General features: G+C 52.0%; 23 protein-coding genes, 2 long non-coding RNA genes and 1 other non-coding gene across 124 annotated transcripts; 12 read left to right on the top strand and 14 right to left on the bottom strand.

Moving 5' to 3' along the window:
* Window positions 1-1,402: 1,402 nt before the first annotated feature.
* RABGGTA (Rab geranylgeranyltransferase subunit alpha) lies at window positions 1,403-9,874 on the top strand. Of its 3 annotated transcripts, XM_005603250.4 has the most exons (19): window positions 1,403-1,450; window positions 1,753-1,890; window positions 3,284-4,037; window positions 4,356-4,412; window positions 4,577-4,687; window positions 5,061-5,185; window positions 5,377-5,564; window positions 5,818-6,021; window positions 6,325-6,408; window positions 6,497-6,579; window positions 6,670-6,765; window positions 6,872-6,977; window positions 7,072-7,123; window positions 7,295-7,383; window positions 7,526-7,614; window positions 7,708-7,824; window positions 8,489-8,602; window positions 8,870-8,957; window positions 9,628-9,874. In XM_005603250.4, the coding sequence occupies exons 4-19, from the start codon at window positions 4,410-4,412 to the stop codon at window positions 9,774-9,776; spliced, it is 1,698 nt and encodes a 565-aa protein (XP_005603307.1). In that variant the 5' UTR covers window positions 1,403-1,450; window positions 1,753-1,890; window positions 3,284-4,037; window positions 4,356-4,409; the 3' UTR covers window positions 9,777-9,874. The 3 variants fall into 3 exon arrangements, 2 of the variants coding, with proteins under 2 accessions (XP_005603307.1, XP_005603308.1); XR_011440693.1 differs by lacking the exons at window positions 1,403-1,450; window positions 1,753-1,890 and having other exon boundaries at window positions 3,976-4,184; window positions 8,383-8,602; XM_005603251.4 differs by lacking the exons at window positions 1,403-1,450; window positions 1,753-1,890 and having other exon boundaries at window positions 3,976-4,184.
* A 2,428-nt stretch (window positions 9,875-12,302) lies between these two features.
* On the top strand, window positions 12,303-26,331 carry TGM1 (transglutaminase 1). Of its 2 annotated transcripts, none has more exons than XM_070273450.1 (15): window positions 12,303-12,839; window positions 13,128-13,460; window positions 13,610-13,798; window positions 14,771-15,019; window positions 15,394-15,512; window positions 15,646-15,753; window positions 16,186-16,360; window positions 16,747-16,885; window positions 17,015-17,118; window positions 19,258-19,346; window positions 19,836-19,989; window positions 20,099-20,380; window positions 20,505-20,665; window positions 21,038-21,174; window positions 25,316-26,331. In XM_070273450.1, exons 2-15 carry the CDS (start codon window positions 13,130-13,132, stop codon window positions 25,542-25,544), a joined length of 2,466 nt encoding a protein of 821 aa, XP_070129551.1. In that variant the 5' UTR covers window positions 12,303-12,839; window positions 13,128-13,129; the 3' UTR covers window positions 25,545-26,331. The 2 variants fall into 2 exon arrangements, with proteins under 2 accessions (XP_070129551.1, XP_001489215.1); XM_001489165.5 differs by having other exon boundaries at window positions 12,352-12,409.
* Window positions 26,332-42,329: 15,998 nt separating this feature from the next.
* TINF2 (TERF1 interacting nuclear factor 2) lies at window positions 42,330-46,745 on the top strand. 3 transcript variants are annotated; one of them, XM_001489710.7, is made up of 10 exons: window positions 42,330-42,543; window positions 43,081-43,983; window positions 44,132-44,236; window positions 44,356-44,457; window positions 44,537-44,644; window positions 44,732-44,828; window positions 44,993-45,455; window positions 45,545-45,612; window positions 45,720-45,811; window positions 45,945-46,745. In XM_001489710.7, the coding sequence occupies exons 2-10, from the start codon at window positions 43,792-43,794 to the stop codon at window positions 46,017-46,019; spliced, it is 1,302 nt and encodes a 433-aa protein (XP_001489760.3). In that variant the 5' UTR covers window positions 42,330-42,543; window positions 43,081-43,791; the 3' UTR covers window positions 46,020-46,745. The 3 variants fall into 3 exon arrangements, with proteins under 3 accessions (XP_001489760.3, XP_005603305.1, XP_005603304.1); XM_005603248.4 differs by lacking the exons at window positions 42,330-42,543; window positions 45,720-45,811 and having other exon boundaries at window positions 43,296-43,983; window positions 45,945-46,225; XM_005603247.4 differs by lacking the exon at window positions 42,330-42,543 and having other exon boundaries at window positions 43,296-43,983; window positions 45,720-46,049.
* Window positions 46,632-54,010, bottom strand: GMPR2 (guanosine monophosphate reductase 2). Its single transcript, XM_005603249.4, has 10 exons — window positions 53,607-54,010; window positions 53,101-53,221; window positions 52,435-52,554; window positions 49,984-50,067; window positions 49,673-49,840; window positions 48,755-48,836; window positions 48,557-48,663; window positions 48,328-48,370; window positions 47,481-47,640; window positions 46,632-47,278 (listed from the first exon to the last, which is right to left on the bottom strand). The coding sequence occupies exons 2-10, from the start codon at window positions 53,185-53,187 to the stop codon at window positions 47,089-47,091; spliced, it is 1,041 nt and encodes a 346-aa protein (XP_005603306.1). The 5' UTR covers window positions 53,188-53,221; window positions 53,607-54,010; the 3' UTR covers window positions 46,632-47,088.
* Window positions 54,011-54,076: 66 nt separating this feature from the next.
* NEDD8 (NEDD8 ubiquitin like modifier) lies at window positions 54,077-63,374 on the top strand. The gene is made up of 4 exons (XM_001489831.6): window positions 54,077-54,218; window positions 62,120-62,167; window positions 62,330-62,412; window positions 63,000-63,374. The coding sequence occupies exons 1-4, from the start codon at window positions 54,201-54,203 to the stop codon at window positions 63,094-63,096; spliced, it is 246 nt and encodes an 81-aa protein (XP_001489881.1). The 5' UTR covers window positions 54,077-54,200; the 3' UTR covers window positions 63,097-63,374.
* A 1,049-nt stretch (window positions 63,375-64,423) lies between these two features.
* On the top strand, window positions 64,424-65,904 carry MDP1 (magnesium dependent phosphatase 1). Its single transcript, NM_001412192.1, has 6 exons — window positions 64,424-64,560; window positions 64,670-64,730; window positions 64,798-64,908; window positions 65,238-65,345; window positions 65,448-65,533; window positions 65,707-65,904. Exons 1-6 carry the CDS (start codon window positions 64,524-64,526, stop codon window positions 65,796-65,798), a joined length of 495 nt encoding a protein of 164 aa, NP_001399121.1. The 5' UTR covers window positions 64,424-64,523; the 3' UTR covers window positions 65,799-65,904.
* Window positions 65,905-66,206: 302 nt separating this feature from the next.
* Window positions 66,207-69,934, top strand: CHMP4A (charged multivesicular body protein 4A). Its single transcript, XM_001918363.6, has 6 exons — window positions 66,207-66,475; window positions 67,897-68,046; window positions 68,130-68,307; window positions 68,736-68,850; window positions 69,023-69,155; window positions 69,583-69,934. Exons 1-6 carry the CDS (start codon window positions 66,289-66,291, stop codon window positions 69,639-69,641), a joined length of 822 nt encoding a protein of 273 aa, XP_001918398.3. The 5' UTR covers window positions 66,207-66,288; the 3' UTR covers window positions 69,642-69,934.
* An 851-nt stretch (window positions 69,935-70,785) lies between these two features.
* TSSK4 (testis specific serine kinase 4) lies at window positions 70,786-78,352 on the bottom strand. Of its 7 annotated transcripts, none has more exons than XM_070273284.1 (5): window positions 77,297-78,352; window positions 72,812-73,351; window positions 72,246-72,460; window positions 71,472-71,865; window positions 70,786-71,135 (listed from the first exon to the last, which is right to left on the bottom strand). In XM_070273284.1, the coding sequence occupies exons 2-5, from the start codon at window positions 73,034-73,036 to the stop codon at window positions 71,064-71,066; spliced, it is 906 nt and encodes a 301-aa protein (XP_070129385.1). In that variant the 5' UTR covers window positions 73,037-73,351; window positions 77,297-78,352; the 3' UTR covers window positions 70,786-71,063. The 7 variants fall into 7 exon arrangements, with proteins under 7 accessions (XP_070129385.1, XP_003363606.1, XP_014589210.1 ...); XM_003363558.5 differs by having other exon boundaries at window positions 70,786-71,063; XM_014733724.3 differs by having other exon boundaries at window positions 70,786-71,063; window positions 71,472-71,835.
* On the top strand, window positions 77,893-83,661 carry TM9SF1 (transmembrane 9 superfamily member 1). 2 transcript variants are annotated; one of them, XM_023622845.2, is made up of 6 exons: window positions 77,893-78,350; window positions 78,696-79,072; window positions 79,866-80,487; window positions 80,781-80,966; window positions 82,157-82,430; window positions 83,001-83,661. In XM_023622845.2, the coding sequence occupies exons 2-6, from the start codon at window positions 78,728-78,730 to the stop codon at window positions 83,392-83,394; spliced, it is 1,821 nt and encodes a 606-aa protein (XP_023478613.1). In that variant the 5' UTR covers window positions 77,893-78,350; window positions 78,696-78,727; the 3' UTR covers window positions 83,395-83,661. The 2 variants fall into 2 exon arrangements, with proteins under 2 accessions (XP_023478613.1, XP_023478616.1); XM_023622848.2 differs by having other exon boundaries at window positions 78,214-78,350; window positions 78,711-79,072.
* On the bottom strand, window positions 80,787-83,004 carry LOC111768909 (uncharacterized). The gene is made up of 2 exons (XR_002801574.2): window positions 82,547-83,004; window positions 80,787-81,024 (listed from the first exon to the last, which is right to left on the bottom strand). It is a non-coding gene; the product is annotated as an uncharacterized lncRNA (long non-coding RNA).
* IPO4 (importin 4) lies at window positions 83,661-92,380 on the top strand. 6 transcript variants are annotated; one of them, XM_070272964.1, is made up of 30 exons: window positions 83,661-84,081; window positions 84,166-84,252; window positions 84,380-84,459; window positions 84,546-84,587; window positions 85,079-85,156; window positions 85,245-85,424; window positions 85,674-85,739; window positions 85,849-85,950; window positions 86,037-86,120; window positions 86,376-86,540; window positions 86,638-86,691; window positions 86,839-86,948; window positions 87,242-87,350; window positions 87,514-87,643; window positions 87,833-87,946; window positions 88,050-88,163; window positions 88,419-88,539; window positions 88,643-88,754; window positions 88,865-88,980; window positions 89,092-89,169; window positions 89,246-89,303; window positions 89,404-89,509; window positions 89,597-89,790; window positions 89,945-89,989; window positions 90,363-90,488; window positions 90,576-90,784; window positions 90,886-91,018; window positions 91,111-91,215; window positions 91,819-91,888; window positions 92,013-92,380. In XM_070272964.1, exons 5-30 carry the CDS (start codon window positions 85,106-85,108, stop codon window positions 92,141-92,143), a joined length of 2,883 nt encoding a protein of 960 aa, XP_070129065.1. In that variant the 5' UTR covers window positions 83,661-84,081; window positions 84,166-84,252; window positions 84,380-84,459; window positions 84,546-84,587; window positions 85,079-85,105; the 3' UTR covers window positions 92,144-92,380. The 6 variants fall into 6 exon arrangements, with proteins under 6 accessions (XP_070129065.1, XP_014589155.1, XP_014589154.1 ...); XM_014733669.3 differs by having other exon boundaries at window positions 85,027-85,156; window positions 90,345-90,488; XM_014733668.3 differs by having other exon boundaries at window positions 83,872-84,081; window positions 85,027-85,156.
* A 45-nt stretch (window positions 92,381-92,425) lies between these two features.
* On the bottom strand, window positions 92,426-99,425 carry REC8 (REC8 meiotic recombination protein). Of its 3 annotated transcripts, none has more exons than XM_014733671.3 (20): window positions 98,518-99,425; window positions 98,186-98,299; window positions 98,022-98,090; window positions 97,743-97,885; window positions 97,583-97,658; window positions 97,354-97,474; window positions 96,218-96,302; window positions 95,779-95,858; window positions 95,447-95,528; window positions 95,244-95,316; window positions 95,070-95,161; window positions 94,857-94,906; window positions 94,371-94,514; window positions 93,966-94,032; window positions 93,697-93,863; window positions 93,436-93,484; window positions 93,121-93,187; window positions 92,859-92,990; window positions 92,682-92,788; window positions 92,426-92,575 (listed from the first exon to the last, which is right to left on the bottom strand). In XM_014733671.3, the coding sequence occupies exons 2-20, from the start codon at window positions 98,239-98,241 to the stop codon at window positions 92,484-92,486; spliced, it is 1,752 nt and encodes a 583-aa protein (XP_014589157.1). In that variant the 5' UTR covers window positions 98,242-98,299; window positions 98,518-99,425; the 3' UTR covers window positions 92,426-92,483. The 3 variants fall into 3 exon arrangements, with proteins under 3 accessions (XP_014589157.1, XP_014589158.1, XP_070129110.1); XM_014733672.3 differs by having other exon boundaries at window positions 93,121-93,184; XM_070273009.1 differs by lacking the exon at window positions 98,518-99,425 and having other exon boundaries at window positions 98,186-98,376.
* Window positions 99,426-101,418: 1,993 nt separating this feature from the next.
* IRF9 (interferon regulatory factor 9) lies at window positions 101,419-106,862 on the bottom strand. Of its 7 annotated transcripts, XM_070273225.1 has the most exons (10): window positions 106,307-106,445; window positions 105,370-105,550; window positions 104,876-105,059; window positions 104,489-104,619; window positions 104,319-104,400; window positions 104,147-104,218; window positions 102,993-103,391; window positions 102,741-102,896; window positions 102,004-102,119; window positions 101,425-101,856 (listed from the first exon to the last, which is right to left on the bottom strand). In XM_070273225.1, the coding sequence occupies exons 2-10, from the start codon at window positions 105,547-105,549 to the stop codon at window positions 101,683-101,685; spliced, it is 1,494 nt and encodes a 497-aa protein (XP_070129326.1). In that variant the 5' UTR covers window position 105,550; window positions 106,307-106,445; the 3' UTR covers window positions 101,425-101,682. The 7 variants fall into 7 exon arrangements, with proteins under 7 accessions (XP_070129345.1, XP_070129326.1, XP_005603301.2 ...); XM_005603244.4 differs by lacking the exon at window positions 102,741-102,896 and having other exon boundaries at window positions 106,307-106,862; XM_070273229.1 differs by lacking the exon at window positions 104,147-104,218.
* Window positions 106,863-106,968: 106 nt separating this feature from the next.
* On the bottom strand, window positions 106,969-117,510 carry RNF31 (ring finger protein 31). 4 transcript variants are annotated; one of them, XM_070272989.1, is made up of 22 exons: window positions 117,376-117,510; window positions 116,754-117,127; window positions 116,522-116,668; window positions 116,218-116,373; window positions 115,936-115,995; window positions 115,753-115,828; window positions 115,326-115,503; window positions 114,449-114,836; window positions 113,986-114,276; window positions 113,472-113,720; window positions 113,172-113,357; window positions 112,858-113,064; window positions 111,135-111,308; window positions 110,954-111,052; window positions 110,775-110,864; window positions 109,272-109,386; window positions 109,078-109,196; window positions 108,694-108,807; window positions 108,489-108,546; window positions 107,679-107,775; window positions 107,217-107,385; window positions 106,969-107,105 (listed from the first exon to the last, which is right to left on the bottom strand). In XM_070272989.1, the coding sequence occupies exons 2-22, from the start codon at window positions 116,940-116,942 to the stop codon at window positions 107,052-107,054; spliced, it is 3,216 nt and encodes a 1,071-aa protein (XP_070129090.1). In that variant the 5' UTR covers window positions 116,943-117,127; window positions 117,376-117,510; the 3' UTR covers window positions 106,969-107,051. The 4 variants fall into 4 exon arrangements, 1 of the variants encoding a protein (XP_070129090.1); XR_011440569.1 differs by lacking the exon at window positions 117,376-117,510 and having other exon boundaries at window positions 108,694-108,918; window positions 116,754-117,179; XR_011440570.1 differs by lacking the exons at window positions 109,272-109,386; window positions 117,376-117,510 and having other exon boundaries at window positions 108,694-108,918; window positions 116,754-117,179.
* On the bottom strand, window positions 117,028-117,150 carry MIR9047 (microRNA mir-9047). The gene has a single exon (NR_128065.1). It is a non-coding gene; the product is annotated as a microRNA mir-9047 (primary transcript).
* Window positions 117,511-117,703: 193 nt separating the features above from the next.
* Window positions 117,704-121,307, top strand: PSME2 (proteasome activator subunit 2). The gene is made up of 11 exons (XM_001490602.5): window positions 117,704-118,090; window positions 118,400-118,432; window positions 118,886-118,948; window positions 119,194-119,280; window positions 119,386-119,416; window positions 119,503-119,600; window positions 120,181-120,249; window positions 120,406-120,473; window positions 120,638-120,692; window positions 121,005-121,091; window positions 121,180-121,307. The coding sequence occupies exons 1-11, from the start codon at window positions 118,043-118,045 to the stop codon at window positions 121,258-121,260; spliced, it is 720 nt and encodes a 239-aa protein (XP_001490652.1). The 5' UTR covers window positions 117,704-118,042; the 3' UTR covers window positions 121,261-121,307.
* A 1,103-nt stretch (window positions 121,308-122,410) lies between these two features.
* EMC9 (ER membrane protein complex subunit 9) lies at window positions 122,411-124,536 on the top strand. Its single transcript, XM_001918328.5, has 5 exons — window positions 122,411-122,766; window positions 122,906-122,982; window positions 123,886-123,955; window positions 124,045-124,139; window positions 124,300-124,536. The coding sequence occupies exons 1-5, from the start codon at window positions 122,569-122,571 to the stop codon at window positions 124,478-124,480; spliced, it is 621 nt and encodes a 206-aa protein (XP_001918363.3). The 5' UTR covers window positions 122,411-122,568; the 3' UTR covers window positions 124,481-124,536.
* PSME1 (proteasome activator subunit 1) lies at window positions 124,535-127,425 on the bottom strand. Its single transcript, XM_023622950.2, has 11 exons — window positions 127,124-127,425; window positions 126,488-126,520; window positions 126,298-126,360; window positions 126,065-126,175; window positions 125,931-125,976; window positions 125,714-125,811; window positions 125,401-125,469; window positions 125,251-125,318; window positions 125,090-125,144; window positions 124,929-125,015; window positions 124,535-124,756 (listed from the first exon to the last, which is right to left on the bottom strand). Exons 1-11 carry the CDS (start codon window positions 127,160-127,162, stop codon window positions 124,676-124,678), a joined length of 750 nt encoding a protein of 249 aa, XP_023478718.1. The 5' UTR covers window positions 127,163-127,425; the 3' UTR covers window positions 124,535-124,675.
* Window positions 127,426-129,361: 1,936 nt separating this feature from the next.
* FITM1 (fat storage inducing transmembrane protein 1) lies at window positions 129,362-130,879 on the bottom strand. Its single transcript, XM_001918360.6, has 2 exons — window positions 130,400-130,879; window positions 129,362-129,999 (listed from the first exon to the last, which is right to left on the bottom strand). Exons 1-2 carry the CDS (start codon window positions 130,663-130,665, stop codon window positions 129,387-129,389), a joined length of 879 nt encoding a protein of 292 aa, XP_001918395.3. The 5' UTR covers window positions 130,666-130,879; the 3' UTR covers window positions 129,362-129,386.
* A 2,786-nt stretch (window positions 130,880-133,665) lies between these two features.
* On the bottom strand, window positions 133,666-145,084 carry DCAF11 (DDB1 and CUL4 associated factor 11). Of its 45 annotated transcripts, none has more exons than XM_070273079.1 (18): window positions 145,016-145,084; window positions 143,044-143,160; window positions 141,567-141,631; window positions 141,409-141,465; window positions 141,098-141,327; window positions 140,079-140,206; window positions 139,709-139,836; window positions 139,378-139,442; window positions 138,707-138,807; window positions 138,352-138,498; window positions 138,110-138,164; window positions 137,685-137,753; window positions 137,270-137,327; window positions 136,997-137,182; window positions 136,412-136,565; window positions 135,841-135,993; window positions 134,636-134,742; window positions 133,666-134,538 (listed from the first exon to the last, which is right to left on the bottom strand). In XM_070273079.1, the coding sequence occupies exons 5-18, from the start codon at window positions 141,250-141,252 to the stop codon at window positions 134,404-134,406; spliced, it is 1,641 nt and encodes a 546-aa protein (XP_070129180.1). In that variant the 5' UTR covers window positions 141,253-141,327; window positions 141,409-141,465; window positions 141,567-141,631; window positions 143,044-143,160; window positions 145,016-145,084; the 3' UTR covers window positions 133,666-134,403. The 45 variants fall into 45 exon arrangements, with proteins under 45 accessions (XP_070129180.1, XP_070129209.1, XP_070129143.1 ...); XM_070273108.1 differs by having other exon boundaries at window positions 141,098-141,304; window positions 145,016-145,082; XM_070273042.1 differs by having other exon boundaries at window positions 141,098-141,332; window positions 145,016-145,072.
* A 2,583-nt stretch (window positions 145,085-147,667) lies between these two features.
* PCK2 (phosphoenolpyruvate carboxykinase 2, mitochondrial) lies at window positions 147,668-156,339 on the bottom strand. Its single transcript, XM_001489336.7, has 10 exons — window positions 156,023-156,339; window positions 153,396-153,641; window positions 152,767-152,951; window positions 152,477-152,680; window positions 151,932-152,119; window positions 151,459-151,621; window positions 150,969-151,187; window positions 148,908-149,045; window positions 148,521-148,616; window positions 147,668-148,276 (listed from the first exon to the last, which is right to left on the bottom strand). The coding sequence occupies exons 1-10, from the start codon at window positions 156,049-156,051 to the stop codon at window positions 147,822-147,824; spliced, it is 1,923 nt and encodes a 640-aa protein (XP_001489386.3). The 5' UTR covers window positions 156,052-156,339; the 3' UTR covers window positions 147,668-147,821.
* A 6,988-nt stretch (window positions 156,340-163,327) lies between these two features.
* NRL (neural retina leucine zipper) lies at window positions 163,328-167,794 on the top strand. Its single transcript, XM_001491263.4, has 3 exons — window positions 163,328-163,459; window positions 165,091-165,498; window positions 166,422-167,794. The coding sequence occupies exons 2-3, from the start codon at window positions 165,118-165,120 to the stop codon at window positions 166,752-166,754; spliced, it is 714 nt and encodes a 237-aa protein (XP_001491313.1). The 5' UTR covers window positions 163,328-163,459; window positions 165,091-165,117; the 3' UTR covers window positions 166,755-167,794.
* A 1,773-nt stretch (window positions 167,795-169,567) lies between these two features.
* Window positions 169,568-176,981, bottom strand: CPNE6 (copine 6). 3 transcript variants are annotated; one of them, XM_014734109.3, is made up of 18 exons: window positions 176,742-176,981; window positions 176,059-176,184; window positions 174,562-174,752; window positions 173,947-174,126; window positions 173,528-173,602; window positions 173,286-173,360; window positions 173,042-173,125; window positions 172,863-172,952; window positions 172,390-172,494; window positions 172,068-172,154; window positions 171,769-171,828; window positions 171,365-171,498; window positions 171,233-171,287; window positions 171,090-171,141; window positions 170,620-170,753; window positions 170,253-170,489; window positions 169,882-170,055; window positions 169,568-169,761 (listed from the first exon to the last, which is right to left on the bottom strand). In XM_014734109.3, exons 3-17 carry the CDS (start codon window positions 174,727-174,729, stop codon window positions 169,918-169,920), a joined length of 1,674 nt encoding a protein of 557 aa, XP_014589595.1. In that variant the 5' UTR covers window positions 174,730-174,752; window positions 176,059-176,184; window positions 176,742-176,981; the 3' UTR covers window positions 169,568-169,761; window positions 169,882-169,917. The 3 variants fall into 3 exon arrangements, with proteins under 3 accessions (XP_014589595.1, XP_014589594.1, XP_070129036.1); XM_014734108.3 differs by having other exon boundaries at window positions 174,562-174,774; window positions 176,742-176,951; XM_070272935.1 differs by having other exon boundaries at window positions 176,689-176,942.
* A 1,030-nt stretch (window positions 176,982-178,011) lies between these two features.
* Window positions 178,012-195,646, bottom strand: CARMIL3 (capping protein regulator and myosin 1 linker 3). 20 transcript variants are annotated; one of them, XR_011440505.1, is made up of 40 exons: window positions 194,780-195,646; window positions 193,165-193,259; window positions 192,880-192,930; window positions 192,733-192,792; window positions 192,533-192,648; window positions 192,227-192,324; window positions 191,895-191,989; window positions 191,744-191,817; window positions 191,419-191,494; window positions 191,247-191,335; window positions 190,677-190,771; window positions 190,361-190,447; window positions 190,040-190,149; window positions 189,823-189,900; window positions 189,233-189,309; window positions 189,048-189,152; window positions 188,884-188,953; window positions 188,322-188,403; window positions 188,097-188,193; window positions 187,876-187,930; window positions 187,624-187,796; window positions 187,342-187,410; window positions 187,028-187,121; window positions 186,843-186,941; window positions 186,292-186,420; window positions 185,999-186,112; window positions 185,389-185,564; window positions 184,451-184,538; window positions 184,175-184,312; window positions 183,818-183,881; window positions 183,465-183,673; window positions 182,971-183,074; window positions 182,025-182,340; window positions 181,561-181,689; window positions 180,852-180,918; window positions 180,667-180,756; window positions 179,020-179,163; window positions 178,752-178,932; window positions 178,470-178,580; window positions 178,012-178,348 (listed from the first exon to the last, which is right to left on the bottom strand). XR_011440505.1 is itself a non-coding variant. In XM_070272822.1 (40 exons), the coding sequence occupies exons 1-40, from the start codon at window positions 195,204-195,206 to the stop codon at window positions 178,336-178,338; spliced, it is 4,557 nt and encodes a 1,518-aa protein (XP_070128923.1). In that variant the 5' UTR covers window positions 195,207-195,646; the 3' UTR covers window positions 178,012-178,335. The 20 variants fall into 20 exon arrangements, 17 of the variants coding, with proteins under 17 accessions (XP_070128923.1, XP_070128925.1, XP_070128928.1 ...); XR_011440504.1 differs by having other exon boundaries at window positions 178,012-178,345; XM_070272822.1 differs by having other exon boundaries at window positions 178,448-178,580; window positions 179,020-179,138; window positions 180,667-180,771.
* On the top strand, window positions 194,341-242,628 carry LOC111768869 (uncharacterized). 5 transcript variants are annotated; one of them, XR_011440537.1, is made up of 5 exons: window positions 194,341-194,581; window positions 197,892-197,953; window positions 239,580-239,688; window positions 240,318-240,424; window positions 242,293-242,628. It is a non-coding gene; the product is annotated as an uncharacterized lncRNA (long non-coding RNA). The 5 variants fall into 5 exon arrangements; XR_011440541.1 differs by having other exon boundaries at window positions 194,356-194,576; XR_011440538.1 differs by lacking the exons at window positions 194,341-194,581; window positions 197,892-197,953 and adding exons at window positions 206,674-206,812; window positions 207,380-207,471.
* On the bottom strand, window positions 195,646-207,324 carry DHRS4 (dehydrogenase/reductase SDR family member 4). Of its 2 annotated transcripts, XM_001489375.7 has the most exons (8): window positions 206,869-207,324; window positions 204,902-205,079; window positions 200,876-200,977; window positions 198,728-198,798; window positions 198,580-198,631; window positions 198,159-198,293; window positions 197,685-197,740; window positions 195,646-196,177 (listed from the first exon to the last, which is right to left on the bottom strand). In XM_001489375.7, the coding sequence occupies exons 1-8, from the start codon at window positions 207,306-207,308 to the stop codon at window positions 196,063-196,065; spliced, it is 1,149 nt and encodes a 382-aa protein (XP_001489425.4). In that variant the 5' UTR covers window positions 207,309-207,324; the 3' UTR covers window positions 195,646-196,062. The 2 variants fall into 2 exon arrangements, with proteins under 2 accessions (XP_001489425.4, XP_014589469.1); XM_014733983.3 differs by lacking the exons at window positions 198,159-198,293; window positions 198,728-198,798 and having other exon boundaries at window positions 206,869-207,268.
* Window positions 242,629-246,084: the final 3,456 nt, after the last annotated feature.

Genomic DNA, 246,084 nt, shown 5'->3' with positions numbered 1-246,084 from the left:
GGCGCCCCTTCCGCAGGTCCCCATTAGCCCCTCTCCTACTCTAGCTCACATGTTGACATGTCTGTCTCACCCATGTGGCCTGTCCTATCCAATACTAGCCAGTAGCCCTATGTGGTTATTTAAATTTAAATAAATTAAATTAAATTAAAAAGTCATTTCCTCAATTGCACTAGCCACATTTCAAATGCATGCTCAGTAGTCACATGGGGCTAGTGGCAACTGTGTTGGAGGGCACAGATATGGAACATTTCCACATCACAGAAAGTTCTAGTCTAGCACAGCGCCACAGTAGACTGTAAGCTCCGGGAAGGCAGAGACTGAGTTTCTGGTCTGGTGCTGTATCCCTGGCACCAGCATGCTCTCAGGCCCAGCTCTGATGCTAAATAAACGATTTCACACACTGCCACACTGCACCAGGCACAGCTCGGGTACCTGCCTCTTCCTCACTCGCCTGCCTCCAGACCACGGCTTCTAGACAAGCTTTGATGGGGCCCCCACCCAGGGCTCATGGTCTCCTTCCTCCCTCCACCCCATCTCTGGTCCATGACTGGCTCAGAGTCCTAGAGGCATCGTAAATGTTTGTGTGTGTGTGTGTGTGTGTTGGGGAGTGGAAGTACAGAAAGGATTGGCAGGGGAAGAGGTGATCTGCGTGAAAAGACACCAGGGTTCCAGGCCTCGAGAAGCTCAAGTTCAGCCTCTGGCAATGGCTGCGCCCACCTATGCAGTGGGCAGAACCCTGGGCTTTGGTTTGAGTTCTAGCTGTGTTTCCTCCCAGCTGTGTGACCTTGGGCAAGTGACTTATCCTCTGTGAACCCACTGTGTGCTTCCCTTTCTCAGTGTAAAAATATGGATAATAATACCCACTTCATAGAGGTAGTGAGTGCGTTAAATAAGATGTCTGGGGCTCAGGCAGTACTCAATTATTGCTTGTTCCCTTCTCTACACAGAAGGCAGTAAATCCCTTCCTCAAACATCGTTCAGATCGCGGCCCTCAGACACTCAGCTGGTTCCCACTTATCCCACATGGGATGCCAAATATAACTCCGACAGCTCCTTTTGCCTTAAAGCAAGAGGCTTGTGATTGGTTCCACTGCTCTTATCTCCCAAGGCACCTGGCTCAGCTTCTGTCTGCCAGCAAGCTCAGTCTGTTTGGCTTTCTCTCCCCCACCTTCACGTCATCATTCATGCCTGAAATGCCCTTCCTGCCCTCTCTTCCCAAAACCAGGCCCTACCCTCTCCAAAGCAGATTTTTTCATGAGACTCACTTCCTCTCTTAAGCCTGCTTGACTCAACCTTCCCAGTTTCAAGATTGCTAATCACTAAAAAATATTTCATGCCTGTTACAGCCTTCACCCACCCCTTTCTCCTCCCTCAGTGACTATGATGTAAGACGCTTCCTGGCAAATCTGCACCTGTGATCATCTGTGCTCCCGGGTATCTGGCTGTACATGTGAGTGTACGTAGAGCAGAAAGAAAGGGCAGGTGGTGACCAACAAAAAAAGTGGTTGATGCTCAGGTGGGACGGCTGGATCAGATCAGACAGAGGTCCCATTTGGCCATGGGTGGGTGGGCATGTGACTGCATGTGGCCCTTAGCAAGTTGCTTAACCTTTCTGAGCCTCAATTCCCTTGTATATTTGTCACAAAGATCAGAAATAATATCATCATTATTATTATTACTTTTATTGAGACTTTACTATTCTAAGCACTTTACATAGATCCTTTTATTTAATCTTCACTTCATCCCTTACAGGTAGGTAGTATTATTTTTTCTATGTTACCGTTGAGGAAACTCAACACAGAGGTTAAGCACCTTACCCCAGGTCACGAAGCTAAGAAGTGGCAAAGCCAGGATCTGCACCCAGGCAGCCGGGCTCCAGAGTCCATGTTTGTAAGTACTCTGCTTCCTGCCTTCCATGTGTAATTCTGTGTGTGCGCAAAGCTCCTGACACAGTGCCCGGCACAAAGGTAACCAATCAGTGGTGTCACGCTTTTCTCACTGGGACTGCAGGTACACAAGGCCAAGAATAGTGTTTCTTTTCCTCTGTAACTCGGCACAGGGCCTAGGAAAGGACAGCACACAGAGTGGGCACTTTACACACATTTCCAGGTTCCAGGAAAGGAGTGGAAGAACTATAAAGCATTTAAAGCCATACTTTCTTACACGATTGTGAGTTATAAACACACACATACCACATGACACATGCTTCTCGCAAATACATCACACACACTCACACATACACATTCACTGGCCACCTGGAACCCCATGAAGTCTCCCCAGGAAACCTTCCTGAGCTGGTCCAGGCCACACGATCTCTCCCATCCCTGAATGCCAACAGCACTCACTATTAGGCCCAGCCAAGCCAGTCCTCACTACGTAGTGTTTTGGTCATTCATTCAAATAACTACCCAATAAGTACTAAGAACCAGGGCCAGGTATTAGAGAGGAAAGATCAGAAAAGTGTTGCTTCTGTCCTAAAGGAACTTTGAATCTGATAGGAGATGCTGGCATACCAACCAAGACTTACGGCAGGCCGAGGGAAGTAAACACTATTTTTTGACAGCACATTTGAAGTTCTTTTAAATCAGACTGGGACATTTCGGAAAACTTCCTGGAGGTGACACTTGAGATAAATCTTAAAGATGAGCAAGAGTTACCCTGGCAGAGGAGGCATGTGGAGGAAGGAGAGTCGAGAAGAGGGAACAGGTTAACACGTTTGGGAAACTGCAGGTCGTTGATGAAGAGTTCTTAACAGGGACAGGCAGGACGTGAGGCCAGAGGGGTAGGCAGGGCCCAGGTGCCAAAGGCTTGATGTGCTAACCTGAGAGATTAAAGACCGTCCTGCAAAGCCGTCAGGAGCCATGCCAGGCTTTTCGCAGAGATGGGACATGATCGAATCTGCATTTTAGAAAGACTGTTCCAGCAGTACAGAGGATAAACTGATAACAGAAGGCACAGGGTGGAGATGGGGGAACATTGAAAATACTCTCAACAATCTGGGGAAGAAATGAGCTTCAATTCTTAGTGCAGTGGGAATGGAGATGGTATTCAGGAGGTATTAAGGAAAAGTGGGGAGCGAATAGTGCCATTCACTACAGCAGGGAAAAAAAGACCAAAGTTTAGACAGGATGGAGGGGAGACAATGATACCTTTTGACTTTTGGAGTTCAAGGTGTCTCTGGGACAACCAGGTGACATCTAATAGACTTTCGAATGTGCATGCATATATATATACAACATATATATATATAAATGTGTGTGTATATATTTTTTCATTATTAAAGCTTGCAAGGCATCTGGGCTGTGCTATGAGTTTGAGTGTCATCAGCTTGCAGGCAGTAACTAAAACCATGAGCGTGGATGAAGTCACCCAGAGACAGTGTAGGCCAGAAGATGTGTGGACCCGAGACAGAGCTCTGGGGTTGAAGGCGTGGATTTGTGAACGTTTTACCAGGAACGGCATTTGAAATGAAAAGGGGGTGAGGAAAAGACCCTGGAGATCACCGACATTTAGGGGAAGAGAAGATGAAGAGACGAGAAAAGAAGGGCAACGGTGCAGGAGGAGAAGCCGGGACAGGGTGTCAAGTCGAAGGAAGTCGGTAGCATCAAACGCCCCAGAGGTCAAGGAAGATAAGGACAAGAAGCTCCATCCGTTAGATTTTAGGAGGTGGCCAGTGCGGCCAGAGCGAGGTCAGCGGAGGGGTGTGGGCGTGTTTTTCCGGCTGTTGCAGAAACCTCTTCAACTGACTTGCTCTTTGAACAAACAGAACTAGAACCGCAGCCCGCGCCGCTTCGACGCGCGCGCGCATGCGCACTCGTACACAGCAGAGGGCCAGCAGGGACTTGGCGTTTCCCGACAGCGCGCCGAGACCCCGCGCACGCGCCTCCGGAGCCCGCCTACTCCGCCGCGGGCCCCTCTCCAGGCCTGCAGAGGGCGCTGCGCCTCGGAGAGCCGGGGCGTGGCGCCGCTCTAGCCAGCGCCCGGGCTCGGTGGCGGGCGCCGCAGCTCCGCGTGCCCCACGCCTCCTCCTAGCGCAGGTGGGTCCGCCCGCGGGGGGCGGGAGTGCCTGGGAGCCGCGGGCGGGAAGGTAGCGGCAGCGTCCGGGTGCGGAGTCGTCCCCATCGTCCAAGTGCCCCGGCTCGGGTCCGGCCCCGACAGATCGGCCTGTGGGCAAGGCAGCACGGGTACAAGTCCCAGTTCGGGTGGAAGCCTCCTCCTGGATGTGTAGTGCCTGTCCCGGGATCCCAGTAAACCCCGGGGGGATCTCCGCCCTGGCTCTCGTGCGGCTTCCGGGGGACAGCTGGAGGCGGGGCTACTGGGGGCGGGGCTCCCATGATTGACACCTTTCTCCCCAGGTTTCAAGGGCTACCACTGGACCCCTTCCCTGTCCTGAACCCTGAGCCGGCACCATGGTGAGAACTCTGAGCCCAGCCCCTCACCTTCGCATGCCCATGCCCTCGCCCCGCTTGGCCTTGCCTCGGTTGCCCTATCTAAACCTGGGACGCCGCGGTGGGGGGTACGGTGGCTCTGCCCCTGCAGGGCAGCCCCCACCCTTCCAACTCGCCCATCCGTTTAGCACGGGCGCCTGAAGGTGAAGACATCGGAAGAGCAGGCGGAGGCAAAAAGGCTAGAGCGGGAGCAGAAGCTGAAGCTATACCAGTCAGCCACCCAGACTGTCTTCCAGAAGGTGGGGCCTCAAAGGTAGCCCCCTCCCCAGGTTGCCGCCTTAGTATAGCAGAGAAGCCGAGAGCTGGGCCTCAGAGTCAGACTTGGATCTGTACCAGGGTTCTGTCACTTACTAGCTGTATGACCTTTGGGCAAGTTACTGAATCTCTCTGAGCCTCAGTCTGCTCCTTTGTAAATTGGGGCTAATAATTGCACTTACTGTGTAAGGCTGTTGCGGAAATTAAATGAGAGAATGCATGTAAACCCATAAAGCACTTTGCACAGTACCTATCATATAGTATGGGATTCACAGAATATTTGGTAGTTTTGTTTGTGTTATTTAGCTCTACATAGAAGGATGTTATGACCTCTGACCCTGCTACCCATCTTCTCAGCGCCAGGCTGGTGAGCTGGATGAGTCAGTGCTGGAACTAACAAGCCAGATTCTGGGAGCCAACCCTGACTTTGCTACCCTCTGGAATTGTCGACGAGAGGTGCTCCAGCAGCTGGAGGCCCAGAAGTGCGTAGGGGTCAGGGCCCCAGGAAGGCAGCCCTGGCCCTGCCCCTGCCCTGTCTGGGTTCAAGGGTGGAGGAGAAATGGGGCAGCCAGGGGCATGGGCAGAGGGCAGTGGAGGGCTGCGTGCAGAAAGTCAAGGGCGAGCTGAGGTTGGGTGTTGCAGGGCCCTGACCCCCAATCCCCTCTGGATGCAGGTCCCCAGAGGAGTTGGCTGCCCTGGTGAAGGCAGAACTGGGCTTCCTGGAGAGCTGCCTGAGGGTGAACCCCAAGTCCTATGGTACCTGGCACCACCGCTGCTGGCTGCTGGGCCGCCTGCCAGAGCCCAACTGGGCCCGGGAGCTGGAGTTGTGTGCCCGCTTCCTCGAGGTCGATGAGCGGAACTGTACGTGTCTGAAGATTCTGTTCCCACAACCCTCACCTGCCCCACGTCAGTGAGGCCCTGAGTGGGGAGGGATGGCCGGGATAGGCACACTAAACTGATGGCAAAAGGGATGATGGAGCCAAACGCATCCTCCAGGGAGTGCATAGAGGTGTTTCTAGGGGCCTCCTAAGGGAACTCTAGGGGTACCAACCAGGCTCCTCTTGCCCTCCTTCTAAGATGTGCTTTCACCACCCCCACCCCTCCACACCCCCAGTTCACTGCTGGGACTACCGGCGTTTTGTGGCTGCACAGGCAGCTGTGCCCCCTGCTGAGGAGCTAGCCTTCACCGACAGCCTCATCACCCGAAACTTCTCTAACTACTCCTCCTGGCATTACCGCTCCTGCCTCTTGCCTCAGCTGCACCCCCAGCCAGACTTTGGGCCACAGGGTCGCCTCCCTGAGGATGTGCTGCTCAAAGGTAAGCAGAGTCAGGCAGTGCTGGAGATGATTCTGCAGCCCACCCTTGCAGCCCTGATGCCTAGCCCGGTTCCTGAACCTGTGCCTCTTGGGTTTGTTGAGCACCTACTTCATGTCTGGTGCTGGGGGTGTATACGATTCAGCCTCTGGCTGCAGGGAGCTCAAGTGTCCAAGGGGAAAGATAAAACTGATGTATGCAGCCCCTGTGCAAGGCCGGCGTATACTTGAGCCCAAGAACTGGAGGTGCTTCAAGGACAGGGTGGGATGTCCTGACCACAGCCCCGTGCTGCCTTGGCCCCTGCAGAACTGGAGCTGGTGCAGAACGCCTTCTTCACTGACCCCAATGATCAGAGTGCCTGGTTCTACCACCGCTGGCTCCTGGGACGAGGTGAGCAATTGGGGAGGAGGCTGGGTGTTTAGGACTTGGAAGGAATGGAAGACTATTTAAGGAGACCTGAGGTTGTGTCTTCCCCCAGCTGACCCCCAGGATGCCCTGCGCTGCCTGCACGTGAGCCGGGACGAGGCTTGTCTGACTGTCTCCTTCTCTCGGCCCCTCCTAGTGAGTCCTGCAGCTTTTGCCGGAGAGCATCGTGGATTGTGGGCCTGGGGCTGTTGGGGCTGATGGGTCTCTCTTTGTCCCCTGTGCCAGGTGGGCTCCGGGACCTTGCTGCTCATGGTTGATGAGTCACCCCTGGCTGTGGAGTGGAGGACCCCAGATGGCAGGAACCGGCCCAGCCATGTCTGGGTATCCTAGGATTGGTGGGGCAAAGTTGGCGGCCTGGGCAGGGCTGGGGTGGGACAGTCAGAAAAGTGGTGAGGTCCGGGGTGTTTCCTTGACCCTGTGCTCCCAGCTCTGTGACCTGCCCGCTGCCTCCCTCAACGACCAGCTACCCCAGCATACATTTCGTGTCATTTGGACAGCAGGCGATGCTCAGAAGGAGTGTGTGCTTTTCAAAGGTGATGCAACCTGCAGCCTGCACCTCTTACAGCAGCCCCCATCTCTTTCCTCCTCTCATGGGTGTCCCCTCCTACCACCGACTCTTTCTCTCAGGCCGCCAGGAGACCTGGTGCCGGGACTCAGCCACAGATCAGCAGCTCTTCAGGTGATGAGAGGGAAGCACACGGACAAGGAGAAGTGCTCTGGACTCTGGGCATCAGGCAGCTGGGGTGGGAGGCTGGGGGCTTGGGCAGACTGTCTCAGCTGGACACCAGGGATAACTGGTACTCCAGGGCTGTGAGCATCATCCCCTCCCCCCACCCCCACCCACCCGCAGGTGTGAGCTGTCGGTGGAGAAGTCCACGGTGCTACAGTCCGAGCTTGAATCCTGTAAGGAGCTGCAGGAACTGGAACCTGAGAATAAATGTGAGGCTCCATTCTCTGAGCTCCTGTCCCCCTCAGAAGGCCCCTTTCCAGGGTGGTCCCTTGGGGAGAGCACAAGGGGTCTGAAGAGATAGGACAGAGGAGGATCCAGGAGAGACTGTCCTTTCCCCTGCCCTGTCCCCAGGGTGCCTGCTCACTATCATCCTGCTGATGCGGGCGCTGGACCCCCTACTCTATGAAAAGGAGACGCTGCAGTACTTCCAGACCCTCAAGGCAAGTGGGGCCTGCGGGAACAGGCAAGGGGGAGGCCCAGTGCGCAGGAGGAAGGCAGCTACTATGCATTCCTTGCCACCTTGTCCCCGCCAGGCCGTGGACCCGATGCGGGTGGCATACCTGGACGACCTGCGCAGCAAGTTCCTGCTGGAGAACAGCGTGCTCAAGATGGAGTACGCCGAGGTGCGCGTGCTACACCTGGGGCACAAGGTATGGGCTGCCCGTGCACCTTCCCTGGCCCTCAGCTCGCTGCCCTCCCTGCGTCCTCAGGACCTGGCCGGCTTGCATACCCACTGTCCAGGCTCCAGCTGAGGCACCTCTCTCTGGCTGCACCAGCCCCTGGCTTTGCCTTCAGTCTCGGGGGCCCGTGTGGACATTCCTTCCTCTGCCCATTCCCATGTTTCTCTCCCTGGAGCAGGCCCCAATACCTAAAGCCTGAATATTTCCAGAGATTTCTGACAAACTTTCCAGACTCTGATTTTCCTCTATTTGTAGTCCTTCCCAGTCAGTCTTCCCAACACGTTTTATCACGTCGTGGCAACCCGCCTCTGCCCCCACCAAACTGATCCCCCAGACTTGCCAGGCCCGCTTCTGCCAGTATCCGCGTTTACCCAGCACCCTCCTCAATCCCCTGTCCCTGCCCCCACTCCATCCACTCCACTGCCCACCCCACCCCCAGCACGCACATCTGTCCCCTGTCCTTGACGTGGAGCACGCACTGCTGTGGGTTGTAAGGTAAGCTTCCCACCTGCTCCATCGTCTCCTCAGCTGGGAACCCCAAGGGCCTGTGTGGGGCACAGAGGGCAAGTGCCTGATGGACGATGGCCGAGGACCCTCCCCTGGTCTCCTTGGGTGTCTCATCCCCCTTCCGCAGGATCTGACAGTGCTCTGCCATCTGGAACAGCTGCTCTTGGTCACTCACCTTGACCTGTCGCACAATCGTCTCCGAGCCCTGCCCCCAGCCCTCGCCGCGCTGCGCTGCCTTGAGGTACAACCCTCACTCCTCTCTCATTCTCCTGGGTGGTCCTTTTCCCGTTCCTCCACCTCAGAAATCTGCCTACCCTACAAAGAGATGTCCCGGTCCTCCCAGCCCCTGCAGATGACCCTGCCTTCCCCCCTCCGTCACCCCACCTGACCCCAGGAGCCCTTCCACGCAGTGTAAGCTGATCACCCTGGGCTCCCCGGCTGCTTATCCCAGTCCCAGGCTGACAGCTGCCTGCCCTGCCTTGTCTTCCCTGCCGTTCCTGCTCCCCAGGTGCTGCAGGCCAACGATAACGCCATAGAGTCCCTGGACGGTGTCACTAACCTGCCCCGGCTGCAGGAGCTCTCACTGTGCAACAACCGTATCCTTCCTTCTGGGCATCTCTTAGACAGCGGGTAGGGTGAGGTGCCACACTGGGAGGGGACAGACAGCAAGCAGAGTGGGTCCCCCCCCGGGGGAGTGGGAGCAGGGCTCTGGCACTCTAGGCTAAGGAGAGGGGATAGCCTGGGGCTGGACGGGCCATCCTTGACTTGCACTCGTGGAGTTTTGCAGGGTGGAAGTGGCTCCTCAAGCCAGAGTTCACAAATGGGCAGCCTGCAGATATTCCTGGGTACCACGTAGTATTTTAAAAATCAAGAAGTTAAATATTTTAGAAACCTACAATTCTGATTCCTCTTAAAAATTGGAAGTTGAAAGCAGCCTTTGGGCTGCATTTCCACTCGCCAGGCTGTGGTCATCGCCGAGTTGTGGATGCCTCTTTAGCCGGGGCTAGCTTTTCTCTTGGCCATAGTCTCCACCCCACCTTCTTGTACCACACCCAGCCTGCCTCCTGTGCTTCCTGCCTGAGCCCTGTGGGCAGGGGTTTGCAGTCCCTGCCCAGAGCCTTACTCCCTCCAGGGGAGCATGCAAGATGCCCATCAACCAGGCCACCAGGCAGCAGTCCCTGCTCTTGAGCGAAGACAGTGCTGGATGCACAGGAGCGGACAGATCTGGGGGAACCTGCCAAGCTTTCCTTGACTCTCCTGCCCAAGGCCTCCAGCAGCCTCCAGCGCTCCAGCCTCTTGCCTCCTGCCCCAGGCTGGTCCTCCTCAATCTGCAGGGCAATCCCCTGGGCCAAGCAGTGGGCATCTCAGAGCACCTGGCCCAGCTGCTGCCTTCGGTTAGCAGCATCCTCACCTAAGAGACCCAACCCCACCCTTGCCCTTTAACTTATTGGGATGGAATAAAGGATGGGGAAGCCCCCTCAGGCTGCTGCTGCGGCTTCCACCACCACTGTTACTCCTGCCACCTATTTTGGAAAAGAACGGGAGAGGGTTAGGGTGGGTCGGCTCACCTCTCCACTTCCATTTTATGCTGAGTCCTGCTGTTCCCTGTCATGGAGAACCAAAGCCTCAGTGTTTGGGGCAGAATCTGAGTTTACCTCTTGTTTTGGGCTGGGGACGGGTCCAGGTTCCAGGCTGGGATCAAGTTTGGGTTCAGGTTCTGGTTGGGGCTGGGCTACAAGGCAGCTGTAAGGCTCTCCCATGACCCCTGCCCCTGTCAGATGCCCTCTCTGCCCAGAAGCCCTGGCTCTCATCCACTGCAGCTGAGAAGGCTGTTCCCAGAAGGGGTGGGTCAGGGGGCCCCTGCTCCACCCTCTTAGAACATTGAATAGCATTCTCCCATTAAAGAGCCTTTGAAAATACTTGATCCCATTTGATCCTCACAAGCTCTCAGGGATGCAATGATTAGGCTCATTGTTCTGATGAGGAAACTGCTGCTGGGATGCGTCCAGTGTTGCTGAGCTCAAGTGCTGGAGCCGAAGCTGTCTTGACACCTGGGTCTGGCATTCCAGACTCGCTTTCTTGCCTCTGTATTGATATGGAATAATTGAGCAGAGCCTGGCCTCAGCTCCCTGAGGCACTGAGCCCGGAGTCTGCTCCCGTGGTCTCCCCCCTGCCCCCACGAACACGTGAGCGAGCGTGCACACACCAAGTCCTGACTTTGAAAGCCCTAAGGCACTGGAGCCTCCCGGAGGGGGAAAGGGGAGCGGCTCTGGGGTTAGGGCACTGAGTCAAACCTGGCTGGGTGGGGAAAGAGGAAGATTGATTGAAACAAGAGGGAGAGAGTGTGACAAGGCATTTTTCTAGTTTTCTGGGAATCGACCTGGACCCATGTGCTCACACACGTCCGGATCCTCAGGGCCCTCCTCCTTTCTGTATCCATAGTGATACACAAACAGCCCCTCAGTGGAGCCCTCTGGCTGACCAGCCTCACACCTGCCTGGAATTTTGATCTCTGCTAGCGTGTCCTCTGAGAGTGTTGGAGGTGGGGGCAGACCCCTTGCCAGATCTGGGGCTGGGAGCTGGACAGGAGAAGGTCAATGTGGGTGTGGAGGGCTCCCTGCCAGGTCCTGGAGCCTCTGTCCCCAGTCCCCAAGGCCCCTCCCTGCCTGATGCATCACTGGACTCAGCCTCTGCTCAAATCAGCTTCCTTGTGTCTTCTTGCCAACCCCGTTTTTCACTGTCTTCTGTTCAGTGGCCCATGGGCAGAGCTGGGATACCAGTGGGATGGAGGAAAGAGACCCCAAGAACAGGGCCCCAGCCCTCCCAAAGAACTCCCAGAAGAGCCTCCCTGAAGATGCCCAGCTCCTCCTTGCATTGGGGCGCTCTCGGTGGCATCCCTGGTGTTTCTCCCAGTGCCAGGGTGGAGCCGGGATGCGCACAGGAACCAGGAGCTAGTTGGTCAGGATTCCCAGGAAGAATTCCAGGTTGGAGAATCCTGGACTCCAGCTGCCCAGCTGCTCCTCTCAGTGAGAGAAGGGGTACTCTGCAGGCTGGGGAGGGGGCCTCAGTTCCCACCCGAGCCTCGGAGCAAAGCCTCAGCCTCCTCAAAGTCCCCAGGCCGCGAGAACAAACAAGAGCTTTCTCCTACTCTGCCCCCCAATTTAAACTTGGAGGGACACTGGAAGCTGGGGGCAGCTCACTCATGCCAGGGGCTGTGGAGCAGCTGGAGGAAGAACGAGGAAGGACAGATGGGCGGGGGGTCAGAGGATCCGGTAGAGCCGGCAGGTCAGGGGCTGGCTGGTGGAGCCAGTCTGAGGGCCCGGCTGCTGATGTCACCAGTCTGCAGCTTGGGATCTGGGGACCTCCCTGGGCAGGATCAGGCCCAGGCCCAGGCCCATGGGATGGTTTCAGGGGCTGAGCCCCGCTCGGGCTGCATGGGTGGCTGACAGCAAGACTCCATGAAAGCAGAGGCAGGCAGCCTGAGCTTGGGAACAGAGGGGCTGCTGGATAGGGGTGTGGTGGAAAGGGCTCGCTGCCCCACTGCCCTCGGGTCGGCTCCGCCCAGGAGGAGGGGCTCCTTATGCCCCAGCCCGGCAGGAATCAGCCTGATGTGGGGTCCCTCAGACGGGGCAGTCTCACCAAGGCCCTCCACTTTCACTCAGCTTCAGCCCTGACAGACCCAGCCCCCGCCCCCTCCCGAGCCCCGGCCCCACCCTGCATCCTCAGGTTTCCACGATTTCTGGGTTCCTCGAAAGGGGAAAGAGTGCAGCCAAGCCTCGTTTCCTGCCCCTAATCTCGCCTATCTCGGAAGACAGCCCCCAGAGGCCAGGCCTCCACCCCCCGATGAGGGATGGAGCAACCACGCTTCCCCTTCTCCCCAGCAGCTTGGCCCCGCCCTCCCCCCCCCCCCCCATAAACCACTTACCGGCCCGCCCCACACCTTCCACTCGCGCGGCAGCGTCCTGTCCGTCCGCCCCGTCCCGTCAGTCCCGACCTGTTCCACCCCGGCCGCAGGACTCAGCGCTGCCGTTGCCAACACCGCCGCCAGGTGAGGGCCTCCGACGGGCACCGCGGTGCTGAGCCCCGGCGACGGCGATGCCGTCTGGGGGCCACGCGGAGGTCGGGCCCCTGCAGGTGGGGTGCGGGCCAGCCCGAGCCTGTCGCCCCCGCTAGGCTGCCCCCGACGCCCGCCCAGAGACCTGCGGCCCTCCGTCTCTCCCGGCAGCTCCGTGATGGCGTTTGACCCAACGTGGGGAATGCCAAGGACCCCAAGCCCGGCATGTCACCCGCCTATCTTTCGCAAAGAGCCTTGGGTGGGGTATTTGTGCGAAGAAATGGGTCCTAGAGGCGTCAGCCCTTGGACCTCTAGACTGAAGAGCCGGCAGATGGAGGAAGCAAGCCAGGGGATGGTCTGCACCGCTAGGTTTTTGAGGCTGTGACAAGTGCCTACGCTATTCCTGGGACGGGTCCTTGAGCAGGTTTCTGTCTTGGGCGTCTGGTTTGGTGGATGTCTCTGTGGGACTGAGAGGGGGAATACCTTCTCTACGGTGCTGGAAGTTTCTCTAGGTGATTCTGAAAGGAGTCTCTGGGGAAGGTCTCTGGATGGGTCTGGGGGAGTCTCTGGGTCAACATCAGATCATCTCCATCGTCTGGCTGGGACTGAATCAGCTCTCTGGATGGAGGGTCTCCCGGTGGGCTGGCTGGGGCATCCTGGGTACAGGAGGTCTGAGCGGAAGATCAGAGCCTCCCCTGCCTCTTCCACGTAGGCATGACGGATGGTCCTCGTTCAGACGTGGGCCGCTGGGGCGGGAACGCTTGGCAGCCCCCCACCACGCCTTCTCCGGAGCCGGAGCCAGAGCCAGAACCAGACAGTCGTTCTCGCCGAGGAGGCCGTTCCTTTTGGGCTCGCTGCTGTGGCTGCTGCTCCTGCCGGAATGATGACGACTGGGGGCGTGAGCCCTATAGAGACCGAGGGTCTGGCTCCAGAGGTCGAGGATCCCGTTCTGGAGGTCGAAGACCTGACTCCCGGGGCTCTGACTCCCGCCAGCCTGGCTCCCGGGGCAGCGGTGTGAACGCAGCTGGCGATGGCACCATCCGAGGTGAGGCTGACCTGTCCACCTTAGCTAAGAGCTGGAAGGCCTTAACTGAGCCTGGGACTCATCCTGGCATCTCTGGGGGCCTGGGAGGCTAATGTTGGGGGCCTGGACGCCCCGTGGGGCTTCACTGACCCAGAGCTGTGGCCTTGCAGAGGGCATGCTGGTGGTGACCGGCGTGGATCTGCTGAGTTCACGCTCGGACCAGAACCGCCGAGAGCACCACACGGATGAGTTCGAGTATGATGAGCTGATTGTGCGCCGCGGGCAGCCCTTCCACATGGTCCTCCTCCTGTCTCGTCCCTATGAGTCCTCCGATCATATCGCCCTGGAGCTGCTCATCGGTCAGTGGGACCTGAGTGGGAAGGGTGAAGGCCCTAGACTGGCGGGGGGCCTGGCTAGCAGGGCCCCCTAGTCCTAATATTAGGATCAGAGGGCGTCTTTAGGCTCCTCCTCCACCCCACTCTTCACCTCTGCCAGATAAGCAGGTGCAAGTATGTGAGTGTGTCTCTAGGGATGTGTCTCAGGGAAGGTCTTGGCGTCCCCATTTTCCTAAGCTCACCCTCTTCAAGCCTCCAGGAGCTTCTGTCCAAAAACACTCTCTCTTGTGTCTCGATCTTGTGTCAGCATCTCCTTCAGTGTTGCTGCCTCTGTGCATCTTTCCTTCTGGGTCTGCTCTCCTTCCCCCGGGTGTGGCTGGCTCTCTCTGTGCTCTCGGTCCAACTCTGTCTCTCTGTATCTCCATCCCCATGACCCAGGGCAGGTGCCTCCCTCACCCCTCACCACGTTGCATGGTGGCCATGGACTGCCCAGGCTGGTGATTATGCTGCTGCTGGGGGCGGGTGACTCCTCGTACCCCTTGATTAGGGCCTAGCCTCATCCAACCCAGCCTCTAATTTCCCAGATACCCCCACCACCTCCACCAGGGATGCCCTGGGCTCTGGAAGCTGCAGCCCCGGGGAACAAGCAGGGCTGGCCTTCAGGATCTGAACTGCCCTTTCATGTGGGGTGGGGGCATCTGGACCCAGCCAGGCGGAATAGTCAGGCAGGCCAAGGGTGACCTACCCATTTCTGAGTTCAGTGTCGGGGGAACAGGTTTGGGATGTTGGACTTGGGCTTTGCCCTGACATGTGGGCAAACATCGGGTGGGGACAGAGCTACTCTCAGAGAGACTGTCACAGACTAAGGCGATGGCCCAATTCAGGGACATACACACACCGGCTCACACATTCTGGGTGGGGCTGGGAGAAGTCCAAGTCCCCATCCCCCCTCCTCAGGGAGGCCTCACCAGCTAATTGCCACTTCCCCCACCTCAGGAAACAACCCCGAGGTGGGCAAGGGCACCCACGTGATCATCCCAGTGGGCAAGGGGGGCAGTGGCGGCTGGAAGGCCCAGGTGACCAAGGCCAATGGGCAGAATCTGAACCTACGGGTCCACACTTCCCCCAACGCCATCATCGGCAAGTTTCAATTCACGGTCCGCACGCGCACAGAGGCTGGGGAGTTCCAGTTGCCCTTTGACCCCCACAACGAGATCTACATCCTCTTCAATCCCTGGTGCCCAGGTGAGCCAGCTGGAGTCAGGTCATGGGGAGGGCAGGTCAGGGCTTCCTTTCCTAGGATCCTGCTAGGTGCCTGGGTGCCTGGCCCTAGGAGAAGCCAGCCTCCCATTGTCCAGGTGATGGGACCTAGGTCCAGGGCAGAAAGATGACCCACCCAAGGTCACACAGCCTCACCTCCCCTGGTAAAGGGCTTTGGGTACACCCACCTTCTTCCTACCATCTGTCATGCAATGGCCCTTCCCAGGAGCATCCTGTCAGGCTAGAGGCAGCGTCCCCTCTCTTCCTCTGCGGACATGAGTCCTGCAGAATTGGCCCAGGGGCAGGTGGGGCTAGGACAGGGCTGGAGGGAACTAGACATGTGTGTTCTGGGGAAACAGAGGACATCGTGTACGTGGACCATGAGGACTGGCGGCAGGAATACGTGCTTAATGAGTCTGGGAGAATTTACTATGGGACCGAAGCACAGATTGGCGAGAGGACCTGGAACTACGGCCAGGTATGGGTGCCCAAGGCCGCATGCACTCAGGGGAGCTAGAGGCCAGCGGAGGGTAGTGGGAGAGCCGGTGCTGGCCTGGGGGTCGAGCTGGGCCACAGTGGGCCGTGGTCATCTGTGCCTTCCCTCCTTCCAGTTTGACCACGGGGTGCTGGATGCCTGCCTGTACATCCTGGACCGGCGGGGCATGCCCTATGGAGGCCGTGGGGACCCGGTCAATGTCTCCCGGGTCATCTCTGCCATGGTGAGCACCCTCATGTCTCTGAGCCCCCTCGTGTCTCTGAGCCCTACTCTCTGTCTGCCTGCTGCCTCCCCTGTACGCTTCTCCTGCCCTTTGTGATTCCTTCAGGACCCCAGCCCTGTCCCTTCCCTTGCAGAGGGTATTGTGGGGAGGGGTCTCACTTCTCTTCCCTGCATTGCCTGCCCCCACCCCTCCCTTCCTGGCTCCTGTCCCAGTTCTTGTGGAATGTAGGGCCAAACCCAAACTTGGCACACCCAGGATTCACATTCCTGTGTCAGACCAGGGATGGGGGGGGGGGGGGGGCGGGCAGATCTGGGAGGGGTGGGCAGGGCTCAGGCTGCCTGCAAGATCCTGAGGCATTGGGGTGAGGGGCTGGGCTGGGGAACCACACGGCCTCTCCTCCAACTCCCCCCCACCCCATCCTGTCCTGGACAGGTGAACTCCTTGGATGACAATGGGGTCCTGATTGGGAACTGGTCTGGCGATTACTCCCGAGGCACCAACCCATCAGCATGGGTGGGCAGCGTGGAGATCCTACTCAGCTACCTCCGCACTGGCTATTCTGTCCCCTATGGCCAGTGCTGGGTCTTCGCCGGTGTGACCACCACAGGTAGTAGAGGGATGGGGAGAGGAGGAGGGAGGGAAGCCATGCTCCACCTTCACGAGTGAGCTGGGCCCAGCTGTGGCTACAGTGCAGGGGCAGGCCGGGGTGGATGGTAGGCTGGCCTTAATTACCATTAATTAGTGTTAATAACCGAGAGAGGCCTAGGGGAGAGGAAGGAGGAGGGACAAGCAAGGACAAGGCCAAGCAGGTGGACTGGCTTCCCCTAACCCCCAGCGTTCCCTGGCCCGAAGGCCTCCTGGCCCTGGTGACCCCTGACCCAGCTTGGCAACCCCAGTGCCCTTGTGCCCCTGCTGTTCCTGACTAGACACCTCACCTGGCCCCAACCCTGCCCTGTCCCCGGGCCCTGAACCCCAACCCTGGTTCCTCTGCAGTGCTGCGCTGCCTGGGCCTGGCCACCCGGACCGTCACCAACTTCAACTCAGCGCACGACACAGACACGTCCCTCACCATGGACATCTACTTTGACGAGAACATGAAGCCGCTCGAGCACCTGAACCATGATTCCGTCTGGTGAGGCTTGGGCCAGGGATGGACTGCCGTCCTTGCCGAGGATCGGTGACCTGAGGCCTGGGGGCCGAGGGGGTGCTGGGGAGGCCTGGAGGGACTGCTCAGACCCAGCCCTCCCTCCCGTCCATCCAGGAACTTCCACGTGTGGAACGACTGTTGGATGAAGAGGCCGGACCTGCCCTCAGGCTTCGATGGGTGGCAGGTTGTGGATGCCACACCCCAGGAGACCAGCAGTGGTGAGGCGGGGCCCCGCCTGGCTCCTGTACCCCACTTTGGCTCCTCCCAGCTCCCCAGCCTGAGTCACAAACCCCAGAGCATCAGTGCTGGGCTGGGCCTCAGAGCCAGCTCCTTTAACATCACGCTTCTTTCAGCTGGCTTATATATTTCCACCTTCCTATGTAACTGTTTATTTGCCTAAATTTTATTTATTTATAATTACTCAGATGGTTAATTACTCAGATGGTTCAAAAGTCACAAGATTCAAGAGACTTCAGTGAGAGGTTTCCCATCCCCACCAAATCCACTCTTCTCACTTGCTTTTTTTACTTAAAGGTCCTGGAGATAATTAATTGAAGGGCCTTCTTATTTACGTATTTTTTAAAGTTAGAAAAGAAAGTCGTTATTATAAGTGCTACATGCTGGGAAGAAAAAAAAAAGTATGGAATTGAATAACATAAATTGTAAAAGTTCCCTATGCTCTCTGAAGAGGTTTTTGTTTGGTTTTAAGTGAATTTCTGGGTCCCACCCCAGACCTGATACATCAGACAGTAGAGGGATGGAGTCTAGGAATCTCTATTTTTGAAAGTTCCCCTGGTGATGCTGAAGATCAGCTGGGTCTGAGACCCACTCCAAGCCCTCGTGGGACACGTGGGAAGTGGTGGCACAGAGAGGGGCAGTGACTTTCTCTAGGACACAGAGCACTAGATCAGCAGCAGAGCAAACCCAGTCCCTGGTTTTCTCCCTTTCTGACCCAAATTCTCGCTTTCGTCATGTCCTCTCCTGTCTGTTCCATTGCTCACTGTGAATTATATATACAGTATAGAAAAAATCAGGGTTCAGGTAGGTTTGAAGAAGAAAACAGCCCCGATAACCCAGCCCTCAGAGATAGTCACGGATGACATAACCTCTAGTCTCTTTTCTGTGTCCCCATACACGTTTCTGCAAAAATTAGACCTGTCATACACTTTGTTCTCAAGCCGGTGTCGTGTCCCCGTCCACCCTCCAGCCCCGGGCAGTGGGGCCTGCTTCCTTCTGGCCTCTTCCTTCCTCCCCCAGGTCCAATAGCCCATGCTGAGACTACGTTCCTCCTCTGGTCTCTGGCCAGACCCCTCCCTCTCAATCGTCTTCCCCCTGAGTTGTGCAACCCAGTGAGGCCTGCGATGCTGGAACAGCCCGGCCCAGGACCCTGGGAGATCTGAGTTCCCGCTCCCAATGGGGAAGTGGTGGGTGGGCGACAGGTGGGGGCTCTGGGGCCAGCCAGCCCTGGGCTTGATTCCAGCTTGATCACTTCTTAGATATGTCATCTCGAGCAAGTTCCTTGCACCTTTGGGCTCTGCTGTTTTTGTGTGTCATGTGGGGATAACATGTACCATGTAGGGTGATTGGGAGAATTGCATGGGATCCTCATGTATTAGAGAGACCAGCAGCATGCCTGGAATAGTCCCCACTCAGTAAATCTTAGCTCCTTCCATTCTCTCTGTATCGCACTGTCCTGTGAGATCCTGAGATCTGCTTTGCCTCGCTGAGCCTCAGTTTCCCCATCTTTAAAGGGGGCCATAGTGTTAGGTGTTTTCTAAGATTCTTTCCTGTTGGATGGTTCTCCCTTCATGTTCCATGTCCTCTCTTGCCAAGCCTCCTCCCCATCAGGCCATCTCCTCTAGAAAAACCTCCTGAGCACAAGGAGGACAGACTCTATATCCCACCAGCGCCATCCCCACCTCCCCACAGAGAGGACACAGCAGGCTGTAGAGCTGGAGGTTTGTTCTGGATTTTTCTGGAACGGTGGCTGCAGTGTCACTGCTCTCCCAGCCAGCAAGCAGAGCCACAAGAGGGCTCTGGGTTTGATTCAATGTAGGAGGGGAGGGTCCTGACCTCTGGGGGTCACAGATAGGCAATATCCAACCTCAGCCAGTGGAGGAAGAGTATACGACGACTTAGTGATCAAGGCAGGCGTGTCCAGGCCCCACGCACCCCCTGCTGCCTGAGGCCAAAGGAGACTGTGCTCTTCTTTGTTTTCCTTCCCCGGGTTGGACCAGGTGGCGCTGACCCTGAGGCAGGGGGCACTGGGCCTGGGTGGGTGGGCCTCTCCCCAGCATCTGAGGGTCCCTTTCGGTCTCCTCGGACCTCTCACCTCCGTCCTGCCCTCACTCCCCCAGGCATCTTCTGCTGTGGCCCCTGCTCCGTGGAGTCCATCAAGAACGGCCTGGTGTACATGAAGTACGACACGCCCTTCATTTTTGCTGAGGTGAGGCCTGTGCTCCGGGGACCAGAGCTCTGGCGTCCATCCTGGGTTCTCTGGTCCTGACTTCACCGCTGACTGACTAGCTGTGTGATCTTGGGCAAGTCGTTCTTTCTACGAGTCTTAGTTTCCTCAACTGTAAAAAAGAATATGTAATAATGGCTGCCGTGCTTCCTATACTCAGGATCAAAAGAAATAATGGGTATGAAACTGCTTAATAAGTCATAAAGCCAGTGAATGGGCATAAGGGATTACTGTCATTAATGCCCTAATGTGCTGCAAGGAGCCTCCCAGACCGGCTTCTTCCCTGCTCCCTGGTCTTGTCTGGCTCAGCTTGGAAAGTCGCCCAGTTTGGCTCTGCCAGGAGGCTCCCAACCTTTGGATCTAGCCCTCCCTGCCACTCCAGGATTGGGGAAGGCAGCTGGGAATCAGGCCTGCCCTCAGGCCCTCTGGCTCGCTCGTTCCTGGGTTACACCCCCCACAAACCCTCAACAGGTGAACAGTGACAAGGTTTACTGGCAGCGGCAGGACGATGGCAGCTTCAAGATTGTGTACGTGGAGGAGAAGGCCATTGGCACACTCATCATCACGAAAGCCATTGGCTCCAGCATGCGGGAGGACGTCACCCACATCTATAAGCACCCAGAAGGTACTATTCCCCCTAACCTGGCCGGCTCCGGCCCATGCCACGTGTTCCTGCTGAGCACTTGCTCACCCTGCAGTAGCTGTAACTTCACCCTTGACCTTCAACCCCCCAGGCTCAGAAGCAGAGCGGAAGGCAGTGGAGACAGCAGCAGCCCACGGCAGCAAACCCAACGTCTATGCCAACCGGGACACAGCTGAGGACGTGGCCATGCAGGTGGAGGCACAGGACGCAGTGATGGGGCAGGACCTGACCGTCTCCGTGGTGCTGACCAATCGCGGCAGCAGCCGCCGCACCGTGAAGCTGCACCTCTACCTCTCAGTTACCTTCTACACTGGTGTCACCGGGTCCGTGTTCAAGGAGAGCAAGAAGGAAGTGGTGCTGCAGCCAGGGGCCTGTAAGTGCTCCTTCCTGGGCCCTGTTCCCTGGATGGCTGGGCACCTGGGGGCTGTGGACACGGAGACCCTGGGAGGTCAGTCTGGGGAAAGCAGGCCTTGGTGACGCCGTGCTCTTCTCCCCAGCGGACCGTGTGGCCATGCCTGTGGCCTACACAGAATATAAACCCCACCTCGTGGACCAGGGGGCCATGCTGCTCAACGTCTCTGGCCACGTCAAGGAGAGTGGGCAGGTGCTGGCCAAGCAGCATACCTTCCGTCTGCGCACCCCAGACCTCTCCCTCTCAGTGAGTGCGGCTTGCTGGGCGTGAGGGCTTGCCAGGGGCTGAGGGAGATCGGAGGGGAAAGAGAGAGGCCACTAAGCCAGGAGCCATTCCAGGAGGAGAAGTTCAGGGCCTGGCTCTGAGCTCTTGGGCCTCAGGCTCCTCATCTGTAAAATGAGATCATATCCCCAATTCTGTGGTACCTTCACGTGGGGAGTGGGTTGGAGTTTCCTCTCTGGCTTTTGGGGAGCCTTCTCTCAGGGACAGAAATGTGGGACTCGGGGAGGTTTTGACTCCCGAGGAAGGAGTTTTCTCTCTCTGGTGGAGTGTGCGACATGCCACACAATGTGTTTGGCGGGGGTCTCTGATGTGGGGGTGGGCCCCTCTTTTTCTCAGCTGCTGGGAGCAGCCGTGGTTGGCCAGGAGTGCGAAGTGCAGATTGTCTTCAAGAACCCCCTGCCTGTCACCCTCACCAACGTCGTCTTCCGGCTTGAGGGCTCTGGGCTACAGAGACCCAAGATCCTCAACGTGGGGTGAGTCTGGCCTCTCGGCCTGTCCCTGCCGCTGCCCCTGCTGCCTCCCAGGCTGCCCTGGGGCCCGGCTTCACTTCCTTTCTTTGTCAGGATGGGTGCGGTCTGTCAGGCCCAACCAAGCAGCTAGGGGCCAGCCAGCAGTAGCTTTTGACTCAGTTCAGTCCAAGGAGCATTTCAGGAGACCTGCTGTGGGCCTCGCCCTGCCTCCTGTCTCATTAGGGAGCTAAAACTTCCCGAGGGAATCATCAGCACCTCCTCACAAACATGGCTCAGCTCTCAGGAGTTGACCAGCCACTTTCAGGAATATTATCTCATTTGGAAACCACAGAAACCCTTTAAAGGACATTAGAGATCATCCTATGGTTAAAAGCAAAGCTTTGGGATCCTAAAGGCTTGGGTTCGAGTCCCAGCTCCATCACTCACTGCCCTTGGGCAAGTGACTTATCTCCTGTAAGCCTCAGTTTTGTCACCTGGAAAGTGGGGATCACCTGGGGCCCTGGCTCTGAGGGTCGTGGTGAGAATCAGATGAGAGGATGCATGGAAAGTATGTAGCTGGTGTGTGGCACAAAGTCAGGGCTCTGGGGGTAGCGGCCAACCACACTTTACAGATGGCGAGGCTGTGGCCACATCTCACGGGGGCTCATGGCTCATAAGGGGCAGACTCCACTCTTCCTGCCGTGGCACACACCACACATGTGCTCTCAAGCTTGTTGACTGGTTTGTGCCATGAGAGCCGAGCAGCAGTTCCAGAGCACAGGGCCCCTTGCCCCAGGCCCTCACCCAGCCTGCCTGGGCATGATCCTGGGCTAAGTGAGGCTGTGTACCCAATGAGGGCACACACAGTGCTTGTGTTCCTGGCCTGTGCTGTCATCTCTGACACAGACCCGCATATGCTGCCCTGTCTCTTCCCAAGAATGACACAGAGGGAAAGCAGAGAAGGCTAGAGGCTGCACTTTAAGATCAGCTTTCTGGGGACAAGGGGAGGCATTTTCCTCTTTCGACAAAGGCCCGCGTGGAGGGTCTGGGTGGGGGAGGCAGAGGGTCCTGGCCCAGCTGCCCACCCTTCCCCCTCACAGTAGGCTCTGCCTGGTCGTGGCTGCCCCTTCTGTCAACAGGCCAAAGCTGAAAGGGTTGCTCTCCTGATCTTTGCCTCAGCCTGGCCCCTGGATGCAGTGACATGTCTCAGAGGAGTGCTTTCCAGGTGCTGCCCTATAAGGGTCTCTGGCAGCATAGAGAGGGGAGCTTGGGACTCCCAGATAGCTCACCCTGCAGGCAACTCTCACCTGCAGATGCTGGAGGAAGGTTTCCCTGTTCTGAGGGTCCCCCAGAGCTGGACGCCCTTGGCAGCCTCGCCAGACCTTTGATTCTTGCCCCCACCTGGGAGTAAGGAGAGGACCACTGAGCTGAGCACCAGACACCTGGCTCTCTCTTCAGCTGTGGGGCTTTTGTGAGTCTCCTCCCATTTAAAGGCCCCAGTCTTCTTCCCACCAGTAAGTGAGAGGGTTGGATGACGGTTTTTCAAGGCAGGACCTTCTTGGACATTCTGTGCCTCCTCTGCTGCTATGAGCCCAAGCCAGGGCCTTCAGGACAATTGAGAGCCCCAAGGGGGAAATCCCTGAGCTGTGGGTTGGGATATATTAGATTCCAAGATGGGCGTTACTTAGCTCTCATTTGCACATCAAAGGCTGTGGTATGGAACCCCATTATAGCATAAGGTGTGCCACCCAGTGTGGCGACTGGCCACTTAATAAACATTCCAGAACTTACTCCTCCAGACGGCTGTTGTCACCACCAAAGCAGTCACCAGCAGAGGCTGGAAGTCTGTTCCAAACGCTTCTCGGGGATTTTCCCCAGAGCCTGAATCATATCCTCTAGAATGTCCCTTGGGTGGCCTCCTTGGGGGGGTGGTTTTGACTTTGGGGAACCAGCCTAAAGTCATTTAGAGCTAATTCTAATTAATAAGTTAGGCTAACAAGGTGGGCAGTAATGCCCTTTTCAATCAGAAATGAAGTTTGGCTGTAGAGGAGGGCCAAGGAGTTTTTAAAAATGTTTCGAGCGCTGGCAGCGTGGTTGAACAGTGTATAATTGAAGGTCAGTGCTAATTTGGATGTCTAAATTCCGACATCCGTGTCAGGGAGTTGGTTTCATTATCTGTGCTCAGCTACAGGCATATTGTAGCATTCACAGCTAATGAGCTCAGCCTGAACTCGCAAACGGGTGTGGCAAAGGTCTCGCCTGACACCAGGACAGGGGCAGGGAGCGAGCTTGATGTCCCCAGCTGGAACCTGGAAAGCAATTTCTCTTGGAAGTAATGATAAATAAAGGCTAGGTTCTGAAATAGTACAGTCCAATTATAGTAGGGGTTAAATAGACCTGAGAAGGCTGGTCTGAGCCTAAACAACTTTAACTTTGTATCTATGGAAAAGTGGGCACAAATTAAAAACACAAATTTGTAACCAACCAAAGTAGAGACTACCGGTCAAGTTATAGACTTAATTTCTAGTTGTATGTTATGATGGGAAGTCTGGAAATTAAGTCTATAACTTAACAGCTAGGCTATATCTATCTCTCTGCCCACTCCCCCCCCCCCCCCCCGCCACGCCCATGGAGCTTGGAGGCACCTTCAACACCAGCTGATTCCACCTCCTCATTTGACATTCACTTCCGTTTTACAGACCCAAAAGTGAGGATCAGAGACATTCAGTAACTTCTCCTAAACCACACAGCTAACAGTGATAAACGAAGCAGGACAGAGCAGTCCAGGGAAGCCCCTTGGAAGCAGGTCCAAACGAAATGTTTTGCCCCAAGGAGAGCTCATCCTTGAAGTTGGGGTGCTGGCTTATTCCCTTGTAGGACTGGAGGCATCTGCACAGGGTCTGGCTCCAGAGACGGTCCCCAGGGCAGGCTTGGGTTGAGTAGGGGCCGGAGGTAAAGGTTTAGGCGGGTGCAGGAAAGGACAGAAGCTAACAGGCATGAGCAGATGCGGTGTAAACGCAATCCTGTTCGGTGTCTAAGGTGCGCGTTCAGATTGCCGGAGGAGCTCAGAGAAGGGCGAGATTCATTTTCCTGATGGCAGGGGGTGCTCAAGGGAGCCCTCCCTGAGGAGGTGGTGCGAGCTGGGCCTGGAGAAAGCCCAGGGGCACGGCATGAAAAGGGAGGTGAGTTGAGGGAAGGGAAGGAGCTCGGGGCTGGGGGGCAGGAGGAATAATAATGAGGCGGGGCCAGCAGGTGGGCTGAGTCACAGTGAGCCTGTGTGTCGGGTTAGGGAACTGAGATCTCATCCCGTAAGAACCAAGGAAGCCAAGCCCTTGACGGGTTCAGTTCACCTCCCAGTGGTTAGAGACTAGAATGGAAAAACGAGACGGGGAGGCCAGGAGGCCAGTTAGACAGCTGGTGAAACTGTGATTCCCAGAGAGCTGGTCTGGGAATAGATTTTCAGAGGTCCATGAAGAAGGGAGAAAATGAAGACGCTGTAGTGTGTGTGTAGGGGTGTGTGTGTGTGTGCACGCATGCGTGTGCCTCTCACTCTCTCAATCGCACACACACACACATGCACACGAGAGTGTGTGTCAACTTAAAGATGCCAGTTGTCTATTCTTGGGAAAGACTTTCCTTTTTTTCTGAGATAACATCCTTCTAACGTCTTGGGGTATTAAAATGCTCTTTCTTCTTTGGAAAGACGATCATGGCAGAAGATAATTAATTTCCTTCCACTTTCTTGGCAAAACTGAAAGTATTTGGCAATACTGTGTCGAACCCCAAAGTCTCGTTTCGAAGTTTCCTTGGTCTTGGAAACCCCAGGCGGGATGGGGATGGTCTGGTGAGGCAGGAGCCTCATTGACAGAGAGGGGGAGGCGGGGACAGTCTGTCCAGGTGTTTGTGGGAGCGGGGAGGGAGGAGTCCCGGATGACGCGGAGATTTCCAGCTCAGGCAGCTGGGTGGGTGGCCGCTGATCTGGCTGTGTGGAGGCGGCTGTGGGGGTCAGGCTTTGTCCTGGTCATGGGCGTGGAGATTCCAGCTGAGCCAAGAAATGTCTTAAGGGCCCCACCTTCTGCTCCTGCCTTCCTGGCTGCCCCGTCAGTTCTTACTCCCCACTCCACCCCCAGTCACCCCAGGCCCATGACCCTGTCTCTGCCCACAGGGACATTGGGGGCAATGAGACTGTGACGCTGCGCCAGACGTTCGTGCCTGTGCGACCAGGTCCCCGCCAGCTCATCGCCAGCTTGGACAGTCCACAGCTCTCCCAGGTGCATGGTGTCATCCAGGTGGACGTTGCCCCAGCCCCCGGGGGCGGGAGCTTCTTCTCAGATGCTAGAGGCAACAGTCGCTCAGGAGAGACCATCCCGATGGCTTCTCGAGGTGGGGCTTAGCCCTGGGCCAGGAGCAGTGGGACTGGAGTCGGATGAGCAAGGACACTGCCTCAAGACAGGGGCCCCACACAGAGCGGCTCCCCAGGGGCTCGGGTGGAGAGGCCTGGGCCCCTGGGGAGGGAGCCCATCTTCACTTGCACTGGGTGGCACAGATGCTAGTAATCTGTTTTTTAATGAAGCTGCTGTTCTCTCTATTGATCAGTCCATGCCAGCCCGACGAGTGTGGACCCATGGTCTGTCCCAGGGATGCGTGGGCATTTCTGGCTGCCCTGTTCAGAGAAGCATGGCTGGCAGGGCAGCAAGGGTGCCAGCTCAGCAGCTCTTGAGACAGGGCCTGCTTAGCATGAGGACAGCCTCCAGTGCTTGCCTGACCAGTCTCCTCCCACCCTAGGGGGCTTCTGCTGACCAAAGCCCTTTTGAAACCCCCTGGGTTGGGGTGGGACTGCCCCCCTTCCACGGTACCCACTGTGGGAAAGAAGGACCTAAATTCCTTTTGTAGGCACATGTTTGAGATAGAAATAGGCTGGAGGACTTGCTGAGCAGCAAAGGCCACTTTCCAATATTTGTTTTCAAATATCCTTGTCTAAGAATTTTTACAAAAGTAACACATGTTCAATGTTGAATAGTAAGAAAATAGAGAAAATTGTAAAGAAGAAAATAGCAATGAGCCTCACCCACCACTATGTACAGAAAATAACCATTAACATTGTGTTCAGATGCTGCTTTCCCCCCCACGTAACCTTGGTGAGCATTTCCCCATGACATTAAATATTCTTTGAAAACATCATGTGTAAGACTGGATGATAGTCTCGGCTTCCGGGCCGCCCTCCTGGTCCTCCTGAGTCTCTGACTGCCTTCTCAGTCTTCTTGGCTGGCGCCTCTGCCTCTGCTCAGCCTCGGGCCGTTGGAGTGACTCAGGCCTCCTCTCCAGGCTCTCTCTCATCCAGCTTCACTCTGCCCAGGTGAGCTCTGCCAGTCCCGTGGTTTTAAGGATCACTGGCTCCCCAAATTGTATGTTTTCCTTGAACCTCAAACTTGTATATTTACTGCCTTCTCAACGTCTCTGCTAGATGTCTCACAGACACCCCAAGTGTGACATGTCCAAGATCAAACTCCTGACCTGCCTCCGGCACACCCTCCTGCAGCCCCCTCCATATCAGTAAATGGCAACTCCATCTTTCTGGTTTCTTGGGCCCCAAATCCTGGTGTCTCCCTTGACTCCTTTCTTTCTCTCACATCCCCCATCCAATCTGTCAGCACATCTCAGTGGTTCTATCTCCCGTCCATTTGTGTCCAGAATCTGACCCCTCCTCATCACCCACAGCTGCCACCCTGCCAGAGCTGCCTTCATCTCTCACCTGGATTGCTGGACCCGCTTCCTAGCCATTTCCCCACCTCCGCTCTTGCCCTCTGATACTCTGCTCTTTATGTAGCAGCCGGAATGAACAGGTGACCCCATCGGTTCAATCCTTTGCTCAAAAACCTTCTACTGGCTTCCCCCAAAACCAGAGGCCTTACAGTGCTCTGTGACTCCACCCTCACCTCCCCTCCCCACTCCCCGGGCCTGGTCCATTCCAGGTCGCTGGCCCTACTTTCCTGGACAGAGCCAGGCACACACCTGTTCCAGGGCCTCTGCAGGGCTACGCGCTCTGCCTAAGTTCTTCCCCAGACGGCTCCGTGGTTCGCTCCCTCGTCTCCTTCAAGTCTTGCTTAAGTGCCACATCTCTGTGAGGGCTTCCCTACCATCCCATTCTAAAATTTCAGCACCTTCCACACTCCCTATGCCCCTTTCTGCCTTATTTTTCTCCGCAGCACATATTACCATCTGACATTCTATATATTGAATTCTTTGCATTAGCTGTTTATTATCAAACTCTCTCTACCAGTACTGCCCCATCCTAGTCTAAGCCACCATCCCCCCTCACTTGGATTGAAGCCCCAGCCCTCACTAGCCTGCCTCCCCCACCACCACCCGCCCCCCCCCCCCCGCCCCCGCCCTGTCTATTCTCAACTTGGCAGCCAGGGGGATGCTTTTAAATGTCAGTCAGATCATGTCACCAATCCACTCACACCCTCCAGTGCCTCCTCACCTCTTGCAGAATAACAGCCGTGGTTCTCCTTGTGACCCTGGGGGCCCTGCAGGGGTGGTCCTACTCCTCCTATGATCTCAGCCCCCTACCCTCCATCGCTCAGCTTCACCTTTCTTGTTTCTTGAAGCCTCCACCTCAGGGCCTGTGGACTTGCTGTTTCCCCTGCCTGGCACACTCTGCCCCAACACCCACGTGGCTGGCACCCTCCCTGCCTTTGAGGTCGTTCCTCAAATATCACTATCTTAATGAGGCCTTTTCTGGCCGTCCTATTTTAGAGTGCACCCCACTCCCCTCCTCTGTACCACTTTTCCAGCTTTATTTTTCTCCATAGCACTTATCCTCATCCAACATACTATTTTAACCCTGCATCTGTCTAGTGTGTCTCCCCTCCCCCAACTAGAATATAAACTTGTGGAGTATATATCTCGTGATTTTTGTCCAATTTGTTCTTTGCTATATGTTCAGAATTCAGCGCATAGAAATGCCCGCTCGATACTTGCTGAGTGAATAAGAATGGAGGCACTAATCTATTTAGACATAATAACTCATATCATCTTCCCGACAACCTTGTAAGGTAGGCTGTACTTCTGTGCCCCCTCCACAGATGCAGAACTGAGGCAAAAGGGGTTAGGTAATTTGTCCATCGTCATTTAGCCGTCTGGTAGGATTAGAACCGGGGAGTCTGGCTCCACAGCCGATAGTCCGTCTCAGATTGAAAGTGGCCCCACAGGGTCTTAATGCCGCCCCCAAACTGTCTTTCCCCTAGTTGTGCCATCTCATTGTCACTCTAATGACCCAGCCAAAAACCTGTAAGTGGCCACTGATTCCTCCCTTTCCTTTCCTCTAACAGTCGATCCATCAGCAAGTCTTTTTTTTTTCTGCTTTTTTCTCCCCAAATCCTCCCAGCACGTAGTTGTGTATTTTTAGTTGTAGGTCCTTCTAGTTGTGGCACCTGGGACGCCACCTCAATGTGGCCTGATGAGTGGTACTATGTCCGCGCCCAGGATCCAAACCAGCAAAACCCTGGGCCGTGGGGAAGCAGAGCACGCGAACTTAACCACTCGGCCACAGGGCCGGCCCCCATCAGCAAGTCTTATCAGCCCTACTTCCAAAATATGTCTGAACCTGTCACTCTCTCCACGGACGCTGTCACTGTGCTCTCCCGACAGAACTGCTCTACCCTCCTGGTGTGTTTCCACTCTTGTTCTTGAATAATCCAATTTCTACACAGCCAGTGAGCTTTCTGAGCTTTCAATTAAATGCTGGTGCCCTCCTGCTTTAAACCTTCCAGTGCTTTCCCGTCACCCTTGGAACCATCCGAAGTCCTACCCTGCTCCATCTGGCCCCGCGGACCCCTCCACCCTCATATCCACCATGCGCCCCTGGTCCTTCTGCCTCAGCCCCACCGTCCTTCTGCTTCTCAAACTCACCACCCTTCTACCTAAGACTTGGCCCCTTGCTCCTCTTCCGGAGGAACATTCTTCCCCCGTGGGTGGCATGGCCGGTCCCCTCCTCTTGTTCAGGTCTCAGCTTAAATGTCACCACCTCAGGAGGCTGTTCTCTGGCCATGACTCCGGTTAGTCTTCCGGCCTCCCAGTCTCTCCAGCATATCACCCTGTTTATTTCGCCTCCTGCCCAGCACCTATTCTTTCACATCAGCGTGATTGTTTATTGATTAAATTCTGTCTTTTTTCTCTAAAAGGTGAGCTCCATAAGACTTCAGACCTTGTCTGTCTTGTTCACACCCCCATCCCGGGTCCTAGAACAGGGCCTGGTACAGAGCCGCACAGGAAATGTTTGCTACTTACAGATTTAAAAGCAACAATCTGCAAAATGTGACTTATCATTGTTCCTTGATTTATGGAGCAAACTCCAGCGGTTGCACCAAGTTTTTTTTTTTTTTTTAAAGATTTTATTTTTTCCCTTTTTCTCCCCAAAGCCCTCTGGTACATAGTTGTATATTCTTTGTTGTGGGTCCTTCTAGTTGTGGCATGTGGGACGCTGCCTCAGCGTGGTTTGATGAGCAGTGCCATGTCCGCGCCCAGGATTTGAACCAACGAAACACTGGGCCGCCTGCAGCAGAGCGCGCGAACTTAACAACTCGGCCACGGGGCCAGCCCCCCCAAGTTTTTAATAACAAATGAACAAATTCTGTCCCATAGATGTGACCTGATTTATTTGATTAATCCCTCGTTCCTGGAAATGTAAGTCTTCCCAACGTTTGCTATTACACACAGAGCTATGATAAATATCCTTGTACGAGCACATAAATCTTTGCGCTCGTTTTTATTATTCCCTTAAAATAATCTCTTAGAGTGAGAATTACTGGGTAAAGGGATTGAGCGTCTTTAAGGTAGTTGATACATTTTGTTAAATTAGTTTCCAGAAAGATTGAGCAGTAACACAATAGTATCTCTTTTTATTGAGCACCTGGGAGAAAAGGTGAGAGCTTAAGATTTCTCACAATTTTGTAACTTGCTTCACATTTGTTCATTTTACCATGGTCTTCTGTATTTATTAGAGCTTAAAAATACTTGAAATCCGGGGCTGGCCCCGTGGCCGAGTGGTTGGGTTCGCGCGCTCCGCTGCAGGCGGCCCAGTGTTTCGTCGGTTCGAATCCTGGGCGCGGACATGGCACTGCTCGTCGGACCACGCTGGGGCGGCGTCCCGCATGCCACAGCTGGAGGAACCCACAGCAAAGAATGCACAGCTGTGTGCTGGGGGGCTTTGGGGAGAGAAAGGAAAAAATAAAATCTTTCAAAAAAAAAAAATGCTTGAAATCCTCAAAAAGAAAAAAAAAAAAAAGGGAAAGCAGTGCTATTCTCCAAACAGCTGGAGGGAAAGAAACAAATATATGTTGAGCTCCTACTATGAGTTAAGCTCAAACTAGGTGCTTTATGGGGATCATCTGCCTTAGTTCTCTGGAGGAGGGCATTAGGGTCCCTGTTGTACCAGCTCAGTCTGCTCTGGCCTCAGGCCTCTGGTTCCCCTCCCACCAGAATGTGAGCCCCCGGAAGGCAGGGACCTTATCTCTCTTACTCACTGCCGATTCACAGTCCGTGACATGGAGGAGGTGCTCAATTAAATCTGTTGAATGGAAGATGAACTAAAATGGAGGGTGACGGGGAGTCCTGAAGCTTGGGGGAGCAGCCGAGGATTGTGTTTTGGAGCATTTGTGGGAAGAATAGCTGATGGGTGCCTAGAGCCGCTCTGGGACAGAGAGACATGAATGGGTCTCAGGGGAGCTGGATAATGCCCAGCAGAGCTCTTGCTGGGATGGCAGCTCAGAAAACTGTGCTAGGGAAACCTATTTTATGCTGTTTATATTTAGTTATATGATTATTTCCTTTACATCATCCTTTATGGAACAGAGTGCAATTTTTTTTTTTTAAAACAAAGAGAAGGTGATCTTAGTCTTGGTTTTAGGAAATCCACTAGAGTTGTCCTCTTGGTTGGTGGCCCTGGACAATGATGAGCCAGGCATTGTCTCTGAGTCTTGGTGACCTGTTCCGGTTTTCCTAGGACACCTGGTATATAAAGTTGATCATCAGGCAGGAAGTGGATTCTTTGCATCAGTAGCCCAGGGTTTCCTGAGTGTGAAGAACCAGTATTCTCCTTAATTCCCATGCCCCAAGAGTTTCAGTTGGGAAGATTAGTGTGGACTATGGTAGCTTCAATGAAAGCCCAACAGCAGGGAAGGGGACCATCCTAGGCCTGGAGAATCAGGCTGGATAGGAGACTCCCTGAACCCCATGTGGGTGGGTTCAGTTTGGCAAAACCTGTGACTAATTCTGGAAGCCCCTGCAGCTCCTGGGCCCAGGGAGCAAGTGTGGGTGTGGAATCCTGAGAGTGCATATACCAACTCCTGCAGTTGGTTTTCTAAGAGGGCGTTGAGTGGGTGGGAGAAACACGGCAGACCCTGTGGACAGCAGAGTGCTCCCCAAATAAGCATGGAAGCTGGAAGGCCTGCCCTTTTGGTCAGAGTTCTTGGAAAATCCTGGGAGAGGTAAAAACACCGAAGAGAAGATTTTTCTCTTCCTGCTCATTAATCCAGGTGGATCTAATTACAAATTTAAAAGCAAAAATTTAATGTGACTTATAAATGTTTTTCAGATATATGGATTGGACTCCAGTGGTTGCATTTCATTTTAAATAAAGTTAATTTTTAAAATAATAGCTAGCTTCAGCTGTTTGAAGATCCACCCCGGAAAGGGATTTTTGTCCACAGTTAGACCAGAATCTTACAGGAGACTCTGACTGGGAGGGTCCAGCCATGGTGGTGGCCAAGGGACCCATTCCTTCACCCAATTAACAAATATTTAGTGGCATGTACCAAGCAATGGGCCAAGTACTGTAACACAGGACAAGCCTAGTTTCTGCCTTATGGAGCTTACAACCTGAGAGAGAAACAGATTGGTTGAGTAACTGCACAAAACAAAAGAGAGTAAATAGCCCTGAGGTTTACAGTAAAGGCATGTGACCTGGCCTGCTGGTGGGGGTTAAGAAAGCTTTATCTGAATAGGTGACCCTGGAGGATAGCTAGCCAGAGAGGGAAGGGAGATCACTCCAGGCAAAGGGAATAGCCTGTGCAAAGACCCTGGGGTGGAAGGGAGTCTGGAAGCATACACAAGACTAAAAGAAGGGCAGTGTGGCTAAAGCAGAGAGAGCAAAGGGCAGAGTGGAGGAGGTGAAGCTGAGGGACACAGGGCCAAGACTTGGGGGGCCTTCTAGCCACAGTGAGGATCTTGGTCTGCAGTGGGAAGCCTGTGAAAGATTTAAGGGATTAGAGGTGACATGACCAGATTGAGTGTTTTGAACAGATTACTCTGCCTGTAGTGTCAAGAATGAATGGAAGCAGGGCTGGAGTGGATGCAGAGACACAGAGTGGAAAGCAGTTGTAGTCGTTTATGGTAGAGATTGTAGTTTGGGCCAGAACAGTGGTGCTGGAGACAGAGTGGAAAACTTGGAGAAATATCCAGGAGGTAAAATTCACAGGACTTTGGGAGGGATGGGATGTGGCTGGGTGGAAGGCAGAGAGGAGCAGTAAAGAGAAGACCCAGGTTTCTGGCTTGTGGAACAACACTGATTGGTGGTGTCATCCACTGATACAGGGACTGCTGTCCCTCACCAGAGAGGAAACTGCAAGGGAGGGTGTGGCTTAGAGACACAGAGTCAATCCCCTTTGTATAGCTCTCTTCTACCTGGAAATTTTCCTTTGGTTGACTTCTGGAGGATTTTGGCTTTGGTTTGAATGAAACTGTTCCTTACCCCAGGGTTCTTAAGTGTAGTCCCTAGACTACTGACATTAGAATCACCTGAGATGCTTATTAATAATTCAGATTTCTGGGCCCCAGCATAGACCTCATGAACAGAATCCCTGCAGCAGGGGCCAAGAAGTCTGTATTTTAACAAGCTCACTAAGGGTTTGACTCCCGTGCACACTAAGGATTGAGAACAACTTTTCCCAAGCCATCCCTGCCTACACCCTTCTTGGGCCAGCAGCAGCCATGAGACCACATGCCCAGTGTTCTGAGTTCCAACCACTTGTCTTCTTGAACCTTTGAGTTGAAGAAGGCTTGCAAGACAAGGGGCTCCTGGGGCAGGAAAAAGAGGACTAAAAAATAGGAGCTGTTCCTATGAGCTGTAAACACATGGACAAGGTGCTGCAACAGGCGCCAGTGGCATAACATGTACTAAAAAGAATCAAGCCCTTCCTTCAAGGGGCTCCCGCCCAGTGGGGGTGACGGGCATGTAAGCATTCAAAACACAGCAAATGCATACGCAGTACTTACTAGAAGCCAGGCACTGTCCCAAGTGCTTTATATTTACTAACTCACTTAGTCCTTCCAACAACCTTAAAAGATGGGTTCTGCATAGCAGTGGTGGCGATAAAAGGATGCTGAGGGCCCCAGGAGAACTATGAAGGGCTTCATGGAGGTGGTTATCAGATGAACCACAAAAGATGAGAAAAAGTCAAGTCCAAGAGGCAAGAAGGACAGAGGAATCATCCAGTATGTGCAAGGTACAGAAATGTGAGACAACACAGTATATTTGGAAAATGCAAACAGTTTGATGAGGACTGGCATATAGGTGCATGATGAGGGCAAAGTTGCAAGGAATGTGGAGGAAGAGGCAGGCCTGGCCAGATCATTAAAAATCCTTTTGCCGTATTTCGGAGCTTGAACTTTCTTTTGAAAGTACGACGGAGCTTTCAGTTAGGGATGATACGATCAGCGTTGCATTTCAGAAGGTTCATGATGAAAGCAACATGGAAAAGAACTCACAGAGGAGTTGGGCTGGAGGTGGGCAGACCAGAGTCTTCTCACTGTGAGAGACGGGGGAACCCGAAAGAGGGCAGAGGCAGTGAAAGAGAAAAACAGGGGTGGGTGGGAGGTTCTATAGAAGTAGAGCTGATTAGACTTGGCGATGGATTTGATTTGGAGGGGAGGGAGGACAGAGTTAAGGACAGTGGTCTGGGTTTCTGACTCATGGGTCAAGAGAGGTGCCATGGACAGAAACACGGAGCCCAGGAGGAAGGGCAGAATTTTAAAGGGACAATAACTTCCAGTTTTCAGTCTGGCAGGTAAGGAGCTTGGAAGTCCTCACTCCTGTCCTCACAACAGGAAAAGATGAACAAACTGGAAACAATAACTCTTCTTACATCTGCTGGAGGATTGAAGTCATGAGGGACATGCCCCCCAAATTCGAGAGACAGACAAGCAGATACAGAGAATCACAACTCACTGAAACAGAGGCCCAGGAGCAGAAAGCTCTGGGGGAACGAGCGCCAGGATGGGAAGTGTGAACTCTCACCAACAAAGCACTGGAGGCTCAGGGCAGACAAATCTGAGAGTTTAAGCTCTAGGGGCCCAGTCTTAGGGGGTCCCCACACTTTCCTGAGCTTTACCTCCAGGAGCTCTACTAGGTTCTCACAGTGAAGATCACAGAAAAAAGCCCCTTGTGGGTCTGGCAGGGAAAGGGGAAAAGCAGCCCTTTTGAAACACACCCAGGGCATTCTGTTCTTCTTAAGGCCTGCCTTCAGAAGGAACTATTCTACCAGAGCCGAAGTGACCTGGGAAGAGGGAAATACCCGACTCCAGGCTGCTCTAGCCTTCTTGTCTTACCTACCAGTGGGAGGAGGGGGAGACAGGACTGAGGAGCCCGTGTGCAGTTCACAGTCCAGAGGCACAGGCTCACTGAAAGACTGAGAGCTGAACACAGGACTACAAGACGCTTCCCCTCGCCGTCACCTCACCACCACATCAGCAGAGCTCCCGTATAACAGGGGAATACAATGGAAAGACTGCACGTCTCAGACCTTATTTAAGAAGTCTCTAGGGGCTGGCCTGGTGGCACAGTGGTTAAGTGTGCACATTCCGCTTCAGTGGCCCGGGGTTCACTGGTTCAAATCCCAGGTGTGAACATGGCACCGCTTGGCAGACCATGCTGTGGTAGGCATCCCACATATAAAGTAGAGGAAGATGGGCACAGATGTTAGCTCAGCACCAGTCTTCCTCAGCAAAAAGAGGAGGATTGGCAGCAGATGTTAGCTCAGGGCTAATCTTTCTTGAAAAAAAAAAAAGAAGTCTCTAGGGAACTCCAAAGACAACAAGGGAGACAATAATGAGGACACCAGAGGAAATTTTAGCCTCTGACATTTACAGATACAGCAAACAATAAAGACAGCCTAACCCCTAGCCAGGTAAACATAAAACCTCACACCGAAAGCTTATTTACCTCAGTTCATTTGACCCAGTACACCTGACTTTCAACACAAAAATTAAAAAGCATACCTAAAGATAAAAAAAACACCAACAATTTGAAGAGACAGAGTGAGCATCAGAACCAGACTGAGATGTGGCAGAGATATTGGAATTATCAGACCGGGAATTTAAAACAACTATGATCAATATGCTAAGGGCTTTAATGGAAAAAGTGGACAACATGTAAGAAGAGGTGGGTAATATAAGCAGAGAGATGTAAACTAAGGACCAAAAAGAAATGCTAGAAATAAATAATACCATAACACAAAGGAAGAATGCCTTTAATGGGCTCATCAACAGACTGGATATGGCCAAGGAAAGAATCAGTGAACTTGAAGAACTATCAGTAGAAATTTCCAAAACTGAAATGCGAAGAGAAAAAAAATGAAAAAGACACTGGAGAATATCCAAGAACTGTGGGACAATTACTAAAAATGTAGTATATGCATAATGAGAACCACAAAGAAAAGAAAGAAAGAAACAGAAGAAATATTTGAAGCAATAATGACTAAGAATTTTCCAAAGTTAATGATAGACGCCAAACACAGATCCAGAAAGCTCAGAAAACACCAAGCAGGATTAAAAAAAAAAAAAAAAAAAAAAAATGGGGCTGGCCCCGTGGCCGAGTGGTTAAGTTCACGCGCTCTGCTGCAGGCGGCCCAATGTTTCGTTGGTTCGAATCCTGGACGCGGACATGGCACTGCTCATCAAACCACGCTGAGGCAGCGTCCCACATGCCACAACTAGAAGGACCCACAACGAAGAATATACAACTATGTACCGGGGGGCTTTGGGGAGAAAAAGGAAAAAATAAAATCTTTAAAAAAAAAAAAAAATCTATGCCTAGACATCATATTCAAACTGCAGAAAACCAAAAACCAAGAGAAAATCTTGAAAGAAAGCTGGGGAAGGAGGGAACCTTATCTACAGAGGAGCAAGGATAAGAATTACATCAGCCTTCTCACCAGAAACCACGCAAGCAAGAAGAGAGCAGAATGTAATGTTTAACATGCTAAAGGAAAAAAGCCCCCCAATCTGGACTTCTGTATCCAGCAAAACTGGGGGGGGGGGGGGTGACCTCATCAAGCCAACACCCCAGGAGACAAGATAGCAAGAGCTGATGGAGAAAACCCCAAGAGCACGCAGGAGAAAGTGCTCCTGCCCCCAACCTGCCCTGGGCCCACTCCACTGCCTAGGATCTCAGCTGAAAGCGGAGGGCTTAGAATACACAGCTCTCGACCCCCACCCAGTGGTGACAGGCGGTAACTGCAACCAAATAATATCAGAATGCAAAAAACCCAACCCACATACTCTAACATCAGACACTCCATCAAATCTCCAGACCAGAGAGAAAACGACAAACACCCAGAATTCAGTCCTGAGGATACAGAAATATATAAGCTAAATGACAATGAATTCAAAATAGCTATCATCAAAAAACTCAACAAGGCAAAAGAGAATGTAGAGAAACAATTCAACGAGTTCAGGAGCTACTTCACAAAAGAGATTGAAACTATAAAGAAGAATCAATCAGAAATATTAGAGATGAAAGACACAATGGAAGAGATAAAACAAAATATGGATTCCCTGAATGCTCAAGTGAACATCACAGAGGAGTGTATCAGCATAATTGAAGATAGACATGTTGAAATGCTCCAGACAGAGGAGAGAGAACTAAGACTAAAAAGAAATGAAGAAAGTCCCTGAGAAATATCCTACTCAATGAGGAAATGCAACATAAGAATGATACGTATTCAAGAAGGAGAAGAGAAGGAGAATGGAGCAGAAAGTGTGTTCAAAGAAATAATAGCAGAGAACTTCCAAAATCTAGGGAATGAGAGGGAAATCTGTGTGGAAGAGGCTTCCAGATCTCCTAGATTTGTCTCTGTAAAAAGACCTACTGCAAGGCATATAGCAGTAAAGCTGACAAAAATGAATGACAAAGAAAAGACTAAGGGCAGCAAAGCAGAAGAAAATAACCTACAAAGGAACCCCATCAGGCTTTCAGTGGATTTCTCTGCAGAAATCTTACAAGCTAGGTGAGAATGGAACGATACATTCAAATCTTTTTTCTTCTACTTTTCCTCCCCAAACCCCCCCAGTATATAGTTGTATATTTTTAGTTGTGGGTCCTTGTAGTTGTGGCATATGGGATGCCGCCTCAATGTGGCCTGACAAGCGGTGCCATGTCTGTGCCCAGGATCCAAACCAGTGAAACACCGGGCTGCCAAAGCGGAGCGCACGAACTTAACCACTCAGCCACAGGGCCAGCCCCCAAAATCTTTAAAAAACAAAAACATTCATCCAAGAATACTCTATCCAGCAAAAATATCCTTGAGATATGAGGGAGAAATTAAAACTTTCCCAGACAAACAAAAGCCAAGGGACTTGGTAGCCATGAGATGCGCCCCCCCCCCCCATAAGAAATCCTCAAGAAGGCGCTCATACTTGAAAAAAGAAAAGGGGTCACAAAACACAGAGTAAGGAGATAAATAGGTAGACAGAATCAGAATAGGATAGCAAATATTCACCTATAGCATTAAGCTAACGGGATGGAAAACACCAAGAACAAAGATAATCCTGTCATTTTAACCACAAACTCACAACACAAGTTGGAATAAGATATGAGGAAAACAACCTAGGGGGGAGGAGAAAGGGACTGAATTGGTTTAGACTAAGGAAATAAGAGGCCATCAGAAAATGGACTATCTTATACACTTATATATCTGAATACAAACCTCAGGATAACCACTAAACAAAAAAGCATAACAGAGACACAAAGAATAAATGAGGAGAAAACAAAGAAACACATCATAAAAAACTACATAATTCAATGGGTAGACCAAAACACACAGGATGAGAAAAGGAAATGCAGGAAAACAGGAAAACAAGTGATAAAATGACAGCATTAAGCCCTCATACATCAATAATCACCCTAAACGTAAATGGATTGAATCCTCCAACAAAAAGACACAGAGTGGTGAGATGGATTAAAGAACAAGACCCAACAATTTTTGTTGCCTCCAGGAAACACATCTCAGCTCCAATGACAAACACAGGCTCAGAGTGAAGAGATGGAAGATGATACTCCAAGCTAATGGCAAACAAAAGAAAGCAGGTGTCGCAATACTTATATCAGACAAAGTAGACTTCAAGATAAGGCAGGTAAAGAGAGACAAAGAGGGGCAATATAGTGATCAAAGAGACACTCTATCAGGAAGAAATAACTCTTATAAATATCTATGCACCCAACCCTGGAGCACCAAATTTCCTAAAAAGAAGATATTATTAATAACACAATTATAGTATGGGACCTCAACACTCCACTCACATCAATGGATACATCATCCAGACAGAAAATCAACAAGGAAACAGTGGAATTAAATGACAAGGTAAACCAGTTAGACTTAATAGACATACATAGAACACTCCATCCAAAAACAGAAGAATACACATTCTTTTCAAGTGCACACGGAACATTCTCAAGGATAGACTGTATGTTGGGAAACAAGGCAAGCCTCAATAAATTTAAGAACATTGAAATAATAACAAGCATCTTTTCTGATCATAATGCTATAAAGCTAGAAATTAATTACAAGGAAAAAGCTGAGAAAGGGACAAAGATGTGGAGACTAAACAACATGCTATTGAACAAGCAATGGATCATTGAAGAAATTAAAGGAGAAATCAAAAAATATCTGGAGACAAATGAAAATGATAACATACCATACCAACTCATATGGGATGCAGCAAAGGCCATACTAAGAGGAAAATTCAGGGGCCGGCCCCATGGCCGAGTGGTTAGGTTCATGCACTCCACTTCGGCAGCCCAGGGTTTCACCAGTTTGGATCCTGGGTGCAGACATGGCACCACTCATCAAGCCATGCTGAGGTGGCATCCCACATGCCACAAGTAGAAGGACCCACAACTAAAAATACACAACTATGTACCAGGGGGCTTTGGGGAGAAAAAGGAAAAATAAAATCTTTAAAAAAAAAAAAAAAAGGGAAATTCATCACAATACAGGCACACCTTAACAAACAAGAAAAATCCCAAATAAGCAATCTCAAATTACACCTAACTGAATTAGAAAAAGAAGAACAAACAAAGCCTACAGTCAGAAGAAGGAGAGAAATTTAAAAAACAGAGCAGAAATAAATTCTATTGAAACAATAAAAGGCAGTGGAAAGGATCAATGAAACAGAGTTGGTTCTCTGAGAAGATAAATAAAATTGACAACCCCCTAGCCAGACTTACAAAGAAAAAAAGAGAAAGCTCAAATAAACAAAATCAGAAATGAAAAAGGAGAAATAACAGACTGCACAGAAATACCATGGATTATAGGAGAATACTACAAAAAACTATATGCCAACAAAATGGATAATCTAGAGGAAATGGATAAATTCTTAGACTCTTACAACCTCCCAAAGCTGAATCAAGAAGAAACAATCTGAATAGACCAATCACAAGGAAAGAGAATGAAAGAGTAATGAAAAGCATCCCAAAGAATAAAACCCCAGGACCAGATGACCTCCCTGAGGAATTCCACCAAACCTTTAGAGAGGATTTAATACCTGTCCTGCTCAAGCTATTCCAAAAAATTAGGGAAGATGGAACACTTCCTAACACATTCTACGAGGCCAACATCACTCTGATACCAAAGCCTGACAAGGACAACACAAAAAAGGAAAACTACAGGTCAATATCACTGATAAACAGATGCGAAAATTCCTAACAAAATTTTGGCAACCTGAATTCAGCAATACATCAAAAGGATCATACATCATGATCACATGGGATTCATACCAGGGGCATAGGGATGGTTCAACATCCGCAAATCAATCAACGTGATACAACACATCAACAAACCGAGGAGTAAAAATCACATGATCATCTCAATAGACACAGAGAAAGCATTTGACAAGATCCAACCGCCATTTATGATAAAAACTCTTAATAAAACAGGGATAGAAGGAAAGTACCTCAACATAATAAACACCATATATGATAAACCCACAGCCAACATCATATTCAATGGGCAAAAACTCAACAGCATCCCCCTAAGAACAGGAACAAGTCAAGGATGCCCTCAATCGCCACTCTTATTCAACATAGTACTGGAGATTTGGGCCAGAGCAATAAGGCAAGTGAAAGAAATAAAGGGACTCCAAATAGGGAGTGAAGAAGTGAAACTCTTGCTGTTTGCAGATGACATGATCTTATATATAGAAAACCCCAAAGAATCCATCAGAAAGCTAACAGAAATAATCAACAACTGCAGTAAAGTTGCAGGGTATGAAATCAACTTACAAAAATCATTTGCTTTTCTATACTCCAATAATGCACTTACAGAAAGAGAACTCAAGAATACCATTCCATTTGCAATCACAACTAAAAGAATAAAGTACCGAGGAATAAATTTAACCAAGGAGGTGAAGGACTTATACAATGAAAACTATAAGACATAACTGAAAGAAATTGATAATGACATAAAGAGATGCAAAGATATTCCATGCACATGGTTTGGAAGAACAAACATAGTTAAAATGTCCATACTACCCAAAGCAATTGACAGATTCAATGCAATCCCAATCAGAATCCCAATGACCTTCTTCAAGGAAATAGAGCAAAGAATCCTAAAATTCATATGGGGCAATGAAAGACCCCAAATTGCTAAGGCAATCCTGAGAAAACAGAACAAAGCTGGAGGTATGACAATCCCTGACTTCAAAATGTACTACAAAGCCATAGTGATCAAAACGGCATGGTACTGGTACAAAAACAGGCACACAGATCAATGGAACAGAACTGCAGAAATAAAACCACACATCTACGGACAGCTAATCTTCAACAAAGGTGCCAAGAACATACAACGGAGAAAAGATAGTCTCTTCAATAAATGGTGTTGGGAAAAGTGGACAGCCACATGCAAAAGAATGAAGGTAAACTGTTTTCTCATGCCATACACAAAAATAAAACTCAACTTGAAGATACGTCCTGAAACTATAAAACTCCTGGAAGATAATATAGGTAGTACACTCTTTGACATCGAACTAAAAAGGATCTTTTCAAATCTCAGACAAGGGAAACAAAAGAAAAAATAAATAAGTGGGAGTTCATCAGACTAAAGAGCTTCTGCAAGGCAAAAGAAACTAGAATCAAAACACACAGACAACTCACTAAATGGGAGAAAATATTTGCAAATCATATATCTGACAAGGGGTTAATCTCCATAATATATAAGGAACTCACACAACTGAACAATAAAACAATAAAACAGCCCAATCAAAAAATGGGCAGAGGATATGAACAGATGTTTTTCCAAAGAAGATATACAGATGGCCAATAAACGCATGAAAAGCTGTTCAACATCACTAACCATCAGGGAAATGTAAATCAAAACTACACTAAGATACCACCTTACACCTGTTAAAATGGATATAATCACTAAGACTAAAAATAAATGTTGGAGAGGGTGTGGAGAAAAGGAAATCCTCACACACTGCTGGTGGAGTGCAAACTGTTGCAGCCACTATGGAAAACAGTATGGAGATTCCTCAAAAAACTAAAAATAGAACTACCATATGACCCAGCTATCCCACTACTGGGTTTCTACCCAAACAATTTGAAATCAACAACCCAAAGTAACATATGTACCCCTATGTTCATTGCAGTACTATTCACAATAGCCAAGACATGGAAACAATCCAAGTGTCCATCCACTGATGATTGGATAAAGAAGATGTGGTATATATATACAATGGAATACTACTCAGCCATAAAAAAGACAAATTCATCCCGTTTGCAATAACATGGAAGGACCTGGAGGGAATTATGCTAAATGAAATAAGCCAGACGGAGAAAGACAAACACCAGATGATTTCACTCACGTGTGGAATATAAAGAAACACATGGACAAAGAAAACAGTTCAGTGGTTACCAGGGGAAGGGAGGTGGGGGGTGGTCACAGGGGGTGAAGGGGAGCACTTATGTGGTGACAGTCAAGAAATAATGTACAACTGAAATCTCGCATTGATGTGAACTATTATGAAGTCAATAAAAAAAGAAATTCTTTAGAAATAATGAAAATTATGTAGGTCAGAACCTCAGATCTACAGAAAGGAAGAACTTTACAGAAAATAAAGGTAAAATAAAAAAGGAAGATAACTAGAATTTCATACGTGTCCGATTCGGGTACTTTGGGACTTCCAACTAGATGTCCCGCGGGCAGCTGAATGTGTGGATCGTCTCAGAAGACTGATCGTGAGTGGAGACAGGGAGGAGATGGGCGCCATCGTCCCCAGGGAGGGAGACGGCCCAAGGAAAGGGTGGTTTCACTGGACCCCTGAAGGTAGTCAGGGCAGTTAATTCATTCAACCAACAAAGGCTATACACTGTGCCAGGTTCTGTAGGTACTTGGCGATGGAAATAAAGAGAGATAGCAGGAAGGGTGACCAGGAGACAGACAAGTAAATCAGTTACATTATGGGGCTGACTAGGGTAAGCATACAACAGAAATTTGAAAAAGAAAACTTTTATTTTTTATGTAAAAACTACACAATACAAAAAAAAAAAGATCTCAAACAGAAAAGCACAAAAAATTACCTACAGTTTCACCATCTAAAGAAAACCAGGTTAACAATCTGATGTATCTTTCAAACTTTGTATTTTATTTTCCGAAGGCGGGCACCCTCTCCTGTTCAGCAAGAGGAACAGTTGGATTCTTACTGGAAGCGGCGCGGCGCCGGGGAAGACGTGGCCGGCGCTGCTGTGGGGGCCGGGACTTAAGAAACCGCCTTTCAGGGGTGAAGACGATGGAGAGGGGAAGCGGCACGATCCTCGCCCTCACGCTGGGCAGTCAGACTTCAGAGAGGGATGCGCCCGCTCCGCACGCTCCGCGGACAACGGCCGGGGCAGCACGGATGGGCGTGCCCCCCGGCTAACCGCCGACCGCGGTGACGGGCAGAGGGCGGGGCGGCGCCGGATCTGCCTGGGCGGGGCCTTGTGACGCCGCGTCAGTTTCTCTGCTCTCGCGGCTCATTGGCTCGCCATTGCGGTCCTTTTCCGGGGCAGGGAAGCTGGTCGCGGAGCCGGAAGCGAGGCAGCCCTCGGGTTCGAGACAGCTGTGGCGGCGTTTACAGCAGAGCGACCCGGTGTCAGTGAAGCCGACCAGCTTCCCCGGAAATTCAGGCTCCAGCCCGAGTTGGGGAAGACCGCCAGCGTTCTGGTGACTTAGGGAAGGGTGCTAAGTCAGATCGCGAAAGACGCGGCGCAGATCGAGACAGCCGAGCCACTGAGGGCCGCCGGCTGCCCCGCCCCTGGGAGGAGTCCGGAAACCTCGCCGCGGAGGAAGGAACCCAAAAGGGCCGCCCCCGGGGCGGAGCCCGCCGGCCATGGCCACGCCCCCGGGGGCCGGTCCCGCAGTTCTGCGCTTCGCGGCCGCAGCCAGCTGGCAGGTCGTACGCCGACGCTGCGTCGAGCACTATCCGCAAGTGCTGGAGTTTCTGCGAGCCCTGCGCGCTGCTGCCCCTGGTTTGGTTCGCTACCGGCACCATGAACGCCTGTGTATGGGCCTAAAGGCCAAGGTATTGAAGCCAGTAGGACCTGGGAGAGGGGAAGGGGGCGCGATGGGAGGACCTAACAAGGGCCAGCCGCATAGGGGTGGCGAATGGAACCGGTGGAAAAGGGCAACTTGCCCTGAAATGGGTATTCTGAGCTCAGTAGCCTTCACAGGTGGTGGTAGAGCTGATCCTGCAAGGCCGGCCTTGGGCCCAGGTTCTGAATGCCCTGTATCACCACTTCCCAGAGCCTGGACCTGTAGTGCGGGACCCCAAAACTGTGAGTAATACCTGGAACAAGCCCTAACTACTCAGTCAGCACTCCATGCAAAGTTGCTGCTCCTCCCAGACACTGGATCCTGGTGCCCCTAACTTGTCTGCCTTCCTTACCCTCAACAGACAAAGCAGGATCTGAGGAAGATCTCGGAGGCACAAGAAACCTTTCGCCAGCAGGTGAAGCAGCTGGCAGAGGCTCCTGTGGATTTGGCTTCGAAGCTGCAGGTGAGACTGGCTGGTTTGGAAGCTATGACATGGCTGTTTTCTCTAGTCCACTTCTGACCAGCTTTCGTCCCCCCTGCAGGAACTTGAACAAGAGTATGGGGAACCCTTTCTGGCTGCCATGGAAAAGCTGTTTTTTGAATACTTGTGTCAGATGGAGAAAGCACTGCCTCGCGTGCAGGCACAGCAGGTTTTGTTGGGACAGAACACAACAGGGTGGAGTGCAGGGTGGTGGTATTAAGAACTGTGGTCTTCATGCCCCTCTCCCTGCCCACAGCTGCAGGATGTGCTGAGTTGGATGCAGCCTGGAGTTTCTGTCACTTCTTCTTTTGCCTTGACCCAATATGGTGTGGACATGGGGTGGCCACTTCCAGGTACCAGGACTATCTGGGTGAAGTAGGAATTTGGGGTAGAGTGTTTGGCCTGAGACCTTTTGAGACAGCCCATTGGAAGGGTTACCTCGGCCTGAGGCAGAAACCAGAGTGAGTTGATGTGTTATTGTCGGTTCTCTTTATAGGAGTTTTGTTTTCTTTTTCAGAGTGCTCTGATGCTGATTCCATGAATGTGACAGAGCCCATGGAGCAGAGTCCTCCTCGGCAACCAAGACTAGCACTCCACGATCCTCTACCAGAAGCCAGACCTGGCCCATACCTTCCTCAGGGAGCAGGCTCAAGGAAACACCCAGAACCTTTGGCTGGCCACCACTTCAATCTGGCCCCTCTAGGCCGGCGAAGAATCCAGTCCCAGTGGGCATCCACCAGAGGAGGCCATAAGGAGCGCCCCACAGTCATGCTGTTACCCTTTAGGAATCTAGGTTCACCACCCCAGGTCATTTCTAAGCCTGAGAACCAGGAAGAATATGGGACACATGTGGCAGATCCAGCAGGTGCTGTGGGCAGGCGAGCAGCCTCCACTGGAAAGTCTAAGAGTGCATCCCAGACCCTGGGGGGAAGGGCTCTGAAGGAGAACTCAGTTGACTTGTCTGCCTCGGAGCAAAAGGAGTGAGTAGATGGGTTGCTTCCCCCTACTAGCAGCACACTCTTTGCCTGCTTTCCCTTCACCCTGTCTTCTTTGCTTGCTCCCACCTCAGGAATTGTTTGGATTGCCCCATGGACCCCCTGAGACTATCATTATCACCTCCTAGGGCCAGGAAGCCAGGTAGGTATTCTGAGTCAGGACTGGGTCAGACAGCCTCCTCTCTTGGGGACTCTTGAGGGCCTCTGTTCACCTAGAAGAGTGCTTTGTCTCTGCTTTCCTTCCTGCAGTGGGTCCTCCATCTATGTGCAGCTCTGTCATTACCATAGGGGACTTGGTTTTGGACTCTGATGAGGAAGAAAATGGCCAGAGGGAAGGAAGGGTGAGTAGGAAGGAAGAGAAAGCTAGGGAAGGCTATGGGCAGAACAAGACAGAGAAACCTACATGCTCCAGAATCTGGAGGGCTCGCAGTGGTTTCAGATGATGACAGGCTCTCCCTGCTCCCTTCTCTGCAGGAGTCTCTGGATAACTATCAGAAGACAAAGTTTGACACCCTGATCCCCACCTTCTGTGAATACCTCCCCCCTTAAATCCCAGTGCCGTGGCTGTCCCTTCCCCTGACCATGTAGACAGCTCTAGACTCCTCTGATAGGACTGGAATGCCTTCTGCACTCTGCCTGTCTCCTTCCTCCTCAGCTGTACACGCAGTTTAGCGGGAATAAAGTGGAAGTCCACGCCTGACTAGTGCTCAAATGACTTTCTAACGCTTGATGATTAAACTCTGGATTTGTTACAACACTGTCTTGGTGTGAGGGAGGGGAATTAAGGCTTCTTTAAGGTCAGTCTAGGTCACTCCTTAGAAACAGTAGGGGCCTCTCCAGAGCTGGAAGAATCCCTACGCCTTTATACTTCCCTTGGAAAGTGTTGTTCAGATGTGGCCAGAAGGGTTACCAGGTTGAGAGCTTGGAAGAAAAATTTCCTTTTGCTATTCTGAACAGATCTATGTGTGTCCTGATGCCAGAATATACTTTGTAAATTCTCATGCTGCCATGTTACCTGGGGGCGGTGGCACTAGAATGGAGATATTTCACGGGAGAAGTACTCACTGTCCTTGACTCCACTGGGTCAGTGCCAGCGCCATCTCTACTTGCCCTGGAATAGCACCCAGATGCCCAGCTTTGTGCAGAAAGCCCCAGAATCTCTTTACAGTCGTTGGGATCTCTCTTTATTGAGGTATTTAAAATAAGTAAATACTACTTCTAAGTTTTTGAGATATTCAAAGATCCTATTTAATAAAGCTAATTCACAAAACATGATTCTAAAAGCCTACCTCTTCCAGACCGAGGCCATATAAAACACTGATGTAGCAATCAGCATCTTTTCCTTTTGATAATCTTCAGAATGCTAGGTGGTCCGATTCCCATTGGACTATCTCACTTCATCATCTCAGCGTGCCTGCCTTGCTTCCTTTCCAGTGAGTGCCCTGGGCATTTTGTGTGTACAGACAGAGCAGTACAGAATTATTCCAGGAGCCCTCAGGAGTGAGATGATAGGGAATGACTAAGTAATAAATGGCCATAGTAGCTGGGATGGGTGAGAGGCCCACTGGGGAGCCCTGTGCTGGGTGCTGGTGCCTTGGGAGGGCAGAATTGCTCAGGTCTAGCTCTCGTCACCGAAGATTGGATTCCACTGCTGGGTGACACGGATGAAGGTAGTTCTTCGGCTCAGCTCCTTCAGCTTAGCTGCTCCCACGTAGGTACATGTGGAGCGTATGCCTCCAAGGATGTCTCGGATGGTATATTTCACGTCCCCTTTAAAGGGCACCTCCACTGTCTTTCCCTCTGAGGCCCTTAGAGGAGGAAAAACTTTCTTACCTTTTCTTTTTGGATTCCTTAGGCCCAGTGACTTCCCCATTCTCTAGCATCTAGCCCCAGTTTATCACCTTTCTCCCAAGAACAGTATTATCCATCTCCCAGCAGCCATCAGTTCTGCAGCCATCCAGCTTAGTCACACTTTCCAAGACCCCTCAGCTCCTGGGCCCCCACACATACCTGTACTCAGACACGGACCCAGCGTACTTCTTCATGGCTGTTTCCGAACTCATTCCGTAGAAGAGCTTGTACTTCTTCCCATCCCTTTCGATGAGCTCACCACCTGACTCGCTGTGCCCAGCCAGCATGCCACCCAGCATCACGAAGTCAGCCCCTGCCCCTGCCAGCATCAACAAGGGGGGAAGAGACAAAGCTGGCCCAGGTGCCCACATGCCCACTTGCCCACTCTCAGAAGAAACTTATGCCAAATTTTCAGTCCTGACAGTGATTTCAGCATCTTCCTCATTTTGTTTCCCTAGCTGGGCCTGCTCTGCCCTGGCCTCTACTCTTCAGTAGGCCCGATTTCCCCAAGAATTTAAAAAGATCCTCTGGAGAGTCCCTGCCTGGCCTTTTACTGTCTCCTTTTTGCTGTTTTTGCCATCTTCTAGTCATTTCTTTTTACTGTGCCCAGCTGAACAAGACTCACTGCAAGTGTCCCAAGAGCAGAGGTCTCTGACTTTAGTGTGAGCCAGGACTACCTGGGAGGCTGTGAAAAAGGCAGATTTGCAGCCCCGCTCCCCAGAGCCTGACTGTAGGTTTGGGGTAGGGCTCAGGAATCTACATTGTCTACCAGCCCAGGGAACGGTGCAGGTGGTCCTCATCCACACTTGGAGAGTCCATATCAAAGCTGCAGGATTTCCCCTGCTGGCTTGCCCCACGTGACTCCACAGGCTTCAAGGTCACTAGGTTCCTATTATGAAAGAATCTGAAGGGTTCTCTCAGCCTTTCCTAGCTTGATCCTAGACCCTCAGAGGTGACTCATCCTCTTCTACAGGATCCTCCTTCCGTGCCCTCCCAACGTCCTTACCGAAAGCCTTGGCCACATCCCCAGGACAGGTACAGCCTCCATCCTGCAAAGTAAGGAACACTATGAAGAGACAGCATGGCCTTCCCAAGCCCTCTCAGCAGTGTCCCCATGGCCCACCTCAAAGTGACAGGAACCCAGGTGTCCTGATGCACCTCTACCAGAGCCTCCATACCTGGGAGAAAACCCACAGGTTTGGCAGCTCTCATCCTACCCTGCCCTTGGGCCTTACTGAAATGATGTGGCCTTTGAGGCCATGAGCAGCGTCTGCACACTCCATCACTGCACTGAGCTGTGGATAACCCACTCCAGTTTTCTTCCGAGTGGTACACACAGAGCCTGAGAAGAACGTGACATGGATGAGAGGGAAGTGCTCCACAGGTGTTTGCCACCGAAGGGGTAGCCAGTGGCTCCCAGTGAACCAGCTTACCTGGGCCAATTCCCACTTTGATGATGTCAGCCCCAGAGAGGATCAGCTCTTCCACCATCTCTCCCGTTACCACATTCCCTGCCTGAGAGAGCAATCAAAACAGCATTGTTAGGGTCAGAAGAGAGAGGAGGTTGCATGCTCTCATAGATAGTATGCCAGGACCATGACCTGCCAACATTATGACAAAAAAAGGTACCTGGGCTCCCTCTACTGGGACCTCTGAGGGCTTTCAGACTAGTCATTTCAAAGGACCCTGCTTCCCAAGCTAAGGTAAGGGGGTGAGCGGCCAGTGTCACTGTTGCACCAGAATAAACCTGGGGTCCAATTGGACCAAGCTTAAATGTGATTTACAGCAGATTTATCTCCCCCTCCCCACCAAGAGACCCAACATATCCTGTCCTTAAACTTTTATGTCATAAAATGTCTGTGGCTTCAGGGAAAGGAAGACATGGTAATGAAGGCTAAATACCCATCTGCACAGCTGTATTTGCTTTTGATGGACAGAACAGAGAGACCCCCTAGATGCTGTGAAGATAATGAGGCCTTGTCATCACTCCTCTAGGCTTGGACAAAAATAAAACATTGTTTTATGCTACCCCTTTAATATAATTGCAGTAACATGTCCATTTCAGTGGGCAGGTGTATATGGACCGCCGGTGTTGTTCCCTCACGGTTTGGTGAGTGATGTCAGGGATTTTGGATTTACAAAGACTCTCTGTCAAAGGTGAGATAACTGCACTGACCAATAAATAAACATTTTAAGCATGGAACCGTGGATAATCACCCAGTAACAAAATTAAGTGGACTATGAAAGTCACAATGTAGCAGAAGAGAAATGAACTGATGTAACAAATGACTTGGCAGGAAAGAGGGGAAGAAGGAGAGGAATGTACCAACTACAGGGGGATAGAAACATACCATGATGGTGTGTTCAGGGAAGCGCTTCCTCACATTCTTTACAAATTCAACAAAGTGTTCAGAGTAGCCATTTGCCACATCCAGACATATATATTTCACCTGGGGAACAGCTTCCAAGATCTGTTCCAGCTGCTCAAAGTCTGAAGAGCCCGCGCTGGCAGCCAGATGCTGTGGGAGAAACAGGGCCATTGGCATGTCAGAAATGACCCGGGGAGCAGCCAGGTGGGGAGGTGAGAGTGGGTCCCCAGCAAGACAAAAAAAGATTTCTGGAAAACTGGGATAAGGAAGGGATTGGGGAAGGCCAGTGTTACCTCAAGACAGTCAGGATTCTGGCTAGCAAACTCTTCCCACTGCTTGAGGCTGTAGTGTTTATGGACAGCAGTGAAGAGGGAGAACTGTGGAGAAGAAAGGCATCAGAAAGGAGAGAACTTTATTAGGGTGCTTTTTTCTAGAAACAGACCTTTATACTATTCTATCTGAGGGAGAAAAGGACTGAAGCCTGGAACGAGCAACTTGAAGAAGTCAGTGGCTTAACTGGGATTTTCGTTCAATCATTATTCTCCCTACAAATCCCAGTAGGGCTTTTTACCATAAGTTAGTACTTGTCAAACACTCTCACCAAAGTACTGTCATCTAGATTGGCTTTCACCTGCCAGCACATACGGTGCTTCTGACCTAAAAGGTGACAAGAACAAGCTGTTGGTACAGTGGGAAAATCAGTAGGTTAGAACCATGAAGAGGGTAGACAGAGCCGGTGTCTGCCTGCACTGACTCAGCCGTTCCTCCTATGGTAATCTAGTACTGAACTAAACTATTTTTGGTTATCTTCTCGTCCATTTACCAGCAGTAATCCAGTGAGTCTAAATGCTCACAAAAGGTAAGGCCTCAAGGTGAATGGAGCCAATAAGGTGCTACCCCATCCTTTCTCCGTCTCCACTGGAGTAAAGGACAAATTTTCTTGAGACATGCACCAATGTGAAAAGTCTATGTCATTCAGTCTATTTCAGTCAACCAAGTTCAAGGATATAATGACTCATCAGACTTGCATTCCCTAGCTCAACAACTTACAAACAATATCACAATACTTTGAGAAAGCTGGCCACTGTGAATGCTGGTGTTTGTACTTTAAAAGTGTTGACATGCAGAGCCGGCCCCGTGACCGAGTTGTTAAGTTCATGCTCTCTGCTTCAGTGGCCCAGGGTTTCGCTGGTTCGGATTCTGGGCGTGGACATGGCACCGCTCATCAGGCCACAGTTGAGGCGGCATCTCACATGCCACAAATGGAAGGACCCACAACTAAAAATATAAAACTATGTACCAGGGGGCTTTGGGGAGAAAAAGGGAAAATAAAATCTTTTAAAAAAGTGCGGACATGCAAAGAGACGAGAGACAGCAGTTGACTGAGACAGCACAAATCCTGCAAGTGACAGAAATCCAAGGAAGTCATGTATCAACCAACAGTAAGGAAGTGCGATTGCTATACTCAGTCAGAGATCATCAACACTATGTAGCTAAAGCTGGTATTGAATTCTGCTTTCTCAGTAACACTCTGCCATCAATATGCTGACAAACAGAAAAACCAATCTAGGAAGTCAGCAGACCTTGGAGATATACTGGCACAATGAGCACATCCAATTACATACCAAGGTAGAGATCTAGAAAAAGATGCCTGCTTGCATCCAACCTTTTTATTATTACTGTGAGACTTAGCTCTCTGTCTAAAATCTGACTTCTTTAGCACTCATCGGCAGTACTGAAAAGCCAGGCTCAACATAAAGCATCAAGACAGTCCCAAAGAGGTCCATGTATTATGGCATGTCTATTGACGCTGAAGTCAGATTCCCCATTCCTCAACTCTGCTCGACAGGGCATGCAGGCAACAGCAGGACTCCTAAGTAGTTAGTGGATGGCAACAGCAATACAGCACTAAAACTCCACAAACTATCAACCTCAGAGAAATGACAGGAGACATTCCACAAAGACTTACAGCAATCAAAAACAGAGAAAGGGAGATAAGTCCTGAAGGCTAACAGAGCCACAGCAGGAGCAGAGTCCATCAACCAGGGCTACATGGATTAACCAGAAGAGTGCATGTGTTCTCAGAGTGCCCAGAGTAACTATCTACCTTCTCAGCTACAAGTATAGAGGCAGGTAATATTACTGACAGAAGCAGCATCTTCCATTTTGAAAGTGAACAATAACCTGTATATAAGAAAAACACATTCCATTTTGAGCATATCCCAGAAACTCCCAGGAACCTAGGACTCAAAATAGAAAAGAACAAGATTAAAAAACAAAAAGGATAGCAGGCATAAAAGAAGAATAATAAGCTTCTTCTCTCTAGGATCGTCTAGTTAGGAATTTTTGAATGCTCAAACTATATTTAGTTTCTGGACTAAAACAGTGAATGCTTATGTCCTAACAATGGTGTAACTGGAGGGACACATGTGATTTGGAGGAGGTGACCTGGGTGGTGGGAAGAGTTGGCAGGATGTATAAACTGTTGGACAGGAGAAAAGGGAAAGTTCTGTTCCTATATCAGAAAAATGGAGGCAAAACTTAGCCTTGAACATCACTAACGCAGGTGGTCCTTTGAACTTATCAGATAAAGGAATCTTAGTACTGGAGAAAATAGTAAATCGGAGCATCCTGATTGTTAATTGCCTGAGTTGACTTGGCATGGGGATGGGGACGCAAATACCTCTGCAGTCAGCCCACATAAACTGGACACCATTGAGGAGAGGGCATGAGGGAAGTCCTACCTTACAGAGAACCTTGGCCATTTCAAAAGTGCCCACAGTATCCATATTGGAGGCAATAATGGGGATCCCCGTGTACATCTGCTTTGAGTTCCGAAATGAAAAGGATCTTGTGAGATCCACCTGCAGATATAAAGAGGAAACTGAGCATTTTGTTTAAAAAAACTATATAACAGGCCCATAACGGCCCCCAAAACAGCTAACAAAGATTTAATTAGAGTTGCAGCCCATCCCAAGAATGTGACCTTTAAACAGTGAATCTGAAATTTCCTGAGTTGAACTAGTGAGGTAATCTGCATGACAAAACCCGTGCCAGTTCCCTTCCCCCCGCGCCCCCCAAAGAAGATGGTCTGGCCCAAAATATCTTTTTTCTTCTTTTGTTAACAACTCCCTTGCTCCACCCCTCTTCCTTTAAAAATCTTTGATTTTTGTACAACCCCTAGGAGCTCCCTTCTGGTGGCTACATGCGATGCTGCCCAGTTCATAAATCGTTTAATAAAGTCAATTAGGTCTTCGGACTTCCTTGATTGAATTTTGTTTTCTAATACACTCATCCAAAAAACAAGTACTGCACGAGGACAGAGCTAGGAATCTTTCTCAGTCCTGGACCGCCAGGAACTTCCGCCAGGAACTTGGGGTCAAGAAGTGCAACTAGGGAAGCCGGCTCACCTCACTTCGAGACTTAAGGGTACTTCGTTTGGGCCTCAACAGGACATCCTGGAAGGCCAGTTTGACGTCGTTGTCGATGTGAGGCATAGCGAGATCCTCAGGGTAGTGACGGATCTGAGGGCTGGAAGGTAGGAAAAATCAGGAGGGGGGGAGCTGAACCCGTAGCAGGCCTTACTGCCCTGTTAGGTTTAGCAGCAGGGCTCATCTCTTTCCTCGCTTAAACTGTGGAAGGTCCGGGCATTGGTCGAGGCATGGTCCCTGAAGACTGTCACCTTTGACCTGTCCCATGTTTGCGATTACCCTCGGTGTCTCCATCCTAGGTACTAGTTGTGAGGAGAAGAATTGGGATGGAGTCATGAGTGACTCTACAAGAGTGCATTCGTTACCCCGCTACTTTCATTCTCCCGCCCCCGGAAAGAGCAATTTGGAGTAAGACGCTGATTTGGGGACGAAAAGGAATGCGGGGTGGGGGGGGCATAACCAGCTTCCGGAATAGGGGTACTCACTTCCTGTCGCCGTGACCCAGGTGGCAGTTGACCGATGTTCCCCTTGCTTAGCAACTAGCCTCAAGCAGCCCCGCTGAGCCTTGTGGGCTACTCCAATAGCTTCCGCTAATTGCGGGCGAGAAACATTAACCCAGGAACTCTAGCTTCAGCGGGGCCTTGCCAGGCCTTCTGGGTAACAGAGTTCACATACTGAGGTTGCCGTTAGATCCTCAACGTTGCCGTCGCCCCTTGGAGGGGCGGGAGACTACAACTCCCAGAGTGAAACGCGCGGAGCCCCGTGGCACTATGGGAGAAGTAGTCCGTTCCACCCCCGCCCTCCACTAGCCTGGGCTTGCAAGGGTCTCTCAGAATCGTGGAGGCGTCATCTCTGCTGTAACTAAGCTGGCCGCCTTCTTTTCATTTCCGACGCCACCGAAGCGAAACCCGGGAGCATTCCTGAGCCTTTTGGAAACCCCGTGGAAAGGAGGGGGTGGAGCCAGACAGTGACCCGGAAGCAGACGTGACTCCCATAGGCAGAGTGCTGGGCAGCGGCAGCGGCGACTGCAGCGGTAGAAGCAGCAATTTATCTGCGCGCGGCCCCAAACTGGGAAGAAGATGCTAATTAAAGTGAAGGTGGGAGCACCTCCAGCCTTGCCAAGACGCAGTGGTACTGGGCTGGCCGCTGTGCCTTGCGGGAGAAGTGGGGAAGGGAAACCACGCCTTTCCCGAGCCTGGAGGGCACTGACAGCCTCAGGGCTCCGCGCGAGGGGTGATGGGAAGTAGGGGGACCCAAAAGGGCTGTGAGAGCTGAGGGCTGGCCCCGCCTGACGACCCCGGGGTCTCTGCCATTCCTGCTTTCTCGCCAGAACTGGGCCATGACCCAGAAGGAGGCCGCCTTTGTCCGAGATCTCGCTGTGTTCGAACCCCCGCGGTCAGAGAGCAGCAGCTTGGCTCCCCGCTCCTTCAGATTCTTATGATGAGCTCTGATCTCCATTCTTCATGCCCGGGTTACCTGCTTCTCCCGGCCCCTAACATAGGCTGCCTCCGAACACAGCACAAAAACGTTAGCCTGGGGAAGCGGGGGGCCTCCCAGGAGCTAGACTGTAAGCCTTTGCTGATTGTCGCCAAGGTGTAGTATCTCAGCCGGCCTTCAGGAACCAAAGCTGGGAGTGTGTTCAGTCAGCACCTGACTGAGGCAGGTTAGTTATCAGTGCCCTAGTTCTTGGCACTAGCAGTGTTTCCTTCATCTACACCTCTCTGCTCCCGTGGTTCTTCATCAATTCCCAACCCTCATTAGTCCTGTCTGCTATTTCCTCTTCTGTATCTTTAGACAGAGAGACAAAAACTAACAATTGATGTAGTGAAACATTAGTTTGGCCTTTTTACTGCTAAGTCAGTCTGTCGTTCTTTCATCAGCTCCTTAGCGTATTTACCATACATAATAGCCACTCTTAACCTCTTCGGTCCTTCCAAACCACCTCTTCGATAAGGATTGAGGTCAAACAGGGTGCGTGTTAAAGGTCGTTGTTTTTCAGACTTTGAGTAGTACCCTATAAAAGAGCCAGTATTTGTGAAATTAATTTAATGAGTCACAAGCAACATTAAAAGAGAAGAAAGAAAATAGAATTATCAGGGTATACTGCTGGATGAGAGTATTGTTTTGTGAAATTTTTGTTTTCATTTTATATGTATATTACACACATGTATGTTACTAGTTCATGTGATTTTCTTATTGTGGGTCACTGTCAAGAAAGTTTGAGAAACACTAGCAGATGAATGCTTTTATGTTTTCAATGCATATGGTTTCTCATGTCCTCCTTGGCCTCTCTTAGTCTAAAGAAGAGGTTATTATTATACTTGGGTTCAACGTTTTGTAAGATTTTTTTTTTTTATCTCAACCTACACTAAGAAATTTTACCTCCTGCCCCATACAGACACAAAAAACTTAGCATGTGTGATATGCTCTGATGTTTTCAATTCTATTCGAAGTTGCTTTCATAACCCACTGATGGGTTGAGACCTGCAGTTTAAAAAAAGTACCGTGTTCTAGATGGACTTCTCACCTTGAGAGTGCGTAAGAATCACCTGGAGATCTTGTTAAAATGCTGATTTTAATTCACTAGGTCTGGGACGGGAGCCGAGCGTCTGCATTTCTGATATGCTCCCAGGTCATGCTGATGCTGCTTATCTGGGGACTGCCCTTTGAGTAGCAAGCTTCTAGATTTAGATTTCGTCTCTCTGAATCTGTTTTAATTTTGTATTTCTCTGAAATTCAGTCTCCTTTCCCAAAACACTTTCCTTTCCGCCTTCAAACAGATTTCTCTGCCTTCCTTCTCTCCTTTTTGTTTACTGCATTTCTTTATACATTAAATACATATGAAAGCAAATAGTTAGCTGTCAATTCCTATATAAATGATAGGTTTTTATTAGCAGGGTTCCTTTGTGAATTATTCATTTTTCAACTGTCATCTCTGTGTAGCTGACTTCTGTCTCTCTTTCTGCAATCCTTTAGCAACTAAATCCCTCCTGATTTAAATCTTCTCTTGCTACTTCATCTCTGTCTTTCTAAAGTTAAATATATCATCTTCTGTCTTAAGGTATCTTCCCAATGCTCATCTCATACATTGACCCCATCAATCTACCAGGTGTCTGGAACCCAGTTCTTTAGAGTCATTGTTCTCTTATAGAACCTAATTTTTCCTTTGATACCTGTTTCTGCTTGATTTTCTTTTCCATTCCTGTTACCCTTATTCTGGTCTGGGGTCTCATTAGCTTAGGTCTTTATTGCCCTGTGATACCTCCAGCCAGGTTTTCCTATCACCATACCTTCTAGAGTTTAGAGTCCAAACCAAGATGTGGTGTACAAAATCGTAGTGTACAGGTCTTCTTTCGACTTCTTTTTCATCATATTCTCTCCCCAGATCCTGCATTGATCCCCTCTTAGCAGATTACTTTGGGCAACTGTCTTTACTTTCTACGCCCCAGTTTTCCCATTCGTGTTTTTTTAACAGAATAAAACACAAAGTTCTTAAGGTTTCATTTCAATGAGTTTTTAACAACGGTATACTCTCATGTATACACAAGATCGAGAACATCTTCACCCCCTCCTCTGAAAGTTCCAGGGGTTGGTTTTGCTTGTTTTAGAACTTCATATAAATGGGATTATACGATATGTAGTTTTTGTGTCTGGCTTCTTTCACTCAGCATTATGCCTATTGTATCTGTAGTTCCTTCTTATAACTGAGTAGTAGTCCGTTGGATGACTGTGTCACACTGTGTTTATCCATTCTGCAGTTGATGGACATTTGAGTTGTCAGTTTGAGCCGGTTTTTGGCTATTATGAGTAAGGCTCCTCATACAGGTCTTTTGTTATACAGGTCTTTTTGTGAACATGTTTTCACTTCCTTTGGATAAATATCTAAGAGTGGAATTACTGGGTCACATGGTAGATATATGTAACTTTAAAAGAAACTGCCAAACAGTTCCCCAAGGGGTTGTACCGTTTTACATTCCCACCTGCAGTGAATGAGCATTCCAGCTGCTGTGTGCCCTTGCTAACTTGTAGTCATGTCAGGCATTTTTATTTGAGCTATTATGGTGAGTGTGAAAAGTTGTCTCATTCGGGTTTAAATTAATCTCCATTGATTTTCACTCACCACTCACTTGGTCATTGCACCTTATATTTGGACAATAATATTCATATGGTAGTTCCTTGTATGTTGGTTTGTTCTGTTAATTGTATGCCTCATTGTTTCTTGATTGTAAATCTTCACTTGAAAAAGATTCATAGCAAAGACTGCATTGCTTAATTTCTTTTATATCTCTTCCAGTGCCTAAAGGGGTATGTTGAGCTTAGGTTTATCATAGAGTTGTTAGATAGCATTGAATGTGTTCCCAGGTCACAATGACCAGATCTGAGGGAAGCAACCCAGTATGACATGATATATTGAGAATATCCTTTAAAATTGTTCAGTTTCTTTAAGAACAACTTTAATTATGGACGATTTCAAATATATACAACACCAGAGAGAAGGACATAACGCACCCTTTACCCAGCCTAAAAAGCTGTCATCTTGTGGCCAATCTTATTTATATTTACCAACTCTACTTATCTGATATTTTATAAAGCAAATCCCAGACAGCATAGCATGTTATTCATACATATTTCAATATTTACCTGTAAAAAGTTCTTTTTCCCCCATGTCACCGTAATTGTCACACCTAAAAAATTAACAATGATTTCTTACTATCATCAAATTTACTCTGCTGTTTCATTTGTTTTTTACAGTTTGTTTGAATCTGGATCCAACTAAGATGATACATTGCAATTGGTTGATATGTATTTTAAGCCTTTTTAAATCTGTAATTCCCCCCTTAGAGTTTCCTACAGTTTGGATTTGCTGATTACTTCCCCATGTTGTCTTTTAATTTATTCCTCTTTCCTCTGTGCTTCCTGTCAGTTAGTAACAAGATCTAGAGGCTTGAGTAGTCTTTTTTGTATGTTTATGTGAGGGAATAGTTCATAGGTGGTGGTGTGGGATGCACTTCTGTCAGGTTATTTTGCTTTCTGTGATGTTGGTCATGCCTCCATCCATTATTTCATTGGAGGTTACAAAATGAGGATATTCTGATTTTTTTTGTTGGTTCATATACTAGCTGGAATGCTTGAGCAGTGTTCAATATGGTAGCCATTAGCCACGTGGGCTATCGAGCACTTGAAATGTGGGTAGTGAGACTAAGGAATTGAAGTTTTCTTTCAATTACTTATTTTAATTGTATTTAATTTAATTATAAAAACTGAAACCTTATTCAGTCGTTGGGAAACTTTTAAGTATGTTTGGAACAAGTTAAATATGTAAATCTATTTTTCCAACTGTAAATTATGAAATTTAAATACAGATCAAGTATTTCAGATTAAAATTTACTATCTGACCTGAGAGAAGTGCTGTAAGAATGAAATGCACACAGGATTTTGAAGATTTGGTTAGAAAAAAAGTATAAAATATATTAATAATTTTTGTATTGGTTACATATGGAAGTGATAATATTTTGAATATATTGACTTAAGAATATTAAAATTAATTTCACCTTTTAAATATATGGCTACTAGTGTATTTAAAATTGTATATGAGCTTGCATTACATTTCTCTTTTTGTGTTGTTTAAAGATTGGCACCTGAGCTAACAACTTGCCAATCTCTTTTTTTTTTCTGCTTTTTCTCCCCACATCCCCCCAGTATATAGTTGTATATATATTTTTTTAGTTGTGGGTTCTTCTAGTTGTGGCATGTGGGATGCCACCTCAACATGGCCCGATAAGTGGTGCTGCATCTGCGCCCAGGATCCGAACTGGTGAAACCCTGGGCCACCAAAGTGGAGTGCGCAAACCCAACCAGTTGACCACAGGGCCAGCTCCACATTACATTTCTATTTCTGTTGGGCAGTGCTGCTTTACAGAATTGTTTCCTTATACTCTCCTCAAGATCAGTGTTTTAAAAATAATTTTTTTTCTCATTACAGTGTATTTATGGTATAAAAAAATGGAAAACACCGAAAAGCACAAATAATATGATTAAAATCACCCATAATCTCACAACTCAAGATAAAAGCCCTGATGTATATATCCTTCCAAACGTTTTCGAAAGCGCATAAATACACATGTTCTTTTTTTTTGTTTTTACAAAATTGGAATTATATTGCTATTCTAAACATTATTTGAAGACTGTGTGATTTTCCTTCTTATGTTTGTACCACAATTTATTTAACCCTCAATTGTTTGATATTTAGATTGTGTCTAAGTTTTCAGCGTCAGAAGGCTGCAGTGATGTTGTTGTGGGTACATTTTTGGACACAGTCCTGCTTATTTTCTCAGAAGTGTTGTTGCTGGGATGCTGTATTGCCCGATTGCTCTCCATATACGTTCATGGGCTTCTACAGTCAGTTTCAAAAACAAAGGGCCAATCCTATGGTTTTAGTGTTTACAAACCAATAATTTTTTTTCATGTCGTACAGCCCAAGCATCTTACTCTTGGGAGAGCAGTTCTAGACCTTCTCTTAAACTCTTTCTTACTCTTTAAGCATTTTTATTGTCAGAATGAATATTTGTTTACTAATATTGATGTGACAAAGGAATATATATATATATATATATATATATATATTTTTTTTTTTTTTAAGGAAGATTAGCCCTGAGCTAACATCTGCTGCCAATCCTCCTCTTTTTGCTGAGGAAGACTGGCCCTGAGCTCACATCCGTGCCCATCTTCCTCCATTTTAAATGTGGGACACCTACCACAGCATGGCTTGCCAAGCAGTGCCATGTCTGCACCTGGGATCCGAACCCGGGAACCCTGGGCCACCGAAGTAGAACGTGCGAACTTAACCACTACACCACTGGGCCTGCCCCAGGAATATATTTTTATTAGAAATGTAAATGGTACAGATAAAGCAAGTTACCTCCCCTCAGTCCTACTCCCCTTCTCGAAGATAGTCACTATTAAGAGAGACGTATGCTTTTAATCCCTTCTTCTATGCATGTACATATGTCTGTATCTCCATACAGAAAATGATAGATAATTATACATTCTCTAGATCTTTCCATGTTAGTGTATAAGCTGTTACATAATAAATATGTCATTCTATGGATGTACCATAGTTTAATAGTTTTCTTATTAATAGGCATTAGGCTATTTCTAGTCTTTTGCTCTTACAAAAGGTGCTGCAGCAAACCTCACCTGTTCCTCTCTGGATCCATGCTCAAGCTTTTCCTCCAACTTAGTTACCTAGAAATAGAACTCTCTGGTTGAAGAGTCTTCTCATTCAAAGTATTAAGATCAATAAAGTGAAATAATTTGTGGACAGCACAGAATTGCAAACTTTTCATTTCGTCAGGAAAGGGCCTAAAAAAAAATCATTGTATATTGTCACTGTCATTTCATAAAAGGACATTTTAACACCCAAATATATTTAGTTTCATGAAAATCTCACTGTTGTCATTATTTTTCTCATTTTACCATAGACTATTGAAAATTTTCACACGGACCACCTTGGGTTCGGGTAGAAACTTGAAAATCACTGTTGTAATTTATTCTTTTGCATCCAAACAGGTAAATCCAAAGGAGTTACTCTTGCATTTTTGGAAATATACTTGGTTCTGAACCACTCTCATAGTTGAGAAATTAGGTCCTCAGTACTTCTTCATGCTGGTCTAGGTGAATACCATAAGTAGAAACCGTGTGTTATTTTGTGAACCTTCTGCAGGATCGTATACTGGATCTCAATACTAGACCAGCCGGACTCAGTTAAGCAGTACCGAGTACAGACTTAAAAGTTCAGGCTCTGGGTCCGAAGAGTCTGTGTTTGGATCTGCACACTCCTTTTGACTTCCTAGGCATGCTTTTTAACCTGTCCAAGCCCCATTTTCCTCATCTATAAAAGAGTGATAGTAATAGTACGTATCTCATAAATACTAGCAAGAATTAAACAGATTGATGCCTGTTGGACACTCAGCATAGTTTCTGACTCTTGCAAAGTGTTTGGTAAATGTTGGCTGTGATCATAACCTGATCATTGGTGTATTTGGCCCTTCCACAAATATTTACTGACTGCTCGTATGTCAAACCCTGTGCTTTGTGCTTAGATTAGAACAGTCTCTGTCCTTTAGGAAGCTGTAGTGTAAGTTGGAGAGTTTAACACTTAAACAACTAGCTCTAGTGGGTACTGAAGTGCACTGGTGGCAAGTCATTGATCTTATATTGCAGGGTCCTTGAAGGTTTGAGAAGAGTGGGGGAGGGTATGGCAACAAGGAAACGAGTAGAAGCAAAGAAATGCCCTTAAACTAGACCGTACATGGTGTGTTTGTGGTCTGGGTTACTGTAGACTGGCGCGGATAGAGCTTTAAGAGCAAAGACGGGTGGGAGATTAGATTGAATGGAGCATGGTATTTGTACGTGTACTGTCAGTATGATTATTGCATTTGGATATCATCAGGCCTTAGCCTATGGAAGAAGTCGAGAAGAGCAGAGCTGCAATTTAGGATTTAGGTAGGAGTCTAGAGAAGATATGGGGGAATAGAATGTGGAATTCTAGTGTTCCTTAAGAAGCTGGTCAGAGATGGTCTCTTGTGTCCTTGAGAATTCTTTGAATTACCTGAATGTTCAGTTCTAGCATTCATGTATAAAACTGGCTCCTTCTGACTCAAAAGAATACTTTCCTTAGGATACCTCTCATCACTGTCTCATCTAAAAGAACTCCAGTGTTCTCATGGATTCTAGTGGGGTGGGGGTGGGAGATGACCTGTGGCATTAAGAGGGTCAAATAATTCACAGAATTTTGCCCTATCAAAGTTGTCCATAGCCTAAAAATGTTTGACGAATACAGGTATGGTCAAAGCCTTCTGATTCTTCAAACCAGCTTAGCTGAGAATGTGTATCTCTCAGAAAGCAGTAGATCCCCAGAGACGAGGACAGGATGTTTTACCTAGAAGATGAATTATGTAGTGGGCTATAGGACTCATGAAACCCTTGCCTGTTTCAGACGCTGACCGGAAAGGAGATTGAGATTGACATTGAACCCACAGACAAGGTAACGTATGCCCACCACCTCTTCGTGCCTATCGCCCTGCATGTGCGTTTGTTTGGATATGCTGATGAATGTAGTCCTTTGCTCTCATGCTATGTGCGTAGCTCTTGTTCTTCCCACTTCCGTCCTACCCCTAGCAGCCCCTGACTACTTGTTCTCCTAAAGGTGGAGCGAATCAAGGAGCGTGTGGAAGAGAAAGAGGGAATCCCCCCACAGCAGCAGCGGCTTATCTACAGTGGTAAACAGATGTGAGTCTGGAATGGGAATGAGGGCATGGCGATCTTATGTGAAGATGAGGGCGCAAATACTGCCAGTGGAGGGGGCCTGCCTCTTTGTTTTGGTGCCTTGGACCCTTTAGCAATTTGGTGAAGCCCCTGAACCCCTTCTCAGAATAAGATTTTTGCAGACTTAAAATATGTAGAATTACAAAAGAAAGTAATTATATTGATATACAGTTATCAAAATACTAAAAAAGCAAATTTGTGATATAATTATCTATGTGCTTATTTATTAATACATTAAGGTCTAATGGTGGGTCCAATAACTACCATAATTTTGAAATATTTTCAAGATACTTGCAAATAGTTGTATTATGATATGAAAATATCTAATTTCTGTTGTTAACAGATTACCCATATTGCTAATACCACTGAGTGTTTTTACCTATGTTCAAGATTAAAAGAAATATCATATTTCAGTTAGGGGTTAGTAAAAATAAAGATGTAATTTTTTTCTCATCTGAGTTCATAGACCCCCAGAGAGATCCATAAAACCCAACCAAGAACCCTGTTCTAGAAGGTATTTCTAATGCTTTTTTGGCCTCCTTTTCCTGCAGGAATGATGAGAAGACAGCAGCTGATTACAAGATCCTAGGCGGTTCAGTCCTCCATCTGGTGTTGGCTCTGAGAGGAGGCGGTGGTCTTAGGCAGTGATGGACCCTCCCTCCATTTTACCTCCTTACCCTGTCGCTCGTAATGAGGCATCATATATCCTCTCACTTTCTGGGACACCAGAGCCACTGCCCCGTCTCATGGATGCCCAGTCTTGTGTGTCTACTGGTGGGAGACTGTGAGGGCCCCAGGATGCAGTGTTCCTGGCCCAAAGGGCCCTTGCTGGCTACTGGGTTTTAGTTTGCAGTCCTGCGTGCTTCCCTCTGTTATGGCTATGTCCCTGATTGTCAATAAAATATTTCCTGGCCTCTTGGAATCTATCTTCTCTTGCACAAATGTGATTGAAATCAAAGTGGACCCAGTGCACACTCGGTTACGCCAGGCTGAAGGAGTAGGACAGTGGAAGGGAATGTGCCCTCAGAAGGATTATCAGACCCTAGGAATGCCTGCTCTCAGTGGTGTGCTGGAGCCAGCACTTACCAGCTCACGAGAGCTAATTATTGGCGTCTGTTCTCAACCCCATGTTGAGTGACTTCATGTTGGTAGCTTGAAATTGGCCATGGTAGGAATATTTACAGAAATTGGCAGACAATACAAATCGGTCTCACCCACAGAATGGTGGTTACGTATCTACCAGCATACTACTGGCATGGGTGGTAGAACCAGGAGAGTGAATTCTTTCCCACTGTGGCCTACTGGACGTTTGGGCCTGGTTTGAGAGAGGCCTCAAGGGTTTTGCAGACACTCCTGTTTTTGATAGGAAAGATTCACCCTGGGCTAACATCTGTTGCCAATCTTCCGCTTTTTTTCCTCTCCAAAGCCCCGGTACATAGTTGTATATTCTAGTTGTCCTAGTTCTTGTGTGTGAGCTGCCACCACAGTGTGGTTACTGATAGACGAGTGGTGTGGTTCTGCGACCAGAGCTGAACCTGGGCCTTGGAAGCTGAGCACACTGAACTTTAACCACTAGGCCATCAGGGCTGGCTCTGCAGACGCTCCGTTCTTTATGGCTGGTATTGCTGGGGCTCTGGGTTCTACAGTACGGAGAGAGGCTGACACGGAGAAGGGTGGAGTGAGGAGTGACACAAGCTACGATACATCACTTAGGTCTCGGTAAGATAAAATGAGATGGGTCCCAGAAAAAAAGGCTTCCCTTCCCTGGCTTCTCTAGTTTAGTAGAATGGCGAGGCTGGGTGTAGTGGGAACGTAAGGGAAGAAGATCTCTTGAAGAGACAAAGACCTCTGGTCCTGCGCGCGGTGGCTCAGGCATTTGCTGCAGGCTGTTCCCTCCTCCACCATCAGAAGGCGCTCTTGCGCAGTCTTCAGACTGACAGCCCCGGCGCGGCGTGGCGGCGCTCTAGCCGCGTGTCTCAGGCCGGCGGGGCGGCCTCGTAGCCCTGGGAGCGCTGCGAGGACTCTGTGGCCGCGGGGAAACCCCGCCTCCGAGCAGTCGGCTTGCGGCGCTGGTGATGGCGCAGCTCCCGAAGCTGGCGGTCTTCGATCTGGGTGAGGGCCCGACTTGGGAGAGTTTCGTAGGGCGCTCTCTTCCCAAACCCCAGTTGCAGCGCTCGAGGCCCTGCGCCCTCCAAGGCTGAACCCCCGCTTCCTCTCGCAGATTACACGCTCTGGCCTTTCTGGGTGGACACGCACGTAGACCCCCCGTTCCACAAGGGCAGGTGAGGCGGGGCTGGGGGGCGGGCCCGGCGGGCCTGCCGGCGCTGAGCGCTCTCTCGCCCTCTCCAGTGATGGAGCTGTACGAGACAGGCGGGGCCAAACCGTCCGACTGTACCCAGAGGTGCCTGAGGTCCTGGAACGATTGCAGGGCCTTGGGGTGCCCGTCGCGGCCGCTTCCCGGTAAGAAGAGCGACTGAAAAAAACTCAGTTCGATGCTGAGAGATGCGTGCATGAGGAGACTTCCCGTGTAACCCCTTGGCTACAAAAATTTCGGCCATGTATGTTTGCAAATACTTCGATATTTTTCTAATTGTACCCTCTCCTGTGCCTTTTATTAAACATTGGCTAGAGCCACGCATGTCAGACAAGAAGGATATGGAGTTGAATAAGGGCCGAGGATGCCTGGCCATGCTGGAATACAGCAAGTTATTCCCCCCTGGTTATACGTAAGTTAACTTGCAGCCCTGGCCCTCCACACTCCTGATCTCATCTTCTACACCTTTGTGCAGGACAAGTGAGACTGAAGGTGCCAACCAGCTACTGGAGCTCTTTGACCTTGTCAGATACTTTGTTCATCGCGAAATCTATCCAGGCAGCAAGGTCACACACTTTAAGAGGTACGTGGGGAGGAGCAGAGAGAGACAAGACCAGAGAGCTGGAGGAGCGAAGAAGCCAACGTGGTTACCCCCTGCCCTCACCCCCTGCCCTGTCTTGCACAGGTTGCAGCAGAAGACTGGAGTTCTTTTCTCCCAGATGATCTTCTTTGATGATGAGAAGCGGAATATTGTAGATGTCGGCAAACTGGGTACTGAGTGGTGAAAACAGCCATTTGGGCAATGAGGAGATGGGGTTCCTAGGAGGGGTTAGGTAGATATGTACAGGATGGATAGTTTGCATGACGGGTGACACCCACAAAAGATGAGAGTAATTGTAGGGAGCCCTGAAGGCCTGATGAAACGTCGTTTCTTTTCTTTTCAGGTGTTACCTGCATTCATGTGCGGAATGGCATGAGTCTTCACACCCTAACTCAAGGCTTAGAGACATTTACAAAGGCCCAAGCTGGACCCTGAGATCCAGCCCCGTGGATGAGCCTCATTGGAGGCATAAAACTGAAAGGAAATCAGAAAGGAAGACATTTTCAGGTGTATTTGCAAATTATTAAAGTGTATTTGCATGTGACAGAAGAGAACTTACCCACAGTGTGGGTTGTTTCTACTTTTCTAGCGTGTGAACCGGGGTCGGCTGCCCGGAGGTGGCAAGACTGGAGTGTGAGGTCTTAGACTGCGTCAGGTTCTGCCTTATAAACTTGTGGCAAGCCCAAGACTATGATTCCCTTGTGCTCACCCCATCCCCACCCCTCTCCGGAGCTCTGTCAAGAGCATGAAGAACTCTTCCACTGGCCCCAAGTAGTGGGGTGCGTGACCCTGCACATTTCCCTCCAGGAAACAAGTACTTTGTTTTTGGGGGGCGGGGCGGCCTTTTTATATAGTGGAAAATGAAGCGTCCGCTTTAAGAGAAGCGCGTGGAAGTGGGGCTGGAGGCTTGGGTCACGTGATAGAAATGGGCTCGTCTGCGCCTCTTGATGATGTCGTCGCGGTGCCCCAAGGAGGGATTGGCCGAGGCCAGTCTCCGCGTGATGAGACAGGACCCTCCCCGAGAGCAAGGCGGAAGTGTGCGGGCCGCCGCGGGGCGCAGGCGGGAGAGGCTGGGGTCGCGATGAGTGGGCTCGGCCGACTCTTCGGGAGGGGTGAGCCGGGCGAGACTGGTCGACCGGGAGGTGCTGGCCCCAGGGGTCGGGGAGACCGGAGGGGAAGAGACCCGGGAGACAGGCTGTCCCGAAAATCCCGGCCGATGGCCCGGCAAGGCCTTCTCCGGTGCCAGGAGGCCCCGCCTTGTCAGCGAGTCCCCCTCCGTGTGCCGTCCTTCCCCCACCCCCGGAGGGCAGAGCTCGAGGCCCGGGAGGGGACGTGAGAGAAGAGCGTGGCGACTGTGCCGGCTCCCACTGTGTAGGCTTGGGGGATGAGTTTCTGCCTGTTGTCGTGCAGTTCTTTCCAAACCCCTGGTGCTTGCTTTATTCTGGGCAAGAGGGAATCTGAGAGGACGAGGAAAGATTGCCTTCTTGAAGCTCTTATCTGGTGGGCAAAGACAAGCAAAAATCGGCATTTACAGTGTAGTGTGGCAACCCCACTGTGGAGATGTTCCTAAAAACCAGGGGAGCACAGAGGAAGCAGGAGTCTGGGGGCAGTGATCCAGGAGGCTAGAAATGTGCCAGGTGGGGAATTGACATTCTCCAGGAAGAGCTAACTGTATGCAAAAGAGAGGCTGGAAAGAGTATGATATATTCAGGGAAAAGAAGTTCTGGCTGCCCTGTGAGTGAGTGTGTGTGTGTGTGTGTGTGTGTGCGCGCATGCTGAAGGGGAAGAGGAAAGTAGAAGGCAGTGTGGATGGAGAGGTGAATGAGAGCCAGATCATGAAGCACCTTGTTTGTCTTGTTTAAAAAGTTTTCGATTTTATCCTGTAGGCAGTGGAGAGTATGGAAGGATTTTAAGCAGGCAAGGGCCATCAGATTTTTGTTTTAAATAACTCTATTAGATGTGCAGAAGATGAAGGGGAAAATCAAGATCAGACTTTTTTTCCTTTGGCCCCCTGTATTTCATTCAGTTTGATCCTGTAGAGTCAGGACCTTGGGCATCTCCTAGGACAGCAAGAGGAACGGTGATTAAAAAAGGGACTCAGCTCTGGTGAGGGGTGTGACAATGGGGAGGCCATGCATGTGTGGGTGCAGGGGGTGTATGGGAAATCTCTGTACCTTCCACTCAAGTTGCTGTCAACCTAAAACTGCTCTAAAAAATAAAGTCTATTAATTAAAAAAAAAATTAGAAATGAATTGAAAGGCAGCTTGGAATAGCAAAAGAACACTGGCTTTGGATGTCATACTGCCACATTTCAATTCCTGCTCAATCTCTTACGGGTTGTGATTTTAGACAAAAAAATGTAACATCTTTGTGTCTATCTTCATATTTATAAAGTGAAGATAGCACGTTCGCTGTAGAGAGCCATTTTGGGATTAATAATAACAGTCAAGTGCCTAGCACACACTGTGCACTCAGTGATTAGTGGCGAGTATTCTTCCTTCACACAATGTGGGCCTGCTCCATTGGACTCCAGGGAAGAAGGAGAAGGGGCCCACCCCTGAAGAGGCAATACAGAAACTGAAGGAGACGGAGAAGATACTGATCAAGAAACAGGAGTTTCTGGAGCACAAGATTCAACAGGAGCTACAAACGGCCAAGAAGCATGGCACCAAGAATAAGAGAGGTAAGGGGGAAAGGCGCCTTTAGGAGGGCCAGGTGGGCAGCAGGGGCTTCTGGCTCTGATGTTCAGCGTGTGGGCTGGGTCAGCCGCCCTACAGGCTTTGCGGAGGAAGAAAAGACTGGAACAGCAGCTGGCACAAATTGACGGGACATTATCCACCCTGGAGTTTCAGCGTGAGGCCATTGAGAATGCCACCACCAATGTCGAAGTGCTTCGTACCATGGAGCTTGCTGCCCAAGGCATGAAGAAAGCCTACCAGGACATGTGGGTACGGGGGTAGGGAAGGAGGGGGCCCAGGCACTGGGGAGAGTAGCTTGGTATTGTGCTTTGAATCTTACAACCTCTCAGAATGTGAGATCACAGTATAGACACCTCTAATGGCTAGACCTCTGTCCGCCTCCTTGCTTCCTGCAAGAAGATCTCTCTGCTGGCTGGGGCATTCCAGGGAGGAGAGATGATTTCCTAATTGTTAAAGATCCTTCCGAGAAGGAAGTGCAACCTGTCCTCCCCACTGTGGCTTCTTGCCATTTCTCAGCCTCGTCTTGCTCTTTACAATTGTCCAGGGATCTCTTCTACCTGGTAGCCGTAAGTTTATCAGTCTGAGGCCATGGGCAGGAGGGACTTCCTTCTTGTGAGGTGAGAACGTCAGGGGGGTTGTTGCCTAATTTTTTGGCTATATATCTTGTTCTCAGGGACATTGACAAGGTGGATGAACTGATGGCTGACATCACAGAACAGCAGGAGGTGGCCCAGCAGATCTCAGATGCCATTTCTCGGCCTTTGGGCTTTGGAGAGGATGTGGATGAGGTGATTGGAAGTGAGGGGTCAGGGAATATTGGAGAAAAGCATGGGACCAGGCAGAAGGGATGCCCAAAAGAATTGTGCGGCAAGTTCTGGGGAGGAACTCCAGAAGTGGTATGTTTTTAGAAGTAGAAGTTTCCTTTCTTCATCTTGAATAGTCTTGTCGTCCCCCATCCAGGATGAACTGTTGGAGGAGCTAGAGCAGCTGGAGCAGGAGGAATCAGCCCGGGAGTTGTTACCTGTGGATGATAAGGAGGAAGAACCTCCAGTCAAACTACCCAGTGTACCCACCCATGTGCCAGCAGAGCCAGGTACCCAGGGCTGTTCTGTTGTCTCAAGGACTTGAGAGGGTGGGATAGATATGGGGAAGATTATTCCTCAGTCATCCTGCCTCAAAGGAACCAGGCAGAGAGGGCTGCTGCTGCAGTTGCACAGGTTGTTGACTGCATAAGGGCACCTGGCTGAAGGGGAATGGGGACTGAAATCTGGCCTGTGCTCCATTCAGCAAGCTGTGTACCCTGGCTTAGGGCTGCAAACACTGGGAGAAAGGCATCTTTTTCTAACTTGCACAAAGATGCTATGGGAATAGCAGCAGCCCAGCAAGCAGAAGGACCACACCTTTAGGTTCTTTGCTAGGGAGAGAGAATTTAGCAGGCTCTGAGTGTTCTAGCAGGGGATGGTTGGAAGTTTCTGAAGCCTTAACACTTCTTTCTTTCTCTGGGTGTCCTTGTCCCCAAGCTCCCGAGGCAGATGAAGATGCAGAAGCACTGAAGCAGTTGGCTACCTGGGTGTCCTGACGAGTCTGGCCTTGTCTTCTTGACGCTGCCTTTGTTGCTCTTTTCCTTAAGTGCCAAGTGCTGAGCTAAAGGACCATAGCCCTATTGGGAGGTCCTGCTGAGGGTGGTAGTATGACCCTGCCGGAGAAAAGGGTCTGTTGCCCTCCCATCCCTGGCTCAACTCTCAACAAGGATCTTGGTGCGGGAGAGCCCCTGGGCTCCTTTCTCTTTGATAGCACTTACAGTGCCCTTGTTCCCAATAAAATTGGGTGGATGGAGTCCTAGTGCTTCTGCTGCCTGCTCTACACCTGAAACTCTTCCCCTGGTCCTTGGAGCTTTATTTCAAGCAATGAATAATAATGGGAATAATGAAGGAGCATTGGAACATAGAATAAATGGGAGTTTCCAATATCTTAACCTACTGTGTTCCAGGCAGATACTGTTTGATCTTTCAAGTTGGTTTGTCCCAGAGTTGCCTAGTGCTGAGGTTGAGGAAACTGCCATCTGTTACTTAGGACTGTGTGGAGCTGTCTCTGTGTCTTCCCTCATCACTTTGTCCCAATCATGCCTCTGCCAAGACAGGCCCATAATTTACTACCCATTGTCCTTTTGCAAAGCCCCTTTTCAAGGACAGAGAGGGAGAATACAGGGATAAAGTAGTTTTCCTTTATTCAGAACCCATAGGTAAAAGGCTCGGTTTGAACTGGCACTTGTGTGTCTAGGGGCAATAATGCGAGGGGTCATGACTCAGTGGGATTGTCTCAGTAGTGGTTAAGGTGACATTTGGAGGAGGGAGAAGGCACCAAGATAGTTCACGCATCCTGATACCCATTTCTAACGGAACAGTGACATCCCTTTGGATTATAGACAGAGGCAGAGCCATGACCACAGAGCAGCCAGGGCCTCCACCCCACGGCTTGAACATTTAGAGTGCACAGAGATGTAAAACAATGAGCATGTACTTAGTGAGAATGATGAAGCTTCCCAAGGGCAGGTGTTCATCTGAGCACCCCTCCCCATGAGCCACATACAAGCTACATTTTGAATCACAACGTTGACTTAACAGGAGTCTGTTACAGACTCTGGGCAGAAATCCACCTCTTTCCGTCAGCAGTCTTCCCTGCCAAGTTTCCCCTGAGGAAAGAATGTCTTTGACCTCAGCTGATGAAACTAAATCAGAATTAATTTATTTTTGGTATAAAAGATTTTTAGCCCCAGACCCTTCTGCTTTGCTTTTCTCTCAGTCCCCTCCCTCAGCCACTTTCAGGTACTGATTTCCAAGGACTGGCGATTAGTGGTGCTGGGGAACTGGCACATGGCCTCGAGCAGCCTGATCTCATTGGTGGGTTGCTCAGGCTGGAACTTGAGCACCCAGGGATCCTTGATGATGTCCAGGATGGTGGCACGCTTGGTGGCTTGGCATAGCATCTGGAGGACCAGGTTCTAGGGCAGGGGAGAGAGAGGTCTTGGCTGAGCTTGCCCCCATTGTGCCACACTGGCAATGAGCAGCTGGACCTAAGAAAGAAGCAGGATAGCCCATCATGCTACTCTGGTGAGAGGGGCTGTGGCCCCGACGTTATCCTGAAGAGCCAGGCATTTAATTCCCTTGGAAGGGAGGGGAAGGAAGTTTCCTTGGGGGAATCCCCTGCGAAATCCCTTTCTGGCCTAGGGAGAGAGAGGCTGAAACCTGCTTATGACATCGAAGGTGCAGAGCCCTTTGGTTGGCCCTTTAAGCCCTCCCACTATTCTAGGGCAGGGGCAAGGCCTTCCCTAGGGTTGGGAGGCCTAGGTTGGGTATTCCTTCCCTGTGGGTCATCCCTGAGGCCTCAGCCCTTCTGGGGGAGCCAGCACCTTGCACTCCTGGGAGATGGTGTGGTTAGATGGAAAAGTGACCTCCTTCTGAGTCTCTTTCAGCAGCTTCTTGAGATTGGTGTCATCAAAGGGCAGACGGGCAACCACTAGAGTGTAGAGGATGACCCCCATGCTCCAGGTGTCAGACAGGAAAGGGTTGTAGGGCAAGCCCAGCAGGATCTCCGGGCAGGCATAAGCAAAGCTGCCACAGTAGGTCTGGCTGAGGTGGGTAACGCAGTTCGCTTGGCGGTAGGAAGGGCTACTGCGCACAGGCTGGCTAGAAGGCACCGTCTTGGCGAAGCCAAAGTCCGATATCTTCACATTCTCCCGCTTGTCCAGCAATAGGTTCTCCAACTTTAAGTCCCTACCAGCAGCAGAAAGGCTGGGGGTCAGGCTGGGGAGAGGGCTTAGTGTTAGACCGGGAGCTGAAGGGCCACGGGTCAGAGGCTAGAGATGAGGAAAGGCAAAGTGGGAGAGACACCATTATGAGGACACAAGGCAGAGAGGAAGGAAAGCCATGGAGTTGTGAGCAGAGGCCAAAGAGGAGAGAGGATGGTAGCTGAGGATCACTGGGAGCTCACCATCGTATTTCATCAAGTGCTTTGCTCACAGTGGGTACTTAATAAACATTCTTGACCAGATGAATGGATGAAATAAAATAGAGTGAATGAATGGGCCCAGATACAAGGGAAGAAGAAAGGACTGAAAATGGGAGATGTGCATGAAACCCCCTCTAGAGCCCAAAGGCCCCAGTCTGGGTGGCAGCGCCCTCACCGGTGCACAATGCCCTTGCTGTGCAGGTAGGCGATGCCCAGGGTCATCTGGGAGAACCACTTGCCAGCAAGGGGCTCAGAGCAGGCCCCATAGCGCTGGATCCATTCAAGGACGTCACCACCTTGAGCCAGCTCCAGAATGATGTATACCCGGGATGTGGTCTCGATGGCCTGATAGAAGTTGATGAGGTACTTGTGCCGCAGGACCTTCATTACCTGGCCCCGGGAGAGAGACCCATCAAACCTGGGAAGGGAGAACCCTGCCTGTGCTCCCAGCCCTCCTAGTCTCCCACTGCCACTTCCTTAGAACTTTTCAACAGAATCAAACCCGAGGGCAGGTGGCCTGGAGGCAAGCCCTATGCTTTGCACTTTTACTTTTTGAGGGGCTGGAGGTGACTGGGTAGGTGGAAAGAGGTTAAATTTACATCAGGTAATTTTCGTAGCTGCTTAGTGAGACATTCAGTTCTGGTTTGGGGGTTTCTGGTCCCACCCTCTCCTAACCATATCCCCTCTGAGAAGCCTTAAGCAGCTTGGTACCAGTTCCGTCTTCCAGCCCCCCTTTCCAACCTGTATCTCGCGGGGCAGGAACTTGTTAAGATAGTCCTCGGACGCCTTCTTCTTTGAGATAATCTTGACAGCCACCATGACCTTCTGCTTTGTGTAGTAAGCCTCGTACACCGTCCCATAGGAGCCATTGCCAATAACCTTGCCCACCTCGTAACCATACTCCTCCATGACAGAGCGGTAGGCTGAGGTGGGAGGTGCTGCCTCCAAGGTGTTTCCCTTCCCCATGGTGTTGGGCTTGCCGCGAGCAGGGAGCTTTGCTACTTAAAAGCCTCCTGCCTGCTCAGAAAGCCAACACCTCGATATACCAAGGGCTAGGGTACCACAGTGAGGTTAGTCTCTGAGTGCTTGCCTGTGTAGTCACACAAGTCTGGGATGCTGGACTTGGCTCTCCACCAGGAATTTGGAGGAGGAAGAAGGGAGAAGCAGTTCTTTTTGTCTTGACTGGCTGTTGTTACTTTTGCCTCTTGGTTACGGAACTCCCCAAGGTCCCACATTCCAAACACATCACAATTCACCTTCTATCCACCACTGGCCACAAAGCTGGAAAATGAAGTGCAGTTTGGAACATATTCAGTCCTGGAGGCACCTTCCGAATCTGGTGAGACTCCCTCCACAGATCTGACCCCTTCAACCATTCATGTTTATTGAGCACCTATTGTGTGCCTGGCAGCATGCTGAGTACTGGGATAAAATAACCAGTAAGGCCAATAGAGACCCTATACTCCTAGAGTTTGTAGTCCAGCATAAGAAACACGTGAGTGTGAGAATATCACAGAGAACTGCAAGGTGTTGTAGAAGCATGTTCTAAGGAATCCAGCTCTAAAATGCATTTTTTTTTTTGGCTTAAAACCATTTTTTTTTTGCAAATTGAGCTGGGCTCAGTTGGGTGGTTCCTCTGGTGGTCTCTTCTCAGCTAGGATGGTTTCTTTCTGCTGCCTATGGTCTCATTATCCAACCTACTAGCCCGACTTCCTTAAAGAGCAGCACTACATTTCGTAAGAAAAAAGAAACTGCATGACTAATTGAGGCCTAGGCTCCAAAATCACAAAGCATCACTTCCATACCTTTATATGAGTAAAGACAGTTACAAGGTTTCAAGGATCACTTAGATTGAAGGGGTGGAGAAGTAGACTCCAAATCTTAACCTTGAAATGCATTTTTTTTTTTTTTTTAGGAAGATTGGCCCTGAACTAACATCTGTTGCAAATCTTCCTCTTTTTTTATTCTCTCCAAAGCCCCTGTATGTATTTGTAATCCTAGTTGTAAGTTCTTCTAGTTCTTTTACATGGGATGCCACCACACAGGGCTTGATGAGTGGTGTGTAGGTCTTGTGCCCAGGGTCTGAACCGCTGAAGCAGGGCACATGAACTTAACCGCCAAGCCACTGGGCTGGCCCCTGAAATGCATTCTTATTTGCCTTCCATGACCTTGAACCCTGTAGTTTTCCTCTCATCCTTCTAGCCATTCCTGACTCCAGTGGAGCCTCATCTTCCTCCATCCATCCCTTAATCATATTCCAAGGGTTCTATCACAGGGCTTATTTCCTCAGACCTTTACATCTTCCCTTAAGGATCTCATCTACTCCAAAGATTTCAATTACTACATTAATGCTGACTGCTCCTAATCTCATCTTTGTCACAGATATCTCTAGAGTTCCAGATCGAGCATCCAGTTGCTCACTGAACATCACATGGACGTCTTCCCCAGGCACCTTAAACTCACCATGTCCAAAATTGAATTCCTTATTTTCTTCCCCCAGACTTCCTCTTTCTGTGAGTTGTATACTAGTTGTCCTCAGTTTAGACACTTCCCTCTGCCTTAGCCCCTACATTCCAATCTGCCACCAAATCCTATCTCTTCTACCTTCTAATTGTCTCTTTAATAATACATTCAAATTTCTCCAAGCCCACTGCCACTACCTTAGTCCAAGCCTCCATCATTTCTTAACTGATTGCTCTAGCCAAGCTTTCTGCTCTCCTCTAGTCTGATCACCCTGCAGTCCAAGGCATGAATCTGATTTTATTCCCATTTAAAGCAGGATCAACTCCAAATTCTTTTATATAGCTTTACTATTTAATTCTGCATGCCTCTCCAATTTTATCTTTTAAGATACACACAATGCTCCAGCCAAACACAACTGAGCTTCGCCTTCATCGTTCCCTCTGTTCTGGCAAATTCCTACTCTCCCTTCAGGACTTAGCTCTTGAGCTGTGTTAAGGAAGGCTTTGCTGACTGCTCAAGCCCAAATTAGATGTTCCCCCTTCGTGGGTGCTCCCACAGCCCCAATACTTTCTCTGTCACAGTACCTAACGCAGTGTCTGTTATTGCTTTTTTGCTTACATCTCCCACTAGGCTCTACGGGAGGTCAACTGACAAGAGGGAGATAAGTTAGAGGTCTGAGAAGAATGGGTTGTGGAGAATGGAAGCGAGCCGATTTGGAAAATGAGCAGGATCACTGGGCAGCATGGAGGCATAACTGAGGTTGAAGATCACAATTTATAGACACATGATCTTAACACATCAGAGTGTTAAGCTTCCTTTAGCATCCTGGGTATAGGTGCTTGAATGTTGACAGATGAGTTGATCCATCATTGAGGTTTCACTTGGCAGCTGCAGTGAAACAATGGGAGAGAGACATGAAGAAGACAGGCAAGAACGTGGCTGAAATGATGGAATGCGTAACCTAAGCTGCACGGGTTAGGAAGACAAACTAGAAAAAGACCAAAGGGGCAGCGGGAGGGGTCACAGTTCTCAGTGAAATGGAAGAACAAGGTTGGTGGGAATGACAGAGGACAAAAGGTTGTGGTCATAGAGGTCTAGATTTAAGATTGTGTGTGGGGGGGAGGGTAAGGGGGCTTGCAGAGGAAAGAACAAGGGAAGAATCAGATTTCTTTTATCTTCCATCCTCCAAAACAAAAATGCCAACAACAGATTATGCCATAGGCTACAGGAAAATTCCCATTTATTGGCAGCCTGACCCTGCTGGCCGGATGGTTCCAAAGTCCTGTTGGAATCCAGATCTACACCCTCAGTCTATCAAGATGAGAGGTAGTCCAGGGCACACTCAACCCCACCCATCTTCCGTTCTCCTGGATAGGTAGCTGGCCCCTTGGATAGGTACCTTGGTGACAGCTCTGTTCTCATCATGTATAGGGGGTAAACCAGTTCATTCAAGGAATGTGCATTAAGCTGCCTCCTATATACAAAAACACTGCTAGGTCCTGAGGATACCAAGATAGATAAATTATAGACTTCCTGTGCGGAGTTCGCAATTAGCAAGGGAGACAGACCCATAAGAAGTAAAATAACAGTACAGTGAGACAAAGTGCTATAAACAAAGACTGGAAGGAGATCAAGGGAAGACTTTATAGGGAAGGTGGCCTTTGCACGGCTCAGAGAAGTCTCCAGGCAGGTACGCAGGAATGGTAGATTGGGCAGTCTGGTAGAAGGAACTAAACGAGGCTTATGAGCTTGAGAGAACATGACATCTGAGATTTCAATGTAAATACAGGTTAGGGTTTCAGAAGGGGAATGTACCTGGAGAAGTAACTAAGCTCCAGGTCTGAGAGGCCTCAACTGCCAGCTTTTTGGACTTTATCTTATGTGCTCATGGCCTCAATGTGGTGTGCATCAAAATCAGAGCTTGTTAAAAATACTGATGCCCAGTTACCACCTCCCCCAAGATCCTGATTCGGTGAGACCCAGGTATCTATATTTTTAATAAGCTTCTAGCTGAATCTGATGCATACCAAGATTTGAGAACCACTGTCGCAGCAAATCGGACACCTTTAAGATTTAAAAAACAAAATCCTTGCAGCAGTAATGTGGAAAATGGATTCAAGAGGGGAGGTGAGGAGATTAGCAAGGTGGCTGTCATGGTAATTTAAGTCAGAGGATGGGGCCTGAACCAAGGCAGCCGTGGAGGGCAAGTATTTGGAAGTGATAAGACATATGCAGAGGTGGCTTGGTGGCATTGATCTGAGTGGGGAGGTATTGAGAAAGAGGTCTGGGGTTTCTGACTTTAGAGACCAGGTGGTTGTCACTTAAAGACTATTCCAAAGCTACTCTAAGTTACTTTTCTAATTACAAAATCTACCAATTGTCTAGAAAACTCAACCTCCTACTTCCTGGAACCTCACCTCCTCCTGCAGGGAGGGGGGCTGGGTCAGAGGGCAGAAGTGTGTAAATGAAGGACTTTTCAGGTCAGCAGCCAATTGTGGTTTTCCACTATACTACTTTCCCTCGGGGAGAGGGAACCTTAAGTCAGCTTCCTTATGGGTAATCCAAAGGGAAATCACTGCCCCTGGGTGTCATCTCCAGGCGTCCTCCCCCAGTGGCAGATCCCCTTAAAATAGCTGAGATGGACAAGGATAAACTTTTCCAGAATAACCTGCATTACACAATTAAGAGGAGTCCAAACACATACACACAGATAATTAAGAACAAAAACATTGAAAGAGATGAAAGTATGGCAAGCTTCTTTACCTCCAAGTAACAATAACCCTGTCAGGCCGCCCATCTCACAGGGGAAAAGGGCAGACGCTCTCTCTCTTTGCGTGCCTCTACACCCGACCAGGCTCAGGCTTGCCCATCGTAGGATAAGGGACGGTCATTACACGGCCAGGGAGGAGACCTCCGGTACGGCCTTGGGAAGCTATTTTTATGTATGTGTTTGTTTTTTGGCGGGAGGCAATTCATGACGGGTGGGAGAGAAGCGGTGAGGTGAGATCCAGACTCTAGGACCTTTGCACGGGCTGTCCCCTCGCTGTCCTGAAATAGCGACGCCCAAAGCCTCACCCCGCCCGGGTTGGAGACCGTGAACCGCCCCTCAGGTCTCTGCCTCAGCAGTCGCTGGCGAGTCCCACCGGTTGTGCCGGCCACTGCTGCGGGCACCCACTAGGTGTGGGCCCGGGGGCCGCCCGCTCCGTCTCCTGGACAGTCACTGGGGGCGAGCGGCGGGCACCGCTCTCAGGTCTCCGCCCCAAACCTTCCTGGGGACGGACGAGTAGCCCGGCAGAGACTCTTAATCTGAAGGGGCGTCTGCGTCCTCGCGGCCCGGCCCCGGCCCCGGCCCGAGCCCCAGTCGCGGGAAACCGCCGGCGGAGCGCCTCCGCGGCTGCGGCAGTGGGGGCGCGGCCACCAGCTCCAGGAAAAGAGCTGTCCGCCCGGCTGAGGTCCCCGCGGGCGAGGGCGGAAGTGGTAAGACCGACGTGTCCCGGGCTGCTCTCCTGCTCGCCGGGAGGACCCCCGCGGAGGGACGGGCCGGTCGAGCCTCGCGGCGTCTCCGGAGCGGCGCCGGGCCTCCGGCGGCAGAGAGCTCATCCGGGAGCACTTCACCGAGCCGAGGGCCGTGTCCCTGGCGGGGCGGCCGCAGCCGCTGCTATCAGGCACAGAGGCAGCCAGCCGTGGAGGTCGGAAGGCGGGTCCTCTCCGGGCCGCCGCTAGCGCGCCGCTCTGGGGGAGACCCCGGCAGGAGCCCAAGGGCAGCTGCGGGGTCGCAGAGGCCGCTGGCGCCGCCTCGGCCAGCCCTCCCCGCGCGGTGAGGACCCCGGGGCTGCGGCGGGAAGGGGCCCGAGGCGCGAGGCCGCGTGGCGTTGCTATGGAAACGGGTTGGGGCGCGCGGAGAGGTCCCCGGCTGGCGGGCTGCGGGAGGGGGGAACCCCAGGTTGAGAAGACTAGACAGTAGAGGGGCCCAGGAGCCCCGTCTGCAGGATAGAGCGACATGGTGTGTGGGGGGGGGGGGGGGGGAGGGGTCAGGAGGTGGCCTCCCGAGGGACCAGGGACGATGGGAGAGGCCAAGGGGAGGAATTGGAGCCTTTGGGCGTCAATTCGAAGGACCTGACCTGGGGCATCTTGAGTTGATCCCTGGTTTCCATAACCGCAGGACTCACCCAAACAGGTTCTGCTGCCTTAAGGATGACAGTCCTAGGGCACCCTCGAAGTTGGAGCTGCCAGTGGTTGCCACTCCTGATGCTGCTGCTGGGCACAGGCCATGAGCCAGGGGCAGAAGGTGTGACACACTACAAGACCGGCGACCCCGTCATTCTATATGTCAACAAAGTGGGACCCTACCATAACCCTCAGGAGACTTACCATTACTATCAGCTTCCAGTCTGCTGCCCTGAGAAGATCCGTCACAAAAGCCTTAGCCTGGGTGAAGTGCTGGATGGGGACCGAATGGCTGAGTCTTTGTATGAGATCCGCTTCCGGGAGAATGTGGAGAAGAGAATTCTGTGCCACATGCAGCTCAGTTCTGCACAGGTCAGCCTCTCCACACTGGCTAGAACTTAGGCCTCCCTGCCAGGGGCTAACAGCAGTGCCTGATGTTTATGGTTTTCAAAGCACCTTTATGGAAGTGATCTGACTTGACTCTAACTACAACCCCATGTGGCAGGCAGGGCAGGTGGTATTATTTGCATTCAGTTGACAGAGAAACCTACTTGCTCAGAAGTGACTTTTTCAAGACTACATGGTGAATTACAACTAAAATTAGCTATAATGTGAGATCCCAGGGCTCCTGACTCCAGGTTTCTCTGTTGGTAATAAGGTCCCATCTATCACTCCTAGAGAGCTTCCTTCCATACCTACCTCGTGGCTCTTTCTCAGTTGGCTCCTTTACACTCTGCCTAGTCTTCCTGTCATGCTTCTTTCTTGAGCACATCCTACCTTAGGGCACTTTTCCTTAGTCTATCCCAGACCTTCGTACCCCTTGCCTCACTCCTTTTTCTAGGCCTTAACCCTGTTAAGTCACACTTGCTCTTGTTGGAGAATCCCAGCATATTAGGGTCTAACCCAGTGGTTCTCAACAGGGGGCAGTTTTCTCTCCTAAGGGATGTCTGACAATGTCTGGAGATATTTCTGATTGTCAATACTAGGGGTTCTACTGACATCTAGTGGGAAGAAGTCAGGGATGGTGCATCTTACAATGCACAGGAAAGCCCCACACAGCAAAGGCTTATCCAGCCCAAAATGTCAGTAGTACCAAGGTCGAGAAACCCTGCTTTAACTCTGAGCCTGGGCAGGCCTTGTCTGACTCCTGACTTGCTCTTTGTAGGTGGAACAGTTGCGCCAGGCCATCGAGGAACTGTACTACTTTGAATTTGTGGTGGACGACTTGCCACTCCGTGGCTTTGTGGGCTACATGGAGGAGAGTGGCTTCCTGCCTCACAGCCACAAGATAGGACTCTGGACCCATCTGGACTTCCACCTAGAATTCCATGGAGATCGAATTATATTTGCCAATGTCTCAGTGCGGGACGTCAAACCCCACAGTTTAGATGGGTTACGACCTGATGAATTCTTAGGCCTCACTCACACATACAGTGTGCGCTGGTCTGAGACTTCTGTGGAACGTCGGAGTGACAGGCGCCGTGGTGACGATGGTGGTTTCTTTCCCCGGACACTGGAAATTCATTGGTTGTCCATCATCAATTCCATGGTGCTTGTGTTTTTACTGGTGGGTTTTGTGGCTGTCATTCTCATGCGTGTGCTTCGGAACGACCTGGCTCGGTACAACTTGGATGAGGAGACAACCTCTGGAGGTTCTGGTGATGACTTTGACCAAGGTGACAATGGCTGGAAAATTATCCATACAGATGTCTTCCGCTTCCCTCCATACCGTGGTCTGCTCTGTGCTGTGCTTGGTGTGGGTGCCCAGTTCCTGGCCCTTGGCACTGGTGAGGTGATAAAAATTAATCAGGGATTTCTCTCAAGGGGTAGGACTAAGTAGGCAGCTTGTTCAGAAAAGACCTGCAGATCTTCACTTCTGTCCAAGGTGAGGGGAAGTCCTAAGGGTGGGGTGGCTCTAGCAAGGACGTGTATATCCTGTTGTGGGGTTTCTGGACAACAGAATTGGGGGATATTGTTTTGCTGGAGGCCCTGGGTCTGGGAGAAAGGGGGCTGATTCCTCTGAAATTGCCAGAAGAGGGATAGGTGAGACCTAACACGGGCTTTCCACTACCACCCACAGGCATTATTGTCATGGCGCTGCTGGGCATGTTCAATGTGCACCGGCACGGGGCCATTAACTCAGCAGCCATCTTGTTGTACGCCCTGACTTGCTGCATCTCTGGCTACGTGTCCAGCCACTTCTACCGGCAGATCGGAGGCGAGCGTTGGGTGTGGAACATCATTCTCACCACCAGTCTCTTCTCTGGTGAGGACTGCCCTTTCCCTGGTGGGCCGACTTAGGAACTTCGAACACATCATGGAACCTGGGACAGAGTCAGAGTAAGGCTTTAAGGAAATGAAAATAGGCAAAAGAAACAATAAGAAAAACCATTCAAAAGTCAAGAAGCATCCCTTGTGTGCAGTTAAAAATTATTAAGCTCTTAAAATGTCCTAGGGGGCCAGCCTGGTGGTGCAGCAGTTAAGTGCACATGTTCTGCTTCGGCGGCCCGGGGTTCGCCAGTTTGGATCCCGGGGGCAGACATGGCACCACTTGTCACACCGTGCTGTGCTAGGCGTCCCACATATAAAGTAGAGGAAGATGGGCACAGATGTGAGCTCAGGGCCAGTCTTCCTCAGCAAAAAGAGGAGGATTGGCGGCAGATGTTAGCTCACGACTACTCTTCCTCAAAAAAAAAAAAAAAAAATTAAAAAAATGTCCTAGGCAGCGTGGTAAGCACTCAACACGCCTTCATCTCATTTCATCCTCACAACGACTATATGAAGTAGGTAATATTGTCCCCATTTTACAGATGAGGAAATTGGACTTCAGGCTGGACTGAGTTAAGTAACTTGCCTGAGATTACACTCCTAAAAAGCAGTGACCCAGGTTTCAGACCCAGGCAGTCTGACTCTTGAGCTTGTCTTCTCAACCATCACACTGAAATAATTTGAATTTATTTTTTGATACTCTCTTTGTTTTTATTTTTCAGTTTTTTTGTTTTAGAGGTGGGCTACCCCACTCTAGCCTTTGAAGTCAGTATGCCCTTTCAAAGGCAGTATTAGTTTCCATTCTGAACATTTTGTGTTCCCAGTCCTAAATGTATGATTTATATTCCATCACATTTATGTTTGAACCAGGGCTTCCTGAAAACAGGGCCTTAATCCAAAGGAGTGGCTCATGCTAGGAATCACTGATGCCACAGCAGGATAGGCCCTTGGAGGCAGGTGGGTTTATGTCACTGTTAGCTCATTATGTTACAGCTGCCTTGATCCTTAATGATGATGGATAGGGGAGGGGGTGTTGGTCAGATAAGGAAGAAGGAACAACAAGACATGAAAGGGTAGAGTCTAGGAGCAGGACGTCCCATGCCACTCCCCTATACGTCCAGTCTGATTGGGTGCCCCCAGGGATGTAGCCTGTAGTGCTGACTCTCCCATTGGGGGCCCATCCTGCAGTGCCTTTCTTCCTGACGTGGAGTGTGGTGAACTCGGTGCATTGGGCCAATGGTTCGACACAGGCTCTGCCAGCTACCACCATCCTGCTGCTTCTGACGGTTTGGCTGCTGGTGGGCTTTCCCCTCACTGTCATTGGAGGCATCTTCGGGAAGAACAACGCTAGCCCCTTTGATGCACCTTGTCGCACCAAGAACATCGCCCGGGAAATCCCACCCCAGCCCTGGTACAAGTCTACGCTCATCCACATGACTGTTGGAGGCTTCCTGCCTTTCAGGTATCCTCCTTTTATTCCGTGGCCATCACTCGCAGGTTCCTGACCTTAACTGTTCCTTTCCCCACTCACCCCATGCCCTAACCCAACACCAGCGATAATCCCTGGTTCAGCCATACCACTAAGATCACTCAATGCCTCCTCCTTTCTCCAAGCAGGACTGAGCTTGAATCAGTTCAAATATGAAGGTGTCTCACGTGTAAAGCTCTCCAGAGACGTTGCTCCTTTCGCCATCTGCCTGGTTTCTGACTTTAGTGTCTACAGGCACCTTGTGGGGCTTAAAGCCCGTTTGATTACTCATTCAGTTTTGTTGAGTACCTCTTAGTGTCAGGCAGATAATACAGTGGAAAATAAAACAGACATGATCCCTGCTCTCAACTTATCAAAGGAGATGTTCTTGAAATGAGGTAAAAGAGTCCCCATCAAGCCAGGAGCTCCAGGGCAGGGAATGCAATGGGTCCACTTTCCACAGTGACCCAGTAGCATGGAGGGGTCGTGGCTGGATTTTGGCTTGGCTGCTGTGCTGGCAGTGCACAGCCTTTTAATGCTGTGTGTCGTGTCTTCTCTTCACAGTGCCATCTCTGTGGAGCTGTACTACATCTTTGCCACAGTATGGGGTCGGGAGCAGTACACTTTGTACGGCATCCTCTTCTTTGTCTTCGCCATCCTTCTGAGCGTGGGGGCTTGCATCTCCATCGCGCTCACCTACTTCCAGTTGTCTGGAGAGGATTACCGCTGGTGGTGGCGATCCGTGCTGAGTGTCGGCTCCACGGGGCTCTTCATCTTCCTCTACTCGGTTTTCTACTATGCCCGGCGCTCCAACATGTCAGGGGCGGTACAGACAGTAGAGTTTTTCGGCTACTCCTTACTCACCGGTTACGTCTTCTTCCTCATGCTGGGCACCATCTCCTTCTTTTCTTCCCTAAAATTCATCCGTTATATCTATGTTAACCTCAAGATGGACTGAGTTTTGGGTGGCAAAACTATTGCTCTTCTCTCCCTTTCTTCACGCCCCCTTGATCTCTCTTACCAACATCTCCTCTGATGGAGTGACTGAATTGTGTGATGGCATTGTTGCCTTCCCCTTTGCCCTTTGGGCCTCCCGTCCCGAGAGGGCCTGGAAATTATAAATATTATATAAGGAGTATATATTTGAACTTTTTAAGTTGTCTTTAGTTTGGGTCCTGATTTTTCTTTTTACAATTATCAAAATAAAATTTATTAAGAAAAAGGATCCTGTAGTTGGAGGGTTTGGTCTGGATATAGGAACTCGAGCCCTGCCGTCCAGGGCACTGTCCCTTAGACCGCCGGGTCGGCCGCGGAATGCAGAGAACTCGGGTTCTCCACGGAGCTTGGGAACTCTCGGCTGGGGGAACCCACATCGCTAGGGCCCTGTTTCCGCGGCTCAGCCGGCGCTCAGCCCACCGGAAATGGCGGAGCCGGAGCTCTTTGTGCGAAGCGAGTTGAATCACCCTGGCGACGGGAGGGGCGCGGAGCAGCGCCCTTTCCGCCGGAAGTGGGTTTCAAAGTCTCCACGTGCTGTCCCTCCCCCTCCCGGCCTGGTAGCGGCGGCTCCGCTGCTGCCATGGAGCCGGCCGGCCTGGAGCAGATCCTGCGGGAGCTGCTGCTGCCAGACACCGAGCGCATCCGCCAGGTATGGGGCAGGCGGGCCGGACCCGGCCGGGGCGAGCGAGAGGCTGGGGGCCGGGGCCGACTCTGACCCCCATCCTCTCCCCAGGCCACCGAGCAGCTCCAGACCGCTCTTCGGGACCCCGCCGCCCTGCCCGCGCTCTGCGATCTGCTGGCTTCGGCGCCCGACCCTCAGGTGAGGCTCCTGTCCTTCCCTCTGGGCTTCCTGCCTCTACGCCACTGGTCAAGCCCCAGCTCCTGCCCCCTGCGGCCCTCTCAGCACCGCCCTGCCGGACCCTCACGTGCCTGCTCCCTCCTCCCAGATCCGCCAGTTCGCGGCCGTTCTGACCCGCAGACGACTGAACACCCGCTGGCGACGGCTGGCGGCGGAGCATCGGGAGAGGTGGGCTGGGCCGGGGGCGGGGCGGGGCCAGGCTGAGGCGGTTCTGGGGCGGGCCCAGTACCAAACACCTGCCACCTGTGTTCCAGCCTCAAGTCCCTGGTCCTGGTGGCCCTCCAGAGAGAGACAGAGTAAGTGCCTACCCGCCTTCTCTTGGGATCCTAATTGAGTCCAGGTTGAGACCGTCTCTGGGTTTCTGCGTTCTCTTTCAGCTTGGGGCTGGGATCTGGGGGGCAGGGACTTCAGTTCTACACCAAGGGTGGAGCAAGGATTCTCAGGCTGTGTCGAAGACTGAAGTTGTTGAGAATGGACTGTGATGGTCTGCCAAACCTGAGTCAGAAGAATGGAACTGAAATTCAGTCTGAGTAAAGCCAAGCTCACCAAATTACACACCCACCATGTTGCTGGTTTTGTGCTGAGCTGCTGTCTTAAATGTCCCAACTTGGCAAAGACCTTGTGCCCACATCTGGAGGGTTCTCTCCTCGCCACCGATGGAGGCAGGGCCAGTGTGTGCAGGGGAGGGTATTGGAAGGTGATTGGGGGTGGGGGGGCAATCTCTCCTGTTTGCAGGCATTCTGTGTGCCTTAGCCTGGCCCAGCTCTCAGCCACCATTTTTCGAAAGGAAGGCCTGGAAGGCTGGCCTCAGCTCATGCAGCTTCTTCAGCACAGTACCCACAGCCCCCACATCCCGGAGAGAGAGGTACTATCACATAGTTGGCGAGAGGGAGGGACTGAGAGGCTGGATAGACCACGTAAGCTTTTCCCTCTCATCTCTTATTCCTGCACAGATGGGGCTTTTGCTGCTAAGTGTGGTAGTGACCTCCCGGCCTGAAGCCTTCCGACGCCACCACCGGGAGCTTCTTCGGCTTCTGAATGAGACCCTGGGTGAGGTGGGCTCTCCCGGGCTCCTCTTCTACTCCCTGCGCACTCTGACCACCATGGCCCCTTACCTCGGCACTGATGATGTGGTGAGACATGGGCCCTCACCTTCCTTGGCTCCCTGTCCTCAGGCCTTCATGTCCTCACTCTTGCAGGCTGCAGAGCTCCTTCAGATTCTTTCTCTGCCTTTTGTCCTTCTAACAATTGAGACGGGGTGCTGTGGGCGGCTGTGCCTGGGGTCCTCCTGTGTCCAGGCTTTGAGGAAGCTGCCAGCTTCTGAGGCCTGAGATTAGGCTGCGTCGTGCTTTCTGTGATTCAGCTCATCCTGTGTCCTCCAGCCTCTTGCACGGATGTTGGTGCCCAAGCTCATCGTGGCTGTGCAGGCTCTGATCCCTGTAGATGAGGTGAGGACATTTGGGCAGGAGCCCTGTTGGAAGGAGAGTACAGGAGCATCCAGCCTGGCCCACTGAAGAAGAGCCTGGTAACCCTATGACTCGTCTATCTGTCTGGCAGGCAAAGACCTGTGAGGCCCTGGAGGCCCTGGATGAATTGCTGGAGTCAGAGATGCCCATCGTCACCTCCCACCTCTCAGAGGTCCTCACCTTCTGCCTGGAGGTGAGCCTGGGGTAGGCACATCCCCTGCTGCTTGTTCTGCTGCGAGTTTCCATGCCTGTCTCTGATTTGTGTTGGTCTCTGGGCAGGTGGCTAGAAATGTGGCCCTGGGCGATGCAATACGTGTGCGAATTCTCTGCTGCCTCACTTTCTTGGTCAAAGTCAGGAGCAAGGTGAGGGCCCTGTTGCACATCACCCTACCCCCATGTCCATCCCTCGTCTCACTCCTGGGGCTTTCTGTCCATCCCAGGGTGTCTAAAAGACCGTAGCTAAGATGTTCGAGACTTGGTTTGGCCTTACCCCAGCTCCTGGCTGGGCGATTGGGAATCTCCTGCCAGACCCCTTGTGGCCTGGAAGGTTAGAATTTTTAATGTGATTCCATGTTGGGAGCAGATTCTCAGGGATACCATTTCACCCTCCCTCTGAAGGCCTTACTGAAGAATCGTCTTCTGCCATCCTTGCTGCACACCCTTTTCCCCATCATGGCTGCCGAGCCCCTGCTAGGCCAGCTGGATCCTGAGGACCAGGATTCGGATGAGGAAGAGCTGGAGATTGGCCTGGTTGGGGAGACTCCCAAGCACTTTGCTGTACAGGTGGGATGTGGGACAGCAGCAGGGGGCAGGGCGTTAGATGGCTGTGGGAGGTTGGGGACAGAGATGGGGTCCAGCAAAGTCGTCCTGTCTTTGTTAGGTTGTGGACATGTTGGCGCTACATTTGCCCCCCGAGAAGCTCTGTCCCCTGCTGGTAAGTGTGGCTTGGTCCTTCTAGTGCCACTACCCCTCAGATGTGCCTAGTCCCCCCAAAGCTGAGGATGTCTGGGCCAGTAGGTTTGGAGGGCCTGTTGCCACAGGAATGGGCATGCTCATGCCAGGGTTCTACCTGCTCCCCTAGATGCCCATGCTGGAAGAGGCCTTGCAGAACGAGAACCCCTACCAGCGCAAGGCTGGGCTCCTGGTGCTGGCTGTGCTGTCTGACGGAGCTGGCGACCACATCAGGCAAAGGTGTTTATTCCCTTCTTGGAGTGAGGGGAGGGTGGGCCATGGGGAGGAGGACCACATGGCCCATGGCAGTCCTGGTCTATGCTTGTCATTTGGGCCTGACTATCAATGGCATATCCCCCGACTCTCCAAAGTGTCCTGGTTTGGGAGATAAATGGCAGCCGTAGCTATAGGGACCACGGGGTGGTGCCCACCATCTGGTGACAGAGAAAGCCTCAGTTTTCCCCAGGAAAACAGGAGCATGGACTCTCGGGTCCTCTCCCTCAGACTACATCCTCTTGTCCTACCCTGTCCAGACTGCTGCCCCCACTGCTGCAGATCGTGTGCAAGGGCCTGGAGGACCCATCACAAGTTGTACGCAATGCTGCGCTGTTTGCCCTGGGCCAGTTCTCAGAGAACCTACAGGTCAGCAAGGCTGAATGTGGGCGCCCGCATTTCAGAGTCCCCACCCATCCCAGGGACCAGCTTTCCCTCAGCTTCATCTCTCCAGGCATCCCTGCTGCCATCAGTGCTTAGGTGTGTGCCCTGCGGTTGAGCTGACTCAGGGCCCTCTTTCTCCTTCCCCTAGCCCCACATCAGCAGCTATTCAGGGGAGGTGATGCCACTGCTCCTCGCCTACCTGAAGTCAGTGCCTCCCAGGCAAACACAGCACCTAGCCAAGGCCTGCTATGCCCTGGAGAATTTCGTGGAGAACCTAGGTAGTGATGGCGGTTGGGGTGCAAGGGAGAAGAGGGGGCTGTGGCTTTGGCTGAAGGGGCAGGATGTGCGGCTCCCTGAACCACTGCCTGAGGTGGGGAATGGGGTGTCGTGGGACCATAAGGAGGGTCAGTCTGGAGGCAGAGGTAGGAGATCCAGGTTGGTTGTTGGAGGAGGACCTTTTCCCACAGGGCCTAAAGTGCACCCCTACCTTCCGGAGCTTATGGAGTGCATGCTGCAGCCTCTGAGGAACCCCAGCAGCCCCCGGGCCAAGGAGCTGGCTGTGAGCGCCTTGGGGGCCATTGGTGAGGAGGAGGCAGGAGGTGGGGCCCGGGGTTCACCCAGGGAGCCTGTGGCAGGCAGTCCCTGCCCCCCTTCCAGCTCTGATCCTGTCCTTCCATCCTGCAGCCACGGCTGCCCAGGCCTCCCTGCTGCCCTACTTCCCCACCATCATGGAGCACCTGCGGGAATTCCTGCTGACAAGCCATGAGGACCTCCAGCCTGTGCGGATCCAGAGCCTGGGTGAGTAGGGGCTCCCAGCAGAGTTCCCAGTACTGGGGGAGGGCTGATGCTCATCTAGTGTTCACAGAGATCTCCTCAGGAGAGATCTCCCCCAGGAGAGATCTCATGGAAGAAGATACTCTTCACGCTATACCTAGGAGTAGGTGGGGTTTCTGAATTCCCCGCAGCTGCCACCTTTGGTGCCCCAGGTCTTCACCCAGCACACCTCTGGTCCAGCTCCACATCCTGGTGCTAACCAAGCCCTTGCCCCCACAGAGACACTGGGGGTGCTGGCACGAGCAGTGGGGGAGCCCATGAGGCCCCTGGCTGAGGAGTGCTGCCTGCTGGGGCTGAGCCTGTGCGACCAGGTAGACGACCCTGACTTGCGGCGCTGCACGTGAGTGAGCCCTCACCCTGCCCCGGGCCGTGGTTTCCCCCGGCTACCCCATCCTGTCTGGCTACAGTAGGCAGACTTGACAGCTTCCCCCTGCCTCCACCAGGTACAGCCTGTTTGCAGCCTTGTCAGGGCTGATGGGTGAGGGCCTGGCACCCCACCTGCCACAGATCACCACGCTCATGCTGTTGTCGCTGCGTTCCACCGAGGGCATTGTGGTGAGCAGAGAGTGGGTGGACCGGGCTGACTGGGGAAGGCCAGCCCTGCGATGGGATTTATCTCCTGGGCCCAGCTGAGCCAGGGTCCCTGCTGTGCCTCCTCTGTGTAGCCTCAGTATGACGGAAGCAGCTCCTTCCTTCTGTTTGATGACGAGAGTGATGGGGAGGAAGAGGAGGAGCTCATGGATGAGGATGAGGAAGAGGAGGAAAACTCAGAGATCTCAGGGTGCGGAGAGGTTTCATTCTATTCAGAGGAATCTTGGCTTTGGACAAGGACCCAGTGCTGGATCTGCTCCTACTGGTGCCTGATCGCTGCTGCCTGCCTCCCTCCCTCTAGGTACAGTGTGGAGAACGCCTTCTTCGATGAGAAGGAAGACACCTGTGCTGCCCTGGGGGAGATCTCTGTGAACACCAGGTGAGCCTCGGCCCTTCCCTGGTACTGGGAAACCCACCTGGGAGCCCCTTCCCCATGGCCGTCTGTCTGTCCACAGTGTGGCCTTCCTCCCCTACATGGAGAGCGTCTTTGAAGAAGTATTCAAACTGCTGGAGGTGAGTGGGCCGGTGGGTGAGGTGGGCGTGGTCCGAGGGCTAGGGGGCCCTGTGTTCACCCTGCATACAGTAGGCACATCCTACCCCTGCTCATCTGCAGTGCCCTCACCTGAATGTGCGGAAGGCAGCCCATGAGGCCCTGGGTCAGTTCTGCTGTGCGCTGCACAAGGCCTGTCAAAGCTGCCCCTCAGAACCCAACACTGCTGGTGAGAAGAGGAGGCTGGGGCCTGTGGAGGCGGGGGTGGGGGTGGGGGGCAGGGCCTGCCCGGGGCTTCAGCGCATAATGTCCCCAGCTCTGCAGGCTGCCTTGGCCCGGGTGGTACCGTGCTATGTGCAGGCAGTGAACAAGGACCGGGAGCGCCAGGTGGTGATGGCTGTGCTGGAGGCCCTGACGGGGGTGCTGCGCAGCTGTGGGCCCCTCACACTACAGCCCCCTGGGCGCCTTGCTGAGCTCTGCAGCGTGCTCAAGGCTGTGCTGCAGAGGAAGGTGAGTGAGGCAGGTGGGCTATGGGATGAAGAGGGGGCCTGGCCCCAGGTGGGGATAGTCAGAGCCTACGGGTTCAGCTTCCCCCTACCCCGACCCCATGGGAAGGAGAAGGGGCAGGAGAGCCTGGGCTGAGCTGCGCTCCCTCTTCCCGCAGACAGCCTGTCAGGACACTGACGAGGAGGAGGAGGAGGAGGACCAGGTGAGAGCTCAGGATGCCAACTGGGAGCAGGCAGTTCAGGTGGTCTCCCCTGGGCAGGGTGGACAGTGTACATGCGCCCGGCTGGAGGAGCCAGGTCTGCTAAAGGGTTGGGAAGGGCTCCGAATGCTGCAGCCTTGCTCCTGCTAAGGCAGGGGCGGTTCCGGGAAGGCTTTCTGGAGGTGGGCTTAGATTGCTAGGTGAGAGTAGGAGGGCCAGGGGAAGATGCTGGGCTGCAGACAAGCCCAGCCTGGGAGGGTCCCGTCCTGTCAAGCAAGGGCAGGCCCCAGGGGACCCCCGCAATGGGGGGCCCTGGTGGAAGGTGCCCACAGTCCCAGATCTGGCCCTGGTGCTCCAGCCCGTTCTGGCCCCACAGGCTGAATACGACGCCATGTTGCTTGAGCATGCTGGCGAGGCCATCCCTGCCCTGGCAGCCGCGGCTGGGGGAGACACCTTCGCCCCCTTCTTTGCTGGCTTCTTGCCGTTATTGCTATGTAAGACGGTGAGTGCTCCATTCTCTGACTTTGAACCCCCTTCAGCCTGTGTACTCTGTGCCAAACCAGCTGACTGACACTCCTTCCCCCGCCAGAAACAAGGCTGCACAGTGGCAGAGAAGTCCTTTGCAGTGGGGACGCTGGCAGAGTCCATTCAGGGCCTAGGCACTGCCTCAGCCCAGTTTGTGTCCCGGCTACTCCCCGTGCTGTTGAGCACCGCCCGGGAGGCAGACCCTGAGGTGCGGAGCAATGCCATCTTTGGGCTGGGTGTGTTGGCAGAGCATGGGGGCCGCCCTGCCCAGGAGTATCCTTGGCTTGCCAGGTGAGGTGAGGTTGGGAGGGTGTCCCTGGGGCTTGGCAATGGGAGAGGTCTGCCCGTGTGCCTCTTCCTTGACTGTGGACCAGACACTTCCCCAAGCTGCTGGGGCTCCTGTTGCCCCTCCTGGCCCGGGAGCGCCATGATCGTGTCCATGACAACATCTGTGGGGCACTTGCCCGCCTGCTCATGGCCAGTCCCACAAGGAAACCCGAGCCCCAGGTGAGGAATGGGGGCATCAGGCAGGGCCAGGAAGTGGAGGAGGAGGGTGCAGAGGGTGCAGGGCAAGGGGCCAGAGCCATCTGTGTGTCCAGGTGCTGGCTGCACTTCTGCATGCCCTGCCACTGAAGGAGGACTTGGAGGAGTGGGTCACCATAGGGCACCTCTTCAGCTTCCTGTACCAGAGCAGCCCTGACCAGGTAACCTCGATGTCGGAGCCCTCAGAGGGGAGCTGGATGCTTCAGTCTCAGTGATAGGCAGAGCTGGCATCAGTTGTAGCTGACTCAGAGTGACACTTTAAGCTGCCCTTCTCTGGCCATTTCTACTTTCTGGTCTGAGCCAGAAGTCACAGCTTCCCTAGACCAGGGCTCTTTCAGACTGTGCTCTGTGGAGCCTGGGTAGTCTGGGCCACCCCACTGTCCATTCCAGTAAGAACAGCTCTGCTTTCTGAATGAGATTTGTCTGTACCATGTGGCTGGGTGTGGACTCATGTCCTGGTGTTCCTGTGTCTACCTTGTCTTGCACCATTAGCGCTCTTATGTTGGTGGAGCTCCTGGGTGTCTGGAGTTGAGTCTTGAGGTCATGACTTCAGTCATCTTTGGTCACAATCCCCTGTCCTCTCCCGCCAGAATTATGACCACCATGTTTCCTGGCTCTTTCTCATGTTTCTCAGATGCCCGTGAATCACCGTCGGGCTCAAATAGCCCTGGCGGGAGACTCTGCCTCTCCTTGGCCTCTGCCACCCACCCTAGTCCCGAGGCCCAGGGGTGCTGCTGCCCGAGTCGGCCCTTCTTTTCCCACAGGTGGTAGATGTGGCTCCTGAACTTCTGCGCATCTGCAGCCTCAATCTGGCTGACAACAAGATCCCACCAGGTGAGGGTGGCAGTTGTGGGGCAGGGCTGGAGGGGAGGCAGGGAGCAGCAGGACTGAGGCCTGGGGCAGCTCAGGGTTGGGGACCAGTCCTCCCTGGATCTCTCCCTCTTCACTCTCCACCCAGACACCAAGGCTGCACTGCTGCTGCTCCTGACGTTTTTGGCCAAACAGCACGCTGACAGCTTCCATTCGGCACTGGGCTCACTGCCTGGTGACAAGGCTCAGGAGCTCCAGGCCGTCCTGGGCCTCACCTAGACTGGGGGCTGCAGCCGGGCCAGAGAGAACAGAGCCCACCCAGGCCCCAACACCACCTCTCAGCCCAGTTCCAACTTACACCTTACCAAAGATTCTGACCTCATACCCACTTGGAGTCTCAGCCCTGTTTGCTGCCTTATGGGGGCGTCTCTGGGACTGGATCTGTTATGCTGTGGGACAATCCAAATGGAGCTGTGACATCACTCTGTAATAAAGGTAGTTCATGTTCTGTATGAACAGGAGGGATAGAGATGCATGTTCAGAAATGAGGCAGGCAGGGGCTGGTAAGGCAGAACATAGTTTAATGTAGCCAGTTTCCTGGCAGCTTTATAAGTTGTCTCTAACCACAGTGGAATCGGGGTCCTGGCTGGATCAGAAGGCGCCCGTATGGCTTCTCTTGTTCCACGTGAAGGATCTGCTGCGCCGCAAGCACTGGTCAAGAGGGGAGGAGAGGGCCAGTCAGAGGAAGTCCCTCTAGCAGCATCTGGCCTGTGTGTCCCGTCCCCTCACACATGCACACACACGTGCCCACGCTCACCCAGGAGCAGGTAGAAGACCCGGGCAGCCATCCTGCGGGGGCTGAGAGGCGGTACCAGGCTGCTGAAGTCAGGGGCCCTCTTGGCCTGCAGCTCCAGTGCCACTGCCCTAGGGGGGTCAAGCACAGTTAGCTGATGCCCAGCCCAGGCCCACTGATCGAGGCTCCCCTCCCTGGTACCTGTGCACGGCCTCCAGTGAGAGCATCTCGGGCTCCAGGGGCAGCTCCAAAGGCATCTCCACCGGTACTTCAGGGAGTTCAGGCACCACGGGCAGTGCAGGGACCTCTGGCTGCTCCACCTCAGCCCAGGCCCTAGGAGAACGTGTGAGTCAGGTGGAGCAGGGAAGGTGGCAGCTGTGATGGTGACGAGGGGCATGCCCCTCCTAGCCACTTCCCCACCTGGCCGGGGCTACGGCCCGAGCCCACCGGGCTGGCTGCTTACCAGCGCTCTTCCGGGGGCACGAGGCTGATGCGGGCCTCCTCCTCAGCCGCTTCTAGGGAGAGCTCTGCTGGGGGAGGGGAGGGTCTGAGCAGGTGCTTGGATCTGAGCAGTTGGGACTTTCAGGCCACCTGGTCAAACTGGATGCTGGAGCTGTGCAGTGACTTGTTAACACACCGGGGAGAACTAAGGGAATCAATCTATGCTTCCTTGTTAAACGCTCCCTCTGACGAAAACTGTCAGTAGTGGGGGCACCAGTTTCCCAGGACGGTGGTTAGGGTAGTGGTCTCCACTGTTCCTTCTTCTCCGGGTGCTTACCTGCAGACACCATGAGGGGCCCACTGGGCTCCAGGGCCTCCCTCAGGACCTGGGGATGAGAGAAAGAGCACTGAGACCCCAAGCATTACAGAAGCACCTGGGGCAGGGGTGAGGCAGTCCCAGCCCTGAACCAGCCTTGGCTCCAGAACAGGACACACCCAATCCCATGTCCAGGATCTGGCACTGCTGCTCATGTGGGCAGGAGGCCTGCGGGGGCTCGGGCAAAGCAGACCACTCCAGGAAGAGTGAGGGTGCAGGTACCTCAATGTCACTCGGAGTCTCAGGCTTTCTCCTTTCCTCCTCAGCCACTAGCTCCCTCTCAGCAGCCTCCTCTTCAGGCTCCAGGGGCGGCCTTCGCCGGAGTGCTCTTGGGGGTGGCTGGGCACAATGGGTCCAGAAAGCCAGCAGTTCTGGGGGTAGCCGGCCAGCTGGGGACAAGGGGAAATGAGGTTTGAGGTGTGGAGGAACACCAAGAGCAAGGAATGTGCGTTCAGAGGATCCCACACGCCAGCTCCCACCACTCTTCTTACAGTGGGTCGGGGTTCGAAACAGCTCTCCAGGGCTTGTGATGGTTCGTTCAGGCGGCTGTACCATTGGCTGCAGGGTGGAGAAGGCCAAAGCCCAGTTAGGAGAGAGCACTTGTTGCCCCTTCTCCATCTCTGCAGTGCCTTGTTCCATGGCCTCTGGCCTTTCAACTCTTCCAGGCTCCTGCCCCTGCCTGCTCCACCCATGGCTAAGAGTAGGACTATTTTAACCGGTGCTCATGGGTGTGCTGGGCAGGGTCACTAAAGGAGCATGAAGAGTTGTGCATCTGCAAACCCCCAACCATGCACTTGGGGGATGTTCCCCATGCCTCCCCAGGCGTTTAAAGGCCAGCATGCACCTCCCCAGGCCCTTCCTGCCCCACTCTGGCCGTGGAGCCTGTGTGCACTCACACACTCCCAGCAGTGGGCTCTGATCTGCATTTGTTCCTGGAATTTCTCCCGGGAGATCTGAGTCTCCTTGTCCCAGAACAGTAACCGGCGGCGGCGGCGGCGAGGTGGGCTCCTTGGAGGTGGGGCGACTGGGGGCCTCCTCCGCTGGGTAGAGAGTGGGGGAAGGGGCAAGGCTACCCATTACTCCTTTTCCCGTCATCCTGCTGGGCTGCAAACAGGCCCCACACTCCCGCCCCTAGAGGTGCCCTGGGAAGGGGCTTGGGCAGAGCCTCCTCTGGGAGTGTGTAGCTCCTACCCTGTAGGAGGGTACCCACCTGGGAAGTGCAGGCTGGATAAAAGGGGGTATGATGGGAGCCCCACTTACTAATTTGAACAAAGGCCAGTGTAGCCTAGCAGTGGCCTTGGGCTTGGGGAAGCTGCTATGGGTGAGCAGCTCTGGCAGAGCAGGGCCAAGAGGAGGCACGGCTTGGAAGGGATACTACTCACCTCTGGGCTGACTGGGGGCGGCAGACGCACCTCCAGCGGGGGGGTCACCTCTGCAACAACATTCTAGGTCTCGGCTCTGCCCCACACCCATCATCCTCACAGCCCCCAGGCTATCACCCAGAGGGTCCTCCCAGCAAGTAGGAATACAGGGCCCTTGTCTGCAGCAGGTGTGCAAGTGCCCCCAGGAAGGACCCAGGCATGGCAGGCACTCACCAGGAAGTGGGACCGCAGGCTCCCAGACTGCCAGCTTCAGCTCCTCAGGGGCTGGGACCTCGCTTGGAAGGGGCTCTACTGCCCTTTCCAACCTGAGGGAAAGTGGGCAAGAGAAATGAGGACAGCCCCTCCCAGCACTGACCCCCTTCCCAGCCCCGAGGTTCCAGCCCTTACTCTGCAAGAGCTGTGGGTGAGAGCGGAGGGACTATGGCTTCCGGCTCCAGGGCCCGGGGCTCCTCCTTGGGCTCTGCAGAGATAGGATCAGGGCTCAGAGTGCAGAAGAGAAGAGATGGGAGCACTGCCTGGGCCCAGACTGCCCATGTCAGGGGCCTGACTGTCCAGCGCTAGGCGAGCCCCATGTTGCCAGATAGGCCTACCCTCTAACAAGATAGCTTCGCCTTCCTCAGCAACCAGCAGGTCCAACTCTCGGCGGCTGATCTCTGGGAGGTCCCGTTCACCCTGTTGGGAGAGGAAGAACAAGGACAGCAGACTCAATTCCATTTCTGAAAAAGGCAAGTGGATCCAGGGGACTGGGTCTGCCATGGGCCAGGCAGAGGAAGCCCACTGGGTGCTCAGGCGCCAGGACAGGGAGTAGGGAAATGGAGAAGGAGAAGGCAGGACTCTGGGGACAGAGAAGTGGATGCAGGGGGGCTGGGCCATCAGAAGCAGGACTCAGGCCTCAGGCTCTGTGTGCAGGGGGAGCACTCACTTCAATGGGCAGAATGCGTATGGGCTCCGCCTCCAGGAGGGTGATGGCCTCGGGAGACACCACAGTGACCGGGACCCTTTCTGGAGAGGCAGGGAAGTCACATCAGCCCCTCTGCTGCTTTCCAGTTCCCACACCCATGTGGTGAGGCAAAAGCATGGACTCTGTGGTCAAGTCAGCCTGGGTTCTAGTGAGGCCCAGGCCAGTCTGGCAATCTGACCCCAGATATGTTGCTTAACCACCATGGGCTTCACTTCACTTTCCTCATCTGAAAAACGGGGATGAGAATTCTGATCTCAGGACTCGTTAGGCTGTGATGAGGCTACACACATAAAGTGCCCCTCACAGGGCCTGGCTCCTAAGAGAAGCTCAAAGATGGTTATTTCTTCAGCTCTTGGACCTCCCTATGCCTCTCACCAGAAAGAAGGCTCTCTCTGCTCACCTGGCTTCCTAGGCTCTGGAGGGACTTCAGGAGGGATCTCCTCAAGAACTCTCTCTGGGCTCACAGCCTCTAAGAGATGTCGAATCTTGGGGGAGGGATTGGGGAAAAGATAGGGTTCAGCTTTAGGCCCCCGTTTTCCCACTTTCACCTCCTTATCCAGACAGTGGACGGTAATAGCTCTTTATGTGTAATTCTTGTGGCACTGCCATCAGCATCCATGAACTCACTTGCCATCTGGTCTCCTTTCCTCCCATTCCTGCCCTCAGCCCCCACCCCCAGTTGTAGCCTTTGTCAACTTGTGCAAGAAGCACTGCATCCTTATATCAAGTCTTGTAGGGGACACAGGGAACAGAGACAATTCCTGATCTTAAGGAGCATACGGTCTAGTGGGGAAATAAGTTTGCAAATGACCCCAACAAGAGTCAACACAAAGGATAAAACAAGGCCCTAGTAATGTGCTAAGTTCCAAAACAACATTTGGTTCTGACCGTGAGTGGGATAAAGGCTTCATGGAAAAGGGTAGTGTTTGCTTGAGGTCTTTAAGGATATGTAGGACTTAACTGGTAAAGAGTGAGGGGTGACCATTACAGGTCTGGGAAACAGCACAAGCAAAGAAGTGAATGTGGCATCTTCAGGACACGTGGGTCAGACCAGTGTTTGGAAGCCTAAGATGCCCAGGGGATGTGCTGAGAGACGGCTGGGGATGGCTAGCCCTGGACCACGGCATGGAGGCCCTAAATGCTAGTAGTCTGTTTGCAATGGGAAAACACTGGAGGTGTCTTTGAAGAAAGAATAACGTTGTCTAAGCTGGGGGGTGTTGGGAATGGATGGAGAAGGACATGGGGAGGGAACCCAATGCCAAGGGATGATGAGAGCCTGCATTAGGGCCTCAGCAGTGGGAACAGTGCAGGGATGAGTGGGAACAAGAGCTGCCTCTAAGATGATCCTGAATAGGTAAGCAGGGTGGGCTTGTCTGGATGGTTCCACCGTGACAGTCCCCCTGTACTGACTCCTGTGTGGCTGAGCTGTGGCAGGCCCCCTTCCCCCAGCCCCAGTGTCAGATGGGCACAAGAACAGCACTTCCCTTCTGCACTGTCAACTCATCAGTCTGAGTTTCCTGGGGGAATGAGCTCTACCTGAGGGATCCTGAAGGGGCTAGGAAGTCTGGGATCCACAGACATCATCCCAAAGAAGGGGTCTGGAGCATCTTCCAGGGTCTCCATCATGGTCAGGCGGTTAGGAAGCAGCAGGCTGGGTCTGAGAAACAATGTGGGCTGTCAGGGACTGAGGTTGGGATGGGCTGAGGCTAAGCAGCCAGGCTCCCCACTAAAGGCTGGGTGATCCCAGTTCCACGGGGACACTCACAGCTCAGGCTCCACCATATCAATGCGGATCTGCAGCTGGGCACGGTGCAGGCGCTCGAGGATGTGCTGGATGTCCTCTGTGGGCAGGGAGGGCAAGGTAGAGAGCCAGCCTAGCTGAATCCCACTCAGTTCTGCCCGCTTCAGAGCCCTCCCAGCCTTACCTACGAGGTACTGGCATTGTTGAAAGTAGACCCGGATCACGCCGATCTGGAGCTGGGCTGAGAGGTAGAGGGAGAAGCGGGGCCGCGGCAGGCCGGGCTGCGGGGGCTGCACTCGGACCAGCACATAATTGAGGATTTCCTCGCTGGAGGAACAACGTGCCCTGATCACTGCTGCGCCAAGGACGGGCCCCACAAGGACCCGCGCCAAAAACTACCCACCGCAATCCATCCCCTAACCCACCCAGGCACCAGGCCACGCCTCCCTTTTCTGAGCCTTACCACGTCTTCACCACGTTCACCTTCAGGTATTCGCGCTTCACCAACCGGCTGCCGCGCGTCGCAGCCAGCCTGAAGGGGGTGAGCGGATGGGGTTGGAAGGCGTGCGTTGCACTGGGATTTCTGGCCGCCACTCCCCGCGCCCACCCGTCTCAGCCGGCCCTTACCAGATGGTGGCGAAGCAGCCGGTGTGGCGCTGAAGCACGCTGGGATAGTAGAACATCGTTCCTTGGGAGGTTCACCTTCGTCTCTACCACTCCGTGTGGATCTCAATTCGAATTCTTTAGGCACAGGATTTCCCAACACCGAGGGAGATAAGTAAGGATTTGGACAGGTGGGGGCGGGTGGACGTGGAATGCTAAGTAAAAGAACTGATAAACAGTTGGTGGATAAACGATGAGGGGAGACGTGAATGGAGGTGCAGATGGGACGGAGTTGGGACGCCCCTCTCTGTCGGCCCTGAGTGGGTTTGCGCGCCGCGTGGGTGCTTCGAACTTACTGGAGCCTTCCGGGTTGGGTTCCAGGTTGGAGATGCAGAGCTCTGGAGGGAGGCCCGGGCTGTGACCCAGACGAGGTGCCAAGGGAGAACGGACGTCCTCTGCAGAGATGCCGGGCTCCCGGACCTTTGCCCTCAGCTTGGGCCCCTGCAGCTCCGGCCGGGTCGCCCTCCCGCGGGACTGGATCCCGCCGCAGGGAGCGCGCGCTTGGGTGCTTTGCGCCTCGCTGCTCGTTAGATGGCGGCGGCCCACAGAACAGCCAATGAGGACTGGGGGTCGGCGTGGGAGCGCTCGTTCCGGGGCGCCAAGGAGGCTGCCTGCGTTCGAGGCCACAGGGGTCTCCCGAGGCCGCAGCCAGCCAATGGGAAGAACCTTGCGCGCTGCAGGGGCCATTGTGAGGTGTCCTGACCAATGGGCTCTCGTTCTCGCCCCTGGGACCGAGGGTTCCTCGGCGGCGCTTTTCTGCCTACCAATGAGCGGGGAGCAAACCCCAGCCTCCCCCCCTGCAGCGAGCCTGGTAACAAGGGCGCTGCAACCAGCAGGCAAGGTCGGGTCATGCCGAGGGCAACCGCCCGGGCCCTGTTCGGACGTCTGACCTGCGGTTGGACCCTGCCCTTTCCCTCAAATCCCGCCAAGTAGCAATTGATTGACTGTGCCCAGCCTCAGGCCCATCGTGAGCTGGGAGGTAGAAACATGAGAGGTGGCCTTGGAGCCGCCGCAGGTCGCTGGGGAAGTCAGATCTCACAGGAAGCCGGGTCATTTCCTTACACTTCAGCAGTTTTCCTGACCTTGAGCAATTTAGGTTGTGGGCATCCGTCATCTGGCTGTTTTCCAGTCGTGAATATTCTCCCCGCTGAAACAGGCTCTAGCTTCGTTGGATGCAGGGCACACTTCTCAGCATACAAAAGCCACTTGTCTCAAACCGTTCTTTGTGTAAAATTAAGCAGTGCGTTGTAGTTACAAATATCTCTTGTCCCCAGGCCTCCTGCCTTTGCACAGCCATTTCTTTGGCCTAAAATACCCTTCCCAGCCTCAACTCCAGGGTGTGTTTCTGGCTCTTTACAACTGGGCTCTTCTTGGAGCTGAGCTGACCCTATTTTATCTTGTTCCTTCAGTCTGGGAGCTCTTGAGTTTGGGGTCTTGTTTTTTCACTTAGTGCCTGGAATCCAGCTCAGTAAGTAGTTGTCAAATAAATATGCAATTGCCCTAAACTTAAAACCACAGAATGTCAAGGCTGGAATGGATTTCATAGTCCAAGCCTTGTCTTTACAGCTGAGAAAACAGAGGCCCATAGAGACTGTTTCTCCCAGCCCTCACAGCTCCTTAGTGACAGCCTGCTCTCTGAATTTTAGTGTCCCCATTCCCTATTCCAGTGTGCTTCGCTAAAGTGGTGTCTCTATGGTACTTATAAACTGTTTTAATCACTGTACATCTGTTGTCAGTGTTCCTAAGTGTTCACACTGGGGCACAAACATGATAAAGTGGGGGCACCCGCTCTAAAGGTGCTTAGAATCTACTTTAGGAGATCAGCATGGGCCACAGTCATTTGTTCATTCACCCATCACCCATTCACCCAGTATTTATTCCATGCCTACTACGTGGCAGTCTCTCCTCTAGGCACTATGGATATAGCATGAACAAAACAAGTCCCTGTTCTCATGGAGTAGGGAGGGAGAGATGATAAAAAAGTAGACACATAGAAATATGTGAAGTGGTGATCAGTGCTATGAAGAAAAATGAGGCAGCAGAGGAGAACAGAGTATTTTAGACAAAAGAACCAGCAAGTGCAAAGGTCCTGAGGCAGAAATGTGTTTGGTGGGTTCAAGGAGCCTAGAGCAAAGTGACTGAGGAGAAAAATGGCAAGGGGTGAGGTTAGAGAGGGAGATGGGGCCCTATCACAAGGACCTTGGAGGCCACTGTAAGGGTTTGGGCTTTTACCCTGAGTTGAGAGCCAATGGAAGATTTTGAGCAGAGGAGTGAGTTGGTGAGATTTGTGTGTTAAGCGGATCTCTACCGTACTGAGAGTAGGTTGAAGGTCAACAAGAGGAGAAGCAGAAAAGAAGCTGTGGAAGGAAGCAGGAAGAAGAAGTGTGAGAGATGACGGTGGCGTGTTCCAAAGTGGTGGTGGTGGAAACAGAGAGAAGGAGTCAGATTCTGGAAAGATTTTGAAGGAATAGCGAAGGGATTTGCTGATGGGCTGGGTAGGGGGTGTGAGAGAAAATAGAAGTGAAGGGGGTAGCAGGTACAAAGAAGGTCCAGGAGGGCTTTCAGCAAATCGAGTACCTGATTTCCTCACTACTAGTGAGGACGCCTGTTTAAGCTCATGGCTTTGCAGGAGGAGGATGGGCAAGACTGAAGAGAAGGCAGGTCCAAGGAGGCCGAAGGGCTCAAAAGCAGCGCTCAAGTGTGTCAAGTGAGTCAGCAAGAAGATGCTCGAGGATCTGGATTTGATCACGGAGGTGAGCAACTCTTCCCTCTGATTTCCCCTCCCTTGCCAGGCCCCAGGGCCTCCAGCCCCTAGTTTCAGGTCAACTTCAAAGTTCTCCTGTCCCTTTAGATGCCCAGGCCAGAGTCTGACCCCAGGCCTGCTGTGAAGGCCCGAATCAGAGGCCTCTACCCAAGAACTGTGGAGCCCGACTTTCCCATGCGAAGTTGGTGGCTATGATGGCTGTGGGCTCAGTGCCCGTCCTGGTGGCTGACCCTGACCCTCTCCCTAATCCTGGGTGCCTCGAGGGTACAGAGAGCCAGGCCCAGAACCCAGAGCCCAGACAGCTTCCCCACTAGAGCCTCTGGGTGGAGGAGAGGAAAGCGGCCCAGAGACGCCAGCAGGAAGAGAACCCAAGTGCTCTCACAACTTAACACCGCCCTGCAACCCTGCCACCTTCTTCTCCCAACAAATCGGATACTGATCCTTTTTTCAATGAAATTTTATTTCAAATCCTTAGTGAACATCTAAGAAGAAAATATAAAGTGCTTGGTTCTGGGGTTGGGGAAGAGGGAAAGGCCCTGAGTTCACCCCATTTGGACTTTCCCAGTTCAATTCCTCAGAGATAGACAGTGTATTTCAAAATTAAAAAAAACAAGGATAAAAATCATCCTTGAGTTCCCCACTAGCCAGGGTACACGAGGAGTTCGAGGACGCAATCATCACAGACAACCATGGAGAACTAGCACTGAGGGAGGCCGGTCGCCAACGTGGAGAAGGAATCTCTTTCAAAGGAGACAGGAGAGCAGAGAGGGGAGGAGGACGGCGGGCTCCCCAGGCTCTGCACCAAGGACAGAATGGCTGCCTGCTCCTCTGGAGTCTCCTCCAGTAAATGTCGGGCAAAGGCCTGCTCCATCTGCGCCAGAAGAGGTGGGGAGAAGGGACCGTGAGCACAGCAGGCGGGCTCTGCCCCCAGGAGCCCCTCCCCTGGGACCGCCCTGCTCCTCCTGGAACCCCACCCCCACCCCCATAGGAGGCTATTCTGCTCCTACCCCAAACTCACCTGCACTGTGATCAGACTCTTTGGGGTGTGGCTGCGGTCAGGGCTCTCCTCCCAGAAATTCAGTGTTACTCGGAACTTGGGTGGGGGGCCCAGGCCCTGGAAGTACCTGGCCAAGTCTGAAAGAGAAAGGGTCAAGACTTGGAAGAAAGAAAAAAGAAGAGAGAGGGCCACAGGCAGGGAGGAGACAGGGAGGAACCCATAGCAGAGAAAGACAGGTGGGCGCGGGGCCACTTGGAGACCAAGGCCAGAGCAGGAGCTGCAGGGTTGCGAGGCTGTTGCCTTGCTCCAGAAATGCTAGGAACTAAGCTGCTACTCCTCCATTTGCAAAGAGGAAAAGGTGCCCCTTCCTGGGGTAAGAAGTATTTAGAGGAGGCCAAGGAACACACAGCCCGACAAGCTCTCTGCTGGGCGAGGGTAGAGTCCCCGCAACAGCAGCCCTGGCTGCTAACCAAGATGTGCCCACACCCTTGTCTGCTCGTACCCTCCCTACGGAGGCATCTATGGCTCTGGGGACACACACACTCGGGTCCCCTTTACTTCTGGCTGCCACACCCAAGGTGAGAGTTAGAGTTGAATAGAGGCAGGAAGTGGAATTCCAAGCATGGATGGGAGGGGGGCAAACTGAGGGGATGCCTGGAGTGTGGTAGGGCCATGCGTTGTGACGTGTGCCAGCTCGCCCGAATGTGTGGATGGTCATGGGTGCAAGTGTGTATGTGGGAGAAGGCCACGGGGCGCACCCTCCCATGATGATTGTACACTTCCACATGATGGTGCTCCCCGAGATGTGACACTCTGGAGCCCATCTTCGGTGGCCTTGGCTGGGGAAGGAGGGCTGCCAGGGCTGAGCGCAGGGCTCCACAGGATGCTCTGCACAGGCTGTGAGGGAGGACCTGCTGGAGGGAGCACAGGGGGCTGGCAGGTCCTACCAAGTCGAGCCCAGCGGGGACTAAAGGGTAGGGACAGGGGCTCAGGGCCTGGAGCAGTCTCACCTCTACAGAAGTGGGTGGTTCTGAAGAGCTCCACGCACTTATTGCTGGGCAGGAGATGCGGGCCTGGACCAGGAGGGGTCCTGGGTGCGTTCCAGGAGATGGGGATGGGGCAAAGGCGTTGCACGAAGAGGCCTCGGGAGTTACTGGCCACCAGGACGCCTCTCTCGAGCTGGCTCAGCAGGCGCTGGGTGGGCTCTTGCGGGCCAGGCTTGGGAAATACTACCTGCTCCATGCCATACTGGGAGCCTGAGGGCTCAGCCACGAGGCGGCAGTCCAGGCTCTGCACCTGGGCCTCACCCACCACGCGCCCATCGTAGATGAAGGTGAGCAGCAGCGAGTAGTCTGTGGCCATCTGCACCAGTGCCTCTCCCCAGGGGTCCACCTGGTCAGCACAAGGCTCTGGGGAAATAAAAAGGGGCTCCTTGCAAATCCAGTGTCTTTATTTTGCTGATGAGGGGTGTGAGACCCAGAGAGGGAAACCAAGCCAGGCCTGGGAAGAACAAGGCAGGCTGTGGGGTGGGGACAGCAGCTGTACCTTCTGAGGTTAGAAAAGATACCCTCCCTCCTCATCCTCACCCCCCAACCCTCACCAGCCAGGGGGCTTCCTGTCAGACTTTCCCATCACTCAGGAGAGTATCTAATACAGAAATTCCCACTGAGGGCTCAGGGCTTAATGCCCCGGTCTTACAGCTGACAAGAAGGTCCCAGAGATTGGGCCTTTGCTTAACCCACAGAACTCAGTGTTTCAAAGTGGATTTCCAGGGGACAGAGTATGCAGGGGTTTTTTTGTTTTTTTTTGGTGAGGAAGGTTGTCACTGAGCTAACATCTGTGCCAATCTTCCTCTATTTTATGGGGGACACCACCACCGAGTGGCTTGATGAGTGGTATGTAGGTCCATACCTGGGATCTGAACCTGTGAACCCCGGGCCGCCGGAGTAGAGTGCGCAAACTTAACCACTAAGCCACCAGGCTGGCCCCTGTAGTGGGTATTTTTGAGAAGCAAACTGTTTGGAGTCTGGAGTCTGGCCAGGTGCCTCTGTCCCGGGAAGGTGGGCCCAGCTTGTGGCAAGCCCTGACAGATTAGATAATGCATGCATAGCCACAGGAAGATGACCTGGGGGCACAGGGAGCAGGGATGAGTCAGAAACACCACCTGAGTCTGGAGAGGAGAGAAGCTCCAGGGACCCCTGATCTCCTTGGACAGGGGCCTCAGTTTTGTCTGTACCTGGAAGGGGAGCAGAGGCATGTCGTTCAGACTGGGACTGGGAAGTCCAAGGACCAGAGAGTGTGGCATGGGATGACACACAAAGCAGGGGAGGTGGTACCTTCCTGAGGCTCAGGGCTGTTGCTGCTGCTGCTGCTCCCGAAGTCTGAATGGCCCGAATCCCCATTGGCCACTACCTCCTCCTGCAGACACAGGGACTATCATTGGCCACCTCTCCCCCTAGTTACTGGCCTGCCCTCAGGCCCACCCAGCTCTCTCCCCAGCTCTTACATTCTTGAGGGGGTCCTGGGGCAAGGAGGGACTGAGTATGCAGTTCTTCCTGGCACCCCCATCCTCCTCCCTCTCAGAGGACACAGAACTGTGGTGTCGCTTTGATGGTGATTTCTGGGTCCCTGGCTGGGCTGTAGAATATTGTTCAGGGGGAGAGAAAGGTCAGAGCCTTAAGTGGGGACAGGAGGTAGGGGAAGGAGAGGAGGCAGTAAAAAGATGGGCAGGACTGGACAGGGGACCCTCGGGAGCCGCTCCCCGTGGACAGGGATAGGGTGGAACTCTGACCAAGGTTGTGGAGTGGGCCCACCTCCTCCCAGCAGGCTCTGATCTCCAACCTTCCTCCCTAGTCTGCTGATTCTAGGAGTAGTTGGGCAAGGGGACACTCACCAGGAAGGGTTCCTGGTGGCAGCAGCCGATACACCTTGTAGGGCTCAGCCCCATCCCGATGGCCATTCTCAGGAACCTCCTCAAATTCAAGACTCTTGTTGAGAGCACAGCGCAGACGGGTCTTCCAGATAGCAGGGCCTTCTGTGTCCCCTTCCTTGTACTTCCCCTTAAATATCGCCCAGGCCTAGGAGAAAGAGGGAGTGGAGAAGGGGCGTCACAGACCCCGGCTGACCCTCCACCAGGGCCAGCTTCGCGGACATGCGGCCTGAGCACTCACACAGCCTGGGATAGGTCTATGCTCCGCTGTTGCCGTCTTGAAATCCTTAATTTTTGCATTTTCATTTTATACTGGGCTCTGATAATTACATAGCTGGTTCTACCCTCCAATTCCCCTTAATTTAAAACCCAGGCAGACGAAACCCCTCGAGGGCAAGAGCGCCAGTGCAAACTCCATCCTCACTCGGAGGGAGGGGCTGGTTCCCAGGCCCTTTCACCTTGAAGAAGGCGGCATCCTGGTCCTCCCTGAAGTCCTGCTTGCCTGCGTGCTTCCAGGGAATCCGGAACATGGTCTTAGCGGCATCATCCCAGCACACCCCTGGGAACTGCCCACTTTCCACTTGCTCTACCACCCAGTTCCGGAGCTTTCTGGTGCAGCGTGCCCTGCCGGATGCCATCCTGGGGAGGAGAGCAGCAGGAAGCATCAATAGAAATGACACTTTGGGAGGGCACATCTGCTGAGATCCTGGCCATGGGGGTTGGATTCTGGCAAGGCCCCCAGAAATCCCATTCATCCTTTGCCTCCAGACATAGCTCAAAATTCTCTGAGGCTGAACTGTTTCTGCCATTACTAGTGATTACAAAAAATACATTCTTTTTAACATCTGGAGATGTGACATCTGGAAGGAAACCTTAGACCTTGGTCTTAATTTTAAGACTTTTTGGGAATCTATCATTTTGTTGTTCTGTTCCTGGTAAGAGGCCTGTCTAGATTCCCCAAGCATTTGCAGAGGCTGTGTCTGTTCTGAGATGGCTCATCAACCCACCCCCCCCATCTCCCCCATCCTTTAACCCCTTAACCCCCATTCCTCCCCTCTGCTTGCCCCAGGGGTAGGTCGGGTAGGGAGCTGGGGGCAGGGGGTGGAGCTGCAGGGAAGTGGGCAGGGCCAGAAGGCAAGACAACAAACAGGGCCACCTGGAGCAAGGGCAGAGCCTTCTTCCCTGAACAACCTGACAGCTCGTCCTCCTGTCCTTTGCCGATAGCGCTCCGGTCACTGGCCCCTGGTCAGTCTCTCACTCGGGCCAAACCTCCTGCTTCCTAGCTCACAGGCCTGCTGTTTATTCCTCAGTCTAGCAGGGTCCCCTGGGAGTCCCTGCTCCCACTTCCAATCCTGCCCTAGACCCAGGCTGACACCCGTTCTTAGCTGATCTTACCTGAGCTGCTGTGCCGGCTGTCCCAGGGCTCTGCTGACCTCAGCTCGGCTCCTGGCTGGGCAGCTTCCTGATCTCTCCGCCCCTTTCTACAGTCCCCACCCTAAGTTTCACTTCTACTCCCCCGAGGTCCTTTTCCCAGAAATCACGTGGTCCCGAGTTGCAGGGCAACCAGTCACCACCAGAGGGAAGCAGCATCTGAGAATCTTGCTGTGAAGATGCAGGAGGGCCCCGCCCTACCCAGGCTCATTCCCCATCCGCCCTCAGATAGATACTCCTTGCTTGTATCTTATCATCTGTGACACTACTGCTTCCCCAGGGAGGCCACAGTGTCCTGGAGTCTGGCCTGGGACCTCTGGATAGCTCTGTATCCCCTGTGCATCTGTGTTCTCCCACAGTGCCTGCTTAGTGCCTATTAGGTGTCCTCAAATATCAGCTGAATTTGATGAAAGGAAGGGAGACTGGGAAGAAGGAAGCCCGAGATGGGGCTGGCTGGGCAGGGCCTCCCTCGGGCATCCATGGTGTCAATTCCTTCCCGGCCCAAAGTCCAAGGAGGGTTATGCGGTGGGCTGCAGGGGCCCCTTTCAGTAAAGCTCTGTTCACCCCCCTTTCCCTGCTGCCCCTAGATGGTGGGGCCAGGAAGAAGGACCACTAAGAAGCCTGGGCAAGGAGATGCTTCTTTATTGGTGCTGGAGCTGTTCCTGAGGGAGTCGGGCCATGGGACCCTCATCACGACCCTCGCCCTCAGCTACTTCCTCCTGCGGGGGATACTCTGTCCCAGGGGCACGTCTTCCATCAGCTTCTGCAGAAGGAGAGAGAAGATGATGACACTGGAAGCCTGGAGCTCAGACACAGGCTGGACAGGGGACTTGTAGAGCATGGGGTCAGAGGTGAGGCTCGAGGGAGACTTCACCTGTAACAAGCGGGTGTGGTAGGCGGGGGTGTCCTCCCCAGCCAGCGGCTGGGGGCGCATGTGCAGGTAGCGCTCGGCAGCCGTCTCCAGCTCCTCCACCTCATACAGGGTGGCTGGGTCCAGCGAGTGGGCATTGATGAGGCTCACAAGATACTCTTTGTAGTGTGCCCTGGGGAGATGAGAGGGCAGAATATTTGTTCTTCTGTTCAGCTAATATTAACTGAGTGTTCCCAGCACCTTGCTGGGCACTGGCATACTTGGACAAACAAGATTGACAACCCTCGCCTGTTGTACTTGTAGGTACTGTCAACCTGGGCACCCTGCCTGCTACTACCTATCCATGCCCTTGCCCAGAAAGCACCCTCCCTCTCCCTCCCGGAGACCCAATTAACTGCCTGGCATTCCCCCAGCGCTCCTGTCCTCCTCCCTGAAACCATGCTCCATGCCCTGGCTGGCACTCACTGGCAGAGGCCGGCATAGCCAGCGGGCGTCTCCTTGCCACAAGCTTCGTCCCGGAGCCCATTGGGAACCTCCTTCTGCTCCATCACTCGGCAGCCACCTAAGTGTAAGGGAAGGAAGGGACCCTTTGATGGGAGGAGACTACTGACCGCAAAGCTCCAGGAGAACTGGGATATCGATGGGGGCATGGGAGGCAGCCTCCAGGGAAGGGACCGAGGACAGGAGCCCCTGCTCTGACAGCCGGGGTCCTTACAGATGCCATCACAGCAGACCAATTCTGACACAGGCAGGGACCTTGCTGTCCATGCTTTCATGCGAGCTGCTTTTGGCTCACAATCACATAGTCCCCTAAGATGGCTCTTTTGGTTGGGGTTTAGCTCTTGCATACTTAATTTATTCTGTGAACGTCTTACTCCATCTAGATGGCACAAAGCAGGGAGCCATAGGTAACAGCTGCCTGTTGCCCCCATGGAACTTCAGATAGTGCAACTCTCAAGTCTCATTAAATAGTCCTTGAGGTAACTAATAATCACTATTGTTTGGAAATGGGAGAAGAAAATGAATATGGAGGTCCCAAGGGCTTTAATGTGGCTTTATGTAAAAGAGCTTAGCTGCAAGGTGGCTATTACCCCGATTTTACAGAGGAAGAAACAAGACCCAGGAGGTTAATTAACCCGCCCAAGGGCACACAACAAGTAGGCACAGGATGGCTCTGAACCCAGGTCTGAACCCAGACCAAAGCCTCCTCTTGACCCGCCACACAGTGGGAGCCCAGCCCACCATCCCTTCTCCAAGGCTTGTCCCGACACTCACCTCCAGGGACCGCCCGGGCGCCTGCTGGGGGCTCTGTGTTGAACATGACGTTATTGTCCTGAGGAGGGGCAGACAGATGGGCGTTAGGATCCCCTGCATGTCAGCCCGCCGATTCCCCAGCACACAGCCTTTCCCTTCCTGCCACCCTGGGCCCTGCCTCCTCTCCTGGACAACCTGCAAACCCAGCCAGCTGGCCACCCCTGACCTGTAGCAGCTTCTGGAGCCGGAGAGCAGTCCAGTCCCGCAGGTAGAAGAGGCAGTCTCGGGGGTGGTGGCCGTGCAGGGACTTTTTCACCCGGCAGTTAGGGTCTGGACATTTCTGGTGGAAACCCAGATGAGAGGGGAAGTTGGAGACTGTTGGGGTCCTGGCCTCTCAGGAACCCCTGTGTGAGGGGTGTAGGGGTCGGGGGAGACGGAGACACTGGAGGGTCTGGAGCAAGCAGAGGGGTAAAAGGGACAGAGGGAGGTGCTTTACACCCTACTGGCCTCCTCTTCTCTTCCCCTGGGCCGCATCTTAGTGGCCTCTGCCCCTCACACCCGATGGCAGCCCCCACCCTTTTATCCCTTCAACCCCATTCTCTGGGCTCACATTCTTGGCGTAAAAGGCATTGTAGCAGCCACTGCAGAACTCGTGGCGGCACTGGGTGCAGTGAAAGTGCATGCAGCCTCCTCGGGCCAGTGCGTACGAGAACTTGCACTTGGGGCAATCTGCAAGGGACAGCAGGTCAGGGCTGGGGCTGCCACTGCTCCTCGAGGCCCTCAGGAGCAGTGGGGCAGCCTTACCAATGCCATTTTCCTGAAGATACATTGCCAAGCCCTGGGCCTGGTATTCTGGGTCATTGTTGCGTTTCCAGTTCTGGAAATCCTCGCAGCTCCGGCCTCGGTGCTGCTCCTCCCACTGCCAGAAGGAAAGCGAGCTTCACGAGCAAGCTCCATCCCAGGCTCTTCTTGCTAGTCCCTCACTCATATCCAGTGGTCACTGGCTTAGTCTATGGCACTGTCATCCACTGTTGGCTTCAAGCCCACAGGGAGCAGCCAGCCTTGGTTCTTTCATTTCCTCTTAGCACTCCATATTCACCAGCAAGTCTTGCTTCCACCACCCGAGCCTATCTCAACCCTGCCCTGTTTCTTCCTCCCTACCATGACCACCTTACTCCGGGCTGCTCAGGCCTTGCCTCAGTTACTAGTCTCTCAGCCTCCACTCCTGCTCCCTTCTCCACCTGGCAACCGAAGTGCCTTTGAAAGTATAAGTCGGGCAGCTTCAACAGTATTGGGAGCGTTCTAGATTTAAAGTTTGGTGGGAGGGTCTCAGGTGTTCATCTTATTGTGTTTCACAATACAGATGCAACTTTTTGGTATCAAATATTAAGCTTTTTAAAGGTAACTGAGATAGTATCACCCCTTGCTTAGCCTTAGAATGAAAGGCAAATACCTTCCTCCCGCGGCCTCACGGCCTCTCCTGCTCTGGCAGCTAGCTCCTCTCCCACGCCTGCCACTCTCAGCCTTGCTCTTGAGGCTCCAGCCACACAACTCTTTTTTATGACTTTGGCCTTTCCATGTGTTGTTCTTTCTGTCCCGAATACTCTTTGCATAGTTGGCTTCTTCTTAACTTTCAGGCCTGAGCTTAAATTAAACCATTTTAGAGAAGACTTGTCTGACTTCTCTATCCTAAGTAGGTCCATTCCATTATTTCTAATCTCAGATTCCTATTTGTTTTCTTCATAGAACTTATGCATGAAACTGTGCTCTTTCCCTCCCTCCTTTCCTGCCTCCCTCATACTCCCTCCTTCCTTTCCTCCATTCCCTCTCACTGTTCCTTTCTCCTTTATCTTACCTTTCACTCCTCCTCCCCCTTCATGCTTCCTCCCCCTCCTGCCTTTATCCCCTCTCTTCCCTCATCCCTCCTTCCTCCTCCCCCTCTTCATTCTTCCTCCACCCTCATCCTCCCTCCTTTATCCTTCTTCCCCATTCCTCTTTCCTCCTCCCTGCCTCACCCTTCCTCCCCATCCTTTTCCCTCTTCCCACCATCCTTTCTGCCCATCCTTCCTCCTCCATTCTTCATCCCTCCTCCCCATCCCTCCTCACCTCATCCTTCCTCCCTCATCCTTCACCACTCATTTCCTCATCCTTCTACCCACCTTCATCCTTCCTCCCTCCTTCATCCTTCCTCCATCTTCCTCCCTCCCTCCCTGACTAGTCTGTAAGCTCTTTGGGCCCAGAGCTGAGTCTAACCCAGTACCTGCCAGTAGTTCAGCAAGTATTTCTCAAAGGATGGATGTGCCTCACCTGGCGCTTACAGCGCACACAGAAGGTCTGGTGACACTGGGGACAAGTTGCCTCCAGCTGCTCACGCTCGTATATGAAGCCAAAGGAGCACTGTGGGTGCAAGAGCATAAAGCTATATGAGGCCTAATCTGGCACCACCCCCTGCCCCTCCAGTCAGCTCCTCTGGGCAGACCACTTACCTGGGCACACCACAGGAACTTGGGGTCCCGCATGAGCACACCCTCAGTCAGCTTCTTGTGGAACAGCGCATAGGCATCTGGCTCTAGGCTCTCTCGAAGCTGTGAACAGGATGCACAAGTGGTGGGTGGGCAGGGTTCCTGTTCAAAGCCCAAGGTGCCCTGAGTCCTAGAGCTGCAGTACCTGGATGTCAAGGGTGGAGAAGTAGCTGAGCAACTGCGTGTCATCGGTGAGGTCGGGGCGGCCACAGGCGGGGCACACCATGTCTGTGATGTGCTTCTCTTTCAAGGCGATGGTGAAGTGCTGACGGAAGCAGTCGGGACAGATGGTGCACTCACAGGAGGTCAGGGCCTGCATCTGTGGGCGGGAGGCGGGGGGGGTGTCAGGAGCCACAGCTGCCAGCCAGAGGAAGGAGCAGTAGCCAGGTGTCTGCTGAGAGCCAGGGTCTAATTGACACCTGGGCAGGGGTAGCAACCTCAAATGCCAACAAATGCCAGGCAGGCAACCTAAGTGTCTGAAGACTGTCAGGTGGAGGAGGACAGACACCAGCGAGACTTAGGGTAAACGGAAGAACACCCTCTAAAGGCATTCATGTTCAATTAAAAGCAAACACACAAGTAACATCCTTGCAATGACAAAACTATAGAGATGGAGAACAGCCTAGTGGTTGCCAGGTGATGGGAGGAGGGGAAGAAGGTTACAACTATACAGGGGTAGCAGGAGGGGGCTCCTTTGTGGTGATGGATGAGTCTGTATCTTGATTGTGGTAGCAGTTTCAGGAATCTATACGTGGGATAAAAGTGCATAGAACCACACACACACATCCATGTGAAAAATGAACAGGGGCTGCAGTCTAGCCAACACTGTACCAATGTCTAGTTCTTGGTCTTGATGCTGTACTATAATTACATAAGATGTTGCCATTGGGCGAAGGTGGGGGAAGAGCACACAAGACTCTACTATTTTTACAACTTTCTGTGAATCTACGATTATTTTAAAATAAGGAGTAAAGGGGCCGGCCCCATGGCCAAGTGGTTAAGTCTGTGCCATGTGCTCCACTTCGGCGGCTCAGGGTTTCACCAGTTTGAATCCTGGGCGCAGACATGGCATCGCTCATAAGGCCACGCTGAGACAGCGTCCCACGGGCCACAACTAGAAGGACCCACAACTATAATATACAACTATGTACTAGGGGGATTTGGGGAGAAAAAGCAGAAGAAGAAAAAAAAAGATTGGCAACAGTTGTTAGCTCAGGTGCCGATCTTTAAAAAAACAAAATAAAATAAGGAGTAAAAATAAAACAAAACAAAAAACACAGAGAGCCACCCTAACTAAACTGGACTGTATTTGGTCAAAGAACTGCCACTTCCGACCCAGAGTAAGTGGGGGCTCAGGGGATATGAGGGGCCTGTTCCTACCAACTGGATATTTGATGATGACATTAAAGAATTACTGTTAATTTGTTTTGGTGTGACAATGGTATTTGTGGCTGTTTTCAAAGAGCCTTACCTTCTAGAGATACATACTGAAATATTTACAGATAAACTATATGATGCCTGAGATCTGCTTCAAAATAATCCTCTGTGTATGTAGGTGAAATAAGGATTGGCCATACATTGATAACTGCAGAAGCATGGTGATGAATACATGGTGAGAGGGTTGGGGGTAGAGGAGGAAACTTCTTATACATTTTTTCTACTATTGTCTTCCTGAAATTTTGCATAATAGAACATTAAAAAAAAAGGAGGGGAGGTGGCCTATTCCTGCCCTCCCCTTCCCAGAACCCTTCAGGGGCACATGGGTAACTGCAGAGCAAAAGATAGGACCAGAGATGAGGCTGGGGTGGAGTTGGGGTCCAAGGGGAATAGAGTCATTGGAAGGTCAGGTGCAGTGGGGAGGGGCTTACCCGGTTACGGGGCAGGGCCCAGCCACACACGGCACATTCTTGGGCAAGCAAGCGGCGGAGGAAGGCCCGGTCCTGGCTGTGCCTGACAGCTTCCACCACGTCCCCCAACTCATAGTTCCTGGGTGTCTCCTGCAGCAGCGACAGCGCCAGCTCTGCCCGGCCCCAGCTGGGGAGTGCGTAGACCGCCAAAAGCCGTCTGACCAGGCTCTGCAATGTGATTCAGGCAGAGAGGGAAGATGATGCTGTCAGACCCCAGGGGTCCTACCCGTCAGCCTTCCCTCAGCCCAAGTGGGCTCTTCACCTCCTCCCAGCACCTGCTTATCTGGCTCGTCCCAGGAAGGGGTGGTCTCAGGGCCACTGTCCCAGAGGCGCTGATGGAAGGGCTCTAGGCGCTGGCGCTGCAGCTCAGTCAGGGCCCGTGTCACGTCACCCCCGTGCTGGAACAACGCTTGGAGAGACCCCTCCTCAGGCCCAAAGCCCAGGGACCGGAGCTCCTGCACCTGCCAGTTGGGCATGGAGAGAAGGAGTGAAAAGGGAAAAAACAAGCAGAGGAGAGTGAAAGGCTCTGAGGCCCACAACCCGCAGCCCTGCCCCGCCTCCAGCACAGCTGGTACCTTCCTTCGCCGGGCCCGCACACACTCCTGCACAGCTTCATCAAGATTGCCGTGACGATCCAGCCAGGCTTTCCGGGCCTCCTGACAGGAAAAGGCACCCAGTCCCGGGTCCTGCTGTCCAGCCAGCTCAGCCACCATCTCCAGCACGTAGGGCAGCTCTGAGCGCAACCACTGCAGAGGCACCTCGGTGCCTGAGTACTGCAGAGCCGAGAAGACCTCCTCTGGACAGGCGCCTGCAGCTTCCCCTTCCTAAGGGACAGTCCCACCCAGACAGAGGGCCCATCAGGAAGGGAACCCTCCACCGTTCCCAGCCCCAACCAAAATGCTAACAGTGGTTGAGCTCAGATGTGTGGATCATGTGAGCTGTGCACAGCATGACACCTGTCACGGGGGAAGTGTTTAATAAGAGGCAGCTGCTGCTAACAATGACAAGTTTTATAAGAACTCATTAATCAACAGCCTCTCCCTTCCCCCACCAGCTCAGCCTCACTTCATCCCAGGCCCAAATCCTCACCCGGATCTTCATCACTAGCTGGAGGCCTTCCTCCCGCATCTTGTCTTGGCGCTGCTTCTCAGGGTCCCCACAGGAACTGGGCAAGGGGGCACTGAGGCGTCGTGGAAGCCCTGGTTCGGGGAGTCGCTCTTCCAAAGAGCTGGCATGGGGCCGGGGGGCGTGCTGTACTGGGGTGGGGCTGCTGGTTCGGTTGCACATAGCACACACCCAGCCAGGGCCCGAGTTGCAGAAGGTACAGTGAATACAGTACCAGAATGGAGTCTGGGCAGAGGAGAGCAAAGTATCCCCCTGCTGGGAAGGCAGAAAGAATTATCCCATTGAAAGCTGGCTGAGGCTCAAGATGGAAATACAGGGAGCTGGGGGGATGACACAGGGGAACCGAAGGAAAATGGGATGAGGAAGTAGAGAATGGCCTGTGGTAACAGGTGCAAATAAAGAGCTGGGGAGGCCAAGAACAGGTTACCTGATGGGGCTGCCTGCAAACGCCAGGCTCCCGAGAATCCACCACCAAGCTAGGAGGCTGAGCCAGCCGAGGTCGCTCACACATGGCACATAGCACAGCCGCCGCCTCATTCTCAAAGGTGCAGCTCTGGCAGGCCCAGCGACCCCGTGCAAGCTCAGGTTCTAGGGGCCCAGCTCCTTGGGGACCCTCGATCCCTAGCCCTAGCCCCTTACAGCCTCGGGGCCGACTGCAGGCCACACAGAGCACTACCCAAGATTCATTTAACATGGCACAGGCAGCACAGTGCCAGGGCAGACGGGCACTTGCGGGATCAGGGGGAGAAAGGGAGCTGTTTCCGAAGGCCAGCAGGGAGGCTGACTGAGGCCGTGGTGGAGCCGGGGCAGGTAAGCTGTAATGCAAAAGCAGACATGGCTGCTGAGGGGGACTCTGGTGCCTGGGTCCCTTACCCCTGGGCATCCCTCATTCCCTGCATAACAACACATGGCTCTGGCCTTTGCACACACTGTTCTGTCTGGAACACTCCCATATCCATAGCCTGTTCAATGTTTAAATGACTGCTTAAAGTTCACATCTTGTTGGTAAATATCCCTAACACAGGGCCTGACCCAGAATGGTTGCTTAAAATACCACCAACTGACTGAGCCGATGATCCTTCAGACTAGGTTGCATCCTCCTACTACCTATTGGCACAACATAATAATCTATCTTGTTGTGACTGCTATTGCTTGATATGTATGTTTATGATCTCCCGGAGGCAGTAACTGGTTACTTGCCCTCTATGAATCAGTCTTTAGCATAGAATCTGATGCATGGTAAATACTCAAGTAACTGTAAGTTCTCTCAATTTCACTCCCATCCAGAAGAGAAGGCATCTTACCTGGGGGTCAGGCGGGTGGTCTGGGGGGCCCCAGATAGGGTCTGGCGGAGGTGATGGGCACGGAATGGGTGCCCGTGGAACAGGAGATCACAAGCTGGGCACAAGGTCTGTTTACAGGATGAGCAGTGCAGTGTGCCTGGGGCAGAACCACAGAGGAAACAGGGACCGGGAGTGGGGCCTGGAGAACAGGAGAGAAGAAAGAGAGCATCTTTCTGAAAAAGACCAGGTTACATCTGAATCTGCTGTGGAGGGGGACAAGCCACAGACTACTTTTCACCATATCTGGTCTCAAGGTAATGATTTTAATCTCTTTTAAAAAAAAAAAAAAAAAGGGAAGATAACCAAGAAGATAGATAGAGAAGGGCCCCAAATTTCCATCAATATGGTCTACTAACACTCCCTCCTCCCAATATGGGACCCATAATACCTAGGGCAGAGGGTGTGGTGAGGGGGCCAGGAGCAATCTCTCTCTGTAGGGGGGCAAACTCTGAGAGCTGCAGTATCTGAAGAAAAAGGGCAGGGAATAGGAAAGGGTTTGGGGACACAGAGTCCCACAACCCCTGTCCCCTTCGTTCATCAGGCCCCAGAGCCCCATTCCTGCCTTCCTTACATCATCTTCAACCTTGTCTTTCAGCAGCTGCTCCAGTGCTTGCTGTCTTGGGTGAGTATTCTGCAAACAAGATAAGAGGAGTTCCCACCTAACAGCCCCAGTACAAGGCCCTCTGTGAAAGCCCTGGTCCCCCAACATTCACAGGGAGAACAGTATGAGGAGTTCCCAGGTTGCTGTGGGGACTAAGCCCATGGTTTAGCAGCATGGGGGTCCCCAGATTGGCTTTGGAGCTAGGCTGGGCTCCCCAGCCCTGATGCTTAGAGACACCTAGAGACACCTCACCTGTAACAGTAGGCTGAGCTCTGTCCGAAGCAGCAGCACGTCCAGTGTGACTGTAGCAACTTGGTGCTCATCTGGCTCCTTCTGTCTCTCAGGGAAGCTCAGCCCATCTGGCTGCTCCTCTGTGTAGCCATACAATCGCAGAACATCCCGGCCCCCCTGCCAAACATTCAAACCAGTCACCGCCCAGAGGCCCCCTTCCCGATAGGGTTGGACCCCTCCCCATTTAACACAGCCTCAGGCCCATTCTAGCCAACCCCCAGCCCAGGCCAATCCTCTTCTCCCATACGGGGCCCAGGGGCTTCACCTGCACAGCATCCACCGTACTGCGAAAGACGGGGTTATTAAACTTGACCCCGCGCCAGTACCGGGGTCGCTGAGGGCTGAGGAGGTTGCGGCCGTATTTCTCCAGGATGTTTAGGGCCGTGGACAGGGTGTTGAGGTAGTTTCGGGGCTGGGAGCAGACAGAGAGCAGAGCGCTGTGAGCCCACCCCGGCCTCAGGTCCCACGTCCCCGTCCCGAGCGGGGCCGGGCCTCACCTCTCCGTGAGCGTTGCAGCGGACCAGGCGTGCGGCGTCCAGCTGCAAGTAGCGGGTTGCTGGCGGCAGAGAGGTGACCAGCAGCGGCCGGAGCTGCTCCGAGGAAAACGCCTGCCCGGAATCCCTCCTCAGGGCGCTCGCCAGCTCCTCGCGGGCCGCCAGGAAGGCCCGCTCCTCCTCCGCCGGCATGCTGAGATAGGGGTCAGCCCCAGCCCCGCCGCCCGCCGGGACCCGGCGCAGGCTGCGCGCGGCCCTCCGGCCTAGTGTCCGGCTTCACGGCCCAGCCCAGTCCGCGCAGCCGCCCCGGGTCACTCCGGCCACGGTCACTCTTCGGCCCTGGGCCCCTAGCCAGGGTCAGCCGGGAACAGGAAGTGCTAGGAAAGAAGGCGGGATTGCGACCCAATTTCAGGGGAAGGGGAGGAGCTTAAGGCTAAGGAAGGGCGGGGCCAGGAATCAGGGGCGTGGCTAAGAAGGAAGGCCGAGTCTCAGCCAATGAGAGGGCAAATGGTCCCTGGCTCCTCTCCCCGAGCCTCTCGGCTTTCAACTCTGTTCTAGAGCGCCTCCCCGCCTTCCTCCAGGCTGGTTCCGCCCCTTTCCGGATAAACCCGAGGCGCGGGGTTACCGTATTTCCCGCAAAGCCTTCCTCTCTGTCCAGACTGATTAGTCGGCCACGCTCCGGTCCCCACTGGGAAGTCCCACTCTGCCGGGGACTCAACACTGGCAGGCCTGAGCCCCCACTAAAGCGAGTCCTGCCCCTTCTCCAGTAGGTCTTGAAGGCAGGGCTCCCTCCCGGAGGAAGCCCCCTCGCTTGCTCCCTTCCATATCCTGCTAGACCTTCTCAGCAACAGGCCCTCTCTCCTGCTGCTTCTCCCACCCGCTCTGTCCCTCTCCAGCCCCTCCTCGCAGTAGAACCCTCTAGGGGGAGCCCCACCACTGAATACCCCGTTTCACACTCTCCCACACCAACCCCGGACTTCCCCTGGACGGCCCTTGCCCCTCCCTGTAAGCCACGCCCCTTCTCCGAGGGACAGCCCCTGTTCTGTCTCCGCGGTCCCGCTGGTCCTAGCTCCTCCCTCGGACAGCCCCTGGGCTTGTGACCGAGTCAGCACCGCCTCTCCTAGTAGCAACTAGCCGAGAATGGCTGAGGGGCTCCCTACGGTTTGCAATCTGCCAGGGGGAGGGGGAACAGCAAGAAGGGGGCGGGGTTGAGGGGGGCGGGCCTGGACGTGGGGAGTGAAAGCGAAAGCCCAGGCGGCGAGCCGGGAGACCGATCTACCTGCTGGAGCAGCATGGCCAAGCCTTGTGGGGTGCGCCTGAGCGGGGAAGCCCGCAAACAGGTAACGGGGGGCTGGGAGGCCAGAAAGGGGCCAGGGAGCCCTCCTGGATGAGGCCCAGCCGGGCGCTCCAGGGGACCGAGGCCGTGCCAGAGAACTCCCCCAACCCCCCTTTAGTGCTTTCACTTCTCCCCGGGGATTCCCAGATTCCTGCCCTCTGGCCGGTCTCTGCACTGAGCATGGGCTTCCAGGGAAATCTGGCTTGTGGTGGCAAAGGCCTGAGCCAAGTTGGAGGGCATCCCGTTGGGAGTGGGATCTTACTTTTAACAACTGAGCCCCTTAACCGACATCCGGGTACTGCTCTCTGTGCAGGTGGATGTCTTCAGGCAAAATCTTTTCCAGGAGGTAAGTCTTCAGGATTTAAGCGATTTGACTGAGAATCTTGGACTAATTCTTGAGGGTCACAACCTCCCAGAGTGATTTCTGAACCCACTCTAAACCTGGGCCCTACTTCCTTTATCAGACCTTCACCCAAGATAAGCTCCTAATGATTGATCTCTACCTTTTATTTGACCCTTCTTAATACTCTCCTCACTTCTGCCACTTCCTCTCCTCTCTTTTGGTGTGGAGGAAAAGGCTGTGGCCCCAAAGCAGGGATACCACAGTCCTTACCTTCCTCTGCTTCCCAACTTGGGCAAGGCCCTTCACTTTTCCTCACTTCCTCAGTGAATGAGGGCTTCACTTTCCTCATTCGTTAGTATTGGATCCAATGATTTCTAAGGGCCCCTCCAGTCCCACTTCTCAGACATCTCATTGAGCATCTTCTATGATTCCCCACCCTTGCAATGTAACCCACAGGCTGAGGAATTCCTCTACAGATTCTTGCCACAGAAAATCATGTACCTGAATCAGCTCTTGCAGGTGAGTAGTGTGGGCCCCTCCTGCCCCACCCCATGGCCTCTCTCCTCTCCACCCACCCTCTCTAGCTAACAACTGGGTTTAGCATGCAGAGAATAGTGGTGACTGGTGGACTGGGAACGTTTGGATGGTGTGAGGCCTGAGCCTAGGCTGAGAGGCAGAGGGCAGGTGGGATGTGTTGAGGGGAAGACTGTGACTCGGGATGAGGGGAAGAGGCTGGGCAGGCCCTGACAGTGAGCTCTGTGCAGGAGGATTCCCTCAACGTGGCTGACCTGACCTCTCTCCGGGCCCCACTGGACATCCCCATCCCAGACCCCCCACCCAAGGATGATGAGGTGAGACACTCAGGCCGTAGGGCTCAGACTATAAACCCAGGGGAGACGGGTGACCCTCCAACCTCCATGACTTTTCTAAAGCTACTTTCCCCTTTTTTACCTTAGATGGAAACAGATAAGCAGGAGAAGAAAGAAGGTGAGAGAGGAGGGGGTGGCTAGGGAAGGGGAAATGGCACATTGATTGCTGGATGAGAAGGGGCCTGAATCCCCTCTTTCTCACAGTCCCCAAGTGCGGCTTTCTCCCTGGGAACGAGAAGGTCCTGGCCCTGCTTGCCCTGGTTAAGCCAGAAGTCTGGACTCTTAAAGAAAAATGCATTCTGGTAAGCCTGGGAACTGGGGGAAGTAGAAAGACAAGACAAGCCAGGCAGGCCCTGGTCTCCTTCAGAGATGCAAGTCCTTCATTCAGGGACCTATTCCCAAAATGGGAAACTTCCTTCTGCGCCTGGGTTTGGATACCTTTTATTCTCCTCATTCTGCTGGACCTCTGATATCACAATGGTATCCCCCAAATCAGAGACTGTACCCACTTCCATAACCTCAGAATCTACTGCTGTAACAGGTCCACAGTGCAGGTGATGTGATATAGTGTGTTGGTTTAAGAGCTTGGGCCCTAGAGGGAGACTGCCTGGGTTCAGATCCTGACGCTTACCACTTGCCTAGCTGATTACCCTAAGTCAGTCACTTGGACTTTCTGTGACTCAGTTTTTTCATCTGTTAAGTGGGTACAGTAAGAACATACACCTTGAAAGTTTGCTATGAGGGTTAAAAAAGTTATATAATACATAGCACAGTGCCTGGCACATAATAAGTAGTCAATTAAATATGGCTATTATTAGGAAGTGGCAGTAATAGGAAGAACCCAGTAAGTTTGTTGAGTGATTCCTACATGATACCTCTTAGGTGATCACATGGATCCAGCACCTGATCCCCAAGATTGAGGATGGAAATGACTTTGGGGTGGCAATCCAGGTAAGAAAGGGGTGTGTGAGGATGGTGAGAGCGGGAGAGACTTGGGGAGGGAGGGATAGGAGCTAGACATGACCCAGGAGAAGGAGGAAGATGGCGAGTGAAGGAGGGAGGAGATGAAGTGTTTTCTTTGCCTCCCATCTCTTTTTGTCACCACAGGAGAAGGTGCTAGAAAGGGTGAATGCGGTCAAGACCAAAGTGGAAGCCTTCCAGACAACCATTTCCAAGTGAGGGCAGCTGGAGGACCACCACGGGGGGCTGCAGGGACGTTACTTTGGGACTCCCAAAGCTGGACAGTCCCATGAGGATAGTGGGGGGCTTTGGGAAGGGTCTGAAGGAGTATATCTCTCTGAATGCTCATTCTTGTGGATATTCCCTTTGCTTCCGGCAGGTACTTCTTAGAACGCGGGGATGCTGTGGCCAAGGCCTCTAAGGAGACCCATGTAGTGAGTGGATAGTCCACCAGCCTTCTGGCTGCGGCTGGCTGGGGTTGGGGTGAGGAAGTGGAGGGATAGAAGTCCTCCTTGTCTGATTTCTGACCTTCCCAATGTGGAGAATATTAAGCCAAATGCATTGCCTAAGAAAACTGATTTGGGCTTCAAAAACCTTGACCTCTTTCTCTGCTTGATCCTGTGGGATTCCATTTCTTGGTGCTGAGAAGGGGCTCATCCTCAAGTTACCTATTCCCTATATGAGGAAACTCAACCAATGTCCCAACCTCCCATGGGGCTAAGTCAGCTTTGCCTCCTACATCCCAGATGGATTACCGGGCCCTGGTACACGAGCGAGACGAGGCGGCCTATGGGGAGCTCAGGGCCATGGTGCTGGACCTGAGAGCCTTCTATGTGAGTGTGGAGTAAGCCCCTAAGGGAGGTGGATGTGGGCAGGGGAAAGTCCAAGAACCTGACTGCTGCCCTTCTGGCCTTCTTCCAGGCTGAGCTTTATCATATCATCAGCAGCAACCTGGAGAAGATTGTCAACCCCAAGGGTGAAGAGAAACCATCTATGTACTGATCCCAGGGCTAGAAGGGACATAAATGACCTATACTTTGTGTGGATTACCTCCAGTGTGTGTCATTTATTTAAAAAGCATTTATTGAGTGCCGCCTGTCTCCAGACTCTGAATGTGAATGCAGTGGTGGGACAGGGAAGGGGTGCCAGGAAGACAAAGATGAATCAGACGCCCATCCTGTTCTTAAGAAGTCATCTTAAAGAACAGGGTGGAAACGCTTACATGCCGTGACAGCCATGCAGATAACCCGTATTTGGGAATTTCACAAGATTATTTCCATCCTGGGGGTCTCATAAGTGCTTCCTGGAAGAGGTGGCATTTGGGCAGAGACTTTATAGGAATAATCAGGCTTTGGACAAAGGGAAAACTCTGTGGCTGAGGTGAAGGAGTGAAGGAGCAACCCTCATCAGCTGAAAGCAAGCCTGGAGGGAGAATGAGGTTTCGTGGGAGAATTAAGGGTGAATGGTTGGCCTCCTCAAGGGCTGGGGGTCGGGGAGTGGGGGTGGGGGGTGCCGGGAGCTCCCAAGGCATTATGGTGAAGGAAATTACATGTAAATTTCTCCTTTTGTTCTTTTTTCCCCTCCTTCAGCCAATTGCCGTCTTTATTTCTGCAGATACTACATTAAGGGTCATATACCCTGTAGTCGCAAAGCTCATTAGTAAGTGACAGAGCCGGTCTAGAGTACAAATCCACTCACTCCATAGCAGAAGCAAGGCGGTCTGCTGCGCGCCCACGCTCCAAGAGCCTCCGCTCCCGGACACACGACGCAGGGCGCGCTTCGCCCGCTGGCTCTGCGGGGTGGGGGCGGGCGGCACGGGGAACAGACGAAGCCATCCTGCAATCCAGAGCCGGAGTCGGGCTGCCTAGCCAATCAGGGTGCGGGCAGTTCTCTTTAGTTTACAGTTGTGGGTTCTTTCCAATTCGCTGGGGCCAGGTCTGCACGCGGCCGGTGATTGGGCAAAAGCAGAACCTCTAAGCCTATCAAAGATCACCACGTGGGCGGGACTCCAGAAGCCGGTCTGGCTTGGAGCGGCAGGCTCTGGGTCCCGCAGACAGGCGCGGGTCTGCGGCCGCCTGCTGGGGGCGGGCGGAGGCGGGGCTCGGCGCCGCAGCATGCAATCTGGACCGCCGGCGTGCCGGGCCAGGTGGGGGCCGGGCGTCGGGGCCGAGGTCGCCCGGAGCCGGCGGGCTGCCTTCGAGCCGAGTCAGCCTCACTGCCGAACCTAAGGGAGGGGGCACGGGGAAGGCCAAGGAGGGCGCCGGGGCGCTAGAGGGAACTTTGCGGACGCGAGCTGGGGCTCCTCTCGCCATGGGGGAGGTGGAGATCTCGGCCCGGGCCTACGTGAAGATGTGTCTGCATGCCGCCCGGTATCCGCACGCCGCGGTCAACGGGCTGTTGCTGGCGCCGGCGCAGCGGTCGGAAGAATGCCTGTGCCTCACCGACTGTGTGCCCCTGTTCCATAGCCACCTGGCCCTGTCCGTCATGCTGGAGGTCGCCCTCAACCAGGTGCCGCCGCTGGACGCCCACAGACCGCCGCGATCCCCTAACACCCCTAGCCCAAGCCCATCCCCGGCTTCTTGGCAGCAGTGCGCACCCACAGGGCGGGCGGCACGATTTCGATACTGATGGCCCTTTCCCACGGCAGGTGGATGTGTGGGGCGCGCAGGCCGGGCTGGTAGTGGCTGGGTACTACCATGCCAATGCAGCTCTGGACGACCAGAGGTGAGTGGGGTAGCCAGAAGCAGAAGTCTAACGGTAATGGGTTTGGGGGGGGGGGGCGGTCAAGAGAACCCCTCTTGGTCAGTCTTTCCATCTGTCTTCATCAAATGCTTAGGAGCAAGGCCTGTCCACCAGACACTAGGCTGGGTATTGGAGTGAGGAAAGATAAAGAAATATAGAGGAGCTTCCTGGAGGAGCTGACGTGGGGGTGGGGAGGATAACTGTGTATCAATAGGAACAGGCTGACACCTGCTTTAACTGAGGTGCTCCCCAGGTGTTGAAAGAACACAGAGGAAGCCCAACTAGCAACTTTAAAAAAGGAAATTTCTTTTTCTGTGTATAGAAAAAGTTTTCTACTTACGTATTAATCATGTTTCTGGATCAAATTATACATACTGTTGTGTAATTTGTTTTTCTCTTCTCACTTAATATCTGACATCTTTCCATCTCTAAAGCAAGATCTACCTTACCCTATAGGATATAGTGTATAGCTATATAGTACAAATATGGAGGCACCATGATTTATTTAATGCCTTACATTAAACATTGAGGTTGTTTCCTATTTTTTGTTATTACAGACATTGTCCTATTATTACAGTAAATTCTTTGTAAGTGGAATTTCTGGGTCAGCATATGTATAGTATGCAGTTTGGTTATGCCAAATTACACTCCCAAAAGACCACTTTTGATTTCCACTCTCATCATCAGCATCTGAGCACCTGTTCCTCACAGCACTCAAGCACCAAGCTGTCGTGCATGAAGCATCAAGCAGGCCTGACCCCCCCAGGCCAGCTACAGGGAAAGGCCATCACTGTGCCCACGTCTGTGAGACCTAGGAGGCCCAGCTCAAATGCACAGGGTTGCCCACAGTCAGCTGCTCACTCCTCTGATCTTCCCTTTACACAGCCCTGGGCCCCTGGCCTTGAAAATCGCTGGGCGGATTGCAGAATTCTTCCCTGATGCAGTACTTATTATGGTGAGGCTTGGGTTTCAGGGTGGGGAGTTGGAGAGAAAGTAGGAAGGGGGATCCTTGAAACCCTCACCTGCCCTTCCTTGTCCACACAGTTGGATAATCAGAAACTGGTGCCTCAGCCTCATGTCCCCCCAGTCATCGTCCTGGAGAACCACGGGCTCCGCTGGGTCCCCAAGGACAAGAACTTGTGAGTGCCCCACTCTTCCCAGCTCTTCTTGGAAGCCCACAGCTCCTGGGCCTCCTGTCCTTGGTTCTGCCCCAAGGGTCCTTCTCTAGACCTTAACATCTGCCAAGTGTCTGGCCCCACTGCCTGCTGAGTTTGACCTCCATGGGGGTTATTATTTCAGAGTGATGTGGAGGGACTGGGAAGAGTCACGGCACATGGTGGGAGCACTACTAGACGGCCGGGCCTACCAGCACCTTGTGGACTTTGACTGCCACCTCGACGACATCCGACAGGACTGGACCAACCAGCAGCTCAACACTCAAATCACTCAATGGGTTGGTCCCACCAATGGAAATACCTGAGCCAGGGCCGGGGTGGGTGGTCAGGCTCCAATAAAGAGACTTGGGCTGATGGGCAACGGTATGATGATATTTATTGTGCCTGCGAGGCAAGGTGAGGGAGAACCCCCAACAGGCAGAAGGTGGGGGAAGGTCTGGAGTCCCCTGTAAATGGCAGAAAGGTCTCTTCTGGAGCCATCGCAGAATGAGAGGAGGCTCTCAATAGATCATTCCCTTTGTTTCTCCCCTGGGCTTCTTGAGCTTCTCAAAGTTCTTCAGGATGATGTCATATAACACAGCCTACAGAGCCAGGGAGGAGTGGGGGTCAGCTGCTGGCCCCCAGTGGCTCTGTGCCCCATCTCTAGCCTTGTGAGAGGTCGAGTTTTGACACCCTTCACCCCCAGCCTGCAGGGTCAGGGAGTGGGTGGCCTGGGGAAGCTGCTCCTGCCCACCCCTGCCCTCGCCTCCTCACATAAGCATTGCGGATCTCCATGACCATCAGCCGGATGTCCCGGTACTCTGCCTCATCCAGCTCGTGCACCAGCTGCCGATAATCACCCTGCAGGAGACCCGGGTCAAGCCTACTTCAAATGTGTCCTTCCCCCTACGCACCCTGACCTGGGCCTCACCTACCACGTGGGGCTGCTTGGCTGCTTTGGTCACAGCATCGCCTCGCTCAGAGAAATACCTGTGGGAAGTAGACAGGTGTAGAGAGGAAAAGAAGGAGGGAGCCCAGGCCTCTGTCCAAGCTGAAAGCAGAGTGTGCGTGCGGGTGCAGGTGGGTAGTCACTCACTTGGAGATTTGCGTGTGGAAGCCTTCCAGCTTGGTGTGAAGGGCGGTCATCAGCTCAAACACCTTCTCCTGGAGAAAGAATGCAAGGGGGAAAGTGGAAAGCAGCATGGATTAGAGGAAAGGAGGCAGAGGAGTGGGGCTGCGCTCTTACCTGGACAGCCACTCCGAAATTGTTCCCATCCTCAATCCGAGGTATCTGCAGCTGCAACCAGGTGGTGACCTGGGAGAAGAGAATGGCATCAAAGCCACATCAGCCGCCAACACAATTCCCAAGTTCCTTTGCTTCCTTGCCCACAGTGGGTAGAGGTATGCCAGGTCCATCCTGAGCCCCAGGGCCTGGAATTCTGGCTTCCCTGGCTGTGCCCTCTCTGTTAAGACCTACCACATGCCATGCCCTAACTGGCAGAGACTAAGGAGGACAAAGGGTTTGGCCTGAAGCCTGGGGTGGAAGTGGGAGGGCTCACCAGGTTGAGCTGCTCAATGACATCCTTGATCTCAGGCTTTAGGCGCTGCAGAAGGACTACAATCTTCTCATTGCAGTTCACTGGGCCACAGGGAGGGCCTAGGGAGTGGACAATGGGTCAGTCACATGGCTAGGACTGTGTAAGGGGCAGGGAAGAGAAGTCTTAGGGAGGAGCTCCTGGGAGGTGAGACTCAAGTCCCTTCCCACCACAGGGGTACCTTTGTCTTCATCGTCCCCTTTCTTCTTTTCATCCTTGTCTTCCTTCTGCAGGGAGAGAGGAGTCCTTGGGAGTCAGGCCTAAGGCTGATTTTCCCCATGCTTGGGTCCCTCCTCCCAGCTCTTCCCAGCTTGCCTCCTGCTGTTTCTTCCGCTCCTCCTTCTCTTTCTCCTTGACTGGATCAGGCACTGGGATGTCCAAGGGGGCCTTCAGATTGCTCAGGTTGGCTTCATTGAGAACTGGCTCCTGGTGCATGCAGGTTGGGAGGAGGGCTGGAGGCAAGGGCATCCCTCTCACCTCCTCACTTCATGGCCCCCCAGACTCTCCCCTTGGCCTCTACTCTCTAGTTCCCTGCCCTGCCCCAGTACCTTTAAAAATGCATCCAACTCAGAAATCTTCTTGGGGAAATAGCTCCCCAGCAGGTTCTCTGTCTATGCGTGAGGTGGGGGTGGGGGAAATGGGGGTCAGAATGGAATGCCCTTCCCAGGAAGGCAGGAAGCAAGGAAGGGCTAGCAGTGGGAGTTGCGTAGGGGTGGGGTCTGATGGCACAGGTCTTACCTTGGAACACAGGTCCTCACGGAACACATCCACCTGTGGGACACACGCAGCCCTTCAGACACCTTACTTTATGGCCAGTTTATTTAGGGCCTGACCTGGGGAAGGGTGGAGTGGATCCCGTGGGGTTGGGGAGGGTGGAGTGGATCCTAGTAGGGCTGGATTTGGGAGATGAGCACATTCCTGGCAGTGAAGCGCGAGTGGTTCAAGTGAGAAGAGATCCCTCGGGTCTCCTGGGCTGTGTGAGGAGGGCTGTAGGAGAGCCTCTGCGACTGGGGCAGGGACGCAGTGGCCTGTGGAGTGGGTCCCAGGGCCCACCCAGTGGGAAAGGCCACGAGGTGGCAGGGCAGGTCCCGCAGCCCGTCTGTGTGTGGCCCGGGCCCCGCGCCAGCGGACTTCCCCTCCATGCCTGCTCTCCGCTTCACCTCACCCCGCTGAGCCTCGGCCGCCTCGCCTCCCCCTGCAGGCGGACCTCGACGGTCTCCCCGGGGCTCAGGTGCTCCAGGCACCGAGGCTCACGTGGGCTCCGATGACCGACCGTGATTAGAGTCGGGGGCTGGGGAGCCGGGTCGCGGATGTTTCCAGGCTTTCGGGGCCACGCCTCCCCACTGGGCCCATCCTGGACCCCGCAGCGCTCACCTTGGCTTGGGCTTCGGGCTGGACCCTGAGCGTGGCCATGGCCGGGGCCGGGGGCCTGGCGCCGCGCGCGAAGGGAGCGGGCACAGGGAAGGGAAAGCGAAAGCAGTGCCGGCTCCCCGCACGGCCTTCCTGCGGACTGGTAGTGGAGGTGCTAGGGGAGGCGGGGACAGGCGGAGAAGAGAGGCGCGGCGGGCGGCCGAGACGGGGCTCCCCCTAGAGCCGGAGAGGCGCGTTTCCAGCGCTCGGCCACCTCCCCCTTCCCCTCCCCACCTCGCTCTCGAAGCCCCGCCTCCCCGTCCCACTTCCCTGTTCCAGCCTCCCTACTGCCTCTGCCCGTCCGGCCTCCCCCTTCGTCGCCTTCCTTCTCCTCCTCACCTCCCCACGCCCCGCTTCCCACCTCCCCGCTTCCCACCGCCCTGCCTCCTGACTCCTCACGGCCTCTTGTCTTCCCCTGCTCTGTCTGGGACAGCGATAAGCCTTATCTGGCTCTCTTCCATCTTTCCTCAGAGATGGAGCAAGACCTGGCCTCCCTTCCCTAGCCCTGCCGTTGTGGACCTTTGGCTCCCCGGGCATCGTCTGGCCCACGCAGTGACATTCAGACGCTGGCTCCACCGCAACCGAGGTCCTAGTCAGCTCCCTGCTGACCCGTGCGGACTCCACTCCTCCATAACCCACTCCACACAGCGACGGGATTATGCCTTTCTCTTGCTTAAAACTTTCTCGACTTCCTGTTGACCTTAGAGTGAAATCTAAAGGGCTCTCCTGGCGCATAAGGCCTGCCTGGCCTGCCCGGCACCTGGTCCCCTTCAACTTCACTTTCCACTGCTTTCTCCCCTTTATTACACTTGCAAATATCTGGGCTTACCATTTGTTTCGAACCCGGTCAGTGTCGCTAGTTCATTCCTACCTCAGGGTCTTTGCCCTTGTTGATCACTTTGCCTGACACACCCTTCCCCTGCCTCACGTTGCCATTCGGTTCTCAGTGGAAATGTCACCTCTTCAGAGAGAACTCTCTCCATCATCCTTTATAAAGTACCTCCCCCCAAGTGTCTCTATTACAAAGCAGCATGTTTAGTACCTTCACAACACTTATCTCTCTCAGATTGGTCAGTTTATTTTTTGAGGAGAGTGTGGGTTAGACCAGAGGTTGGCAAACTTTTTCTGTGAAAGGCCAGATGTTTTATTTTAGGCTTTGTGGGCCATATGGTGTCTGTAGCTGCTATTTGACTCTACCGTTGCAGCGGGCAAACAGCTATGCCTAAATGAATAAGTGTGTCTAGGTTCCAATAAAACTTTATTTATGCACCCTGGAATTTGAATGTCGTGTAATTTTCATGTGTCATGAAATATCATTCTTCTTTGATTTTTTCAATCATTAAAAATGCAAAAACCATTCTTAGCTCTCAGGTCATACGACAACTGGCCACAGGAGGGCTGTAGTTTGCTGGCCTCTGGTTAGAGCAGAGACAAGGGACCCATTTTGCCTGGGTTTATAGTCCTGGCTCTGATATTAACTAGCTGTGAACAAGTTACTTAACCTCTGGGGCTTAGTATTCACAAGTGTAGAATGGGAATACTACCAAACCTACCTCATAGTGGTGTTGTTGTGAGGGCTAAATCTGTTAACTTATATGAAGAACTTACTGACACTTAGAACAGTGCTTGGCACATAGTAAGCACAATACTAGAATTTGCTATTATTTGTGTTTATCATCTGCCTCCCCCATTAAGCCATAAGCCCCTAAACAGCAGAAACCTTGTCTTTCTTGTTCACAAGGCGTGGAACTATGCTTGGCTCAATAAACATCTGTTAAATAAAGGAGCACACTTGGACCCCCTACGGGGAAGACAGGGATGGAAGGGTCCCTGAGTAGGGTGCCCAGATAGGCAGCCCCTGAGGAAGGCAGAGGATGGAGTTCAGTGGAGGAGGCAGGAAGAATGAATCAACCAGGCTGGAGATGGAGCCCCTGATCAGCCGGAATGCTGCCCCTACCTAAGGGCACTGTTATCTGCCCTGGCAGCACCGTTCCTTGACATCAGAGCCCCAGATAGCTCGAAGTGTGCAGGGCCTAGGAGGCTGAAAGGACAGCAGGAGGGATGGAGATCCAGCATAAGGCAGGACATTCAAGGTAGATGAAAGCAAGGAATGGCTGAGGAGCCTCCCTGGGACCACCAGACCCTTCTAACAATCCCACCCTTTCTAGGTCCCCCCAGCTGAATGATGAGAGGAGCCAGAGCCAGGCCTGATGTGTTTTTATTTCTTTCAGTTGTGCTTGCGGCTGGAGTGTGGGTGAGGGAAGAGCCCGTGGCCCGGGCTCCCTGGAGACCAGGGCTGGTGATACCAGCTGCCGTAGGTGAGGTACCAGGCAAAGGTGCCCACGGCGGCACCCACCACCTTGTGAGTATACTGGTGGAAATAGATGACAGTACAGAGCAGCAAGAAGTTCCAGAGGCCCAGCAGCAGCACGTTGAGTAGGAAGACGAGGCGCAGGGGCGCACCGGCGGGCAGCCCGTGGGCCAGGTACTTGGCGAACACTGCCGCTTCCTCGGCCATGAGCAGGCAGCAGAAGGTGAGCAGGAAGGTGTGGGAGGAAACGGTGTAGCCCCGCCACTGGTGGCCGGCCGCCAGGCAGCTGCGGCGGTCGGGCAGCTCGTGGAGCAGCAGGCCCTGGGGCAGAGGCTCGAAACAGGAGCCCGTCAGGTCCTCAATGAGCAGGAAGGCCCGGCCGGCCCCCCGCCACACAGCTGCCCCCACCACCAGCCGGCTCAGGTGCCGGGCAGTCACTGCTACACGCCTTGTAGCCAGGAAAACTACCAGCAACACGAAGCCCCCCAGGAAGGTGCATGTCCAGCCCCACGCTGAATTCACAAACTTTCTGTGGGCAGAGAAGAGGGGAAGCTACTGAGACCTCTTAGCCCCGTGTCCCTGATCTGTGTTCCCATCGCGGCTGTGTCCCCAGTCCTGCATATCATTACTGGTTCTCTGTTTCCTGTGCCCTCTTACCCCGCCCTGCCACCCTCCCACCCCCCCATCCACTTAAACTTTGCCATCTTCTTAGAGGCCATTCAGCCTTCTAGGGGCCACATTTCCTCTTCAGCTCTGCTCCTGCCTTCCCCTGTACCCCCATGATTGTTCCCCTCCCCCTCCTCCGACCTTCTCCTCAACCTCCTAGCCTATTTTTAGTGTCCGGACTGGCAGGAGGACAGAAGGCTGCAGGAGGGAGCTAGGCTCCCAGAGCGCAGGGAGCTGGTGCCCATAGCCTCGAGTGGACTCACATGTTGAAGAAGTTGCCGTGGCTGGCGAAGATAGTCCGAGGGTTGACGTGGAACTGCAGAAGGGGCCCAAAGATGACCACTGCTGCCAACCAGGCGTGGTAGAGGCGCCGCAAGCAGGGGCTGCCCAGGAGGCGAGCAGCTTGTTCACTTCCAAAGTACAGCAAAGCAGAGGCCACCCAGAGCAGCACCTTGACCAGGCAGCCCAGTACTGCCCGGATTCGGGCCCCGGCCCCCGGCCCTGCCCCCACCACCGGCCCCCACTCCATGTTCCCTCCCCTCCCCACTAACTGCTTGCTCTGCTGGGCGGCTGAGGAGGGGCTGATGGGGCACCCCCTGGACAAGGACAGGCAGTGACAGGTGTGGCAGACACAGAGCAGAGTTCTGTTGGCAGCTGGCAGGCGGGGGAGAGGGGCGGGGGGCAGTGAGGGGCCAGGGCAGAGGGCTGCCACTCAGCAGGGTCCTAGCTTCGGGTATGTGTCCTGACAGCAGCCTGTGTCCTTTCTTGTTAGTCCTGTGTACCCTTGACCCTCTTAGGTCTGTGTCCCCAGCTCCAACCATGTTCTAGTTCATGTTTCAGGGCCAGGCCTGCTGTTCAGGGCTGTCTTTGTCCACAGCCTGCTTGGGTCTGCCTCTGTTTGGTCAGTCACCCCCACCACTCCCCAACTTTACTGTGTGTTTGCTCCACAGGGAAATCAGGGGTCGGGAAGATAAAACTAACCAAACCTTGGTAGTCATTAAAAAAATCTGTGTCTGCCTCATCACTGGTGTGGTCCAGCCTGTCTCCTGAGTTCTGAGCATGAGAGCCCACCACTGCAGATGGCTGTGCATGGCACTGTGTCCAACTCAGGCCTGGGAGGCATATCAGCAGGGTTAGCCACTTTAGTGCACGGTGACCCCAGGGACTTGGCCCAGCCCCAGCTCCTGTCTGGTCTGAGGGGTTAGTTTGGCCCCAGGAGTGCTGTGTAAACCGTGGTGGTTGTGCAATGCACAAGACATCAGATCTAAAGGGGGACCATTCCTTGGTATATTTATTATGATGGCCAATAGATGAAATTCAAGTGTCCCAGGGGAGGTGTACTGTATGAGACGGTGGTGGCCCAGGCTGGACTCTCAGAACCCCAAAGATCAGGTTTACTCCCAGGTGAGAGGGGGCGGAGGAGACCCTAGAAGGAAAACCCCCAGGCTGGAGTCCATGGACCTTAGGTTGTGACATCCAATCAATTATCCTGGGCCTCAGCTGCACAAAAGACTTGGCCTCCCAGCCTGGCCACTGGGGCTGGAGCCACAGAGGGGAGAGTAACCTACCCCAGGGATATCCCTGCTATTCAGTAACTGTCTTGAGATCCCTTTTGTCTTCCTTCCCCATTCTTCAAAACTGGTGGTGGGACTTCAGGGCACAGTGGAGGTCCAGGAAGTAGCGAAAGGAATGAGCAAGCAAGGACACCTGGGTTCTAGGCCCAACTGTATGGCACTGGGAAAATCAACTAACCCTCCTTGGTCTCCGGGGCCCTCATCTGCAAACTGATCGAGATGGATTAGTCCATCGGGTTCCTTGCAGATCCTAAAGCTCAAACCTTGGCATAGATCCTGCTCAGGGACCTTATGCATGAAGACCAACAGAACCCCTCACACATTTTTACGTTGACAAGACACATTTTCATTGTAATTTTAAATAGTTGCAAAGGACATAATTTCCAGTGTATTGTACATACTCACATTCAAAAATAAAGCTATTTATATCACTTTTTAAATATATCCAATGGAATCTAAACACTACAGTGATTATATACCTATTATCCATTTAAAAAACATGTGACAAGACCTTAATAGTCAGAAATTATATTTCTATTCTACTTTCCCTACAGTATTTATCCTAATATGTTTTTATGCCTGAAAGTCTTTTATTGATCACACTTCTCTGAAAAAAAAAAGTATATAATTTGAAACAATTTTTAAACATTCCGTGACCATAACGCCCTAAAAGTTAAAAATTTTTTCTTCTGAATTGAATTTTCATAATATTGTAAGTAGTACAAAATGTATTATTAGTGCAACAAACATTACACACATTTTGATAATTAATAATAAACTAAAATTGTATTGGAGACGTATCTTAATGAGAACGGATGGTTCTTGGGGCCTTGATTAAATGAGGCTTTGAGGATACTAATAATTTTAATTTGCCTCTAACTCTGATGCCCTGGAGGTAATACGGGTCTGGGTGAGATGGGTGGCATCTCTGGGGTGAAGCGGTAGAGGGGAGTGAAAAGGGCCGGGGGGCAGGGGGAGGAGACCTGGCATGACAGTTTCACACCAGGCAAATCAACTGGAGGAGAGAACACATGGAGGCTGGGCATCTGGACAATTTATTCTTGTATCCTGTTTTGCGGTGAAATAGGTACCCCCATTACCCCTTGCTATGTCTTTGAGAACCCCCAGAAGTGAGTATCCGGTTTGAAAATTGCCTTAGAGAGAATGAGGTGTTATGGGGAAAGACAGATCAGAGGTGGCTGTGAAGCCCGGCTCCCCTCTTGACCACACCATCGGTCTGTCTGCGCGCTGCCTGACCTCTGCACATCTCCACTTCCTCACCTGGTCAGAGGGTGGCTGTGAGGGGGGAGGAAGTCCTGAGTGTGAAGTGGCAGACGGGGCCGGGCCTCAGTGCCCACCAGGTTCTCTCTGGCTCTAGGCTACTTCTTCTGGAAGACTGGACCAGCACCAGGGCTGGCCCCACAGCAGAGCTGATGCGAGTTTTTTTTTTTTTGAGCAAGAGTAGCCCTGAGCTAACTACTGCCAATCCTCCTCTTTTTGCTGAGGAAGACTGGCCCTGAGCTAACATCCATGCCCATCTTCCTCTACTTTATACGTGGGATGCCTGCCACAGCATGGCTTTTGCCAAGCAGTGTCATGTCCGCACCCGGGATCTGCACTGGCGAACCCTGGGCCGCCGAGAAGCGGAATGAGTGAACTTAACCGCTGCACCACCCGGCCGGCCCGATGCGAGCATTCTGAGCTCTAATCTAAAATGTGCTTTTTTCCTGCTATCTTGATTTCTACTTGCTGGGAAGTTTCTGAGGTTGACAGGGACCGCCTGTTGCAAATCTCAGTTAACAAATGATTTTGGTGTTCCCCTTCATCTTGGGGCATCAAAAGGATGTTTTCTCCCACAGAGGAGCATATCTGAAGGCTTTGTTGAAACTATTTCCTTGAGGTGAGAGGATAAAAGACCTCAGACAGGAAAAAGAAAAGGAGACAGAGACAGATACTGAGCCGGTTCCCACAGAGAGTTTATTGAGGGAGCCAAAGCCGCTGAGAGGACGAAGGAGTCCTATTTCAACAGCCCTCCTTGAAGCTGCTGGCCTCCAGCATGATGGACACGCTGGGAGGGGAGGGCCTGCCCTGTGTGGGGCCACACGGAGCCTCTCACACCACAGCCTGTCCTACCCCAAAGACCCAGACATAGGAGAGAGAAGACACAATTCCCGTCCAAGGAGGGTGCCGAGGACACACCTCACCCATCCCACCCTCCCCTAAAGGGCTAGAGCTCTAGCCATTGGGACCTCTGGGAGAAAGGCCAGGACGCCTGGCCCTCTGATTGGCCAGTCTAATTCTCAACGTGAAGTCCTGGGCAATGGGCCCGGCTGACAGCTCAGTTCAGACCTGGCCCCAAGCATCTACTCTAGGAGCTAACACTTAACATCCACACATGATTAAAAACACACAGGACGGTTCTCCTGCTGACAAAGGCCACACCCCAGATAATGGCAGTCCTGCCAGAAACTGGCCAGAGATAGAGACCCAAGTCAACTGGGTGTGAGCACCTGAGACCACTCTGCCCCCCGTGGAGGATCTTCCAGGGCTCTGCTGGGGCCCTGAAGCCTGGGCTTCTGTTTCTCCCCATCCAATGTCGGTGATTTCCCGAAGATCCCCCAGAAGGGAGAAAGGAAGGAGGAGGCGGAGAGCTTGTCAAGAGGCTCACTCATGTATGAGGCTGGAGGTCAGGCCTATTGGGGCGAGGAAAAGGCTGTAGAGGGGTGGGGCACTGGAGCAGGGGTGCTGGGGCGTTCCTCGGACTCTGGCATGTCATCCTGGAAGTACTCAGCCTGGCAGTACTGCCACAGACGCAGGTTCCCATCCCACTGCAGGGCAGAAGATGGCAAGTAGTCAGGGGGTGCTGCCCCCTCCCAGGTCCAAGTCCCAGACACACAGTCACCCCCCTAACCCTCATAACCTCACCGAACTGCTGACAATCTTCTCCTCAAAGGGGTGCCAACTGACATCACGCACGCAGGCCTTGTGGTTGGTCAGCTTCTTCACGATGTGGCCGCTGAGGAGGTCGTACACTGTCCAGGAAAGGCCAGAGTGGACAAGGGCTGCCAGAGGAGCTTCTAACCACCCCTCATCTCTCCCTGAACAGCACCGTGTCTCCTAGGCAACGTCCCACTCTCCCAGGGAGCAAAGCCCACACCAGAGGATGGTGTCATTCCTCAGTTTCTCTTCTTTTTCCCTACCTCAGGTTGAGGGTATGCTCTAGCCGAGTTTGGGTATCTCTGAGCCTGAGCTAAATTTCACAGGGTCTACAGTTAAGAAAATGCCATGTGGCTTTAAAGCTTTTAGCAGCAATTTTCTTTCTTTTTTTTTTTTTAAGATTAGCCCTGAGCTAACATCTGCCGCCAATCCTCCTCTTTTTGCTGAGGAAGACCGGCCCTGAGCTCACATCTGTGCCCATCTTCCTCTACTTTATATGTGGGATGCCTGCCACAGCCTGGCAGTGGTGCATAGGTCCACACCTGGGATCTGAACCAGCGAACTGTGGGCCACCAAAGTGGAACGTGTGAATTTAACTACTGTGCCACCAGGCCAGACCCAGCAGCAATTTTCTAAAAAGCCCACAAGATATGGAAGGCACCACAAAAGTGAACAACAGGCTGTCTCCATAGGTGTGTGAAGCTCCTGCTCGGTATCTGGCCGGGGCTGCATCTTTCTCTCTTTATGGATGGGGCTCCGTCTGAGTGCCTGCCTCGGCAGGCAGGGCACTGACTTGGGCTCCTTATATCTGTAGCTGTGTTTGTGTTTCTTTTCATGCATTTGTCCTGCTTCAGTGGCTGTCTGTCCTTTACTACTAGCTGCTGTCTTTTTGGGTCTTTCTTTTTATCTCTGCAGTCTCTTTCCCTGACTAGCTAAAAAACAGAACGAAGCATATTTTTGGTAATCTATCATATTTACTGACGAGAATTCTATGTTCCTTCTCTTAATTTACAATGCTGATGGACAGAATGTTTTCTATTTCTCTGGGTAAGCCTCCTCCACTCCAAGCCAAATTAAATCCCACTTGTAGTCGCCCCTGGGTGTTTCAAGGTGGTCACTGGTGGGGTTACAGCTGGAAGGCCAGAGAAACCTTCCTGCCCTTCTCGAGGCCCCTGTGCTGACACAATCCTTACCGACCACTTTGCCAGTAGAGCAGCCACTGTAGATGAACTGCTGGCCCGTGCTGTGAGTGGGGGAGAATCGGCAGCGGATGAGGGTGTGCAGCACCCCGTGGCCCCTGTAGGTCATCAAGGAGCTGTCCCCAGGGAGCTTCAGCTTCCGCCAGGCTGAGTAGGGATGAAGGGAGAGCCCTAGGTCAGAGTCTGGATTCTCCTGTATCCCCAGTCCTTAGCAAAGATCGATGCTCACAGACAATCGCCTTTCCAATCCCCAACTGGTGGCTCTTTCCCCAGCTAACGGTCAGCTGATATTCACCAACAGGGCTCTGCAGGTTGTTAAGATACTGAAATACTTTTGCATTGGTTGGTTCTGAGTGATCCCCAGTCCCCAGCTGTGGGACCCCTGGCTCTCCCATGGTGCAGCAAACAAAGAGTTAATGCCTGGCAAGGGGGAGTGGGGAGAGGGTTCCAGGACTCAGCTCCAGGCTACAGCCACATCTGCATGTCCATGCCAGGCATTCAATATTTTAACTACCACCCCAAACTCTTCATTCTCCAGACCTCAGGTTCCACCTTCCACTCTCACCTTTTTTGGGCACCTGCTGCCAGCGGTAGTCCCAGTTTTGCTGTGTGGCAGCCTGGCGTGAGGCTTCCATGCCTTCCCGGCTGGAAAAGCGTCGGATATCCCAGAGCTTGATGGTCTGGTCTTTGGAGTTAGAGATGAGATACCGGGCATCACCCTGTCAATCCCAAGATGGATAATGAAGCGTCAGAGTTTGCAGAAGTCAGGGTCTGTCAGTCCGGCTCCCGTTCTCCAGTTGAGGGGTGAGAACTCCAGGCCTCTGACTGTGCTTGCCTCCTTCATCCAGGCGAGCTCACCATCAGTTTTCTACCACAGATCCTACCCCTGGCTAAGTTTCCCCTTCTTTGCCCAGGGCACTGGCTGGGCCTCCTATTCTGTCCTGGAGTAGATGTCTTCTACAGAAAGCCCTGCCCTGCAACTGGTGGGTACCGATGCGTCTCATGTTTCCTGGCTTAAGACCTTTCCCTAAACTCCAGCTCTTGCAAACCTTGGCTGATAAGGAGCTTGGCAAGGTCCCACACCTTTGATGCCCTCCTGGACAACAGGAACCTTAGCAGCCTGGCTATGCAGTCCTGTCTCCCTGCCTACCTTGCTGTCAATGAAGGTGATGCCATCCTGGTGTCCAGCCAGTGCACCCACGGGCTTGGGGTCATCTTCCCGCATGGTACGTCGATCCCACACTTTGCAGATGGCATCATCACCCCCAGAGAACAGGATTTGAGAGCTTATGTCAGCAAAGGCCACTGCATTCACATCATCCTCATGGGACTCAATCTAGGGGAGAAGGAAGCCAGGATACCTTTAGGTCTTCTTCGAGGCCAAGGACCAGGAGGCAGAGGCCCTAAGTCTCAGGAGCAATACCTGAAGGGTGCGCCGGTTCTGGTCTCGATCAAAGACATACAGGCAGCCGTCATTGGCCCTGAAAGGAAAGGGATAAAGAGGGTCCCTGAGCCAGGTTGGAGAGGACCAAAGCTATGTGCGTTCTGGACAAGTCCCTCTTGAGAAACTGGCTGCAGGGCAAGCGCTTGTCTTTTCTTATACAGGAGGTGGGAGAAGAGTTAGCTGTGTTTGCAAGGAGGGTTGAGACCTCCCATCTCACGCTGGAGAAATGGTAAGCAAGAGGTGAAACAAGTCGTTAACCTTGCCCTTGGAGCAGGGCTAGTTGTTCTCCAGCTGCCTGGGGAGGGGTGTCCTGTGCCCACTCTGTTACAGCAGAGCTGGTCTCTGGGAGAACTCCTACCTCACTAATGGGGGGAGACGTCCTCCGAACACTCACCCTCCTAGCACTTCTCGTCCATCGGAGGAGACAGCAATGGAGAAGACAGCAAAGCGACGCTCATCTGGCCTGAAAAGAGCAAAGAAGAAGCCAGGTTAAGTGGACTTTCCTCTAGCCTTTGACAATCTACACAGAATCTGACGTGGGTTGCAAGGCACACTTCTAAGGGGAGAAAGAAGTCCTGCCAACACGTGCCAGAATGTGGATCATCTCAGTGAGAACCCAGAAATAATCCTGCAACCATCAATTTTACCCTGGTCCTTGGGCTGACAGGATGGGTGGCTCCCTCCCAGGAATCCACACAGAGAAACTGGCAACCAGTGTACTTTTCCCTTTAAGCAGGAGTCTCAGTTCAAGAGGTTTGCTCCTGGAGAGCCTTCGCTGAGAAGTTTCTGATGAGTCTGACCAGGAAGGGAAGCCAGTACCTTAGATCCAAGGCAGTGTGTGTGTCTCCTTCCCCGTAGATGTTGCAGATATGAACTTAAAAGAAGCAAGAGAAACAAGAATCTTTCAGGGCTGCAGGAGGGAGATGGAACAAAGGGCAAGGATGTCAGCTCTGAAAGTAACCTTCCCAGGAGATGGCGTGGAGTCCTGGCTCAGAGGAGACGGGCATCTGGAGACCTCAGGTCCCAGCTAGAAAGATACTGGAAGGCTGGGGCATACTCACTGTAATCAGACCAGCTGGAGTATAGGAAGTGGTTCCCATCAGGGGTGAAAGCCACATCCAGGACGCTCCAGCCTACATCCCGGGCCTTGATGCTCTTGAATTTATGAAAGCGGCCATACCGGCAGTCGTACAGTCGGATTGTCTGGTCTGTGTAAATGGGGATCAGGCAGAATTAGGGAACATCCTCCTCAATCCTCCCTAGATCAGACCACTCTCACTCAGTGCATCTGTGAATTGTACTCTGGCTAAGCATCTCTAAGCCAGGGTCTGAGCTCCCTGGGTTTGGGGCTTTCTAGCCTCAGGCAGGAGGAACGTTCCTTGTTCCAGGGAAGTTTGTAGGACCAGGGTCTGGTACCTTGGCAAGCAGACATGAAGATTTGACCATCTTTGCTGTAGATGCCACAGAAAGCCTTCTGAGAGTAGGTATCAGTGAAGGCCAGATCATTGGGCAAGAAGCTGAGAAAGCAGAGAGAAAGCAAGGGTGAAGGGAGCTCAGGATGAGGACTGTCCCAGTGAGCAGAATCCTAACAGAGCTGTTGTGAGGACAAGCGCATTCTTCCCTTTTGGCTTTGGGTACAATCCCCTCTCTTTCACTCTGTCATCATCTCACTTTCTATACTTTTTTTTTTTTTTAAAGATTGGCACCTGAGCTAACATCTGAGCCAACTCTTTTTTTTTCTTCTCCTCAAAGCCCCCCAGTACACAACTGTACATTCTAGTTGTAGGTCCTTCTGCTTGTGGTATGTGGGACCGTACGTCAGCATGGCCTGATAAGTGGTGCCATGTCCACGCCCAGGATCCGAACTGGCGAAACCCTGGGCCGCTGAAGCAGAGCACGCGAACTTAACCACTCGGCCACTGGGCCGGCCCCTCAACTTCTATACTTTTCTACTTTATTTACTCTCAAGGTTTCAACCCCATTTCACTAACGTTAATATCCCTGAGGATCCTCTAACACTATCCCTTGAAATTTATGGGATAAGACCTATCTGGCCCTTAGAATCTCTCCAGCAGCCCCATACTCACTGAGACATCACTCGAGACTGTTCTCCAAGGGAGAAGCTTCCCCGGTGGCAGAGGCCCCGTTCTCTCTAAAGGAAGGGATTGGGGAATATTGCTAGCAGAAACAGCAGCCACACCAAGCCCCCTCCTCCAGAGATATTGCTTTGCTACAGCAATGGACACCACACACAGTGGTATGTCCCACCAAGCTCCGATGCAGGCTGGCTGAGAACTCTCCAGCTCCAGACCTTGAGGCTTCCTTGGAAAGTTTACTTCCCTCTTCTCTGGGGCTGACAGAGCTTCTGGCTACCTGGACAGGCCTGCTGCCGGGTTGACTGGAGGAGGAGAGGCCTACCTGGTGCAGCATTTGAGGAAAGCTGTGCTCCTGGGCTGCCCGCTTAAGCCCCAGCCGCCCTGTGGCCAATTCCACCTGCGTCTTGATCTCATTGCATTCCAGTTCCCGGGTGTCAGGGGTTGCATCCACTGTGAGTACCAAGGAGAAGTTTCATCTTAGGTCTTCCAGCCCCAGAGGACAGTCAGCAGAACTGTGCCCCCAAGTGCACTCAATGTGGCTTAATCTACTGGGGCTGCAAGGACTCCCTCATTCCCTGAATCACCTCATCTTCTTTCAACTTAACCTATTGCTCTTTGCCAAAATTTTAAAAAAAGAGGTTTTCTAAGGAAAGTCTTCTGATGTTAGGGTCTCGGTCTGCCATTCCTCTTACCGGGTGGGTTGTATCGGTCCCCGAGACGACCATCCCAGGCACTGTCATGCTCTTCCTCCGAGTCCGAGAGGGCCTGGATGAGTTGTAAATTTGCTGCACCTCCTCCCTGCACCAACCTCACTTGGCCTCTGTGAAGAGACCCCCACGATAAAGGAGAGGATCCCTTCCCCAAACCTACCAAATTCAGGGTCAATGGCTATCCAGCTTAGACCACCTGGTACTCAGACCCTCATACCGTCCCCACTTTGAGGTTTGAGGCTGACCAGACGTTGGCTATTATTTTCAGTCTCCTATAACATGCAGTAGGAAACTAATTCTCACTCTTACAGCAGGAGTAGAGAACCCCAATATTGCGTGGAGGTTGACAGACCTTCTAAATTGACTTCCCAGAGAGCTAAAAATTGTGAGAGCGTTTCCTGCTGAGCCTCAGCCTGAGGAGTCCAGCACAGAAAACAGTATTCCGAAGGGATCCCCACTCTTGTCTTCTCCCCAAGGAGCCAGAGCTAAGAAAAAAAGGCAGCTGCACCCTTCTCCAGTCAATTCCTGGTGGTCACTTCCCTCAAAGCATTCTTTCCTCAAGAACAGGGCAAGTGTTAGATTAATTTAAACTTGTTTTTCAAGTAAATCCACATGGCCTCATACCACATGTCGATAACGTCACTAAAGTTCAACACCCACCTCCCAACTTTTCTCTCACCCTTTACATCACTCCTTTCCCACCAGGTCCCCCCTCCCCTTTTTTTTTACTTACTTGGAAAATAGATGACATTTGTGTAGTCATCGCTAGAGAGGCTCCCCTGAACGGTCCTCTCAAACACAAGAGCGAGTCATCCTGGTGACCCTCTCTGGGCAAGAACCGCTCTTACTGGGTATGGTGCTGAGTGCCATGAGCGTTCTGCTCAAACAGAACAGCTGTCCTGGGCTAATCCCATTCTCTATCCTCTGTAACTCCCCTGCCTGGAGTTGGGATCAAGGGGCTGTGGTGGCGCCTGGTGGCGACACACCAGAGGGAAAGTTACCTGCGGAGGAGATAGGCCAGTACCTGGGCCAGATCCACATCTTCATCCTCCTCTTCCTCTTCCTCACTCCGACGCAGGCCAGCCCCTCTTCGGGGCAAGCCGTCGGAGGGGTCTCCGGACCCAGTTCCTGCGCTGCTGCTGTTCCGTGATCCCATCTTCTGGTCACAGCATCCTTAGGTTCTGCGTAGGGACTCCTCCTGTCACTTCCTTGGGTTTGGTGAAAGCAAAGCCTGCTCTAGAAATACCAGGGTGTCCTGAGATAGGGCGGTAGCTCTCTCTAGGAGGGCGACCCTTTCTAGGGACTGAGGTACCTTCTCTTCAGTCTGTGACAACTCCCAAGGCTTCGGGAACACAAACCTTTCCCAATCCTGCCAAGCAAAAAAGGAAAGAGTGAAGCCTGGGCGCTACCCTAGCTCACCAATGAGAATCCTTTGAAGAAGAATTTCTCAGTTCTCTACCTCAAACTCACCTATCAAAGTCCCTGGCGGGGGGGTGGATTCCCAGGTAACCTCTCTGGCCGACCAATCAAAACCCCTCGCGGAAGAAAGCGCCTCATTAGCTTATCTCATCTAGCCAATTAGAAGACTTAGAACTCAAAGACCCCCGACGCCCCCCTTACCGACCAATCAGAGCGCTCTCTTGCGAAAGCCGGCAGCAGAGACAACCAATGAGGTTAGCATTCGGCCTAACACCCCCTCCTCCCTTGCCTCACGCCCACGTGGTGTGCCGGGGGTGTGTACGCCCAGGGGGAGGCAGGGAGGAAGCCGAGAAGCACCTCCCACTGAAGCCGGCGGTTACCGCCCCGCGCGAGACCACCCACCAGCCAGGAGCTGTCGCAGGACCCGCAGCGGCGCGAGGCCTTGTTTACGCCGACTGCCGCCGCAGCGTCGGCCAACCGCTCCGCCGTCACGCGCCGCCTTCGTCACGTACCTCCCGGCTTCCCGGCCGGCGGACTGTTAGACGTCACGCGACGCCCCTGATGGCCCCGCCCCCTTGGCCCGCTAACTGGACAGAGGAGCACGGTGATTGGCAGGTGGGCGGGAGAAAGTTTGTGAGGGGTGTAAAGGGAGTAGAAAGTGCGCGACTGTGGAGCGGCGTTCGCTCCTTAGGAGTAAGTGGGGAACTGGCTACTTCCTGAATCAGAGACCCCGGAACTAGACTTCACGGCTGACAGCGGGGCTTACAAAAGAAGTTGGTGGTTCTCTACCGAGAGCTGTGTTAGCGAGGGCTACAATTTGCCGTCAGCCTCTAAAGTTCATTTGGCTTCGCACTTTTCAGACGATCTCTAAGGGTCATTCCGACTCCCCCCTCCCTCCCATCCTTCCTGCTTTCACAGGCTGCAGCTTCCGTAGGACCTGCCCCAAGGGGTGCCCGGCGCCTTTGGGGTGTGTTCCTGTCACAGATGGGGACCTAGACCTCCACACCCTCCCTTCCGGGTTTAACTGCCAGAAGCCTTGTTCTTGTGGGGACCGCCCAGTCTAGACCTCCCCTTCACCGTTTTAGCAACTTTTTAGATGACCCCTGGCTTCCCTCCGCTGTCTTTGTAGACGCTCCCTAACACAGCCCGGGTCTCCACCGGCCTCCCGAGTTCTGGCAGTTCCCCTTAGACGTTCCCCGGGCCCTCTGGGATTTGCAGACCTTCCCTAGACCTTCTGTCCCCGCGATTCCTCTCCGCCCCTGGCCACTGGTTAGGGGAGGGCACGCGTCGCCTCCTACCCCCTCCTCGGTTTATGAGTAACCGGGCTGAGTCCAAGGCCAGGACTTGCCACGTCCCGGGATCCTCGCCCAGTGACCTCGCTGTGCTGGGTGCAAAGGCCCGGGGTCCAAGCTGCACCTCGCTCCCCGGGGCCGCCCTCCCTTACAAGTGCTCCGAGCTGTCCCCTCCCAGAGGCCCCCGAGGGCAGGGAGGGCTCTCGGTTCCCCTGGGCCCCCCGTCTGGGACTCACTCTTCCCGGGAAGGCGAGGGTGTGGCCAGTCCTTCGGGTGTAGTCTCCTGATCTCTAGACCGCTAGACCGGAGCTTATCATCTCTGGTCATCAGCGCCGGCTGCATGGGCATGCGACCTGTGCAGTCGAACCCGTACTTGGTGTAATGTTGTGCTATCGCCGCCTTGAAATTCTCAAGTGTTGAACGAGCACCCCGCATTTTCATCTTGATCTGGGCTCTACTTCTTATGTAGCCAGTTCTGCCGGTCACCCGTTTCTTACTGCCAGATTACTTACTATCTGTGCTCTATAACATTTATTGAGACCTTAGCGTTCTGTGATTTTGGGGTTATCCAGCCTGGAAAATCTGGAATCATTTTAAAAGATGATCTTTCCCTCCTCTTTGCCCTTTAAATTCAAGTACTGTATATTCTTTAGCTAATCAGTTGAGGTTGTTTTCACAGTTACCACCCCAAATCAAACTGTAATTACTTCATGTCTCGTCTAGTTGATCCGCTGGAAGAACTCTCCTCTAATAGCATTTAGTTCTTAAGAGCCAGCAAGTGATTCGCTCTTGTTTATTTTTGCAAATACAAATTTCCAAATTTGTGTCTGTTTTTTACCAGCCTGGTGTTATGTTACTTCAGCCAAACAAATATGCCCATAAATTCCTTGCTTGTTTCCACCTCCACACCTTCCCAGGATAATTTCTTATCTGGGGGAAACTTTGTCACTACCACTCAGACTCCCTTTCTCTCCACCCATTGGTACCATTTCCAGGAATCTAGCCTGGATGGATATGCTAAATCTAGCATAAAGATTTCTATTCAGCAATTATTGATCATAGTAAAACACTGGAAACAAGATAGATCCAAATATACTACAATATGGAGGGTGAAGGGGATTGGTTAAATAAATTATGGTCCACATGGTGGACACAGAAGTACCAGGCAGCCATTAAAATGACGTTGTAGTCTTCTATTTTTATGTCATGGGAAATTGTGTAAGTTACATTGTGAGGTTTAGAAAAAGGTGGTAGTCAGTTCTTCTGGTGACATGTTGTGGTGGATGCAAAAACAATATGGTTTCAATTTTTCATAAAAAAGTGTAAAAATACCCAGGCTCATTATGTCATGAAACAAATAATAAAATGGAGAAGGACTTGCACGAACTAAGGACAGATGTATAGGATGAACAAAGCATTATGCCTAATACCATTTGAGCACCAGAAGTCCACAAAAAACAAAAGCTTCTGTTAAACTCATCTCCTTAATAATGCATTTTTTGGTTACCGCTTTCTTCTTCTCCTTAGCCTCTTCTCCTCCTTACCACTTACAAATTCAGTTTAAAACTGAGTAAAATCTAAATTCAAGCCTTTGAAATAGGGAACTTGTACATTATTGAATAAAACATTTAAAAGTCATGGTAAATGTTAAAAAAGATCTGAGATTTTGTGACTGACATGAATCTTAACATCAAATTGAACGCTTAAGAATATAGGATTTCCTCTCTGGATCCATTGATTGATTTTTTTGTATGTAAAAGATTTTTAAGCCTATGGCTTTGATTATGTCACTTGTGACATAATATTTTTAAAATGTATATGAGCATTTGTGGCTTAGGATATAGTATGTGTTCCATTGAAATAAAATGGTATTTCTTTAAAAATAGTTATAATTAAGTCATTTTGCTAAACTCTGTGGGCCTTCCCTCTCCTGATTTTGAAATTTGGCATGTTGCTTGGTGACGATTTGTAAAGTGCTTTTCATTTGGGCAGCCGCTACTCTCTCCAGCTACACTTAAAGCCACAGAGAATTTTTCTACCTTCAGCACCCATTTTGGGAGGGTCCTGGTAAGTGCTAAGTAAATGTCAGCTAGTTGACTTCCTGTCTGACCTGCTTTGGGCTGTTTCCTGCTCATCAGCATCTCCACTAGGTGGCGGGCTGGGCTAGAGAAGAAAGAAGGAAAGCAAATTTTTCTTTTTCTGGCTAACCTTGTCCTCCCTCTGGGCCGCTCCAGCGCCTAGCCTGGTGACTGCACAGAGCTCCTGGGACACGTGTACAGTTCCGGGCAACACAGGGAAAGTTCTGTGTTCCAAAGTGATTCATGACATGTGTTTATTTATACATTATCTTCTTTTAGCCTTCTGTGTATAGAAGGAAAGGGGGAAGTATGCTAATTTACCCAGGCCTTAAAATGTGTTGACTATAAGGCAATTGAGTAATCATGGCATTTCTAATACTCTCAAGTCCTGTGTCCTTGAGAACCAGAATATTTTTGTGTGGTGGATGGGAGGTACTGATGTGATATAGAAGTTAGAAACCCTTTAGCCTTGAGTTTGAATAGGAGCTATCAGAATGAATTTATAAGGTGTTTTATCTTCATATCCCTATCCACCAAAAAGGTTGAGAAACAATGACCAAGCCAGGAGCAATGAACACTCCTACCACCCGGATCTGAAAATACCATTTCCGCTGGTAAGAAACCAGAGCTTGGAGAAATGGCTCATTCCAAGTCTGGGGCAGAAAATGCACAAGATGAGTGTGGAATAGCTTATCTTACCAGAGAGCAAAGAGGCCAGCAAACACTGTCGGGGTGATGTCAAAGGGACTCAGGAGCCCAGCTCTCACAGACAAGGATGGGACAATTTGAGCATTAATAAGGATTAAAAAAGGAAATGCAAGGAAGTGAGTCACACACACCATGGTATCCATTTATGCCAGGAAGGGCGGGCTGTGATGAAGATGAAGAACATGGTTGGGGGGGGGTATTTTGGGTGTCTGGCAAATTTCTGTTTCTTTCTCTAGGTGATGGTTTTAACGGTGTTCACTTTATATTAGTTTACTAAGCTATATTCTATTTGTTTTGTATGGTTTTCTGTATCTGTGTTTTATTTTAAAATAAAAAGGTTAATTAAAATGTGTTAACTATTTTTTATCATCTATCTGGAACCTCAGGGCATGTAATTCAATGTTATTCGAATTGACAGAATCATTTTTAAGGCTCACACCTTCACATCGCTGTGCGTTTAGATACCAGAAAGGTGCCCGGAACCTCAGTCCCGTCTCTTTCCTGGAGGGACTTCTTTCCAAACCTGTTTTCTTTCTCCCCTAAATCTTATTTACATTGCTCATTTTCCTCTAAAACTATAGAGGCAGCAATACATAATATAGGCTTACAGGGCCTACCCTAATCAATATAGAGTGGGAAGGTGAGGATGGCTAACGTATATTTAGTGGTTACTCCAGGCCGAGCACCGTTCTGAGTGCCAGGCTCCCCTGACTCCCCTGACTCTTTTAATCCTCCTAACAACACTGTGAGGTGTAGGCATATCCCCATGTTACAGATGAAGAAACTGAGAGGCACCCCTGGCTTGAGTCTACTATGTGCCTAATATCTGTCTTATGCTGCCTCTGATCATGTTTCAGTTATCATGTGCTATTTGTGAAGCTGAGGATTTGGCTATATATTTTTAAGTGTCATGTACTCCATTGCTAACTGTGTTTTAGCATGTGATCCACTCTGACCTCTAGATTCTTTTCTGCTCTCACACATTGTAGCTGGTTAATGGCTTTTTTTCTATGAGATCACTTGGTGTTTCCTCCTCCAGTGTTTTCTTTTGAGGGAATTCCCAGTAATGCCATTTTATTTGTTGAAGTTTGTTCTCATTTTCTGGGTACAGGCTTCCATCTTACCCACCTCAGTTTGTACATTCACTCAGCCTGATCCAGATCACAGGTGAACTTATCTTCAGCTGATGCCCCTGATTTATGTAGGATCATCACTGTTTTTGTAATTTCCTTCTAAAGTTGACTTCAGAGGAGTTTAGGCCAAGGCCTTGCTACTCAAACTGTGGTCCTGGACCAGCATAATCAATATCACCCAGGAGCTCATAAGATAAACAGAATCTCCGGGCCACCCCAGACTTGCTGAATGAGAATCTGCTTTTACAAGATCCCCAGGTGATTCATACGCACTTTTACGTTTAAGTGAGAAGCATGGGCTAGGTGACTTCTAAGATCCTTATAGTTCTACAAGTCTGTGCTGCTAGGAGAGTCTATGCAGTCATTGTTTACCCTTGGCTCTAAATTCACTAGCTGTGTGGCCTTGGGCAATTACTTGACCTCTCTGTGCCTTTGTTTCTTCATCTGTAAAATGCCTCAAAGTTGTTTTGTAATGTGCTTAAAACAGTGCCTGGCACACGGAAGTTACTGTAGAAGTGTTAGCTGTCTTAATATTGAATAAACGCTCACGAATACTTTGCAAGTCCCAATTTCAGGTCAGGCAGGAGGAAGAGGTTTGAGAATCAACAGTGAAACCGCTTCACTGGAGAACGGGGTTACAGAGGCTTCTGTGTGTCTGAGTGGGAAATCAGGAAGTTTAGGCTGGAGGCTATACTGAGCAGCCGGCAGAGGCCCGCGTCTTTTTAAGACCTCAGGACTCAGAGTAGATAGTGCCTTCTCCCAGAAATTCCTACTTATATGGCCCAATGGTAGAGCTGCCTGTAAGATCCTTGATACCACAAGGCTGTGTCAGGCCAGGCCACACTGGGCGCCAGTTGCTTGGAAGGGCTGGAAGAAGATTGTGAAATTGGTGTTAGAGGGAAGCCTGTGAAGATCGGTGGGAAATAAAAACAGCACAAATGTTACACAAAATAAATGAGCATCTCTTATTATTGGTCAGCGTGTGGGGGCAGGTCTGTGGCCTGGTCTCACGGCACTCCGAAGATGTTACTAATATCAAATTGCTCATATTTTCTGCAAGCTTCGTGGCTCTCCTATTCCTACAGGGGACTCAGGTCACATTCTGCGCACACGTCCCTCCAGCGCCTCCAGCTCAGCCAACACTTGCTTGGGCAGATCCTGGTTGACCTGCTCGGTCAGGTAGCTCCGAATGTCACGAACCTCCTGTTCCCAGAAGTCCTTTGGGAGCGAGAATAGCTGGGTGGTGTCTATGGCTCCCAGGCCACTGAGATCCAAGGCGCCTTCCTTTGGCACCAGCCCAATGGGTGTCTCTTGGGCACTGTCCTCCCCTTCTAGCCGCCGGCAGATCCAGTCCAGCACCCGAGCATTCTCTCCAAAGCCTGGCCACAGGAAGTGGCCTGCCTCATCACGCCGGAACCAGTTGACATGGAAGATGCGAGGCAGCCGGACCCCCTTGCGCCCCTCCATGCTCAGCCAGTGTTCTAGGTAGCGCCCAAAGTTGTAACCGAAAAAGGGCCGCATGGCAAAGGGGTCGTGCATGATGATCTTTCCTAGGGAGGGAAGCAGGCTAGGTAAGGAATCTTCCTCCTTACTGGAGAAGAGAGGGGCATCCTGCTGCAGCTGGAAGAAGTTGTGTAATGTTTGTGGTTCTGGAATATCCTCGGGCAGGGTGAAGAGAAGGGACTGGGGGAAAGGTACATGTGGGAGGGGGCAGGCAGAAGGAAGATGTGGCTCAGGAAGGGAGGGAAGAGGCAATGTGGGCACATGGGACAGGGGCAAAGGGAGGGCGCTCACCCTTGTGTTCAGCCGCAGCAGTGGACTCAGAGCGCATGGCACTGCCCACAAACACCCCGTGGCGCCAGTTGAAGGCCTCATATACCAGGGGTACTCCTAGAATACCAGTGAACGGGGTCACAGGCAGCGCTTCTCTTTGGACCCTCACTCCATCCCTTCTGGTGATCCCGACTCCTAGTCTCTGTCTCCTAGGACCTTAGCTGTCCCACTTTCAAACCCCATGCCTCCCCCCCATTTTGCATTTTCCAGGGCAGAGCTCTGAAGACAAACAGCTCCAGGTGGTGATCTAGGCTGAGGCTCCCTGAGCTTTAAGTACAAGAGGGAGGTGGGCCCTGATTTACAGCCAGACCCTTTATGGAGAAGGCATGGAGCCTATCTGAGGTTTACCTTTGGGTCTGCGGCCTCCAAAGATGATGGCATCAATGGGGACACCCTCAGGCGCTTCCCAGGCTGGGTCTATAATGGGGCACTGGCGAGCCGGGGCACAAAAGCGAGAGTTGGGATGTGCACAGGGCTCCTTGTCACCTGGCGGAGGAAATACAAATACTTTCAGTTGCAAGGACATGTCCAACGCCAACAACGTAGGCAGGTGCAGGCACTCTTGCGTGATTTCTTTTTGCCTCATCAGCTCCCTGCAACTTTGTGTGATAAGGAGTAGGGAGAAGGGGGCCAGGGACATCTCACCTAAAGGATCGGGTTATTTATCCATAATGGTTCAGCCAGCTGAGCTATGTGAGAAGAGTGGGAGAGGAACTGGGGTTCAGCAGGGTACTAAAGTTTATGCCAAACTATAGCCATGTGGCATTGAGCAGTGCTCAAAGAAATGGGGTTTGATATTGGCATAAGATTATAATAGAATTTCCCCCCCAGAAACTATTTCTTTATTTACGGGGTTAGTATTTAAATAAACGCTCAAACCTAAAGCGAAAACTAAGGCTGTCAGTTCAGCATTTTGGTCAATTGACTTTCCATCAGCAAACAGGGGAAGACAGAATCTCCTAACTATCAAAATGCAAACAGGAATTGATTTTAAAGCTAACAGAATTTTGGTGATTTCCCTCAGTCTGCTCAGACCCTGATGGAGTGACAGGGCTTGAAGAACTCAGACAAGGACATAACCTGGGCAGGCATAACCTGAGGAGCCAGGTGATTTGGCCTCTTTTGGGTGCCCCAGTGACAGGCTGGGACTGAGTCAGTGGTAGATGTGCAAGGCACCATCATGGGGGCCCTGAATTGACGTGGTGCCTTCTCTGCTGGAGGTTACTGGTCAGACCAGGGGGGCAAGGGAGTCACAGAGCCAGCACTCCCTGCCCTCTTCCTGCCCCTCAGCTCCTGCCTCCACCATCAATAAGAGCCATCCCTTCCACTTCTGTCTTGTACTTTCATCAGCCCCCAATTCAGGAGCCTAGCGCAGGGTATAATTCTGGGAACGGAAGCTGGGCACAACACATACTAGTTATACCCCTGAATCCAGAGATGATGAAAGGGTTGGGGGACTAGCCTGGGGAAATATGAAAGGTTCTTGGGTTTCTCAATTGGGTGGGGAGGCTGAGGAGGCTTAATGATGATGTTGGAGAAAATGAAGGGTGAGCAGATGACGAGGGTGACTGCTAGGCCAGCCTGGACAACTTGAATACAGGCTTCAGCGACCACAAGGCCACCCTCCCCTGCCATGTGCTTCTTTGCTCCCATCCTAGGTCTCTGGGCTCTCTCACTGCTGAAGGCCACTGAAAGCTGTGGGTCCAGAGAGCAGGGTTGGGGGAGGGGGCAGGGCTACAAGGCACGTGGGGTAATGGCTGGGTTGAGAAACTAGCTTCTAGGAGAGGCTAAGGAGCTGGTCTGACTTGGTTTGGAAGGAGGACTGGGGTGTATGTGTTGGAAGGACCGGGGAAGGCTGAGGGTAACAACACTGACCTTTAGACAATGGTTATTATCCAAGGGGATGGTGGGAGCCAAGTGGCAGGGGGAGGGGCAGGCTTCTTCCTTCCTATTGGGTCAAAGTTTATGGATCTTTGAGCTCAATTCCTTCTGTAATAACTTTCAAAACAGTCCTTCTCTTTCTTTTTCTTGGTTTTTTTTTTTTTTTTTTAACAGTATCTAGCTTTTCCTATGTATTTGGCACTGTGCTAAACCCTCTGCATGCATCATATAACGGAATCCTCCAACAACCTTGTGAGGTAGGTACTGTGATAACTACCCCATTCAGCTGACGAGGAAACTGATGCTCAGGAGGTTAAGCAAGTAAGCCAGGTCACAAAGCGAATACTTGGTGGAGTTAGGATGTGAACTGAGACCTTGCCTGGGGTTGGAAACTGCGAACATTCACAACTTCCTGTGCCTCCCAGAGTCCTGGAAGATGGCTGCAGGTTGTGGAGAAGGCTTTTACATCGTCAAGGTGCTGAGCCCTGAGGGCTGTGTCATGACACCCCCTGACTGCCCCCTACATACCAGGTTTCCAGGGTTTGCCCAACCAGGAGGTCACGGTGACGCCAGGTGAAAGAGGCTGGTCAATGCCCTCCCAGTACACGCCACCGTCGCTGGTCTCAGCCACGTTGGTGAAAAGAGTGTTACTCTGGATTGTGGCCATGGCATTGGGATTGGTGGTGGCAGAGGTGCCAGGGGCCACCCCGAAGAAGCCATTCTCAGGGTTGATGGCCCGGAGTTGCCCTGTCAGGAGAAGTGAAAGAAAGGACCAAACAGGAGGTGTTGAGAGGTGCAGCCACAGAAGGTCCTGCTCTACCCCTCCCCACCCTGACCTGGACCCTGGGGACGGGGAGAGGCCTTGTGTCTCTAGGGTGGCTGGGCTGCTGGGAGGTACAGGGCAGAGTTGGTTGTTTAGGAAAAGGTTCTTACTGACAAAGCTCTGGGAGCAGTGGAGGGGGGACTCCTATGCTCTGGTAAGACCCAGAACCGAGAGTATGATCTGAGGGCCTCTCACCATCGCTGTCAAACCTCATCCAGGCGATGTCATCCCCCACACATTCCACTTTCCAGTCTGGCAGAGCTGGCCGCATCATGGCCATGTTCGTCTTGCCACAGGCACTGGGAAAGGCAGCTGCCACATAGCGTTTCTTCCCCGCAGGGTTGGTGATACCCAGGATCTGCATATTGGGGAGACAGGGAACAAGGAGGAGGTCACCAAAGATCAGGCATGGTCTGCGTGGGAAGGACAGCTAGGGGTTAATGGGGAGGACAGATGTTTATATACCGCCTTGCCACTGGGCCTGGGGTGGTGGCAAGGGGAAGCCCCCCGACATTCCACAGCCTGGGGCCAAAGCTTCGGGCATTTGGGCAGAGTCCCTGCCCACCAACCTGGCACCTGGTAGTGGGGAGGCAAGGCTAAGGCTGACTGGCCAGGCCCCGCCCCTGCTCTGCCCCCCGCCCCTGCCCAGGTCCTCACCAGGCCCTCACCAGCATGTGCTCCGCCAGCCAGCCCTCATCCCGGGCCAGCCGAGATGCGATGCGAAGGGCAAAACACTTCTTGCCCAGCAGGGAGTTGCCACCATAGCCACTGCCGAAGGAGACGATCTCCCGCTGGTCGGGCACGTGGCCAATCAGGGTTTTCTCTGGGTTGCATGGCCACTGGCTCACGGGCTCCCCTGGAGACAATGGAGTCATGGGGCTGCTGGCAGGGGCACCAGGAACAGGAGTGTCAGGGGCCAGAGGGATCAGGGATTGGCAGGAGAGACACTTGGGAGCAGTGGTGGTACCAATGAGTGGCTAAAGCCCCCCACCTCATAACGTCCTTCAGCTCCCATGCCCCTATTCTTGGACACGGGTAACTGACTTTTCCCCATCTTGTGCAAAGTGCTCTGCCAACAGCCTCACCCTAGCCCAGACTGCTGCCCTAGATCCTGGGAATTAGGTGTCTCACTAATCAGGATGGGGAAGATTTGGGGTTCCCTCCAAGAGTAGGCTGCCCTCTGTGCCCTCCCCGGGGCAGAGCCAGCACTCACCTTGCCCTGTCAGGGGCTGGCCCACGGAGTGCAGACCCTTGACAAAGTCACCATCTCCCAGGGCCTGAAGCACAGGAGTCCCCAGCCGGGTCATGATACGCATGCTTGCCACCACGTAGGCCGAGTCAGTGAGCTGCACTCCGATTCGGGACAGTGGGGAGCCCACAGGACCCATGCTGAATGGAAGCACATACATGGTTCGGCCTATGGAGGAAAACACCACCTGGATGAAGGGTTCCAACCTGTTCATCCCTTCAGCACCCCCACCTCTGTGTCCTGGCCCTGGTTACCCTGCATGCAGCCCGGAAACCTCTCATCCATGGCCCGCTGGAACTCAGCTGGGGACATCCAGTTGCCCAGCTGCCCGCGGGCCCCACCAGCCACGAGGGGCACCGTGTCCCGTTGAGAAGGCGTTACAATCACCGTCTTGCTCTCTACTCGTGCCACATCCTTGGGGTCTGTGCGGGCCAGCCAGCTGGGGGAGACGGGATTATCAGGAAGATGGTGGCCAGCAGCCTCCCTCAGCCACAGACTCACTCTTTCAAGTCCAGCTGTGACTCTAGGCCTTCTGTTGGCCTATTGTTTCTCATTCATTCACTCCTCAGTCACTTCCTCCAGGTTTTGTCCCACCTAAGGGGTAGTTCCCATGACCCGGGTCCTGTAAAGGCCTCTACCCCTGGTAAAAACTCCCTGAACTTGTGAGTAAAAAAAATAGCAAAGCCTTTTATTTGTATCAGCTTCATTTAACATAAAAATACCGACCAATCCCAATAACTTCCGATTCTATTTCCCCTAAAGCACTCACTCTTGCTCATTCCATTCAGATGGCCTAGCTAACTTTGATTTTGTCTTGGTTAACCCAAAGTGGCCTCAGTACAGCAGCTGCCCCCATCTCGCGATCGCTGGGCTCACAGTTTACCAGTTATTGTACTTGGGGAGCTTTCGGATGAGTCCCTGCTCCTCCAGCAGAGTCAGTATGGCCGTGTTCTCAGCCTCGGTCCCATCACAGATGTGGATGCCCTCTGGTTGGCACAGGCGGGCACTGTGCTCCACAAAGTCTCGAACCCCAGCAGGAAGCTGGCCCAGATCTCCACTGAATACTCGCAGGGTCTGAAGGCTGCGCCATGATGACCAGCCCCAGGGGCTCAGCCCACGCCAGCCAAGCCTGCAGGAGAAGAAACAGAGAGGTAACGAGCCAGGTGTTCTCATGGAGGACGGGCAACTGGAGCAGACGGGAAGTTTGCGCTGATGGGGAGCAGGCTAAAGCAGCTGTGGGTGCAGGCACCATGAAAAGCAGGTCGAAGTAGGTGTGTGGGATGGGTTCAGGCCACGTGTAGCTTGTGGCCTTTATGATGCTTAGTGAGGGTATCTCTTGGTCAGCAAGGGACAGGGCTCACCCAATGAACACGAAGGCACATGCCTGGCTGTGTGGAAGTGTATGTGCAGGCTCGCTGATGTTATTGCGGGCTTAGACCATGGCCATGTTTAATGATGTCTGGTCAATGTTTACAAAGGAGCAAGTGCCCTATGGCCCAAGTGTTGGTCAACTGTGCCCAGGTGACAGCTTCATACATCTGGTGTTTGAAGCCCTCATCCCTGTTCTTTCCATTCTCAAGTACAGTTTTTATAAGTTAAAAAGGCAGCTGTTTTTTTTTCTTCTGGTGTGTATGCTGTAAGAATATGAAAGCCTCAAGCAAAGAACCCAGTCTTTGAGATGGTACAGTTCCAGGTTTCTAGATTCCTAGATTCTAGATGGTCCAGTTCCAGGCTCTTGCACAGAGAGTGGGTGACTGGATGCTGAGGTTCCAGGCATAGGATCTGCTGCAGCCCACCTGGGCCGACAAGGATTGCCTAAAGTGTTGCCATTGGGTAGGTATTTTTGAGCTGTGTGGAAGGCTGACTATTGGGGAGTGTCACTGGCTGGGGTTCATGCCTGGATGCCCAGGAGGGCAGGGTCCCTGTTGGCTCTCCTTTGAAACCCCTGGGAGAGGGAGAAGCAGGGTCTGCTCTGATTGGCTTGGACCCAGGGTGGAGTGACCCAGAGAGAGCAAAGGCCAAGAGAGGGAAGCTGCCTTTCTCCTATGCCAGAGCCTCACCCACCAGAAACTGTACCCCACACACCCAGGACCATGTGACCCTGTCTGTCCCCAGGCTCTCTTTCCTAGAGGACACATGCCTAGAGAGCTTTGGGTGTTGGCGGTAGGGTGCAATATCAGACCTCAGGAGGCTCAGACTCAGAGGGTGTGAGCCCGGGAAGGGAGAAAGCTCAGACCATGCATGTGGGGGCCGGAGCCTGGCTGGAGTGGGAGCTGGGGAAGCTTCCACTGGGCAGAGCAGGAGGGAAACCCAGTGTGGCCCCAAAGACAGAAGTGGAGGGTTCCTGGGACCTGGGTCTGTTCCTGACTCAGAGAGGTTTTCCCTGAGCACTTATTTTATTTTATTTTATTTTGCTGAGGAAGATTTGCCCTGAGCTAACATCTGTGCCTATCTTCCTCTATTTTTGCATGTGGGTCGCCACCACAGCATGGCTGATGAGTGGTGTAGGTCTACAACCGGGATCTGAAACTGCGAACCTGGGTCTCTGAAGTGAAGTGCCCAGAACCTAACCACTAGGTCACGGGCCGGCCCCTCTGAGCACTAAGTTTAAAGGCACATAGTCCTGGCGAGAGCCTCTCTCCAGGGAAAGCTTGGCTGAGGGAGTCTCTTGAGAAGCTGCTCCACTCCCCTCCAGTCCCCTGAGTGGGACCTTCTCCTTTTCCTATGCTTCAGACACCACCCACAATGGCTGGGCAAGTGGAACCAGCTGTGGGAGAAGCATGGGGTCAGCTCAGACTCTGGGACAAAAGCTGGGAGAATGGGGGCTACAGAGGGAAAACAGCAAGCTGTGAAAAGGGGGAGAGGGCAGGCAAGCAGGGCCTAGGGTCTCCCGTCCTGGACAGGAGATGAAGCCAGCCGTAGAAGAACTGAAGGCAACCTGGCCCCCTCCTCCACCTTGTTTCTCTCCTTCTCCTGGCCCCAGGTCCCTCTGGCTGGGTCCCGCTTCCCGCCAGGTTCCAGTGCGGGGAGGCCGGGGAATGGATGTTTACCTTCTACCTTCTTTAAGGAGCTCTGAGATCAATCCCCAGAGGCTCATGCACCCTTGACCCCAGGGCCCTACTGCTGTTCATCGCAACCTGGGGCACAGGAGTTACATCTGTAAAGGAGAGGAGGAAACACGGAGAATGGGTTCGGCGAGGGCGAGCGAGGAGGGAGAAGGAAGTTCTGAGAGTGGCAGATAGAGACCGCGAGGACAGAGATCAGCAGAGCAGGGAGGGGGAGGAGGTGACGGAAACCCAGAGACCCAGAGGGCTGAGGCCGCCCCGGATCTCCGGCGATACGAGACGCACGCCCGGCGAGGCCAGGGATCAAGACACATTCGCCCCCTGCCCGCCTCCTCCTCAGATGGGAAACAGGGCGGAGGTGGGCGAGCAGGAGACCGCAACTGGCAGCCCCGGGGGGCGAGCGCGGCGGAAGGTGCGGGTCGGCCCCGGGCTGGGGGTCACTCACCGCAGGCCGGGGCGGTACACAGCGGCCATGGCACCTGGGCGGGGGCTGCCGGGTGACCGCGAGAACGAGCGGAGCCGGGGAGATATGGAAGGCGGGGAAGGAGGGAGCGCGGCGAAGCGAGCGGGAGCGGAGGTTCGGCGGGAGGCGCTTAAAAAGGAGGCGGGAGGGCGCAAGGGCGGAACCTAGCACGTCCTGCACGACCCTCTCTCCGCCCCGCCAGCAGGCCAGCAATCCCGGCCCCCGGGCTCCGGGCCCAAGGTCCGCCCTGCCGCCGCCCCACCCCCTGCATTCTAGCCCCCAAACCCATCTCTCTCATTGGAAGACTGGGTCCTCACCTCGGCTCTCTCCTCTTCGAGGCCCCGCCCCCTGCTCCACCTCGCCCGCTGCAAATGATGTAACTTTGAGGACTCTTGCTCCTGAAAGGTAGCAACTGGGAGACATTAGGTGGCAAACAAGCTCCAGGAATGAGGAGCGAGGCCAGGGAAAGGAGCCCACGGGGGCTGGAAGTCTGGAAGCAGGGGTGGTGATGGCATTGCTTGTACTCTTCTTCCTGGGGACTGGGCACTCTGAGCCCTAGGATCTTCAGTTTTCCAGGGCCCCAATGCTAAGGGCCCCAATACTAAGGTCCCCTCAGTCCCCAACTCCCCAATCCCTGTGTCTTCTCCCCCTGATCAGGCTCCCTTATGCCTTACCATGAAATGGTGGTGTCTCTCCACCCCCGAGTCTCTTCTTTGAGCCTCTGCCCTGGTCATTCTCTCTCCACATTCCTCTGGAGGACTCATCTGCCCCACTCAACCACCACCATAAAGTCCTCGGGTAATTTCTCAAGTTATATCTCCATCCAGACATTTCTCTTCAACTTGAAACCACTAGATATCACCCCAAACGCCAAAGCACCTCAAACTCAGCATGTCTATGGTAGGCATCTGCCCCTTTCTGATAACAGCGCTCCGACGTTCCGTTCCTGGAACCACCTCCTCAGTCTGTGTGGTCATGTGGGTCTCCTGGAGGTAGGCCAATGTGTGTTTCTCTCTCTGGCCATAGCAATTGGGAATGTTCAGGGATGGGCATGAGGTCTCTCTCTGGGGCTTTTTCTGTAAACTTTGAAAATTAGCTTTCTTCCTGTTGGGGTTGGTGAGCTGGTAGAATACATGCCTGGAGCTGCTGGTTGTCAGCTTGTCACTGCAAAGCAGGAAGCTAGCTGAGACAGAAGCCAGTCTAGAGGAAGCAGAGCAGAGGGACTGACAGATTCATGATTTCACTTACAGGAGTCAATAAAATTCTTCTCTTGCTCAAGCTAATTTTAAGTGGATTTGCAACGGAAGCAGTGTTGATTCTCAGATTTCTCAGAGGTCTGTGCTGGAACACAGTGGGCAAGGAGAGCGGGCCTTCAGCCTTGGGCTTGCTGCTGGCCCTCATCCCTTCCACCTAGGCTCCATCGGGCCTCCAAACTCATGCGTATGTATGGGACTCTTCCCTCCAGTCCTACATCCAAGCTCTGTCCACACCTACCCTGCTGCAAACAGCTGCCTCGTTGGCCACCCTTTGAACCTAAAGGTTTGCACACTGGTGGCAGCACGGTCGACCGATCAAAGGCCATCATCTCTTCCATAATCCTGCGCCTGCTTTTGTGGCTCCCTATCTCAGGGAATGGCACTGCCATCTAGCCATTTGCCCCAGAGGAACCTGAATCAGTCTAGACTATTCCTTTCTTATCCTCCGTAGCCAATCAGACACCAGGACCTTTGGATCTGTAATTCACAGTTAGCTCTCAGAGCTGTGTCTATCCCCATGGCCACTGCCTTAGCTCAGGCTTCTCTCTCACCTGGCTTCAGGTGACAGCTTCCAAGTCACCTCCTGGCCCTCTGTGTCTCCAAATGCCACCCCCTCTCCCTCCCACCAAGCTACCCTCCAAAATCTGCACTCAAGTTCACTTTGGGAAATTAAGAGAGAGGGATAATGTTTATCCTGTGGACACAAGGTGCCAGGCTCCCTGCCAACAGCTTGACATGCATACTCTCATTCAGTTTCAACCACCCTGTTTTACAGATGTGGCCACTGAGGCTTCAAGAGGTTAAGTCATTTGCTCAAAGTCACACAACTGGTCAGTAGGAGAAACGAAATCTGAATCTAGGTCTTTCTGACTCTACCAAACTGTTTTTCCCCCCTGCAATTCTATGCTGTCCCTTTGATTTATCATTTTTTTTAAAAAAGAGATCATATTATTCTGAGGCTTAAAATCCTTTCAAGGCTTCCTATCACGTGGCGACTGACACCCTTCCTAATCCAGCTCCTATTTATCCCACGTTATCACCTCACCTCCCTACTTGCCACCTTCTCGCCCACATACCGTGCTCCGCAGTTTCCAGAGCACTTCCGTGAACTCTTTCTGCCCTTCAGACTTAAATTAACATCACCTCCTACATGAAGTCATTTTGCCCCTTAGAATTAACATCTATCTCATCTCTGTTGGTTCTAAACTGTGTACGTACCTATAGTTTTGTACTTATCACACTTGATTATAGTTGTTTTTCTATCTCTGTAATGCTCACTAGAGTGTTAGCTTCTCGAGAGAAGGATCCAAATTTTAGTCTTGTTTTTATCCTAGCTTCTAGCAGAATCTGGCCTGTACTAGGCATTTAATAAATGTTGGTTGAATGAAAGAATAAACGAGTCCTATGACTCTGAATCTGCCCCCATTCCTTCCTTCCTCAACTTGAGGCAGCCTGAGCAAGGGGCTCCTGTGAGGATTTCCTTGCGCTGCTGATTCCCCTTATCTGCCACACACTTTTGGGCAGCTCCTTGGCTCTCTCCCAGCCTGGCCCAGTGTCCACAGCGCACCACCAGGGGGCAGGATGTGACCAGCCTTGCCTTGGTCTGCATTTTTCTCCTTCCCAGGGCTCTCTGGGTTTGGCCTTTGGATGTCTCACAGACCCCCCTGCAAGTGGATGCTGTGGGGTGCTGCCCAGATCTCCCCTTCAGGATCATGGCGCTGATTGTCCCAGCTGCTGAGTGTTGGCTGCTGATGGCTCATAGCTGAATGCTTCCCTGAGAACTACCCGTGGCTGAAGGCAGCTGCCTTGCCAAATGCAACACCCCTTTCCTGGGGCAGCGTGTATCCAGTGACTGGTTGTTGCAGGGGTACAAAGGCCTGGCCCCCTTGCCTCGATTTGGGACGACTCTGAATCAATTCCAGACCTCTTATGGGATCAGCTGAAGCCTCTTTTGCAACTGCAATGCATTTCAACTTCTCCCTCTGCCCAGTCTGCTCCTCTCACTCCCTTTGAAAGTCTTCCCCAATAAACCACCTGTACACAAGTTTCCATCTTGGAGTTTGTTTCTAGCCTAAGATATCTCCCAAACTCAACTTGAGTACTGCACTAACCCTCTTATCTGACTCTGAGTCCATTTTTGCCCTCCTCCATGCTAGATCCAAAGGGATCTTTTCAAACACAATCTGATCATATCATGTCCCTGCTGAAAATCCCTTAGTAGCTTCTCACTGCTCTTAGAATAAAGCCCACATCGTCAACTTGGCTTACAAGGCTCTGCGAGATCTGGCCCCTGTCAACTTCTCTACCCTCACCGCCCACCATTCTTCCCACCTTCCTTGGTTTTCACTCTCTGGCTACATTGGTCTTTTTTTCAGTATCCTGAACACGTCTGCCTCTCTCCCGCCCAGAGTCTTTGCATATATTGTTCCTGCAGCTTGGAATCCTCACCTTCTCCACACCTCCAGGCATGGTTACTTCTTACTCACCTGACCAGTCTCAGTTTAACGTGACTTCCTTAGGCAAACTGTCCCCACAATGTCTCTCCCTCCCACACCCCAGCATTAGATTAGGTCTTCATGAAATACAATCACATAGCCCCCTGCCCTTCTCATTCATTGCACTCATCTCAGTTGTAGTGGTTTATTTTCATGTAGGCCCATTCCTAACATATGCAGGGCCTGGAGTAGGAGTACAGATAGAGACTCACAAACCTTGTGTTTAAATATTTAAAATGTGTAACTCAAGCGAACAAACTGTTAAATAAAATATGTTCTATTCTTCTACCTTGACAAATATATACATAATGGTCTGGACTTTGGTTCAAATTTGGATATTATTTGGGGTCCTCAGGATTCCACAGCAGAATGTGGTAGTGTAGGGACAGGTAGCTTTTGGCCAGTGGCCCTTGGGCCCATTTCTTATCCCACTCCTGACACCATTGTGTACTGTGAACGGCCTCATGTGCGCATGTGTGGAACTCCTTGTCTACACATCCCAAATCTGCCCACAACCTCCTTCAAACAGCCGCCCCTTGGCCATGTGTTGAGTCTAGGGATGTGTGCATGCGTAGTGTGGTCCACTCTTGGGAGGGCAAACCCTAGAAGTGGGCTTGGGGCCCTTTGGGCAGGGAATTCCTAGGTGTCTGGAGTGTGGTTCAGAAGGGGATTGGGGTGTGGGCAGAGAAGGCTTGGACTCCTCACTCCATGGCACACAGCCAGACAAGGGACAGAGTGGAGGCTTCCAAAGTGCAGGGCCCAGGGCAGGGGCCACTCTTGTCTGGGCCCAAGGGCAATAAACTGATGTTTCTCTGTTTCAGTCTGTAAGCTCCATGATGGCAGGGCTAGTGTCAGTCTGATTTACTGAGGTGTCCCTAAGCCTAGCACAGTGCCCGGGGCAGAGCAGGTGTTTAATAAATGTTCATCAAATGAATGTACAAGATTTGAGGATTGGGATCCATTACTGAAGATCTAGATACCAAAAGCCAGAACGAGGAATGATAAAGGTCTTACGGGGCTCTGAAAATGGGGGTGCAGGACAGAGGAGCTGGTGATAGCACTCTGGATTACTGTCTGTCCCCTCTCCTCTCCTTCCTTTTTGTGTTGTACCCCACTCCTCCAGGCCCTTTGCCTGCCATGGAGGCTGTCTTTCCCCATGGTCCAGTATCCCTCTGTCCATATCTTTCTACTTTTTCACCCTGTGGCCACTGCTCTCTCTCTGTGGCCTGACCATCCATCTGTCTATTCCTCTGGATTTGTTTCTAGTGTTTGGTCCCCAATCTTACTTCCCTCTGGCCCTTTCTGCTACCACTTTGTCTTCTCCTCCTTTGCTCCCATCACCTCTCTTGTTATCTTTTATTTCCTTCCTGGTCCCCTCCCAGAAGCCTTCCTCTCTTTGAGTTCCTCAGGGCCCTTTGTCCATCCATGTGCCTATGTCCCTCTGCCTCCTTCATTCCCAGTCCCTGGAGAGTCCCTGACTTGTTATGCCCTCTATCCCAGATCTATACCTGCTGCCTCCTTTGCTAAGTCTTCTTGCCTCCCTTCCTCTGTTCTGTCATTCCCAGAGTCCACCTGGCTTCATCTTTTTCATCCCTATTTCCCTGTCCCCATATGTCCTTGAGCCAGTCAGTCTCAGCATTCATTTCCCCCTCGCCCCCACCAGCCCTGGCTGCCACCAAGAGAACCCATTAACCACCTCCTGGGTCCCCTCTGGCTGTCACAGCCTCGCTTCTGTGTCCTTGGTCCTTCCCCTGGCCCAGCCCTCACTCCTCAGACTCCTTTCCCTGGTCAGTGGCGCCTGGTCTGAGCCCTGAGCAGCTCAACGCGCCTGAGCTTGTTTAGTCTGACTCCTTTAGCCCGTTAGCAGCTTAGCCCTCCCACCTCTCCTTTGAGCCCTCCAGTAAACAAGAGGATCAGTGCAGACCTGACATCTGCTGGGGGGCAAGTGTCTGGCCAGGCCAGATCAGGCTTCATCAACACTGCCTATTCCTTCTTCAACCAGGGAAATTCTGGGGTCTTTTTTCTGCCTGTTTGCCTTAGACCCACATTCCATGGGCATGTGTATGGGGTTCCCTTTCTCCCTGCTCCCCATTCCCACTTTGTGGCCTTGTTCCCAGGCCTTGGGCTTTTTGCTGTTTCTGCAAAAACAGCACTAGATTCAGGCAATCACACTGGGAAGCCTTTCTACTTGAATAATGACAATGGTCTCTTCTCCAAAAAATGGAGGCCAAGTGTGGGCAGAGAGAGATGTCGTCTGATCTAGGTCTTGTTACATGTGTGTACTGAGCATGGCAGGAGAGACCACACACACACACACAGTGTCACGCACCAAGGGAAGCTGAGTTGACCATAGGCAGTCTGTAGAGCAGTGGTTCTCAAACTTAAGTGTTCGTCAAAATTGCCTGGAGGGCTTATTAAAACACAGATTTTTTTTGGCCCCATCCAGTGAGTTTCTGATTCAGTAGCTTTGAGGCGAGGTCAGAGAATTTGCACTTCTAACAAGTTCCAAGGTGATGCTGCTGCTCTGGGGACCACACTTTGAGAATCACTGCCTTAGATCGTCTGAATCCACCAGCTTTTTCTTGGAGCTCTATTCTAGTACAGACCCCATTTAAACAGCTTCAGACAGGTTTAAACATCTCCTTGGCTAATTCCTAGTATCCCTGTTCCAACTTCTACTCAGGGATGATAGCTCTAAGAGGTGTTAGGGGATTAGGCTAAAAATGTAGGTCACTGTCCAGCCATCTGGGAACCAGGATGAGCGAGAGAGGAAAAGGGAGGGATGGAGACACACAAGGAAAAGGTGAGAGGAAGCAGAGGGCATGTGAGGGCAGTTACAAAAGTGTCTTGGATGGATTGGTGGTGATCAGATTTGTGTCCTGCGGTGGCCCGGAAGGAAGGAGCAGAGTTCCTCGTTCTCCCTTCTCTTGCTCCTTCTCCCAAGCTGGGCTGCCTGTCCTGGGGCTGGGTCATTCAGAGTGGGAGAGCCTGAGGATTGGATGGCCGAGTCCTGGAGACTCACCGTGGGGAGGGTTGCTTATCTTTCTGATGCAATGGCTGTGATGGGCATGAGGCAGGGGGCAGAAATGTGAGAATTCCTGGAAACAGGAAACAGACCCAACAGGCCAGGTGAGAGGGGGTTGGAGAGAGCTTGTACACCCCAAAAACACTGACAAGGGGCTGCAGAGCCTTGGAGGGTAAGGGCGCTGGGAGCTTGTCTGGTCCTCTCTTCCGGTCCCCGTCTCTCAGTCACCAAGGGCTGAGGGTTGTGTTCATATGAGGGTGGTGGTTGGGGCCAATGTGGCTCTCTGTACTGGGAGGCTGAGCACATCTGAGTCAGACCATCAGTGAGGAGCTTTGTTGGGGAAAATGCCCCCTTTCCTTCCTTGAGAACAGGCATAGGCATACATGTCCTCCCCCTCACTCCCCCCAACCCCCCAGGACAATGAGATATGCAAATGATCCCCTTACCTCATTGGCTGGAGGCCTCAGGACCACAGATGACCTCAGAGCGCTGGCCCTTTAAGAGTGCCCTTTGGGCTCTGTGCCCACAGCCCCTTGTTCTGAGCACAGAGCCGCCAGGCCCTGCTCAATGGGGCCTCCAGTCTCTGGGGAAGCTGTGCCCACCTGGCTCTGACACTGACCACATCATCTCTGCCATCCCTAAAGTGAGTATGTCCGCGGCCCACCTAGGTGCCAGGCTGCTCACCCAGAGCCCCCTCCTCCAACACCTGCTCTCTGCTCTCTGTTGCCTGTTTTCAGGGACCTTCACACTTCTGTCCTCTGCTCCACTCCCACCCAGACTGGCCTTATGTCCCTCACTGCTATCACTTCAGAAAGATAAACAACCCCCTTACTTATCTCTTCATCCAATTCACTCTGGACACCTCCTTCAGGGGCTCACGGTCTCCTCCTTGCCAAGGGTCAGTTCCTTCAATCTGTGTCTTTGTTCCCATCCCCTCTGTCCTGTCAAGGGTAGGGAGCTCAATAGATGGGCAAAAACCCTTCCCTGGTTCCTTGGGACAGGAAAAGAGAGAAGCCTGGTCCTTCTTCCTGACTCTCTGGGCAGAGCCTGGGGGCCTGAGATGTGGTTGGAAAGAGGGCTACCTAGGCTTGGGGCATCAAGATGGAGCCAAACGCTAAGCCCCGCCTTGCCTCTCCTGGGGCTGGTGGTGGGGCTGTTGGAACTGGGCTAGAGCTTGGGACTTCCAGGCTGGGAAGGATCTCCGAGGTCATCTAGCCAGAGGTTCCTAGATGAGCACCCGCTCCATGGTTGATAAGACAGAGGAGAGGTCCTTGAGGACATAAGTTCGAGGCACTCTGTGTTGAGGTTGAACAGATAGTTACTGAAGGACTTCTCAGATTAATATGCTGCTGTGCTTTGTGAATCTGCAAGAGGTGGGGATGAGAGGCAGCATTTCTCAAAATTATCTGAGCATAGACCTCTTCTTGAGTGTTTTTCAGACTTAGTGCTTCACAGAACACTCTTTGGGAACTGTTAAAGTCTAACTTCCTTCCTTGGATAGAAGGAGAAACTGGGGTCAGAAAGGGGAAGGGGGTCTGCTCAAGTTCACACAACAGAGCAGGTTCTGAGTAGAGGGGGAAAACCAGTCTTGGTTCATTCCCCTTGGAGAGATTGGCCTTGGGGAAAGATTGTCAGCACTCAGTCCTGATCTTTCTAGAACTGATTTGAGGACCTTTCTTTTTTTCCTTGGAAAGTCTCTTGCTCCTATAAAAGGTATTCACTAATTGCTTAATCCATAGAACAGATGTGCACTGAGGGTCTTCTATGTGCAAGGCTCTGGCCTGGGGCTCTGAGAGAGAGGTATCACGCACGTTATCCTCATAGATTAAAAATCACAGCATACGTGACTTCCCATTGTCCTAAAATATACACATACTCTATCACAGTTAATTAAGCAAATCTTTTAAATTGCTTGGAAATGAAATGATGTCTCTTGAGATGACAGAGCCTCTCAGCACGTCCCAGCATTAAAGTTGGGAGCACTGCCATCTTCCTCTTGTTTTTCATAGATCCCAGAGGCACCAGTGGGCCAGAGGCTGTGTTATCCTCTTCCTCATCCAGGCCTTTAAGCTGCTTGCCACCGGTCAGGAGCCCCTGCCACCTAAAAAGTTGCCCCCAGCCCGGAGGTGACTATGTAGGGAGCAGAGCTGCACATCTCCCCGGCTTTCCAGAACTCTGGCTCTAGGGCACTTGGGCTTCAGGGGAAGCAAGTTTTGGGAAAGGAGGCTGGCAGGCAGCCTCCAGGTGCTCCAAACCTCTCCTCTTCTTTTGCAGGTGCACCCCTCCCAATCCAGCCCCAGAATGGCACTGCCACCTAGCCCCCTGGCCATGGAATATGTCAATGACTTTGACTTGATGAAGTTTGAGGTAAAGCGGGAACCCTCGGAGGGGCGATCTGCCCCTCCTACAGCCTCACTGGGTTCCACCCCCTACAGCTCAGTGCCTCCTTCACCCACCTTCAGTGAGCCAGGCATGGTGGGGGCCACCGAGGGACCCCGGCCAGGCCTGGAGGAGCTGTACTGGCTGGCCACCCTACAGCAACAGCTGGGGGCTGGGGAGGCACTGGGGCTGAGTCCGGAGGAGGCCGTGGAGCTGCTGCAGGGTCAGAGCCCAGTCCCTGGTGAGGGGCCCCATGGCTACTACCCAGGGAGCCCGGAGGAGACCGGAGCCCAGCATACCCAGGTGAGTGATCAGTGAGCCAGTCTGAGGGGAGGCAGGCTGAGGGAGGAGGGCAGTTCAAGAGGGAGGAGAGTTCCCAGAGGGGGTTACAGATTGGGAAAGAGACAGAAGGCAGAAGGGAAGAAGGGCCCTTGAAAGAAATCAGATAGAGAACACTACGTCCTCCGCCCTCCCTTTTTTCCAAATGATGAGAAATGAGTAGGCTGAACCAGGAGGAAGAAGAAGATAAGGTTAGAAGAGGACCGAAAGGGGAGGATTGAGAACGAAAGGGCGTCAGGGAGCGGTTGTTTACGAGGAGGTAAATGATACCGTGTCTGTGGACACCAGGAAAAGGGTTGTGCGTAGAAGGGAGCGGAGTTATGACTGTGGGAACCGGAATGAGGCTGGCCCTTTCAAGACTTCGTGCTTCCACGGCCCTCAACCTTCTCAGGAAGAATAGGGACTCATCCTATTAATTATAGACACAGATGGGGGTGTTGAGGGCATTAGGATGTAATCCAAATCCTTTGAGGGTCACAGGGTTGCGGCCTTCAGGACAGGGGAGAGAGGCGCGTTGGAGGGGCGGGGTCCGTCTGGGCGCGGGCCCGCAGGTCACGCGGGCCTGGAGCCGGATGCTGAGGACCGCGGAGGGGCGGTGCGGGCTCTGGTGCGCCATTGGCTCGCCTGACCGTGGGAGGCGGGGCCTGCCGCGTGGGGCGGAGCCAAAGATGCGCTAGCCCCTTAGCCAGGACCGCGTGGCCCCAGGCGGGTTGGGACTGGGGCGGGGTCTGGACTGCGAGATCCATTCCGTGGCAGGGCGAGCCTGCCGGTAAGGTGGGAGCCGGGGGTGGAGCCTCCCCGGGGGCAGGGCCACTCTGGCGTCGGGACCTGTGTATGGAGTGCGTAGCACCCGGCGCTGACCAGGTCTCTGCCCGCTTCCTCTGCAGCTGGCCGAGCGGTTTTCGGACGCGGCGCTGGTGTCGATGTCTGTGCGGGAGCTAAACCGGCAGCTGCGGGGCTGCGGGCGCGACGAGGCGCTGCGGCTGAAGCAGAGGCGCCGCACGCTGAAGAACCGCGGTTACGCGCAGGCCTGTCGCTCCAAGCGGCTGCAGCAGCGGCGCGGGCTGGAGGCCGAGCGTGCCCGTCTGGCCGCCCAGCTGGACGCGCTGAGGGCCGAGGTAGCCCGCCTGGCCAGGGAGCGCGACCTCTACAAGGCTCGCTGTGACCGGCTGACCTCGAGCGGCCCCGGGTCCGGGGACCACGCCCACTTCTTCCTCTGAGCCGCTTGGGGCCGCAGAATGGCGGAGTAGGTGGGTGGGGGGCACCACCCAGGAGGCGGCGGTACCATTCACTAGGTGGTTACTGAGCACCTTCTGGTGCCAGACGCTCCCTTGTATGACCACGCAAATATCCCCAAACTTGCTGGACCCTCAAGGCATGCTCCGAAGTTAGATGCTGATCATTATCTGGGAAGAGGGGTGCCCTCTCACGCAGATCGTGCACAGAAACTCTCCACCTCCCGCCCCATCCCAAATGACCAGGACGCTGAGATCTGCAGAGCCAGTGCCGGGCCCTGTGTGTGTGTGTGGAGCGTGGATGATGGCTGGGTGACACAGTGAATGAGGGTGCAGCTTCCCCCTCAGTTTAGATTTTAATTCAAGGTTTTCAACCTGTAGTGCATTAAGGTGGTAATTAGCAACGAGGCTGTATTTTCATTCGGAGGCTTGTAATCTCCCCATTGTAGGACTACTGCATTTTCAAGATTTCAATTCCCACTAGCAAGACAGACTAGGAACTCTATCCAAGAGGCTTTCTTCCTACGCAACCGGTGGCCTCCAAGGCCCAGAGCAGTGAAGGCCTGAGGAGCTCTGGGGATGGCTGGTGTGGGCCGGGAGAGAACCCTGGGCAGAAGTCTGGAGACCTGGGCCCTAGTCCCAGCTGTGCCACAGGATACCTCTGTCACCTGGAGCAAATCCCTTGCTCCCTGTGTCTGGATTACCTAATCTAATCCTCATTTGGCTTGGATGACTTCTGACACCTTTCCAGTCTGGCATTTTCTTAGTGTGGGAGTCCCTAAGACAACTTCACCAAAGGGACTTGCTGTCCTACTCTAGCTTCCTGACTGCAGCTTGGGCAGTGGGTGAGCCCATGCGCTGGTCTTCTGCTGCTCCCTCCAGGCTGCCTTGGCCTCCAAACCTGCATAGGTGCCCCTGCTACCTCCTGCCTCTCTGAGGGCTAAGGTGAGACTTTCTCCAGCATGACGAGGAGCTGAGAGAATGCAGCTTTTGTGAATTAAACTTGAAGTCCAGGCAGAACTTTACACTATTGGTTAAATGTTCTTGCAATTTAAGAAGTGTTCATTCTTTATCCTGGCTCCAGGCTTCTGTGTGTGTGTGTGTGTATGAGAGAAAGAGAGAGAGAGGGAACCCCCCACCTGGACTGCGTGGTGCATCTCAGTTCTGGAGGCCCAATGAAAATGGGGTGGACGGGTGGGGATTGGGCCAGATGGAGCCTTCCCCTCCCACTACCACAGCACAGAAGCCTAGGAGCAGCAGTGACCAGCTTGGCCCGCCTATGGCTATCCAGAGGTCTCACAGTTGCCATGGTAACCCAGCCCTCTGGTTCAGCAGCCTATGGAGAGAGTGGGCGGGGATCTGGGCAGAGCAGAGGCATTGAACTGAGAGTAGCTACCTCACCAGCCACTGTTGTAGATCCTCTAAGGGACACAATAAATGGGAGAAGCAGTGAGGCGTGGGGAAGAGCCTCCCATATGTCTCTCTTCCTTTCTGCCCCCCTCCATCCACCCCCTCCCCAGCTGTCTCTTCCCATCGCAATTCTTGTTCCCTCCTCCCCCTCCTCTAGCCCAGCTCATCCCTCCTCCACTCAGGAGCCTGACATGGGAGGCCTCTCCTCCATCTCCCCCAGGATTTCTTTCTCTTCTCCTCTCCCTTTCCCACTACTGGCCACTGGCCACCGTCTCTGGCTCTGGCTCCTCTCTCTTAGGCTCATGGCACCTTTAGCTTCTCCTCCTTCATGCCCTTCCACAGCATCATTGAAGGGGGAGGCTGGGGCAGGGAGGGTCCTTCCAGGAGCCCAGCTCTTCTTCCTCACTCTGGGTATCACCTGTGTCCTTGCCTGCCCTCTGGAACTGCAAGCCAGACCCACCGCCGCTCTTGCACTTGACTGGCTGAGGCCCTGCACAGCACACACACGGGCAGACATGCCCATCCACAGGCACCCACATCTCTACAACAATCAGGCCACATATATGGACACCTGGGTCTCAAGATGAGGGTCACAGGGATACACCTCACACAGAAGTTGCACACTAGTGATTAAGACTGTGGGCACTTTGGGCAGAGGAGCCTGTGCTCAAGTTCCAGGCCTACCAGATCTTTACTACGGGTGAGTTCAAATCAAGCCTCACTTGCTTTGTCAGAAAATGGGGAAAGTAATGGTAACTACCTAGTGAGAATGCATGCATTTTAAGCACTTAGCACAAAGCTTCACGCGTGCTAAAGAAGCATGTTTGCTGCTGTCGTTAATGTTATTAAGAATACACAGCTGGACTTCCTGAACCATAAAGGCCACACTCATGGAGAGTCAGGGAGATGCAAGAACACACGCACACATTCACACACCCAGGAAAACCAGGCTGCACGGACCTTAGGTGCCCCCTCTGTATTCGTAATTCACTAGCAGACCTGCTGCCTCCTGCAGTGCCCCCCAATACCCCTTCTCGGCCCGCCCCACAGCTGTGTGGGGGCCGGGGTTCAGCCCCTGGGGGACTCAGCTGGGCTCCTCTGGAGACAGCTGTAAGAGGGTATCAGCCTGCCCCTTGACAGCCCCTTATTACCCCCCATCTCCAGTAATTAATCCTCATGGTGCCTGGGCCCCCTGGGGTTGGGAGGGGAGGGGAGGGGCTGCTCAGATCCCACTGGCACATAGTTGAGGTGAACCTGTAGGGACATCAGGCTGCCTGGAATTCTGGCTCAGATTTTGAAAGGCGCTGGTCCTCATTTCTTAATGGTGTGTGTGTGGGTGCTACGGCCTGCCCACTGGGCATCTGAGGCATGAGGGGTAGAGGCTGAGATGCTAGGAGTGGTTCCCTTTATTAACAGCCAGAAAGTCAGATTACTGAAGAAAGTCACTGAGGGGCCACAAGGTTGAAGGGTGTGGGGCCTGGAGAGATGGGGACAGGGCTCACCACTCGCTTCCGGCACCCAGGGGCACAGCTGGACCAAGGGGGAGAGGCACTGGTCACTCGAGTCACAAGGGTCAGGACACCTGGGAAATGGTGGTATAGTCATAAGTGCCCTCTTTTACACCACATCCAGCCACGATGGGCTCCACCAAGCCCCACCTTGCACCCCCTAATGTCCACCCCTTTGGGCCCCCAGGACTCACTGAGAGGCTGAGGGAGTGTTGATCCGGTGGAGGCAGTCACGGGCTAGGGCTGGGGGTGGTGGCCGGCGTGCAGGGCCTGGGAGCCCCCGGGCTGATGCCCTGGCTGGCGTAGTACTCCACCACCTGCCGCGGCACTTCCGCCAGGACGCACTTAGCTAGCGCAGAGGGTGCGGCCTGGGGGTGGGGACCGGAACGTGGTTAGGGCAGGAGAGTGGACGAGGCGGGGTCAGGTAAGGGGGCGGGGCTTCGCCTTGGCCTCTGGAGGGGTCCAGCGTCTTCGCAGGACATCAGCTTGGTGGGAGAGACAGGTCAGATTTGGGGGCATGAGGACCTGAGGAGTCCTTCAGCCGGGAGGGGCGCCGGGTACTTACATCCTTGAAGTCCCGGAAGGGCACGAACTGGACGATGTCGCGGGCCGCGGGCACCCCTCGGGGGCAGCGCAAGGTACCGTCGTCGCCGTCCAGCAGTCGCATGTCAGAGAAGTCGGCATTGCCCACACCCACGATGATGATGGACATGGGCAGGCGGGAGGCGCGCACGATGGCGGTGCGGGTCTCGGCCATGTCGCTCACCACGCCATCCGTGAGCACCAGCAGCACCGAGTACTTCTGAGGGCAGGCAGAGGGGAGGAAGGGTCGGCTCCGTGTGCAAGGGCATTGGCACCCACTCCAAGCCGGGCCCCTGGCCCCACAGGAGGACACCTGGGGCAGCCCCTGGTTGCCAGCTTGGTCTCCTCACCGTGGCTTGGCCGGTGCTCTGCTCCCGCTGGGCTGGCCCAGCTACTCGGTTGATGATGGGGGCCACGTTGGTGGGACCATAGAGCTGGATCTGGGGCAGGCAACGGCGATAGGAGGCGATGACCCCTGAGATCTCTGTGGGCAAAGGGATGAGGCTGGCAGAGATTAGCAGGGAGTCCTTCCTGACACTCCTTAAAGCGAGAAGGTGCTTCCCTGTCTGGGGACTGCCCTGCCCCCCCAAGTTCCTCACTAAGTAGGAGGAGAGTTGGGTGGTCGAGGCGCTGGGGGAGTTGGGTGGGCAGATGCTGAGCCAGGAGCTGGAAGTCTTACCAAATGAAGACAGGTGCTGGATGGGTGAAGGGTCAGGGACTGGGCCCATGGGAATGGAGTCTGTGCTCCTGCATGGGCTATACAGGATGTGCAGCAAGCTGGAGGTGGGAAGGCAGGGCTGGTGGGAATCTCCCCTCTTACCTTCACATTCAGGATTTTCTGGGTCAAAGTTGATAGCAAAGTCATGGGACACCTGTGAGGGTAAGGTGAGGCAGCAAGGGGGTGTCTTTCCTTCTTGTCTGACTCTCCCACCATCTCCTGTCTTCCTCTCAAACCCAGCCTACCTCGAAGTTGGGGGGGATTCGAGCCCCAAAGCCAAACGCTGGGAACCGCTTATCGCTGGGGAGAAGAAAAGGCTGTGGGGGCCCATCGGGCAAGGCCTCCCTACCTGTGCCCCCGCCCCCACCTCCTCCTACCTGTCGTAGTCCTGGCAGATGCCTCCCACTGCACGCAGGGCCTGCAGGTAGTGGTTGGGCTGGCGGGGGCTGAGGCAGTGTAGGGACTGGCTGCTTCTCGGGTCCCCATTGGAGGCGGTGAAGTCAATGGCCACCTGGTGGGGAAGGGGGAAGTGTCATGTTGCATCCATGAGAGCCAACAGAGAGGCCAGGCCAGAGCTAGGGTCTGTAAGGAGGACTAAGATGAATCTGGATGAGCCCATCACAGGTAGCCTCATCATGGGGTGGGGCAAGGGGAACAGGATGACAACCCTAAGACTCGTGAGAGGCCCAAGTAGGGGCAGTGGAGATTCTGGGCTCCTTCAGTTCACTATGCTCTTGGCCTGTGTGCCTCTTGCCTGTGTCCCCACCCCCTGGGCCTTTACCGTGAAGCTGATCTGGCAGCCTCCCATGATGTAATCCAGGAAGGTGTGCACCTTCTCCACCTGGCGGGAGGGAGGGAGGCAAAGTGGAGGGATGGTCCTTAGAGGAGGGAGCTGGATGGGGCTTCTGTAGGGTAAGTGGAGGGACCAGGATTTTTGAGATTGAAGTTCACGCTGGGATAGGACAAGCCTTCTCGTTCCCAGAAGCAGAGAAAGTGGTTTTTGAAACAAGGGCAGGGTTGAAGGCGAGGGTGCGGTCGGGGTTGGGGCTGGGCCAGGGCTTCGGAAGACGCTGGGTTTACCGTGCACCGGGCCAGCACCACGGTCCCTGAGCTCTTGTAATTCTTCTTCTTGTCCCGGTACTTGGGGTTGATACAGTCCCACTGCATCTAGACCCCACATGCCCCACAAGCCTAGGGTCACGATTCCTTCAGGTGACCCCTTGCCCCGCTTCCCGCAGAGCCTCCCAGAGCAAAACCCGCCATGCCTCAGTCGTTAGGCTGAGCCAGGGTGCTTTCCACCCTCTCCACCTCCTGTGACAGATGGCCGTCTCTTTAGCACCCTCAAGATTTTTCCAGGGATCTGGGTGGGATTCTGGGGAGTGGGGTGGGGTCTTTGTGGCACCTCCTGCCCAGGGTCTGCCGTTCCTTCCTGCATCTCCTGGAAGGTGCTGGTGAACTCGCCGATGAAGTCATGCTTCCCACTCGAGTCGTAGTCATACACCAGGAACTGGGAAGGTGCGGGCGGGGGTAGGGGGGTGTTAGGGTCAGGGTCAGGGATGCTTTGCAGAGGTTCCTGGGGCAGGGGAAAGGACTCAGGGAGGTAGGGGCCTGACAGTCTCTAGGCCCAAACAGATGTCCTCAACCTGCCCAAAGAGGCCACCTGCTGAACTTCATCCTTTGGCTCAGTCTGGCAGGGACTTTGGCCTCCGATATAAGGCACACAGTGTAAGAACACTGAGCTCTGACCGGTTCTTTACCCCACAATGGGAAGGGCTTGTCTCAGGGAGCGAGGGAAAGGGCTTGCCACACTCAGGGAGAAGGTCTCAGACAGAGGCCCAGTGCTCCAATCAGCTGCCCTTGGTGGCAGGGCTTCACCTTGAGAGGCCGGTGGACATCACAGCTGCATAGGGAGTGCAGGGACAGGCGGAACGGCTCCCAGCTGGGGTTCAGGTTGTTCTTCACCACCTTAGAGAGGCCCCAGAGGCTGGTCACCTCCTATCTAAGTTTCCTACTCTGCTCTTCCTCCCTCCTTCCCCATTGCCCCAGGCACCAACCTCGGTCCTCCAGACCAGCTGGTCACTCTGTTCCCCGTTGGTCTTATAGATCTCCATGAAAGGGTCAGACTTGCTGAACAGATCCTGAGGGACAGGGGAAGGGGCCCATGAGCCTGGTGAGGTCTGCAGGGGGAGGCAGCTAACGCTGAGAAGCGAGCAGCACAGGGGCCCTGGGATTGGTCTTGAGTGGGGGGAGCCTCGGCTCTCTAACAGGAGATGGGGGCCTGGACTCTGGGGTTCCAACCTTGTTGTCCAGCTTGTGGGCTCTGAAGGTGAGTTGCACATAGTCGTTGGTGCCGGATACCTCCTCGGCCACGATCTGCCAGGGGACACAAGTGGCAGGACCCCGCCACCCCCCACCACAAGGGCCACCCCATGTGCACTCTCCCTTAGGAGGGTACCAGTCTTGGGCATGATGTTACCAGGATGTCCATGCAGGGGCATTGACCGCTCTGCCCAAGGGTGAGTACAGGGGACCTTGCCTACCGTGATGGTGGACTTGCCCGCTGTCTTCCCATTCTTCAGCAGCAATGGCTTAGTGACCTTGGTTTGTGACACAATCTGGGGATGGAGGTGGAGGGAGATCCAGTTGTGGTGCCCCCCTGCCTTGGCCAGGGTACAAGGGACAAGGGAATCAGTGCCCTCTGAATGCCCACAGGGGCTGCACTCGGGCTAGGGTTGGACTTAATCTTCATGGCAACCTTAAGAGGTAGGCACTGTGACCCCATTGTTTAGATGAGGAAACTAAGATTCAGAGAGGTTTAGAATCTTGCCCAAGGCTGCACAGCCAGTGAATGTTGGAGATGGGGTCTAAGCCCTGATTGAACTAGCTCTGGAGCTCACACTGTCTGTTATTTTGGCTGTTAGAGGCAGAAGCTGGGGTTGGGTGGGGTGGGAATGCAAACCTGGCCCAAGGTGCATTCCGTAGAGCCCAGGAAGGTGTCATTGCGGGGGCTGGTAGCTCCGTCCTCAGCGTCAAACACGTGGAACTGCAGGGGCTGCTTCTCCTCAAAAAAGTACTCGAGGGCCAGCACCCGAGAGAAGACGGGGCTGGAGCAGGAGCGTAGCACCTCCGTGTGCTCCACCTGCGGCAGGAGGAGTGAGGGCCCTGTGGGAACCCAGGCTACTTTTCTCTGCCCTGGACCACCTCACTCCTGCCAGCTTCCCTTGGACTCCCACATCCCCAGCGACTAGCTCTTCCCTCTCTAGGCTGAACCCTGAGCTCAGGGTGCCGCCAGCCCACCAGACCGTCAGCTCTCTGGGGCTCTCATAAGGCTTTTAGGGGTTGTGCCACTGCCTCCAGTGCGGTGTTGGGACCCTCTGGGACTCTGGGCTGTGGAAACTGTAAAATGGTTTGGGTTCGTAATGGTGGCACACTCGTCTCCAAGGTTACCCACACAGCTGAGAAGAAACCCCTCAGAATCCTCACGTTCCATCATGAGACTTTCATCGCCCCCACCTGGCCTCCCTCCTTCCCGGGCCAGGGGGTTAGTGAAGGAAAGACCCAAGCCCCTTCTCACCTCCACCCACTGCTCGTCAGAGTAGAGCTTGAGCAACACGCAGGGGTGGGGCTTGGTGAGTGTGTCTCGGTCCAGGAGGCCGTGGCAGGACACCCGCAGCTCCACCCGCGAGGCCCCCAGTGTCATGGCTGGGGGCTCAGGCACCCATCCCATCTCAGGGTCAGACATGTCACTGGGGGGACAGAGATGACCTGGACAGTGGAAAGGAAACACCTGCCAAGGGAGGGGTCGGTCTGAGAGCCTGCCCTCCTTTGTCCTGCTGCCTGAGGCCCTGGGATCTCTTGCACCCCCTGTCTCCCCCACCCTCGGCTCAGCTTCCCAGAGCTCAGAGCAGGGGAGGGCGGAGGACCTGAGCCTCTCACTCCTGCACAGCCCTGTGCTCCTGTCACCCCTGTTGACCTAGTGTGCATGGGTGGGGCTGGAGAGGCTGGAGGGTTGGTGGGGTTCCCGGCAGTCTTGGCTCCTAGGCCATCGATTGATCCACGCTTTCTGCTGCCTCAGCACCTTCTGCTATTTCCCAGCTGATGTTTGAGCCAGCGCTGCACTCAGGCTTGGCACGAGGGAGCTGAACTGGGGCAAGGGGGTGGGGAAGGGGGTGGAGGGGCCCCTGAAAGTCTGAAGAGGACCGGCCTCAGGAGCGGAGTCTGTGATGGGCAGGGGGAGGCAGGTTGCAGGGGGCCCTGCCGGCTGTCCCTATCCACCTCCCCCGACTCACTTTCTGGTTGGCTGATGGAAAGGGAGGGGTGGTGGGCTGGGGGAGTTGGAGGCAGAGCCCTGTCCCTGCTGAAAGCTCCTCCAGGTTCCCCCCCACCCCCCCACTCCCCCCCGCCCGCAGGGGCTCCCACGGTGACAACTCTCGCTTCCCTCTCCACCTCCCCTGTTCTCACACTTCTTGGCAGCGCTTGCATTGTCTCTTAGCGACAGGATTTTTGGGGAGCCGCGGCCCCCTCCATGCTGCCTGTGGGATGCACGCAAGCCACCCTCCCCCAGCAGTGGTGCCAAGCCTCGGGCAGCAGCAGGCAGGGGTACACTGGCCGAGCTTATGGTCGGTTGGTCCATCTATCTGTGTCTGTCCACATCTCAGGGTGAGGCTGTCTGCTCTCATGTCGTGCTTCCCCCAGCAAGTGTGCGTGGGTGTGTCTGAATGCCCCCTCCCCGTGTGTCTGTCCTCTAGTTGTGTGTCTGTCTTCAGGAGGGTGTGACATTTCCTGTACCTCGCTCGGAACTGGGACCCTTCTCTGGCTGGATGCTGCTCCCACCCCATCACCCAGTGTGCCTTTCTGGATATGTGAGGGAGGGTCTGGGGTGGGGGGGTCTCTGCCGTCCAGCCATGAGTTTCCCAGTTCTCTCAGATCCCCTGAGATGGGCAGGGGCGTGTGGTGGCGAGGGGATCGGGCAGGACTGGAGACCTCTCTGGGGCCTGGGGGAGAGTTGTTATGGAGACTGGGCCAGGCTGGGCCAGGCTGGGGCTGGGCTGGGGAGGAAGGGTGGGCTCACCTGGGCTCTAGTCGGGGGCTCCTCTCTCCGGCTCTCTGGCCCTGGCCCTGACTCCCTTGCTGCTCCAGCCACTGGCGCTGGCTCCGACTCCGGCTCCAGCTCCGACTCTGCTGCTATTTATGGGGCCTGGATGGGGAGGGGTGGGGGGGCTGCAGCACCAGCTCCCCCCGCACAGACTGGTTGGGAGGGAGAGGAGGGGAGGGGCAGAGCCACTGCCTGGGAGGGAGCCACAGAACTTGGGGAGGAGGGCGGACTCGGGGTGGCACAGAGGCAGGACCCCCACAGACACAGTGACACACATCTTCTCCTTCACGCCACACCCACACCCAGCATCACAGAGATGCACACATTGCGGTGGTATGTGCGCACACACACATTCACACTGGGAAATGATGGGGACACATGCACCCACGACTCACAGGCTCGCACATATCTTGACACACACAGGCGCCAGCACATAAACCCACTGTGACACCACGACAGTGACAGCCCTATGGATACACATAGGGAAACACACCCTGTCTCACGAGACTCTCCACATCGCACTTGTTAAGGATATTTGCAGTCACATGCAAAAGAACGCTGGGCTATACTTGTCACACGCACACACATACACTCACTCACACCAACCGGAATATAACAGAGCGGAGATCTTCACGTGCTCCTTAAAAGCCATCACGTACCATGCCGGACCTCATAGCTTTGAGAATGAGGGCCAGTTTCCCAGCCACCTTTTAACAGGGAGACACAAGGGAATGGACCCAATTGCTTAAGGGCACACAGTCTCACATCCGGGTCACACAGCCCCCCGAAGACAGGGGATGTCTGGTGGGGAGATGTGCTGAGGACTGATTCCTGAGGCTTCTTCTTGGTGCCCAGAATGCACCCCCTCCTGGAGATTCAACCCATATGGCCACATTCTTGTGGGAGGGGCCAGGCCACGCACAGATTTGAGGAAACAAGACATTAGTCATTCCCTAGTGAGACCAGGGGAAGTGAGCAATTGCCTGGGGAGCTGCAGCCCCACGTGGGTACGTGGCGATCTGGGATGAGTACGCAAGAGGGTTTACCAGAACATCTTCACCCTCCACCTCCTGAGTTGCTCATATATTAAGGTAGCAGCCATTTACCAAGCATCTCCTGGGTGCCAGGCACTGTGCCAGGGCGGGGGCTACACAGGTGATTAAGATATAGCTCCTGCCCCTGGGGGAGGTGCATGTCACTAGAACAGACAGACCAGCAGACAGAGATAATAAGCGAATACACAAGTGCAATTAAGTGTGACAGGTGCAAAGTTGTGGACCTGTTCAGGATGCAGTGGGCCACAAACAGGGAGGGTTCCATTTAGATGAGTTGGGGGAGGGCATCAGGAACGGCTTTACAGAGGAGGCTCTTGAGCCGAGTCTTGAATGCCAAGCTAGTATTTGTTAGTATGCCAATGCGAACGGTTAATTGTTGACCTTCTCATGCCATAGACTCCCTCTCACTTCTGCTCACCTACAGGCCACGCTACTGTTGGGATTTATGACTATTGGTGGTGCCCCCAGGATGACCCAACAGCATTTAACTCCAGCATTAGTGAGCTTGTCTGTGTGTAAACACACACACACTCACACATACACACATAGCATACTGCTCCCCAATCTCCTCCTGGTACATCAATCCCACCGTACCCGCCGAGGCAGGACATGCACTGGTACTGGTTTCTGCCCTTTTGGTCCTTCTCCAGCCAGCTCACCCCAGACCTTGCACATAACAGCCACCCTGGCTGGGAGACTTGTCGGTCCCCTCCCCTCCAGTCCAGCACATCTCCAGTCTTCTCCTCTTCTCCTCACAGAACCCCAGCCCCACCCCTGTGGGGCGTTCCTCGCTTTTCCCAACTGCGAGGGCTTGTGGAAGGGGAGCAGATGGTGGGGAGGGGGCAGAGAATGGGGAAGACAGCAGAGACTTGAGGCAGGTGGTGATTTTGTTTTTTATTCTATACAAGTGAGGAGAGAGCCCCTGGGGAGAGAGGGACAGATCTGCCCTTCCGGAGGAGGAGATGGCCCCACCCCTAAGCTCTCTGCAGAGCCAGCACGGCACCCAGAGCCTCCCTCTCTCCAGGTTGCTCCCTCCCTTCCTGTCCCCCACCATCATCCTGCCATCCTGCCCCTGTGGGACTGGGGCTGGCAGAGGGGCCTGGGGGTGTCGGGTGGGTGGGGGTCTGAGTCCTTGTGAGGCACATGTTGAGAGGCGGGCTGGGGTGGGTGCTGCAGCCGCTGTCAGTCTGTTCCTGGCTCACTGGTTCCTGCTGGGGACAAATCCAGGGGGCCCTGTTTCCTGGGCAGGGAGAGCCAGCTGCCCAGTGTAGCGGCGCCATGTCAGACAGATGGGTGGGAATGGGACCGACCTCTCGCCCACCCCGCTGGCACCTGTGGGGTCAGGGGGCCGTCTTCTATCAGGCTCCAGCTTGTCGCAGGACTGTGCCCGCCGTGTCCTCTTGGGCTTCAGAGGGGCGGTCCGGCGGCCCGGTTCCAGGGGCCCTGGAATGACAGTCAGGGCAGGCCTGGCACATGAGTGGGGCTCACAGGCTGGCGTTCATCCAGGCTGTGACTCCTGATTGTCTGTAGCTCATTCCCTGCCTGGGAAGGGGACCCAATGTGGACAGCAAGACCCCAGAGGCGCCCCAAGCCCCTTCCAGCCAGGTGGCAGACCTTGGACCTCCGGCTCCTCTTGGTCCTGCTGTGAGCCCAGCCGCAGCCGGGGCTTGTTCACTCCTGGGGCTGCTCCCCCAGCCTCAGCCTCCTCCCTGCCCCCTGGATCCTGGGAGGGGTGGCGGCCCCTGGGCACTGCCACCGGCTTGGGGGGCCGTGGAGCTACAGGGGTGTCCTGCAGCTGGGAGAAGAAGGAAGATGCTCAGTCAGTTAGTCCACCCTTTTGGCTCATCAAAGTGCCTTCCCCACCTTCCTTGCCGGCCCTCACCTTGGCATTCCTAGCAGGAACCGTCCTCTCTGGGAATAGGGCCCCCTCCTTCTCCTCCTCTCCATCTTGGGAGGCTGGGCTGGGGCTCTGGCAGCTGTGGTTGGGGGCGCTCTCCTCAGCTGGGGGATGGGAAGAGAGGAGAAACTGCAGGAAAAGGCATTTTTGCAGAGCCCTCCCTGTCTCCGTCCCTGTGGGGCCCTGGGGGCCAGGACTGCGCCGCCCCCCCCCCACCAAGCCCATTTGTTACTATGTCTCTGCCTTTGATGTCCCCTTCTGCTCTCACATTTTCTTAGCTCTGGTCCCCAGGATCATCCTGAGCCCATCACCTCTGGAGGGGGTCCTGGCCTGGCTGACCCTCTTGAAGAGCAGGGCCTGCGCCTGTTCCTGCTGGGCAGAGCAGGCCCTGCTGGGTCCCCAGGCATGGCTGCCCATCCAGGGCTGCAGTGCCCTGGGGCCTGCCAAGGCTGCAGCCTGGCATTCCCAGGACTGTCTGCCAGTCTGATTTACATGGTGAGAGCCTTGAGGAGAGGCGCCCTCACTCCCCCCACTCCCCACCCTCCTCCCGCCTCTGTGGCTTTATGCAACCTGAGCCTGAGGCTTTGTCACCTGGAAGGTATTGTCAGTGTGTGTTTCTGTGAGGTGTGAGTGAGAGAGACTTGGAGGGTGCTGGCGGTAGGGCCATGCGCAGTGGAGCATCCAACTACGGTGGTCTCCTAAAATGAAGGATGGAGCCCCGCTTTGGGGGTTTTAACTAGTCTGTGTGTGGGATGGGGTCATCAGCAAAGATGCCCTGGTGCTGGGTCGGCCTTGGAGGAGGGGGCAGGAGCAGAGGCACTGCTGAGCCTGGGCCAGCCTGGTGCTGCACCATGCCTTTATGCCCTAGCCCTGGGGTGGGAGTGGAGGAGACTGAGGGAGTGTCCACATCTACAGAGAGATTTGTCCACGTCATTGTGGTTGGAGGGCCACCAACTTGAGTGGAGGCCGAGTTGACTAGCTCTCCTTCAGTGGCTCCCTAAGTGAGAGGTGCTCTGAACCCAGAAGAAGGGAGGCATCATACCATCATCCCCTCTCCTTTATTCCTCCAGAGTCTCGGAGCCAGAGGTAAGTGACTTGCTTAAGGTCAACACTGCTGGTGGTGGCTGAGCTAGGACTAACCCCCAGGTGTCTGACCTCCAAGGCAGGACTCTTGCTCCTTCCTTGTGACACCTTTCTGACTGAGCTGAGGACGGCCTGGAAAGCTATTTTTGGAAGACACTGGGATGTCCAAGCTGGGCCTGGCGGGGCTGGTACTGCCCTCCCTCTTTCCCAGCTGAGGTGCAGAGAGAAGCCTTCTTTATGGAGGCTGCCACTTTGCTGATGGTGGCCAGAGGTGGCCTTTGCCCTAGAGACTTCCCCAGAACCATCCACAAAGCGTTGTTGTCTGCTAACCCTGGCAAAGCCACTTTTGTTCTGTAGGCCCTCTCTTCCGGTTGGGTTGTCTGTCTCTTTTGGATGTAGCTTTGTAAATATCCCTAAACATTTTCACTGTGTTGACTTCTTACTGCCCCACCTTGGCTGTAAATTCCCCAGCGCCGGGGCCGTAGCTTCTGTTTCTTTGGACACACCCTGGGCCTGCAGTGCTGCGGCCCGAGAAGAGGCGTTCCATACCTATGTGCCATGTGGCCTCTGCTCTGCGCATGGCGCTGAAGCTCGGCTTGGTGCTTTGAGGGGGTGGTGGGGGCTTCCAGGCTCCAGGCCCTGGGGTGGAGGGGGGTATGAGAGAAGGGAAAGGCAAGTCAGTAGGGGCCTCCGAGAAAGGGCCCAAAACAGGCAGTGAGGGCCACCATTCTCACCTGCGTCATCCGAAGAGCGCCGTTTCTGCCAAGCCTGGACGCTGCCCTCCAGGTCTGGGCCTGGGCCCTGAAAGGACAGCTGAGTCAGGTCCTAAGAAAAGTCCCCTCCACACGGGGACTGCAGTTAACAAGGAGCTTCTGCCCCAGCACCTCCTGTCATTTGTCCCTAGAAACTTGGACGTTTTTTTCCAAAGAGTAGCACCCACACCACCCTAGGGGCATAAGAAATGGTTTACACGTGTGAAAATGCTATTATTTTAATAGTTACATGTTCATTTTATGTGTAGTAGAAAAAAACATGACTACTACGATAAGCCCACGATTTTAAAGATGATAATGCTTAGGTCCAGACTAAGTTAAAAAGGTGAGTTGATTTAAATAAAAATAACGTGTAAAGATTAATACAGGTGTTAGGTGGAGAAGGTAAAAGTTGCCCTAAAGGTGGTAAAGTCACCCAATTTGGAAACACAGCTCAAGAGGTCAGTATTTTTACAACCAGCCATTTTACAAGGAAGCAGAGGCTCCGGGAGGTTAAGTGAGCCGTCCAGGATTCCACGGCCAGTGGGTGGGATGGGCAGGACTGCAGCTAATACCTTCCACTGTCACTGTTCCACTCTCTCTCCACTGCCTGCCAGGGACAGTGCACAGGGAGGGGAGGGTGGTAGACAGGGACCCACGGGACCCTCGGTTTACCTCCGGCTCCCCTCACCTCTCGTTTCCCATCGAAGCTCCAACCCTTGGCTCTTCCCAACCCAGGAAGGGCAACACCGTGGACTCTTGGCTGCTGTGCCGTCCCAGGGGCCTGGACCCCTTCCCCTGGCTCTGTCCCCTCAGTGCCCTGGAACAAGGTCTCAGGTTTATAAGCAGTTCCCAATGGAGAAGGGGTTCCAAGGGAGTAGGGGAGGGCCCCTGCCCCTCTGGGGTGCCAGCCTAGGGAAGCCCTGCCAGACCCCTGCCCTCTGAGGAGTCCGCCCTCCTCTGCTTGCAGCACTCCCAGCATGCTCTGGGTCACCAGGCTTAGCCAGACTCTCAAGGGGCAGGAAATTGGGATGACCAAGGTTCCCCAGAACCCCGAGTCCTAGCATTCTCCCACTAATTGCTGGGCTGGGGTCAGTGGGTGGGCTACGTGTGGGACAGCAAACGGGGAGGATGCAGCATACCCTCTTCACTTACCATCTTCCTGCGGAAGGAAGGCCCCCGGCCCCCTCCAAATCCAGGGAGGAGGCCACTCTCCTCCTCTGGGCTCCAGCAGGGGGAGGAGTTATTGCCGAGGCTGGGAGGGTCTGGGCTTGGGGGGCTCTCCTGAGTGGGGGGTGGGGGAGGGGGTGGAGGGAGGAGGAGCCCGGTGGTGGGGGACCCTGGCCCCCGGTCCCCCTTGAAGCTCCGGGGCCGGCGAAAGTGAAACAGGCCTCGGCGCCTCTTCTTCTGGAGTGGAGGCAGCGGCGGCTCCGAGAGGCCGGGCCGCAGGGTCCGCAGAGTCCGGGGATAGCTGGGCAGGGTCGGGGTGAGTCAGGACAAAGCCACAGGGAGACGTGAATCCCAGATGCAGAGGTGGCACAGGACCCAGGGTGGTGCTGGTGCTAGTCCAGTCCTGGGTCTAATAAACCTCCCGCTTTCCTCTGTCATCTGGTCTCTCCTAGAGTTGGTGTCCTCACCTTCCCTGTCATAATCCTCCGGCAGCCTCTTCCACCCCCATCCACTCTTTCCTCCCAGGCACCTCTCCCCCTCTTCTTCTCTCCACCTCTCCAAGTGACCCAGTTCTTTCTGGACAGATGCTGGGGAGTCTGTGCAGGACAGTGACAGAGAACACACCCTCCAGGCCTCTTACCACTGTCATCCCATCCCAGGGCCTGCCGCCTCCCCGTCCCCCACCCTGTCCCCACCATCCCACTGTCGTGGTTCACCCTGGTCTCATCCTTTTCTGCTGTCCTGAGAAGATTCAGAGAGCATGGGAGCTAAGGGCAGGGTGGAGAAGAATGAGAATGTGGGGGAAATGTCCCAGGGAGACTGGCTTTGGGGCACTGCCACTGGAGAGGCCTCTGTGGGAGCTGGGAGGACACAGGAGTCCTTCCCGGTCCTTGGGGCTTGCTGAAAACGGGAGCGTGTCTAGGTGCCACACCTGGAACTTTCATCCATGACCCTTCGGCTGAAGAAGTCCTCCAGCCCCTCATCCAGGCGGGTGGCCATCCCGTTCTCCTGACGTGTCCCAGGTACTGGCACCTGCTGGGAGGAAGGTCTGTAGGCTATCTCATCTGGGTCAGGAAGCCCCTCCCATCCACTGAGGGCCTTCCCCTTTGCACTGGACTTGCCTCCTCTTGGCCCCATGGAAATTTAGACTTCAGTCCACCTGGGCATTGCCTAAGCATGGTGGCTCTTGGCTCTATCCTTCACCAAAATGAGAACTGCCACTGTCTGGCAGACAGAGATTTCCTGTCTGTGACAAGGTCTAGCTCCCATCCAAGCTGGATAATCCGCCTCTGTTTGGTGGCCTTCCTGGGCCCCTGCCCGATACCCCAAGGCTGGTGCCTCTGGCATTTGCATCCTAAAGCCAGCACCCCTGGCGCCGGCATTGTGAAGTCAAGTTGGTTCTCTTTCGAGGTCTTAGGGACTCACATTGGGCCGACCAGGTCCTGGAGGGGTGGTCCTGGGGGGCCGAGGCCTGCCCTGTGTTTGATGCCTTAGTTTATAGCCGTGAGTGGGCAGTTCGGATAAACCTTCCCAGGAGCCACTAGCTGTGGGCTGGCTGCTCCCGAGTCCTGAGAACCAGCCAGGGGGGGTCCCCAGGCTCCCCAGCTGGCTTTCCATGTCCTGAGGGCTCCCACCTGTGGGGACAGCAGTGTTAGAGGGACTAGCAGGAGAGACAGGGAGGAAGCAGCCTGTTTGAACAGAGAAAAAAGAAAGAAATCCAGGGTCTGGGAAAGGTCTGGGGACCTGGAGGACATTAGAATTGAGGCCGGGGGACTCACTGATGAAGGCAGACACCGGCCGGATCTTGCGGCAGCGTTTCTGCTTTTTGATGGCCATGGTGTCCTACAGAAATGGAGACGGATTGGATGGTTGGGCCAGGTCACAAGTCCCAGGAGCCTCACCTGGAGCCTCCCATTCCTCATAAAGCCTTCTCTTTAGGTCTGTCCTGCCTCCCTCTCCTCAGGCGGTTGAGGCACTGGGACGAAGGAAGAGACTGGGTTGGATCCGGGCTGGTGGATGAGACCAGGCCCAGTGAGGGCAGGGAGTAGAGTCCAGAGAAGCAGGAGGGGACAGTGTTCTGCAGGTTCGGGGCAGGCCTAGCTTAAGGAGGGGAGTGGAGGGTTGGGGGTGCTCACGATGTTGGTGCCAAGTTCATCATCTGTGGTCTCCTCGTGGTCATGGTTCCGGCCTCGGCCCCGGGAGGACAGATCCTGCCCTTGGCCTGGCCCCCCTGGTGGATCTGACAGTGTCCTTAGCTGGGCCAGGTGCCTGGCCTGGGGAAGGACAGGTGTGAATAGGATCCCAAGGAAGCTGCCCACCGCCCAGGGCCTTGATGGGGAGGGGTGGTTGGGGGAATGGGCTGAGCGGGGTGCAGGGCATGCCTGGGCCTGGCTGGGGTTCAGAAGCCTTACCAGGCTCTTGTGGGAGTGGTACAGCTCCTGCAGGATCTCGTCCACTATGGAGTTGGTCAAGTAGGTGACGACTGAGAGCTTCACTTCACTGTGGGCACAGGGGAGGCTGCTCAGCCCCCCTCCCCCCACTGAGCCTCAGCCCATCTTCCCCAGATGCCTGAGGGTGCAGGCGAGCTAGCCTGGTCGTCCACAGAGAACACGGCTGCTGGAGGAGACCCCTTAGGTTCACCACACTCATGTCTCCACAAGGGCATACCCAGTCCCACCCACTGGCCCCTAGTCTAGGTGTGTGTGGGTGAGGAGAGTGGGTAAGGAGGAACTGAGGAGAAAGAGGAGCAAGAGGGCTCCGGGTCAGTCCCCTGGAGCTGCAGTGGAGCAGAGCTGGGTAAATTGGGGTACTGAGTGAACGCTGCTGGTCTCTGCTGTAAGAGCACACACCAGCGCTTCTTGAACCAGGCCGTTGCACGTATGTGCAATAATTTTCCTTTGCTTTGGCGAGTGGTGGCATCCGGAATGAAAGAGCTCCAGTGGGTAAGGAGAACTCAGGGGAGAGAGGGTAGTCCATGCACCACGATTCACATCGTTTTTCTCTGTCCCTGCCTCTGAGAAGGCTGAACTTTGTTTCTGGGAGGTGATTCTTGTTGTCTATGTGTGGCTGTGTGGCTGTGTGCGTGTGCGTGTGTGTGTGTACCCCTGTGTGTGCGCTGCCCTGCCTCCTAAACCCAGACTCAGCACTTAGATTTCTAGGGCAAAGATCAGTCAGACCCTAAATAGCAAAGTTGCAGTTGGTTAAAGATTTATCCCTTGTAATGGAGATTGCGCCATTCATTATTAATTGCTGGTAGCTGGGCCCAAAGTCCCTAAGTGCCCTGGGCTGAATCCAGCACCCCTCCCAACACCCCCCCCACCCCCCCCCCGCGCCCATCCCCGCCTCTCACTCCAGCTTGTTCTGAATGTCCTGCCCCGCCTGCTCCAGCAGCGCCCCTCGGATGAAGTTCCGGGGCACGGTGACACGCTCGGCCACATTGCTCAGCATCTTGTTGTGGCCCTCGGCCACCCGCATGGCCACGGGGCATAACTCCTGTGTTAAGCTGACCATCGACTCCAGGATCACCTAGAGTGGGGGAAGTGAGGCCAGAGCCCCAAGGGGAGCTGGGTCAGGGCTGGCACCACAGTGGAAGGGACCCTAGCCTGTGCATGCCAGCTCCCTGTGGTGGGATTGAGGGGCCTGCCGGGGTCACAGGGCCAGTTAGCAGCAGAGCCTGGGACACTCAGGCTTCCCCACATCTTGCTCAGTGCCCTTGCCACCCTACCATAAGGACAAAGGGGAGTCAGTTCAAGGGTTCGAGTCCAGAGGGGAGAGGTCGGAGTTCAGTGGTCAAGGTCAAAGCTAGCAGAAAAAAATCCAAGCCAGTTTTCTAGCAAAGCGTGGCACAGTGGCAGTGTGGGTGGTCTCAACTCTGTGTTTCCTTCTTGCCCCCAGTAATCTCCCTGCACTGACCTCAGGTGAGAGCCTTGGTAAACACTTGCTCCCTCCTCAGGACTTGCCTGCAGCTCCTTGTCCACAGCCTTGGACACCTCACTGGCCACTGACTCCAGCCTCTGCCGCACAGGCCCATCGTTGGCCAACACATGGCCCAGCTCGTAGAGGCTGGGAAACAGCTGTGGAAGGAGGGAAGGGGTTATGATCAGAAGGCCAGAATTAGGCCTTACTAGGTCCCTGGGGGCCCCTGGTCAGTAGGGCAGATGCTCGGGACAGGTCCTGGACACTCTGGGTTAGCATGGCGGGCCTTCTTGGGTTCTCTGCACTGTCATGGAAAGGGGTGCTGCTGGGGGCTTACCGCCCGGGAGTTCTTGGCGTCCTTGATGAGGTCCCGAGCATAGAGCAACTCATCCTGCACAGGCTCCAGCGGGCACAGCCTCAGGGCCCGCACCTCCTCCTGCACTCGTCCACACAGCCGCTGCAGCATCTGGAGCACAGTTGGCGGGAGTGTCACAGGGGACCCCCGTACACTCATCTTCCTAGGTGGGACCCCAGATACTCCATTTCTGTGCCCTTTGGGCAGTGCTACTGGCACCGGCACTGACGGGGTGGTGGTGATGATGTCTCTGGATGGCCTATTCTCTCCTCTTCTTGTGATGCACTTCTTGAACGCCCGGTGGAGCTCCCACAGTCTGTACACCCCTTGTTTGGAGACCCCCTGCTGTTTGCCCACATGTTCTCTCCTGTTTGGGGCCCAAATTCAGAATGTCCTATCTTTCCGCTTTCCCCTTCTAGTTATGAGCTCCACACGATGCCTTTTCAAACTCCCCACCCCCACACACTATCACATCCCAGCTGTGCCCTGCAAGCCCCATGCATGCCCCATGTGTCCCGGAGGGAAATGTTTACTTGCTCGGCGCTGCTGGTCACCAGGCCCTGCTGCAGCCTGAAGGCCTGCTCCTGGGGGCACGTCTGGGAGTGGTTGTTCCTCACCAAGCACCACTGGATCTGGAGATGACGGGGTGGGTGGGGTCAGGCCTGGGGATGGGGGCTGGCCCCTGCCCCTCACTGTTCCACCCTGCTTAGGCCGCCACCTTCTGCCAGACGTCCTCGGTGCGTTCTGGGGCGCTGCGGTAGGCTTGGGAGATGTCGCTCACGGGGAAGGACATGAAGCGCAGTGTGTGGTTGCTGTGGGACACAGTAGAACAGCTGAGAGGGGGAAGAGGTGAGGAGGAGAGGCCCCTGCTCCCCAAAATCCACCCCCTTCTGCCCATTTCCCTCATCTGGCCCTCCTAATATTTCTGTGCAAATAGGTTAAGCAGGCTGGGGTGGGACTGGCGAGGTTCAGGCCTGGTCCAGGCACAGCGAGGCTGGGGGTGCGGGTCAGGCAGAGCCCTGGACCACTTACCTCTCCAGGGCCCTCGCAATGTCCAGAAAGCCCAGGGCAGATGTATTGTTCCGATCCCATAGGATAGTTCTGGGGAGAGAGTGAGCACTGGCTTGTTATCCCTCCCTCTGGGTCCCTCTTAGGGGGCAGGGACACAATCCCCCTCTGGAGCCCTCCCTCCTTTCCTGGGCAATGGTTCTGGGACTGAGGGCCTCCTGGAAGCTGGGCTACAGAGCAGCGAGGCAAGCATGTATGTGTGGGTGGCTGGGGCTCCAGGTCAGAAGTCCCAGGTGTGGGCCCCACCTGAGGGAGGAGTTTATCTGCAGGGCCTTAGACAGCATCTTGGCCCCGATGTCCTCCATGCCGTTGCCACTCAGGTCCACCTTAGCCAGGCAGGTGTTGCTGCCCAGGGCATTGATGAGGATGCTGGTGCGAAGCTTCAGCCGGGAGTCTGCCACCGACAGTGACTGCAGGGACTGTGTGGGCAAGTGGGGGGTTGGGCCCAGTGCCAGCAGCCCCTGCCACTGCAGGTCCCTCCCAGGCCCAGGCACTCACACAGTCCTCTTCCTGGATCAGCTGCACCAGCTTGTGGAGGATCTCCTCCAGGGTCCTGCGGGGAGTCGGGGCTCAGAGTAGGAGGGGAAGGGGCTGGGGTTATGCTATTGGAGGAGCAGAGAGGTGGCTTGAGCAGGGAGGGGGCCAGAGGTAATACAGTGAGCCAAAAAGATAGGTGGATGATGGAGCGAGCGTCTGTGGGTACAGGGAGGAGGCCTCACTTGGCTTTGACATTGAAGTTCTTGCCCAGGAATAGGTGCTTGAGGGACTTGTTCTTGCCAAGCGCGGGCACCAGTGTCAGGAGGTCTGAGTCGAACCCTGGCCAGTAGATGGGAGAGGCCTGGCCTTGAGGCTGGAGGTTCCCTAGAGTCTCCTCAGGGCTTCTCCCCAACACTCCAGACCCCTGTCCCCACCCGGCCTCCAGGAAGGGAAGCACCCCCACTCACCATTGTCTGACAGATCCAGGCTGCCCACACAGGTGACAGCCCCCAGCTGCTCCTGCAAAGCCTGGGCTCCCGCTGAGCGGAGCTGCAGGGACACGGTGGGGGTGGAGTGGGGAGGCAGGGGTGGGGGTGGGGGGTAGGGCACCTTTAATGCTTACAGGCCAGAGTAGTCACACCAGGACTCAAGGTCATACCAGGTCTCAGGTGTAAAATCAGGAGGCCCCTTCTCCTCACCAGATCTTCCCTAGGGCTCCCTCCCCTCCCTTCCGCCAGAAGTCTCCAGGCCGCTGCTCCGGAGACAGCTTGCTCCTGCCCTCTGGTGGGAATGCCTGGTATCTCCCACGCCAAAGCCTTAAGGGCAGAGCTACTGGAGGCTGAAAATGACCTCTGGAAGGAGGGACACAGACCACAGACTGAGAAGGGAAAGTGGAGGTGTGGTCAGGTCCGGGGTGGCAGGTCGGTAGTACAGAGGCAAGAGGGAGCCAGGGTTTGACTTAGGTCAGAGACATGAACAGTGTGGCGATGGGTGGGGACAGGCAGTGCGGTTGGGGGACTGAGGGCTCACCTCACAGCTGCTGACATCCAGGTGCAGGTCACTGAGGTGACTGTTGAGGGAGAGGCCCTGGAGCAGTGCCCTGCGGGAGGAAGGTCAGCAGGCCCGCTTTTACCCCTCACCCCCTTCTCTCCCAGTTCCCCCTTGGACACCCCCCAACCCTGCACCCACCCGACCTGAGGGCCTCCAGGGGCAGCCTCGTGGCGGACAGGTTGACGTGGCTCAGTGTGTAGGCACTGCTGAAGAACTGCTTGAAGGCCGGCGGGGCCTCCCGGCCCTTCCTGCAGAGACTCCTGGGGTCAGCAAGGGAGGGGACGCCCACCACTTGCCCCATCCCTCCCTGCACCCCTTGTGTTCCCACCTGTGGGAACAGCTGTTGCGCGCCAGGTTGAGGTAGGTGAGGTGGGAGCAGCAGCCATGGAGCAGGGCGCCCAGAAGCTGTGGGAAGAGACACGGTGGGTCCCACAGGGGCTGGGGTCTTCAGCCTCTGTGGTCAGTCTGTGTGAGCCCCACTGTGGATGCCCACTTCACATCTAATGCCTCAGTTTCCCCTCTGTGGAAAGTGGGTCCACTCTCTGCCTGGCCCCCAGGGGTGGAGGAGAGGCTCATGGGCAGTGGATGTGTAAATCCAGGGCTACCACGGGCCCATAAGGTGCCTTGCTAAGTTGAGGAAAGTGTCCTTTCCTCCTCGTGGACTCAGCCCTGCTCCAGGGTGCACAGCTGGGGAACAGAGCCAGGGCTGGCTTTTAGGCACAGCCAGCACCACCTTGGGCTGCAACTGGGATAAGGTGCCACACAGGTGTGAGCTATGGGCATTGCTTTATAATTCAGCTGAACTGGAAGTCATCCCACCGGCTTTGTCCATCTCCCTCCAAGGAGAGGGGTGAGGAAGAGACCCACCCTGGCCTCCCCAATCACTGCAGGCTGGCTCCCCCATCACCAACCCCTCACCAAGTCAATGGCACAGTCAGTCCCTGCCAGGTCCAGGTGCACCAGAGCATTGGGCTGGGCCAGGAAACTGTAGAGGGCCTGGGAAGGAAGGACAGAGGGGCTGCAGGGGAAGGGGTGATAGAGCCCCTCCACCCCTGGGCTGCAAGGCAGAGACCCCCAGGCCCTGATGCCCGAGGGAGCTTCTGTGGGGGCTTGAGGCTACGTTCTGTGGACTCACATTGGCCTCGTCTGTGGCAAGCAGCCCAGGGTTCTTGCTCAGGTCCAGGTATCGAAGGGAGCTGGCAAAGGCCGGGTTGGCCCCGAAGGTCTGGCCCAGCGCCTGGAGCCCTGAGCACAGCGGGCACTGGGCTGGGTTGGCCCCCATCCCCACCTCCTCCCCTTGTACACAACTCTTCCCCGCTCCCCAAATGTGGCTCCTTTCCCTTCTTTGATCCCTGGGATGCTGTGTGAGTGTGTGGGTACACCTCTGGGGCTCAACCCCCCAGGCAGCGCTGGGGGATGGTCAGAAGTCAGAGGTCAGGGGTCCCGGTGCAAGTACCTCTAGGGGAAATGGCAGTCTTGGCCAGGCACAGCTTGGTGAGGCCAGTTGGGAAGCAGAGGAGCTGCTGGCTCAGACTGAGGAAACCTGGGGAGTGGAGAGAGAAAAGAGCCAGGTGAGAGGCTGTGTGGTGGGCACAGGGGGTGCAGCGTCAGAGTGGGGGTTCGAGTGGGGTACAGGCCTGGGGTCAAGGATGGCGGTGTTGAGGCGGGGGCTGGCATCAGGTCCGAGAGCCCCTGTTCAGACCCGGGTTGGGCTCTGGGCTAGGACAGGGGTCTGCATTGCAGTGGGGGCAGGATTCAGGGCTGGGGCTCACCCTTGTCCTCGATGGGGTTGTGGGACAGAGTGAGGGCATGCAGCACACAGCTCCCGTTCTCCCCAAACACCCCGGCCAGCTTCTGGACAAAGTCCCTTCAGGGAAGGGGAGGAAGGGTTTGTTTGTGCCAGCCCCTGGGCCTCCCCTCCTCCTCCACCGCCTGCCTGGCTGGGGCTGCAACAGTCAGAGGCCCCCACAGGTGGGGAGCAGTTCGGAGCCTGCCAGGGAGCTTGTCACCTCTCCAGAGTACCTGGGAAGTTGTGCTGGGACAAAGCCCAGCTTTGGGTCCTCAAGACTGGGGCAGTCTACCCTGCTCGGGAGTTGATGGAAGAAGGGGGTGGGCAAGGGGCATCCTGGGCAAGGGCCATGGAGCTGGGGGTCAGGAGGCTTGGGTCTGAGTCCCAGCTTGACCACTGACTTGCTTTGTGCCCTCTTTGGGCCTCAGGCTCCTCTTCTGTAAAGTGGGGAGCTGAGTGAGACAGCTCAGAGGCCTGAATCATGCTCTGAGGTTCTGGGACCCTAAGACTACATCCAGGGGGCACCACTGCCCAAGAAGGAGGCTGGCCTCACGTCTTCAGCCCGGTGTTGTCCAGCACCAGCTCTTCGAGGCTCCCAGACTTGCTCAGGGTGTGTAGCACCTGTTCTAGCACTTCAGAGCCCTGAGGACAGAGGGGGTGCTGTGATCAGGAACCAGAGAGGGCAGTGCTCTCCCCCCCACCCCCCTGCCCCTCCCAGTCCCTACCAGCCGCAGGTCCTTGCAGTAGAGTTTGGTGAACCACTGGTTGTAGGCCAGGGCTGCCACCATTAGGGCCAAGTCTCTGGAGAGATTGAAGAGGGCAGGAAAGTGGTGAGCAGGTGTCTGGGGCAGGAAAGAAGAGACTAGGGATGAGGTGGTTGGGCTGGGGAAAGCCTGGATGAGTAGAAGGTAGTGGGGGGTGGGGTTGGGGAGATAGAACTGGGGTACGGCTGGGACCAGAAGGGAGAACCTGGAAAGGCCAGAGTTGGGCTGAGGCTGGAATAGCGGGTGTGTGTTTGTGTGTGTGTGAGTCTCCACTCTGTTGACTTACCGGCTCTCCAAGTGGCTGAAATCCAAAAGATTGAACTCCCGGTTATCCTCGGCATGATAGATGGTGTCCACATCCTTGGAGAGGTGGAACTGGCTCACACCCGCTCCCTTCCTCCTCCTCTGCCCCCTCCCTCCTGGTCCCACCTGCCCACCTGCTGAGTCCCTGCCCAACGCACCCATTGCACCTCCTCACGGCAGTGCAGCCCATTGTAGTCACACAGGGCAGCGTAGGTCTCAGAGAAGCCACCTGTGGGGCAGGAGATGGGTTGGCTCCATAGGGGTAAGGGGGTGGGGAACAGGCTTGCAGTTCAAGGAAAGTCAAAGTCATTTTATGTGCCGGGGTCCAGGGTTCCTGCTACTCCATGAACCTCTGAGGTCCGGGAGCTGTGGAGTCCTCAGGGCAGGCACAGCCCCATGCACATAGGACTCTGGACAAGGGGCAGGTGCTTTAGGTCCCACTTTCCTCAAGTCTGCCCCAGCTCACCACAGACACTGTGAGTGGTAGATGTGGAAGTCTCAGAGTTGGGGGATGTGTCTCGGGGCCCTTCGGGGGTGTCTGCGTTTCCACGCCGGATTAGACATCTGGAAAATGAACAAATCCATCCCAGAGAGGGGTGGAAAGAAGCTCGCAATTCTACCTGTTACAGCTTCAGGATCCCCAGGGAAAAGCAAGAGTGGGGACATGAGAGCTCTTTTCCTCAGTGTCCCAGGAGCCCAGGTCCAGGGGAAAGAGGGAGGGAGAAGTCTCCTATTGTTTAACCCCTTGGGAGACTCCTCCTTTGCCACTCACCCCGGGCCAGGGCAGACCTTGGAGAGAGCAGAGTTCACGTGGCGTGTCACCTGGTCCACACTCTCAGCCGAAGGCAGCCGCATGCTCACCATGCCACGCTCTGTCTCCACTAGGATCTGGGGGACAGGGGGCAGCAGGGCCTCAGATATCAACTCCTTCCTCCCACTGGCCCAATAGTGGGGCCCTGAGCCCTAGCTCACCTGGTTCTGACTGAGCGTGTTGAAGGCGCGGATCTCCAGGACATTGAAGGAGCTCTCCACCTGAGGGGACATGGGGTGCTCAGCTCACAGGAAGGGCCTGGCTGCCAGGCTTGGGAGGGAGCTCTCGGTTTCCTCGGCCCAACTCACCTTGGCTGGGACTTTAAGGGGGAAGAGGTGGAGGCGCCAGGAGGTCAGGGCCTTCAGAGAAAGGAAAAGAATGTCAGCAGCAAATGGCAGCTTCCTGGGCCCTAGTCACCCTGCCCTCCTTTAGTCCCTTCAGCCTGTGTGCAACCCCTGCCCTGGGGGTCCTCCCTCTCTCTCATGCCCCACCCTAGGCTCCTGGACATCCACCCCGTCCAGCCTGCCCCGGGCTATGTCTCCTCAGCTCTCCCCCAACTCTGTCTCCCCTGCCCCCAGACTCCCTGCCCTCACCAGCACTCGGTCCTCAAACTTCTTAGGCTTTGTCTCCAGCTTCACCCGGTGTTGTTGGATCACAGCCCCCTGGCTCAGGCACCTCCGGATGCTGTCTGCAGGGGGTGGGGCATGCTCAGAGCTCCGTTTACCCTGCACCCCCTCCACCTCCCACTTCCCCAGGGCTCTCCAGGGGCAGGGGCAGAGGGGAAGAGAGAGAAACAGAGAGACAAAGAAGAACAGGGACAGACACTTTTCCTTCTTGGGTGACTTTTCTCTTCCTATTAGAGGGGGTGTGGAGAAAACTCTGGCTCCTGAAGTCCCTAAGTCAGGGGACAGTCGTTGAGTTGACACTGTCTGTGGGAGAGTGTCTTACACTTCTGAGGGTGTGAAGGATTGTTCCAACCCATGCATTCCAGCAGCCGTCGACACATACACAGTGAGTCAGTCTGTGGGGGCGTGGGCTGTCCCTTTGACTATGTTTTAGGTGGTCTGGGTGTGTCCGCCTTTTACTATGTGTGTGTGCATGCCTTCTGAAGATGCTGGGGAGCCTGCGCGTGGCATTGGTGGGGATGGATAAGTGTGAATGAGTATGCTGTGCCTGTAGGTGTGAAAGGGGCATAGAGCAGCCAGACAGTTCCGGTGTGAATGGGGGTGAGGGGTGGGAAGGAGTTAGTGTTTAAATGAGCCCCGTACCCATCTGCTAGCAGAACCATCCAGATATATCCCAGAGAGAGTGTGTGAGTGTGTGAGTGAGTGTGTGAGAGTGTGGCGGGGGTGCGGTTTCTATAAAGATGTGTTTACACACATCTCATGATTGTGCTTGCGCGTGTGTGGAGGTGTGGGAAATCGTCACGGCGCAGCATGCCTCTGAGTATCCTTGAGCGTCCTGGCCTCTGCGTGGGCTAGCCTGCGCTCCCGCCTCTGGGGGTCAGGGCTGTGGCAGCGCTTGGGGGTCGGGCCTTGGTTCGGGCTGAGTCTGAGAACCATGCGGAACTGGAGAGGCCTTGAAGTGTGGGTGTAGGGTAGCGAGGCGGGCAGGCTGGGACAGGGGCTGTGGAAGGCGAGCTGCAGAGAACATGCTCTTGGTTTTAGCTCCAACCCAGGCCCTCTTCCCTGTCTTCCTTCTTTGCCCCACTGGCCTGGGCGCTGCCGGCTGCTAGCGGGGCTCTCTAGGGCCAGTTCCGGGGCGGGGCCAGGAGGAGGGAGGGTGTTGAGCCAAGAGGCGGTCAGGACCAGGGGCAGCTCCCATCGCCCGGCGGGGCGGTCCGGGCCCCGCCCGGGGGAAAACGGGGACTCTCCGGAAGGGAGACTCGACACCGGGCGAGGGGTGGGCCAGGATCACTGAGATTAAGCCCCAGGGAGCGCAAGGGGACTGCACCTGTCACCGAAGATCGGGACGGGCGGCTCTGGGACAGGAAGGTCCTGATAGGGTGAGGTGAGAGGGGCAGCGGAGGATGTTCCGGGGACAGCGACGCCCCGAGTAGGGGCGGGGGCGGGGGCTGCCTTGGAGCCGGGATGCTTGGGGGGCCGGGGGGGCGGGAAGCACTGGGGCTGGGGCGTATCGCGGGGAGGAACGCACTGGGTCTGGGATGCTCCCGGACGGGGCGTCCCGGAGACCACCGCAGCCTCGTACCTTGCAGCTCGCGGGTGAGCTCCGCGCTGGGCTTGGCCATGGCGGCCGCTGCTGCTGCTGTTGCTGCAGAGGAGCCGCCGCCGCCGCCGGGAGCCGCGGCACATGCTAGACCCGGCGCCGGCAGGGCCCAGGCGCTGAGCGCTGCAGCAGCCGCGAGCCCGCTCCTGTCAGGGGCGGCTGCGCGAGCGCTCCTCCCCCCGCCTCTGAGCTCCGGGTCTCCCGCCCCGCCCGGAGAGGCACCGGACTGAGCATGCGCGCCGCGCCTCAGAGCCGCGTGAGACCCCGCGCGCGCTCGCGCCCACCCCTCCCGCCGGCTCCCGCGTGCGACGCCCCGTGCGTGCCGCTTGCCCAGGCCATCTCCCGTCCCGGGGGCGGTGTCCCCGCTTTCCGTGCCACCTGCTTTTCGGGCACTGTGAGAAGAACCCATTTCTTTTGTTTGTGGGCCTGGGTACCCCTCCCCAGGTCATCCTTGCAAGGCTCCTCCCTTTTCACCGCTTGCTCGGGATCCGTCCAGCTCGTCCTTGCTGACCCGCGAAGGCACTCGGGGTTGAGGGCGATGCCGGGAGAGGACCTGGATGGATCTGGAGGAGTTTGTCCTTTCTTTCCCGCTCGCCCAGCCTCGGGGATCCCTGCGGTGTTCTTGGCACCATCCCCACGGGTGCGAGGCCGAGAGTAGCACCTGGGAATTCCCGTGCCACCTCCTCCCAGCTGGCAGCTCTGCGGTTGTCTCCACCCCCGAGCATTAGGCTCAGGTCCTGGAGACAGGGAGGAGGGTTAGGGAGATCCAGAGATCCAGTCCAGTCAGACTTATACTCTCTGCTTGGCTACACATCTATGCACCCCACACTAAAAACTGAATACATTGATTCAAAGCAACATGATCATCTGCATTTTATTTGCACCTCATTTGCAAGTTCTTAATATCCAACCCTGCTCATCCCACTCCAGGTTGCTTCTCTCCCATCTCCCTCAGATTTCCCGGATGCTCCCCCAAAATATTAGTCGGTCGTTTCCAGTGAGACTCAGCCTTCTCACCAGGCCTGCACTGTGTTCTCAGGGGAAGTCTTTATCCAAGGCTACAGCAACACCGGGAATCCTCATAGGACCACACCTTGACCGCAGGGAACGCTGGATCATTTTTCAGGGCAGAATTGATTTGGGGGGCTTAAGGTGAGCAATATGATAGGCAGAGGTGGGAAAGGCCAGCCGATGAGTGCTGGAAAAGGACTCGATGAACGCTGGAGTAGGAGCCCAATCTTCCGTAGTGGGCTGTCTCCAGGTCCTCAGAGGCGGGATGAGGCCCCTCCCCCCACCACCACTGTCTCCCCAGTGATGTAGCTGGCATCTTCAGAGCACAGGAAAGATACGATGCCCGCACACTCCTTCGGCTCGCCTAACCTGGGGAAGAAGGGAAACAAGGAAGGGAGTAAAAATCAGACAGGCCAGGCCCCCTGACGTGGCCCACAGGGAATGAAATTTGCTTCACCAAAACATATCATGATTTTTCAGGACCAGGGTTCAAGCTTCCTGTCCATCAAATAGGGTTACCATGAAGATAAACCGTTAGAGTAAATACTGCATAAATACAGAACTCTGCAAAAAACACTACACATTATATTCAAAAAATATAGAGACGCTTTGTTTTTTAGAGAACTCAGGACCCCAAATCCAAAGTTATATAAACTGGTGAGCAGCTATTTCACACTTCAAAGATTTATTTCACATGTGTGCATACCATTCAAGCATCAGGGAGTCTGTGAGACAGTAAATGGTTTGTTTAAAATGATTCCACTTGTGAAGTGGAGTTGAAGTTCAATTCACAGACAACTTTTTCAGGAATCTATTTTCATCCGTTAAAGTCAGGTTCATTTTGTGAGAATGTGCTAATTTTCAGTGTTTGTATCAGTGATTGCATAGTTAGGGAACTTTTTAACTTAAGTGCCATAAAATGCTCTAGAGGAGGGTAGAGTATCTCAGATCTAGAAGTCCTGGATCAGTGGTTCTCCAACCCAGCTGCACATTGTAATCATCTGGGAGGCTTAAATTCCTCCAGCCCCCTACCGGCCGCCGAAAAAGGATGTCCAGATCCTCCCTTGAGCCAATTGAGAAAGAATCTCTGGGAGTGGGTCCTGTGCATCTGTGGTTTCTCAGGCACCCCAGCTGATTCTAATGCACATCCAAGATTGGGAAGCGTGGGGCTGGGTCATTCCCTGGGGCTCCAGGATGACAATACCCTGACTTAGTAGTGAGCTGTGAACTAGGCCTGACCTCAGAATGGCTTTGAAAACACTGGAGGGGGCCTGGGATGTTGGGACCAGTAAAGAGGAGGCATTGCTGGCACGGGGACAAGGTGGAGAAGCTAAAGACAAGAGAGAGTTCCCAGAAGCCAGAAACTGGAGAGAGGCAGGGAACCTAGAGGAAAAGGAGCCAGATGAAGGTGCCTGAGCAGTTGGGCCAGCCCTTCGGGGAAGAGGCTAGTTTTCCTAGGCAAGGGGAGTTTTGGGACTGACTAAAGCTCTTCATTCCTTTTATTTGTATGTAGGATCATCAACCTGAGCTTTGGGAACATGCCTCTTTTTATTCCAGAGGGACTAAAAAAGCATGATTTTGGTCCCTGGCGGGGATGCCTGGTGGGGCCGGGGGTGGGGAGGCCCAGGTGGGGAGGAGTCAGGGCCTCTCCCAGAGCAATGTTCTGTTGAAACCCAGAGGCCTCTGTGTTTGGTTTTCTGCAGTGGAACCAAACTCCTTGCACATCCTGCTCTAGAGATGCAGTGTTCATGAACTTGTGAGGCAGAGGAGAGCAAGCCCATGTTGTCTGTGGACCAAGAGACAGCAAGCTGCGGGCTGGTGCGGGGCCAGACCTTTTGTCTTTATCCCTCCTAACCCTCCCCTGTGACAGCCTTACCTGCTTATCCTCATGATGTTTTTCATATTCTTCTCTCTTTCCTTGTCCATCCACAACTGCAGGAAAAAAAGAGAAATCTCTTTATGTGAAAGAGGAGGAAAGAGAGGGACAGAGGGGGGAGACTGCCCACCCTCACATCCATTGAGAGGCAGTCCTTCCAAGCTCCCAGTCTTTCCCCACCGTCCTCTTCTGTTTCATTCTTTTCAGGTTCTAGTGAAGCAGTTCGCTGGGCCTCCCCAATCCTCATTCACTTAAGGAGCTCTGAAACTGTGAGTAGAGTCTGAATTCCTCAGTCTCCACCGCACACCTCAAGAAAGGAGCATGTGGGGGTCTGGTCTGGACAAGTGGCTGGTGTGGAGTGGGAACATGGAAAAGCCCAGGGAGGAGGCGGGAGTGGCTTGGAGCTTGGGACCCACGCGCTGGGCTCCCCCATGCAGGAAGATCCCTAGTGGGATGCAGGACTCCCCTTCTCACCACTTGGCTGAAGCTAGTCTTGATGAGTCCGGGAGCCAGGCAGTTCACCCTAATGTTCCTTGGGGCCAGCTCTGAGGCCAGGTTCTTGGTGAGGCCCAGCAAGGCTGTTTTACTAACATTGTAAGGGCCCAGGCCCTAGGGAAGGAGAGAGTGGGTTAGTCTCTTCGTTTCCAGTTCATTCTTGGTTTTATTATAAGACAGAAAGGACAGCAGATACTAGGGCATCTCCTGTAATGGTTAGAAACTGTCTGTGGCTAACCCTCCCCTAGGTTGAGGTTCATGGAAGCAAGGCATCTATTTTGTGGGAAGGGACTTGGTGGTGTGATTCCAAAAAGGGACACAAACTTCTTAGGGTAGCTGGAGGGGTAGAAAGACTCAGGACGGAGGAAGGGATGGAAGTAGTAGAGAAAAGCTTTCTTACAAAAAGCGGAGTATAGGCTCCTAGGGAGGACACGAGCACCACTGAGCCGCCTCTGGAAAAAGAGAAGAATGACCCTTTTCCCAGCAGAGACCCCTGCCCTCAGCCCACGTGGGACCCTCACACCCAGGCTCCCTCTCACTCTCTGTACCCTCGTTTCTCCATCTCAGGCACCACTGCCTTTATGATCAGGGCTGGAGCCTTCACATTAATGTCCAGAACCTGAAATCGAGAGAAGAAGGGGAAACAGCATGAGGGAAGGGAGCTGGAGAAGGCAGGGCGATGAGGAGTTATAGTGGGGTTCCTAAGATCTGTTTGTTAGGGCTGGTGGAGATCCTAGAGATGATTTCCCCAGACCCTACACAGGAAGAGACTGAGGCCCGGGGAGAAGTGTCTTTCACTGGCTGATTCAGCTAAAGAATGACACATTAGGTTTGGATGAGAAAGAATGGAGCCTGGTTCATCTTTCCTAATCAGACAAGTACGCTTGGCCCAGGATGGACCTAAACTCTCAGGGCTGTTTTGGATTTGAGCTGGATTTTCTGTATTTCTTCCAACTAGGGAGAGTCTGGAATTGGGTCAGCCTCCTGGACCTGCCTCAGAGCAGGCTGTACTTCTCAGGGAACATGGGGCCTGACCCCGGGCACCTGGGCTTGTTCCGGCACTTCTCTGGCTTCTGAGCTTAGGGAGTGAGATGCTCTTGGCCCTCCAGGATGGATTGACTGGCTGGACATTTATTGGAGAATGGGATCATGAAGAAGCACTTTTTGGGGAAGCTGGGGCATAGGCTACTGTCAAAACCTCACATCCATAATTTAAAACAAATGCATGACCCTTGTTTACATGGTTCTAGGCACTGCTGGAGTGTCCCCTCCCATACCCCCCATGCAAACTTCTTATTTTGAAAAGTTCAGTCAACTTATTTTGAAAAGTTCAACTTTTCAACAGAAAAGTTGAAATAAAAGTATAATGACTACCCAGATATCCTTTATAATACATCCACCAATTGTTCACATTTTGTCCCATTTGCTCTATCCAGGTATCTACACACTTTTTTCCTGAACCATTGAAGGCAAGTTGCAGATGTCATAATGCTCTAGCCCTAAATACTTTAGCATTATTTCCAAAGAATAAGGACGTTCTTACACACCACAATCCATTATCGCACCCAAGAAATTGAACAGTGATAATAATGATTTTACCTAATATGCTGTCCATAATAAAACTTCCCCAGTTGTCCCCCAAATGTCCTTATTTTAAAAATCCAGGGTCCAATCAAGGATCAACCATTGCATTTAGATTTGATGCACTGTGATATTTTTAAAAAATGCAAAATAAAAAGAAAAATTACTTGGTTTAAAGCTGATTTTCATGTGGCCTCTATTCAGACTGCTCATGAAAGCTATTTCTCTACTTTAAAGGATATCAATCAGGAGCTGACTCACTGAAGAGCTTTTGCACTTTGATCTTTTATATCTGTGAAACACTGACAAATAAACTATAATATTTTAGTATCCTTAAACTTCAGTGTTGAGAAATTGTTGATGACATCAGAGTAAAAAGCAAAACCACGGGAGATCATAAAAAGTTTAGCATTTCCAAATCATGTGGGAATACTAACCTTAGTAAACAAAGATGAATATTTTAATTAAGGCTTTATAATTAAAGGATATAGGTGTGTGAAATATATTATAAATATAATTTAACTATACACGCTCACATAAAAACCAATATTCCACACTTGAATTTAGACACCTGGAGCTCAGATTTCCTTGACATTGTAGGTAAGCAGCAGCACAGGCCTTTTTCAAAGGCTGTCTGTTAAAAAGTGGCAACTTAGGTGATTTCACCAGAATTGGGATTTCACTTAACTAGCAGCTACTACAGTTTTCCAACTAATGAGAAATTCTTTTTCGGTAGCTGAAAAGAGGACGGGTGGTGTGTAAGTTTAACTGTATTAGTTATTGGCATATTAGTTGCCATGCCTCTGCTGGAAAGAAACCAGGAGGAAGAGCCTGGATAAGCATGTCGAGGGAGAGAGCTGGGGGAGGGAAGCAGAAGAAGGCTAGCAAGGAGCAAACGGAAGAAGACAAAGCTGAGGAGAAGCAGAAATGAAAGAGAAGGGCAGGGGTAGAGGAAGCCACCTCCCACTTGCCCTTTACCAGGTGCACTCCAGGTGTCGGAAATCGTGAGGATTCCTCACATTGACATGGCACTTGACAAATGCATTCTAAAAGCACACAGAGTTTGCACTGTTTTCCGAGGCCCACCTCCTGCTGCTTAATCTAATCCCTCTCACCTTGTCCCATATCTCCTCGGTGGCATCCATCATATTTCCAAACAGAGGGCTGACGGCAGCATTGGAGACCAGGATGTCAATGCCCCCATGAAGGTTCACGGCCTAGAGAGAAGCAGGTGTGAATGAGGGCTGCAGGTCAGGAAGGGGGTGCATTTCCCAGTGTTGATAAAGCATTCCTTCTTAGGAACAAAATGATGTCAAAATGACAGCTCTTTTTCTTGAAATGTTTCTCTCCAAAGCTACCCTAGGCTCTGCTGCTGAACATCGAAGGCCGTCTTAATTTCATTTGCAGCCTCTTCTTACTGCCCCCACTTCTTCTAAGGCTGTCGCTGGCCCTTTGCTCTTGACACTTTCCCCTTGGGGAGCTCCTTTATTCTCATGGCTTCAGCCCTCACCTCAAAACCCACTTCCAGACTCTCTCTGTTTTCACACTGATTCCCTGCCCTATTTCTCTGAGCGCTTACTATCCAGTTCTCCTTGGGGGAGTTACCATGATCTCAAACTCCATCTGTCCGCACGTACCTGAACGGAGAAACTGCTTTAAAGAGACTCACAGAAAGTTACCACCAAGAGGGGCCTTTGAGACCAGCTGGCCAAGGGTCCTCATGGTGAAGGTGATGAAACTGAGGTCCAGGGACATTAATTTCTCAAGGACATACACTCAGTGACAACATACTAGGTTTGGCTGAGAACAGGAGGCCTGCTCATTCAGTCTTTGGGAGGGGTGAACTGATCTGCTCAGGGCACAAAGCTGGTTAGTGGTGGTAGGACTGAGGTCAGTCTCCTACTTTCTAACGCAGAGCTAATTCCTAAGGGTTCTCTGAAAGTGAGCTGGGGTCACAATGAAACTGCGCTACCCAGGAAAGCTATGACTATGACAGGGAGGACACCAGCCTGGGTTTAAAGCAGTCCTACCCTGAGTCAGGATGTCATTTTCTCCCCCTCCCCCCTTTTCATTGGCCTAGAGGCATGGAAGATTCAAGGCACAAACTGAGATTTAAGACAGGAAAATCAAGCACGGCAACATCTCACCTCCTTAATAAATCGTAAGGAGGTGGTGAAGGCGTGTCCTGGAGTCATCAGTGGCCAAAAAGAGTCTGCCAACAGTACGGCCACCCTGAAACTGGACTTTGCATTTGCTCAGAACTGGCAATTTTGATGCCTTGGACAAGTGGCACTAAAAGGGCCCTCCATCAACTTTGTGCTTCACAATATGGTGCACAGAGGGGTGTTATTAACAATGTGTACCATCTGCTAGCTCCTCGTTTTAACTAATTATTCTTGCTAACTAGGTGCTAAGCTCAGTTGTTTCTATACTCCTGAAGGAATGCTTGGACTGTCAACACGTGAATTTAACAAAGTTTAAAGTCACAGAATCTTTTCAAACCTGTGTCAATACTTCCTTGCACTCTCTACATTTTGGTGTCCTGGCACAGAGCCCCAGTCACCTGCCTCGGCCCTGTGTAAGTCTCGCCTGTGCACTTGTGACCAGGAAAGTGCAGAAGATGTCAGAAAGTGCTGTGTGCTGTGCTCTGCATGTGTCTGTTTGGATGTGGGGAGAACACAGTGGAAAGCACCAGAATTTCATTTCTGCTGTGCATCCTGGGCCCTCTCCTTCCGGGCCTATCAACACGGAATGGGGAGAAGGCTGGGTTTTGACTAAACAGAGACAGAGAACCGTAGAAGATTAATAACAAAGGTACTCAGGACCACCCAGGAATTCTCTAACTCTGGCTGTAAATTGTGTGATCACTATGCTAAAGTGGTTAAGAGTTCTTGTTCTGTGTTCTGATAAGTTTTTTTTATTTTTGAAGACGATTAACCCTAAGCTAACATCTGCGGCCAATCCTCCTTTTTGTTGAGGAAGATTGGCCCTGAGCTAACATCTGTGCCCATCTTCCTCTACTTTATATGCGGGACACCTGCCACAGCATGGCTTGATAAGCCATGGTGCATAGGTCCACGCCCCTGATCCAAACCGGTGAACCACGAACTGGGCTGCCGAAGCAGAATGTGTGAACTTAACCGCTATGTCACTGGGCCGGCCCCCAAGAGGTATATTTTTAAGAAAAAGTATCATCAAGTGGAGAAGCAGCTAATCTGGTCTCTGCTCATCACGCCTTTGACAAGCTCTGAGGCCACTGGGTAGTAACATCCTTGGGGCAGCAGCTCCTCATCGCAGGGTAACAGCTGGCAATAAGCAGAACACATCTCAAATTGCTAGCAAGTATCTTATGATTCTTCTCCCAACAGCGGTCACTCTAAGGACCTGAGAGTCGTTTTGACTCATTCCACTTATTTCCCATTTCTTGACATCAAGTTAGAAAAAAGAAAATCTTGGTTGGTTTCCAGTAAATGTCTCTTGGGACATCCATTCTGGTCCCACCACTACTGCTCTAGATGTGAATGACAGTGACAAATTCCTCACTGACATCCTTGGCTGGGAGTCTTCTCTACTCCAATATATCCTTCCTACCAGTGCCAGATTACTTTTCTTTAATAACCATTTTCATCTTGCTCAAAACCTCCCATGGCTTCTTATTTCCTCCAAGAACATGTAAACTCCTCCTTGGGAGGCCATGGAGGCCCCTGTCCCTATCTTTCCCACCAGCCATTTCCCACCAGCGCTCCCAAGCCCGTGCTCCCTGCTGTGGATTCATGGTGCTTCCCTCGCCCTTTCAGTCCTCCTTGGCTGTCTGCTCATTTTGCAGGGTCATCTGGAACCCTGTCCCTACTCCATTTGTCCAGTCCCACCCTCTCCTCAAGGTCTAGCTTAAGTCCACTTCTGGGCCAGGGCTGCAGGATGGGTTAAGTGGACCCGGCAGGGGTGAGAGCTGTTTTCCTGGCAGGATTTTGATATTAAGTTGCTACGTACATTTCATAGGGCTAGGTATTAACTGGCCCAGGATCCCAGATGGCTCCCTTCACCCTCAGGATCAAGGTCCCAGTCTCAGGCTCTGTCCAGCAGCCTGTGTCAGGCCAGGTGACTTTCTTGGACTCACATTTGGCTCTTTCCAATGCACATTTAAGCATGCCATAAAAATGGAAAAACCTTACACCGTCTATCATACCACCATTTACCATTATTTAAGGTTCACCTTTTCTAAGATTATCCAAATTATTTCTGCCAGCCTTCTAATCTGTTAGCACAATCCCTTACTTTCCACTCTGGGTAGACTCTCCCTTCCACTCCAAGGAATAAGATGTGTGCCCTGAGCCTGGGGGAAGAGCAGCTTCCTTGCCGGATGCTCGTATTTTCTTGTGCAGCTAGAAGGCTGGTGCCAAGTACTATACCTGAGATGGGCTTCGACACTTTCTTTAAGACTGAAGTCCAGGTGGGCACATAAGGCCTGGCCCGAAACTAGTGGGGAAATGCCTGCTAGTCTGCAAGTGGCTTGGCAAATCTGAGTTGACTCACAGCTCTTTCCTGACTAGCTGTGGGACCTCGGAATGCTGCTCCAGCTTTCCGAACCAGTCTCTGTAAACACGGAGAATAGTCCTTGCTTTGCTTGGCTTGTCATCAGGTTTAGAGAGAACCCATGTAAGGCTCTGAGCAAAGTGAATGGCACATAGTAGGTGATTGAAAAATGGTGGGCTACCTCCTATAGGTTCCCAGGGACTCGACTGTATAAGCAGAAGAACAGGGACCTGATTGCTTACTAGCTTAAGGGTGGGAACATCTATATTGTGAGTGTATTTACTCTTCTCATCTGCCCAGATAGATTGGAAACTGCTGGAAAGCCAGGACCAGCGGTCTTTTGGGGTGCCGAAAGGGATGATACAGGGTTGAGGCATTAGAGTGGATTTTGATTCTGAGACTGGGATAGGATGATTTTCGGGGACATAACAGAAAGGTACACAATAAAAGTGTGCTGGCGGGTGGGTGCGGGTACACAGAATGCACTGTCGTGTGTTAGTTAATAGTGCTGGCTTGCAGCACAACAATGTCCAGGAAAGCAGGGGAGGAGGCTCAGCCTGGCTTCCTTCTGCTACTCCTGGCTCTCTGCCCAAATGCTTGCCATTCACCATGGCCACCAGCCGCTCCCGGTCCTCGGCCTTCCCCACGTGGCACACGGTGCCTGTCACACTCAGCCCCTCCTCCTGTAGCACTGCCACTGCCCGGTCCACGTTCTGCTGCTTCCGGCTGCTGACCACCACATGGGCCCCGTCCTGGGCCAGACGCCGGGCGATGGCGAAGCCGATCCTGCGGGCAGAGAGAGACAAGGACTGTCAAGTCTGGTCCAGGGAAAGATGGTGAGGACATGGGCTCTGGAGTCGGACTGCCTGCATTTCAATTCCAGCTCTCCCTCTGAAGGACCTCTGTGTGCTTGCATTATATGTTAAATAGGGTTAATGGCACAGCCATTACCTTACAGATGGACAAGCTTAGTACATTTTTGGCACTCACTTATTTCTCTGATGATTTTGGCCCTCAGGCTAGGCTCCCAGGAAGTGACATCACCTTCCATGGGCCCCAGCACAGGTCCCAGGCCTCATCCCCTGTAGGGACTGAGGGGAGAGAAAGGAACTAGGGGTGCAGCACCTCCATGATTGGAGGGTCTTACTCAAAAGGGCCCCTGCCCCCAAATATCTTCCTTACTAGTCTACATCATCTCAAAATTCTATCATTAGTTACGTTTTGGAGTGCAAGTGAACCGGTGAGTCTCTGGTTAAAAACGTAAATTTTTTACATTACCCACCCCCCCCCAGAGTAAAGTTTACACACTTTGCAATTGTCAACCATTAGCATTTTGTATATATCTGTATTTCAGATTTGTGAAGAGCTGGCATCTAGCAAAGTCCCACGGGAATGAGAAACAGGATAGACAAGAGTGGTGGTGTTACCGGCTCTTAGTTAATATCAGCCCTGATATTGGTTCCCTTACAGTGAACCTGGCATGTATGGGGTTAAAAGTAAAAACCTGCATTCCTAGTTCCCTGGGTCTTTAGTTACACTCATACGTAAATATTTGTTTCTTTAGCCTCTGACTCCCTGAGCTTTTCAACCAAATAGAAGTTACAAATTGTTAAAGCCCAGATGACTTCAAACTGGGCTCCTGCTAAAGTTGTGGCTAATCCCAGGACCTTGAAGTTCTTGAGCAGAGAAACTAATATCCAGAGAATATCGAGAAACCCCCAACTTCCCAGGCCCAACTCCTTGGCTTCCTGACGTCAGAGTCTACCTTCCACCACGGAGAAAACAGCCCAGGACACTCATCTGAGAAATCCTTAGTCTCTGCTGGAAGCAGCCCCAGACACAGGCCGATGGGAAAATGCTGACCAAGAAGGCCATGCCCCACCTCCCCTACCTAAAGCCCCAAATAAAAACCCCTACCCATTTCTTAACGGGGAGCAAGCAACTTTTGGGGAACTAGCCCTTGCTTTGCTCCCTCTGCCTGGCAAAGTAAAGCCTTTCCTTTCGCACCGAAGACTCTGTTCTCTTATTTGGATTGACATCGGGATCAGAGACTGAACTTTCGGTAGCAGTGGGTGAGAAACAAGCTGGACAAGGAGGGCCAAAATGTACTGAGCTAAACAAAAATCTGGACACATGGGTCGTGTGTCTCGTCTGGGTAAGGGGCGCTGTTTTGCGAGACTTGTGGGGGTGCGCAAACGGGGTGTCTGGAACATTTCCATAGCCGACGGAGGCGGTGGGATAGGGTTTTTGAAATCTGGACTTAGATTTCCGGCGTCTGATCTTCCCCAGACTGTGTGAGTAGGGCCGGTTGATTGCGGCAGCCCAGGGCACGGGGAGACTGGACTGATGGGGGCAGCACTGAGGTGGCGCAGCTGAGCCAGAGGAGGCCGCGACCGGAAACTGGCAATGGTGGGGTCAGGGTCAGAGGAATCAGAGGGGCTGCAGGTCCCTACCGAGTTCCTTTCTTCCGAGGCCGCGTGTGAGGCCTGAGGACACGGGCCCCTGAGGCAAAGGACAAGGTTAGTACCTGTTTCCAGACAGCGCGGGCCTCAGAGACTCGTGCCCGGGCACTCACCCGTCGGTGGAAGCCGTCACTAGGGCCACCTTATTCGCGAGCGGGCCCCTGCGCGCCATCCCGGAGCTGGCCATCCGCACCGACTTCCACGTCCGCGCGCAGCCGCCCAGCAGCCGCCCCACTCTCCCCATGGAGCAGGCTTCTGTGCTAGCGGGGTGGTGACAGCGGGGTAGGGCAAGGGGCAGGGCGAGGGACGGGCCGCCTCCCTGCCCGGCTTCCCGCCAGCCCAGGAGCAGGAAGGCTGGTCCGCTCGGGGCCAGCTCTTCGCCCCGGGAGCCCGCTGTGCCGCGGGCGCCCCCTGCCGGCAACAGCCCCGACCCCCCGCAGTCCTCTGCTCCTCCCCGCGGCTGTGGGACAGCGCTGCCCCTCCAGGTTCCCTGTAGGGCCCGCCCCCCTGCAGGAACCCGCGGACTTTCCCGCTCCCCGCCCTGCTTCCACATCTGCTTGCCCACGTCATTTTTCTGGGGGCGGGGAGAGAGGGAGCTTTGAGTTGATTGCTTTTGCTTCCCAGAACCTCAAGATGGACCTCCTTCTCCAAGGACGTCTGGGTCTACACATCTGACAGCCCGCAGGAGGGCAAATGTTTTGAGATTGCCCTTGGAGGTGAGGCCTGTGGTCCCCACCGAGTCACCACGTGAGGGTTTCAGGTGAGGATGGAGGAGCCTGGGAGCGAGACGTGCTGGGGAGCAGCTGGGCTAGGCCTGGCACTGCCCTTCACTCTGGCCGAAGGTCTCCTGCATCCTCCCACGCCTGGAGGGCAGACTCTGACCATGTGTAACCAGTGTGCAGGGATAAAGATCCTGACTGGAAAGGATCTCTTGTATCTTTCACCCCAAGAGGACTTGCTCATTTTACAGGGCCCAAGTGGTAGCAAAGAGGCTGGATGGTCCGCCAATCAGAGGTAGGAACACAGAGAGCTCAGGAGTACTCAGTTCTCCACAATCACCCAGGTCCCCAGGTCTTAGCCTCCGTCCTAGTTGGATAAACATTTGCTGAATGTCAAAGCACTTTATAAACTGTCAACTGCTAAACGCATAGTGATTATTGCCCCCATATGGTAATTATTATTGCCTCCGCAGGCCAGGCTCTGCGGATGTAAACTGAGGATGTTGGAGTAGATGATGGATAAAGTCCTCTCCAGCTATAAATTCTATGTCTAAGACTTCATCCTCCACTTCTGCCAAGTGGGCTGAAATGATCTCCCTCCCGGGTTTCTGGGAGAATTAATAAATCTGGGTGGCTTATGGTATGCTGTGGAAAGCCCCCTACAGAGCCAAGTGCCAGCGTCTGAATTGGTTTAACCCAGTGGCCTCCAAATGCCAGACTGAGAAGTAGTGCTGGTCCATGGCAAACTTTTCACTAGTTCAAGGCAAAAATGAGAAAAATAAAGATAACATAGCGAGTTTCATAAAGCCAAGCTTATTTAATGTAACAGATAGTCCTTTATTCTGGGATATGCTTTTGCTCTTTTTTTTTTTTTTCGGTGTTAGTCTTTTTGTTAAGAAAAGGTAATGAAAACAGATGGATAGTTTGAGAAAACTGTTGTTAGTTGGTGAAATCGCCGGTTTGGCAAATTTATGTCAGTCCCTACAATTAGAGGAGAGAGAATCCTGGTCTGTGAAACTCAGTTCTGGGGATCGCTGTTTAATAGAATTCGTACTTGCTGAGGATTCATTTAGTATACGTATAGGTCAGCTGAGCAGCTAAAAAAGGATTTCAGCATTCAAAAGGGGGTATGTGAGTAGCGAATGATGTAACAAACAGTATATTCTTCAATGGAGAAGTTACAGCCTCGGGACTCAGCTTGGTACTCAGCACGTGCCGATGAGATAAGAGAGCGTAAGTCTAATTTCCCCATGTCCAGGGAAAACTGACTCTCTGACTGGTGCCCCTCAGTCTGAACTTTGTGAATTCTTGACAACAGAGGCTGGATCGCGTGGCAGCCCTCTTCCTCCTCCCCTGTTCGGAGCTATTGCGCTGTAGAAACCCTTCCCAGTGCTCCACACCTGTGTGTGGGGTTGAGGTGGAGGGAGGGCTTGTAGGAGGACTGGAGCGGGGTTCTCGGGCCTCTTGGTTCAAAGGCACAGGCCTGCAGGGCGTGTTTGATCTCCCTTCACCTCCTACCCAGAGATGGGCAGCCAATTCCAGGTGCTGAGGTTGGGAAGGAGAGTGGGGGAGACCACACCCCAAGGAGCCAAGGGTTCTGGGAAAAGATAATTCTGGCCTGGGAGCTCTGTGAACATCACATGGCCCCTCCGTGTCTGGGCAAGGTTGATATTTGGCCTCCCGTACCACTTCTTTTGGGAGAGCACAGGGGACATTAGGGAGGGCATCTATAAACAGATAGGGTAGGGGGAAGGCAAGAAGTGTGAGTCTCTAGCTCCTACTCTTCATCAAGCTGGTTTGTTGGAGATGTGGGTAGGAAATCTTTGGGGGAAATACATGCATATGTAGGAGTCTCTTTGAAATGGGAACTGTAATAGGCCAGGGGATTGTTCTTGCATGGAGGTGGTACCATCTGCGGATCTTGAGGAAATGCCTCTGCGATTGAGGACCACACTCCCAGCTTCTACTAGGGCTGACTGTGGTCCAGAAGGGAATTCGCCTGGGATGGAGTTGAAGTCTTGCATTTTGCAATAGCCATCTCAGATTGGCCATTGACTCACGCATCATTGACACAAGGCAGGCTTGGGCGGTGCGGGAGGGCTGTGTGATAACAACAGCTTTGACAGAACACTTACTAAGTATCAGCAAGTGTTGGGTGCTTTTTATAAATTTTATTGAATATTTCTAATCCAGGGAGGTAGGCATTTTTATTTCCATATGTGAAATCAGAGTGAGTCATGACAATCTGACCTGCTGTCAATGTTGAATAGCTACACTAAATTTTTCTAACATTGTTGGAGAATGACAGTTTTCTTAGAAATTAATTTTCTCTGAATTGGAATTTTACTTTCAGCACTATGTTTTTGTTTTCATCATTAGGATATCTATTCTTTAAATTATAAAAATAACAGAGTCATGATTTTTAAGAGACAGAAAGTTATAAAGTGAAAGGTAAAAAAGTAACTCTTCTCTATGCTTCTTTTATCTGCTCCCCATATGGCTCTTGGTCTTGTGTATTTTTCCAGAAGTTTCCTATGCAGTTACATGCATTTTTCTTTAAAAATGTTTCCTACAGGTGGAATGACACTATACATTCTCTCCTTCAAATTGCTTGCTTCTTTTCTTTCTTCTTTTTCCCTCCTTCTTTCTTTCATTTCTTAAAATACGTTCTTGGAGACTGTTCTGAGCAGTACACAATAGATCTGCTTTATGCTCTCTCTCCCTTTTAAAAATAGCTGTACAGTACTCCATTGTGTGGATAGTCCATAATTTATGTAGCCAGTCTCCTGCTGATGAACATTTAGGCAGCTTCCAGTGTTTTGCTATTTCAAACAATGTTACAATGAACAACCTTGGATGTGTATATATTTTGTGTTTGCTGCAAATACATTTTTACGCTAGGTCAAATGTTTTAAATTGACAGCCATGGTCAAATTACCTTAAAAAAGGTTAACCAGTTCTGATGGATTTGTTTTTCTAAAGTGAGTTTACCTGCTGCCGTACTCTCTTATACATAGTACATAGAATAGTTAAACTTTGGTTGAGGGCATGAGCTCAGTGATAAGTGGTAACACACCCTGCCCTCTGAGGCTGGGAGCCCATGGGGATTAATAGGGCCCGCTCACCTGCAGCTGGCAGACCTGAGGCGTACTCAGTTCCAGCCACCTTTGTCATTAGGAATGCCAGCCCATGGTTGTCAGATATTAGGAATTTTAAACAGAAGGTGATACCGAGCAATGGGCTCGCTCTGCTCTCCGTGATGCGAGCCAATTACTTACAACGAGTTAAAGGTGGAGAAAGGAAGTTTAACTAAATTAGCCAGCTAATCAGAAGATGGGTGACTAATGTCTCAAAAACTCATCTTCAAGGATTATGGAATCTTGAGGCAGTTATATAGGGAAAATGGGCAGTGAGGAGCCGGTCCAGGGATATTGGTCTCCAGGCATGACAGGCCCCAGGCATCACATCGTTTCATTCTTCTGTCATCTGTGATGGACACCTTGTAGGTGTGTTTCCCGCCTGTGGTCAGCCTGTTCCTGGAGAGAAACTCATAGAACAAAGTTTTAATTTATCAGGGTATCAGGGAGTACATACGTAAGTGGAGGCCATAAATCAGGAGAGCATGTGAATTTTTTAGAGTATGTGCAGAGCAGTGCGTAATCACAAAGAGGAGGGGCTGGGGCCATTTAGTGTAACAAGATGGCCTCACTTATGCTCACTCACAGTTTCCCCCCTGTGAGTAGTAACCCATAATCTTATGGTCAAGGGGGAGACAGGGTGTCCTACTTTTTCTAGTTACTTCCTGCTGAATCAGGATGTCGTAGGGAGACCATAGCATGGAAAAGAGTCAACTGTGAAAGACATATTTTAGCTCTCCAAGGGGTTCCGCCACGCATTTTCCCCCCCGATACTGGTGGGAAAGTTTCCTGTGATTTGGGGGCTGCCTTGACCCAGGAGTGATACATCCAGGGTTTTATGTCTGCAAGTTTTACGGATGAGTGAGTGAGTGGTGAGAAGAATCTCAAAAGGGCCTGTCCATTTGGGTGACAACTGGTTTTAGAGTCCCTGATCTCTCCAAGTTTTCAGCAAAACATGGTCACCAGGTTGGAAGGCATGTAGAGGGATGTCAGACAGATATGTAGACCTATGAGAAGTAAGCTCACGGACAGAAGTTAATACAGAGTTTAATGATTTAACATAATTAGCAATCATGGCATTGCTTAAAATGTCCAGAGATTCAGTCCCAGGGGAAGATGCCTGAAAGTGTCTCCCACATAGAATTTTGACAGGATTCAATTTAAGTCCGCTTTAGGGAGCTGCTCTAACCCGTAGCTGGGCAAAGAGCAGTGCCTTATCCCAAGTTATTAGTTGTGTTTCATGACAGATTTTGGCAAGGGTCTTCTTTAAGATGTGATTCATTTTCTCCATCTTTCCAGTTGATTGAAGTTTCCAGGCTGAGTGTCGTATCCATCGGATGTCTAAGCTTTTGGATACTTGTTGGATTATTTGGGAGACAAAGGCTGGTCCATTATCACTCTGCAAGGTATTAGGCAGACCAAACCTAGGGATGGTTTCTTAGCAACAAGCGAGTGACTTCTGATGCTTTCTGTCTGAGTGGGAAAGGCTTCTCCCCACCCAGTGAAGGTGTCCACAAAGACTAACAAAAACCTAAAATTCCTAGCTGCCTGGGGCATCTGGGAGAGTCTATTTGTCAGCCTTCATTAGGCCAATTATTTTTATGTTGGGTGCCCAGATATGGGGGACCGGAAGCAGACTTGGGATTGTTCTTTGCACAGATTATGCAATTTTTAGTTAGGTAAGGCCGTGTGATGTACTTTTAGATGCATTAGATTCTCCCTGTGGTGGCCAGGGCAGTGCGTGATAGCTGCCTGAGCAGGCTCATTAATAGCAACAAGTAGTTTTAAGATTTTTAGGGCCGTGTCTGATTTCCCTTTGTCCTGCTGTTAAGAGTCCCCTTTCTTTCCAAATTGTCCCATGAGCATGAACTACAGCAAAGGCAAAACAGGAATCTGTGTATATATTTTCTCTTTTCCCTTGAGCTGGATGTAGAGCCCAAGTGAGGGTGACGATTTTCACCTTTTGAGCCAATATCCCTGGGGGTAGGGCTTTGGCCTCCAAAGTCTCTTGTAAAGTTATGACTGTGTACCCTGCGTGTCTCTTACCTTGATCCATGAAGCTGCTGCCATCTGTGAAGAGTTTCAGGTCTGGTTCTTCCAATGGACAGTCCAACAAATCAGGTTGTCTAGAATACATTGTCTCTGTAACTTGTGAGCAGTCATGTTCTAAGTCTTCTAATGTCTTATTAGGGAGCAAGGTGGCTGGGTTTAGGGAGGATGATACTTGCATCCATACATTTGGATTATCCAAAAAGATGGCCCAGTATTTGCCCATCCTTCGTGAAGTGAGCCAGTGTCCCTCTTCTGTTCCGGTAATGTGAGTTCTTGATGTGGCACGTATTCCATGGTGGGTTGGCCCAGGGTTAATCTTTGAGCTTCCTGCAGGATGTTGCAGGTAGCAGCCACTGCCCTGAGGCAGCGAGGGTCAGCCCTTGACAGTCTGATCCAATTGCTTGGAAAAATAAGTTACTGGCTAGGGGGTCATGCCCAGTTTTTGAGTTAAAACCCCCAAGCTTATTCCCTGCCTTTCATGTTGGTACATATTAAGGGCTTGTCCAAGTGAGGAAGTCCTAAGGCTGGGGCTGAAATTAAATTTGTCTTGATGGTATCAAAGGCCACCTGAGACTTCTTCGCCCATTCTAGTGGCTCCTGCTCTAGCCTTTTTAGAGCCTTATAGAGGGGCTTTACTTTGAGACCATAGTTAGGGATCCAGATCCGACAGAAACCAGCCATGCCCAAGAATCTTTGTAGTTGTTGCTGGGTGGTGGGAGGGCTTAGGCACCTTATAGTTTTTTTTTTGGTCTGGCAGCAGTTCCTTTTGGCTTTGATTTTTGAGGAAGACTGGCCCTGAGCTAACATCTGTGCCCATCTTCCTCTGCTTTATATGTGGGACACCTGCCACAGCATGGCTTGACAAGTAGTGTGTAGGTCTGCACCGGGGATCCGAACTGGTGAATCCCAGGCCACCAAAGTGGAACGGGCGAACTGAACTGCTGCGTCACCGGACGGGCCCCCCCTTTGGGCTTTTGATAAGGTAAATCCTAAGTACGTAGCTTTTTGTTTGCAGATCTGTGCTTTCTTTTGTGAGACCTTATACCCACATTCAGCCAAATGATTTAAGGTCTTTATTGTGTTGGTCAGACACTGCTCATAAGTGGGGCTCGCTGTCAGGAAGTCATCTACATACCATAACAACAATCCTTCTTGTAATTCTAAGTGGCTCAAACCTTTACCTAGGGCCTCCCCAAATAGTGTAGGAGTTCTTCAAACCCTGGGGGAGCACTGTTCAACCATATTATTGAGTGGCCTGAGTGTCTGGGTCACACCACTTAAAGGCAAAATGTTGTCGTGATTCTTCTGCTAGTGGTATGCGGAAGAGTGCGTTCTTCACTGAAACTGAAACTGAGTTCTTTCCAAACTGAAAACCAGCCATATTCACCTGGAATGTTGGTTAGTAAGGCGTAAGGGCTGGGCACCACAGGGTGCAGGTCCTGAACCACCTCATCTATGGCACGAAGGTTCTGAACAAACCGATATTTGTCTGATTTGGGTTTCTTAAGGGAGAATAGGAGTATTATATGGCGACTGGTAAGGCCTGATTAATCCTGCTGCCAGGAATTTTTGCAGCACTGGCTGAATGCCTTTCTGAGCCTCCTGTTTTAGCAGATACTGTTTCAGGCTAGGTTTTATCTTTTGGGTTTTCAAGGGTATATGTATTGGCTGGACATTCTTTGCTTTCTCAGGCTTCCTATCTGCCCACTCGTCTGGTCTTCCCTCCTTGAAGATCTCTGGTGGCAGTGGGGCTGGAGGTGGTGTTTGAACACCTAGCAGGGGCGTCTGGAAAATGCTTGTTCCTGTGGCACTTTTACCTCCGGCTGGCCTGGAGCAAAAGTCACTTGAGTATTCAGTTTACATAGAAAGTTTCGTCCCAGGAGGAGAACGGGGTGTTCAGATATATACAATTTTTCCAATTAAAAGATCTGAGATAGAGAAAGGAGAGGGCACCCAAACGAAGCTGGCCAGTTGCCCTTGTCCGTTTATGCCTATGGGATATTGTCACAGTGGAAATTGCCCCGCTGCAGGAAGAGCCCCCTGAACAAATTGTGTTCCTTGTTGGGTTTGGGTTCGAAAAGGAGAGAGCCCCTCTCTCGGACCTGGCAATCCCTCAGACATTTCCCCTTGGGTAAGCGGCAGGCCTGGAAAAGGGGGAGGAGGAGGAGCTGGGGGAACTCCTTGGTCCATCTCCCCTCTTCCCGCATCTAGATATGGCAGCATAAAGGCTTGAACATAGGGGATTTTATTTTCCTTTCTTCCTTCTAGCAGAACCATTCTAGCTGCAAGATGGTATCATAATTGAGCAAACCATTTGGGGGCCACTTTTCTCCTGAGGCCAGTGTTTACTGGGGCCAGGCTACATTGCAGTAAAAGGTCATCCTTTTTTCTTTGTCATGGGCTTATAAGTGAAATCAGCCTAATTGGCCAGCATGCAGCCTAGTGGGCCTCTCTTTTTCTTTTTTCTCGGAAGGGACAGAGCAGCACCCGTGGTGGTAAAGTTTGTGTCTGACCATTAATAGACCCAGAGAAAGGTGCAGGGGTTGACTCCAGGAGACCAGATAACTACAGGCCTTTTCCAAATCCCACTCTGCCCGAGAACACAGTTCTTGCATCAGTGCTGAACAAGCCAAAGAGACAAGAGAGAATGGCTTAAGGTGGGGTAAAGATCTTATCTCCCAATGCCAGTCTAGTGGGTCAGATGCCTGGTACAGAGAAAAACCGGCACACAGACTAGTGGAACAACACACACTCTCAGGAGAACAGGCCATACTGGTGGGTACACCACAGAAAAACCAGAGACTCGTGACTCCCCTAGCTGCAGACTAGGTGATTGTAAGCTCGTCAGTTTACAATCCTGTCCTTTGTCTTCCAGTCACTGAAGCATTAGAGGCAGTTGGCAAGGGAGGAAACCACAAGGGGAATTCCACAGGTGGAAAAAGCTGAATGGCAGCTGCAGGGGAAAAATCCCAAAATAGTCTCCTCCAAGTCAGAGGCAGAGGCTGTGGTCCCATCTGGGTCACCAGAATTTGATATCAAGTAATGGGTTCGCTCTGCTCTCGAAGATCTGAGCCGATTGTCACAACGAGTTAGAGATGGAGAAAGGAAGTTTAATTAGATTAGCCAGCTAATCGGAAGATGGGTGACTAATGTCTCAAAAACCCATCTTCAAGGAGTACAGAATCTTGAGGCAGTTATATAGTGAAAATGGGCAGTGAGGAGAGGATCCAGGGATGTTGGTCTCTAGGCATGACTGGCTCCCGGCATTACATTGTTCCATTCTTTGGTCAGCTGCGATGGACACCTTGTAGATATGTTTTCCACCTGTGGTCAGCCTGTTCCTGGAGAGAAACTCACAGAACAAATTTTTTTTTAATTTAAAAAATTTTTAATTTAGAAATTTTAATTTATCAAGGTATCAGGGAGTACATATGTAAACAGAGGCCATAAATCAGGAGAGCATGTGAATTTTTTAACAGTATGTGCAGAACAGCGCGTAGTCACACAGAGGGGGCACTGGGGCCATTTAGTGTAACAAGGTGGCCTCACATGCTCACTTACAAGGGTAGAAATCTGGATTTTAATGTGAAATATTTGATTTTTAAATCTTGACAACAAATTTACTAAAAAAAAAAAAAAAAGAAACCAAAACAGTGAATGAATCTGTAGGTGCCAGAGACTGACACAGTCTCTGCCTATTTAAATGTAATGGACTATTAATTTTGTGAGATATTACTCTATCTAGAATCTCATAACTGTTGTATATCTCACTCAATTTCTGGTTTTTCGATTTCTTTCCTGACTGCTCTGTATTTAGGCAGCTGTTCGTGAACACCATTTAGGAATCATCCATCCAGTCTTCCTTCAGGTCCTTTTCAGGAGCTCTGTACAGCAGCAGGTGAAAGATTCCTATGAGACAGGCATCAGCTTCTCTTTTCCCTCACGCCAGGATTGCTTTCTTCTTCAGTAATTGGGGAGGGGTGGTGGTGGTGGAGGATGTCCCCCAATCTATTTTCAGGTAGCAACTGGCCCCATCTTGGGCCTTAGTGTTTTCTGCTGGTCAATGCTGGGACCTCCAGGATTATAGTCTGCATGGTTTCTGTGTGGGTACAGCATCCAGTTGCCTTATCCTGTATTCCTCACAATGCACTAAGAAATTCACTGAAGATTTGAATTACAATATAGGGGGACAGATGCTCCAAATAAGATGCCTAACATGACTTCTGGTTGGGTCCTTTATGGGCACAAAGAAATTCCCAGCAATGTTTTCAAAATTGTGGTTTCCCCCATTTTCCTTCCTCAGAGACAGTCCCTGTGGCAGACACGGAGATGCAGATAACAGCTCAGATCCTCCTAGAAAGCACTCGTGCTGGCTGCTGGGAGCTTGATTAGCTGTCAGCCTCCAGCTGACAGTTAACTCCTTCTCAGGGTGGCACCAGCCGGTAACTGAGCAGGACGGGGGTACCAGGACCTCGTCATTTCTGCCTAAAATGGGGCTCCTCCAGCAGGCCATCTTTGTTTTGGAGCTTCCTGTTGGGCTGGTGTTCGTCAGATCTGCATCTCACCGTCTAACAGCTCCTTCTTCTCAGTCCTGCTTCCTCCCTTTTGTTTCACAGGTGTTATTCTGACTGAACCTTTAAACTCAACTCCAACCAGGCATCGGCTTTGCTGAGAACTCACTGACAGTCTCCTTTCTTCAGAATCTTCCCACTCCCGGCAGAGAGGGGTTGTTCTCCTGGAGGATCTGTCCTTTCCCCTGAAACAGAGTATCAGGGCATTCCGAGGCGAGAATCACATCTTTACATTTCTTGCCAGCTTGAGTTATTCAACGGGGAGCTTTTGTGGACAATTGCAGGGTGAGCTTTGGCAGTCTGGGGCCAGCACCACAGTACAAGTCTTGTTCGGAGCACCACGCGTTCTCCTTGAGATCTCTCTGCTAGTATGAGATGAAGAAATGTCCTCTCACCCCTCCTGAGGCGTTCCATTTTCCAGTGAGGAATTTCAGGATCAAATGAACACACACATGCACTCACACACATACACTCACACAGAGAGACACACACACAGACGTACACTCCTTCCAAGAACGAACAGCAATTCTTAGGGACAATGCAGTCTAAATCCACATTAAGAAAGAGAACCGTTTCCCTAGAGATGCCAGCCTGCCCTCTCTGGAGATAACATTTGACATTATTATGCAAAGCAGTTTCAGTTCTCCTGTCCTGCTTTTGGAACAGTGTAAGAGGCCAATGGTGTGAAATGAATAGGGCCCATCACTCGCCTCGGCAAAAGACAGCCTACTTCTGAGGGCTCTGTCTTTGTCGGGCTAGATCAAATTCTTGAGCAGATCTGCACTCTTTTCCATCTCTGCAAAGGAAGTTTAAGAATTGATTATCCTTCACCTCAAGCAAACCCTCAGGAGGGAGGGGGATGAGTGGGTTTGTCCTTCTGGTTACATATGCTCTGTCCACTCATTTTGAATTTAATGACACAGAGTATGTTATGACCTTTTGATACATTGTAAAAAAACCAAGGAATCATACAATGCACACTTTCTGCACCTTGTTTTTTAAAAAACATTGTATTTTGAAGTAATTATAGACTCACAGTAATTATAGACTCAAAAGTAGTATATAGAGACCCCATGGACCCTTCCCCTAATGGTGACATCTTCCAGTGGTGGCATCTGTAGTACCATATCAAGACCAAGACATTGCCATTGGTGCAATACTGTTAACTAGATTAAAGCCCTTACTCAGTGTTCATTATTTTTTATATGCGCTCATTTGTGTGTGTCAATGTGTGTGTGTGTGTGCACGTGTGCGCATGCGGGCACACTCCTAACTTGTTGGTCTGTTTTGGAGACCTTCGACTAGCAGGCGGTTCAGATCTTCATCCTCATTCCCTCTTCTGTTATCTGGATGGACTATCACTTGTTGGTCCCCTGTTGAAGTCCACGTTAGTTGTTAATGGCTTTTCTCTCATACATAGAGTACTGCAATAGCATCCTGTACACAGAGCTGGGAGCACTTGTGCTAAGCCCAGCTCGATAGTTGAAGGGATAGGGCAAAGTGTATGTGCCTTTGACATTTTAATAGAAATTGCCAATTGCCCTCCAGAAAATCTGTGCCCCTGTCCTATTTCACGGAACCTTCCTGAAGGGCAATTCTGTGGGATGGTGTCCATTTCAACGCACCTTCCTAGCACTCAGTTTCACCAAACATTTTAACTTTTGCCAATCGGGGTGAAAAAAGAATCTTTCGATTTACATTTCTTTAAGGTGATTATTTTTTCATATGTTTGCAGGTATTTGTATTTCTTGTTTCCTAACTGCTTGTTCATGCCCTTTGTCCTTATTGGGTTGTTACTTTTTTTTTCTTATTTATTCTTCTAAACTCTTTATCAGAGAAAATTAACCGTTTGACTGTTACGTGTTGCAAATATTTTTATTGATTTGACTTTTGAATTTATGTCTTTTTAATGTCCTATAGATGTTTTACATTTTCATGGAATCAAATTTATTTATCTTTTTTTTATGGCTTCTGAGTTTTATGTCATGCTTAGAAGGGCCTTTCTTACTTCAAGAGTATAAAAAATTCACTCATGTTTCCGTGCAGTTATTCAATGTTTTGTGTGTGTGTGTGTGTGTGTGTGTGCGTGTTTAAATCTTTGGGCCATCTGGTATTTGTTCCTGAATGGGAAGTGAGCTAGAGATCCAGGTTAATTTTTTCCCAAATGGTTAACCAGTTATCTCAGGGCTATTTGATTATCCCCCATGCCTTGATTTCTTTGTTATTTGCACATGTTCTTGAGCCTATTTCCAGATTCTTTTATCCCATTGATTTGTCTGTCTGTTCCCAAGTCAGGATTTTGATAGATATTGCAAAGAGGAGAAAGGAAAGTGGAAAAAGTGCCATAAAATAATTTCAAATAGAGCAGCATGGGCAATTCAAAGGAGGGAGAGAGTATTTTTAGTCGGGGTGGTCTGGAAAAGCTTCTTGAAAGAGGGACATTTAAGACAAAGCTTGAAGGATGAGAAAATGAGTCAAAGGGAAAGCAGAGCAAAGGCAGGAGGCAGGAGGTGGTGGACGTTTGTGAGCATGTCTGTGGACTCTGCAGGGGAGCCCACGCTCCGCCCCTTGTGTTGTTATGCATGCAGGTCTTGAATGCTGTCAACAGCAGACAGAAATCTTTGTATTACTCTCTCAAGGCATTTTGAGGATACACCACGAGAGCTACAAGTTGAGCATCGCCTGTTTTCTAGGAATATCTATTGTCAATTCCAATTCTCACCACCATGAGCAAAGTTGATATTATTATCCCCATTTTAGGAACGAAGAATGAGGAAAAGCCCAAGTGAGTTAAATAACAGCTCATGGGTAGCAGCACTGAGATTCAAATCCATGGCCAGCAAGTGAAAAAAAAGAATAGAAAACATCACAGTCGCTCACTCATGATAGGGGGTTGGTCACAGGTGCTGTCCTTGCACTGTCCTTGCTCTGCCCATGTCATTGGATCCCTCTCCCTTCTCTGTGCTCACCAGCTGAATTCCAGTACGAGTGCTTGCCCCAAAGTCAGCATGTTGTTGGAAGTTGCAGGAGAGCCAGAGGACCCTAGGAATTTGTGTCCCCTCCCTCCCTCCACAGCCCTGAACCGATGACTGATGGGGACGGGGATATACGTACTCTAGCTCTTTTCCCCCTCATTGGGGTGACTTTGAGGTGACCCACAATGCTCCCTAAACCCTGGGAATGGTGCATAATTACCCTCTACGTGACTTGGATCCATATTGCACCCTTACTGGTCCACCTTCCCCACTCCTCTAAAGACTCTTTTCCCTGGAAATAGTTCCTAATAAATCACTTTTATATACATCTTCCTCTAAGGCAGTATTGTTTCATGAAACCTGTTTCAGCTATGTAGAGGGGTGGGTGAGTGTGTGAGTGTGTGTGTGTCTGTGTATTGGTTGCCACTTAATATGCATTTCTTACTGTGGAGCCAAAAAGTTCGAAAGCCAGTGTCCTAGACCACGTTAAGCTGTCTCTCTATTTGTGTGGATAGTTCACTGAGCTGGAAAGTTTCCTGGATGCCCCAGAATCAGAACTGCAGATCAGATTCCAGGTTTTATGGTCTATTGAGTACAGCGGCTTAAAATACATTGAATAAAAATGTATTAGTCATAGGTCTAGAGAATGCCATCAACTTTGAGCTGTTCTTTGAACTTCTTTGGTCAGTCTAGCTTGCCGAATGGGTTTCAAAGTCCAGATTTCCCTCTACTAAGGTTGATAAAAGTGGTATAAAAGTCTTGATGGTTGCTTACTAATTTTTTGCAAACTAGCAGAAAGAGGAAGACCAAGTTCGCCTTGCTGCAGAGCCAAAGGGCATGCTTGCCCACATGGCAGGGTAGTCTTCCCAGAGCTCCAGCCCAGGGCTTGGCTTAGATGGAGAGAGGTGGGGTGTTCAGAATTGCTCTGCATTTACCTCTGAAGACAGTGCAGTTAAGGGAAGGGAAGATAACACACGACATACTCACTAACAACCAACAGGCCTTAGCAAAGAGATCAGGCAAGTCTGTTTATGCAATCTGTGGGACCCTGGGGCAAGCCTGGCTGCCAGAATCCATGGAGGCCAGGCATGGAGGGTGGAGGATGCCAACTCCCAAAGTACACTGGAGATGAAATCTGGAAGGTGGTGCAAGGGAAAGGTAAGATACCTATCTTCCCAGGGAAACCTTGGGAGCCCTGCCATCATGGTGTCAGTTGAAGATCCTTACTTGTTAGTACATGAGGTGGATGGGCTCCATGTTTAATTGTTTTCTTTTTGAGGAAGATTAGCCCTGAGCTAATTGCTGCCAATCCTCCTCTTTTTGCTGAAGAAGACTGGCCCTGAGCTAACATCCGTGCCCATCCTCCTCTACTTTATATGTGGGACGCCTACCACAGCATCGCATGCCAAGCGGTGCCATGTCTGCACCCGGGATCCGAACTGGCAAACCCCGGGCCACCGAAGTGGAACGTGCGCACTTAACTGCTGTGCCACCGGGCCGGCCCCAGGCTCCATATTTAGAAAAGAAAAAAATATGTTGAAAATCCAGTGGAATGATTAAGAAAAAAAGGAAGGAGATCTCAGCTCATCAAGTTGAGGATCATGACGACTGAGAGTTAAGAATTTATAGCACCTCTAAGATTGTCCCAAGGAAGAGCCATGCTTCATGGTAGACATGGACATTCTGGTCACCCTGAAAGTGTCCCCCAGGGTGGACAGTGGGTGCTCATCAGTACCGTCAAGGTCTGGTTTAAGGATCCTTCAGCACCAGCCAACTCCCTCTCTCCTGATTCCACATCCACTCCACCACTTTCTGCTTGTGACTCCAGGCAGGAGGTATGGATCACAATAACACCTTTTCTCATCACTGGAAGGGCATGTTCCCCTCCAAAACTTAATCCACTGGCTTTTGAGACGAAGTCAACTTCATAGGAGTCTAGGTGGTGAGAGTCGGAACCGTACTCCCGCTGAGGTGTTGACTATCTAAGTTGCTGGCTGACTAGTCTGAGAACCACGCCAGGAATCAGGACCCTGTGAGGCCCAGCATGAAAAGGGTAGTCAGATCTCACAGGCTCCAAGACACAGAGGAGCAGGGCCCCCACCAGAGATGATCCTGAGGCCGAGCTGAGAACCTGGGGGGAGGCAGTGTGAGCGATTCCTGACTGGGCGCAGCAAGCTTTGACTCTTGGTGAGACTCTAGGGTTCAGCCAGAAAGGGGGTGTTCACATGGGGATGGGGATAGAGAAGCCTTTGACTCTAGGGAGCAGAGCAGGGGTGGGAGGGAGATGGATGGGGTCAGTTTTGTTCTCAATTTCTGTCTTGCCCTCTGTTCTTGGAAAGTTAGCTGAGAAAGGAGGCTTTGAGCTCTATCTCCAGGGTAAGAGCTGCTCAATTTTTTTTTTTTTTTGAGGAAGATTAGCCCTGAGCTAACTGCTGCCAATCCTCCTCTTTTTTTGCTGAGGAAGACTGGCCCTGAGCTAACATCTGTGCCCATCTTCCTCTACTTTATATGTGGGACACCTGCCACAGCATGGCTTGCCAAGCGGTGCCATGTCCGCACCCGGGATCTGAACCAGCAAACCCTGGGCTGCTGAAGCGGAACGTGCGCACTTAACCGCTGAGCCACCGGGCCGGCCCCAGACCTGCTCAATTCTTGACGAGAGGCTCCCTCACTCAGGATTCTGTCTCTGTCTGATGTTCAGGGTGGGCTGGCTCCTATAGGCATGGTGGGGTGGGATGTGGGGGAGATGCTTGGCTTATAGTGCACAAGGATTAAATATTTTACACTTTATTATATTCATTCAGTACTTTCACATAAAACTTATACCATAATTGTTGCAAGGATACACCATTTTTTCCCCAAAGCAGATTCTAATTAATCAACAGTGTGCTGATTAAGCATCTGCAGGAGAAGCACTGTGCTGAACACCGTAGGAGATTAAAGATTTACAGCACAAACTTAGTCCTTAGTCAAGAATTGACAATCTAGCTGAGGAGTTAGGACATGTCAAGGAAACACATAGAAAACAACCGCTTAAAAAAGTGCTAACCTAAGAGTTATTTTATCCAAACCTCCTTTGCTCTCTTCCATTGCATCTCCTCCAGAGGGGGCTCAACCCTGCCCTGGCTGGTGGACCTCTGGGGCACTATTCCCGTGGTCCACCCATGCCTCATGACTCAGTCCCCTGCCTTCCCACAGGGCTCAGTAGGGGCGGCTGGGAGTACGGGTTCGTGTGGAGGTGTCTCCAGAAAATGGATCCTGCAAAGGTGATCATGCCAGATAAAAACAGCTTTAATCCTTCCATTGTCTTCCGTTAAAATTGCGTGGGTTGGGTTAGTTAAATGGGTCAGATGTACCTTGTTAAATCAATAAGCATCTGCTGAGTCTCACATAGGCAGAAGGAAGAGAAAAGGCCATCAGGAGAGCCAGATGTGGACTTCTTGGGGGCTCCCTCGTGGCTTTCCCATGTTCTCTCACTGTGCCATCATACCCATCTTCTTCAAGAAAACATTTCCCCCACTTGTGCTAATGCTTGTGAGTGTCATCATTTGTGCATGATCCTGTGAACTAGACAGGTTGAAGAACTCCTGCTCTTGGTGGGCCCACCTTTCTCAACAGGGGTTCCAGGAGAGAACTAAGTTCTACAGAACATTATTTGAGCGACTATTTCCTCAATTATCCAATGATGGTATATAGTACTATTCTAGAAGCATAAGAGACACAAGGTAATTCATACATACAATAGATGCCTTAGGGCATTAGGGCTTAGTTCTCTCGTGGAAGTCTGATCTAGAAGTGTTGCTCCAGGCCCCACGCCGAGGGTGTCAAGCAATGCCTGAGCTCCCTCCTTTTCATCGCCTGCCTCACTTGCCACAAGTGACCCACAAGGACTTCTTAAGCCATGAGTTTTGACAGTGTAGACTAACTGTAATTGGAGTTCAAAGGAGAGACCAGAGCCCTGTGGGTGTCACTATGTTAACTTACGATGTTGTTAGACATACTAACGTCTAGTATGAACCTAGATTAAGGAGTGAACGTGGAGGGAGCAGAAGCCTCACAGACTTGTGTCTCCCTCGTTCCCTCTCAGGGAACTCTGCAAGCAGGGTGGCTTGGAATGGCCACACATTTGGGCAACGACTTTCCTCTGCAGTGTGGAATTGGAAAACCTCTGTTCAAAAAACACACTTTAGATATTGCAAACAGTGCTTTAAAGGGCAAAGGTAAAGCAAGTATACCTCTCCCAATGGATGGATGAATTTAGAGCTTTTATGATGTGGCAAGAGAAGACAAGGTGTTGAGTAAATCTGGAATTCGTTGTATTGCGGAATAGACAGAGAAGTTAAGAGAACCTTGAGCTTGTCAGGATGAGAACGGAAACCTGTTGGGACAAAAGAGCACAGGCACCTGCTGACTCTCTGCTTCTCACTCCCCATGTGGAGCTGGGCTGGGAGGAGGCCTGGGAAATACTGTAATGTTGGAGCTTAAGTGTTTAGGACAGCATTTTCTCTGAGTCAGGCTTGGCCTGGACATCACCTGACTCCCATGTTTTGGAGATCGCTTGGGGGACAATACATTCCTCCAAGATTCCTTTCTCTCCTCTGACTGGATCAGGAAGAACCTAGTTTTCGTGGGCCCCTGCAGGCTCTCAGAATAACTCCATCCCCGCCTCTCCGCCACTATTGTGCACTGAATCCTGCTTGCAACCCCTAACTTCCCCCTTTGGCTGAGGACCCTTCTGTTCTTCCCTGCCAGATCCAGGGAGGCTGAGAGGTAGCATTACAATTTGCCTTGCTGCAATGATAGCTCCTGGGGCCATGTCTCTGTATAAAGACCTGCTCACTCAGACCTAGTGTCACCTGTGGAGCCACAAACCTTATTCTTATTCTAGGTCAGCTCTCCCTCCTATATGTTCTTATGTACTTCCCTTTTGAAATACTTATTATACTAATGATTATTTATTTAATATTTGTTTTCCCCAGTAGATTATGAGTTCCCTGGGATCAGGAACTGAGCCTGTCTTGCTCATGCCATATCCCTATTACCAAGTACAACAAAACCATCCTACACATTCAAAGAGGGGATTTAGAACAGAGATTCATTACACAGGTAATGGACAGAGGTGAGAAGCCAAATGGGCTGAAGAAACAACCAGATATTAGCGACAGCAGGAAGCTACCACCACCACCACCAGGGCTTGAAGGATATGGGAGACGGATGGTGGTGCCAGAATCAGAAGCCGAGGCCGTATCATGGCTGGGACTGCCAAGAACCCTGGAGAGACGGCTGTCGGACGGGGAGCTGGAACCACTGTAGGAAAATGATGCTCAGAAGAGAGATGGGGCAGACAAAATAACCTGGCTGCTCTACTTCTCAACCTCCAATCTCTTGCTACTGCCTCCCAGTGGCCATTCTAGCTGGAAGATGATAGGCAAGGATTATCAGGAAACAGGGTTTTCAGGAGAAGGGTGGGGAAGAGATCTGAGAGCAAATAGGCAATGACCGGTACCATATGAACTAATAAATGTTTGTTGCTTACCTGAATGGGTAGGCATATAGACGTGCATTAAATATTGGCTGATCAATAATTTAAAGTAGCCACAGTCCTGTCATTCACAGCTTGTCAAAACAATTCCATCCCTCACTTCTCTGCTGCTAGTTGTCACAGATGTCTTCTTGGTGTCTTCTTGAGACACCAGTTTTGACAGCGTAAACTAAGTGTAATTGAAGTTCAAAGGAGAGACAAGATCCCTGAGGTCAGCAACTTCGTTCTGATTAACTTCATTCTGAATTACTTCAATTAAAACAAATTTCTTCTGCTGGAACCCAAGATCCGGTAAAGATGTAGGCCGTTTAATGCTAGCCAGTTTGAAATCCAGCCCAGCTTTCTTGAGCCTCGAATCTAACAGCTGCAGGGATAGCTTGCCTCAAAACGACACAAGGAACCATTTCTGAGGCAAAGACGCAGCCTGTCCCTCACAGGCAGGCCCTTGCTTAGGGTTTCAGGTCAGTGGTAGAGCCATCCAAGCATTTCATCCCAGATGGGCGCTGGCGCCTTATCAGAGGCAGAGAAGGCTGCAATTCTAGGTGTGTCCACCAGAGGGGGACAGGGCCTCCCTTCACAGAGGCGCGACTGTGGCTTGGCGCCTCGCCCATGCCTTGGCAGGATGCTGCCTTGTGGCGTCTACTTTTAGGGACCTCATGTGTTGAAGCAGATCTGGAGGAATAGAGGCTGCTCTGATTCCAGAGGGAGGAATTTCCTCTTTCAGTTCCATCATTTTCCCTTTCACTGGTTCATTATATGTTTAATAACAGTTGATTTGAAAAATTTACAAATTGGGAAATTAAAGTAAGGGTGTGTGTGCGTGCAAGTGTGCATGCACGCGTGCACAAACACATATGTGCACATTTTGAAGGTGGGGTAACAGGAAGTGGGGAGAATTCTGGTCACATCAATTAATGCCTGAACCTACAGCTTAAATATTATTTAATGTTGTAGAAATTCAGAGCCAGAAAAAGACCTTGGAAAGAACTTAGCATCCTCTTCCTTTATAGCTAAGGAAACCAACGTAGCCTTTGCTGCTTGCAAGATGCCTGGAAGATTCAGAAACGTCAGGATTGCAGTTAATAAGTAGAGTTATTGAAGGGTTTGTGGTAAAATTTTATTTCACTATGCCATCCTCGTTCCCCCTCTTTTAGGCCCAGCTTGAACCTTAACAGCAGTGACAAAGCACGAAAAGGCATTTTTCAGTTTTCTCTGGAAAACGTTTGGCTCTCTGGTTCCAATCTCATCTTTGGTCTTTGGATTCTTTCCAGACTCTGTTGAACCAGAGGATAGAAAGATCTGACATGATAGGAAAATTATCCAGGAAGATAGCGGACTGAGTAGAAACCCAACCAAACTCATAATCACAAATTCTATTACAAACAATCAGGAATTTTACTAAAGAATTTTCAACAGTGCAGGAGAGGTCAGTCACCAAGGTAATTTAGGGGAATATGCATAAACTGGAAAAAAATGCTGGCTCCCCGAAAAAGTTTCATCACTCAAAAAAGACCAAAGAACGTACAGAAAATTTTATTTTAATTACTCCTGGAAAAGAGTAACTGCAGGGAAGCACACAGAATTCAGAAAATGGTTGGAGCCTCTTGTCAAGGAAATGAAGTGGACATGCCATCGTCTCAAGTGAGAGAAGGTCAGAATTAAAAAGAATGAAGGTAATTAATGACCATTGCAAAAGACAAACTGAAAATGTGGTTTAAGCTGCACAAAGCAGAAACGGCACTTAAATCGGTAAAAAAACTTGAGCAATATATCCAGAATTTTAAGAAAGTAAATTAAGAAATGAAATATTTCAGGAGGTCAGATCTGGGGAATAGAGTTCAGCATGGCAATTTCTGAAGAGCTAGACTTCCTGAATAAGCAGACAAAATAAAAGGCATTAAATCAATAAATAAAGAGCCAATAATACATTTTTCCAGAACCAATAAGAGATTGGATTTGAAATAGAGAAGAGTCGTATGGTCTAATAGAATAGTATGAACATTTGAAGAGGGACTTCTTATTTACAAAACAGTTTTGACGCTCAGACATCTTTTTATTTGCTCTTCACAACAAATATGTGAGGTGGACAGATGTTATTATTCTCCTATTTTGCTGATAGAAATTGGCCTCCAAGAGGCTAAGGGATTTGCCCAAGAGATATAACTAGCATGTGAAAAGCCCAAGTACAAGTCCAGGTCTTGCTCTCCAAAGTGGGAGGGTCTTATATACATTTTAAACAATAAGGAAAATACATCTGCAATAACAAGCAAAAAAGAGAAGGTCACTTTTAAAAGAATATAAATTGGAAAGACTATTGCCTTTTGTAGAATACCTAAAAAGAGCTCGGTGGATGTGAATACCCCAAGGTTCCGAGAGAGAGAGAACGTGCCCATTCATTCTTGACCATGTCAAAGTGTGCTTCACGTGGATGCAACAAAGACTGTAAGCTCTCCAAGGTCCTAGAAATCCAAGCAGTCACTCACCTTGTTCCACTTGGCTCTGAGGACGGCTTCTAACAGAAGTCTGCATTAAACACAGAAACCTAAGTCGGTGATGTTGACCTGAGTTATCTGTTACACAGATAGGTAAGGGAGAACGGTAGGAGGAAGCATTTTTTGTTGATAAGTATAATTATTGCATTTGATGGAATAAAAGTAAGATGTATCCTCATATCTGTATGAGGCATTACAAACTGCTGTCACCCTTCCAAGAGAATTATTTGGCTAAATGTGACATGGTCCATCCCCTAGATTCAGTGCTACCACTCTAGAAACTTACCCTAAAGTAAGAATTCAAAGAAGAAAAAGTTACAGATAGTTATACTGATATTGTGTATAATATGAAAACTTGAAACAAAAACCCAATAATTGAGTTTTAGCCCAAATTACTATCTGTTAAAAATAATGAAAACGAAATGTGTGTATGAAGTTAGCGATGGAAATAGAACTCGACTTTTTACAACACCGGGATTAAACAATGAAAACGTGTGCCTGTGGGTAAAATATTGGAATACAATTTAGAGAAATACCATGGGCTAATTTAGCTGTGGGACTGAAGTTGAACTTTTTTATTTTCTTTCTTCAAATAATTTGAAACATATAAATGGTTAGGAAATTGCCAGTGCTGTTGATGGAGCACGGCCAGTCCCATCCAGCTCAGAGATTCACGGCCTCTCTCTGAAGGGATAACAAACTGCTCGCAGCCGCTGTGTCTGGGTAGGAGAACTGGGGGTCCGTGGGCCTGGGGAACAGGGCTGAGAAGAGACTCAATTTTCCCTCTATACCCTTTGATGCATTTTGTTTTTATATCCTGCGCATGTGGCACCAATTACAAAAATGATATCTAGGCGCAATAAATCTACATTGACTATATTTCTTGTCCAAAAATTGGGTCAAATGGTCTGATGATGCGACAGCATAGTTGAAATCAATGTAGTCTTGGAAAATCCAGAACATTTAATCGGTGTGCTGAGTAATTGGAAGTAGTGGGGAGTGGAGACCACGCTGAGGCTAGGAAGAAGGGAACAGGTGGGAATGACCCTACCTGGGAGACTGGTCAAAGCGGTGGAGACCAGCCTGAATCTTGGAGGTTGAGGGCCAAGAGTGCAGGAAACTGCAATGCAAAAGATGAATAGAGATGGTGGCAAAGACCCCAGAGGAAAAGTGGGTGTTGTGGGTGACAAGGAGAGGGAAGCATGGGCTGCCACAGCAAGGGAGGCCAGGACCACTCCTGTGTACAGTGTGGATAGAAACTGAGGGGTATGGTGTGGAGTGGGTGACCATTCTGGCCATACCCTCTGGGGTGAAAGGTGGGGACCCCAGGGAGGCTTGGAACAGGGAGCCTACTGGGGTGGGTTGCTGAGGCCAGCATGAGTAGGGGAGGAAGCAGACACACCAGGCTGGGCCAGGGTTCTGAGGTAGCTGTGGATCTTAATGATTCCTTCTCTTAAATAGTTGGTGAGGTAGAAAGAACAGGATTAGCTGAAGATGTTAACTTGTTACTCAGAATGAGACCTGAGGAACCACAGACCCCCAGAAAGAGTAGCAGGTGTCTAGATGGGTCTAGGAGCTGCTGAGGGGAGGGTGCCAGGGCAGGTGTGGTGTTTTTGTGGAAGGGGATGCATTAGACTCCTCCGACCTCATCGGATGCTTGAGTCATGGGAACATGCTCACCAGGTAACCCTCTTGTGGTACTATTTGGCTTCTCCACAGGGATAAAACTTGCTATCGGAAGATGAGAATAACTTTCCCCTTCAGAAATTATTTCTCATTGTTTACCAAAATAGTTAAGAGAACTGAACTGATGCGGGCTCAGCGAGCCAAGGAATTGAAAGAAACATGTCTTGGACTCTCAAGGTCTGGTAGTAGTGCTCTTTTATTCAGAGAATAGCATGGGGACAGGACCCATGGGCAGTGAGAGCTGCAGCTTGGGGACAGGACCCATGGGCAGTGAGAGCTGCAGCTTGGGGACAGGACCCATGGGCAGTGAGAGCTGCAGCTTGGGGACAGGACCCATGGGCAGTGAAAAGCTGCAGGCATGGGGACAGGACCTGTGGGCAGTGAAGAGCTGCAGGTGTGGGGACAGGACCCATGGGCAGTGAAGAGCTACAATGTGTTGAGGGTTGGGGCTAAATTTGTAAGACATGGGTACATGACTTATTTTTACCAGACAAAGAAAGATGATGTAAAAAGTCATTAAAATGGTATCAGTGCAGGTGGGGTCTGGTTATTCTGTGGTCGTATAACTTCAGATATGAATCAGGTCATATAGATCGGCATGTAGGCCAGGACACCTTGGGCTTCTCTCCCTGGGGCAGCCTTGATCCACATCAGAACCACGTTCAAATTCTGGCTCTGTCTCTTCCTGGCTGGTGACCTTGGGCAGGTTACTTGACCTTCCTGTGCCTCAGTTTCCTCAACAATAGAATGAGGATACTGATAATACCTGCCTCATTCTTGTGAGGGACAGTGGGTTAAACCATGTCAGAGCACTCAATGCTCAATGCGTGGCAGGTGCTGGACGCACACCCATGTTGTTTATGGAGAATCACCCACTTGGCATTCCGGCTTATCCACATTAGGCTGTGAGCTTGCTCAGGATGCTGTTGCCCCTGAGAAATTGTCCTGCTCTCTCTGTGCTGGTAGAACCAGGTTTCTGAGCCTGTAAGCTTGAGAGGAAGGCGTTCAGCCATGATGCCTTCTCCAAAGTCACAACTTTGACTGGGGGTCCTGAGGTGGGTACCCAGCTGGCTGCCTCCGGGAAAACCCCCACTTCTCGTGTTCTGCCTTTTCGTCCACAGGTTCAGGCCACGAGGGATTGTGGGGAGGGTTGGATAGGATGTCTGTAAGGGCCTGGCAGGGAGCAGGCACTGAGTAAATGCAGTTGCCTGCTTCCCCCTCACAAGGTACCTTGGCCCTTGTCCTCCAGGGTTTGCAGTCCGTTGGGGAGACAGACTTGCCAGGAAATCATACAGCCATACATGAAGTGCTGGGGGACCCAGAGGAAGGAGGAATCTGCTGAGCAAGGGGAGGGAGAACGGGGGGCGGGGGGGAGGTTGCATTTGTTCTGAGGAAAATTCCGGCAGCTCACTAGAAGTAGAGGACATGGTTTGCCTGAGTTTGGAGGGGTGGATAGGCTACAGGCAGCTGGAGTGGCCGCAGCCTGGGCGTGTGTGGCGGAATGGTGGGGGGTGAGACGGGGCAGCTTGATCGTGGCCAGATCCCGTGAGTATGAACAATGACAAACTGTGCTGTGCTCCTGTTTTGGTTTCGTCCTACAGGCGATGGGGATCCCCTGAAGAATTGCAGGTAGGTGAGTGACAAAAGAGGATGTGTATTTAGATGGGAGGTCCTTGAGAACAGGGGGAGTGGCTTACCCTTGTGTCTTCAGTAAGAAATATACAATTTTATTCAAGGTAAGAAATCAACATTTGGTAAGGGAATGGACGCCAGCACTGGCGGCTGTGGAGGACAGATGGGCATCAGGGAGACCCCTAAGGAGGCCGTCACAGTAGCCCAGGTGGGGACATTGAGAGAGTGAATGGAGGTGGCAAGAGGGCCTGGAGAGGAGGTGACATGACAGTTGAGACTTGTGAAGTAGAATCATAGCATTTGGGGACTGGCTGGGCTGGAGGAGTGACAGTGAAGATCAAGCCAAGGAAAATTTATGATTTCTAGCTGGGGTGCTGGCAAAGCTATTAAAAAATGAAAGGAAAATAGGAGAAAGCACCAATTTGCTAAAGTTTAGGACAACAACACAGTGCTCAGTGGATGTAAATGATTTTTTCTTCTCTCAATAATTTTGCCTGAAAGCAGACTGTCATTGTTAACACTTCTGATCATCTCTCTTGAGTCTTTGAGAGGACTAGTAGTTTCAGCTTAAAGGCAGGATTAAAAAAAAAATCACGTTACAATTTTCACCCATGTATTTTTAAGTCATAGGTATGATGGGACGTCTCTGAAAAGGCAAGTATAAGTTAATTTGTTTACATTTAAACATTAAAAATACACAGCTGAGTGGAAGATACAGAGGTTCCCCCTATGTCCCCTGTCGGCACACATGCACAGCCTCCCCCGTTATCAACATCCCCCACTGGAGTGACACATTTGTTACAATTGAGGAGCCCACATTGACACATCATTTTCACCCAGAACCTAAAATCACTCTAAAAAATAAAATCTATTAATTAAAAAGCCCCACACAAATGTATACTTGTGTATGTTGTATATGTATGTACATACAACTGTATACTGCTGCATGTTGTGGAGACAAGCGGGACACACCTGGTGCACGACTGGTGCATGACCAGTCAGTCTGGTGCATGACTGTGACCCCCGGCCTCTCTCTAAGTGGCCTGGCAATGAGCCAGCTCTCAGACTCAGTGTCCTATGGAGCTGTGGGCTCCCAAGTTCTCCAAAGTCTGGAAGCTGAGGCATCTCATAGAATTCCCCTAAACAGTAGGCACCTAAGATTAGTGCTATTTGGTGTGCATATCTACAACGTTTATTTCCTCACGTGAGGCCACTTCCATACACATCCCATAAAATGGAAGAGTACAAGGGGTGGGCATCTCCACAGCACATCCCATCCACTTGCCCCCAGCACACGTTTCCACAGGTGTGGAGGGCAGGGACGAGCCCTGCTGACCCCGCTCCCATGAGTTCCATCTGCCCCGAGCGACCCTGGTTGGTGCCCATCCTGAGCCCTTTGCAGAACAACTGTGCCGTCTTATTCCAGATCCTGTGGAAATAACAAATGAGCGCTGTGGATGAGAAGACACCCTCTGTCCTGGGGCGAGCTGCATTCAAGTCCGTTTCAGCCAGCAGAGGAAAAGCTATTGTTTCATCTCCTAACACGTGGTTTAATTATTTCTACCACCAGATTGAACAAAGCTCTAAAGTGAAATTTGAAATAGCACGAGGATTTTATGAAGATCTTGTCTAGTAAATTCCAGCTCATATTGCCCCATCCACAGAATCTAAAAGACTGCTATCTATTTTTCTTACTGTTTTCAAGGGGAAAAAAATTTTAGATCTCTTTCCCCCCTGGCCTTCCAAATAATGGTGGTACATTTTTCCTTGAAAGGCGTGGACAGAGGCTTCTGCTGCTTTATTGATCAGGTTTGAGTTAATGGTAGAGGTTTGTTTGAAGTAGATTTTGTATGTGTGTTTGAGGTGAAATTCATGCAAAGAAACAGGTGGAACGTTCCTCTGGGCTCTTGCTGTGGCCAAGAAGATTTTATCCTTTTTTTAACCCCCTTTCCTTTCTCTGGGAATGAAAATAACTCTTAAAAAACTTAGTTGGCTTTGTAGTTTGTCCAGTTATTGGGAATCAAAAAAATCTCATAATGACATTACCAGGTTTAATGTGACTACATTTATGTAATTATAAGGACCAGTTGTATTTAAAAAACATTAATTTTTGATGAAAACTATAAGTGCTTATTAAAGCACTCAGACTTTCTTCTTTCTGGTAACTGCTACCTGAAAATATCTCTGAATATTGTCTGTAAGGGAAAATATTTTCAAAAACGTGGAAAGTTATGCCACAAGGTGCATAATCCCAAATCACATAGACTCAAAAGAGCCAAAATATATAAACTGAATGTGTGTGTGTATAAATTATATATGCCATGTGCTTTCTTCTTTCTACTCTTCGATATAGAGTATAATTCTTTTCTTGTATACTCAGAAACACAATAGTAATGATGTATTTCTAGTGATCACCTAGAAATCTTGATAAGGTGGATGAAGAATGGGAACCTGTAGTTAAGCGTAGTCTTGGTGGCACAAAATAAGGGTGGTAGCAGAGGAAGCTGGGAGAGGGGCCGCTAGCTCCTGCTCTGCCCTGTGGTTCTTGCAAAACCGGCTGTAGGCAGATGACGGCAGTGACGAAGGGTGTAGAACCTGGAGATGAAGCAGAATGAAGTCTAGACACTCTGAAGTGGATTAGCAAGAGCTCTGCACCAGGTGGAACAAGGAGGAGAACGCTATCCTACTCATTCCCTTTCTTCTCCAACTTGTAAACATTAAAACATTATATTTTGTGTGTTTTTCTGGGAGGAATGATTCGAGTGTCTGAGGTGGTGAGGGAGAGAGGAAAGTGGTGAGAAGGCATTTGCTCCGAAGAGATGGGGGGAGATAATTGCACTGCTTCATGGCTGGCTGAGTTCTCCCAGCTCTATCTGGGATAAAGAGAATGGACAACTGGAGATTTTCCTCCTGGACAGTTGCTATTACACTGACTACTACTGGGGTCAGAAGTGTTGCTGCTGTGGATGACTTCGAAGAGAACTATTATTGAGAATCATTTGTAATGAGATTTTGCTTCTAGTTATGAAATATTTGATAACCAAATTTCTAACACAAATGATTAAACAGGTCTAAAGACCTTTAATGGTAGGATTTGTTAAACGATGTATTAATCAAAAATACCAGTATCTTTCTAATTCGTGTGGCTTGCTTGGGCGTATTGAATGTATAACCTGTGATCTATCTGGACTGAATTGAGCCTTATTACGACAGCATTCCGAAAGATGTGTTTTATTCTCCCAGCCTACTACTAACCGGAAGTTTTGCAATGGTCATTCCTAGAAAATAGTCAATAAAATTTCTTAGATGAATTGATCTCAAGCACAATTCAAGGTTTATTAATTTATTAGTGGGGAGAGTAAGGAATGTGCTGGTCTAGAAAGGATATGACAGTGGAGGGGTTTTAGAGTTGACAAATGATTCTTATGTAAGCAGCTAGTTTTAAAAAAGTAAGAAAAATTGCAGTTTCATTTCAAAGGTCACCAAAACATTGAGTCCACACTGGTTGTTGGGAAGGAAATCCCTGGCAGGATGGTCTGAAATGACAAGCGTGCAGACCCTCAGGCCCAGAGAAAGCAAAATTTCTCAGAAGCAAATGACAAGAGGCTGCAGTGTGGTCAGTAATGGGAATAACAAGATTTCAGCCCCAAGTTATGTTATGACTAATAACAAGAAAGCCTGAATGGCATCGAGCCTCTGAGGCCTGGCCGCCAGGTAACAAGGTCTCAATTTTGAGCTGCCCAAAGCCAGTGGCTTTTCTCAAATGAGACTAAACCTGCTCATTTCCTAGTTTTGGGACAAGCTTTTTAACTTCCTTTAACAAAAGTTTCTCTGATTTAAAATTGATTAAGAATGACTAAAACGCGGGGCCGGCCCTGTGGCCTAGTGGTTAAGTTCATGCGCTCTGCCTTGGCAGCCCAGAGTTTCGCTGGTTCGGATCCTGGGGACGAACATGGCACCGCTCATCAGGCCATGCTGAGGCGGTGTCCCACATAGCAGAACTAGTGGGACCTACATCTGCAATATACAACTATGTACTGGGGGGCTTTGGGGAAAAGAATTAAAACAAACAAGCAAACAAACAAACAAAAAAAAGGAAGATTGGCAAAAGACGTTAGCTCAGGTGCCGATCTTTAAAACAAACAAACAAAAAAGAATGACTAAAACAAAATATGGCCTGTATTTTGTTTCAGCCCCCACTGGTCTGATACCACCTGGTGTACTGTGATCCAGTTTGCTACTAACCACCTAAGCTAGTGTAGACCCCACAAGTTGAGAACTCAGTCCTCCACAAGACTGCCCCCACTTCAGATGCCAGGCACACTTTGGGGGTCCCCAGGCTACTTGCACTTTTGACCAACTGGCTACAAATTTGGGAGCCTCCCACGGCCCTCTCAGGTTTGATAATTTGCTAGAATGACTCGCAGAACTCAGGAAAGCACCATATTTATGATTATAATTTTATTATAAAGGATACAGAACAGGACCAGACAAATGAAGAGACACGTGGTGCAACGTCTGGGAGAGTCTCGACTGTGGAGCTTCCCTGCCCTCTCGGGACCTGTCACTCTCCCAGCACATCCATGTGTTCACCAACCAGGAAGCGCCCCTGAGCTTCGACGTCCAGTTTTTATTGGGGTTTCATTACGTTGCTATGACTGATTAAAGCTTTGACCAAGTGACTGACTGCAATATCCAACCCTCCTCCCCACCCTGTGGGAGCTGTTGCTCAAAGTCACAACCTTCTAATCAGGTGGTCGGTCTTTCTGGGGACCAGCACCATCCTGAAGCCATCTAGGAGCCCCCTGAGTCATCTCATCAGCATAAACTCAGGTGTGATCCAGGGTCTCATGAATAACAAATGCACGTCTATCACTTGGGAAATTCCAAGGATTTTAGAAGCTCTGTGCCAGGAGCCCAGCCAAAGACCAGACAAACTCTACTGAACCATAGCATGAGAATATAGGGGATGTGGGCGTGCTTTTATATAGTGAACTTTAAATGATATTTAGGGAGTTCTGATATGTTTTCCAAACTGGAGCCAGAGCACCGGGAAAAGACCATGTGGGGACACAGTGAGAAGATGGCCGTCTACAAGCCAATGAGAGAGAGGTCTCAGGAGAAACCAGACCTTCCAACACCCTGACCTCTGACTTCCAGCCTCTAGAACTGTGAGAAATAAATTTCTGTGGTTTAAGCCACCCAATCTGTGATATGTTTGTTGCGGCAGCCCTAGCAGAGGAAGACAGGGCCTTTGTTTACGCACTTGCTTGAAATTTGCTTTTCTAGAGTCCTTGTCAGTTGCATTCCTAGGGAGACTCGAAGACGTTCTACCAAATGCCTGCTGCTCATTTACTACCTGGGGATGGTTCCTGGCTCCGCGTCGGGTGGTGATTCTGCCAGTGCCGCTGTTCTGTGCTGAGCCTTCGGTGCTCTGCTCCTTCCTGCTGTCTTCTCTCCTTTTCTGTTCACTGCTGTGCTGTCCTCGGCTGTTCCCTACCTGCATTTTGTGACACTTTCTGTGTATACCATTAAATCTGTCCTGGGCTGGAGCTACCCCAGGGCTGTTTCTGTTGAATGATCTTATGCCCTCTGTCAGGTGGGTTAGTCTTGCTCTGTATAATCATTCTGTTGGAAAGCTATAGGAAGTAGACACAGAGGAATTAGGTTAGTTAGTAAAATAAGTGGAATAAAATACCAAACTCCTGACCTCATATTTAACTGTCCTTTCCACTCTACCCTTGAATAGGTTCTCATTTGTGAGCAAATGTACAGAAAATTTTGTTGACTATCTTTCCACCTCTCCCAATCTGTGGACCAATAGCAAACTACTTGTCCTTTTCAAACACCTCATCAGAGTCTTAGACTGCAGGAATGGGAAGAAGCAATTAATAGCAATAAGCTCAACTTTTCTTAACTTTCTCCTTCAGAGGTTCTGAGCAAAGAGAATAAAGAATCCAGATCACCCGAAAGCTCTAATCAAAGGGAAATGGACTGAATAGCTAGATGATAACATTACTACTAATCATTCAGTGTCCGCTTTGTAAAAAGCTGCTGGTGAATTCATCCATATCAGGCACTGATATGTTCATACCTTCAATTTTTCTTAAAATCTATGAGAAAAATACCTTGGTTTTCCCACTTGAGATTAAAAAGTGTTCTAAAAATACCTTATTATAAATGACTTGTTTATGGAGACCCAAAAGAGTCCATAAAGGATGGAATATAGATATAATTTAAGGGAGATAAGTTTAGGGTTTTATGAGTTTTTTTTAAAGGATGAAGAGGAAGCGTCCAGCTCTTCTAGTGGATGTGACAGATGCTTGAGTTCTTCTCTTGATCATCTTGTCCTTTCACAAGCAGTCCTCATGTTGAAAGGAGTAAAATGGAGATGATTCACCCTAAAATACGCAGGTCATCTGACGAAGAAGAATAACCATCTGCCAAGAGAACTTTTCCTACTAAAACTTCTGCATCCCCTCTAAGGTTTAAAGACAACTTGTGTCTTTCCCATTAAGCTTCTCCAGTGTCTTCAGACTCTAGCCTACTTGCCACAGACACCTACATCCTTACTGCACATTCACGCAAATCCACCGACACCCTGTTTCATGGTTTAGAAGAGTTTTTCCCTTTTTAGTGAGGATGCAATCAGGATAAGATCTGGAACAGCAGCAGTTTTAGAATTAATCATTTTGTTTGTTTTCAAAGCTCGATTTAATAACTCTTTCAAAATAGATCTCAAAACTGTGCAGCCCAATTGTAATAAAAATTCTGGTGCAGAGCCCTGCACATCACAAGGCGCTGCCTTCCCTTGGCCAGTTTCTAAATTGCTATGTATTGTTTTCTCAATCTTTTCATGTCATTAATAGAGGCAGATGGAAAAACAGCTTAGCTCTTTATCCCTTTCCTTTGCTGGCTCCTGTACTGGGTGTCTTCTTTTTGCCCCTCTAGACCCACTTTCCACCCATCCACTCCTAGTCAGGGAGTCTGGCCCATTTGGACGTCATTAACATACCCTCTGATGCCTTCTGGCTTCTGGTTGGGTTTGGCTAATATAATCATCAGCAGAGATGGAGATGGGGGTTCAGAGGGAGGTGGGGGTGTTTATTCCAGGGGCTCATTCTCTTCTAGTTTAAAAGGGATGGGTGGCCTTTTTCATGTTGCTACTCTCTCTGGGTGCCCAGAATCTCCCTTTCCTGAGACCCTTCAGGCCTAGAGGTAGTAACCAAGGCATGCAGTATCCATTGTTGGTTTCATAAGCCCTGCGCCTGCCTTCGTAAATAGTCCCTTTATTAAAATCTCAAATAGCCTGATTTCCATAAGCCATCTGTTTCTAGCTGGGTCTCTGACACCCTTTCTTGCATTTCTCTCTCATCTTTTCTCCCTTTTTTTTTTGTTCTCTCTCTTATCCTCCATTGTTCATTTCCTCTTTTCTAATCTCTTCCTTCTGACTACCATTTTTTCTTTCTATCTCTATCTCCTCTCTCTGATCCTCATTTTCTATTTTTCTATCATCTATATTCATGCTTTTCATTACAGTAATACTGCTTTTATTTACCTTATTTAGGGGTGGAGATGAGCTCCACTTAATGAAAAACTTAAATAGTTTGGAAAATGTAAAAGCAAGCCATTATTGCTGTTGGGAGTGAAAATGGTACAACCACGTTGGGAAATGGTTTGGCAGTTTCTTAAAAAGTGAAACACACATCTATCATATGATCTAGCCATTCCACTTGCAGGTATTTTTTTTTTTAAAGATTTTTTATTTTTATTTTTTTCCTTTTCCTCCCCAAAGCCCCCCAGTACATAGTTGTATATTCTTCGTTGTGGGTCCTTCTAGTTGTGGCATGTGGGACGCTGCCTCAGCGTGGTTTGATGAGCAGTGCCATGTCCGTGCCCAGGATTCGAACCTACGAAACACTGGGCTGCCTGCAGCGGAGCGCGCGAACTTAACCACTCGACCACAGGGCCAGCCCCCCTTTTTTTTTTTTTAAAGATTTTTTATTTTTATTTCGTAGGTATTTACCCAAGAAAACTGAAAGCATGTGAAGACTTTTACGTGAATATTCATAGCAGCTTTGTTTATAATAGCCAAAAAGTGGAAATAACTCAAATGTCCAGCACCAGGTGAGCGTATAAACAAATTGTAGTATGTCTATGTGATGGAATGCTACTTAACACTGTAAAGGAATAAATTATTGATATGTACACAGCATAGATGAATCTCAAAATAGCTAGGTTGAGCGAAAGAAGCCAGATGAAAAAGAGTGCATACTGCATGATTCCATCTATATGAAACCAACTAGTCTATAGTGACAGAAAAACAGATCAGTGGTCACCTGAAGGTGAGGGGCTCTGGGAGGGCAGGAGGTGAGGATTACAGAGGTACCATTTGGAGGTAAATGAATATGTTCACTATCTTGATTGTGATGATGGTTTCATGGGTGTATACATATGTCAAAACTTACCAGATTGTGCACTATAAACACGTGCAGTTATTGTGTGTCAGTGATACTTCAATAAAGCTGTCAAAAATGACACACGATGGTGGGCTTCAAGATGGTACGTTAGTTTCCCGTTGCTGCCATAACAAATTACCATAAACTCAGTGGCCCAAAACAATACAAATCTATTCTCGTGTAGTTCTGGGGGTCAGAAGTCCAAGATCAGTCTCACTGGGCTAAAGTCAAGGTGTTGGTAGGACTGGTTCCTTTTGGAGGTTCTCAGAGGAGACTCCATTTCCTTGTATTTTTCAGCTTCTGGTGGCCGCCTGTATTCCTTGGCTTGTGGCCCCTTCCTCCACCTTCAAAAGGCGTCACTCCAACCTCTTCTTCCATCATCACATCACCTTCTCCTCTTTGTGGTAAAGAGCTCTCTCTGCCTGTCTCTTATAAGTATACTTGTGATTACATTTAAGACCCACCCAGATAACCCAAGATAATCTCCCCATTTTAAGATCCTTAACATAATCACATGTGCAATGTGCTTGTTGTCATGTATGGAAACATTCTCAGGTTCTTGGGATTAGTAGCTAGATATCTTCAGGGGCCATTACTGAGCCTGCCTCGGAAGTTATATTGTTCGCTCTGCAAAAATGCTTATTGCTTACTGTCTGGGAATAGCTTATGTCCGTCTGATGTGCACTGAGATATTTAGAAGTAGCCCTGGCTCTGGAAGAGAAGAGAACAACTTTGAGGTTGGATATACCTGAAAAAGCTCACTGTGCAGAAATCATTGACTGTATTACTTCCTGTGCAGAATTATAAGGCATCCCCAGTGTCACAGCCTAAACATTCGAGCCCATTCTCACATGAAGAGAGGGCTTGAGCGGCTGGAGAAAGGATGAGCATCAGACAAATGTTGTCATTTTGCTCAAAGCTAATCCCTATCTTCCAGGCTTCAATCTGCCCTTTGTTAACTCATCTCTAATCACATTTCCCTTTATAACACTCTCTCTGCTGGTCTGACCAGCGAGGTGCTGGGAAAATCCTCACCACCCGATTACTCTGTAGAGAGCAAACATCAGGGCCCATAGGTAGAGAAACTTCTAGAGAAGCTGCTGAGATGGGGTTCTCATTCCTAAAGGAGGATGGACCGTGGGTTTCGCTGACTGGTGACCCCAGCCTTCGTGAGCTTTCTTGGAAGAGTGAGGAGCCTGGGGATAGGGTGTGTTATGCTGGAGGATGGAGTCAGAAAGAGAATTTTCCTCTTAAGAAGCCCCCAGGTGCAACAGATGGAAGCAGAGCAATACTCTTGCTGCCGCCCTGGGTGGCTGCCTTGTGTCTGAACTCTCGTCTACACCAGCAGGAGGACCAATTTGTGGAAGCAGCCTTGCCCCATCCAAAAATGTTTCTAAACTGGTAGTTCTCCAGGTTATGATCTCCTACACAAGGGAGAGAGTCACAAACAAATGACAAATGCAACACTAGAATCTAGAATAGTGATAATTACTGGTTGAAGCTTGGGTACATCTAGCAACGCCTTTGGGGTCCACAGGATAGTTCTTAGTCTGTAAAATGAAGGGCAAGGGCCACGTGAAAAAGTACTTTCCTATAGGCAGAGGAGAAGGTCCTGTTTGTTCTTGCTGGGTTTCCTCCATGCAGCATGGAGCCTGGGGACTCCGGCTGTCTCTCCCATGCAAAAGGTCAGGTAAGGCAGATACGGAGGCCTGGGGAGATGGGAATGCTATGCAGGTGTGGACGTAGTTGAAGTTCCTTCCCTTGCCTGAAGGGGTCAGCAAAGGCATAGGAAGGGTGGAGACATCTTGACTCCCAGGAGAGAAAGTAATTCCTAATAGGCCACCAGGCCCCAAGAGTGACAACATGGATGGACCTTGAGGGTATTATGCTGAGTGAAATAAGTCAGAGGGAGAAAGTCAAATACCGTATGATCTCACTCATAAGTAGAAGATAAAAACGACAAAAAACCCCCACCACATAGCATTGGAGATTGGACTGGTGGTTACCATTGGGGAAGGGGGGAGGGGGGAGGGCAAAAGGGGTGATTAGGGTCACATGTGAGGGGATGCACTATAATTAGTGTTCGGGTGGTGAACATGATGTAATGTATACAGAATTCGAAATATGATGTGCATCCGAAAAAAATAAAAATTAAAAAAACACAAAAAAACAAATAAAGATTAATGCCATGAAAAAAAATTAAAAAAAAAAAAAAAAAGAGAGACAGCCCCTACCCAGCTGCTGTGTGATTTCTCTGCTTGGACATTGACAGATCCTCCCACAGGATTCCCATACCTGCCTGGAGATACTGGAGCTGGCCCTGGGTGTTGGAGAATGGAAGTCTACGTGGTATACGAGAAAGGAGTGGGCCCAAGGGCCCCAACTGAGGGGGACCACAAGGATATAGAATCCCCCAGATCTGCCCTCTTGGACACTTTCCCTGGGATATCTATGCCACAGCCAGAGACTGTAATCAAGTCATCAAAGCTAATAAGATGATTTCCACATTAAATGAAATTGTGGATGAAAAATGGGGATGCAGGAAACAGACTAATGGTTCTAATGTTTTTCCCAACCTTTCACTTCTCAATAAAGTGCAGTCATCTGACTCCTTGTTTACGTGGTAGGAAAATGATGACTCCTCCGAGAAGCTCTTAGCAATAATCCTTTTGTTCCTTGTTTCCTTGTGTCTAGTTGGGTGGGGACAGGCAGGAGAAATGATGACAGAGATGGGCTTGAAGTCAAGGTTTGCCCCATCTGACTTCCTACCCAGTTTCACTGATTGCCACATTTTCAATAGTCAATAACATTTCTATTTTGTAATTAGAAAAGTAGGAAAAGAATACACTCTTATTATTTAAAAACAGAGGAAAAACAAAAACCTCTTTTTACTTAACTCCTCCGGTCTACTCCCTTCCTCAGAAGTACCTATCATTGTTGATTTGGGAAATCTCCTTCTCCAGATATGTAGTGGTTTGGAAATATGTCCACAGTTGTTTATACTACTTCCTTCAAGAAGTGGAGCCTAATTCCCCTCACCGTAAGGGTAGGGTATAGTTAGTGACCTGCTTTTAAAGCATGGAATGGGGCAGAAGTGATGATTTGTGATGTCTGCCATTAGGACTTGAATGGTGTTGAGTCTTTCTCCTCTTTCATGCTTTCTTGGGCCACCTGCTCTGGGGGAAGCCAGCTGCTGTGTTGTGAGGACACTCAAGTAGACTTAAGGAGAGGCCCCTGCGGTGAGGAACTGAGGCCTCCTGCCAACAACCATATGATTGAGCCATGAGGAAATTATTGTTATAGATTCTGGCACCTGGGAGGGCACAGGCTCTCTGGTGTTGGGGGCACTCTGCTCCTCAGGGTTCCCTGTTCCCGGGAATAAGCAGAGGACAGAGCATATAATCCCCAAGTACATTTGTCTCCTGACAAAGAGTACCTAAGAGTTTATATAATAGATATACCTAGCTTCAGAGCTTGTGTTATGTGGTGGTTGCTGGTATTTGCTGCCAGGAATACCCTTCAGGATTAAAGGATTTTACTACCCCAGCTGCTGGGAGTACTGCTGGCAGAAAAACTCTCAACAGTCAAACCCCTCAGAGATTTCTTTAGCTGAAGAGAGCTGCCAAGCCCGAGGTCATGCCCCCTTCCCAGCAGCCCACATCCAATGATTGATTAATGAGTGGTGTGGAGCCCAGCCCTCTCACCCCAACTCAGGAGAGCTCTGGAGGGTCATCCCATCTTCAGAACTCCCTGCAGGACTGACTGAGGTGTTCCATTGAGACTGCATTGTGGCCAGACTCCATCCTCTGCCCAACCCTGCTTCCCTCTCTTCCTTTTTGCAAGTGTTCATACCAAAAACACTTCTTAATAAAGCTCCTGCATGTTTCAGAGTCTGCTTCCTGGGAAACCCAAGCAGGGACAGTGGGTGCCAGGAGTATTCTACGAAAGCAGATGGTGACATAGGGTTTTAGAGCTGGATTGCTAACCCCCCAGCTGGCGGCACTGGAGATAGACAGCAGCGACAGAAGGTGGTGGCGCAACTGTTCACTGGTTATGAATTGTGATGGTGTCCTGGTGGAAGGGAATGCAGCGACTGTTATAAGTCATTAGAGAAATACAGGGGGAAGAGTAACTGTATTGATGCTCTGGAAAAGGGTAACAAAAAGCTGAGAGTAATTAGTTATTAAAGGCCAAGTGTCAAAGATGGAGGACCTCTTTGGAAGCATATAAGGAGGCTCTTATCTCCTGCAGCCAGAGGGCAGAGAAAGCTGAGAATCAGGCTTACTCCTACAAGTGAAGAAGCTCTAAAAGAGGTTCAACTCCCAACTAAGTCAGGCCTGCTATGCCAAGGACAGGGCCCTCGGTGGGAGAGAATGGGACTCTATACATGACATGGGCCATCAGAGTTGATACCCCAGAATCTTGAATCTTTGCTTTCCCCTGGGAAACATGGGGTGGAAGCACAAGTGGCCGTGTTTGCCATCACTCCCAGTGACCAACTTGGGGAAAATTTTTTCCCATCCCTACATCTCTGGGCTCTGTGAATTTAAAGCATCCCCAAAGAGGAAATGCTTTCGCTTGGAAAATAGTAAGAATTCTATTGAACCATAAGGTATGGCTGCCATCTGGATACTTTGGGCTCCTTGTGACAAGGGACAGCAGTGAAATAGAGGATTCACCATCCTGACAGGACTAACTGACCCTGATCATTAAGTAGATGGAACTGCTGTTACACAGTGGGGGCAGGCAGGATCACAATGAGAAGACAATATGGGAAATCTCTTCAAATACAAATCTCTTTCAGTTTGATATAGAAATTTACTTTACGGATGTACTTTCAAAAATGTGCCAACATATTTGTACAAGAACACTTATGTTGGAGTTATTTATATTGAAAAACTCAAAACAAAATAACCTACCTCAAAACTACTTAGTATTTTTTAATAGGGAGTTGTTTAAGTAGATCATAGTATATCTACCCTTATTTGGCACCGTGCATCGTTAACAGAATGGAGTAGATCTGTATGTGCTCATCTCCAAAGTATATGGGTAACTGCAAAAAGTAATGTGCAGAGTAGTCTAAGTAAATCTTTGGATACAAATAAGATATAAATATGCACGTTGATATATGCACACACATTTTTCTGAGTGATACATAGCCATGTTTTTTAGGAGTGATTGCCTTTAGGGAGTAACATTGGCAGGTTTGTAAAAATCTTTTTGAATTTTCTTTTATATCTGACTTATCTAACTATATCCATGGGTCATAGTGCTTTCATTTATAAATAGTTAATAGCAAATGTCTGGGAAGTGATATTATAAGTCATTTAAATTTTATTCTTTTCAATTTTTGTTTTAAAAATGGTTGAATGCTATTTAAGAATATCCAGAATCAGGAAAATAAGTGGGGAGTAGGTCCATATTTTGTTCCCCCTTTTGGGCTTCAAATCATTTGCAAATCAAATTCTAAAACTTCAGACAAAGCAGCCTGGTGAAGAATCCACTTGTGTGTCATCACCTGGCAACTTGTCCATCTGCCACCCCACCACCTCAGCATTCCCAGTAAGAGGATCCTTCTCTTACTTGGTTATCTGTAGTTATAAAAGGTGTGTGTGTGTGTGTGTGCGTGTCTGTCTGTCTGTCTGTGTGTTGAATGGTATGGAGGGATAGTGCCCTTTCCTCTGGGTTATACCCAGTAAAAGGGGCACCACATAACAATTGACACAGTCTCCCAATATTGCCACTCAGCAGCCCTGGGTCCTTTGGGTGGGGCATAAACCTGTTTCCAGGCTGGCAGGGTCAGGGCCGGTCCTGGCATCAGCTGAGCTTGCATTCCACCCTGCCTTCCTCCTTCTCTCCCTCTCTGTGGATTCTCTCGGGGGGCCGGGTCAGGGGGGCATCACGGGTCCCGCCAGCTGTTCTCAGTCAGGGGTGCTTGAGCTCCTCAGGTACGCTGTAGTAACTTTGGCTGTCAAAGGGACTCAGATTCCTTCCTCTCAGGAGTTCTGCGTCCGTGTAAATGTATGGGAGCAAAGGGAGAGATGTTTGGGTTTGTTTGGCTGCC

This window comes from Equus caballus, chromosome 1 (assembly GCF_041296265.1).
Source record: "Equus caballus isolate H_3958 breed thoroughbred chromosome 1, TB-T2T, whole genome shotgun sequence".
In the NCBI taxonomy this organism is placed as follows: Eukaryota; Metazoa; Chordata; class Mammalia; order Perissodactyla; family Equidae; genus Equus; species Equus caballus.
The sequence above is the reverse complement of the archived record's forward strand: the minus strand, read 5'-3'. Positions and strand labels throughout refer to the sequence as shown.

Bases quoted from the DNA above. Each gene is read 5' to 3' on its own strand.
- RABGGTA (XM_005603250.4), top strand. The intron at 5,186-5,376 runs GTGCGTAGGGGT...CTCTGGATGCAG, and splicing joins CAGCAGCTGGAGGCCCAGAA to GTCCCCAGAGGAGTTGGCTG. The intron at 7,615-7,707 runs GCAAGTGGGGCC...TGTCCCCGCCAG, and splicing joins AGTACTTCCAGACCCTCAAG to GCCGTGGACCCGATGCGGGT.
- TGM1 (XM_070273450.1), top strand. From the start codon at position 13,130: ATGACGGATGGTCCTCGTTCAGACGTGGGCCGCTGGGGCGGGAACGCT. The intron at 13,799-14,770 runs GTCAGTGGGACC...CCCCCACCTCAG, and splicing joins CGCCCTGGAGCTGCTCATCG to GAAACAACCCCGAGGTGGGC. The intron at 15,020-15,393 runs GTGAGCCAGCTG...CTGGGGAAACAG, and splicing joins CTTCAATCCCTGGTGCCCAG to AGGACATCGTGTACGTGGAC.
- TINF2 (XM_005603247.4), top strand. From the start codon at position 43,792: ATGGCCACGCCCCCGGGGGCCGGTCCCGCAGTTCTGCGCTTCGCGGCC. The intron at 44,645-44,731 runs GTTTTGTTGGGA...CCCTGCCCACAG, and splicing joins CTCGCGTGCAGGCACAGCAG to CTGCAGGATGTGCTGAGTTG. The intron at 45,456-45,544 runs GTGAGTAGATGG...CTCCCACCTCAG, and splicing joins TCTGCCTCGGAGCAAAAGGA to GAATTGTTTGGATTGCCCCA.
- GMPR2 (XM_005603249.4), bottom strand. From the start codon at position 53,187: ATGCCTCACATCGACAACGACGTCAAACTGGCCTTCCAGGATGTCCTG. The intron at 48,664-48,754 runs GTAAGCTGGTTC...CGTTCTTCTCAG, and splicing joins CAAAGTGGGAATTGGCCCAG to GCTCTGTGTGTACCACTCGG. The intron at 47,641-48,327 runs GTAAGGACGTTG...TGATGCTGGCAG, and splicing joins GGATGTGGCCAAGGCTTTCG to GGGCAGGGGCTGACTTCGTG.
- NEDD8 (XM_001489831.6), top strand. The intron at 62,168-62,329 runs GTAACGTATGCC...GTTCTCCTAAAG, and splicing joins ACATTGAACCCACAGACAAG to GTGGAGCGAATCAAGGAGCG. The intron at 62,413-62,999 runs GTGAGTCTGGAA...CTTTTCCTGCAG, and splicing joins ATCTACAGTGGTAAACAGAT to GAATGATGAGAAGACAGCAG.
- MDP1 (NM_001412192.1), top strand. From the start codon at position 64,524: ATGGCGCAGCTCCCGAAGCTGGCGGTCTTCGATCTGG. The intron at 64,731-64,797 runs GTGAGGCGGGGC...CGCCCTCTCCAG, and splicing joins CCCCCGTTCCACAAGGGCAG to TGATGGAGCTGTACGAGACA. The intron at 64,909-65,237 runs GTAAGAAGAGCG...ACCTTTGTGCAG, and splicing joins CCCGTCGCGGCCGCTTCCCG to GACAAGTGAGACTGAAGGTG.
- CHMP4A (XM_001918363.6), top strand. From the start codon at position 66,289: ATGGGCTCGTCTGCGCCTCTTGATGATGTCGTCGCGGTGCCCCAAGGA. The intron at 66,476-67,896 runs GTGAGCCGGGCG...ATTGGACTCCAG, and splicing joins CGGCCGACTCTTCGGGAGGG to GGAAGAAGGAGAAGGGGCCC. The intron at 68,308-68,735 runs GTGGGTACGGGG...TCTTGTTCTCAG, and splicing joins AAGAAAGCCTACCAGGACAT to GGACATTGACAAGGTGGATG.
- TSSK4 (XM_003363558.5), bottom strand. From the start codon at position 73,036: ATGGGGAAGGGAAACACCTTGGAGGCAGCACCTCCCACCTCAGCCTAC. The intron at 72,461-72,811 runs GTTGGAAAGGGG...TCCCGGGGCCAG, and splicing joins TCCTGCCCCGCGAGATACAG to GTAATGAAGGTCCTGCGGCA. The intron at 71,064-71,471 runs GTGCTGGCTCCC...CCCCTGCCCTAG, and splicing joins CCATCTCCCAGGAGTGCAAG to AACCTGGTCCTCCAGATGCT.
- TM9SF1 (XM_023622845.2), top strand. From the start codon at position 78,728: ATGACAGTCCTAGGGCACCCTCGAAGTTGGAGCTGCCAGTGGTTGCCA. The intron at 79,073-79,865 runs GTCAGCCTCTCC...TGCTCTTTGTAG, and splicing joins TGCAGCTCAGTTCTGCACAG to GTGGAACAGTTGCGCCAGGC. The intron at 80,967-82,156 runs GTGAGGACTGCC...CCCATCCTGCAG, and splicing joins CACCACCAGTCTCTTCTCTG to TGCCTTTCTTCCTGACGTGG.
- IPO4 (XM_014733669.3), top strand. From the start codon at position 84,013: ATGGAGCCGGCCGGCCTGGAGCAGATCCTGCGGGAGCTGCTGCTGCCA. The intron at 84,460-84,545 runs GTGGGCTGGGCC...CCTGTGTTCCAG, and splicing joins GCGGCGGAGCATCGGGAGAG to CCTCAAGTCCCTGGTCCTGG. The intron at 85,951-86,036 runs GTGAGCCTGGGG...GTCTCTGGGCAG, and splicing joins TCCTCACCTTCTGCCTGGAG to GTGGCTAGAAATGTGGCCCT.
- REC8 (XM_014733671.3), bottom strand. From the start codon at position 98,241: ATGTTCTACTATCCCAGCGTGCTTCAGCGCCACACCGGCTGCTTCGCC. The intron at 95,317-95,446 runs GTAGGCCTATCT...CTATCTCTGCAG, and splicing joins CGAAGCTATCTTGTTAGAGG to AGCCCAAGGAGGAGCCCCGG. The intron at 93,485-93,696 runs GTACCTGCACCC...TCTCATCCCCAG, and splicing joins AGACTCCGAGTGACATTGAG to GTCCTGAGGGAGGCCCTGGA.
- IRF9 (XM_070273225.1), bottom strand. From the start codon at position 105,549: ATGGCATCCGGCAGGGCACGCTGCACCAGAAAGCTCCGGAACTGGGTG. The intron at 104,401-104,488 runs GTAAGAGCTGGG...CTGTGTCTGCAG, and splicing joins CCCAGGACCCCCTCAAGAAT to GAGGAGGTAGTGGCCAATGG. The intron at 102,120-102,740 runs GTGCGCCCCGTG...TTTCTCTTTCAG, and splicing joins TGTACAATCATCATGGGAGG to ACTTGGCCAGGTACTTCCAG.
- RNF31 (XM_070272989.1), bottom strand. From the start codon at position 116,942: ATGCCGGCGGAGGAGGAGCGGGCCTTCCTGGCGGCCCGCGAGGAGCTG. The intron at 116,374-116,521 runs GTGAAGCCCCTG...AATGTTTGGCAG, and splicing joins GTACGGTGGATGCTGTGCAG to GGGGGCCGGGATGTTCTGCG. The intron at 109,197-109,271 runs GTAAGGCTGCCC...TGTCCCTTGCAG, and splicing joins TCTTCAGGAAAATGGCATTG to ATTGCCCCAAGTGCAAGTTC.
- PSME2 (XM_001490602.5), top strand. From the start codon at position 118,043: ATGGCCAAGCCTTGTGGGGTGCGCCTGAGCGGGGAAGCCCGCAAACAG. The intron at 119,281-119,385 runs GTGAGACACTCA...TTTTTACCTTAG, and splicing joins CCCCACCCAAGGATGATGAG to ATGGAAACAGATAAGCAGGA. The intron at 120,474-120,637 runs GTGAGGGCAGCT...TGCTTCCGGCAG, and splicing joins TTCCAGACAACCATTTCCAA to GTACTTCTTAGAACGCGGGG.
- EMC9 (XM_001918328.5), top strand. From the start codon at position 122,569: ATGGGGGAGGTGGAGATCTCGGCCCGGGCCTACGTGAAGATGTGTCTG. The intron at 123,956-124,044 runs GTGAGGCTTGGG...TTGTCCACACAG, and splicing joins CTGATGCAGTACTTATTATG to TTGGATAATCAGAAACTGGT. The intron at 124,140-124,299 runs GTGAGTGCCCCA...TTATTATTTCAG, and splicing joins GTCCCCAAGGACAAGAACTT to AGTGATGTGGAGGGACTGGG.
- PSME1 (XM_023622950.2), bottom strand. From the start codon at position 127,162: ATGGCCACGCTCAGGGTCCAGCCCGAAGCCCAAGCCAAG. The intron at 125,319-125,400 runs GTAAGAGCGCAG...TTCTTTCTCCAG, and splicing joins ATTTCGGAGTGGCTGTCCAG to GAGAAGGTGTTTGAGCTGAT. The intron at 124,757-124,928 runs GTGAGGAGGCGA...CTGGCTCTGTAG, and splicing joins TGGAGATCCGCAATGCTTAT to GCTGTGTTATATGACATCAT.
- FITM1 (XM_001918360.6), bottom strand. From the start codon at position 130,665: ATGGAGTGGGGGCCGGTGGTGGGGGCAGGGCCGGGGGCCGGGGCCCGA. The intron at 130,000-130,399 runs GTGAGTCCACTC...CTCTGCCCACAG, and splicing joins CACGGCAACTTCTTCAACAT to AAAGTTTGTGAATTCAGCGT.
- DCAF11 (XM_070273079.1), bottom strand. From the start codon at position 141,252: ATGGGATCACGGAACAGCAGCAGCGCAGGAACTGGGTCCGGAGACCCC. The intron at 138,499-138,706 runs GTACCAGACCCT...CCATTTACACAG, and splicing joins CTTCATGTCTGCTTGCCAAG to ACCAGACAATCCGACTGTAC. The intron at 134,743-135,840 runs GTAAGGATTGTG...TTTCCTGGACAG, and splicing joins CTCTACTGGCAAAGTGGTCG to TGTACGACCTCCTCAGCGGC.
- PCK2 (XM_001489336.7), bottom strand. From the start codon at position 156,051: ATGGCCGCTGTGTACCGCCCCGGCCTGCG. The intron at 151,622-151,931 runs GTGAGGGCCTGG...CCCAATATGCAG, and splicing joins GGCTGGCGGAGCACATGCTG to ATCCTGGGTATCACCAACCC. The intron at 148,277-148,520 runs GTGAGCGCCCTC...TTCCCTCCCTAG, and splicing joins TGCTGCGGCTGAACACAAGG to GAAAGATCATCATGCACGAC.
- NRL (XM_001491263.4), top strand. From the start codon at position 165,118: ATGGCACTGCCACCTAGCCCCCTGGCCATGGAATATGTCAATGACTTT. The intron at 165,499-166,421 runs GTGAGTGATCAG...CTTCCTCTGCAG, and splicing joins CCGGAGCCCAGCATACCCAG to CTGGCCGAGCGGTTTTCGGA.
- CPNE6 (XM_014734109.3), bottom strand. From the start codon at position 174,729: ATGTCTGACCCTGAGATGGGATGGGTGCCTGAGCCCCCAGCCATGACA. The intron at 173,361-173,527 runs GTAGGCAAGGTC...GTCCCCTGGCAG, and splicing joins CGGGCAAGTCCACCATCACG to ATCGTGGCCGAGGAGGTATC. The intron at 172,495-172,862 runs GTGAAGCCCTGC...GCACCTTCCCAG, and splicing joins ATGTCCACCGGCCTCTCAAG to TTCCTGGTGTATGACTACGA.
- CARMIL3 (XM_070272822.1), bottom strand. From the start codon at position 195,206: ATGGGTTCTTCTCACAGTGCCCGAAAAGCAGGTGGCACGGAAAGCGGG. The intron at 191,990-192,226 runs GTGAGCTGGGGC...CCTGCCCCACAG, and splicing joins TACCACTCACAGTGTCTGTG to GTGGCTTCTCTGAGACCTAC. The intron at 188,194-188,321 runs GTGAGTGGGGGT...TCTACTGGCCAG, and splicing joins CCTGGATCTGTCAGACAATG to GGTTCGACTCAGACCTCCTG.
- DHRS4 (XM_001489375.7), bottom strand. From the start codon at position 207,308: ATGTGGAAGCAGGGCGGGGAGCGGGAAAGTCCGCGGGTTCCTGCAGGG. The intron at 198,799-200,875 runs GTGAGAGGGATT...TCTCGATTTCAG, and splicing joins CCGAGGAGATATGGGACAAG to GTTCTGGACATTAATGTGAA. The intron at 198,632-198,727 runs GTACAGAGAGTG...CTCTTTTTCCAG, and splicing joins CCTGAGATGGAGAAACGAGG to AGGCGGCTCAGTGGTGCTCG.